At 38.6% G+C, this 288,358-nt stretch overlaps 2 protein-coding genes across 4 annotated transcripts; one reads left to right on the top strand and one right to left on the bottom strand.

Moving 5' to 3' along the window:
• Positions 1-403: 403 nt before the first annotated feature.
• LOC121397661 (pro-resilin-like) lies at positions 404-6,857 on the top strand. Of its 2 annotated transcripts, XM_041574737.1 has the most exons (3): positions 1,355-1,479; positions 5,104-5,725; positions 6,496-6,857. In XM_041574737.1, the coding sequence occupies exons 1-2, from the start codon at positions 1,440-1,442 to the stop codon at positions 5,694-5,696; spliced, it is 633 nt and encodes a 210-aa protein (XP_041430671.1). In that variant the 5' UTR covers positions 1,355-1,439; the 3' UTR covers positions 5,697-5,725; positions 6,496-6,857. The 2 variants fall into 2 exon arrangements, with proteins under 2 accessions (XP_041430670.1, XP_041430671.1); XM_041574736.1 differs by lacking the exon at positions 6,496-6,857 and having other exon boundaries at positions 404-1,479; positions 5,104-6,085.
• An 85,145-nt stretch (positions 6,858-92,002) lies between these two features.
• On the bottom strand, positions 92,003-217,053 carry LOC108700113 (protocadherin-19). Of its 2 annotated transcripts, XM_018232995.2 has the most exons (6): positions 216,786-217,053; positions 213,844-216,416; positions 209,874-210,201; positions 147,163-147,221; positions 138,919-139,091; positions 92,003-95,000 (listed from the first exon to the last, which is right to left on the bottom strand). In XM_018232995.2, exons 2-6 carry the CDS (start codon positions 216,000-216,002, stop codon positions 94,432-94,434), a joined length of 3,288 nt encoding a protein of 1,095 aa, XP_018088484.1. In that variant the 5' UTR covers positions 216,003-216,416; positions 216,786-217,053; the 3' UTR covers positions 92,003-94,431. The 2 variants fall into 2 exon arrangements, with proteins under 2 accessions (XP_018088484.1, XP_018088485.1); XM_018232996.2 differs by having other exon boundaries at positions 138,919-139,088; positions 213,844-217,053.
• Positions 217,054-288,358: the final 71,305 nt, after the last annotated feature.

Genomic DNA, 288,358 nt, shown 5'->3' with positions numbered 1-288,358 from the left:
GGCTTTACGCTTTATCCCTGTCTGTACTATTGGTACCGCTGACGTGTTCAGGTTCCCTGACTGATTCTGCAGCAGAAAGTCCAGGGCCCCAAAAGGGTGTCAGTGAACACCAGTGTCATCAGGGGTGACCTTGCTCACCTAAAAGGTACTAACCAGCAGTCTCCTTTGGTTCCTTGTTGTTGGAATGTAAGTTCTTCCTGCATTCATCAAGTATCAGGAGTCAGCAGAGGAAAATTATACAAAAAAAAAACAGAAGAAAAGTATTTTTTTCACAGAAAGTGAAACCCCAGGACAGTGCATGCTGGCAAAGGGTGCATGACAGGGGCGGGACAGAGCTGCCTGGCAGGGGATTAGCAGGGGGATTAGTGACGTAGTTGGGGGGTGGAGTTGTAAGGGGATGTGTAGCACTAACTGCTAAGGAGGGCATCCATTTTGGAAGAAGAAAAGGAGTAGTAAGGTAGCAAGGCAGAGAGTGTAGGATTACCTGAGATGGCAGCACTAAAGGCGCTCCTGGCGAGGATCAGAGCTCAGGCAAGTGAGCAGGGGGATGATTGGGTCCGGCAGCAGCTTGCAGCGCAACCCGCGCCCACAGCCCGACAGGCAGCCAGCAGGAGGAGAACACGGCCCCCTGAAAGATTGAGCCCAGCAGTGAGCAGCAGGTCGAGTCAGAGAAGACGGATGAGGAGCCCCTCCCCCCCAGTCGCAGGTCCGGGAAGCAGTGTGGGAGCGTCGGCTGCTGACAGGAGAGGCACGGGTAAGAAGCAGCAAGGGGGGAGGATGCCGTGCAGAGGCCAGGGAGCAGGACGGAGGAGCAGAGCAGGGATGCGGCTGGGAGCAGGCAGTCAAGATGGCGCCGATCGCAGTCCGGTTGGAGGAGGCGGGGCCACAGCAGGGAGCAGTCCGGGTCGCAGCAGGAGGGAGTCGGCAGCCAGGAGGGGAAGCAGCAGCTCGAGAGGGGAGACCACACAGGCAGGGCAGAGGCAGACGGACCGCAGAAGCACTGACAGGGAGAGTGAGAGGAGACAGAGGGAGCCTGCAGCACAGCGTGGAGGACATGGGGGAAGGGCAGCCACTTCAGGAACGGACCTTGCTGGGGAGCCAGGAGGGAGTTCGCGCGTGAGTATGGCAGCACCCCCGGCTGGGGGCGACAGGGATGGGGGGGGTTTTTCACGTTGTTTGTCTCCACAGGGTGCGGCGCAACGGAGCGGTGGACCCCAGCAGGGACGCGAGGGATCTACTTCCAGGCACAGAGAAGAGGATAGAGGCGCGGCCAGCTCGGCAACGGGCTGTGCTGGGGGGAGAGGGGGGCCCCCACCAGCGAATATGGGGGCGCCCTCTGTTGGGGGTTGCTGGGCCGGGGGGGTTTCCTCTCAGGAGGAGCGCCAGGCACATCAGACGGGTCATCAGGACACAGAGCAACAGCCACCACGGACAGCATCATGGAAGCACTCAGAACAGCACCGGCCTCCGGGCCCAGTGGTGAGAATGACTTTGCTGGGTTTATGAAGGGAATGCAGGAGCTATGGGCAAAATGGGGGGGAGGGAACACACCAAACACCCCCCCCTCAGCACCGGCAGTGCAGGTCCCGACAGGGGCAAGGCCCATAGGGGAACTACCCACAGTTGCATCAGGGGGAATGCCCCTGACGGCAGGGGGGAGCACCGGGGTGGTAGAGTCAGGTACACCGCCAGCCACGGGGGGGTCGGAGCGTAAAGAGGGAGAGGCCCCCAAAAAGGACGAGGCGGCTAAGCCACTACCGATATCAGACGCGGCAAAGGGCAACACATATGTGTGCTTTGAAGGCCCCCTGGGAGCTCACCTAAAACCTGAGACGAGGGAAAAAATTTGGAAGAAGGAATACATTGACATCTTCACATTACTTCCCCTTGAAAGATTTAACATAGAAAAATGGGAAAAAGGGAAAGAACACCGTAAGGAGGAGGATGAGGATAGGAGGAGATACAGGCTGATCCCCAGAACATTTGGGAATTGGCTGCAGGCATTTGCTATTCTGGGTAGCGTTATAGGGGAAAAGTCACCTGAGAGTTGTTCGGGTCTGTTTTGTTACCTGGACACGATTTGGGAAGCGCATAGGGTCTACGGGGGAACCGCATGGCTTAAATATGACGAGCAGTTTCGTCAGCGCATGTCGGTGTGGCAGTCCTTAAAGTGGGACCACAGGGACATAGCCCTGTGGCTGAGGCTGATGACGGCTCAGAAAGCCCAGCATACTCCAGCTTTTTCTAGTCTAGGTCAGAATCCCTTTCCAGCAGGCGCCGGCGGGCCCACCAGTGCGGGATCGCCGGCTACCCCAAAAAAGGGAGTGTGCTGGCAATATAATGAAAGTCAGTGCAAATGGGGGGGGAATTGCAAGTTCAAGCATGAATGCTCCGGTTGTGGGGGGGCCAATCACCCTGTCACTAGATGTTATAAAAGACAAAGGCCAGGAGGCGCAAAGCCAGGAGAGGGTTTTGGAAAAAGGGAGGAGTCCAGTCAGGGTAAATGAGATGTCACCCTGGCTGGCAATATACCCTGATAGAAAGAAGGCCGAGTTAATCAGGGAGGGGTTTTTGGTTGGGTTTTGTATTCCATTTCAGAGTGGGGCGGGGGGGCAAGATTGCAGGAATTTGAGATCAGCTTCGGAGCAGCCGGAGGTAATTAGGAAAAAATTGGCTACAGAGGTAGAATTGGGCAGAATGGCCGGACCATTTATGGTTCCACCCGTGCCAAACCTGCGCCTGTCACCGCTAGGCGTGGTGCCCAAAAAGGAGGCAGGCAAATTTCGCCTGATACATCATCTGTCTCATCCACATGGCTCCTCAGTCAACGATGGGATAGATGAGGAGACGGCTCATGTAACATACACCTCCTTTGATGTGGCAGTGCGCCTGGTGAGGACCTGCGGCCGGGGTGCCCTTATGGCGAAGGTCGACATCGAGTCGGCCTTTCGTCTCTTGCCAGTACACCCAGATTGCCAGCATTTGCTAGGGTGTAAATTTGAGGGCAAGATTTATATGGATAGATGTTTACCAATGGGCTGCTCTATTTCGTGTGCCCATTTCGAAGCTTTCAGCTCCTTTTTGGAGTGGGTGGTGAGGTTAGAAACTGGATCCAGGGCAGTCATTCACTACCTGGACGATTTTCTATGTGTTGGCAAGCCGGGGACGGAGGAGTGTAGGATTATACTTCAGGTCCTACTATCAGTGTTTCGCAGGTTTGGAGTTCCCGTGGCTATGGAAAAAACAGAAGGCCCCTCACGCATCCTCAAATTCCTGGGGATTGAGATTGATTCAGACAAAATGCAGTGCAGACTACCCCAAGAAAAGATTGTAGATTTAAAGCTAGTGCTAAATTTCGCATTACAGCAAAAGAAGGTGACACTTAGGCAACTGCAATCACTCCTGGGGAAATTAAATTTCGCTTGTCGCATAATGCCCATGGGGAGGGTTTTTTGCCGGAGGCTAGCCCAAGATACAGCAGGGGTGGAGAAGCCGCACCACTTTGTGCGGCTGAATAAACAACACAAGGCAGACCTGGTAGTGTGGCAGAGGTTTCTGGATAGGTACAATGGATGTTCATTTTGGCTAGGGGACAGTCAGGACAACGGGGAGTTGGAATTGTTTACAGACGCAGCCGGTGCGTTCGGTTTTGGTGCCTTCTTTCAAGGACAATGGTGCATGGGGGAGTGGCCACGGGAGTGGCAGGAAGGGCAGCTTATAAAGAACTTAGCGTGCCTGGAGCTATTCCCAATCGTGTTGGCAGTAGTGGTGTGGGGGAAGGAGCTGGCTAATAAAGCGGTCAATTTCCACTCGGACAACATGTCAGTGGTTTCGGCTATTAACAATTTATCTGCCTCCTCCCCACCAGTGGTCAACCTGTTACGGGTGTTGGTACTCAAATGTCTAGATCAGAATATTTGGTTCAGGGCCACACATGTGCCAGGAGTTACGAATGATATAGCCGATGCCATCTCTCGTTTTCAGCTGGAACGGTTCAGGCAGTTGGCTCCGAGGGCAGCCGAGGCCCCCACCCCTTTCCCAGACTTCCTATGGAGGATCCCGTTCGATACCTGGCAGGTTGTGTAAAAAATTCTTTGGCGCCATCTACCTGGGTAGCTTATAGTAGTGTGTGGCAGCAGTGGGCAGAGCTCGAAAGGTATGTGCAGGGCCCCCTGGGTGCGGTGGAAAGGGAGGACTTAACATTGTGGTTCTTATATTTGCACGGTACAGAGCACCGTTCGAGAACAGGCATTGGCAGAGTGTTGGCAGCCCTGTCTTTTATGTTTAAGATGCAAGGTTGCGGGGACGTTACTAAGAGCTTTGTGGTTCGGCAGGTTGCGAAGGGTTTGAGGAGGGGCCAGCAAAGGAAAGACACGCGCAGGCCAATCACACTTAGCATCTTGGAAGGACTCTTTGGGCAGCTAGACGAGGTTTGCGCTTCATACTACGAGGTGGCACTTTTTCAGTTTGCTTTCTCCTTGGCATTTTTTGGGGCATTTCGCATAGGAGAGCTGGTTAGCACAAAGAAAAGTGAAGAGGGGGGCGTGCAATATAGGCATGTGGAGCTGTGTGGGGGGGAACTTCAGGTCAGGATATTCGAATCGAAAACTGATAAGGGGGGCAAGGGTTTGTTGGCGCGGCTGCATAGTGTGGCAGGTTGTAGGTTGTGTCCAGTGCGGTGTTTCGCCAATTATCTAGGGGTTCGGAAGTCCTCAAGAACATCATTATTGGTACATGCAGACGAGTCAGTCATGTCGCGGTTCCAGTTCATAGCGGTGTTGCGGAAGTGCCTCACGGGTCTGGGGCTGGTGGACAAGGAATACAGCTCACACTCATTTCGGATTGGGGCGGCAACGGAGGCGGCCAGGTGTGGGTTGGATGACGCTACAATTCGCAGGTTAGGGAGGTGGGAATCTAGCCGATTTCAATTGTACGTTAGACCCCACTTGGTTTAGGGGGTCGCAGGGGGCGACAGGGACAATAAACATTTGCAACAATTTACGTGTTTACAGCCCACTGGGACCAGTGGGATGTTGTAAGGTTGGGTAGCTGGTAGGTGTTTATTCATTGTGTTTCTTTTCCTGTTATTGTTTTTCCTTACAGGTTCAAGGCGATGTATGGTGTGGTTAATGGGACATTCCTACATTTTTTGGGCGGAACAACGTGCAGGGTTACGTGAAAAGGGTAGGCGGTTCTGGCTCCCAGCGGATGCAGTGGAAGTGCAATGGCATGGGAAAAGAGGTTTGTCATGGTTGCAGATCAGGGCCTGGATAGAGGACAAGTTCCGTCAAGAGGGCCCCCCAGATGTTTTAGTGTTACACGCAGGGGGCAACGATGTGGGCAAGATCCCAATGAGGGACCTCATTGGGAGGATGAAACAGGATTTGGTAAGAATCCGGGCTATGGCCCCTAGACTAATGGTAATATGGTCCCAGATAGTCCCCAGGTTGGTGTGGAGGGGGGCTAGAGACCTAAAGGCGGTGCAGAGGACAAGGGCAAAAATTAATGCAGCTATGACGAAGTTTGTGCATAAGGCAGGAGGAATAGTAGTTAGGCATGTAATGTTGGAAAGAGACCCCAAGTATTACAGACCTGACGGGGTACACTTGAACGGCCTGGGCCTCGAGGTTTTTAACTATGGCCTTAGAGAAGGGGTGGAGGTGGCCATTCAGGTGTGGAGGGGTATGAGGGATTGAAGGTGTGCAAGTCCCTCATACTGTGGCGGGTCCCTTGCAATTGGGAGAGTTAAGTAAGTGGAGTTTTACCAAGTTGGTTAATAGAACTTGGTTGGTGGTGTTCCTCTCTAAGAGCGGTGGTCTCTGGGAGGGTATGTTGTGTTGGGGGTAGCATGCAGTCCTGCGTACCCATCATGCTAGAAGGCACAAGCGGCTGGTGGCTTAACGATTGCATGTACCTAATTGGGTCCATTGCCAGGGGCCTTGCAGAGGATAAAATGTTAATGGTATTTCACTGTCATATTTGTATGTTTATAATGTTGTTAATATAACAGTTATTGATATATGTGTTATCTATTGTTAAATGATCTGTTGTGCAATAAAGCTGTGGACATAAAGACTCCAACAAATAAAATGTATGGTGAGCGAGTTGGTTATTCCTAGGCCAGTTTGGGTGGAAAAGGCAGGTATTTGTCCCTGCCCATGTCAAGTGAAACCCCAGGACAGTGCATGCTGGCAAAGGGTGCATGACAGGGGCGGGACAGAGCTGCCTGGCAGGGGATTAGCAGGGGGATTAGTGACGTAGTTGGGGGGTGGAGTTGTAAGGGGATGTGTAGCACTAACTGCTAAGGAGGGCATCCATTTTGGAAGAAGAAAAGGAGTCCCACCCTCCCTCCCTAGTATTTCCCTTTGTGCTAGTTGTCACAATTGTGGCCTGGGTAGTGGGGCACAGGATAAGTTGATGTGGAATGGTGAGTATTGAGCTGACTAACCAGGAGGTTATGAGAGAGAATAGCCCGTTGTCACAGCCGGGCGGCGGGTCCCTGGCAATGGGGAGAGTTAAGTAAGTGGAGTTTTACCAAGTTGGTTAATAGAACTTGGTTGGTGGTGTTCCTCTCTAAGAGCGGTGGTCTCTGGGAGGGTATGTTGTGTTGGGGGTAGCATGCAGTCCTGCGTACCCATCATGCTAGAAGGCACAAGCGGCTGGTGGCTTAACGATTGCATGTACCTAATTGGGTCCATTGCCAGGGGCCTTGCAGAGGATAAAATGTTAATGGTATTTCACTGTCATATTTGTATGTTTATAATGTTGTTAATATAACAGTTATTGATATATGTGTTATCTATTGTTAAATGATCTGTTGTGCAATAAAGCTGTGGACATAAAGACTCCAACAAATAAAATGTATGGTGAGCGAGTTGGTTATTCCTAGGCCAGTTTGGGTGGAAAAGGCAGGTATTTGTCCCTGCCCATGTCAAGCACTGTGATAACTCCATATAACAAAAATAAACAGGGTACTTTGCAACTACCCCTTTCCAGGCAGCTACCCTCTGCACTCAGACTGCTTGCTCTGAGATCAGGAGTTCTACTAAACAGCATTTTGTATGTTCTTTAAGTAGATAAGTCTGCCTTTCCCAGCAGCCCATGCTCTTAAAGACACATTCAGCTACAACAAAGTTGAAATTATTAACAAAATAATACCTTCATATACATTTTGCTTCCTATCTCCCCATAATAGGAGCTTACAATCTTATTATTCACAAAACAAACACAGGCAAACCCCCATTATCAGCATATAAGAAAAACACATTTTGCTTACATGTGACCTGCTGCAGCTTTTACCAATTGGTAATTAAGCTCAGTGCTTGCATCCTGCAAACACCCAGTGCTTAGGTTTTGCTCCCATTATACCAAATGGGAACAGACACACTTGGTAAGTAATATTTTTAATTCTTGTAATGCTGGGTAAAATGTGGAGAGCATAGTTTATTACTTTGTCTGCATAGCAAGAAAAATGGGAAGAAAAAGAGATTTGCTGGCCAGCAATAGAGAGAGAGGAAAAGCATTTATATCACACATACAGGCAGACAAAATAAACCACTGTGCATATCCTAACATACCCTCCAGCTTAAGTGGAAGCTTGTTCTTCCACAAACTCTTCCTGGACTTCAGTACCAAACCTAGATAGGTGATCAGCATTTTTATGCTGACTCCCTGGTTTGTAATTTACTGTAAACTTGTAAGGTTGTAACGCCAGGTACCATCTTGCTAAACGAGCATTGTTATTTCTCATTTGGTTCAACCAATATAATGGATGATGATCGGAAACTAAAACAAATTCCTTTCCGGTCAGATAATAACGTAAACTCTCTATGGCCCACTTAATGGCCAAACATTCCTTTTCTATAGTGGAATATTTCTGTTCTCTTGGAAACAACTTTCTGCTAATGAATAAAATTGGGTGTTCTTTCTCATCTTGAATTTGGCACAAAACAGCTCCTATACCTCTCTCTGACGCATCAACCTGCACTTGAAATGGTAGTGAGAAGTTTGGATTAGTCAAGACTGGAGCTGTGCAAAGTTTTCTTTTAGAATTGTAAATGCTTTGTCACAATCTGGTGTCCACTCAACAACATTCCTTCGGGTCTTTTTTGTAAGATCACTAAGACAAGCTGTTAAGTCAGAGAAATTTGAGATAAAACGGCGGTAATAACCTGCTAGACCTAAAAAAGACCTAACTTCTTTTTTCGTCTTAGGAACAGGGGCTTCTTTTACTGCCTTTACCTTCGAAGTTTCTGGTTTAACTTTGCCATTACCTATCACATATCCTAGATAAGAGGTTTCTTTTTGTGCTATAGAGCATTTGGTTGGATTTATTGTAAGTCCAGCATTCGAAATGGCACAAATAACTTTCTCTAAATGGACAAGATGAGACTTCCAATCTGAGCTAAATATAATGACATCGTCAAGATAAGCAGCACAGTATGAACTGTGTGGCTTTGTCACTATATCCATTAGACGCTGAAATGTGGCTGGGGCCCCGTGTAACCCAAATGGCATACGTGTAAACTGAAATAACCCTTGGGGTGTAGCAAATGCAGTTTTCTCACGGGATTCTTTATCCAATAAAATCTGCCAGTAACCTTTTGTTAGATCAAATGTAGAGATATATTGGGCTTCACCCAGCTGGCTAATCATATTGTCAATGAGGGGCATTGGATAAGAGTCAAATTTTGAAACTTGATTAATTTGTCTGAAGTCTATGCAAAATCGCTTTTCCCCATTTTTCTTGGGTACAATGACAATCGGAGAACACCATGGGCTAGTAGATGGTTCAATGACACCTAGCTCTAACATATTTTCCAATTCTGCCTCTATTATTGGTTTAAGTTTCTCTGGTACCCTGTAGGGTTTTTGATGTATTGGTTTTGCATCCCCAGTGTCAATAATGTGTTTAACTACATTAGTATGACCGGGTTTAGATACAAATGTTGCCTTGTGTTTCTTAAACAACAGATCTAAGTCTGTGTTCTGCTTAGATGTCAGTTCTGTACCCCTTTTTAGGTCTGATAATTCAGAACAATTATGGGACAAACTAGAATAAGCTTGCTCAATGACATTTGGGCAACATTCTGAGAGAATAGTGCACACACTAGAAGACCTGTCAACCCACTTTTTTAATAAATTGGCATGAAAAATTTTCTTTTGCTGTGTTCTACCAGGCATAAAAATTTCATAGTCTACTGGACCAGTCTGACGTATTATTTTAAATGGTCCTTGCCATTTAGCTAGCAACTTATTCTCAGAAGATGGTAATAAAAGTAGAACTTTGTCACCTGGTGAAAAATTTTTCTCTTTGGCATTTTTGTCATACCATTGCTTCATGTGTGACTGTGATTCAGTGAGGTTAGCTTTGGCAAATTCAGTCATTTGATTTAACCTGTCTCTCATAGAAATCACATAATCCACCAAATTCTTTTGTTGACACTTAGGTTTCTCCCAGTTTTCCTTAATAACATCTAGTGGTCCTCTTGGCCGCCTGCCATAAAGCAGCTCAAATGGAGAGAAGCCACTGGATGCTTGAGGAACCTCCCTATATGCAAATAATAGATATGGGAGTAATTGATCCCAATGTTTTGGATCTTGACTTACAAACTTCCTGAGCATTTTTTTTAGCGTTTGATTAAAACGCTCAACCAGACCATCAGTTTGTGGATGGTATGGAGAGGTTCTTACCGCTTGTATACCCAGAAGCTGGTTTATCTGTCTCATTAGACTGGACTGGAAATTTGAACCTTGGTCTGTAAGTATAGTTTGAGGAATACCCATGTGGCTAAACAGTTTAATCAGTTCTTCTGCAATTTTCCTGGTAGTGATACTTCTCAAAGGAATAGCCTCTGGATAGCGAGTCATATAATCACTCACAACTAATATATATTGGTTTCCTTTACTGCTTTTTTGCAAAGGACCAACGATATCCATGGCTACTCTTTCAAATGGAGTATCAACCAAAGGAACTGGAACCAGTTTAGATTTTTTTCCACCTGGAGAAGAATATTGAAATTCGGCACAGGATTCACAGAAAGTAGCCACATCTGAATGTATATTTGGCCAAAAAAAACGATTTAATATTCTGGCCACCATTTTCTTTCTACCCAAATGGCCTGCTAATGGTATAGAATGAGCTATTTCCATAATTGGCTCTCTGTACTCTGAAGGTACCACTAATTGCCATACTTGTTCTTTAGTTTGGGGGTGTTCACACACACGATATAATGTACCATTTTTTAATTGGAAACAAGGAAAATGTTCAAGTTTGTTTCTCCCTTCATTTGCCTCAGTGAAAAGTGGGCAAAGGGTGATATCTTGCAATTGCTTAGCAGAAATATCCACCTCCCACTTCAGAGATTTAAATGGTTCCCCTTGTAGAACAGAATTTGAATTTTGAGACCTCCAATTTTCACAGGCAAGCCTCTTTTCCCTTCTAGAAAGGTGACCTTTACCTGTACCCTGAAACACATCTTTTTCAAAAGGAAATATTTCACCCAAGTTTTCAGCTGTAGTCTGGCTTTTAACTTGAGACCTTGTTGACACAGCAGACACCTTACTGTCCCTGTTCAATATATCACTGAAACCAGGTGTATCTTGCCCCAAAATAACAGGGTAAGTTAAGTTAGGTACTATGCCCATCTCCAACGACACCCGTGTATTGGCTATTTCCACAGGTAGTACTGTCTTAGGGTATATTTTTGTGTCCCCGTGAACATACTTCAAAGGTAACTGACCAGTGACATTTGGGGAAGCTAGCAAATTGGACCGAATTAAAGATTGTTGGCTCCCTGTATCAACTAAAGCTTTTACAGTTTGGGAGTTGATTTTGACAGGTTGTAAATAATCATTCACCACACCAACACAATTTGTAACAGTCTCCTTGCCAGACTTTACCCTCTTACTTAAACAGTCTTTGGCTAAATGTCCCACTTTATGACACAAGAAACAGATAACATCTTTAGTGTGACCTTTGTTTTTTAAAGTGTCTTGTCTGGGTTTATCACCACTGCCAACAACTGGAGCAGCTCTTACCATATGCATCTTACGTGATAGTCCTTTTCTTGCGAGTAAATAATTCTCTGCCAATATCACAGCCTGGTCACCGCTCTCTGGCTGATGCTCCTTTAGCCAAACTCTCAACGGTTCAGGAAGGATTTCTAGAAACTGTTCAAGAATAATGGTTTGCAAGACTTGTTGGACAGTCTTATTTTCTGGAACAATCCACTTTTGGCACAATTCAGTCAGACGCGTATAGGTCTCTCTGGGTCCCTCCTTTTCAATGTCGGAAGGTCTCCGTGTGAATATTATACCGCCTCAAAATGGAACTTTTGACTTTTTGATAGTCCCCAGCATCCTCAATCCTCATTTGGCTATATGCTTGCTGAGCCTTGCTGGTGAGGAAGGGTACAAGATGAATGACCCATTGATTTTCTGGCCATTGACTTGCTTGAGCAACTCTCTCAAATACTGTCAAATATGCTTCTATGTCATCAGTCTCTGACAGTTTAGTGAGTTTTAAACTTGGCACAGGAGGCATATTATGCTGCATTGCTTGCAGTAACTTGAGAAACTGGTCATCTCTCTTTGCTCTCTCAGCTTCCTGATGCCTCAACTCATCCTTACGTTGCTGTTCCTCTTTTTCCATACGATACCTTTCTTGCTCACGATAAAATCTCTCCTCCTCCAGTCTGCGCTGGTCACCTATTTCTTGGCGCTTTACCAACCAGACTAAAAGTTCTTCCACATTTTTAGGAGTGGTCCCAGTCTCAGTTGAAATTTTAGCACCATCATCAGATATAGCGCCCTCCTCCGGAGGTTCCTCTGGGATCAAAGGTTCACGCTGCTTTGGCCTGGCTCCTGCCATCTTGGCTATTTGATGTGATCTCTCCGTCACTTTAAGACTTTTGCCAGACTGTTTCAGGAGCTCAGCTTCCTTTGCGCGTCTCCTTATGAATTCCCTTCCACGTGCTTTTACTCCTGCCATGCAGTGCTTAGTTCAACACCAAATGCAATCTCACCGCAGCCACCATATGTTGGAATGTAAGTTCTTCCTGCATTCATCAAGTATCAGGAGTCAGCAGTTGTTGGAAAGTTCTTTTATTTCCAGAGGAAAATTATACAAAAAAAACCAGAAGAAAAGTATTTTTTTCACACATACAGGCAGACAAAATAAACCACTGTGCATATCCTAACACTTGTCTACCGACGTTACACCACCTCAGACCAGGCAAAGTGCTATAGAGCAGCTAGATCTTCCTCAATCTCCTGTCACTTACATCATATCCTGTGAACTGAAAATGCATCAAAGTTCAAAAAACACTGGCGTCTTTTCATTTTTTTTTTGTGTGATTGCTTGCAAAGTCATAACAAACTTTTTTTGGGGAACCATTTTTTTCCAGACATTTCCTAATATGTGGAGCACTTATTTTACAGTGGAACCATGTGTAGGGCATTATAATAACTCTATTGTCTTTATTAAGGTTCCCTGGACATGTGTTTTAAAAGGTGGAATTTGTAAGTATTTGCACCAACATTTAACATAAAGGCGTCCATAGGACATTGCCAATTTACTAACAGGCATAGAAGACAATTCACTAGTGAAAGAGACCATCACTTGCGCAGTTTTCGCTCAGGCGAACAATCATTACTGCGCAAATTCACTTAAGTGCGAATTTTACAGAATGTTACCTCTTTCACCAGAGTTTCCACCTTAGACCTGGCAAACTGATATGATGAAGCTACATCCTCCTCAATCTTATGTCAGTGACATCATATCCTGTATGCCGAAAAGTCATAAATGTTCTAAAAAACGCTGTTAAAGCGGCATCACCTTCAAAAATTCTAACTATTATAGATTTTTGTGTTAACATCTTTTTCCAACCATTTGAGGGGCATGCCACATTTGCCACATCTATACGACCAATATGTATCTGCCCTATTCAAATTGACCTAAGCTTAAGAATACTAACAAAGTTTTGCAAGGCAGAAAATGAACGCTAGCGAAAGCTCGCAATGATATGTTTGTGCTGACTAATTAACGCTACCAAAACTTCTCCAGCGTTCAGCTGCAGAAACGCAACTTTACATTTTAGTGAATTAGCGTAGTGGTAGAGAATTTACACCTGGTGAAGATGTATCAAGTGTGGCGGAGCCTTCTCTGGCGAATATTCGCTCTTTAGTGAATTTGCACCAATGTTTTCATCCTCAAACTTCTGATATCAGATATATGTGATCTGATCTGTGACTGGCAGTATAATAAACAGGGATGAATCCCAGTGCTAGAACTATTACAGGAGCCCTGAAAAGTTTCTTCCCCTTTTAATGGTATGTTTAGTAACAAAATGTTGTAGCCATGGATCAAAACAAGAAATAAAGAGTAGGTGAATCCTTTTTATTTAGTAGATTAAAAACCACAAGCTTTTGGGACTACTTAGGTCATTTCTTCAGGCAATGCTCACATTTTAGAATATTCTAAATTAGGCAATAAAAGGTACATTTCTGGAATGTTGATTGTTATTGGTTATCCATATGGTTCCCGTTTTCCAAAACTTAAATGAATGTGATGTGTTTTCTTGTCATAGATAAGATATACAGTATGTAATATAGAATAGGGCATGCGAGTTAGCCAGGAGTGAACTGAGTGGACTGTTGTCCGTATACTTAAATGCCATCAAACACATTGGCTATTAGGAAGACTTGTCAACTGTTTGTTTTTCAATTGTCCCTTATCTAGACACAGAAATTAAATGGCAAAACATTTTATCTTTATGAAGGCTGTGGCTGCCTTCCTCTGACCCTGCTCGTTATTCCCTAGACACTTTCTTTAACAGCATGGCAATTCTTTACGATGACCCGGATCGTGCATCTTCTGCCGATACCGCGTTTTGTAAGTTGCGCCAAGGGAAAAGGGATGCGGAGGTGTACTGCACCGAATTCCGCAGGTGGGCAGTGGAGACTGGGTGGAATGATTTGGCTCTACGGAGTCAATTCCGTTTGGGGTTATCTGATTCAGTAAAAAATAGTCTGGTTAACTACCCCTTACCTTCTAACCTGGATGATCTCATGTCCCTCACCATCCAGGTAGATAGAAGGCAAAGGGAGAGAAGGGGTGAGAGGAGTACAGACTTCTCTGGGGTTACTAATATAAGGTCTAATGTGGTAACCAATGTAAAATCTTCTAACCCCTCTGTGCCTCTACCTCAGGAGGAGCCTATGCAATTAGGCGTATCCGACCTGACTACTGAGGAAAAGGCACGCAGGCGTTCCCTGGGTCTTTGCATATACTGTGGTGAAAAGGGACATTTTCTGAACCAATGTTCTAAGAGGCCGGGAAACTCCGAAGCCTAAATGGAGAAGGGGAGCTCCATTTGGGTTTCCTCTCCCCAATCTGCCTCCAAGGTTTTGATTCCGGTTAAACTAACCTGGCCTACGGGCTCTGTCAAGGTGTCCGCATTTGTGGATTCTGGGGCGGAGGGAAACTTTCTGGATGCTGCTTTTGCAACCAAATACAAAATTCCCTTGGTTTCTCTAACTACCCCCATGAGGATATGGGCAGTGGATAAAAGACCTTTAGGGTCAGGTTTCAAAACAAACTGTTGTTCTTTCTATGTGTACTGACAATCTGCACTGTGAGGAGATAGCTTTATACTTCATTGAGAGTGCTTCCTCTCCCCTAATTTTAGGATTACCATGGCTCCAGAGGCATAACCCTCTGATTGACTGGGTCTCAAAGGGGGATGTTCAATGGGGTCCCAAGTGTGGTGGGGTTTGCTTTCCTTCAGTGGTGGCAACTGCTTCTCTTGAAGGGTTACCTGCCGCATACGCAGAGTATGCTGATGTATTTTCAAAAAAAGCTGCTGAAACTCTACCTCCACACCAGCAGTATGACTGCCCAATTGACCTTATTCCTGGTTCCACTCCTCCTCGTGGTAGAACCTACCCTCTTTCTTTGCCCGAAGCCCAGGCAATGAAGGAGTATATAAGGGAAAACCTAGAAAGGGGTTTCATCAGACCTTCTAGTTCCCCTGCGGGGGCGGGCTTCTTTTTCGTTGGAAAAAAAGATGGTGGTCTTCGCCCCTGTATTGATTATAGGGGGCTCAATAAGATTACCATAAAAAATCGCTATCCTCTCCCTCTAATTTCTGAACTTTTCGATCAAGTTAAAAATGCAAAAGTCTTTACCAAGCTTGATCTTAGGGGGGCTTATAACTTGATTCGAATCAGAGAGGGTGATCAGTGGAAGACTGCATTTAACACCAGGGATGGCCACTACGAGTATCTTGTTATGCCTTTTGGTCTCTGTAACGCCCCCGCAGTGTTCCAGGAGTTTGTCAAACACATCTTCCAGGACCTGCTGGGGATCTTCGTAGTGGTCTACCTAGACGATATTCTTATTTTTTCCTCCAACATGAAGGAACATCAAAATCACGTTTGTGAAGTCTTACAAAGGCTAAGGGGGAATAATCTTTATGCGAAACTAGAGAAATGTACTTTTGGGGTTTCTTCTGTTCAGTTTTTGGGGTTTAACATTTCCAGCAAGGGTCTAGAAATGGATCCAGGCAAGGCTACCCATTCCTCCTCAGGGGAGTCCCCTTTTTTTGTGGTTAATGGGTTGCACCCCAGGGCATTTTCATTTTCTGGGTCTGGTTCCCCTGTTCCCTCTGCTAATTCTTGTATTGACCGTTTTTCTAGGGTTTGGTCGCAGGTTCACGACTCTCTGTCAGCAGCTTCCTCAGCTCAGAAAAAAGCTGCTGACAGAACCCGTAGAGAAGCACCCCAATATAAAGTGGGAGACTCAGTATGGCTCTCTAGGAATATTAAACTGAAGGTTCCCTCTCTCAAATTGGGGCCTAGATTCATTGGTCCATACCCCATTTCTGAAATTATCAACCCTTCTTGTGTTCGTCTTAAGTTACCTGCTAATTTTAAGATTTCAGACTCTTTTTTAATGTTTCCTTGTTAAAACCTGCTAACCATGTTCGTTTTGTTTCTGTTCCTCCTCCTGTGCTAGTTGAAGGTCAGCCTGAATTTGAGATCCAGGAGTTCCTTGATTCCCGCCTTGTGCGTGGTAAAGTACAATATCTTACCAGATGGAAGGGCTTTGGCCCTGAAGAGAACTCCTGGGTCTCAGTTGATGACATCAGAGCTGACCATCTTAGGAAGCAATTTCACCAAAAATCTCCTGGGAAGCCTGGGGGTCCAGTGGCCCCCCCTGGAGAGGGGGGTAATGTAAGAAACTTACCTATGCAGCGGGGATGCCGGCCGCATGGTTCTCGAGCCGGCGCTGGCGCCATCTTGGAATCTAGGGCGCGCTTAAAGGCGCAGGCACACTGGCGCATTTGCACCAGCACGTTTTTGACGCCCGTTTGGCGCGAAATTTGTACCTATTTAAGGCCCATTCTGTTTCCCAGCCGGAAACTTTGTTTCTAAGTGGTTTCTGAGCCTAGTGCATTTGTTCCTGTTATTCTGTATCCTGTTTATCCGTGTTTGACCCTGCCTGTATCCTGACTATTCTGAACTCTGTATCCTGACCTTTGCCTGCCTACGACAACTCTTCCTGCTTAAACCCCTTGATTGACAACCCGGTTTGACCCTTGCCTGCCTGACGATTCTGATATCTGCCTGCCTCGACTCTGCCTGTCTGACGATTCTCTTGCCTGCTCCATTTGTACCGTGACCTTCGGCCCAAAAGACTCTGCTAACAGCCGTGCCCATTTGCCAGCCAGAACACCTCGCCTTGCACCCCTCGTTAAGTCCAGGTGGCACCCAAGTAAGCTGAGGGCTCCTCCCTAAGCCCAAAGGTGGTCAGACTACTGGTGAAGCCAAGCCGAGACCAGGGTGCTTGGCATTTGTTCTGGTATCGGGTGTTGGTCGTGACACACTGGTATCATTTCTTTTATAATAATTGATTCTGCATTGTCTTTAAGACACTTAGGGGGTTATTTATCAAAGTCCGAATTTATCTCGATATTTTCTGCTAAAAACTCCGATCAAATCTGCTCTGGTTTTTTATGCTTATGTAGGGGACAGGAAGAATCCTTCCCCTGTTTGTCTTCCAGTGACATCATCCAGCCCAGTTGCATGCTGGATAGTGACCCGATTGGCTAGTGAACCCCAGTGCATCCTGGGGAGAAAGGGTGTGCCTGACTTTGGAGCCAAAAGCACAGGGTCTCCCAGGGAGAGAGCTGAGAGAACCAGCGTGAGTAGCTGTAAGACTGTGAGGTGCAGAGAAGAAGCTGCTGAATCTGGGGAGATTGAGCCCAGCCTGTCCCCTGCCAAGTTGCTGCAAACTCAGAAGGAGAAAGGTGCCACTAGTGAGACTGATTCTGCTGCAGAGCTGTGTGTGATCTCCAGTGTGAATTCCTCTGAGAGCACCCCGGTGAGTGAGCCACCCAAGGGAGGATACTGGCACGGATACAAGCGTGGGGCCCCATACTGAAGACAGCTTTTAACCCTTTACCTGCTACGAGAGAGCTGCTGCCAACATTCAAAAGGGAGAGGTACTTTTGGGGAATAAGGTAGCGCTACCTGGGGAGTAAGAGCTCTGGGGAAGGGACAATCATTTGAACTGTGTGATTATTAACCCCTTCAGGAGGATTGGGACTGTGATATCTACCAAGGACTGTGTGAAGCAACTGTTAAGCACCTAATAGTGGTTTAGGGAGTGTCCCATGTGTCCCCAGTGTAGGAGTGCAGAGTGTATTAGTTGCCCAAGTGTTTACTTTTGTTTATATAAAGTTTATATTGGTTCAAATTGCAAACTGTGTGTTTTATTATTCCTAGTGTAACCCCCTGAGTTGTCTTCCTCAGTGTTCACTAGGTGGAGGCACTGCGCTATAATTCCCAGTTCCCAGTACTTTTCATATGCAAAAGGGACTCAGGGCCCCTGGATTGCCAAGGGTAAGTGGTGATTTAAAGAGACAGTAACCAAATTAGTGTTACATTTTGTAGGCACTGCTGAGATGTCGACTGGGAAGCTGGATATGTTTGATGAAAATATGTCTTCATTTGAAACTCCACAAACTGTTCACCAGTGGTGTACTGCATTGGGACTTAACCCTCGAAAGGTTGCCGCTGTAGGGCCTATGGTGCCCAGAGTGAAAGAAGAATTTATTTACCAAATTCTCGATGGGGAACAGACTTTTTACCGCCCAAGAGTGGCTGCGTCACGGAGAGATTCTGCTGGGGTCCTACTAAATGTTCTTATAGAAAGCCCTAAAGAGATAGATCGTGACCGGTTTCCCCCTGGTATTGATGCTGAAAGTGAAGGGCCCTGGAAGATTGTTCTGCCTGATATGTCTGATGATGCAGATGAGTTAACTTCCCAGGGTGATGCCCTTACTACTTAGTATGCTGTGAAGGCACAGGAAAGTGTGCTGCGGGACAAGACATTGTTTGATTCACCAGCTGGGATGAGTCAAGTAAAGAGATGTCCATCCTGTGAGAGCGTGGTCTTCAAGGGGAGTCGGCATAGCTCTGGTGGCCGGCTGGATACCCCAGAGATTGTGAGCGCGCTGGGACAACTGACTGACCAACTAACACAGCTGGCCTGGAATGGTAATTTTAAGAGACTTAAAGTGTTTTCCGGCACAGATCCTGTACCTACTGGTGAAGAGTCCTTTGAGAGCTGGAGAGACTCCACTGTTGTGTCCGTGAGAGATTGGACTGGCCCCGAGACGACTATGAGAAGGAAGATCCTTGAGAGTCTCCACAGTCCTGCCGTGGATGTTGTTAAATCCTATATGGTTGGCCACCCTGATGCTACTTCAGGTGATCTGATTGAAGTCCTGGAGGTGACGTTTGGCCCTGTAGAGAGTGCTACAGAGATGCTTCATCGCTTCCACTCTACCTTTCAAAAAGAGAAGGAAGATTTGTCTGTTTATCTTGTGCGGCTAGAACAAGGCCTGAGACTGCTAGTGAGCCGTGGTGCAATTACAGACGGTGAAATGGATCCTCTGAGAATTCGCCAATTGAAGAGAGGGACCCTGAATAGTGACCCTTTTGCCATGACAATTAGAGCACACTACCAGGATAAGTTACCCCCTGGGTACATTGCTCTGATGGAGAGAGTGCGGCGAGAGGAGGCGGATGCCTATGTGAGGGTCAGACGAAGTCCCACTTCAGGGCATACAGAGAAATCCCCTGCTGATGCTAAACTGTTGGGGGAAAACAAGAAGCTTCGCAAAGAGTTGGAGGAGTTAAAAGCTCAACTGTCAGAGAGAGCCAGACCACCCCCAGCTGAGGCTAAGAAAATTCCCAAGTGTTACCGGTGTGGCAAGCTTGGCCACATCCAGCCAAACTGTCCAGTTCCTGATGAAGGTGAAACCCAATCTGCACTGTGTAAAGTATGCCGCAGGCGTAGAAGTTTCTATGGAAGATGTTACAAGTGCCAAGTGATGGGTGATCAGGCCCGGAATTGTAAGACTTACAAAAATGTTACAGTACAGAAGTCTTATTATGAACCTTCCATCTGTGAGAGTGACTCCCCTGAAGAGGATAAGGTGTTGAGTTGAGAGAAGACTACTGTGGAGAACCCTATTGGCATGAAGGTGGTCCCTGAAACCTCTGATACCCCCGATAGATCTAAAGGACTGGGTCTGGGTTAGCGCAGGTCTTCATGTAGGGCAAATGTTAGGGTCTCAGGTAACAGTAGTGATACCAACATTATTGACTGTTTTACTGTTCAGGCATGCCAGGGCGTACGGCAAGCGAGGTCGTTGCCGGTTTGTCCAAGGGTAGAATGTAGGGGACAGGAAGAATCCTTCCCCTGTTTGTCTTCCAGTGACATCATCCAGCCCAGTTGCATGCTGGATAGTGACCCGATTGGCTGGCAACCCCAGTGCATCCTGGGGAGAAAGGGTGTGCCTGACTTTGGAGCCAAAAGCACAGGGTCTCCCAGGGAGAGAGCTGAGAGAACCAGCGTGAGTAGCTGTAAGACTGTGAGGTGCAGAGAAGAAGCTGCTGAATCTGGGGAGATTGAGCCCAGCCTGTCCCCTGCCAAGTTGCTGCAAACTCAGAAGGAGAAAGGTGCCACTAGTGAGACTGATTCTGCTGCAGAGCTGTGTGTGATCTCCAGTGTGAATTCCTCTGAGAGCACCCGGTGAGTGAGCCACCCAAGGGAGGATACTGGCACGGATACAAGCGTGGGGCCCCATACTGAAGACAGCTTTTAACCCTTTACCTGCTACGAGAGAGCTGCTGCCAACATTCAAAAGGGAGAGGTACTTTTGGGGAATAAGGTAGCGCTACCTGGGGAGTAAGAGCTCTGGGGAAGGGACAATCATTTGAACTGTGTGATTATTAACCCCTTCAGGAGGATTGGGACTGTGATATCTACCAAGGACTGTGTGAAGCAACAGTTAAGCACCTAATAGTGGTTTAGGGAGTGTCCCACGTGTCCCCAGTGTAGGAGTGCAGAGTGTATTAGTTGACCAAGTGTTTACTTTTGTTTATATAAATTTTTTATTGGTTCAAATTGCAAACTGTGTGTTTTATTATTCCTAGTGTAACCCCCTGAGGTGTCTTCCTCAGTGTTCACTAGGTGGAGGCACTGCGCTATAATTCCCAGTTCCCAGTACTTTTCATATGCAAAAGAGCCTCAGGGCCCCTGGATTGCCAAGGGTAAGTGGTGATTTAAAGAGACAGTAACCAAATTAGTGTTACACTTATTTATTATTACATTTTCCCTCAGATTTCTTATGCTTTTTGCCTGAAAACTTTGTGGTATTGCACGAAACCCAGCGCACATCAAAAAATCATTGGGAATTCTCCCATTGACTTATCCTCGACAAGTCTGAGATGCCAAATTTTCAGATTCAGACTTTTCCATCCTCGGGGTTTAATAAATTACAAAAAAATTGTGATTTTTGCATTCGGAGTTTAGTAAATAACCCCCTAAAAGACCAATGTCTACAATTTTGAGATCAATTAAGGGGCACATTTACTAATGGTCGAATTTTGAGGGTTGATTAACCGTCGATATTCGACCTTCTAAGTAAAATCCTTCGACTTCGAATATCGAAGTCGAAGGATTTACCACTATTCGTTCGTTCGAACGATCGTAGGAAAAACGTTTGATCGAACAATTAAATCCTTCGAATCAACGATTAAATGCTTCGAATCGAACGATTCGAAGGATTTTAATCCATCGGTCGAACGATTTTCCTTCGATCAGAAATTTGTTAGAAGCCTATGGGGACCTTCCCCATAGGCTAACATTGATGCTCGGTAGGTTTTAGATGGCGAAGTAGTTGGTCGAAGTTTTTTTTAAAGAGACAGTACTTCGACTATCGAATGGTCGAATAGTCAAACTATTTTTAGTTCGAATCGTTGGATTCGAAGTCGAAGGTCGAAGTAGCCAATTCAATGGTCGAAGTAGTATTTTTTATTCTATTCCTTCACTTGAGCTAAGTAAATGTGCCCCTTAATGTAAAAACTATGAAAAACTGTAATACAAAACTGGGACAAGTAGAAGCTATCAAGGTTCCATAGAAATCATTAAGAGCTGCACTGATCCCAATTTTAGTCAATTTTGATTTTTGAGGTTTTGGGATTTTTGTACGCTAGTAATTATTCAAATTTTCATATATTTTAGTGCATTGTTCAGCATATTTTTCCATTCATAGTTTTTTTATTTCTTTTAATAACTTTCATGACAATCATAGTTTTAGAAGAAAATAATTTAATCAAAGTTTCAAAAACCTCTAAAACCACTAAAATCAGACCTTATAAATAGGCCTCCAACCAATATATCTATCTACTTATCTAATTGATCTCTGTTAAACAAAAAGATGACTAGTGTTTGCATGTGTTCCTCCATGCAAGCATAAAAAGTAAAAGTGAACATTTTTCAAATAAAGTAATAACATTTATTGCTAAAACACTATTTATTATTTTGGCAAATTAAATAGAATACTCAAGGAATACTGCTGTCAGCATGAAACCTAGGGGAAATTATATTTCCTAAACCATTGCTGCGGATTTTTCCCCTACATTTATAAAAAAAAAAACATCCAACTTTTAGGGGCCTATTTCTTAAATCTCAACTTTTAAAGGGGAAGAATATGAATATTTACAGGAAAAAAAACTCAATTTGTTTAGATTTTTTATGCTCCAAAACTGCTAATTATCAGTCTGAAAATACTACAGCTTAAGCCTGTCTAAGTCATGTAAAAGTCAATAGCAGATGGTCTCTTTAACAATTGGAACATATTTTTTGCTTTCATGATTGTCAAAAAATTCAGGCTGTTGGACTTTGGTTTTCATTCAATGATCTAAATTCCAGTTTTTCGTTTGTTAATCTGAATAATTGAAGCTTTTCTCTGCGACAATTCAAAATTTTTAGTTTTGTCAAGACTGACAGACAATGATTGATCCAAATTGTTAGTAAATTATGCCAGATCGTGGATGGGAGTTTGGTAGAATTTTTATTATTAAAACAATGGGAACAATTGAGTTTTAATAAATAGCCCCCTATATTTCCCCCCTAAAAACCATTTGTTTTGGTTACAGGTAAAATATGAATTTGTTCTCGGTGTTGTACAGTTAAGCAATGCAAAGTAATTTAATCATCTGTAGATCATCTATTATAATCAGTAAGTGTGCGCTTAGGTTTTCATTAGTTGTTCAGAGTTTACCATACAGTTTATGAAATAATTATCTTTAATTTACAGTCTCAATAAAAATGATTTAAAAACTCTTAATGACCGTACTACATATCTCATTTCTTACAAAGGTTGAGTTGAATCAAACTTTACTAGCTTCCATCTAGGTGCGTAATGAATCCAAGAAGAGAATTACATGGGCTAATGTACAGTATATTACACTGGGTAAATGATATAATTGTCATTAAAATGCTGTTTCGCTGTAGTGTCTTAGACTGAAAAATCAATAAAGGAAGCCAAAGCTATTTTTGCACAGCTCTGTCCTATAATTTTTCACGACATGGGGTCATCTTACACGAACATTTAAAAGCATGATGAAAAGACGTCAATCTATTTAAAAAAAAAAGGGGGGGATTTTATCACATTTATGAAGAAATAATTAACTGCAAATGAGTAAACAAGAACTGTTAGAACTAATACAATCTAATAGGTATAGGCAATACTTATTCATGTCTGGTGAAGGGAAAATGTGTTCTCCTGACGGCGACATACATGTACCACAAGATACATTCATAACAATATGTACCACTATTATTAGTATGTCTTTACATAAAATATTTTAGATAGTATTATGGGATACATTACTCTAACCCCAAGCATTTTACATTTAGCTATAAAATGTAATGACTACAACTTGGCCAATATGTTTTCATCCTTTTTGGCATTTTATTTTAATTCAAAGATCCAACTTGATATTCCATCTGGAGTTTCTTTTTATTATAGAGTTGATACAGTTACCCACAATCCCATTTATAATCTGCCATTATACCATTGTATGTGTAGTAAAATATATAGACATTTGGGGGCAGATGTATCAAGGGTCGAATTTCAAGGGGTTGAATCCCTCAAAATTCGACTGCGAAATAGAATCGAATAGGGAATTCTGGCGAATTTACGTGCACACGAATATTCGATCAAAGTATTTTCATTCGATCGAATGATCGATCGAATGCCTTTTTATTCAATTAAAAACTTAGAAAAAAATCCTATGGTACTTTCCCATAGGCTTTTAAAGCAATTCGTTAGATTTAATCTGGAGAAGTAGGCAGTCAAATGATTTTTAAAAGAGACAGTACTTTGAATGGGCAAATAGTCACAGCGTTTTTTCGCTCGATCTATTTGAATCATTCTACTCAGGCGAATTTACGCCAATTCGATAGTCGAGGAGTAGTGATGGGCGAATTTATTCGCCAGGCGCGAATTCGCGGCGAATTTGCGCGATTCGCCGCCAGCGAATAAATTCGCGAAACGCCCGTGAAAATTCGCGGAAAAAATTCGCCGGCGTAAAAAAAAAAATTTCGAAAAAAACGGGCGCCGGCGTCAAAAACGGGTGCCGGCGTCGAAAACGGGCGCCGGCGTCGAAAAAACGGGCGCCGGCGTTAAAAACAAGACGCCGGCAAAGTTTCGCAAATTTCTCGCCGTTTCGCGAAATTCGCGCGAAATTCGCAAATTTTTCGGCGAAACGGCGCAAATTCGCCCATCACTATCGAGGAGCATTCACCCGAGCTTAGTGAATGTGCCCCTAGGCCAATCTGTTTTAGATTTGCCTAGGGGCTATCTGGTGGGTTATTTACTAAAATCTGGAAATGTCTCATTATTTTAGTAAAAATACTTTGACCAAATTCCCATCCACATTTTTACCATATTTATCAATAAAGTAAATCTGGTGCGGGAAAAGACTCAGTAAAATTGTGAAAAAATCCTTATCAAAATTTTTTCAGATTATCTCCTGAAAACTACAATTTGGATTCTCACACGAAACTCAGCGCGGAACATGATATCTTCCAATTATAAAAGGGATGTCTGCCATTGGCTTCTAAATGACCTTGGCAGGTTTGAGATGGAGCACTTTTTTATTTGGACTTTTTAATAAATCACAGAAAAAAAGATTTTTTTCTATGAAAAATTTAGTTTTACCCTTTAAAACTCTGACCAGAAAAAAATTGGACTTTAGTAAATAACCCCCTCCCTAAAGTTTTTCTCTATTAACTTATTCCAAATGAGGACAAATGTAAGACTAAGGGGGTTATTCATCAAAGTCAGAATTTATCTCAATATTTTCTGAAAAAAACTCCGACCAAATCCGCACAAGTTTATTGGGCTTATTTATTAATGCACTTTCCCGACAATTTTCTTTGCAGGAAAAAATCCCAAAAAATCGTGAAAAATGTTCACAATTTTTTTTCAGATTTTTCATCCGATATTCATGATTTCTTTTGTGTTTTTTCACCTAATAACTCTGAATTTTGCCTGAAAACTCAGAAAACATTGGGGTATTGCCAAAAACCCAGCGCACTTCAAAAAATCATTGGGACTTCTCCCATTGACTTATATGCAACCTTGACAGGTCTGAGATGCTGGATTTTCAGATTCAGACTTTTCCCATCCTCTGGGTTTATTAAATTCCGGAAAATTTGTGATTTTTTTTAAAGTCAGATTTTATTAAAAAATTCAGAGTTTAGTAAATAACCCCCTAAGAGTGTAAGCTCCAGTGGTATAACAAGAATTCTCCAACCCTCCCAGCAAAAAAATCTGTGGAGGGTCCTATGCGAATATCATTCCCCTCCGAACCTCCCTCCACCTGCCCGAATGGTCGCTTCCCCGCACCAGTCCGCTCGCCTCCCAGGGAAAGTAAGAGAGAACTGGGGAGCAGGGTTTCTAAATTATAGTGGAATCAGACTGGTCCCCCATCCCATCTTTGGGCCTCCGGCAGCCACAGGGTCTGCTTTAGCTATGCCACTGGTGTGCTCTCTTTTAAGGAGAACTAAAGCTTAACTAAAGAAGTAAGCTAGAAATGCTGCACATTATGGGGCATATTTATCAAGGTTCGAATTGAAAAAACTTCGAATTCAAAAAGACCAACCGAAATTAAGTCAAAGTTTTTTTGGGTCGAATAGGTCAGTTTTAGGCTGAATTAGAATCATTCAAATCGAATTAATAGCGCAATCAATCAAATTCAATTCGAAGTTTTCAAAAAAAACTTTGATTTTTCAAAGTCCACCAATTGACTCCAAATAGGTTCTAGGAGGTCCCCCAGGTCGGCAGGTTTTAGATGGCAAACAGTTGAAGTAGAATTTTTAAAGCGACAGTACATGATACATTTAGAATTTTTTAATTTTTTTCAAATTTGAATCGAATTTGGACTATTCCCTAGTCGAAGTACACAAAAAATAACTCAAAATTTGATTTTTTTTCATTCGAAAATTCACCTTGACCTTTGAAAAATCTGCCCCAATGTTTTGGGCTTTTGTTCCAGTCCAAGGTAACCACAGGAATAATCTGTGCCTCCAAAGATATCTCAATAGCTCCCCATCTTCTTTTCTGTTGATTCACTGCACATGCTCTGTGCTGCTGTCACTTACTGAGCTTAGGGTATGACTCAGTACACATAGAATATAAAAGTCACAATATAAGGCTGATTAGTAAACACATACAGATAATTACAAGATGGCAGCCTGGAAACCAGTGCAACTAGCATCAGAATTTAATTATCAGCTTTAGAGCTACAGCCTACAGTATATTACAGGCCAACCTAATTTTCTGCTTGATAATTTGCAATTACCCCTAAGCTTAGTTTCTCAACAGCTGCTCAGGAGACATGTATACGAGGCTCCTAAGCAGTATGTGAGTGTTGCAGACACTTTCAAAGATGGTGACCCCCCCCCCCCCCACCGTGACAAGTTTGAAGTCCTGGATTATTGCTGCTATTGAGAATCTGAAACTTTAGAATGGTACAAGACATTCAGTATGTAAAATATGGCATTTTTAACCATATAAAATGTTAGGGTTTAGTTCTCCTTTAAGTAAGCTTTATTCACTAATTCACTTAAAATACCATTTGCTACCAACATTTTATTAATTTAAAACTAATAAACATTTTCATATCAAGGTGGTGATTTATGGACACTCATTTTTCTGTGATTTAAAAATCATTATTGTGAATAATGGTTTAAAAACGTGAATTTTCAATATTTATTAAGCAGGAAAAAAAACAAAACAAAACTCAAATGTAAAACTTTGGCATCTAAAAGCTTGCAAGGTCTTGTAGAAGTTAATGGGAGCTGTCCTAGTCAAAATTCAAGATATTTTTTCAGTTCAAGTTTTTTTCTGTTTGAGCTGCATACTCACTGCATTAGCTATAGAAAAATACAATCTTGGAACAAATTTATTTTTGTATGTTTTTAAAACTTAAAGATTGTTATAGTCTCAATATGACAGTTTTCCATACTGGTACAAATTCTAATATATATATATATAATATATATATATATATATTATATATATATATATATATATATATATATATATATATATATATATATATATATATATATATATATATATATATATATATATATACAACTACAAGAGTCCTCAGCACTCAACCCATTATCAATATATTTAAGACAACGACATTTTGTGCATTCTGCTACTGAAAAATGCCTTACCCTTTAAACAAAACAGGGATTGTTTGTCCATATATTGCAATATATTTAAGCTGGCCAACTACGTCAAAGTCATCCCATATCTGGCCAGTCCTATGCTCAATTTTCATCTGATTCATAAAGAATTCTATAGTTTCATTATACATTTTATAAGGCACAAAATGTCTCTGTCTTAAATATATTGATAATGGGTTGAGTGCTGAGGACTCTTGTAATTGTCTATGTGTATTTTGTGGTCACAGCCTCGCTGCACCCCCGCCTAATGGTTTTAGAAACTAGTGGTGAGCACAACTTTCCCTTGTTTGTTATAGTTCTACAGGAGCAGTGACCAGCTCCATGTTGTAGCTCCCACCCTCTCCAACTATAGTCAGGTGATCCCACTGGTGTCTAATAAAAGGGCAGCCAAGTTTGGGAGTTTTACTTTGAAAGCAGCTAGTAAGTTGCAGATAAAACGTATTCGTCCCTTTTATAAAATGTATAATTAAACCATAGAATTCTTAATGAATCAGATGAAAATTGAGCATAGGACTGGCCAGATATGGGATGACTTTGACGTAGTTGGCCAGCTTAAATATATTGCAATATATGGACAAACAATCCCTGTTTTGTTTAAAGGGTAAGGCATTTTTCAGTAGCAGTATGCACAAAATGTCTCTGTCTTAAATATATTGATAATGGGTTGAGTGCTGAGGACTCTTGTAATTGTCTATATGTATTTTGTGGTCTCAGCCTCGCTGCACCCCCGCCTAATGGTTTTAAAAACTAGTGGTGAGCACAACTTTCCGTTGTTTGTATGTATGTATGTATGTGTGTGTATATATATATATACAGGTGTATTTATAGATTTTTTCATTCATGTAAAGCATAAACCTGGGACAATGCTAAAATGTTTGAAACATGGTGTAAACATTTTTGAGCTGAAAGTCCATGCCAACAGCATGCCAACCTTTTTATACATAATAAGCAAAAAGATCAGTTAATTCATTAGGTAATTCTTGCAAACAACATTTTCTGATCAAATAGAATTAAACAGCTTATATAACATTAGGAAAGATATTATAGGCTTTAGTGGGGTAAACTGACTTTTTTTTCCCTTTTTTGCTTTTTCCAGTATTTGTTCCACTGGAACAAAGCTGCTCTCAGAGATTCGCTATGGTAACCTTTTGATTAAAACCTGTATTTCAGTCACATGCCTGTTCCTGTTATATCAGCCATCACATCCCTTTTAAATGAGAGTGCAATTTTTAAGTCATTCCCACAGCAGCAGATTGCCGGCATTTCCTTGGAAAGAAATCTTGACTTGAAACAGAATCCTTCAGCAGGCAACTGCAGATCCAAATAACTGACAGATTAGAAAAAGGAAAAGTAAAATTGGTATCTGCAGTTGAAATGATACCTTTAATGGTTGGTTATAAACAACTGAGAGCCTGAAACTCTGCAAACTCTGTGCTTTGTTTTGTAATGAGCAAGTCAACAAGGTTCTACTTCTTTTTCAGGTTGGCCTTTGGCCCCTAGCAACCAAATACAATTATAACTGTCAGTTGGGCTCAAAATTTAGCATTCACTGTCCTACACTTTCAGCCCCTTTTTATATAATTGTTGAATAAAACATCATACAGATGCAAGATATTTGCTTCTAGCCAATCATTGCATTAATAAAGTAAGTAAGGTGTCTTCGAACAGAAACTTGTTATTTAACCTAAACAATATTATGTTTGTTATTATGTTATTAATATTAATTATAATATTTAACTGGGCTGTTGCTTAAACAGGGGGAGTTCCCTTTATTTGTTTCTGGCATTGTGTTGTTTGCTGTATGCCCCTGAATAATTATAATTCACAATCAAACAAATTACTACACTTTCCTTTGCCAGGCAAATTACCGCACTTTTACATCTGCACATTTTTTCTAGAATCTGTGGCAAAAGCTTGCTGTGGAAAAAAAAGTCGCCATAATAAAAACACCCATTAGGGCAAATTCACTAAAGGGCGAATTTTCACCTGCAAAGGCTTTGGCACACTTCGCCAGGCGCAAATTTGCTACCACTAAGCTAATTCACTAAAATCCAAAGTTGCTTCTCTGAAGCCGAATGCTGGCAAAGTTTTGCTAGCGTTAATTCGCCAGCGTGAGCATTTCATAGCGAACTTTCGCCAACTTTTTATTAAAAATGTCCAAGAAAGCAAAATAAAGACAAAACAGATCCTGTAATGCCCTAGACATGAGCCCACCCTAAAACAAATCTGGCATGCCCCTGAAATGATAAAAAAAAAGTTAAACAAAACTTTTTAATAGTTACAACTTATGAAGACAATTTTTTTTTATCATTAATATGACTTTTCGGCAAACAGGATATGATGTCGCTGACATAAAAATGAGGAGGATGTAGCTTCAGCTTTTCAGTTCGCCAGGTCTAAGCTGGTGAAGGTACTTTCTGTAAAATTTATATAGACAAATACAAGAGTCCTCTGCACTCAACCCATTATCAATATATTTAAGACATTGAGACATTTTGTGCATACAGTTACTAAAAACTGTCTTACCCTTTAAACAAAACAGGGATTGTTTGTCCATATATTGCAATATATTTAAGATGGCCAACAACGTCAAAGTCATCCCATATTTGGCCAGTCCTACTCTCAATTTTCATCTGATTCATTAAGAATTTTGTTGCTTCATTATACATTTACACAGGGACTAAGTTTTACCTGCAACTTAGTCGCTGCTATCAAAGTAAAACTCCCAAACTTGGCTGCCCTTTTATTAGACACCAGTGGGATCACCTGACTATAGCTGGGAATGGTGGGAGCTACAACATGGAGCTGGTCACTGCTCTTGTATAACTATAACAAACAAGGGAAAGTTGTGCTCACCGCTAATTTTTAAAACCATTAGGCGGGGGTGCAATGAGGCTGTGACCACAAAATACATATAGACAAATACAAGAGGTCCTCTGCACTCAAGCAGTGGCCAGCTCCATAATGTAGCCCCCACCCTTCCCCGATCCCCATGCACAACTTTAAATTCCTAAATTGTGTAGTCTGGGCAGCTGTTGAGATGCTTGGTTTAGGTGAAACTCGCTGTTAGGGATGGGCGAATTTGCGCCGAAAAATTTGCGAAACGGCGCCGGCAAATTTTTGCCGTGAATTTTCGCGGGCGTTTCGCGAATTTATTCGGTGGCGGCGAATCGCACAAATTCGCCGCAAATTCGCGCCTGGCGAATAAATTCGCCCATCACTATCCATTGTACCATCCTCATACTAACTCTCAGTCTACCTATCCGTCTATATTTCTATCTGCCTTTCTCATCTATAAAATTGCACTTATGAAAATCACAGACAAGTTGCCTGGTTACAGACTCATTAGCTGCATATACTGCAAATATGGAATATGATGTAAATTTGTAATACAAAAAATTGATATTTCTCTCTTGCTCCATCTCTAATGCTCTCTTTTTCCAAATAGGGTAACTCAGATACAGACATGGAATCTGTTATCCAGAAACCCGTCATCCAGAAAGCTCAGAATTACAGAAAAGCCTGTTCCAATAGACTCCATTTTATACAAATAATCCAAATTTTTTAAATTATTTTCCTTTTCTTTTTATAATAAAACAGTTCCTTGTACTAAGATATAATTAATCCTTATCGGAAGAAAAAACAGCCTATTGGGTTTATTTAATGTTTACATGAAGATATGGAAGGTATGAAGACCCAAATTATGGAAAGATTCATTATCCGGAAAGCCCCAGGTATTCTGCATAACAGGTCCCATAACCTGTATTGTAATCTACGATTTTGAGCACTACGGTGCAATTTTCCCTTTGTTTTAAGGATCAAACTCTTATTCATCACTACAGAGGTAGCCTGAATTATTCCAAGTCTATATATACAGTAAGTAACATTATGGTTTTACTGGATTCTGATTGTATCTGGATTTTAGATTAAAATTGTCAAAATCCCATTAACCAGAATTTTATTTTTTAATATATTGCTGAAAACATGACTCAGTGGGATACAGTATTTTGATAACACTGGATTTTTCATCATCCATCACAACCAATCTTAACAGAGCTGATTATATCAGACATTTGGAGCCTCTATGGCCAAATAACCTGGCATTAGCAAATGTAACATTGTAGCATATCCTTCATTTTGTCAGTTATTTTCTTTCTTTCAATATGCTTGACATTTTCAGAGCAAAGTAGACAAACAAAAAATGTTTCATTTTGCACTATAAAAATGACTATCCACGATAGCTTTTTTTTTTAGTGATTTGCTCTTTTGGAGTACAATGAATTTACTTGTGTATCAGGCACATTGACCCCATGCAGGTCCCACAATCACAGTGTAGGTATATTTTCATTAAATATATGTCTACTAAGAATTAGGCACTGCAAGTGCTTCAAAACACCCAGTGTCCTGAGTGCAGTCTGATGAAAATGCAGCCTAATTTCTAGTCCTGCTGGGAATGCCATGGAATCTCAAAGAGCTCCACAAATTTGATACAGTTAGCAGTCTGATCTACAATAATGGGACAAACTCCTAACTGTACATTCATTAGACTATTAAATGAATTTAAGAAATAACAATAAATACTATATATATATATATATATATATATATATATATATATATATATATATATATATATATATATATATATATATATATATATATATATATATATATACAACACAAAAGAATGAAGGCATAGAATAAATAAATGGATGAATCATTGCATATTAAAAATGCATTAACACAGTTATCTTGAGATAAATAGATGTAATTAATCCACAAATTGAATTGATGCAAATGAAATAAATGACTTGATAAAATATGATCAAATAACATAAGTGAACTGATAAAATAATGGGTACAAATGCAATAAAAGTAATGTCATTTTTTGACAGAAATGATTGCACCAAAAATTGTGACCCAGATAAGAGTTACTGGTTAACTAAACAAAAGCAATCATTATTTCTACATCTAGCTCCATCTTTAACCCACACAGGCCCTTGGTATAAAGTTTGTGTTTCCAGTAGCTTTTTTCTTCTGGTGTAACTCCAAACTCCACAGCTCCACCGATGTTCATCCTTAAATGTTTCCATCATAAAAACTGGAACCCTGTAGAGTCACTATTCTATTCCATTAAATAAAAATCTACCACAAATCACTCAGACCTTTCTACATTGGATAGGGTAGTGGCATGGGTATATTAATGCATAGTCCATATATGGTTTTGAAAAAGAAAAAGAACCTTTTGATAATGGTATACCCTGATGCAATAAAATGTATGTTTTATAAATCACATGGGCGAATTTATTCGCCAGGCGTGAATTTCCGCGTTTCGCTGCCAGCGAATAAATCTGCGAATTTGCTGCGAGAATTTTCGCCGGTGTCAACAGCAAAAATTTAGATGCTGGTGACAAATTTCCGCGTTTCACTGCCGGCGAATAAATCTGCGAATTTGCTGCGAGAATTTTCGCTGGCGTCAACAGCAAAAATGTAGATGCTGGCGACGATTAACCAATGCCCATTGACTTTAATGGGCACTGACATCAATGTTGACGCCAGCGCCCATATTGTCGACGCATCAAAATCGTTGGTTCGGGAAATTCATGGCGAAGCGAAACAGGACAATTTCGCCCATCACTAATGCTGAATCATTTGCTCACTCATTATGCACATGGGGCAAACCTTTAGAGGATATGTTGTTAGAATATGTTGTTCAATTATGCCTAACGCAACTTCATTAGAGGTCTTCGCTCAGGCTAATTTGCATACAGCGGGAAATTGTAAAGTTGAATGGACGTATATGTTGCAGCAAATACATTACATTACACAAGTCCTGGAAACCTTAATAAAAAATATAGAGTTGTTATAATGCCCTACAAATGAGCCCACTGTGTAGTTTATGTTCCATATGTTAGGAATTGTATGGGGGAACGCGATTACCCAAAAAAAAACTTAAGGACTTTTGCAGGCTATCACTCTGAAAAAAGGAAGACACAAGCGTTTTTTGGGACTTCCACTAAAAATTGAAGAAGATCTATACACTCCAATGCACTTTGCCTGGTCTGAGCTGGCAAGTCTGGCGAAAGAGGTACCGTTCAGTAAAATCAGTATCTTAGTGGATTTGCGGAGTAACGTCCATTTGCCTGCTGATAGAGTGTCTCTTTCGCTAGCGAAGTTACGACTGCGCCCATTAGTAAATTGGTGAAGTGCCTAAAAACAGTAATTTAATTTTTGTTTTTACTGGTTCTTTCAGTAACAGCCTAACCTCCCCCTTGTTTAATTCAAAGTTAAGAAATAGATTTGCACACTTTAGTGTCCTTTTTATATCAATTTTAGTCTGTCGTCATGCTATAAAAATCTATTATGGACCCAGTGTAGATGTAGATTTGGGATCCACCAAGCAGAAGAAATTAAAGAGCACATTCTTTAGCAGTTGAAATCCTGACTGATCACTAAAGGGCATCACTGAGATTCTGATGGATTCCCAGTAGTTTAAATTGTATCACAGTTATCTTATTAACTCTTTTCTGACTGTCAGGAAACATTATCAAACATTCAGAAAAGTATTTAAAATCTGTTACTTTTAACAGTGAAATGTATTGCTTTTCTATAAGCTGTTAACCATAGCACTGAACTTTAACACATTGCATTTATTTTAACACAATGCAAGTCTATGGGGTACATATCCTTTTCCATACACATCGGTAGCAATGCAAGAAATGATTTACAACAAAAAAACTGACCAGTTCTTTTTTACAAGCAATTAACACTCAAAAATAAATCTACCCCTAAGATTATAAGAAAGTGGCATTTATAACTATTTAAAACTGTGCTCCAATTAACTTTTTTTTTATACTCTAATACAGTCTGGTTATGGGCTATTTGTATATACTGGATCATTTCCAGTATAATATTCATCAAATAGATTTATTGCAAACAATACTTCAAACTGTTCCACAATTATAATATGTTAATCCCGCCTCATCAAAACCTTTAATTCATTTAATCCTTTCCATAAGGACAGATTGTTATAGTATACTCTTTTAACATCCTTTCATCTTCTACAATCATGCAACAATAATATGAACCATCTTGTAGGAGCAAAGTACTACATCTTGTAACAGAAAATCATTTTCATTAAATTTTATAAATCGGTGACTTCCATCAGTCAGTCGTGCTGAAGCTCTTGCAGATTTTTCCCCTTGCTGCTTGTGAGCATGAAAGGGAAATCTGAAAAGTGCCAAAGCAACCCTGCAGTTTTTCTCTACATTTATGTACATTTCTAATTTAAGGAAGATAAAATTGTCTGCTTTACGTTTGTTCGTTCAGTAAATGGGCTGGACAGAGATAATATAGGCATTTTATTTTTTATTTTTAAATAAAAAAATATAATCTATGAATATCTTGAATATTCACATTTTACAAACAGAGCACAAGCTATAGAGTGCTATTACAGGAGCTACACTACACACTGACTTCACCTCGTTCACAGGGTCCCTGTACCCCAACTTCACTAAAGGCATTGTCCCTTTCGGGCGAAACACTTCTGGGGCCTTGTTGACTCCAGGCTCAATGGACACCTCCACCCAGATCAGCTGCTGTAGACCAAAGAGGAAGGACCTCTCCCTGCCAAGCACTTTGTTACAGTGATGCAGCAAATGGTCATCAACCTAGGGCCGATGAAATGTGAATGCAAAATAATGTATAACATGTTACATGAGTTTTAAACCAGCAACAGGGAAAGGAGGCACTGTTAGGGAATGAAGCCATAAGGGTCATTATACTTATGGGTCCCTACATAATCCTGTTTATTTTTAGTGAAAATTTGGAAAATTGCCAAAATATGCAACTTTACAGTTAACAATGGTCTGGGTAAAAACAATGTAGAAGGATTTCTGTTGAAATGGGAAAAAAATCTTGTTAACCCTTATTTCCAATGCTGTGTTGCTACAGAATGATTCATTAAAAATGTTCTGCTGTAGAGACCTAAAATGTGTCGCTTGCTCTTGGACCCTCTGGGAATCAATTATGAGGCTTTTCTTGCAGCAAATTGTACATACTTTTTTGTTGTGCCCTGTTTACGTGGCTCAGAAACCCAGATAAATAGGTGAATAAACTAGGTTTTCTGATACATACAACTAGTGAACAAATACTGGCATTTTTCATTTTCCTATAAATAAACCAATTATTGTGTTTGTACTTTTTCAGATTACAAAAAAAAAAAGCGTAACATTTTTCATTCTTTTACAGCTCAGTTTAAAATTAGAAAGTAGTAAGTTAACATTTTGGAAAGTTGATATTTATTGCCCCTGGAGATTAAAAATCAGTGTCCAGTTTTATTCAAAATACTGTAATTATTGCAGAATTGCTTGAATGCATCTTAACTAACTGGAGGCTCAGATTTTGCCACCTACCTTGGCTAGCTTCTGCTGCATACTGTAATATATATTGTTTTCTTATGAATACCCTGTTCTATTTCAAAAGTAAAAAAAAAGTCTTTACAAAAATAGATCCTGAAGTTTCCAGCTATTTTTAAATTGCTATTACACATAAACCTGTCAGGTCAGCTAAGCAATATTTGTAAATAATGGAAATAATACAGCAATTAATATATAACAATTGAGTATTTATCTTGACAATGGACAGAAGTCTACCATGGCTGTGATTCCACCTACACAAAAGTGCCCTTTGTTTAGCTGTTACATTGTAGTACCCCCCATAGATATACACTATAATTGTAGTTATGGATTCAATGAAAAAACTCCTGTTTATTACCTCCTGAGATCCCCTAGATTTTTCGCCAGAGTGTGCAAAGTGATGCAGTATAATAGGGTTAGGAAAGAACAGTGTTGGACCAACTTTGGGTGGCCAGCAAGTACACAGCAAGTGAGGCTGGAAGTTGGGTGGCTGCCATGACAGGAACAGTAGTCCACAAATTTACCTTATTTAGTTTTATGCATTTGAATGTTAAATCATCTTGAAATGTATTTATTTATTGTTGTTAAAACCATGGTTTTCAATCCTAAAAATCTGATTTCCACTCAGGGTAACAGTGTTATAAATGGAAATCTCTATGATGGTGGGTAGTAAGGTAAACGGCAGGAATATTACTGTTCAAGGGTATAGAACTGCCTCTTGATCCTACCCAAATCAAAAGAAAATATCACAAATCTCTTATAGACACCTCACTGTCACGATAATGTAATCTTTTTAAACATATTGGTTGTCACATACATCTCAATGTGGAATCTAGGGGAGCATATTTTTCCAGTTTATAGTTTCCAGTTTTATAGTTTAAAACTATGTCATGAAGGACAATAAATTTTAGCAATTGTTTTATTCCTACATAATTTCACTTCTGATTCACCAATTAATAAAATTAATTAATTTCTCTGCCTTCTGAAGGGTAAATCAAGGACACCCACTCATACTGTAAATATGAAGACTAAGTGGGTCCCTGGGATGATGGGGTATTATAATTGTATCTGCTTTCCTCTAGTTCATAGATATCTTTCCTATGGGCTTATTTGTAATGCTGGGGCAATGTGCAAATTGTACAAAACATGCATGCCTACCTTTTGTGTCATTTTCAAAGGTCTTGTTTGAGCTGTCATATGTGCCTTAATCTGTTTTTTTTTTTAAATTGAACATGGCACATAATTGACGCCACATCTTTATTACAAGCATAATTTCTCTCTGTGTATTCAGTGCAATTTTGTGCACTTGAAGCTGTACCAATGGTAAATGAGCTCTATACTGTATGTATTTGGTAAAACGAGACTGCAACCTATGCAGTAACCGTAGCAACTAATGTGATATTGCTTTTAACAGGCTATATGTTACCTTGGCTATATCTTTTCTATCTTTTTCATGGGAGCCCTGTACATTAAACCCACTGATGTGCCCATTTTCACAGGTACGTGTTTCTATTTACAGAATATAGATGCAAAATTTGCCTTTGAGATAAGCTAGTAGAAATTGAAGAACTTTGCAAGTTTTGTGCACTTTATTCAATTTTGTATATGAGCCCTCTTGTTTTTTATGTTATTATTGTAATATACATTATCAGTGTATTACAATGAATCCTGCATCTAGTAAGGTTTTGCTTGGACTTAGAAACTGAGTTTTTTTTACTTTAAAATTAATTGATGAAATTGATGAAAAACTAAGAAATGTGGAACACAGTCATAAAAAACATCATTATAGGTATTCACAAACCATTGAATAGTACATGTGACAATATTTGCAAGGCAAGATTATTTTTCAAAATTATATTGTGAAAGCTTTACCCAAACCAATGCAATACAGCAAATGTGACTTGACCTTTATAGGGGAATATTATAACACCCCAAGAGCAGACACTCCTTGTAAATTTGACTTCATCCTTGCAGTTGTCATCTATAGTTTTACAAACATATAGAATATTTTCAAAAATGTTTACCAACTTTGGCTAAGTCAGGTTCTGCCAGCTACATTACATTCGTGTTTATTGAACACAAGCCACATACATTTGAAAATGGATAATACAATGTGATCTTTTTATACATGTCATTATTAAGAATTGTACAAGGGACACTGTGTGTACCCACAATGACTACTGACTTTTATATGCAAATAATGTGTATTTGACTTTATCCAATAAAAAATTCAAGTTACAAAAAAAAAAAAATTTAGAACAAGAAAATAGTTAGAACATTAGGTCATTTTGTAACTTGCATCATCTCTTTTGCACACTTTGGCAATTAATATATTCATTTTTAAAGCACAGTATGTGTTGTTGTTAAAACCACCCTTCAGTTTAAATCCATGTATATACACATTAGCATATTATGTTCATCGTTGGTCCTATACATAAATAGTTTATATTACTATTTAAAAATAGTTTTAAAAAGGATGTCTAGCCCAGAAATGAATGTCATTTAGAAGTAGTGTCTTTATTCCACATATTTCTTTCAAGCTCTAAGGTTCAGAATGATAGATCAGTTATCAGAGCCTTCTCTGTAATTACCTGCAAAAGGCTTCATGGAGATATTTGTTATTCAAGGTAATTATCATTAAAAGACACAGGAGAACCTCCACTCCAAATGCATTGCTTAACAATGCATTGAATTGGAATTAAAGAAAATAGTAGGCCAATGTAGTCATTTGAAAAGCTGCCAAGTGTGCATTTATTAGACAATAATGCAACCAAGCAATGATGAAGCTGGAGATTTGTGAACAGGGCAGACAGTCCACAGTCCCTCACATTATAGGGCTTAGTCTTCTGTATTAAGGTTAGCTTAAGACAGAAAGAGCAATACTATAGTTGCAGCTGCAATCTTTCAGCCATATTTTTATGAATGTGATAGAATAAAAATAAAATTCAAGTGGGTTGCCTTCCTGACTACCTAAATATGTTACAGAGTACTGTATATTAAAAGAACCATATGCTCATGTTTTTAAATCATTTAACGTTGGTTAAATAGTTCTGAAAGTCACAATTTCTGTATTTTTTAATGTATTATTTACCTTTTTCATGAATCAGCGGAGGGGGCAGACAGATGTTTCTTTTTTTTTTTATAAATCTGTTTTTATTGATTTTTCAAAAGAGGGAAAAAGAAAATAAAAAGAAAAAACAGGTATACAACAGCACATTCGATACAGAGATAGAGCACCAAGAACAATACAGAAAATAGCAACTGTCAGATAGCCATGCACAAACGCAGAATGACTCTACATCAACAATCTCAGGAAACCAGACCGTAATGAGCAGCATGTCGAGTCTCGCTCGCCTCATGTACATGGTTACGCATGGTGATGGCCACAGAAGCATAAATAAAGGCATTGTAAATAACTCAAGAGTCGATGGTGCTGTTCAATCTTCGCACTATCATGGTTACGCAAAGTAACATATAGCTTGGGGTGCCAGAAGTTTGACCATAGAGTGCCGATGTACCTGGTTTTAGATTCAGTAAGCAGAGGGTACAGCGAGAAAGAGGGGAGAAAAGAGGGAGGGAGGGGGGTCCGGGTAGAGGGAGGTGAAGGGAAGGTAAGGGGGGGAAGGTGGGGGAAAAGAGAGAAGTAGATAACAGAAATGGCATACCGGCCTGGGGATATTCAAAGTCGTAAATGACGTGGTTGAGCTCAAGTCCACTTATCACTAATTGGAACCTGCTAGGGGTGGAAAAAGATCCGATATAGGCATTATAACGATGCGACTAGTCTGGATGAGTCACACGGGTAGGTACCGCTGGAACCCATCGCCTCCCCAGGGAACTCAAGAAAGAGAAAATGGAGGGTTATAGATAAAATATCAGGTCGAATCTCACACGGAGCACAATTGGACATAAGAATCGGAATTGGTAAATGCAATCCAGTGATACCATTTAGCCATGAAATTCTGGAAATCACTAGCAGTTTCAGTCTTCAGCTCCTCGAATTTATGTATCTCTTTGATCTTAAGTAACCAATCTTTCACGGACGGACTGTCTGTCTGTCTCCATTTAAGGGGAATTAATGCTTTGGCGGAGTCTAGCATTATGGGAGCAAGAGATTTCTTGTATGTCTTTAGTGGCAACGAGGTGTCATGTAAGAGTATGGCCAAAGGGTTATCAAGGATTTCTATATCTGTAACAGTTTTGATAGTGTTGTGTGTGAGTGAGGGTAGGTCTGTCTGCATGGGGTGGAAATGTTGCCTGTAGAAAGTGCCTGATTTGCCGATACTTAAATCTATCTAGGTCGGTCGGCGTGATATTAGGCAATAGTTCGTCCAGGTTTTTCAATTTGCCTCGATGGTAAAAGGAATCAGCTCCTGCGTGTAAGAGAATGTCCCATCCCCTGTAGTTATCTAAGTTCAGGCCTGGTGTGAAAGTAGGATTGCCAAGTACCGGAGATAAAGGGGAGGGGGAGTTGATCCATTTGCGTGATTTAGCTAGGTTGTCCCAGGTGTCTAATGTGTACTTAAGTTTAGCATCTGTTCTATCTCTATATATTCTGTTAGCCGGAGATAACCAGAAGGCTGCCCACAAAGGGGTTACTAGGGATTCCTGCTCTATCTGTATCCACAATTTGGTCTTCCCGTAAAAGGCCCAGTCTAGGCATCTGTTTATAATTGTGGCTTGATGGTATAGCTGCCAATCTGGAAGACTTAAACCACCTTGTGTTTTAGATGCTATTAGTGTTGATCTCGCCAATCTCGGGTTTTTATCCGCCCAAATGAATTGTTTCGTGAGAGTATGCAGTGTTTGTAAGGTCCCCTTGGGAGGGGGGTATGGGATGGCCTGTGAAACGTATAGGAAGCGGGGGAGAATGTTCATTTTAAGGGAATTAACGCGGCCAAACCACGATAACGTTTTAGTTGTCCAATCCCTTAAGTCCGTCTTGATGGAATTTAAGAGATCACTATAATTTCTAATGACAATTTGTTTCACATCCGGAAATATTTTTATGCCAAGGTAGGTGAAGCATGTAGTGGATGTCCTGATCGAAAAAGAAGTAGTAGCAGCTGAAAACTCTTCCCGGGGAATAGAGACATTTTGGGCGGCAGATTTAGTCAGGTTTATTTTAAAATTACTAACCAAATTAAATTTATTCAATTCTGCTATTAAGTTTGGAAGCGAGATCCTGGGGTTCCGCAAAAAGAAAAGCAGATCGTCTGCGTATGCAGCGATCTTGTGTTCTTTAGAACCGATCGTGACGCCATTAATGTTTGGGTCCTTCCTAACCCTGTTGAGAAAGCTCTCGAGCGAGAGGATGAAAATTAGCGGGGAAAGTGGGCAGCCTTGACGAGTCCCGTTATGTATTCTAAATGATTGCGAGTATTCTCCATTAACCCTGAGTTTAGCAGATGGATTGGTATATAAGGTAGTTATCCACGATAGCATTCTAGGTCCTAAGTTTACGTGTTGTAGGGTGGCTCGTAAAAATGTCCAGTCTACCCTGTCGAAAGCCTTCTCGGCGTCAGTGGATAAGAGCATAACAGGGATGGAGTGGCTTTTACAGTAATGGATGATACTAAAGAGTCTGTTCGTGTTGTCCCTGGCCTCTCTATGTGGGACGAAGCCTACCTGTTCCGGTGATATCAGGGAGGTTAGGACTTGATTTAACCTGGTGGCTAGTACCTTCGCATATAACTTGGTATCGACATTTAGTAGGGAAATGGGACGGAAACTGCCAGGATCTGTGGGGTCTTTACCTTTTTTATGAATTAAGGTTATATGTGCCGCTAGGGCTTCTGAGGGGATCGTATTAGTGGCTGTGATGGAGTTAGTAGCGGCGACCAAGTACGGTAGGAGGCAGTGATTCAGTTCCTTATAGTATGATATTGAAAAGCCATCGGGCCCTGGGGCCTTACCGGCTTTGGTAGTCTTAATGGCTGCAGTAAACTCGTCTATAGTCAAAGGGGAGTCTAGGGTCTTTCGAATATCGTCAGATAATCTCGGGAGATCGGAGTCCACAATATAGTCGGCGCATTTGGTCAAAGTGTCAAAAGTTTTGTTTCGTATAGTGGTTGGAGGATGGAGCTGATAAAGTTTAGTGTAATATTGACAAAAAACTTCTATATTTAGGAATATAGTTTCGTAACTGTTTTTTCTTTAATGCAGCAGCTAAAAGACGGCCACATTTGTTGCCGTGTTCGAAATAGAGTTTTTTATGAATTTCAACGGCTCTAGTCATATACGCCGAATATGTATCCCTGAGATCTTTCCTTGATTGTGTCAGTTCGGCAAGTATGTGTGTGAATTTGGAGTATTTATGTTGCGCCTCGAGAGATCGGATTCTAGTTATCATCTGTTGTATTTTAGCGTTGCGTTCTCTCTTTTTGCGCGCTCCCAATTGTATCAGTTCCCCTCTAATAACACATTTGTGTGCCAACATAAAGTCCATGGGTCAGTCTGTTCTAGGTTATTTTCTTGAAAATAATTCTGAAGCTTTTGGGTAAGGTCCCTCTTCGTAGTTTCCTCACGGAGAAGGGAATCGTTTAATCTCCAGGAGAAGACTCTACGAGTGGGGACCCGACGCAAAAGAGTGCACGTAATGGGGGCGTGGTCCGACCAAGTTATAGTGTCTATTGTAGCGTCTTTGAGAAGATTAATATCTGCATGGCGTATGAAAATGTAATCCAGTCTACTATAGGTATCATGCGGATGTGAGTAGAAAGTATAGTCACGTACAGAGGGTTGCGTGAGGCGCCAAGTATCCACTAAAGTGAGGGATCTAAGCTGTTGTTTAAAAACTTAAATTTTCCTGTGTGGTATGCTAGATCGTGCGGTAGAGGAATCCAGTAATGGTTCAAGCGTCATGTTTAAATCACCACCCATAATGAGCATACCTTCCTCAGAATCTGTCATAGCATGAAGTGTTTGCGTTAGGGCTGGTAGTTGCTCACTGGGAGGGAGATAGACTGAGGCCAGAGTGTACATGCAGTCATTAATATTCCCCTTGACTAAAAGGTAAGTACCCGCCTTATCTGATTTGGTTGCTATGGAAGTGAAGCCCAAAGAATCTGCTACCATAATCATGACCCCCCTTGTTTTGGTGGTTAAAGGAGTGCTATGAAAGATGGTCGAGAAACCTTTAAATCTGAGGAGCGGAGTTTGTTGCTTTTTAAAATGGGTTTCCTGGATGAAAACTATATCTAGTTTGAGTCGTTTGATGTCCCGTGCGAGATTGTACCTTTTGATGGGAGCATTCAGCCCCTTCACGTTTAATGATCCAACTCGGATGTCAGTCATCATTCACCGTGGATACTGAGGGGGTCCAGCAGTAGTGCCCAGTGGCAGGAGAAGCTCGTATGCAGTAAGGGTGCAGGGATGACAGAAACCCAGGCCGGATGCCAAGAAAGAAAAGTAAAGAGAGAAAGTTGAAGTACATAAAAGATAAACATAATCAAAACAAGCAAGATAATAACAAAATGTAGCTGGGGTGGGATTGACCGAACAGCGAGTGGGGGAAATCCCCTTCCCACACTCGAGGTTAACCCAAAGGTCTGAGGTTGGGCGTACGTGAGAGTGGCGCGCAAAAGGAGCCTCAGCCAACCTCCCGTACCCGAACTGCCACGTAGACGTGGTGAAAGAGTCTCTATAAGCAAAGTTATAAACAACAACACAATAAAAATATCAACAGTATGACCTCCACTGGCGGGAATACCACAAGGGGATCGGGGGGCCATAATTAAGTGAAATCATTCAAAAATATGCAAATATTATCCTTTGATACACAATAGAAAGATTGCAAACATAGGACAATAAGAGAAGAGAAGTGCAAATTGCATGACACGTAAGTCCGGGATCTCCTCTTAGCAAAAGATAGCTAGGAAGGCCAATAATCCGGAGAAAGAATGAGTCCCAGTACCAGAACAGAAACCGCTCAAAAAGTTACTCAGTCAAGGGTTGTAACAATATCCGAAGCGGCTCAGCCGTCGATAATGCTGTAAAGTCTGGAAATTTCTAGAGTTCTGGCATCAGTCTTCCGTAGTGAGAATCCAATGTCCCCACATGAGCAGAAATCAAATCGATCCAAAGGGTCAAACAGTAGTAGGAGAAAAGTCAGTAAGGCAATAAACCAGCATGGGTAGGTATAGGCTTGGTGGGCGAAGGTTTTATTAACATTATATATTCTTTTCTTTTTTTTTTCTTTTTTCTCCCTTTCCTTTTTTTTCCCCCTTTTCTTTTCCTTTTTTTCCTTCCCCTTCCCTTCCTCCTTTCCTTTTTTTTGTTTTTTATTTTCCTTTTTTTCTTTTTTCCCCTACTCCCCCCCAAACATCCTTCGTCTCTCCTTTTATCCTCTCCCATCACCTCTCCGAGTCCTTGCCAGGACGTGTCCCACAAAAAAAACAGAGGTGCGTAGGTGCGACAAAATGGTGTCCGAAGGCCAGCATCGTGTTGTGTGAGCAAAGGCCTCAGAATCACTCCATGCGCCTAGGGGTGGAAGGGCTAGAGGGTTTACTCATTCTGCTCCTGCAATGCCACTGTTCCGTTTCTAGAGTGTCCAGAATGTCTCCATTGTAAGCCAGTTCCCTCCATTCTTTAAGGTCAATAGAAGGCAATCCTAAAGCTCTCACAAAGTCCTCCAGTCCGTCTGGTTCCTTCAGACTGTATTGCCTGCCCTCCTTCACAACAGTGAGGGCAAACGGGAAGCTCCACCGATAGGCAATATTTTGGGCTCGTAGGACCATGGTAAGTGGCCTAAGGGCTCTGCGTTGCTGGATTGTGAGCCACGCCAGGTCCTGGAAGATGGAGACTTCATAATCCTGGTACTTAAAAAGCTCCACATTCCGCAATGCGCGGGTAATGTCCTCTTTAATAGTGAATTTGTGGACACAGCAAACTACGTCCCGGGGTCGTTCTGATCTAAACCTCGGGGTACCCAGAGCACGATGGACTCTGTCCAATTCAAGAGGGCTGGAGGGTTCTCTGCCCAATATAGAATTAAAGATGGCTCTTACCGTGTCGCCAAGATCGGCTGTGGTAACGGAGTCCGGAATACCCCTAATCCTGAGGTTATTGCGGCGGCCTCTATTGTCCAGATCCTCCATATGTTTCCGGAGTAGGTAGATGAACCTATGATGGTCATTAGATCTGTGAACTAGATGATTATGGGCCTGCTCCGCCTTGCCGAGCCTGTCGTCCATCTTACTGTAGGCCTCGCCTATACTGCGCAGCTCCGCTTTGATTTCGCAAGGTCTGCTTTCTGCGACTCTCGTAGCGTTTTCGCCATCGCCCTTAAATCATCCTTGGTCGTTAAGGCAGACAACAAGGAGCGGATGTCCGTGTGCGTTGAGGCAGTGCTATAACCGGAGGCCGTCGACCGGGCTTGGACTGCGCGCAGCCGACTCTGCCATCTTGGATGTGCGTCCGTCCGAGCGGTGAGAGGATTTCTTGCCAAGAAATGGTGACATCGTGCTTTGAGCGGACTGTGAGGCACTTTGTGGTGTCTGCTCTGCTTTCTTGCTGTGTTTCCCCATAGTAGTACGGGTCAGGTACTGCGTAGAGAAATGCTTCTGGCAGTTCGGGACAGGAGAGTGTATCAGGTGCGACCTCTCAGCACGCCATCTTGCCACGCCCCAGATGTTTCTTTTTTATCTTTCTGAAAGAGAAAATGTAGGACAATGGGATACATTGGATCTAAGTGGAGCAAATCGCCCTGATTATTTGAGCAAGGTTGCGTCATTGACTAATATAGCCAAACCTCAGTGGATACTAATTAATAAACTATTTTTTGATTTCTTCATATAAAAACACCTGCATACACATGCCCGCCTGCCCATGCAGAGAAGCTCCTAGAGTTGCCTTTACCAAACCACTCATTCTTATGGTTCTTGTCCAGGAAGAAACTTGCATTGGAAGACTTTTCCACCTACCAGATTTAATAACTGATACTAATGGAATATATCATTGTGGAACACAAAATAAAACCAGCACAGCAATGCAAGCAAAGTGGGGGAAAGCCCTGTGCAATTATTAATTCACACAGCTTGAGACACTATTCTACTATCTTGGCCCAGGGTCAGACTAGGACGGAGGAACACCAGAGAAAAAACGTGGTGGGCCCTGCGCCTTGTGGGGCCCCACTCACCTAGACCAGCTCCCCACAGATGACTGAAACTGTGCACTCCCTTACCCTTCCTCCAGCCCCAATCGAGAATAGAAAAGAAGGTAAGTGCTGATGGAGGGGAAGGGGGGTGGAGGGGGTTGCAGCTGGGGAGGGGGTCATGGGGGTGGCCAGGAGCCTGGGGTATGTTTTTGCCTCTGATGCTGTTGCCCTGGTGGCCCTGGACCCCCAGTCCAACACTGTCTTGGCATGTATGAGCATTGGGCATAGTTTAGCTGGCTAACTCAGATTCAGTTATATTTGTATTCAAGCAATTTATTGCATGGTTCCCATCTTCAGGCTACAAACCACACTATGCTATCTGACTGAGTTGATGTTCAGATAACTCAAAAAGAGTAGCGTCTTTCGTGCCCTGTTCCATAGGTTACTATTTAATATACTGCAACCTTCTCTCGTGTTTAATCACCAACAGAACTTTGCACAAATCGATAGTATAGCAAATAGTATAGCAAAAACAAATTATATATCAGGTCAGGAATATAAAACACAATGACTTAGTTAATTTGAATTAATTCAAGCTATGCAACTGGTTAAACTGTATGAACTCTCCATGAACCTCCACTCTAACAGCTCCCTGGATCCCTTGCTGCATGAAGCACAGTTATATACCATTATTCAGTGGTAAGCAAACAAAGCAACTTTATTCATAGAACTATTAAAAATGTATTAAAATAGAACACTTTATGGACTGAAAATATATTCTTTTGAAATCTATCTTTTTATAACAGACCACAGTTCATTCAAAGCTGGTCAAATCTATGGATACAGAAAGCAAACAATATTGGTTGTATGTATCACAGTAACAGGACATACAGTACTTCTTTCTGCACGGACTTCACTCACTAAATGTAGAAACACAAATACTTTTCAGAGTATTTTCCAGAAACAAACCTGCATAGAAATCAACATAGATCTGTATATAGAACATAGTCAACAGTTGCTTGGAGATGGGAAGATCTGACTTGGTTAAAACATTCCCAACTTATTCCATAGCCAGAATAGATGTTGGAAGTGAGTAGAGGAAGAGGAAAAGTTTACATGAAACACCATAAACTGCAAACTTACACAACTTATCCTAAACATATTAAAGGGGATATGTACCTGCCATGAAATGGACTGTTTTGCCCACCCACGCTCTCCGTAACAGGTAACCCATTCTTAGTTACAGAGGTAATAGAATTCACCAATGAGAGTCATCTGTATCACCACTAGTTAGTAACCTCCTTGGTTACGTCCTTGTTGTTTAACATTGTAGGGCTGTCAGGTCATTTTTGTTTGCTAGTACTGAATTACCCTTTAATCAAACAGATATAAGGCTGTTCAGTTGTTCAGAGCTAGAAATGATTGTTTCAGCAATGAATGATGAAACCACGAAATTAAGTATGAACTCTCAGGATTCTCATTGGATGATACTCTTGCATCAATTGGGTGACTGAGAACACAGGGGAAACCCTTTTATTATGTAGTGTTGCTTTAAAAATCAGTCATTATTAGTTCTGGACTTCAACTCCCTTTCATATTTTAACCCTTAGTAATATGCTGGAGAATTCTAAACGTCGTAGTTAACACTTAGATAGATATAAACCACTAAGACAGGTGAATGTCTTATTTCGGTAAACTTATTCTCACAAGCAAATCTTTAAACTACTGTACCAAAACTACTGTACCTACCATCTTGGTGTCATTTCCTGGACTGAAAGGATGATATTGTTTCTTTAGAGGAATGTTAATATTTTTTTCTATTAATCTTGTTTTAAAATGTAGGTAACATTTACTATTTTGATGCATCATTATTTATTTTCCTGTGATTTTATATAGAAATATGAATCTTTATAATACATTTCACTGCTTGTTCTCCTCTCTACTTATGCAGTGTTCAAGCTAACACAAGTTAATCACAAGCCCAGCTACACCTCGGGTTGGCATGTGAACCAGGGAAGGGTGTCATCAGTTTGGGTAGCTGCCATTCTGATCAAAAAGGGGGGAGTGGTGGCAGCAGGGTGTGTGCCAGCACTACTTGGCCCAGCTCTGATTCATAGCACCATGTATCTGTTTTAACCTGTGGTATACTGATTTCTGTGCAGAGCTGGACTGAATTTGAAGTCCGTAAATTAGTGGTAGCCCATAATAGCTCTGAAACACAGACAGATCATGTGCTCCTGAGCACTCATCTACAGGCCGAGCACAACCAAAAGTATTAATACAACACACATCTTTTTCTTGCAATATTAATGGGTTAATTCATCCCACCTGATCATTAGCAGAAGGCCCTCCTAAAGGCCCTCCCAAAATGCCTTACCCTTTAAACAAAACAGGGATTGTTTGTCCATATATTGCAATATATTTAAGCTGGCCAACTACGTCAAAGTCATCCCATATCTGGCCAGTCCTACGCTTAATTTTCAATCCCTGTTTTGTTTAAAGGGTAAGGCATTTTTCAGTAGCAGTATGCACAAAATGTCTCTGTCTTAAATATATTGATAATGGGTTGAGTGCAGAGGAATCTTGTATTTTTCCATATGTATTTTGTGGTCACACCCTCATTGCCCCCCCGCCTAATGTTTTTAAAAATTAGTGGTGAGCACAGCTTTCCCTTGTTTGTTATAGTTATACAGGAGCAGTGACCAGCTCCATGTTGTAGCTCCCACCCTTCCCTGCTATAGGTGATCCCACTGGTGTCTAATAAAAGGGCAGCCAAGTTTGGGAGTTTTACTTTTAAAGCAGCTAGTAAGTTGCAGGTAAAACTTAGTCCCTTTGTAAAATGTATAATGAAGCAATAGAATTCTTAATGAATCAGATGAAAATTAAGCGTAGTACTGGCCAGATATGGGATGACTTTGACGTAGTTGGCCAGCTTAAATATATTGCAATATATGGACAAACAATCCCTGTTTTGTTTAAAGGGTAAGGCATTTTTCAGTAGCAGTATGCACAAAATGTCTCTGTCTTATATATATTGATAATGGGTTGAGTGCAGAGGACTCTTGTATTTTTCCATAGGCAGTTTAAGTGTTTCCACAGTGCGTTGCTTGAACAGATGCAACAGACTTGTGTAAACCAGTGCTCTGGAAGTGAAGCAACTAGGGATGGGCGAATTTGACCCGTTTAGTTTTGACAAAAATTCCGGCGAAATGTCGCGGACACCCATTAAAGTCTACGGGCGTCAAAAAAAATGTTGCCCATGAAAATTTTTTTGATGCGCGTCTTTTTTTTTATTTTTACGCACAACGCCATACAAGTCTATGGGTGTAATTTTTGCGGCGAAACAAGGCAAAAAAAATTCGCCCATCCCTGGAAGCAACCCCTAACCTAAGACAATGCTAGACATGAACTAATTTTTGTCAATTCACATTGGGCTGAATGTCTGCTGGAGTTATGGGAAAACCCTGGCAATTTGCATCTGAAACTACATTTGCACTTACATTGATAAAGTAGCTGTTTGGTTATTTAGGGTATCAAAACTTAAACCCTAAATTCCTTTGTTTTTAAAATCTTCAATAAAAATATACCAAAGTAAAAATGTGCACATGAGATTCATGTTATGCTTCCATTTATTGCTCCTTGAATTTTACATCAGCACACAGTCACTTTACCTTAGTACTAAATTAAGTTTAGTTGCTTTTATGCTGCACTTCTTTTTCCATTCTCAATTATTTTGCTATAGGGACACAATAATCAAAATGAACATGTCGCATTTGAAAACCTTATATAATATGGTATAAAATAATTGTAGTAGGGCTATAAAAAAAGTGAGTCATTACTTTTTATTTTTCTTCATAATCACTTTTTGTGCTTACATTGAGAATTTTATTTCATTGTGATTTCAGTTTATCTACTTTACTCCTATCGAAAATAGCTGCTCTGTCATATTTTATGACATAGTGCGCCCGCATGTTTTCTAACAGGGGTCTCTAGGGGCAGTGATGGATAAGGGCGCTAAGGATATACACAAACTGCCAGTTTTTCCTCTTACTGCATATTGAGAGGGAGCCCAAGCTGAATGCAAAAAAATATTGAACTATGATTACATTCTATTATTATTTCTTAGCAGAGAGACTACTCTCAGGCCTCTCTCTGTGGTGTACAGCCTCAACCCTTTCAGTGCTAAGCTACAGGGGAAATTTTATCTTATGTTACCATGCAACACCATGCAACAACATAAGATTTTGTTGGATCCTAAAAAATGTGAATCCCATAGATTTAATGTTAAGTTGGATCAGATGAAATCGGATGGTGTGTTTCGTTCATGCATCCACATATGAAATTCAATGTATTTCAAGGAGAAAAAAAAGCAGAATTAAGTACAGGTATGGAACCTGTTATCCAGAATGCTTGGGACCTGGGGCTTTCCAGATAACGGATCTTTCCGTAATTTGGATTTCCATATCTTAAGTCTACTAGAAAATCATGTAAATGTAAAATAAACTCAATAGGCTGGTTTTGCCTCCAACATGGATTAATTATATCTTAGTTAGGATCATGTATAAGCTACTGTTTTATTATTATTGAGAAAAAGGAAAAAAAAAATTTAAATTTGGATTATTTGGATAAAATTGAGTCTATGGGAAATGGCCTTTCCGTAATTCTGAGCTTTCTGGATAATGGATTTCTGGATAACGAATCCTATACCTGTACTATAAAATGTAACTTTTAATGGTCTGCAATAAAAGCAGCTATTCAGACCAATAGACCAAACAGAAATTCCATAAATTAAAAACCCTGCTCCAAGACAACAATCATGTGCAGACCTATTGTCAGAAAATTACTAATTTAATTATCTGGCACTAGTGTTAAACTGCTAATCAATGTATATGTCTGTGGTGCAGTCAAACATTGTCAAAATTTGTGTTGCAAGGCCGACCATTCATATCTCTGTCACAATGAACAGCACTCACTTTGGCATTCTCAACTTGTGCCTCTTCACCAACATGCAAATTGGGAGACACTATGGCTTCTCCAGCATGGTCCCCCATCTGGCTTGCACTACTCAGAATCTTTGACAACATAGAACTATTTATGGTCATAACAGGGATCTGCTGCAGTTCCACTAGTGGTTTATTACCACTTTTTGGTACTCATCACAACCAGGAATGACCTCAGTTGCTGGCCTTGTCTCTGCCTACTTTTGGAGCTGTTGCAGAAACTTTGCATTGAACTTTTGTTCAATTCCTGCAGTGCCTTTTCTATGTAATGCTTATTTCTCTTTCTCTTGAACATTCCACTCTCCCCTGGTGAATCTTGTTCTGTCCTCTCTACGTATTACTCTGGGGCAGTGTGTAGTTCGACATGCAGCTAAACCTCCCCACAATCCAATAAAGAGACTAAGCTTGGATTCTGTAGGTTTTACTGCATAGGCAAGTGAAAAAGATAAAGAGCTGAGTGGAGAGGTGAAACTGTAATACAAACAAAATAATATTGAATAAGTATGTTTTGCAATTGACTATATAAAACATGTAAAAATGAACATATAACTGCAGCATCAAAGCACTATCTGGCATGAAATGTCTCTGCAGCAATGTCTCTGAGGGTGCTGGCAGCTGTGGAGGTGATTTGGTGCAACTATTTGCTTACCAAAGATGCTACTGTGAGGAGGAGATGAAACGGTGTGCTTCTTCCACAGCATGGACTGTAAATGGAGTCCTAGTTCCCACAAGGCACTGTTTTAGGTCACATGTTGGGAGTATGGTAGTCTGATCTGCAGTTCTGCCATAAGCCATGTGGAGGTGCAGAACAAATGCAGGAAGTGGCCTTGCGCAATTTCAGCAAGTGTCCAGTGGAGGAAGTTAGTCAAAGGAGCAATGAAATACAAAAGCATGGTGACAGCTTATGCTGGAGACATGACAAGTCTATTGGACAGTGGTTTACCTCATCACCCTCTGAAGACTTTCAAAGACTGGCTGACAGACTCTCAACTACTGCTCTACACATTACTCTCCATTTAGGCCCCTTCATGGAGTACAGCCTCAACAAGGGACGGGGCAAATTCACTAAGCAGCGAAAATGCACTAGACACCTTCACCGCACTTTGCCAGGCAAAATTTCGCTAATTCACTAAAATCCAAAGTTGCGCTCAGGGAGGCGAACAGTAGTGAATATGCGCTAGCGTTAATTCGTCAATCAAAGCGAAGTTACCCTAGCGATGCCTAATTTGCACACGGTGCCAAGTTAAAGTACAAAGGACGTATATGTAGCAGCAAATACATTACACTACACAAGGCTTGGAAAGCTTCATTAAATAAAATAGAGTTGATATTTTGCCCTATATATGTGCCCACTGTATAATTTAGGTGCCATATGTTACAAAATGTAGGGGGGAAGGTGGGTGCCCCCAAAAAAATTTACGATCTTTTTCAGCCTATCACCCTTAAAAAAGGAAGAGATGCCAGTGTTTTTTGGGACTTAGAAGCACTTTTTGAAGCAATCCCTATCTACTCTATTGCACTTCGCCTGGTCTGAGGTTGCAAAGTCAAGTCTGGCGCAAGAGGTAACGTTCAGTAAAATGCACAAGGTACTGAATTAGTGCAGTTACATCGTCCCTTCGCCATAGCGCAACTTCGTCTGGCTTAAGGGTGCGAAGTAGCACTAGAGTAGGTCCACTTCGCTAGTGAATTTACGCCAGCGTCCGTTAGTAAATCAGCGAAGTAACTAAATTACGTCATGCTGGTGAATTTGCGCTAGTGTTCGGCTCTTCGCGCTTTAGCGAATTTGCTCCTACGTAGATTCTATTCAGCTGAAGCCTAATTATCAGACTCAAAACCAAAGACCACCCTTTCATAAGTTTACTATTTAAAGGAGAATATAACTAAAAAAGTGGAGCATAAATGTTGTACATTATGTTTTGTGTTTCTATACCAGTCTACGATAATGTTAATAGTGCAATTTTAAGATGGATAAAACAGCCTGTGGTGCAACAGGAATTAACAGCATAAATTCCTTTCTGGAATAGGAATGGTTAATAAAAGCAGTGATCAGTACTGGTCTGAAATTAAATGTGCTAGCCCCCAAAGGTTTAAATGAAGCTTGTAGTGTGAAGTGTTTTTTTATAATCATTTATAACCTTTATTAATATATACAATTTTCCTCCCTTCAGACTCCTTTGATTTGACTCCCTTTACTAAAAAGTACTGATCTAATGTTTGGGTACGGTAAGACATTTGTATACTGACCCTAATATACTTGCCTTAATCATTTGATATTGTTAAGCAAAAAAATATTGTCAATATTAAAAAGTGAATGTAAATGTTCCTGTAAGCTACGCAGTTTTGGATTGAATGATAGGTAAACTCCAGAGAGAGTAGTACCTACGTTTTCAAGTAGTTATTAAGCTATTTTGCTACAGTTTTTAAATTTTGCAACATTTGTTACAATCAGATTATGTATGCATATACTTAATTGTTGCAATATTTTTAATGTTACAGTGTTTAATGTTGGGGATATCACATCTTTACTAAGAAGATATAACACTTGAAAGACTTCACTAATATTTCGGGACCAATTGAAGTGTCTGTGATGTCACTAAAGGAGGAGCTTTTTTGGGTGTGCTCTGTGTTAAAAAGGTTGCTGTGGTTATTTGTATTTTACACTTGAAAAAGGATCCATGTAGGTCCGAAACATGTCATGTTAATAAATATTTTGCAGTAAAATCTGCTGAATTGCATGCTCCATCCGATCCCTCTTTTTACATACTTGGTTTCCACTGATTGGTTACCAGGCAGTAACCAATCAGTGATTTGTGGGGGGCCACATTTGCTTTTGAACCTGACCTGCATGCTAAGGATAATTTGCAAACTCACTGAATAATTATGTCCCATGTGGCCCCCTTTAAAGTCGCTGCCTAACTCAGAGTTAGAGAGCTGAAAATCAAGAAGTAGAGTTCTAGCTATTATATTAGACATCTGCTCACTCCAGCCTTTATGGATTACACTTTTGGCTAACTAACTATATTAGAAACATTTTTTTATTTTGCACAGCCTATCTATTCACCCAGTTTCTGAGGCTGATATCACTCCAACTTGCAGTTCAGCAGTAAAGAGTGATTGAAGTTTATTAGAGCCCCATGTCAGATTTCAAAATTGAATATAAAAAAACTGTTTGCCCTTTTGAGAATTGGATTTCAGTGCAGAATTCTGCTGGAGCAGCACTATTAACTGATTCATTTTGGAAAAAAAAATTTTCCCCATGACAGTATCCCTTTAAACGAAGCACAACAGGAAATCTGGCAATTCCAGTAATGTCTTAAAATAGGTCACCTATAACATAAAAAAAGGTATTTAAGAGTATAGTCCCCCTTTCATGTTTCATCTTTCTTCACTTCATTATATTGATAAAAACAACAAATAATAACAAAATATCACTAAAGTTATATTGTCAGCTGAGACCTGGTAAAAGCCAATTATTTCCTATGAAAGGAGAAAGAAGTTCTGTTTGGTAAAAAAAAAGTCAAAAAAGTGTTACTTCCTGTAAGTAATCTGTTCGGTCATTAAATTCTATAAGTAATGGGATTTCAATGCCATTTTACTGCTTTAATGAGGTTTTCATTATTATTTCAACATAACTCCAACTTCACTAGAAACTTTATGATGCGCTCTGGATAGGTACTTTCAGCATTGATGAAAACATGCAAAGTTTTGCCTATATATATATTTTGTACCACATTGCCGTTTTTTATGCAGAATTGTCTTGGTCCATGCACACACCAAATGATGCATCACAGTATTTGGAATTTCTCACTGCACACTGCATACGTTTAGATAAGAATTAACTGTGCGTTTTGTGCTGACCACAGTTTGTGTGCTGGTGTCCTAGCTGATGAACAGTCAAATGAGCAAATGAGCAAATACCTTACAGTGAAAACTGAGCTTGTCTCATATTATTGTAAGTCCTACTGTCTCTATAGCTTGTATTCTTCATTTGAGTTTCATGATGAAAAATACATTTAATCAGGTCAGTACAATTCATTTTAACTTTGCTGCCATTAAAGGTGTTTTTGATGTGTGACTAAATGCTTAAAAGGTGTCAGGGATAGATAGGTAGGGGGCACTGAGGAGTCAGAGGTGGGAAGGCGAGTCTTTCAGGCAGGAGCTGATTCTGCACACTAAACAAGGAGAAAAAAGGATTGGGTGATGAGGGGGAAGAGTAAGAGTCAGGAACACAACTGGAGTCAACATATACAACTTAATGGAGTGAAGCAGATAAAAGACTGGAGTGGGATGGTGCAGACAAAGTGGTAGAAACAAGAACAGGACAGGAATGTATGGAGAACAATGGCAGAACAGCAAGGGACAGGCAGATGAAGAATCAGATAAGGACTTGGCAGAGCAGGACAGGATGGTATGGGCTTAGAAGCAGGACAGACTGGAGCAGGACTGGAACAGACAGGGCTGAAGCAAGAGATGGAAAATTATAGAAACCAGATGAGGCAAGTTAAGACAAGGCAACCCCAACCCAGTAATTAGCCTGCTGCTGGGAACAAGCTTAAAAGGAAACAAAGTCTGAAGGCCGGTGTAGCAGGGAGATCCCCTGCACATTTATTAGTCACTTGATTCCCCTTCGTCTGCCTCCAACCAACACTAGGCATTCGATTTCTGGAGAGGCTGGGGGGAAAAGGAAGACTGACTGCTAGCTGCTCACATGGCCCTATGGTTAAATTGTAGAGTCAGAAACCAAATGGTACCTCACTTGAATCCCAGCAGAGCTTTACAAAAGGAAGATGACCACCCTGTCCAACAAATGAGACTGGGTTTTAAACATATCAAGAACTATATCATATCTCTGGATTCTCACTATGCAAAGGATAACAATAATAATAATGTAAAGTGTTAATTTGCCTGCATTTTGGCAAAACAACATATACTGCCATTGATTATTTGCCAAACGAATTATCATATATATATTATATATAAGTATATAAGTCCACCTTTCGTCTGTTCATTTTAATGTGTAGCCGCATGCTGCATGTGGATCTTATAATCAGTATACAATTAATCTATGACATTTTATTTTCTTTTATGTTCACAACCAAGAGCTTCATTGAAAAATATGGCCTGTTTTTAAACAAAAGGCAAATCTTATTTGCATCGGCACAGTGGAGAAAACTAGAAAGACATTAAAACAAGTAAAAGCTTTGATGTTTCTTGTGAAAGGTGACCTTTTTTAAAGACAGCCTTTCTGCAGTTGGTAGGTTTCGTTTCTGCTCCCTCGAGGGCTTCTGCAAACACTACTGAGATGACTAGATTACTATGTTATGAAGTTAATATTGCAGAGCCAACAGCTCTGCAAAAACAACACAAGTCAACAGCATCTATAGTCATCAACAATTAACTTGGATCATTGATTGTAGAACACAAGTAAAACAGTGACTTCACCTGCAGCAGTCATGAAAGGGTTGTAAGGAGGGTAAACCAGCTCAGAATAAGGAGTTTTCTATTTTTTATTTGACCAGTTTTTTTAACTGCTGGATGAGGCTTACAATTTATCAGATTTGTCGGAGGACTGCTGTGCCAGAGGTCCATGGGATACTTTAATATGCAGTAGAATGTTCAGTGAGATTCTGCTCTGCCAATTGCTCCCTCAATTCTTGGTGATTACACAGGAAGGAGATGCTTATCTTTAGCCCGTCCTGCATGGAACCAAAGTACCGGTATTGGGTTCATGTCAGATTACTGATAAGACTTAATTTTCACTGCTACCTTATACTGAAATCCACCATTTGTGCCTGCACCCGGACTGATGCAAAAGATCTGGGTACATGCATGGAAAGAAGCTGCTTTAAACTGAATGCATATAGATATGTTATGCAGACATTCTACTGGCTACATCCTGCAAATGTTATCTTTTATTTACATAATGACACATTTACATAGTGTTTTATTTAACTGACTTCCCCAGCTGAGCTTACGATCTAAGATCCCTAGCATTTTCACTTGGAGGAGGCAGTTAGAAAATGAAAATCTAATATAACACCTTATTAAGCAGATTCAAGATCCAAAAATGTTCTGTTCAATATCTAGTTTTACATAGTTATTATGATGAAGAAGCTTATTATTCTGTGTGCTGTGGATCTTTGACCTTCCCTGGTTTGTTCTGTGCAATTCAAACTATTTGTTTATATACAGCTTAGGGAACTGTTTATAAAGGGATGTAAAATGACTTTTGTTCTGTGCCATAAGAGATGTTCACATGAAAGTGAACCCGTCGGGTACCTTGAAAAATTTTTACCTCATCAGATTTACAGTAAGAAGGAAACAGATCAGTTGGAACATTCTGTAACTGGATAGTGAATGGATGAGGCATTGTTTGCAATATCACAAGCCTCATCTTCATCACCTATCACATGCTGCTCCACAAAAGATAGCTGTATGGAATTGAATTGGAGCATATGGACAAATGATAATACATCTTTCCAAAGGAAACCAATGCTATTTAGAGCATGCTGTATCATTAATGTTAGCTCTGTTTAACATTAAATTGTTTGTTCCTTCACAATTTTCTCATGCTTGACAAAGGGGTTCATCCCCGAAACATTGCACCTTTCTGCTGATGAAATGCAAGGGTATATCCCTGCTTGAACCAGCCTTCGAGTGCCGGTGAAATCCTTTCTTCTACGTAATATTGGGAGGGTGCAGATTCCTCCTTAACCGTGCACAAGGCGTCTAAGTTTGAAGGCCAGGATGTGCGAGGCGGTGCCTCCTTCCCTTTGACTATCTATTAAATAAAATAGACATACATTGCCAGGGTCAAGTTTATTTCATAATGCAAATAGTATATGTATTATGACAGTAGAAAGTATAAAGTATAAGTATAAAGTTAGGCTCAGAGATGCACACATCTCCAGTTTATGGTCACACATATTTAATGATCAGTGACATGGGACATATCCTCTTTTTACTAAAACATGTAACACATTGGCATTTTTTAATTACACATACTATACATTTCTAACATGGACTTTATATTCCATGGGGCAGATTCATTGACATTTGAATTTTTGCTTCGGAAAGCTTTGCCATACATTGCCCAGCTACATCAGACATTATTTAGTGACTACTACTTGTATTCAATAAAATATGTAACGTTGTCTCATCAAAAGAATGATGGCCTACTTTCATCAGCGAAGATTCGTTAGCGCGAAGATTTCTTAATGAATTTTCTCTAGAGCTTCCTAATGAAAACTTTGTTAACTTATGCATACGTCAATTGAAATTCAAGTGGGTATTTAAAGGTCATATGTAATATTTATTAGTTATGTTGGTGGCCACTTTTTATTAAAAATATTCAAGGAAGCAAAATCAAGAGCATAGAGAAAAAGGCCATAAGTCCACCTTGATACAAATGTGGCAAATGTTAAAAAAGTGTAAATAACATATTTTAAACATATACAACTTGTAAAATTAATCACACTTTGTTAATATGAAAAAAGTACAGCCTTTTTTAAAAACATTTTTTGGAATACTGGATATGATGTCACTGGCATATTAATGTTGAAGATGAAGCTTCAGTTTATTAATTTGTCAGTCACAATCTGGTGAATCAGACTTTGGCCAAAAGGGTAACGAAGAGAAACTTTACATTTCGATAAATTAACAACCATTCACGTAAGCAAAAATGTTATGGTGATATGGCATGGAAGTTCTCTAATGCTGAGGTTTTCCACTAGTGAAGTGTATTACTCACTTTTTTGTAAATTGTCGACTTTGCTGAGAATTGTCATTTGGGCAAATTTTCCCCAAAAAACCCCAAAATTTGCCCTTTATTAAATGTGCAAGTCTCAAACTTTGATATAAATAAGATGTATTCTACGGTCTAGCACATTTTTTCCACCTTTTGTGCTTTGCTAATTTGCTGTTTTCCATACATTTCCATGCATACAAGGTATGCCACACCTTTGCAACCTTAACAGCTGCTAATATGATCTTCTATCAGTACCTGAATAACATACAGTATACATGTAAATCTATATTCTAACACTTTACTCTCACACACTAATGTTACTGCAGGACACTTTAATAGTATATCTATGGCAATTGTTTTACAATTTTTAAGTAGGTAATCCTGTATCAAAAAGTCACACTTTTCATTATTTTGAATGCATGCAAATAGAAGGGTTTAAAGGAATTGTTCAATATAAAAATAAAAACTGGGTAAATAGATGTGTTAAAAAAATGTTTCTAATATAGTTATTTATTCAAAAATGTAATGTATAAAGACTGGAGTGACTGGATGTCTAACATAACAGAACAGAACACTACTTCCTGCTTTTCAGCTCTCTTGGTTTAAACTGACTGGTTACCTTGGTTACCAAGCAGTAACCAATCAGTGATTTGAGGGAGGGGGGCACATGGGCCATATCTGTTGCTTTTGAATCTGAGCTGAATGCTGAGGATCAATTGCAAACTCACTGGACAGTTATGTCCCATGTAGCCACCCCCTCAAGTCGCTGACTAACTAAGGGTTAGAGAGCTGAAAAGCAGGAAGTAGTGTTCTGGCTATTATGTTACACATCCAGTCACTCCAGATTAATAGATTACATTTTTGGCTAACTAACTATACTAGAAACATTTACCACATTTCTATTTTTATTCTGAACTGTTCCTTTAAAAAATATAAAATAAATAGCAACATGCATTCATTCCATCAAATCAACACATGTCCATCAGGCTGGGGGAGATTTCTTTGTTTTTCTACACTGATTCCTTCATGCTATCCCTAGTTCCAATTTCTACTTTAAAAGGCTATTGTTGGGTATTTTTAATAATAAAAAGAAAACCTTGACAGACTCCAGACAAGAGTTTTTAACTTCACAAATATCACATGCAAAGTAGCAGTGTACATTATGATTTACTGCATCTAATGTGTTGTTGGAATCAGCAATAGGCTCATATAGAACCAACTATGCTTTTTATAACTCGTTATTTCTTCGTATTCCCTAATATACTATTGATTTTATACTATTGTTTCTGACATGCTTATTTTTGAGTTATATTTCTCTGGACTGTTTCTCTACAAGTAAAGAAGGAACTTTCATACACCGAAGGAATACAAATTCAGGCTTGCTTCTGATGTTTATGATGGTGAGATACAGTTTACAAGCCAATTAGAATAATTTGTATTCCTTCACTTATTTTAACTAAAATGTGATCTGATTTTCCCTAAGTGCTAACAACAGCTAAATAAACTGTATTTTATAAATACATGGATTCAGTATACTCTTCACTGAAATACATATGTGAAATAGTCTCTACTAAGAGGTTGAGGTTGATTGACTGGGAAAGAAATTCCTCAATCAATCCAGAAATGTTTTTTATGTATCAATATTTTTATTATTTATGAACAATAGCAGTGCACAATGAAAAATTACAGAGTAATCTGTTACATTTTTAGTTTCTGGTAGTACAATGTAGTATCCATTTTAATACAATTTTACCACAGTTATTACGGCTTTCAACATTAAACCATAAGCAAGCAATCTTCATCTGGTTACAAATCGTTCATAAATGGTTTACTGTAATATTTCTAACCAAACTGACTAAATCTGACAGAACCTAATGCCTTATATTGTGTTTGCTTCTTATAACATGGTGGGGTATTTATAAACGAAATTGTCACGGCCGGTACCCAATACCAGAACTAGAGCCAAGCACCGTGGTCAGAGCTCTCTTCACCAGTATGTGTGACCACTTTTGGGCTTCGGGAAGGCCCTCCGCCTACTGGGGTGCCACCTGGACTTATGAGTGGGCAAGGCTAGAGTTCTGGCAGGCAATGGGGCACGGCAGGTATCTAGAGTCTTTTGGGCCGAGGATCACGGTTACAGGCAAGGATGAGGCAGAGAGGATCGTCAGACAGGCTGGGTCGAGGCAGGCAGATAGCAAGGATCGTCAGGCAGGCAAGGGTCAAAACCGGGTATCAAGCAGAAGGGGTACAGGCAATAGAGTAGTCGGGTAACAGGCTCAGGTCAGGATTCAGATGGGAGCGTCGTCAGGAAACAGGCTGGGGTCAAAATTGGATAACAAGCAGAATAGACACGAACAAACAGCACCAGGCAAAAACCACAGGATAAATCCTATCACGGGCAACCAGCAGTACAAATGAATGGACTTAAATACATTTGAAATTCGCGCCATTGCGCGCTGACGTCATTACGCCAGCGCGCCTGCGCCTTTAAATAATGCGCATGCACGCCGCGCGCGCACTAGGACCCAGAAGCCGACCCGGAAGCCGACGGAGAAGGAGCGCGGCGGCGTGGCGGCCGTCCACGCCGCCGCGACCCAGGTATTTTTCTTACAGAAATGCTTGAAAGAGCTGTTGGACTTTCTGTACCAAACCTATATTTTAACCAGGGGGTCCACACCCGTAGGTATTTTTGATGGGAGTCTAGTAGGATACTGGTCGGGCCGGGCAAAGGGGTAGGCAGGGTAGGCAGCCGCCTAGGGCGCAATCACTTGGGGGGCGCACTATTCAGGGGAAAAAAACATTTTTACAATTCAGTTCACTTGTCCTTTATAGGCACAGTCTAATTTAAAAAAAATGGCGCTGAAGAGACCTGTTTGTCCTGACTCCTGCTGGCTGGGGACCTGGGTGCATTGGGCAGCTGCCAAGTTTACTACTTTCCATCCTAATCCTCTTTTGCATTGAAGTTTGATGTTTGCTGTTGCTGGCACACAGGTACAATCTAGATCAAGGGGGCTTGGGTTGGGCACACAGGTACAGATGGGGGGGCTTCTTGGGGCCTGCTGCAGTACAGTGGTAATAGTAATGTGGGAAATGCCTAGGGTGCCAAACTACCTTGGCCCGGACTACCTTGGCCTTATACTGGACATCTTCTTTTGGACAATAATCCAACCTATTTTACCTTTGGTAGTGTCTAAAGAGATCTGTTTTGTTTTCCATGCTCTTGCGATGGTTTATTTTGCTGCTGTCATTATTGAAAGGAATAACTTGGATTGATTTAAAATCAAGCTTCTGTTTTTTTACATAAGAGGGCTTTGTTTGGATGCATTGGGATTGAAATATTAAAAATTCAAAAGATCATGTTATAGATTCTGATTCAGTATCTTTGGGCTGTTAGACACTGCCCCCATACGTGGTACATGGTCCCTTTATGTCCCCAGCCCCTAAAACACCTACATAGGTATGAAGGCAAGGACCAGGTACCACCTAAGTAAGACCTTATAATTAGTTTCTATTAGTGAGAAGTTCCTAGAAGATCTCCTTACATTAGACCATACTGATTCCCAATCTTCAAAACTCATTTGATAGCCCATCTCGCTCTGCCACATCTGGGCATATGATATTTGTTGGCTATCCGTTATATTATAAAAAATATTGTAGAGAATAGCTATCACCCTCTGGGCTTTGGGAGTCTTGCAACACTAATGTTCTAGGTCTGGGAGCTATTTGTCTTACCGGAAGAGTCCCTTAGACATGGGCATAATGTAACACTTGGTACATTCTAAAACATTCTTTCTGAGTGGCATTGTATTTTTCAATGAATACCTGAGATGTATAGAGACCTGATAGAGAGAATAATTGCCCTCTAGTCAAGATTAGGGATGTAGCGAACTGTTCGCGCGAACTTCGACCGTTCGCGTCCGCCGAATGTTCGCGAACGTCGCGCGACGTTCGCATTTTGAGTTCGCGTTCGATTCGAATACAAATCGTTCGACCATTCGACCATTCGAATTCCTTCGACCGCTAAAAAGCGAACGATTTCCATTCGTTCGAACGATTGTAAGCATTCGATCGAATGAAAAGCATTCGATCGAATGCTTCGATCGTTCGATTCGAATGAAAATCGTTCGATCGAACGATTAAAATCCTTCGATCGTTCGAATCGAACGATTTTAGCGGGTGTTCGAAGTTCGCAAACTGTTCGCGAACGTTCGCATTTTTTGCCGGTGTTCGCGAACGGCGTTCGCGAACATCAAATCGGCAGTTCGCTACATCCCTAGTCAAGATGTTCTGCTCTAGCCACATATGACTGAGGCCCAGTGGAAACAAAGGGTTGCCCAATAGTGGGGCAGATGGTGTTGATGTTTTTAGGTTAAATCAGTCAGTTAAAGGAACAGTAACATCAACATTTTTTTACAGAAAAGGCTTATATATGTGGCTGGTAGCATCTAGTATTTCTAAGTAGGAGGGTGCATAAATATGCTGGGCCCAGATGATGGTGAGGAAGAACCCTTTGAGCAAGAACATGCGCTGCTTTTCCACCCCTGCATGTCTATAAATCTAATAATCTCATCATGGTTGTTATGACTATACTCTACAAACATTTAGGGAGGGTAGCATTGAAGTTTGAGCAGTATTTATCGAATATATTTAGAAATATTTGACTGGCTGAACCCAATCTAGTGTGTAATTTCACTTAGAGGGTCCATCAAAAGAATGATACTGAAGTTGACAGTTGTAGTTGGACTAACATGAAAACAGTGGGATCATTTTGTTGCTCTGGGTGTTCTGCAGGGAGATTATTTAGATTGCTAGCTGTGTAGGGTAGTGGGTTGATTTTTCAGTAGGGGAACAGAAATTCCTGGGCTCATTAGTGTGGTTTAATTCAGCAATTGAGCAACTATGTTCATTTTCATTCATCATACTGAATGAGAAGCATGAGGAGGGAGTTGTATATATGTGTTTCATAGAGTTTGATGTGATAAGAACCAATGAGCCTGGTACAGTAGTTTATCTACAGAGAGCTGATAAAGACTCACTACATATTCAATGGGTTTAGCTGAGAAAGGTACATGTCTAGGGGTTACTGCACAAAATCGAATCTTGCAGAACAATTACACATTGGTGCATGCAGTGCAGTAACAGATTAGAGACCTGTATGAAAGAGCAGAACTGTCTGTACAAGTAAAGGTGGCAATAAATGCATAGGTTTGATTGGGTAGATGGGCCAATTTTAACCCCACATGTCAGGTCATCTGTGCATGTATATTTATAGATCCACCATGATATGTTCATCTGACACCATCACACTATTCATTTAAGTGGGGGAATAGATTATAGGATGTACTAGATGCACAATGTACGGTGGCTTTATCAGGATTGACACCATTGGTTTTCAAAGACCATTCTGCAATCTAATTAAAATACAGTCATTTTATATAAACAAAGCTTTTTCTCTGCTGAAGCCTCTCCTTAGAACATGGATGGACAGTGCATAATAGGCTGCTTTAATGGGACTGTATATTTATCTGTTTAAAATACAACAGCATGACTGAATTATGAATATGTAAATAAAATCAGTTCTTAGTCTGCTCTATGAAATAATTTGCCTTTTTTGTACCTTACTCTAACATGTAAAAGGCTTTCACTACCATTAATAACATTATTAGCAACACAGATAATGCTGCTTTGAATTTCCCAGGTATAAAACTTTCTTTGGAAAGATATTATACTATATCTCAGGTAGAAAACAGATTTTCAGCAACATTTATTGGTTTCATTAATGTTAAAGTTTCACAGTTTCATTTTCATCTTCTCTTCACTGAGCAATTGGAATATGTGGCTCAGTTTACACCATTACAGATTAAGTGGTTTGTAGCTTCTAGGTTTGTTAAAGCATATTGTCAGTTTAACTGCAAATAATATTTTTTCTCAGTCTTGGAATTATTGGAAGAGCCAATGCAAATTTCACGCTGCAGTGAGAGAAAATATATATAGAGCAAATAAAAATTAGTTATTCTATGCAAGTGCATCATAAAATATAGAGCATTGTCATGTATTAGAAAAAAAACACCCTAGCTAAAAATGCACCACGTAAAGTAATATAAATATCCATCAAATGTGCTAAAAATTTCTATAAGATATAAAATTTCACTAAATTCTATCATTAGTACTCCCTAGTTCTGCAAATTAAGTATCCCAAACTTACATACAGATGAAAGAGAATTATCCAGTATCATCCATGCTTGTTCCATAGTAATCTCACTTTCTAACACACTGAGGTTACCATAAAATGTTTGTACCAACATCAGCAGGGTAGGGAACATGGAGATTGGAGTACAAAGGATAGGCAGAATAAGATTCTATTGACCACTGTTCCTTCTACATAATGTTCATGCCCCTTTTATTTTTATATTACATTTTGCAATTACTAATCCTACTCAGGGAAAAATATGCAAGGGAAAATGGAAAGCAAATCTTTCTTCACTTTGAATTGGGCCACGGTGGATTGAAAGCTATAGGGTATCACTTAACCACTTATAGTAATTATGAAGAAATGGTAAAGGATTTTATTTTGGAGGCACTGAGATACTGAGTTAACACAATTTTTTTAAGTTTGCAAACCAATTATGCCAACCTTTTCATGTGGCAGTGGGAAGAAACCCACATGTTTGGTGGTGATGTGTAGTGATGAGCGAATTTCTCCCGCTTCGCTTCAATGAAAAATTAGCGAATTTCCAGCAAAATCTGAGAAATTCGCGAAACGGCAAAAAAGTTAGCGGAAAAATTGTGAAATTGGAAAGTTCACGAAAAAATCGTGAAATTCGATCGGTTTCACGAAAAAAATCGTGAAATTCAAGTTTTCACAAAAAAAAAAATAGTGAAATTCAAACATTTTCACAAAACAAAACACGGCGAAACATGGAAATTCGTAACGAATTCATGTCAGGCGAATTTATTCGCCCATCACTAGTGATGTGAAAGGCTTAAACAATATTAGCTTTTACAAAAGATATGTGGGTGATTTACTATTAGTTTGGGATGGCACTGAGTAGCATTACAATTATTTTATATGTAATTTGAATCACAATGATTGGCAATTCGGCACTCACCAGCAATTTTAATAAATTTTGTATAAATTTCTTAGACTTACATTTGTCAGATTTAGGAAATTAAGTGGTGAATAAAGAGTTCCGAAAAAGTATCGGCAGGTAATACTCTTTTAAGAGCTGACTCCCACTACATGTCTTTTGGGCAATACCAAATGGACAGTTTCGGCAATTGTCTTTGTATTGTAGCACTGATGAAGAATACATTGTTAAGGCTATTGGTCTCAGAGATCACTTTGTGTCTAGAGGTTATTTGTTTGATCTTTTCAGGCGAGCATTTTTGAAAGCATAGAATTTGAACAGGTTGGTCTTATTGGAAGACAAAATTAATAATCATAACAAAGAGAAGGAAAGGAGGATTGTTAGTCCCATGTTTATTAAATCATAGAGCAGACATTATTAACAAGTGAAAAGGATCATTAGCAAGTATCTTCCTGCTTTATATGGGGATGATTGTTTGCAGGAAGTATTGCGGCATGGTTGTAAATTTTTCACACGCTGTGCAAACACTTTGAGCAACATCATGGCAGCAAGTGTAGTTCAGATAGCATGCAGGAATAGATCCTGGCTGGATGGTAATGAGATGTATAAATGTGGGGCTAGCAGATGCGTAACTTGTGAAAGGATGACCGTGTCCACCAAAAAACCTTTTTGACTTTTTGAATCAAAAGTTCTGAAAAGGAAAAATAAATTGAAACATCTTAAACTGGGTTACAATGTTTAATATAATTAAATATAATAGACACAATAGATTATGGATTGAGTTAATAAAATTGTTACATATAAGTTGATGACAGGAGCTTTATTCATGCAAGGAAATCGGTATCTGGAGATTATATATGTCTATGCACGTCAACTTAAATTTACTTTATTTTCAGCAGTTTGAAAAATACGCATGCTGTTTTTACTTTAAAGTAAATTTATAGGTTAAATAATTGAATTGATATTTGAAACATTATGCCTATGACTACGTATCTAGTATACAAAATACATCAGTATTTTTGATGCTTTTAAATGCGTAAAAATGCGGTAGTCAGTAGAGTCGGGGGGATGGGCAGAGGTGGGATGTGGGTGGAGCAGATGTGCGATGGGAAGTGGGTTGGAGGTTGGGGATTGGCGTATGCCAGGCCCATATGCAGATTTTTTTTGCAGAGGGGCCCAGGCGCACTCTAGTTACACCACTGAATTGAAGCTGTTCACAGTGGTAGGGATATTGGGCTATAAGTCCTTAAATAAATAAATATATAGATAGCAGCAGACTGCACACTGCATAATACCAGAAGCACACCTTTATTCTGATGATAATCACATTATGTGATACATACGTGCCATTATTACTAGAGCTATGGTGTGCTGCAGAAATTGTGCCAGATTTAATTTAATGAGAACATTTATTTCAGTTACAGATTCCCTCCTTGAGTTTACATTGAATTTTTATGACATAATCCATGAGATAAGTTTTTCTCCTGGAACTGAATATGGCTCATTAAGTCGATTGAGACTATTGTTCTTTATATATTTGTCAAAGGATTAAATGCACACGGATACAGAAGCATAGGGGAAAGAAGCTTTGTGCAGACCATTACTTGAATGCGTATTTTACTATCCTATAAGGGCTTCTACAGCAGCAAATACTTTCTGTATTAATTCTCCAAGATATAGTTTTAAAGAAGCTGAAGGAAAGTTCCTGTGGAGATATTAAGGTACGGAATCCCAGAGGTTAGAAGCGGCAAGAGAGAACTGGCTGGGGATGAGAGTAGTGTGTAAAGGTACTATCTTTATGGTGAACAGAAACCTTACAATAATATGGCCTTAAGAACACAAGAATTGATCACACAAGCACAGGAAAAGTTTTATTGTTACCTTATGCTTTAAAATTGCTACTGTTGTCAGAGCTTGCAGATTTCCATGTTTCTGAAAGTTTGCATTGCCGGAAGCCGAGCACTTCCCCAGTGACAGTGACGCACAGCAGGCTGCATATCAGTCCTTAATAAAATGCAGCACTTAAATGGCCCTAAGTGCCATTGTACTCAATGTTTTTGACAGCCATGTTGAATCTGATAATAGTTTTTCTCTAAGTTGCTGAACTACAGTATGATAAGCAAAAAAATTACTTTTTTATGCCTTTTCTTCTCCCCTGGATTTTTGCTGGTAAACACTATTACAGATTTTCGCCCCTCTGCAGAGAATGCTAGAAATTGTAGTTGAGTAACAGCTGGAGAGCCACAGGCTAAAGATTTCTTTTGAAGAGGAAAGCTCTCGGTGACCTCTGCAATGAATAGAAGAATGCTTTTATTTTATTTGACAGGCCCCCAGCACTATAACAGAACAGTGCATTTTTTAAATTAGAAGTTTGGTTTTAGAGGCGTATTGTCTTTGTATTTGTTTTGTACATAATAATATTGTTACAATCACCTCTCTTAGGAAAAATATTATTATAGCAATGATATAAAGGAAATCCCTGGTTATTATAAGAAATTAATTCCCCACAATGAATTTCAGATGCCAGCCAGTAGCTGAACTACAAATCTATTTATGAACACTGGGCAAATTAATAATTTATTTGATGTTACTTTTCCTATAAGTACAGGGCTCCCATTGTGCTTTGTGCCCTTAGGTGACTTGAAACTATGGAAAGGTGTGCTAGTGAGGGTAAGTCGATTCCCACAACCCTCTTTCAAGGGAAAACCAACTTGTGGCGTCTATGTGGGATACACCAGATGCAAATATGGATCAATTAACAGTCAATGAGTAGCAAGCATCAGGCAACCTGTAGTTCTTCAGCGGTTCTGAAATACATCTCCCATTATCCTCAGCAACCAACTTGGTGGTGGTGAATATTTTAATTCACCTGCAGCTTGAAAACTATCTTTTTGATACTTTGCTGAGTCCCTTGGCACTGTGCCTCCAAGAAATGCCATGGCATTAATTATATTATATGGTGCAGTATGGGGAAAGGAGTAAGGAGGAAAATGTACATTAATCCCCTTAAATAAACTTTTTTCTTTGAAGTAACTCTAGCTATAGCATTTGCATATTTTTCACCTCTTAAGAATATCACAACATCTATATACATTCATCAGCACATCCTCTATTTATATATCATGCACCATAATCTGCAATTTTAGGGCTATATTGCAACCAGAACTGTAACAGTAGAGACTACAGACTGGTTCCTTTAGAGAGCATGAATACAGAGGGTCAGTGGGTGTTTTGACTGAGGAAACTTTGAGAACACCACCAGGTGCTTCATACTGACTGAAATAGGAAGCACTTTGAGAGCTTTGAAGCCTGTGATTTTTTCCTTAAAATATAGGTATGGGATCTGTTACTCAAATTGCTTGCCATACTGTATATAGGGGTTTCTGTAATTTAGAACACCATGTCTTAAAGGGGTTGTTCACCTTTGGGTTACCTTTTAGTATGATGTAGAGAGTGATATTCTGAGACTATTTGCAACTGGTGTTCATTTTTTATTATTTGTGGTTTTGAAGTTATTTAGCTTTTCATTCAGCAGCTCTCCAGTTTGCGAATTCAGCAATCTGGTTGCTAGGGTCCAAATTACCCTAGCAACCATGCAATGATTTGAATAAGAGACTGGAATATGAATATGAGAGGGTCTGAATTAAAACATGTGTAATAAAAAGTAGCAAAAAAATACATTTGTAGCTTTACAGAGCAATTGTTTTTAGATGGGGCCAGTGACCCCCATTTGACAGCTGGAAAGAGTCAGAAAAAAAAGGCAAATAATTTAAAAACTGTAAAAAATAAGTAATGAAGACCAAGTGAAACATTGCTTAGAATTAGCCATTTTATAACATATTGAAAGTTATCTGAAAGGTGAACCACCCCTTTAAAGCTAATAAAAACATTTATACACTAAAATAACTGAGGATTGTTTGGCCATCAATATAGATTTCTGCAAGTTTAAGCTACTGTCTAATTATTACATAGATGCAAGTAAAGCCATTAACAATAAGAGTAGCTTGTTTCCATAGAATTCTGTAGGGATTGGCAATGCTATATTTTGGAGTTTTCTGGATAACAGGTTTCCAGTAAAATCTTACTAAGCTGCATGTTTTTAGCAATAAATACAGGGTGCAGGATAAATGCGGTGCAGAGTATACAAATGACCTACAATGATTTTCGAGGATTTGCTCAGGCTGTTATAAATCTAAAGGCTCTGCTAAAAAGGTAGGCAATGTTTAGGCAATGTTTTAATATTGTAGGCAGGCTTAGAGAGTGTTGTGTTCACACCTTAAACATTTAAATATTCAAAATAAGGCACAACAAGGAATGCCAAATAATATATGTAAGCAGATGTCTCTATGCCCTTGAATGTGATGCACACTTGTGGGTGCTGCCTGTCTTTCTGTGTTTGAAAATAAACAAATTCAAACAGAAGCTTCAGTCCCTGACGTCAGTGCCTCTCTTCTCTCCTGTTGATAGTTGATTGGTTGGTTTTAAAAACAAACACATCTGTATTAGCAGGGTCCATGCATAGCTAAACCTTCATCTTCATTAAAGGATTACAAAATTGGGTCTGACCAGAAGGTCCAACAGTGACTGACCTCAGAGGAGCACAATAGGAGCCTAGGAGTCACCTGTCAGTTCTGCTTGCTGTTAATTATACAAGGACAAAACAGTATTCCAGCAGAGCAGGCATCACAGCTTTGGTGGCAGCTCCAGCCAGATGGCTGAAAGGAGAGCTTGAATGGACAGTGTATGGATCTCCCTTTTGTTAGCAGTCCCAAAGGAGGGGTGAGGGCTGTTTAAGCTGCTTTTCATGCTGTAAGACCTTTCTTTTTCAAGAAGTAGAAAAGTCCAAGTATAAGGTAATTATGTTGGCTGATTAATAAGAGTATTGTAGCATGCCCATTTATATTGTAAAAAAAACCCATAAAAATGTAAACAAGGTATTTGCACATATTCAGTTTGATGAAGGGACGCTCTAAACGTTAGGATCAATGGATAACAACTGTTATATATGAAACCAGGGATACTGTTATATTCTCTTTGCATTGTGCAGCATCTGCATACAATGTCTCAGCTCCTCTTAAACCTTTCTAATATGTGTTTGTGTGTGTTTAGATATTTGCTTTTGCAGCCAACATCCAATCTAGTTCATGTTTTGAGACAGAGGAAAGTTTTGATTACATAATTGAGAAATGAAGGAGAGTATTGCTGCTAAGGTAACTACATGTTACACCTGCCTGGGCTTAGTAATCAATCATGATTCCCCAGATCATGACTATTCAGCATTCTTTTACCACTGACATCCAATCAGAAAGCAAAGCTATGTTCAAATGAGCCAATCCTCGTTCACTTTTCCTACTCCAAATGATGCTACTAATCGGCATCAGCTGTGCAAAGCTAGCTTTCACTACAAAAGGCATGCCAGATGGTTTTCTGGTGTTATCACTCAGAACCAGTCATGAAAGCCACGGATTTCTCCTTTTGTTGCTTAGTGACTTTATTCTGTATCCCCTTCATTCCTCATCACTAATGATGCTGTGCTTCAAGTTGGGGCATTAGCACAAAGGGGAAACATGTTAGGTCACATAACTTCAGGCATGGTTCAAGTGTTTTATGCAAACCTTCCACATCAGATAAGTGACACTATACTGTAATTTTCCCCTTTGGTATTTTCATTGTGTGGCTATTTTTTTTTTTCATTGTGTAAATCCAATATAATATTTGCCTTATGAAACACAGCTTACATAGTATATGCCTATGGCATGCTAACATACATTTTTACTGTAATGTATACAGTATGCACATCTATTATTTCTTTATTTATTCTTATTTATTTAGAAATAGGACCATTACTTCTGGATCTGCACTTTCCTTTGATACACCTTCAAATGGACATAATCCGAGAAGCATGATGACCTAGAAGGTCATGTAGAAGTCAATGGCAGATGTCCCAATTACAAATGGATGCTACCTAGCTGGATTTCTTAAATAATCCACAATTTGGGGTTTTCAATATTCAAATCCAAAGAAATCGCACAATTTTATTGAGTCTTTTTGCCAGGGTTGAATCCCTGAGTATAGGACTTAGTAAACTCCTGGGTGCAGTGTACATTATGTTTCCTGACTGTTTCTGACCAGCTTGTTTTGCCACCTGCACAGATCTGTGCATGTAATACATTTTGAGACTGTTTAACCCTTCTGTTACTGCATTTCTTGCCTGTTCTTCTGCCAGTACTCAAGCTTCCTCCACTGTCCCGACTTAAAATCCTTCTAGGATAAAGAGCACCGAACTATATTACACAATTATAAAATAGAAAAGTGGACACTGGGAGGAAAAAATTATAATATATAAATATATATATAATATTTTATTGATATAATTATTAATGAATAAATAAATGCAGAAGAATAAATATACAGACATTGTTTTCCTTGTAGTAAGCTACACAGTAGGAAGAAAGTCCCTGGCCAATAGAGCTTAAAGTAGATAAGAAGGAGATTTTATTCTGCTTAAGACTGAACAAAAGAGTACCACTGTCCAGGAGTTCTCTTTGAAGAATCGACAGCCAAACCACACTCCAATGAGCTTCCTTTTAAAAAGAATAAATATGCACATTTATACATAAACAGTCATTTAACAAATGCAAGGGTGCCTAAATTCAGATAGATGCAAGATTATACAGATATAGACTCTATTTATTAAAGATACATGCATCCAAACATGATCCTTAAACTTCCACATTGTGTGCAACTGCAGGCCTGCAGATTCTGAGGGTATGGTTGCTACCTGTCCGGATTTCACCCGGACAGCCCGGTTTTTGCCCAGGTGAAAGGTGCCTGTCCCCACTTCATCAGCCCGCCTCTGACATCATCCACCCTGCCCCCAACATCACTGGCCCGTCCTCTGACATCACTGGCCAGCCCCCTGCTTGTTTTTTCCCCAATTGAAAAGGTGGTCACCCTATCTGAGGGGTTGCGGTAAAATGCCATAAACAGTCACTATTTGGGCCGTTTGGGCCTCTTTGTACTAGACATGCCAGGGTTTATTTTGAATCTTAGTCCGGACCTGTGGCAGGAGTTACAGTCACCCTGAACATGGTGGTTATTATAGGGTTCCCCCAGTAGGATGTATTAAGGGCTCTTACAGACAAGCTTTTATTGCCCTAATAGGTGCAACAGACTTGTGGCTAAAAATGTACATGCTACAGTAAATTATTCTTATAATTTACATTGAAATGATTAAATAATGCTATCTTTTTTTTAAAGAAATTCTTCATTTACAGGGGCAAATCAGTGTCCATCCAATGTTTTATGCTTGACTTATGCATGACCCAGCTCCTGTTCTCTTTCTCCTACTAAAAAAACAAAAAGAATGTGAGACACTACTGGAATAATACAACTTTATTAAATATATTTATTACCTTGATGTGGAGGCAGGCTTTATAATACTTTTGCCAAAAGTGTTTTTACTGTTTTAGCGCTTGTGTCTGTGTGGCCTTTTTACTGTGGGGTAGAAGGGGTCTGGTGTAGAGCCTAGGGCTGTCCTGGGGTGAGTGGAGCCCAGGTGGCCTAGAAAATGTTGTTTTACGGGGCCCCAAGATTTCTGATGGAGGCCCTGTTTCTTCGTAAATTAACAGAGTGTATGCATATGTTGATTATGGAGCTTAATTATGAGAATAATGTCACTAATGCCACACTCGACATGTTTGTCTGCTAGGCTTTGAAAGCATGTTCTGTAATTAAAGGGATTCTGTAATGATTTTTATGGTGTAGTTTTTATTTTGGAATTACCCGTTAACACTGCAAATAGTTCACTCTACCATGTAAAATGTCATTCCTAACCCAACAAGTGTATTTTTTAGTTGTAATATTGATGTGTAGGCAGCCATTTTTAGCACTTTAGGATGGAACTGCTTTCAGGCAGGCTATTGTTTCTCCTACTCAATGTAACTGAAGGTGTCTTAGTGGGACATGGATTTTTTCTATTGTGTACTGTTGTTATAGCTACCAGAGAGCTGTCACCTGGTTACATTCCCATTGTTTTGCTGATGGGCTGCTGAGTCAGTGATATCACTTCAACTATTGTGTAGCAATAACAATTGACTGAAGTTTATCAGAGCACAATTCACATAACTGGGGACACCTGGGAAACTGGCAATATATCTAGCCCCATGTCAGATTTCAAAATGAAATATAAAAAAAATCTTTCTCTTTTGAAAAACAGATTTCAGTGCAGAATTCTGCTGGAGCAGCACAATTAACTGATGCATTTTGAAAAAAAACTTTTCCCATAACAGTAACCCTTTAAAGTCAATCTGTGGGACACTTACAGAAGTGCTGCACGTAACACCTAGTTACTACCCCTTGCACTCCCTCTTTGAGTTTTTATGATTGGCCTGCAGTCCAGATGTTCATATAATCTGAAGTCTTTGAGGTTTCAGTGGCAGAAACGTATTTAGCATTCCCAAAACAACCACGGAAATCTGGGTAAAGTACATGGTTAACAGTTGTCAGTTAATATGGTGAGATATCTTACCCATTTTCTCAGCTCAGTAAGTGCCATATAAACAAATTGCTACTCATAATTTCAGATTACATTCAATAAATGAATATAAAAAGGAGCTAATTTTCCATATTTCTTTTTTTTCAGGGCATGCCACCTCATCATAATGTGTTCATGTTTACTGCACAGTATATTAACTCCATGCAGCAGTCGGCCATCCAGACTGAACTAGTTCTCCACATCTTCAACTTTTAGTCTCTGGCATATGAGTATTTCTGTTTGGCAAAGCAGCGTTGATTAAAGTAACTCAGTGGTGCTTCTGTGGGATAATCAGCAAACATACTAAATCTAAACAATCAGTGTAGAATTGACTTGATTAGTTAGAATGAAGTTGCCTTGTCTCTATTAATTTTTAATGGAAACAACATAGTTACTGTTAGTAACGCTGACCCTTCATTTTCCTTATCCTTTAACTGTTGGTTGGAGCAATTAAAAAAATATAATTTTTTCATTACACCATCATTATAATAATAGAAACCAGCCTCACCACAAAGTAGTATATGACTAAAGCCAAAATTGTCGTAGTATGTTGGTGTGACCTTAGTCAATGATAAACTGCCTTTCTCACCTTTCCAGATATATTCATCTTTGTGATACGATGTCAAAGCCTTCAATTTCCCAAATGTATTCACATGTCATTTGTTATACGTTCTTGCATTGCACTTGACTTTCATTTAGTAAAATCCAATACTTTAATTTCTGCTGTTAACCACGGTGGACAGACTATGAATAATTAAATTGGCGTTAAAACACAAGTTGATGGGCATGTGAAACCAATCTTACCTACAGTAAATATATAATGACAGAGCTGAAGATGCACAGAAGCTTATCTTTTTTCCAGAAACCTTACATTTGTAAATAAACAATTCTTTTGGTACCGCTTTCCGTCTGCCTAAGCAATGGAAAACTAATTTTTCAGCCACAGCAAGATGTGTAGACAACAAAAAAAGAAAATTTGTGACCTCCTAGGAAGCAGAAACACCAGTGCCATAGATATTAGGTTTTGTCTAGACAGACTGGATTACTTCTGGAAGCAGGACCACCAGCTCTGCATCTGAATGTGTGCCGACCTTTGATCCACCATTAATTGAAGATGATGCCGCAGCAGACACCTATTTAAAGCTTTCTCCCTTAGATACTACTTTTTTGAGACAGAGAATAGAATGAAATTATATGCAACTACAGACTGGCCAAAAGAGCACCACAGCCTAGAAGTGACAGACTTAAAAGAAGCACCAGACACATACCAATGAGTTCCTAAAGGCAACAACAGGAAACCTGCAGGACCTTTAACCACAGCTTCTAATAGGGACACCAACAGCTTCCTGTCAATTAGAAGCCCCCCAGATGGAACACTTTATTATACAGCAAAGAAAATGCAAATTATTTGCGCTCCAAAAGATCATTATTTTTACAGGATTTGCCATTTCTTTCCTCATTTAGCACTCTTCATTATGAATTGCGTATCAATTTAAATAAATCAAACATGTGAAAGCATTTATTGAACTTTATATTGCTTCCAGTAATTGAAGAATTCAAGAAGGATTTCTATAAATGCACAACAATGTGCAAGGATAAATAAGCACCTCTATTTTTGCCTTAATCTTTATTACAGACAGTAGTTATTACTTTCTGCACTATGCATCTTGCAAAATTATCATATACATATTGCCATGAAAGTTAATGACATAGCTGCTTAAATAAATCTGAGCTTGATTAATTAAGATTGTGCATTGTGGAAAAATTACATGTCTCTGTTCATCTCTTTAGCACTTTTATTCCTTCATAATACTGCTCTTTGATGTCATTTTCTGATGAGAAGAATGCATATGGGGAACAAAACATTGCAGCTTGTCCTCACTGTAACTTGGAATATGAAATGGTAAACACAGGAACTATTTACTTTAATGCTACCTTAATTGTAATCTCATCAGACATAATAAGACACAGATGTAACTTTCATTTCATATTCTTAACCCATCATATTCCACTCAGGGGAACAACAGTTGCTCAGGGCTGTTTTAGAGAGTAAACAACATGTCTCAGACATTTTCAAGGGAAATTCTCTGTACATGATTGAAGAAAAGACCAGAGAGGGCACCAGACCACTTAACCTTTTTTTGTGCCTTTCAACCCCCCCCAGCCACGACCATTATATATGAATAAAACAGACCACACCAAAGTATTGGCATATCATAAATACTACATGCTTTACAAACTGTATGTTACTCATATTAACCCTAACCATTTGTAAACCTAGCCTAATGCCACTGGGCAAGTGGTTTTGGGATTACAATCCTGCTCACTGGGCCTTTCTTCAGTATCCCAAGTCTTAAATTACCTGGCCTGCTCAGTCATGCCTCCCTTCTGCCCAGGTAGATTCCAGTATTACTGAATCACTGAACAGTCCCCTTCACAGGCCAATGTGGCATGAAAGTAGAATAGTAAACCATGGCTACTGTAATATAATTCCTGAGGGAAAATATTAGATATTAGCTTAGGAAAGTGGTGAGTAGTGTAGGAAAGTGGCAGTTGGGCCCAATAGCAAGAGCAAGGGGTAGGCATCCTGCTTAGTCTATAATTCAGGAGGAGAGTTGAAAAAGGCAGGACTCTGCTGTGATTGGCTGGATCTAAATAGGCAATAGGGTTGTTCGTTAGAGATAATAATGTTTCAGATTTTTGTCACGTGATGATTATCATGGCGCAACATTTTAGCACCTATTAACAGTTTTCTTGCATACACATATAGACAAATACAGGGGAACAGCTTCAAAAACAAGCTGGCAAAATACAATAGCTCATTGCCTAAAAGCAACACCACTTTTACCCCTTCCTATTTTACTTCTGTATAAGCAGCATTGTTGTTTGGCGTTTTTCAGAAATGATTAAGACAGATGTTACTTGAGACAATAAAATAAAGTTTTAAAATAATAATTTCCTGAATTGTTGTAAAACTTATACTCTGGATTCTGACACTTGGGGCAGATTTATCAAGGGTCGCATTGAAAATTAAAAATTTTAAATTCAAATTTTGATTTTATTTTATTGTAATTCAGCTAGGGAATAGAACAAATTTGATTTGAATTTAAAAAAAAATGTAATTATGAAATTTATCATGCACTGTCCCTTTAAATGTTCACCATCTAAAACCTGCTGAATAGGTGTTTTAGGCTATGGGGGACCTCCTACAATAAGTTTGGAGTTGTTTGGTAGATTTTTTAAAAAAACATTTTTTTTTGGTGAAAAAACTTGAATCAAATTCAATTTAAATTTGATTAGAGTTTGCAGGTCGATCCTATTGACTCAAATTTAAAACATTCAAAATTTTTAATACATTTTGATTGCTCATTTATTTTTCAAATTTATGGGAGTCTATGGGAATTTTTAGAAGCTCCCATAAACCCGAAGTGTATTTCATAAATCTGCCACTTGGTGAAAAAAATAAGAAATATTATTTTCTCTCTATGCGGTTTCTTTTGATATTAAATGTTTTGTATAGAGATTAAATTTATTATTAATGAGCGTTCCTTCTTGCAGAAAAACTGCCACAAATGTATAATCATTCAAAAACTGTATAGAAAATTACTGCTCCCTTAGATATTATAAATATGATGCAGGACATATCTAGAGATTTGTTCAGGATTAAACAGTAAAGAACAAAATGTGTTTCCACTGGTTTTTGTATGATTTAATATACGATTTTTCAGATTTTTTTCCCAAATTGTTTTTTTCTGGATTTTTCCTGTAAAGCCCGAATTTTTCAGATTTTTGGCGAAAAGTCCAAAATAGTTGGATTTCCAGGTTAATTCCAGTGCAGACCACAGAAACTTCCAAATATGATAGGGACTTATATACAACCTTGGCAGGTCTGCGATGCTGGATTTTTGAATTCAGACTTTTTCTATCCTTGGGGTACAATAAATCTGAGTTTTTGGCAGAATTTAATAAATAACCCCTAACATTTAGCTTTCGGGCATTAACCCAACAGTCTCCAAAGAATTTGCAAATGGAAAATACATATCTCCAAGATTATGGAAATTAGATTGGGCATTAAAATGTAAATTAAGGGCTACTCACATCCATCTTTGTCATGCTTTTTCCATTTGGATTGGAGACTTTTTAATCATTTTAAGATTTTTATTTTGGTCTTATCCATCTTGAAGGCAGAAATGGAATATTCGGGGGCACAATTACCTGTATATCTTTTAGAAACACTATATCCCAACCCACATAACATTTGTGGGTGATTTGATAATGATTTTCTTGGGGTTGCAACTGCACTTGAAAACTCCAAAGCCTGTTCACCCCCATCTCCTCCGCTGTGTGGGGTTGAGTAGCTACAGGTGAAAGACCTATAGGCAAAAACCATGGTCATGCATCTTGCAAACATAATGAAGAATGTTAAGACGCATATAACTGGCTATGTAAATATACCTATACCTAATTATAAGAACCCTTTACTAAAACTAATGCTGCTTTGTATGCAAATCAAAAAGTGCATTGACATTCCATAAATATTCCCAGCACCACATTTTGGTGGTGATATAAATGGCATGTTGTGGTACAGGTATGAGATCTTTAAGATCTTAAAAAGCTCTGAAATAGGTATACATGTTAAAACAAGCTTCTTATTTTTTGAGTGATTTACGTTTTATATTAATATTGCAATACCTTAAAAGTTTTAGTAGCCTTAGGGGTGATAGCAGATGGGTAAATGTTGGATGCCTCCAATGTTTTTATCCCCTTTGCCTACTATGTCAATTGCCTGAAAATGCTAGGGCAAGAGCTTGTAAGGTAATTGTTTTAGGACCTATCAACATGTCAGTCTGCAATTCAGTCTAATTCTAATCCCCTGAATGCTTTTGCAGGAGCCATGTTGGGAAATTTCCACTTGGGAGAAGATTTTGGAGGAATCGTTTCCACCTCCATAGCTGCTAAAAATATGATTGCCCCATGTTTGCTCTAAATTACAGGAACATCCCTTTCCGAAAACCCAAGGGTCCAAGTATTCCAGATAATAGACCCCTATTTATTTTGTTACAGGTATGGATCTATTATCCGGAACCCATTATCCATGCCCATTCTCATAATAGACTCCATTTTAATCAAATTATTAAAATTTTTAAAAATTATTTTGTAATAATAAAACAGGACCTTGTACTTGATCCAATCTAAGATATAATTAATCCTTACTGGAGGCAAAACAAGATTTTTTTAGGCATAACTTATGGAGATTCAAATTGCTGAAAGATCTATTATCTGTAAAAAGGTCCCAAGATAACAGGTTTCATACCTGTGTCTATTATTTCATGATAGCATAAAAGCAGGTACATTTGATATGCAATTTTGTTCTTTGCATGGGGAATGGTAAACTCAAGAAGGAGCTTGTGCTTTGTAAGTCACTGTGTCCTACACTACTTCCTCTAATAGTCCAACTTCATTTTAAAATGGAATATAAAACTCCAATGGTTTCCCCTGAAGCAAAACACTCAAAATGGATGTACCTGTTCACCATCAGGGTCATGAACATTCTATATGTCCTTAAGGCAGTCAAGGTCTTGTTTTACTTGTAGTTATATGATGAGCAATGTTTTGACATTGCAGTTGATTGTCGTAAAAATACACATTACAAACCTGCAACGCTTTTAGTGTTTATAAATGGGTAGAGTCATTTCTGAGTAATATTAGATAGGAAGAGATAAATACCCCAAAAAATAGATGTTTGCTGAGCCATGATTATGTGTGTTTGTCCATAATAAAAACTTTTATTGATTCTTATTGAAGGAAATGTAAACCTCAAAATACATTTGTGCCTAAAAAAAGAAAATGAAACCATAACTTTGCAATAAGCATTAATTGAAAATGTCCAATTCTTGTGAAGTTATTCTTAAATAATTGCAGCTAAAAGCAGGATACTTGATGAGCCCAAATGTTTACAGTAATGTATGCAAGATACCAGAAAGATGACAACATTCTCTTTGGTGAATTCCCATACATCGTTGGTCAACTTCCTTAGACAAGTAGGGAGTGCAGTGATCTCTTTTAAATACAGTTTTTCCAGCACAGAACAATTAAACAGCAATATGGTGTCTCTTGTGTTTAATTATAGGGTAATATCGGAAATTCAATACTTTCACAGTTATCTCTGTGTTAGATAATAGAAAGATGACTGATGTAGCACTGGTAAGATGGATTCCAACTGGAGAATATTTTTGATTCATTAATGAAATTTGGACCACTCAATTTAGAATGCTAGAGGGAACACTTAAACAGTTTCACTAATGGTTTAACTTCCCCTTTGAAGTTATATGTAGGTACTTAAACTTAAACCTCATGAATCGTACAATGAATTTTGTTGGTTTAATATTATTACTGGACAATTGGCACTGTGGACTTTTTCTACATTGCAGAGCACATATAAAAATATTGGAGTTGACAGCCTTTTCCTTTAAATCACTCACCCTTATTAGACCTCCACTCACTTCCAGGGATTTCTAATGACTGAAAGAGGGAAGGAAAAAATATGAAGAGCAGCCAATTAATCTTATATTTAGTTTGTTCTACAGTAATTATATGTATCCCATTTAAATAATTGAATCCTATAGAATGTTCATTTTATCTATTGCACAATTTGGATCATTCACGTCACCTCAATAAGGTTGCATGAAAGAGATTATCATCAGGCTCCAAAGCAGTCTATCTTCACATTCATTAATTCCTCCAATGACACACAAATGTGTTTCTACCTGTAATTTCCTTTTTTTCCTTCCAAAAGTAATTCCAACATATTAATCAGAAACAATTCTCTTTACAATAGCGTTTCTACCTTATTTGAAAGCCATTCTCTTTCAAACAATACATGATCTATAGACCACCTCTAACCTTATTCAGTGACTGGTATAATGGCCTCAGTTTCAAATTGAGTTGTGGACAATGTACCAGACAGTTCATTTCTTAAGTTGAAGTGGACTGACCTTCTATTCACTTCCATTTTGTCTCCAAGTCCTTGTAAAGAAAAATGTAGAGAATGCACTATTTGTAGTGGTGCCATTGAAGTGCCATTAGAAAGCAAATGAATAGTTCAGGAAAATGGTACTTGAAATAATCAGACTTAAGAGGGCCAGTGTATGTGTTAGACAAAGTACAAATAATAGTTCTGAAGTTTATCTTGGTCAAATATGCAACTAATATGCTACTAACGTCCACTATACATATATGTATGTTGTATGTAAACATATATATATGTTAAATCAGTGGAGTAATGAAGTTTTTTGTGATAGGGTCAGAAAAGTTGTGTCATTGTTATTAACGATTTTGAAACGTATTAAGGTGTCAAAGTGTATTGTTTCAGAGAGAAATTGAAATACTACATTATGTTTAGGCAATCATATGTAAGCGCAAGTTATCTTGTGCTTCCTTCAGATTTCTTTCATTGCCTTAAATATACAGTATACTTAGATATATTGGATCTAACTGTCAATGAAAATCTCACACCCACCTGCTGCAAGAAGAAAGAATGAAGAGAAACAGATACTGAGAGAGGGATAATGAAGATAAACGTGATTATTTCAGAAACAATGCAGAATATGTCATTTATTGTCTTTAGAATGTTTCCTATTTCAGTATGACAAAGCTTATATTAAATTTTCATTTTCATGATAGTTCCTCTTTTATAAAACTATTATTATTCAACATTATTGTACTGCATTCTACAAATAATTCACCTTAGTCCATGCCATAGAAGATGATGACCACATTGTGATATTGAATTTAATGCACTTGTGCCTTTTTTTTTTTATTAGATTTTGCTAATAACCCCACTCATAAAACATGGCAGGGCTGTTGGCAGTATGGGAGTAACTGGATCTACAGTATATGGCTATATGGATAAGACATTCTGTATACCTATGTATGAAAGCAGAAAATGTTTCCAATAACAAGATTATTTAACAAATTACCTATTATCTATCACTTTCCTCAAGATGGAGAGTTGATGATAATGCAGCCTCTTCTATCTCCCATCTCTCTTATCAGCCTCTCCTTCAGGATACACAATCACCAAGAGAAGCAACAGGACTGTAACAAGTGAAAGAGTGGCAGGACAGCATAGAATTAGGAGGCACCTATTTATGCACATAGCAGGTTTGAGTTGCGACAGTTACTACCAGTGCACCTGAATGTATGTACCCTCTAGTAGTACAACCTAGAGGGTAACTGACAGTGGGGCTCATTTATTAAAGCAGCGCAGCGCATAAGTGGACGCAAAAGATTGTCTGCACCATCACGAGCGTGATCGCTAATATATTTGCGTGATATTGCGCATAACACAGAGCTTTTGCGATGGTTTTGTTTATGCGCATTGCGCAAAAGATTGGGCATTTATGTCGCAAACGATGCCGTGGTTGTTAGGGGCGTGGCTGTGGGCGTGGCTACAATGCGCTTGCACTGCGCCCGGGTGCAGATTTGCATCTGTATATGTGCAAAACTGCACCCGGGCAACAGCACCACAATTTTTACGACTGCCTCTTCGTGGCGTAATAGTAACGCTCTTCAAAATGCGCATTCCTGCCCAGCTGCGCTAGTATATTCACATTTTTGCGTTTCATGTTGCTTAAAAGAGAATTTTATATATGTGTGCAGAGCCACACTGCTAAACTGTGTTCTGGCAAATACAATGGTGCTGCTGTTGGTGGGGATGTTTGTTAACTCAAAGTTTACTCAAAGATGAACAACCCCTGTAAAGTGCATATTAACCACGCCTTCCACCCAACATGTTTATATTGACCAAGGTTCCTTTAAGGGTATCAGGTAGGCTAAACACCTTTGCAACCAAACAAATATTAGCACAGAAACAAATGCAGATGCGTCTAAGTGAACGCAATATGCGCAATATGTGACGCAACTAATTAAAGCAGCGCATTCATACATGAGCACAACTAATCCTTACCTTTGCGGTATCTTCCTGTGCGCACAATTTATTATAAGCACTGCGACAGCTGATACGCAGTTTCACACGTCGCACCTGTCTGTGTCTACATTAGCGCACAAATCGCACTGTTAAGGTATCGTGCGCTACATTATTAAATACTCGCATGCGCTGGGCAAATGTCAGGCCACTGCGCTCTTTTTAGCGCTGCGCTGCGTTAATAAATGAGCCCCATTGTCTTTCTACCGATATTTACGCATTATAAACCCTTATACCTTACTTCTATAAAAAAAAAACACATGGGGCTTACTTATCAACACTGGGCTAAAATACACAATGGCAGCCAATCACAATTTTGCTTTTATTGTTCATTCTGCAGCTGGCAGAAAAAAAGAAGCTAATTACTAATTTTTTTTTGCCCAACTTTGATAAATGATCCCAACATTATTTTGCCCACGCTTGAATGCCGTGCTTAATGTTGTTTCCATTTGGCGTTAATGATAGTTCCTTTCAACATTGCCTAACTGGTTGAAGCTGAAATTTTTTTGTTTGGTGAAACACGAGGTTGAACACAATCATTGACACATATTCCTCACTTTGATAACTAGTCCCATTAGGCTGATGGCTCTGGTAACATTTTATAAACTGGCACCTTGCAGTCAGCGGAAAAGCACACAAAATAGGCTCCTGAGTCTCCCATCAATTTGTATTGAAAACTAGTGCTTTTTCATCCCAAAAATGCTCAATAATGCACCAGTAGAGGTGCTTTAGAATCATAGGACCAATTTCAGGGGTTTCACGTTCAAGTCAATGGAAGCACAAGAAATGCTTTCATGAGCTTTCCAGCCGGCTGCAAACACAACACCCATGCCATGAGAATTAAAATAACTGTATTAAAAACACAATGAATGCTGGAAAAAACTTTTTAAATTCACACAATTCGAAAACATGTTATTCCCATTATTGTTCTCCTTATTTTCCTTTAGTAAAAATATTTACTATTTCAATATCACCATAATTATCAATAAATCCTTTTGAAATCAGATTCATTGAAATAATCGTGTGTGTGTGACTGTTTACTTTAGGCTTGTGTATTATAAATAACACAAGTATTTAGAGCACAGCAGTAATGAAGGCTTGGGGCCTTTTACCTCCATAACCATAGAACTCCTCCTTTATTTGTAATATCCTTATTTCACTCAGTAGGGAATATTTTATCCTTTTTGCGGCACACTGTAATATTCTCAGCCTGTTTATTATTATCACCCTTTTGTCTCTCAATAAATCTCTATAACCGCTTATATTAAAGTAAATCTATCATTAAAATACAAGTTGCTTCTTTATGGTAAATTGTGCTGTATTATTCACAAAGGAAATTATAAAGTTCAGCACAGCTTGAGAGAATTTAAGATAACTGAAACAGCTTGATGACGTTGTCAGCGACATTTTTTTTAATCACCTCAAATAGTAAAAAGTGCTCTCAATATAAGGATTACAGAACAAATGTTTTGAGTTCTATTAAGGACAAATTCATATATTTATGAATATATAGGAGAGAAAAAGAAGCTGTTGATACAGTCAGAAATAACTGAGATGCATATTAACTGTTACCGATATAATGGTTCCTAAACTTTAAATGAGATCTACTGTGAAGTACATTTACACTGGATACAGCATCACTGTATTGAAATGTAGACTACAGAGCTATGATGCACTGAGACATAATTGCAGAAATTTAGCTATTATTGCCATATAACTATGTATTATAGACTAACCACTGTTAAATAGATTGCTACTGAGAAAGGATTACTATTATTTGTGCATATCCCAGGCAATGCCATCACAATTATTTTATATATAATGAAATAATTTAAAAAACAAAGGAATGGTTTTATTTTATAAATATTAGATTATTTCTGATCACACCCACAACGTATGTGGTTCAAAATGAACACAATGGAGTGAACATATTCACCCAATATATTGAGGTACCTGCATCCAAACATGCTCCTGGACCATGGTGCCTCTTGTCCAGGCCCAGATCTCTTATTGGGCCACCCCTAGGCTAGTGGGTCCTTGTGCCCCCCTCCTGCAAACACCCTCCCCTCTAGACCACCTTCCCTCCTGAGTGAGCGGATGCTGCTGTTCGTGATGGAGCACTTACATATATAGGAGAGTTCAAGAGCTGAGCGTCCTCAGTGCTTCTGAAAAACTTCGAAAATCTTGCTGCCCTAAGCCCAGGCCTTTGTGACCTTGCCACAAATCCAGGCCTGCTCTTCTCATAAACAGTGTGAGACTGTGCTTATTGTTGCTGGGGAACGCTGGAGCTACTTCTACCCTGGACTTGGTGATAGCTACAGGGTTCCCAACATGGGTTGCGTCTTTGCAATCGTGCAAATTCAACTTTTGTCCACATTCAAAATTGCACATTGAAAAGACCCAAATAAAGCAATTCCTTGCCCTCTAGAACTATTAGATACTGAATTTATATTGGTCTTACATGTTTTCCAATCTGGGAATTCAACTTGCCCTATAATATCTAGCAATTTATAACTTACGGCCCTGTGATATACACACATACAGTTCAGAATAATAACAGTGTGTTTAAAAAAATACTGTAAATAAAGTTCAAACTCCTTATTATAACTTGTATTTCCATACACTCAAAAGCATTGGGAACACTTTCTATTCCAAATCAAAACAAGAAAAGCAATTTATCTTGTGTAATTTTGTGTTATTCCTTTACAGAAAGTGTCTGCATTCTTCATTACAAATTCAAAAATTACATGTACAAAATGAAAAATGTTTCAAGATTTTGCTTTCCTTTGAATCACTGAACTAATATTTAGTTGTATAAGCACTGTTTCTGACCATTCCATATTGTCAATCTTGCTGATCAGGAAACAAGATGTTGCTCATTTACTGGTGTGTTTGGGGTCATTGTCTTGTTGAAACACTCATTTCATGGGCATTTCCTATTCAGCATAAGGCAACATGACCTCTTCCTCTTTTGATGTATTGAAAGTGATACATGTGCTCTGGTATGCGATAAATTGTCCCAACCATAGTATGAGAAACTTTCTCATATGATTATGCTTGCGCCACCATGCTTCACTGTCTTCACAGTGTACTGTGGCTTGAATTCAGTGTTTGGGGGTTGTCTGACAAACTGTCTGCGACCCCTAGACCCAAAAAGAACAATCTCTCTAGCAGGCCTGAATTTGTGGAAAAGCCACCAAGGCCCAGGCCTAGGGGGGCAGGATTTTAAGGGGCTGCATACTGCCCAACCACACCCACATTGGTTCAGAAATACTGGGGATGGGCAGGAGATACAATATTTTTAAACCTCCCTTGCGCCAATCCCCATTGCTCCAAAAATTTGCATTAATAAAGGGGAGGGGACGGGGTGACGAATGACAGCAAGCCTAGGGGCGCCCACTATGTAAATCCGGCCCTGCTCTCTATGCCAGTCTATGTGTTCTTTGGCAAATTGTAACCTCTTCAGCACACATCTTTTTTTCAACATTGGGATTTTGCGTGGGCTTCTTGCCAATAGCTTGGCAAGAAGCTAATTGTAACAGTACTCACAGGTAACTTTAGACCTTCTTTGATCTTCCTGGAGCTGATCATTGGCTGAGACTTTGCCATTTTGGTTATTCACCTATCCATTTGAATGGTAGTTTTTAATTTTTTTTTTTCATGTCTTTCAGGTTTGGATTGCCATTTAAAAGCATTTGAGATGATTTTTGCTGAGCATTTTCTGCACTTTTTTATATGTTTTTCCCTCTCCAATCATCATTTTAATCAAAGTGCACTGTTCTTCTGAACATACTAAAAGAATGGTAACAAGAAAAATATAGTTTTAGAATCTTGCTAATACTGGCAGCCAAAGAGGCTAATTACACAAACTAGAAAGACCAATGGCCAAAAGGACACAAATGTCTATGTAATGCTTAGTTAAATTAAGAGTGAATTTGCATTTAAAAGGGCTGCATGCGAAGGGACTGTTCTCATTGGAGAATTTGAAATGGCTGTTTTGGATAGATAGGGGGCACCAAAGTGTCAGCTTTTATGGAAAGTTAGCTAATACACTGCATGGGATGTTGGAATGTCTACCAAGACATTTTAAAATGGCACACTTTAGGATGCCTTGTACTGATAAGTAATTGTAATACCCAGCAATCAATTGTCATTACCTATATATATATATTCCAGTGCAGATGCACACTGCATAACGTGGCAAAGTGTTTCAAGGCATAGCAGTCAATCAGCTGTTTGCTTTCATAACCTAAACCTAATTGCTGATGGCTTACAACAATGGGGAAACTTTGACCCTGTAACTATTTTGCCTAACATTACTTTAACACTTGATAACTACAGCAGAGGGCAATAAAATAGTGTATCTTTTTAGACATTTAGACATACCTCCCAACATTTTGGAAATAAAAAGAGGGACAAAAAGGTTGAAAAGTGAAAATTTTTCAACCATGCCCATTTTGACCACACCCCCTAATTACAATGTTCATTTTACAAAATTTGTCAGGTTATAAAAGTTTAAACTTATTTCTGTGTTTTTTTTTCAGTTATTACAGTTTTGCTAATGAAGGTGAATTGCCCTTTAAGATGTGAGTCTAACTTTTCCCAAGGGACCTGTTATCTTATATTGTAACAATTTCTTATTTGCTTATCTCAATACATTTGAATTGTTACAAATGTATCTTATCTTCGGCTGTTCTGGGCTCTCTGCCAAAAGCCAATAAAGTTAGAAACTTTGTTTCTTTTTCTGGCTGTTCAGTGCAGAGAAAAATGGGACTTTCTAGGACAAACGAGGGACTGCAAGTTGAGCTGTCAAAAGCGGGACTGTCCCTCTTAACGGGACAGTTGCGAGGTATGATTTAGGCATCATCAGGCACAAAATTTCCTTCCTGTAAATTGCCTTTGTGTGCTTAGAAAACACTTCTATTTGCAGAGTGGTCTGAAGATGGGCAGCACATGAGGATCCCCTGAAACAGCCCTTACAGTAGAAGCTGTGAATGTCTGCATCTAGCAGGGCTCCCACGCTCTATCTAGTATGCACCCCTGAGCACTCCAGTAGTCTCACCTACAGCACTGGAAAATAAGTTCTTATTTGTATCATAGCTGATTTATCTTATTGCCCATATTGATCTTTTTTCTATATATTAGTATCACCATTTTATCAAGAAAATGTTTCAGTCCCTTTTATGATTTAATAAACTGCGAAAACTTTCAACAATGTCTGACATTTCTATAAGAACCGAACCAGTTGTTTATATTTGGAAAGTCACCTGCGCAAAATCCAGCATCTCTTTGCTTGCAGCTGTTTGTCTATAATTTCAATAAAGAAAATGACAGTTGAAACAGAGTGAGATATAACAAAGTGATATCTTCCTCCCTAGATGACGTAGCTCTGGAAAAGTCAAACTCACAGAGGTGCTGGCAGATCTTCAAATTAAATTGGATATAGTGTGTACCTCTAGAGAGTGCAGCAGGAAAGGTTGTCTCACACTGGTTAGGTAATTTGATTTAATCCAAACAATCAGATTTGTTTGCCATAAATCCATATTTATTTTTGCTGGGCCAGTAAACAAGTGCATACTGCAGTTGAAGTAATTTACTTGCTTATTCAGTTTCTCCCTTGTGCCTCTTGGAACTGACTAAATTATCTCTTGTAGCAACACAGAGAGAAAAATACCTTAATGTTTCTTGTTAAGGGAAATAAAGCAAATGTCTTCATGCGCAAGAAAGGTTAAAAATAATAACATTTATTCTCATATGAAAAGATGTTTTGGGTAAAAAAAAATAAGTAAATGACAGGGCATCGATAACATTTGCATTTTGTTGTTATTCTCCACTGCCAATTTAGGGAAGCCATTGAGATCTACTTGGCATATAACAGATGCTGTTTAACACTCAAGTATGATCAAAAGAACACTCAAGTATGTCTGAGGACAAATATAATTAATCTAATTATGCCTCCAATGTTAATTTTGCCATATGAATAAACTGGACCATTGGGGAAATTCGTGAAAGTCATAAAAGAAGTGCAAGGGTGAACAATCATTTTACTGTTTCCAGATATGATGGGCAAGTAGCAGAAGACAATCTACCATAAGAATTGATGTGGCATTTAGGGGGTTACTCCAAAATCTTAGGCTCTACAAACCAGGTAAGTCACGTGAAGTTGGATGCAAAATAAATAAAATTTCTTCAAAGGGAATATCTGTGTAGTTGGTGGCCATGGATTGATGAAGAACATCTTATTTATTGCTTTAAAGAGGATGTTCACTTTTCAATTAAACTTTAATATGATGTAGTGAGTGATATTTGCAATTGGTTTTCATTTTTTTTATTTGTGTTTTTTTTTGTTGCTTAGCTTTTTATTTAGCAGTTCTCCAGGTTGCAGTTTCATCAGTTTTGTTGCTATAACCCCAATTACCCTAGCAACAATGCATTGATTTGAATAGGAGACTGGTAAGAAGTAATTAAAACATTTTAAAAAAAGTTGCTTAGATTTTGCCATTCTATAACATTCTATAACTAAAAGTTAACTTAAAGCTTAACCACCCCTTTTATTAGGTCTAAATAGGCTTAAAGGCTGTGGCTGGAGTAGATCCTGAGCTGTGCAACCATTACTGTGTTTTTTGTAGGAATTATGTGTCATTATCACAACTTACTCCATAGTAATTTATTCATTTCTGCTTTCCTGCTTTTGTAAGTATTTGTCATTTGAAGTTCCTAAACCTGACTGTTTGCCAACCTGACTGCCCAACTTAACCTGTAAGTTAGAGTTTCTAATGCTAACGGACTCCTGCTGCACAAATATGGCAGCCCCCTCATAGAGGAACAGGGTAGTAAGAAAAAAAGCATCAGGCAAATACTTTTATGGCAAAATTATAAATAGCATTCAAAGACAATGTTCTGATAATAAATAAAGGCTATTTTCTGATGTCAGTATATCTTTAAGTCTACCAATAAACCCTTTAAACATTTGATGAACCCAAAAGTCTGGTTTTGCTTCCAATAAGGATTAATTATATTTTAGTTTGGATCAAGTACAAAGTACTGTTTGATGATAAAAAAAGGAAGAGAAAAAAGGAAATAGTTTTCAAAAACTGGATAAAATGGGGTCTACAGAAGATGGCCTTTCCATAATTCGGAGCTTTCTGGATTATGGGTTTTTGGATAACAGATCCAATACCTGTATCTACGTTTTGTATTATTTGAAATCACAGCTTAGTTATATACAGAACTTGTTGGTGCTACATAGATAAGATACATAAATGATGCTATATTATATTATTTATTTCATATTTATTATATTATTTTTGTCCTAGCATGAATAGGAGTTCCCTTCACTCTTGCCACACTCTTTGGGATTGAAAACCTGTGAATATGAACAGCCTACAATATATTCAAAATAAGAGAATCTGCATTGGGATATGCATTCTCAGCACTGAGCTTCATGTAAGGAATTGCAGAAATACAGTACTCAAGAGGAAAATAAATGTATACATTTAAAAATAATGAGTGTCTATGTCATGCAGAAAACCACACAGCATCATGGAAAGTATCTCCAACACATCTCCATAGTTTTCTGCATGCCATGGTGCTCTTGTTTTTTGCCCCAAGCATACTGTATGTGTTAAAGGGGTAGTTCATCTTCAACTTTTAGTATATCACTGAATGGTCAATTATTATAAAATTTTCAGTTGGTCTTTCTTTTCTATTTCTTGTAGTTTTTGTATGATTTGTCTTCTTTTTTCTGTCTCTTTCCTGCTGTGAAATGGGGGTCACTGACCCCAGCAGCCCATAAACAATTGTTATCTTTTATTACTTATCTTTCTGTTCAGGCTCTCTCCTATTCATGCAGCCTCGAATTCAAAGTACTTACCTGGGTAATTTATACCCTAGCAACCAGATAGCTGCTAAAATTCACTGGAGAGCTGCTCAACAAAAATCTAAACAACTGATAAACTGCAAATAGTAAAAAAAAGTCCAACATATCACTCTCTTGATCATACTAAAAGGTGAACAACCCCTTTTAAGTGTTTCAGTGTGCCAAGGTAGTTTTTAATATTTGTATCAGCCCTTCTTAGCTGTAGCTGGTCTACTGCAGCTGTCAAAGTGCAAATTAAATATGGCAAAGAAATGTATAAAAATACCATGTGCCAGTTCACTCTTTGCCCTTTGCCAGCATGTATGTGAATCTACAAATACAGTAAGAGAATGAAAGAGTATATTGTGCCGTAAGACCTGGGATGGCAAAACTGCTATCTCTCTAATTCATTCTTTAGTTTAGTACATCCTACACATTTACTTATGTACTGACTGTTCCAACAAAAATGTGACTATGCATACTGTACCTATGGCTTGCCATGCAGTAAAGGAAGGCTATATTGGTTATAGATATCATTTATTCAAAGTTTTGCTATTCATTATTCACTGAGAATCACTAGTTGTATGGATTAGGATGTGGCAGCTGTTGAGATAGAAGTGAGGTGATGGAGTGATATATTGCTAATGGAAGGACTTTCTTTAACTGCACACTGAACTCAGAACCCAGTAGATGGAAGATTGATGTCATCACATTCAGTTACCTTAATGGCACAGACACATAGAATGGACACAGATGTGTGTGTGAATGCCAAAGAAGTACCATTTACTTGATAGAAATTGCGAGGGCAGCATAAGTCACTGCTTGCACCTGTTTCCAAGCTACTGTCTACTCAGACAAAATTTGATTCTGATTTGATTCTGAAACATAGCCCTGCAATTCTGGCTTTTTTAAAAAAAATAAAATAAAACAGAATATTGAAAATAAGCTCCAAACTGTGGCTTTTTTTAAAAGGACAAGTGATACCATACAGTAAAAATACTCTTTATTACATGTAAAGTTTGAATCTCTAATCCATTTGGGAGTCATTCCAAGTGAGCTGCCCTATTGTTGTCTGTGTCATTAGTTCAGTGTCCATCAGGTCCATTTGCTGCATGCAGCAGAGAAACAAAGAGCTGCTAAATGGTGATTTCTGATAGCATTGCACTGTATTTATTTTACCATTTGACAATACAGGTCATATAAAAACATTGTAATTGTTTTAGTCTCATATTTGTCCCTGTGAGATTTCTGTCGCATTAACCAATATTATAATCAGGGCTGTATTAGAGAAAAAAATTGGCCTCAAATTGAGAAATGTTCTACCTGCAGCCCTCCAGATACTACTGAACTACATCTACTAGAATCCACCTATGTTCGGAATTGTCCTTGAACAACAGCTGACATAAATAAAAAAAATACCCAAGAATGATAAAAAATAGTGTATAATGTAAAAACAGGTGCAAAGTTAAATACAGTTGCCCATTGCAACCAATTAGCAGGTAGCATTTACTTGTGAGCTGATTGATCTGGAAAAATTGTGGATTATTATTACCAAGTACATTTTCTGTCTAAGATCTTTTTTTATTTCATAGTACAGTCAGTGTCAGACTGGGATTCCAGGGCCCCACCAGAAAACGTACTATATTCTTCCATTGTTATGCATTTTTTCCCATAAAGAAATAGGGAATGACCATGAAATAGGCTAAATGGTATGGGCCCACCAGGAGTTTTCCTGGTGTCCCGATGGGCCAGTCTGACACTGAGCACAGTACATGGTGTATATATACAACACATATAATTGAGTGGTAATCCATCATCTAGTCCAGATGCCATTAATGAGTCATGAAGATACTTTTCTCTTGAACTGGCCATATGTGCCCAGGTTTAGTTGAGCAGTTTGGTCAATTTTGTGTATAGTACCTATCAGTAAAGTTAGAGGGGGTTTCAACAGACCATCTTGCAATACTGTCAGATCACAGATAAGCCACTCTGTAAACTGTACCTGCTGATGCTCCATATTGATGGATACACAGTGCATCTGCAGAACAGAAAGTGAAGTTTTGATCCTTCTGGCTATGGAGCTGATCATAATCGTAATCAAGGGCACCCCTACATGTGTATCATCACCATCATATAGTATCTGACTGTTTGGCCTCCTGATTGGTTGGGTGTTGTGGAGAAATGACTATTGTAATGCCACCTTTTCTAATGGTCAAACTGGAGATAGCTTTAGACTTCTGTCTGATGTATCTGTCAATTCAAACTTAACTAGAAATAAACTAAATAAAGGGTTAAACTTGATGGTGTTGTCTTCTTTTAACTTTCTTAATAGGAAGGGATCCAGCAAAAATGCCTTCTCTCTTCTGCCTCAAAGCCAACCTTGTTGTTATCTTTAAAGCCTATTTTAGGATTGCAATATTATATTTATTTAATTTATAGTTGTCAAAAAAGCAGGAGCTTTTATTTGATCATTTTTCAAATAACTTCATTCTGTCAGTATCCTGACAATAATCCGGATAATAAAAAGGTACTGTGTACGAATATAAATGTAAACTTCATGACATTTCCACTGGGAGGAGAAACACAAAAAACCCCCATAAAGTTGAGATTGATTGAGACAATGAATACGTGAAAATAGAAGAAGGGGGGAAATCTCTTACATCGGTGTCAGGACCTTGAGTCGATTATTTATAAGAACAATGGCTTGGGAAGAAAGCATTGCCTTTGCTGAGACAGAGAATGGGCTTAAGAATTGTTCACAAAACCTTGCATTAAAGACTAGTTAAATAACAGTTCATTGACAAAGGGGATATCATCTTCGTACACTGTTAAAAAAATAGTGGAATAAACTACACTGTACAAATTCATACCAAGCTAAAAATGCAGAGGAAAAATTAGGCATCGTTTTAAAAATATTCAAGAAAGATTACAATTTTTTTATTGAATTTTTACTTGAATGCCTTTTGCCATTACTGAACAAAATTTTAAATATCAAATACAGTAATAGAACAGATAGCAAGATGTAACAGCAAAAGGACTTTGGATGCAGGGGTGTCCATAGCAAAAGCAGCAACCTAGAATGAAGGAAATTATTAGGATTAGCATTTCCCTGTCTATAGCTCACCTCATCAAAATTAGAATGTCACACAAGAAATGGTTCTCAACTATGCTACAAAACCAGTAGCCAAGAAATTTGAATGTAGTTGTTTTTTTTTTCTTTTGAGTTCTGTACAAATAATGCTAATTTATATTATAATTTTGATATATATGTTTATAAAAATATATAAATTGAAAATACTTAATACATACATAATACTTTGTACATTGATGGTAATAACAGTTTTTTATGTTCAGCGCAAGAAAAGATGAGGAATGGTGTGGAGTCAGCTGCTTGCTCAGATTGAACACCCCTGCCGAAAAAGTTTGGGATTGTCACATAACAATAGCTTGATTTATAAACAATACATTTAGGGAAAAGCTTTAAATACAGCAACCTGTGAACCATTGGTAATCAGTTAAAAACAAATGGTAATTTTGGAAAGTCCTTCTTCCTCAATGCACTCTGCTTGATGCTTAGAGGACAATGTCTTTAAGTCTCTTAACTCCCAGAGAGTCTTTTTCTCGACATTCTTGCAGTAAAGGGTTGATTTCATGCATTATGTTTTCAATGTACACCCCTCTAGGCTCTGCCTCTGTAGGCCGAGAAGGACCATTGTTTACAAACTGCTCCACATCCTGGTTGCCAGGGCAGTGCATTATGTTGTACGGTGCTGCAGATTTTAAATGCAAGGGAGAAGTGATTGGGCTGACAGCTTCACAGCCATTCCCTGCTTCACGGACAATACCATTCACTTTAGGGCTGCTGACTGGCAGATCAACTGTCCTTTTCCCCTTTAAAGTAGCCCTATCATCAGTAGTATTCTCACTGCCATCTTTGCCAAAAGTTGCAAAAGTTCTTTTGGTTTTACACTCTTCAAAAGGCTCTGTGTCCACAGTAGATGCTTCTATTGACAATGCAATGACATTTCTTCCATGCTCCGGAGACTTGGCGCGACTTGGGATGGGGACCCTCGGCATCCAACATCTATCGGAGTGTCCAAGAATCCGGCATTCTTCTCTGCAATGGAAGCCTTCATTCTGATCTAAAAAAAATATATGTTTATAAGTATTTGATTTGTCACATTCAATTCCAAGCTTAAAAGACACTATCATAAAAATAAAGACACTTTATTTTGCCCTTGGGCTACCATAAGTAAATGCTGACATATTAGTAGAAAATGAGCACTCAAGGGTCTTAATGAAAAAGCAAAAATACTAATTTATTAGATCAATTCGTTGACCTACTAAATGAGAGACATTCTTGAGAAAGGTCCCAGGGAAGTGTGAAAAATTGACCTAATAAAATTGTATATTTGCTTTTTCGTTAAGACCCTTGAGTGCTTCTCACTCATATGACTAGTTATAGGTGGTTTATAACAGACTGGGAAATGTTTGATTTGGTCATGATTTAAATTCACCTTCTTTCACCAAGGATTCAGGGATTCGGGGCAAATCCCAAATAGTGGATTCGGTGCATCCCTAAAATTCACACGTACTTTCAAGTTTCATTCTCATTGTGGTTAACAATAATTAATGTTAATGAGATTGTATTGTATTTAGGAAAGTACACAAACTAGGTGTAAACATAGAATAAAGCTTTGAGACAAGCAACTCCTTCATAGCTGAACAGACATGGACATCTGTCATTACATACTGTTTATAAAGATGTTCATAACGTTTGAAGATGTTTGTAACAGTAAGTTTATTCTTATCATAAATATGGGCTGTTGCCTAAAAAGTTGTGGAAACAAGTTTTTCTGAACTCAAGTCAGTGTTTTGGAAAAGTTTAAAGAACATTACATATAAAAGATTATTAAACAAAAGGAAGCTGTATTATAGTTTATAAATAATGGATTGGCTGATGATGCATTTCATGCTTTTAAGTGTATTTAAAGGATCTGAGGCATTCAAGCATGAACTCATATGGGAACAAAATGTTCAATGTATACTTTTTCTTTTATTCTCTTTTACACAAGTTATATGTATAATTTGGAACAACAGAGTCCACATATAGTCTCTTAACTACATAGAGGATAGAATGCTTGAGTTAAAGCAGGCCCACCATTGCTTAACAGTAAAAACCTAATCATAATCTCCACTAATGAATACAGTTAACCGAGCCCCACGAACACATAAGCCCTAGGGACAAGTACAGACCAGAATGGCCAGCTCCCAAAATTAAAGATAAACAGTAATAATATTTATAGATACAATTATCAGAGGTACACTGTATAAATTGGCAGTTTGTTTTGGATAGATTTAGTGTTCATCTTTTTCCCTGAAAGTACATAATGAAGTATTACAGCCCTAAAAGTCTATGTTTTTCTCAGTGGCTGGCAAACGTCATGCTTTAGCTTTTGTATGTGTGTGTGTGGATATGTGACTGGGAAATTATGAAATACAATTAAAATGGGTGGCTGCATTGTGTTTTTCTGTAAAGGTTATGACACTTTTAAGGAAATGTGAATAAGAGCTTTTTCATGGTTGAAGAAATAATGGTGTACAGAGCCTCTGAACCGTCACAAGCCTCACCCTTTAAACGGCAGGGCTTTTTAAGGAGTGCCATACTGCTATAAAAGCTTTTTACGGTCATTTTTCACCTGTAAAATGCCTCTTTTTATGCTATTTCACTAAGAGGGCATATTTAACAAACATTTAAGTGCATGAGCTTACAGTATTTAAAACGGCTGTGTAGAGGCAACTACACTTACAGCTATAAAGAACAAATAGTGAGGGAACAAACAGTAATACAATTTAGTGTAAATGGTAAACAAGTGGACAGCTACTTTATTATAATAGTTTTCTGATCTATAACATGGACATATTTTTTCCGAGCAGGAGTGTTCATACACTGAATAGAAGTCACTAGGGAAAGCATGGTGAGTGGTGGAATCATTGGAATGAGCAGATGTCATCTGCAGATTAAGACCTCATCGAACCATAATTAGCTACTAACGTATGGTCCTCTGACACTATACAGCTGTTTACCATGCTTCAATAGACTAGGAGAGGTGTTTCATTCTGTACTAAGAAGTAACAGTTAGGGGTAGTTGTGCCTTATAATGGTACAGCATGCTCCTGAGATTAAGACAAAATATGTATGCCATACACGGTGCAGAGAGGTTAAATCATATTATAGTTGACAACTCATAAAAATGTGATCCAACTATAGATCCCATTGCTATGGGATATTTAAAGTCGTATTTATCAAAGGGTGAAAGTAAAAGTTCATTCCAGGTATTGGCAACACGACATGTTTTGGGTCAGAACCCTTTATTTGTGATCGGCGAATTTATTTGGCAGGCGCAAATTCGCTGTGAATTTGTGCGTTTCGCCGACACCGGCTAAATTTGCCAATTTGCTAAAAAAAATATTTTCACCGCCGCAGATGGTTCCGCCGCTGGCGCCAATTATGATGCCAGCGACGATTAACAGATGCCCATTGACTTTAATTGGCACCAGCGTCAACTTTAACTCCAGCTCCCATTTTGACGCCGAATTGTCGCCGGGGTCAAAATCAACTTTTTGCAAATTTTTCGTCAGTTTTGCAAATTTCTCATAAAATTTGCGAAATTCGTGGTGAAGCGACACGGGACAAATTCGCCAATCACTACCCTTTATTGATAAAGGGTTCTGAGCTGAAACATGTTGTGTTGCCACTACCTGGAAAAATGTTTTGCAGTTTTGCTAGAATTCCTTTTCCTTTCAATTTCTGATGTTTTGTTTGATTAATTCAGCTGTTGCACAGAGCAACTAGAAGAAATTGGACGTACCACTTTCATTGTTTTGTACTGACCACCAACCCCATTTTTTTTGTTTTGGACTGTGAATGAAGACTTTTAGTGGCCCTCAAGTGACCCGCTGGGATTGCATGGCATCTGCAAGGGTTTGTGTGAACAACTCCAGACTGATGCCATTACTTAAATCAGAACTGATGTTAGATCTAAACCCCCATCCACACATTTATGTGCATACTGACCAATATGAATCAGGATGTGACAATCCTTTGGTGCCTCACAGGTCAGTCAATCAGATCAGTGCAATTTGATAATTCCAATAGAGAGGACACTTATTAAAATATCCAGTTGACTGGAACAAGCGGCTGATCAATCAAAATAGGCAGCCTTTTTGTGGTCACCCTAATGTCAAATCCCAGATCTAGTACAAACGCAACAAGCTATGCAAAGGCAGCAAACTGTCACATTAAAGTGCATGTTTAAGTTATGTACTATGAGTGGTGTTAACACAGCACCATCCTAGGAGAATAATAAACATTTATTTTCTTCTAACCACTTTTGCACAAAAGCAGTCTATACAATACTATACATAAAGCACTCTGTGTATTGATTGGCGAGAGCCTGTTAATAAACACTACATTTCCTAGAATATTGGCATTATTTGTGCTTAAGGTACAGAAATACCGTGAGGGGGGCTAAAGCGGATTTACTTTTGTCCACAATGTCTCAAAAGGGATTAAACTAATCCTCCATCCTCCCATCTCCCCTCCCTAAAGCATTCACAGGTACCACCACTTTCTAATATCAAAACAGGGGGGTTGTGGGAGCACTCTAAAGGCTTTAAAGTATATATATAAGTATAATAAATGCTATTGCATATGTACCCAAAACAGGGGTTATTTTGTTACAAAGTTATGATCATAAACCACCACTTTCTAGCCACCTAAACCATACACATGGCAGCTAGTGCCTTACTATTAAGAAAAATAAACAAGCACACATAATAGTAATAATACAATATAATTATCAGAGCATGTCAAAATCAACTAACAAGCTACATTTATATGTGTTTCATTTTATGCTTAATATCCTCAGTAGAAATAGTTGCATAAAATAAAGACTCAAGTAGCTTTAGAATGATTTTTTTTTTTTTTTTTTTATAAATCAGCTTTTGTGCTTAGAACTAAAAGTGGGATTATATTATGTACAGACAGAAATAATTAGCAGGACCAGACGAATACCAAAGTGCATTCTCAAGCAATAGTCTTCAAATGGAAAGCAGCGCTGCTTGTTTCATTGGCATAAGCCTTGCTTACATCCACAGATAAAAAAATAAACCTTTCAAAAAGAATCCTTTTATTCCAGCACAGCTCGATATCTTTTCTTAATACAAGGTTTAATAATACAGTTCAGTATGATGGGACTCTATACGGCTATATACATTCATCCTGAAAATCAAGTGTGTGTGTGTGGGGGGGAATATCAGCGTGTATATATTTTCATTAATCTGAATTTGACAGAAGAAGCTTGGGAGCAAATCTATTCAATATAAAATGTGTTCCGCGTTTACATTTATTTTTGCAATAAAGCTATCTCTAGGCACTTTAGATTTCATTGGAGAGTGCAAAGCTTTTTTTCACATTGCCTTCAATCTTATAAAGCTCTTTTACAGCCATTGTGAGCTATATATTGGCGTGTTAAACCTGTGCCTGCTAAATCCATTCATTTTTCTACCACACATGATGCAGGCTAATAATTATTCACATCACACAATACACTGCACCAAAATATGAACGGCTTATGCTTGCAGAGAATTGGTGATGTAAAGGAAAAAAGTACTTTGGACTGAGAGCTTGAATACTCATTGGCTTAAAATGTACAGTACATTGTCCTTTTTAGAGCAAAACAAGTTTTTGTTTTTTTTTTTTTAAAAATGGGGATCCTCAGTGCAAGAGAAAGGGTCCCTGTCCATTTAATATTTTTCTTAAGAATTACAAAATATTACAATATATTTTAAGCTCAGTTCTCAGTATGTATATTGTCTTTGACCTAGAGCTTTTCAGCACCTTTAAGTCAGACATTTAGGATTTAAAACTCTGGGATCTGACAGCCCTGTCAAAGAGAGAATAGATGGTGCTTGTGTGTTTGCCTGTATGTATGTTTGTATTTGTAAAGGTCCCCTTTCCACTAGCCGGCTGTAAATTTTCTGATAGAGAAAAATAGGCTGCTTTATCCACCATGTTGCACACAATGGTAAATGCATCAATAATGTCTATTTTTAATAGCATCATATAGCCTGGTTAGTAACAGAGATCACAGAACATATTTGACAGCATGGATCATATTGGAGTTTTTATATTATTTACATAGGAGAGCCAGCAGAGTTTGCCTACTGGATGTAACTGTACTTGTTTAAACTTTGCAGACCATGTGGGCTTTGGACATTTCTTTATATCATTTGTAGACTGTGTGCTCAGAATGGCAGAAAGGTCAGCACACAAACAATGGTCAGTGGTTCAGACACTGGGATTCTTTTACCAACCATATTGTTTGAATTCTTGCACAGTCATGTATAAAATCTTCTATCTTGTGGTCCTGAAATCACAGACTTTTCTCTTGTGTCTAGTGTTGAATATCTCAGCCAAGATAATATGGCAGCCCCCATATTTATAAATGAAAGGCTATTTAGGTGTTAAGAAATGATGGCGATTCTGCTACTGGTTTAAAGAATGCCAATGGTAAACCACCTTTATATCTAAAAATAAAACATCCCCATCCATTGAACATTATGGTGGCACTCTTTATATAGAGAGCTACACAACAATGTTTAGCTGGTGAAGCATGCAGGGAGATGAAGTCCCCAAAAGTGTGCAAGCAGTTAATGTTACTACAAGCATAATGTTTATAACTCTCAGTTTAATGCAGAAAAGATTGAGCTCAACATTGGGATCACTACAATATGTGGATATTGGGATTAACCTAATGGTAATTGCATATTTATATGTTATAGACACAAGCGGAAAAGAGTCTTCAGAATATCACTGTTGATTTCAGATGTATCACAGTCCTCAACCAACTAATATTCCATTGCAATGATTTGTCTGAAATTAGTTTAATCTCTTAGCGAAAACATTATGTATCCCAGCAATTTTAGCTATATCCATTATACTACATCATGCTTGTCCCAGAAGTGGAGGGCTAAATTTACTAAAATGATAGTCTGCTAGTGTTTTGCTTGTGTAGTATTTTCTCATCTCGCCGTACACATGGCATTAGAATTCCTCCCACATGTAACTACAGTGGATAGGTTATTACTCCCATAATTGAGGTTAGGTTAGAAAACACTGAATTCCACAGTACTGAATCAGGAATACCAGCAAACTAAATTTCCCATTAGCATAAGCGGCGAAACAAGGGCATCATTCCTCTGAATAGGTTGTAATGGCTGCTGTAGAAACACTTGGTTCACAAGGACAAACACAGTTTAGGTCAAATGTAGATCAATATTGCTGTTCTCTTTTAGCGGGTGGAGAATATTTCTGTCCCATGAAACCTGATGCTGCCATTCCACATCAAGGAGAAGACTCTTCATTAATATATCACCCAGTCTTTGAAAAACAGTGATCATGGCTTCCTTCATCATGGGCAATGGAATATCCAGGACAAAATAGCCATTAACTTAGTGGCTATATAATATCAAAATAAATTTCAGTTGGTTTCTATTGATCCCTTGCCTCTGAAATGGAAAACAATCCTATTCCTGATTTATAATCTTAGAAAATTTAGACATTAGAACAGTTCACCTTAAAAGCTCTGCATTTTGTCTTCATTCTATAGTCATTTAAACAAGATAATGATCCCTATTCATGGGAAGATATTGCTTGCTGCTTTGGCCTTTCCTTATCAGACTAGCAGCCCATCTATAGGACTTAAAGAGGTGCCTTTCCTGGCACCTTTATTTGAAATTATGTGACTCATTGAATGGACTTGGGCTGAAACTCAGCAGTCCAAGTCAAATTAAATCACTGATCACAGTGATTGAAAATAATATGCAAACTGTTAAACTATTGTACTCAAATACAGAGGAAATGTTCTTTGAACCCCCTCCCTAAAGTAAAACATGGCTGGTGTCATATAATGGACTAATAGCAGTAAATGAGCCCCCATATTTTGTGATATGATCATTGCAGAAGTCACAAGATGGAAACTGGGCTAATATTTGTCATAGTTAATCTAAAACACCCGAATACTAAAATACTTTTTATAATAATAAAAACTCTACAAAGTTACTGTAGCTACATTCAGCAACATGTCAAAACCTCCTATCCCCAAATGGGACAACTCACCAAATAAAGCTGCTTTATATTTCTGTCAGGCTTGTTGCTTAAAAGAGGTTTATAGAATCAGGGATGACAGAGGGGAAGACATGTGACATTTTCTGACCAACGGCAGAAAGAGGTGTTTTTTTTAGAAGTAGAAGAAAAACAATGATGAAGGGAAATTCTGAATATTTTACAAAGGATGGGAGGAAGTGGCACTGGCACGGCAACTTGTTTTTCTGTAATATATATTTATTATGGAATGCCCATTTCTTCCATGACATTGTTACTTTATTTGAGCAATCGGGTTTTTCACTTGACTGGGCAATCTAAGTCTTAAGCTACAGGCATATAAATCTACCAGCTCATTTTATTGGCACATGAGATAACAACCCAGTTTTGTTTTTTCTAAAATCTGATTTGTAAACATAGTGTCAACACCTCAATTTGCGGTGTATTGTATATTTAGTCAAGCACACATATTCTTAAAAGTAAAAAAAAAAAGCTAAACACCAAGGAATCAGAAGACCAAAAATGAAGCAGGCCAATAGTCTCATCCATGCATTCCCTCATATATTATTCATTTATCCAAAATATGTCATCTTCTTTCAAGAACAGTCCTCCAATCTGATTAATGTAAATGTAAACAAGTGTATTCATAGGCAGGGTTTGTAATAACTTAAAGCAACACTAAAAGCTAAATGTATGTTCCATTGCAATTACATTGGCAGCACATAGTTTAATGAAAGTTCTCTGCACTCAGAGTCTCTTTCAAGTGCTGCCAGTGTCATTAGATCATCAGATCATGCCCCGACTGTTATGCTATGCCCTCAAGCCTTTCTACTCTGCTAGAATTTCCACATATTTCTTAGAATAAGGAAAGATGTTTAATGGAACAAGATGTGGCTGGATGAAGGCAAGGCAGATGCTTCAAGCTGAGTCAGTAGAAGTTAGGATTGCCTTGTGATGCAAATAAAATTATGCAGCCTTCATATTCCCATTAGACAAGGATAGGAAACTAAGGAAGTTCATACTTTCTATACTAGAAAACAAGAATTAAACCTACTCCTTGTTATGCACATATAAGGTAATTACATATTGTTATAATGTGTGTTTAGTAACAATCATTATTATTATCATAATATTTATATTATATACTATCATAACCCGGCACTTTTCTCTACCTTTAACACTCTTCTTTTTCCTTTTCCATCCCCTCCATGCATATCTGTCTCTGCTCAAGATATTGCCAAGCACTTCAAAAACAAACACGATCAGAAGTGACATTACACTACTCAACCCCCGTAGACTTCCACCACCCTCCCTCCACACTCCCCAGTCTCTCCTGTGCTCCTTCACCCCTGTCACTGATGAGGAAGTCTCAAAACTGTTGGTCTCTTCTCACCTTAACACCTGCCCGCTTGATCCTATTCCTTCAAAACTTCTCCACAATGCCAATCCCTGTCTGTTCAAAGCCTAAGGGCTAGTCCACACGGGGAGATAGCCCTGCGTTTGCGGTCGCGGCGACAAAGCGCCGCGCCAGTCGCCGCGACCGGCGCAGGCGACAGTTTTGTATGGGCGCCTATGTAAAAACGCCTGTGCTAACCACACGAGGCGATGCGCTTTTCAACAGTCGCCTGAAAAAGCCTGGCGAGGCATTTTCAGGCGACTGTTGAAAAGCGCATCGCCTCGTGTGGTTAGCACAGGCGTTTTTACATAGGCGCCCATACAAAACTGTCGCCTGCGCCGGTCGCGGCGACTGGCGCGGCGCTTTGTCGCCGCGACCGCAAACGCAAGGCTATCTCCCCGTGTGGAATAGCCCTTAACTCTTCTATTTAATCTCTCGCTCTCAATTGGAATCTTTCCTTCTCACCTAAAACATGCTTGTCACTCTCATTCTGAAAAAAAACCCTCTTTGATCCCTCCAATCTTGATAACCTCCGGTCTATCTCTCTGCTACCTTTCATCTTTAAACTACTTGAGCGCCTAGTCTACAACCGACTAACCTCATTCCTCTCAATAACCTGCTGGACCCCCTACAACAACACTCCACTGAAACTGCCCTAACCCAACTAACTAATGACCTTTTAACAGCTAAAGCCAATAATCACTTCAGTTATGTCCGACAAAGCTGGTGACTCCCACTGGAGATCTGCACTAGATGCAGAGAAATTATCGGCAGCCGACAGAAATGTTTTAACCTGGCCGATCGACCAAACGATCGAAAGATGTTGAGACTCTCTACACATGGTCTGAAAATCTTTACGAATCGAGGATTCTATGGCCAGCTTAACACTATCATTATTTATTATTTACACAACCCAGTGAGGTGCAGGGAGCTGGGTGCGAAATGGCAGAGATTGTAATTTTCTACTCCACCGGACACAGAATAAATCCCTCCATTTTCTAAGAGTGAAAATAAAACCCTTTCAAGCACCCTGCAGAGTGAAGTGGAAATTAGAAGCCTTTTATGTCTGCATTACATGGGGGAATGCTCCAACTTTGAATCATATGCAGAATAAACAATAACCAACATCTTGTAATTCTTGGCTGATTCTTGGTTTGTAACTGTCCAAGTGTTCATAAAAGTCTTTTTTTTATTCTGCTCTTTTGATTGATTTTCTTTGTTTACTGTTCTTATCTATTTGACTCTTCACTAAATTGTTCAACTAAATGTGTAGCTCCAATGCAAACAATTGAAAGCCTGTGTCTTCCTGACAGATTCCATTAAACCAAGTTCCTTTTATGGGGAACAAATATGATAAGACCGCTGTATTTAATCAGTTCGGTTATGATACATCCCACAGGTAGTTAGTTCTTCCACAAGCTAAAGCAGAACTTGTTAAGAGGAAATAATGCACTAGTCAAGTGGGTAGCTCATTGAAATAAAAAAGAAACCCTCATGCAAAACAATAAAATATTATTTATTTCTATTATACATATGCAGATAGCACTATTGAAAATTGGGTCAAATGCAACGTCCAACTTCAACCTCAACAACACCGGAATTCCTGGGAAAAACACTGCAGTATGGAAATAACATGGCAACTGCACTTTTCGCACTGCACTTACTGATGTAAATAAGCCCTATAGTTTTAAGTTTTAATAAAAAAATGTAATTTTGGGGGACGGTGATGCTTTTTGCACAAGTTGATGCTGAAATAGGAATGTGTTTTCTGTACAGAAAAAAAACTAGAGAAAAAAAGTATTTTGTTTTTTTGCTTAAACCAAAATGGTAACAAAGAAGAAAAGCCTTTCCTGTCTCCATATTGTCCATATTTCACTTTCATGTTAATGACTGATGGAGTTATGTGTTTCAATTATTTTCTAGAAATTAAGAAAGCGACAGCCATTCTCCTCCTAGGAGCAGCAAATGGCACCAAGGGATGAAAAAATCATCACGGCAAATCGTAAATGTTACTGAGCTTTTATATCTTTTTCATTACGACACAGGAAAGCTTCATTTCAGACAAATTAAAAGTAAATTGATTGCCCTGGAGGAATTTATTCAAATATCTTTGTTCTGTGTTTCAAATCTTTCCCAAAACATTAAGACGGGAAAGAGAATGGACGAATGGGTGATACATTAAATCATGCCATTGTGAAGGAGGTTTAAATAGTGCACCTAAAAATAAAATGCAAATGAGTCACCAGGGTAAAGGCCTAACATTTGTACAGGAATTTATGAATAATAAACAGCTTACTACAGGGATCAAACATTTACTTTGCATGTTTAATTTTAGTAGTTCAGGACAAGACATGGCTGTGTTGTTCTCCCCTCTGACATCTCCTTTGCTGCATGTAAATGTTCCTAGTGTGCACCTGTGGGCACTTTGCTCAGGCTCAATCAAATCAGCAATTGTAAGAGTGGGGGATTTGCCTCTGTTGTTATGCACTTTAGTGGCCTCCATTGTCATTTCACACTGACTATGCACTGTGTGCAATCCCTACAGAGCAAATAAAAGGATTTTTAACGCAAAGTCACACAAGACCTTTATTTCCACATGAATGCTACTGCCAATAAATCAGTCCTGGCATTGTGCATTGTACGAGAGCAGAGAGGTGAATTAGGTTGCTTTGTAGGTTAACCAATCTAAGGGTGTAGCCATAGAGTGGAGAACATAGCATATTACATTATGTTGGGTACACAGGGATCAAAGTTAATAACTACAGTAGCAACAAAAAGGAACAAGTGCCATTTACATGAAAGAGCATACTGACAGTTATAAATGTAACCACAAGGTGTTTTCCATTTTTAGTACAGCAGTCTTTACTTTCCTGCTTAGCTTCATTTGTAAAATAATGTTTCATATGTGCTTCAACGCTGACTAAACCATTGAGCTTCCTTGCCTGAGAAATGTCCAATTCAAAGGTCATTGCTCAGCAATATCAAGCAAGAGCTCTACCATTTGTAGAAGAGTTGAAAAATCATATTTACTCATCAGAGCACATGGTATACATGTATGCATGATTTTGGAGGTCTGTTGTGAATGCAAACACATATCTTATCAGAGGTGGTTGCATATGTAATTTGCATTTGTACTTAGTGCCATTCTTTTTATTTATTTTGTAGATAGGTAATTACAACTACAACATCAATTTATTACAACAACAAAAAATGCAAGCAATTCAATCCATGCAAAAAAGAATAAGGTAAACAATACATGCCTTTAAATAAAATATACATTTTAAATCCAAATATATTATGCTTCTAGAATAAAAGACAATACTAAGGAAAAATTCGATATTGTACACGGGAGGCACATTTATCAAGGGTTGCATTTCAAATTCATGTGAGTTTTTTTAAACTCCCAGAAATTTAAAATTCGACTAGTCGAAATGTATTAATAAAATCAAATTTGTTAAACTCAAACAAATTTAAAAGACCTGAAAACTCGATTCAAATTATAAAAACTCGATTTTAATTTAAAAAAACTTGATTCGAATTTAAAAAGCTTGATTCAAGGTTTTTTTCTCCAAAAAAAACTTGAATGTCAGCAAGGCTCTAAACATCAGATAATCAAATTCTAATTAAAACTCAAATCGAATTTGAGAGTTTTGACCCTTAATAAATCTGCCCTTAGTGCCTGTTTAAACAGAAGACCTGGAAAAGAATAAGCTCCCTAAGTCGGTTAGCTATGGTTTCCTGAATTGCTTAGTCCTAACATTCAAAAAAAAGTTAATGCATACATTTTAACCAAAAAAAAGGCAATAACAATTTTTTTTGTATGCTTGTGTTCAACATTAACTATGGACAGGGGCACAAGTGCTGGATCACTTAGGGGCACAAAGTTGCATATCTTATAGCCCATACACTTTTGCCCCTGCTGGCAGGGGCTGTTGAACTATCAAAATAATTTTGACGTGCATCAATTTTTTGACGTCGTTGACAATTTTTATACATGCAACTATTTGGTGCAAATGCATTAAAGTCAATGTGCGTCCGAATAATTTTGACACGTGTCAATTTTTTTTGGGACGCAGATTTTTTATGGATGAATTGTCTCTGCAGTTGCGCAAATTCATTTGAAATGTGGAAATTCGCCACACATTTGTGTCTGGCGAATTTATTCACCCATCACTATTCAGCAGCTGTCCAGTTTCCAATTTCGGCAATTTGGTTGCTTGAGTCCATTTTACCCTAGTAGCCATGCCCTGATTTGAATAAGAGAATGGAATAATGAATAGGAAAGGGGTTGAAAAGAAAGACGAGTAATAAAAATTAGCAATAACAATACATTTGTAGCCTTACAGTTTATTTGTTTTTAGAGAGGGTTAGTGGCCCCCATTTTAAAGCTGAAAAGCGTAGGAAGATGAAGGAAAATATTTCAAAAACTATCAAAAATAAATAATCAAGACAGATTGAAAAGTTTATTCGAATTGGCCATTCTATAACTTACTAAAAGTTAACTTAAAGGTGAACCGCCCCTTTAATGGGTGTAATGTCAAACTAACAGCTCTGTAAAAGGCAGTTGCTACTTTACATTTGTATGGTTATAGGAAGAGAGATGACATACCTATAATAGTGGGTGAATATATTTATGTGTTTTCCCTATCGATAGTGAGCTATGACTTTTGATGAGCTATTTTATGTCCTTATTCATAATGCCATCTGTTTCTTGCAATATGACATTTACTGTATATCCTGCATCAGCATTTTAAAACAAGGTAGACTCTTTCGGCACCTCATTAGTAAATACATTATTTTTGCCATGGAGCATGTCCAACAATCTTTCTAACGATATGTTTCTATGTTAATTGATATCACAGCTAATGATAATTTGAAGTTGCATCCAAAAATAGAAGGAAATAAAACAAACAAAAAGACAACCAAAAAATAGTTGGAGCACTGACAATACATTGCAACACAATCAGCTCCATAATGCTGTCTTTATCTGCAGCCTCAATGGATCTGTTTTTGGCATAACTAGATCTATATATTTGGGGGTGGCAAACAGTGTACAGATAAACGTAAGGACAATGGCTACACGTCTCCATGAATTTTAAGTGTAAATCCATTAGAAACAGAACTTTAGATGAACACAAACATTTTACTGGAGAACATCTGTGTTAATAATTGTATTATTGCATTGTAGCAGCACTGAAACCATAAGAACAGCTTGCAGCATTAGTGATAGCACATTTAAAAAAAAGGCAGCTTCAGTAAAAAGCAAACAGTAGTGCATCCTAGCTGAGTGTTATGCATCATTATTTGCTCTCACATTAGTCAGTGCACTCCCATATCTGCCCTTGCCCTTGCAGGATGTCACAATGCTGACATACATATGCATTATACGACTGACCTTGCAACTTCTCAAACAATCCAGCCCCAATCAAAAATGTAATAATACTCCTCTCCATGTCTAATTTCCATGGTGCATTAATATATTACAGCACTGATTAATGTTTCATTTGGAAAATATCAGACTGACATTTGCATTTTTTTCTTGAATAATGTAGAGCTACTGTAAGCCCGAGTGAATTTCTTAAAATTCCCAGCATCAGCAACAATTTTGGCAACCATTATTACAGTCATCCATTATAGACAATAATGGTAACATCAAACTGGGCAAGTAATTCAGCTATAGAGGCAAGGGGCCTCATACAGAACATCCAGAAAATTTCTATTATCAGCATCATCTTATCAGTATATAGAGAAGAGTTAACTATGCTCTGTATGTGCAGATATTGCTAAACTGTAAACATTGTAATTTTCAGCCAGACTGCGCCCATCTATCTACTGCTGGGATTTTTAGTACAGCAACAGCATTTCTTTCAATCCTCCTAGCTAAACAGGTCACTTGTTATTTAGCATGCAGAATCAATTTATAAATCATTATTACATATAATCATTGTAAAAAATTCCCCCCAAATTACATAATTAAATTACTAAAAGTCTTAAATGTATTTTGTGATTATTACTACTGTTCATTCTGTTTTTGGGGTCAATGAAGTCCATATATCCTCCTACAACCCCGTAATGCTGCCATAATCCTCAGTTTTTCTTTTAGACCAACCTCTTCTTACATCTTTCTAAAGTGATAAAGGGTTCCTTGAAGAAGTCTCTGCAACTGTGCCAAAACATGGCTTCATTCTAGGTACTAATACAATATAATATTTCTATATATTCACATAAGTCCTGCTAAATGCCACTTTTTTGTACTATTTATACTTGGTTATCTTGAGCACTATGGATAAATTTACTTCTTGAGCTTGAGTTTGCTGTCCGAGTTAAAGTAATTGGAAGTCATTAGTGGTCATTAGTGGTCTTTAAATTGGGTTTACCATTCACTTATTTGGCTCACCTATATATATATATATATATATATATATATATAGTCAACTAACATATAACATTATATATATATATATATATATATATATATATATCTATAATATGTTACAGTACAATAATAGTTAAAATTGACATTTTTTTGTAGCATCTAATAAAAGGATAGGATATGAACATTAATTCAGACAGGTTTTGTTTAGTACAAGAATCAGACTTCGTGAACCATCATCTCTTATGTGATTCAACGTGTGCTCTGAGCCAATTTGCACTTTGTGCAAATCAATTTAAAGGGTCAGTGACATGCTACTTTAAATCTAACAAGCTCCTAAAAGACAGAGCTTCACTTCTCATTTTGTCCATTAAATTAGGAAAGGATGATTTAATAGCACTGGCATTTATAATACCGTGTAAATGGTTTGCTCCTTGTTCTCCAAAGCCCACAATCAAATACTTCAAGTTTTTTGAACTTGCAAGCCAGTGGTGAACTGCAATGTTCATGACAGTCATCATCTTGACACAAATTGCTTTGCCCCTCTTTAATTTTAATTACAGTCATGCTTTAACTGAAATGTTGTCTCTGCAGGAGACATGGCAATGACAACCCCATTTCATCTCAAGATTTAACTAGTCAACACATTTGTGCCCTAGTTTCCAAAAACACCAACAGTAAGGTCCTAATTGCAACATATTTCAACTTTAACATAAAAAAACTGTATAGTATGCTAGTGTTCCAATTAGGGTTGCCACAAAAAAATACTGGCCTTCCTATATATTTATCCTTTTTCCTTATTAATAACATTGGGATCAACCATCATTTTTACCGACCATGCCGTTAAAATACCAGCCAGTTGGCAACTCTAGTTCCAATTCCAACAGTCCCAGTTCTGAATGTATAGAAAGCAGACACAGCTAGGAGTTTCAAGCCGATAGGAAAGTGTGGCTTTAAATACTGTGTAGTTAAATGTTGATATGTTGTTTGGGATGCTATCATGATTATTTAAACACCTTTGTCCTTATACTGTTTATGGAGAGTCAACAAAAGTACGACAGTCAGCACAATTACCATCAGCTTTCATATATAAACTATTATACCGTTCTATAACTGTTCTACCTATTTATTTTTAAGCTTGCTCGTCTTCCCTTTGCAGATAATGAATTTATTGATAACGTACGGGGTTTTATTCATATGAATTCTCTTTATATTTACCATAGCAGTCCTAAGGTTTCCAAGATCGTGCTACCAAGGGATATGTCGAAAATATGTTTTGGTTTAAAACAATAACCAAATAAAAATGACTGTAAAAAAGAAAGAAAGAATCTCACATAATTATTTTCTGCATAATAATCCCTAGGCATACTATACGTTTTTTTTAGAAGAAATGATCAGTCATTTAGATCTTTTATTGTGACTGACTTACCAATGTCTGAAAGGGCAGTCATTGGTTGACCTCATAGCATGGTGCCACCCTATGCCACTTTTCAGCATGCCAAATGAACAGTTTTATGCAGGGCATCTGAATTGTACTGGTAACTATGCTGTGTATATCATTTTATTCATTGCTAGTTTGTTTATTTTATCATGTTTGCACTCACTTTCTTCTACTTTTAAAACATGCCGCAATTAATTATAGATTTGACAATTTTAGAAAACGCTGTTTAAAATAATATCGTAGGATGTTCTGGTAGCTCAACATCATATTTATTGTTCTGGAAGATCCTCAACCTCCTACTGTTTTCTCTGTTTGGACAGAGGCCAAAGAGCAAGAAAGGGCATGATGTCCTGGTGGGCAAGATTCTCCTGTGTCTTTTATGGGTTGTTTAACTAATGAGTACTGTTGTAGCCAAAGTCTACATGCACTCTTGGAACAGTTTACAACATTTGTTCTCAGTTTTATGGAAAAGATTTATTATTACTTATTTGAAAAAAAATCGACATCACCTCTAAGATAAATATATCACATTTATCTAGTTTTCAAAATGGAAAATGATTAGGCAAAGCATTTTTGTTAATGAAGATTGTTATCATATATTATAAGCAGAGTGTGCATATTAGAATAAATAATGTATGGGCTCAATATGCACAGTACACTGATGCATTAATGTTGCATATTTTGCACTGTCATAATTAATTTCTATTTTGTTTCCATGCTGTAACATAAAAATCATCATTCAGAACATATTTTGCAGCGGTCATAAAATTACTTTCAATAACATGTTCAAGTCATGAAAATCACTTTCAATAACATGTTCAAGTCATGAAAATCAATTCACTTAAGCTGCATCTCCATTCTGTTAGATTCCCAAATTTCAAGAAATTTAACAGGAAAAGAATAAATTGTTGCCACAATGAAAACTAAGCATCATGTCTATCGTAATGCATGACAACAAGTATGCTTGTATAAAGGGAACTTGCTCAAGGGAATAAAGCATAATTTGGACATATTAAAGTTCCCTGTTTAGACCTCCACTTACAAATTAATTAGCAATGATCATCCCATACAAAATAATCCTCTGCATGAGTAATAAAATATTAATAGAAAATGGAAATGTAATACCTTATGGTTTACACAAACAATATCCAATGGGGACCACATCTGATCCTGGATCTACTTCCAGGATCTTGTGTTCAAGATAGCATGCTTTAAATACAAGAAGTTAAGAGGGAAAGAATGAGATAATGGGGCCGCGTGGGACACTTTACTGGGCTTACAATGATGAATGCTTGTAGTTTGGGAAGAGGCAAAAGTGTAAACACTGCTGATTAAAACTAAAGGAAGCAAAAAAAAAAACTTCTTATTCATGAAGTTTAGCATTGGGAGACATCCAAATCAGTAATGATGGACAACATACAGTGATCAATTGGAGCACTTTGTAGAAATTTTACATTGTTTCCACAGACCAGTAATAGAAATAATAGTTATAGAAATAAGTACTTTTCAAATGGTCCGTAGTGTGTCCACCAGGCTTCTAGTTCTATGTCCCTCCTATTTTAATATTAAAATGTAAAATATTATTAATGTTTTTTTGTAACAGGTCGAGGTTCATTAATGTAGCAACCAGTCATTTGTTTAATTGCTGTAATGGCACCAGAACAGTAAAAGATAATTGTTGTTGCCTGTTACTGGAGCCAAAGTATGTTAAGAAAGATAGATAATATAATTTAATACCAGAATTCTTTTACATCAGAGACCTTGCTAGACACTGTAGAATACCTAAGAAAATATTTTTCATCTTTTTTTAACCATCTGCAAATATAATACAGCACAGCATTTACACTTAACAAATCCACTCTCTTGCAAGGTTTGAGAAGCAGAAAAAGTCATTACAATTTAGTGATGTGATTTGAAAGCTTTGTAATGTTCACGAAATGAGGAGCCTTTAACTAGATATGGGTCAAGTTAAAGGTTACCAAGCCTCCATACCTACTTTACTGATATTTCATAGAAATTAGATATAATGTAAATGCTCCTTGGTAGGGATAGAGAAAGTGGATTCTCTTTTCCAAGGTGGGTGGAGGTTTAAGTGAGAATAAAATATTTAGATTCGATTATTAGCATTGCCCACATATAAAATGGTTATAATGAATGTCAGAACACGTGAAAAGTGATGTTAAGTGCAATTTGAAAATCAAATGCAGAGATACAAGGCCCTATATTGTCAGCCTAAATATTTATAAAAATAGAAGAACTTGGGCAAAAAAAAATATATTTTTCTAATGAAATGAATAAGTTATGACCATGTGTAGAATATAATGGCGTTACTTGTACTGCTTTTCTAACCTGCAATATCTATGAATATCTTTTAATTTTTATAATGCATAAAAATATTACAATTATAGATTTATTTTGTTACACAATTATCCACCTTGTTTGTGTCTATATAAACAAGCCTAGGGCCAGTTATGCAGGATTTCATATATTTACTGTAACAAACAACATTAAATGCTACTGGGTATTCTGACTAACTCTCACAAATACGTGTGTGCACTGTGCATGTGGGCTGTGATCACCTATTGAATAAGTGTGCTAAGATTTAACTATGACCCATATTATTTAAGATTCCTCATATAAGAAGCAAAACATTTTCTACCATACTTGAATCAGGCGCCCTTTTTAATATTGTTATTTTTTTTTTATTTCTCTGTGTATAGACAAAACATTGCCACCCATATACACTGATATTCTGGAAAATAAAAACTGTGATAATGGCGGATAGCTTTGTTGTGTGTTTTGAAAAGAAAGTTTCTGGGAGAAAGGGTTAAAGGATTAAATCAATTCTGAAGATTAAATATGAGTCAGAAAATTCTTTAAAACGGAGAGATTGTATTAAACAATGCAAGGCTTAAAACCTCAATCAATGTGGAACTACAGTGCTTTCTCTGGGAAATCAACAGCTTTTTAATCCGCCAAATTTAAAACATTTGCAGAAATCCCATGTTTTAGTATATGTAATTATTAGAAACACGATTTTCTAAATTCAGATAGGTAACTGCTTTCAGTGCAGGTGTTTTCCCGAAAGTAATGCACTTGACTGATAGAATGATCTGTGTATTGTTAAACCCACTGTTCAGAAAAAAATACTGTCTGGACATGAAATCAATGTAATATATTTGATCTTGTCTTTGTTTTAAAAGCATAGGGATTTCCCTTCACCACGACCAACCACCACAACCAAAGAAAAAATTTAAAATTGTATGAAAAATACTTTTTAAAGAGTCAACATTTTGTGACAACATATTTTATTATTAAGCCTTAATTGGGTTTTTTTAAAAATCATTCATCCACTGATAATTTTTCACAATGATCAACATGCCCTACAATACATTCAGAATAATTAAGTCCCCTATAAACATGTAGAACCCAATTTAAGAGTATAAACAGATGGCCAGAAAAATGACCTGCTTATAATGCATGTTTAATGTGTAAAATATGCCTCAGCATCTATTATTTTGACATATACCCCCAAGTCACATGTAATAGACCTGGATTAAAGGATATCCTTGCTTAAACACAGTTGAGGTAGTCAATACAAATAAGTGGCTAACATATAATTAGTTTATACAAGAATGTAATTAAATTTTGACCCATTTACATCATTATTTATTGAATAGGCAAAGGTCACTGTTCCAGAGCTTATATATATATATATATATATATATATATATATATATATATATATATATATATATATATATAATATCAAAACAGGGGGGTTGTGGGAGCACTCTAAAGGCTTTAAAGTATATATATATAAGTATAATAAATGCTATTGCATATGTACCCAAATAGGGGTTATTTTGTTACAAAGTTATGATCATAAAATTGATAAGCCACCATACCACGTCAAGGTAAACCCCGAATGGCGGTCCCTAACTTATTTTATTTTATATGTGCATTCTAGCATTACCTGTAATATATATATATATATACACACATACACATGTATATCAATCTTTACTATCTGTGGTATTGAACAAGAGTGATAAAAATTAATTCTGAGTAAATGCAGGTCTGTACTTATATCTGTGGATATGGATATCAAAATGACTGGTTATCTACATTGTAATTCTTGTACTTTAAATCCCGCTATTTGTTTTAGCCAACATTACTAATAGGCATATCTAACATTACCCAAACAAGTCCATATTGACAATAGTTTGAAATCAATTCAAACAATACTTGCAAGGCCCCTATAAACAAAAGCCCTCAAACCTTAAAGGTTCCTAGCATTATTTAAACTGGCATGTGCAAAGGGACTAATATAAATACAAAACAAATAGATATATATAAATATTCCCTTTCCCAGGCCCATTCCCGCAGGATTTGAGATGTCATTTCATATAGATTCACCACCATATTCAATGAAGATTCAGCAGAATATGTCAGTACTGGATACATCGGTATTCTTATTTATGTTTTATCTACACAAAATGAAATGATAACAATATCTACTTACTGCATATGAATATATATATATATATATATATATATATATATATATATATATATATATATATATATATATATATATATAGATTAAATAATAGTCAGAGTTGAAAAACAAGTGCTGGAAATATCTTTAGGCAAATGAGCCTACAAATATTGATGGAAGTAATAGAGACAGGCCGAAGCTTCAAGGAAAGATAGAATAAAGATGATCTGGGGATTGTGGTGCAAATTAGCCATTTTGCTGAGCAAAATTGCAACTGACACAGGTTGCTCAGAGGACACATTCACATTCCACTCAACATATGGGAATGTGAAAACTAAATTGCATGCAGTGCCGCTCTATACATACATAGGCATTCATTCCTTAACAACATAGCCCTATCTGGCAATACAGTATGTTCTCTAGGCTATTTAGATACTTAAGCAATTTACTGAGCTCTTGTCTCAGAAGCCTTCTTTGTTGTTACCTCCATTCCATCTTTCATCCTGAGGGTAAATTAATCTTCCACTTTCTCTAACATTTGCAGCACTTAGAGGCAGCTGGCCCTCAAATTAATAAAAAGTTAAATCAAATTACTTTATTACACACTTGTATCCTTTTCTTTTGTTCATATGAAGGTTTTCTTTAAGCTTTTACTTGAATAACTTTACACAAAATAAGTCATGCAGCCAATTTTTGGGTATCCGTTATGTGTTTTTACCTGTAAAAATATTATGTCTATATCAGACATTTTACAATCACTTCTATCCATATGCACTAGATAAAAGATAAAAGGTGCAGGGGGGCGGCTGGTAACTTCAGGATTTGAATTTCAGATTTTTAAATCAGAGAGAGAGAGTAACAGTAGCATGCCAAGCATTGTGGGTAATAAGGTACATGTAGTCAGGAAAGCAGCACTTGAATTGAATGCAGCACTTTATATCTGTGCATTATCTATACCTACACAAATTGCATTCACCCTTTAAGAGGCATTACATTTACCAAGAAAAATTGTTGATGGCGTTCTTATTTAGAGGGAAGCTATTTCAAAATACTATTTACCCATAAACACTGGATTATAGCTTTGGGAACAGTTTTATAGGACACTCTTCCAATGTCACAAGTTAAACATAGTTTTCCTGTGTAATATATGTATGAATGTCTGTATACACAAGCATACATAAAAAATACAAGCAATAAGGCATCATGACCTACTGGGGCTTCTTTACAGATTGGCAAAAGATGATCCTTCATGACAGATGTTATTGCAGTTTTCAGTGACAAGTATTCATATTAAAATATATGATTTAATAAAGCAATAATGGCTAGATATATCAGTTCCAACCCATTTTTTAAGAGATTTTGCAAAGAATATATGCACGGATATAAAAAAAATGCTTATTGAAAAACAAAAGGTAGATTATATAATAGAAAATGTAACCAAACCCTTGCTTCCCAGTTGTGCATAACCTTCAGGTAATGCATCACAGGTAGAATAGAGAATAGTTTTATCCAGAGGGTCATTAATATTTTGAAGAACCACAAAATTAACATTCAAAAGGTTGCCATTTAAAATATTATGAATAACAGCTGCCACCACGGATGAGGGAGCCCATCAGTGTGCAAGGGAATTTGACCTTTCCAGTATCAGATGCACTGATAATACTATTATCAATAAAGCCTTTAAAAGACAAATTAAGTGCAATAGATCACAATAACAGTCTTAAAGGTACCTGACTAACAAATCAGTAGCTAGGGTTTGACTGCCTTTTATATTAACCTACGTGTTATAAATTGCCAGAATCCACAACAAAACACAGCAGTCACTGCAATCATGATACAAATTGTCATAGTTAACTGAACAGAGTATAAAGCTGCCTGGTTTGAATTTTCAGCTATATGGCTTCCCTCTGGTAACTTGTTTCCTCTAACCTTTGAATTAATGATGGTAATAATGAGACATTTTGCTATTTTATGACAGCTGTCAGTTGTAACAAGAATAGCCTCTTGCAAGACTGAGCAGAAGTATTAAAGTGCTGTAGAACATTATTAAACCTAAAAGAATACTCATTGAAGTAGTAAAATATGAAGGTATCTCATCCAACTAATGTTTTAGTTTTATAACATATTTACATATAGAATTAAAAAAGATTGTATTAATTGGTTAAAAAATAAGGGTTTATATAGTGAATGTTTATATTCTTGTAAAATATAAGGATATTATAAATTATCGAGGAGTTTCATGACCATATTAAAACACTAGGTTGAAGGCCGAGTGTTTTTATACAGGTCATGGAACTCCGAGGTAACTTCTAATATCCTCATATTTTACAACTGGGGGTACTTTATTTATTATAATACACAAGTTTCAGTGAGTCATGTGACAGAAATGGCATCAGAACTCACCGTTTATAACTGATGACATCAGAACTCACCATTATAAGCATATAATTTACAAGATATTCATAGCTTTTATGTATTATAAGGGGCTATAAATCATATTAAAAAATTCTGTTTTCTGTATTGCCTGCAGAATCATATGGTGCACTTTATGTATAAATCCAGTGCACATAATGGACAGTGTCGCCATGCTGGCTAGATGCTCTAATTAAAGCTGGTCAGTAAACTGACCCCACTATTTCTCCACCCACAAAATGGACATTCCTGGCTTCACATAGAATATAGCTTTTCCCATCCACAACATGGCAGCCTATGCTAAGTGCATTTACCCTTATTGTTCAATCATATACTGGAATCCTGCCTGTGATATTTCAGGACTGTTGTGTTATAGATCAGTGGTATTTGATGAATATGCTTCTGTACTACTGAAAAATAAACAGAACCCAGTCTGTCTTCTCGCTTGAAGGAAGAAATCATCCAAATGCACCACAGTGTAATTAATAACAATGCTAAAGTTAGGCTGTCTGCCAATTAGAGGTAAAACAAACAAATTAGGAACTTGATAGGGAAACATGCGCCAATACCAAATGACTAATGTAAGTAATATATAAACAGCTGGATTATTCTCGACAATGTGGCCATTTTTTTATACTGGAAATATTACCATGGAGCCATAGTTGGATTTTAAGTAGTGATGGGCGAATTTATTCGCCAGGCGAAAATTCGCGGTGAATTTGCGCGATTCGCCGCCAGCGAATAAATTCGCGAAATGCCCGTGAAAATTCGCGAATTTATGGGAAACACGTGGTTACCTTAGCCTGTAATACCATACAAAAAATAACTAGCCTTTCTATAAATGCCAGCAAAAAATATATTTACAACTAATAATAAAATAATTAATACCAATGTGAGGTTATATACATGCCCTGCACTATAATAATTCTGTTTGTTGCACAGCAATTGCAAGTAAACAGCTAGTACCTAGAAAGTACTGGTCATAATCTCTGCAAAAAACAGATATGACAATACTGATACAGCACTGTACAGACCAAGCAAAAGGAATCATACCTTGGGGATGTATGTTATAAAAGAACATTAATCAGCTGTGCCCTCAATAGCTGAGCCTAACAGGCTTTCTATTAGGCACACAGAAGTCTTAAGAAAGTCTAAAATTGATTGATGCCAATTACTGATATGAAGTTGTAATTGAACAAAAGAAATCAAGAGGTCAGGGACAAAAGAAAGGGGATGTGGTGTGAACATGAGCGATTCAGACAGATCTGTTTTAAAATAACAATGTCTAGACATAGAAAAGTATTCGGGTCGCTAGAAATTGGAATTAAACAACTTAAATAGGTGGAACCTGAGAAGAAGGGAAAAAATGTCTATAGAGAACAGAGAGCAAACGATAATCTAAAATGTTTTTTTTGTAGGAAGTTAGAATCCATTCTTTTCTGGATATTCTTGTTAAAGATCCATAAGAAAAAGTTTCCAGGTCAATCAAATATATCATAATTCAATTTATAGAACTCGTGAACAGAAATGGTTCCATAGTTCATTTGAGAGAAATAAGATATCATGCCATTTGCGATTTTTAATTTTGTTCTCATATCTAATAATTATAAAAATAAGTATTAAGTGTAGCAAATCAAACTAATGTAATGACCTAGGAATAGCTGATTCCATAAGGCGAAATTGAGACTAAAGTATTCTCACCATATAATTATCTCTTCTAAATGCACAAGTAGAATCGATAGTAGTGGAGAAGCTACACTAGTTCAACTCCTGATCCCAAAAGACAGGAACGTGGGATTATCCCCCATCATTTAACTTGGCCGTCATGAAGACCATGAGAAGATGTAGCAAACTGTTCTATGTTGTTCATGTGACATTGAGATTAGAGACACACACAATTATTTTGTTTATTTTTTTAATTATTTAATTTATGTATTACTGAAATAGAAGGATCTCTCAAGATATAGTCTTACCCTAAAACCTTTTGCAGAACTGTACACAAGAGCATAAGAGCGGATGACCTGACAAAGGACAATTTTGTCCATGCTGCATTAAAAACAATGCCTGATACTCTTAATACTTTTTAAATACCAGTGTCATAGTCAGGGCCGGAACTAGTGGTAGGCAGAGTAAGCACGTGCCTAGGGAGAAAAGCTGGGGTTGCGCCAGGCTCTAATTCATATCAGTGCATGGTTGCTATGGTAATTTTTCCTTAGCAACCAGATTGCTGGCACTGGAGAGCTGCTGAATAAAAAAAAACAAAAAACAAAAAACTTAAAAACCACAAATAATAAAAAATGAAAACCAATTGAAAATTGTCTCAGAATATCACTCTACATCATACTGAAAGTTACAGCAAAGGTGAACAACCCCTAATAGTTGCAATTATGTTGCAGTCCATGAATTATGCACATTAAGTGAAGTGAATTTGAAGTGAAACTAGCAAAAATAATCCCCTGCTTTACTATACTTAGTAGGAATTACTGACCATATATGATCACAGTAATAGAGAATAACCCTTAGATATCAAGGAAGCACTCAAAGTAATTCCAAAAAGTGAGGATTTTTCTTGCTTTCCATGAGATTGGGGAAAGCAAGAGAGAACTTGAAATCATATGAAGTTCAAGGAAGAAGCAATGCTGTATGGAAATACGTAATTGTTGCACAAACTAAATATCTTTACTACTGTAATATCTTTACTGGAAATGCTTTATCAATTAAAATTAGTAGTGTTGAAGCACAGTTCATTAATCTGCTGCTTTTATACCGACGTTCCCTTTTTTGGAGACAGGTTTATTAATATTTGAAGTGAAACGTTATTGAATAGTTATGTAAGGACCGCCACTTATATCATATTTATAAATAGGGCAGGAATTTAAGCAACAAACTCAATGCATTGTAAATATTTTGCCACTTTTCTTAATCTGTTAATTCCATCACTGGCTTTAGCTAAAAATAGGAAAAAAATGAGTAGAGAATTGGATACACATTTGCTTATCAGGATACGCACAGTATAAAACCCACACAATGTTGATGTTTTGCTAAAAATGCTTGGCTATTGCTTTTGCAAAAAAAAGACTTTACACAAGCTTATTCTTATTCCTCATCTTATTCACAGCAAGAAATTATTTTGATAGAATGAGAATAAACTGCTGGAGTAGAGGCAAAAGACTATGATCTACACAAGGACTATCTGCAACTGACAGTTTACAGATGTTGGACTACAGCTGCAGTTCTCTGTTTCATGAGGGTGATTGGAAGTTGGACGTCACAAGTTTTCTGGAGCAATGTGAAGAGCTAGCACTGCTGACTAATAGTATGTTCTGGACAGAGCTGAGTTGCATGAAGTTTTAGAGGTCATAGCAGAGCACACAAATTATTTCTGATTTGAATGAAGCACCCAGTAATGTAACTGGAGGGGGCGGGCCCTGGTGCAGGACATGAAGCCGGGCCCCCCTCTGTATAAGATTATCTGGCCGGAAATCGGCCGCTGCAGGCGGAAATTGCCAGTGCATGAGCTGCCGGGGGCCCTGGTCCAATCGCACCCTCCCTCTCCCCCGGTAGTTCCACCACTGGAAGCACCTATATGTGGGAATATGAGCTGGGTGGTTGGAAAGGTATTGGGAAGGCTTAAGTAACAGATCTCTGTAACCTTAGAGAAAAGATAATTTCTAGGATCTGTCTCATTGCCAGTTGTCTTTGTAATTATGCCCCCACTCCAACTGATATCCCTAACTTAAATGGATTGATTAGTAGCATATCATCTTCCTTCTGTCAAATTACAGATGGAAACAATTAATGTGTGGGTGGAATATGGAGTTTTGTCTTAGAAAGCAGGAATATCTTATGCAATACAAAGGAATATATTAATACCATCCAGTGGTTCAGTGGGATAGAAGATGCTCACAAGACTATATATATATATATACATACTAAACAAGGTAGCCCTGGCACTCTCAACATATAACCCCCTAAAAAAGTATTCTTGCACAGCTGAACTGTAACTTTCTTTAATAAAGACACTTTTAGTTACAAAGTTTGTACAAAGTATGCATAAGCTGACGCGCCCTGTCAAAGCAGTGTCCATGCGTCAGTCCTATCCTAAGTGAAAAAAATAAAGTGTTACCTTTGGGGGGAGACAGACCATACCTGCTTTTCTCTTTATTTAGCATGATCTCTTCCACAGACACCATTAGGTGGGGGTTGGGAGAGCGAGCATTTTAGGAGAGAGCCACCTCCCCAAAAAATATAGTTTTTTAAAACGAAACAAGCTTAAACGCCACTCCCCAAGGCCACGTGCACCCAATAAGAAAGGTGAGGAGCGGCATTTTAGCTTGTTTCGTTTTAAAAAACTATATATATATATATATATATCTATACAAGGGAAAGTTGTGCTCACCACTAATTTTTAAAACCATTAGGCGGGGGTGCACTGAGGCTGTGACCACAAAATACATATAGACTGAGTCCTCTGCACTCAACCCATTATCAATATATTTAAGACAGAGACATTTTGTGCATACTGCTACTGAAAAATGCCTTACCCTTTAAACAACACAGGGATTGTTTGTCCATATATTGCAATATATTTAAGCTGGTCAACTACGTCAAAGTCATCCCATATCTGGCCAGTCCTACGCTCAATTTTAATCTGATTCATTAAGAATTCTATTGCTTCATTAAACATTTTACAAAGGGACTAAGTTTTACCTGCAATTTATTAGCTGCTTTCAAAGTAAAACTCCCATACTTGGCTGCAATTTAATTAAACACCAGTGAGATCACCTGCCTATAGCTGGGAAGGGTGGGAGCTACAACATGGAGCTGGTCACTGCTCCTGTATAACTATACAAACAAGGGAACTTGCACTGAGGCTCAAGCTAAGCGACGTTTCGAGCCCTTCCAGCCCTTTATCAAGCTTACAAAAACGTTTTTGTAAGCTTGATAAAGGGCTGGAAGGGCTCGAAACGTCGCTTAGCTTGAGGCACGAATAAAGTTCCAATTTTTTCACCATAATCGGAGTGCTGCTGAAGTATTTTCTTGTACGTGAACCAGACCTGGGCAGACAGGGTCACAGACGGCACCCGACGCTGCAAAGAGCGGTGAGAGAGTGTGTGTGTAGCACTACTTTGTGTTTTTTGCACTGAGGCTGTGACCGCAAAATACATATATATATATATATATATATATATATATATATATATATATATATATATATATATATATATATATATATATATATATATAAAATGATATTTTAAAAAGGACATTGTCTTTATCATATAATTGTATATAATAAAATAATATATAATAATGAGCTTGTTCAATTACATGATATATAAATTAAATGCAATGATACACACTGTAAACAAAGCATTCATGTATAATAACTATAACACTACAGATGTCTTCTTAGTAAATGTAAATTACGTTATGCATTTTTCTACTGTGCATTTTTACTACTGTGTATGTGAATTTGAGGGCCACTGCACCTAAGTTGCTCTGTCAGGACAAAATTGAGCCCAAGGGATATGCTTAATATCTTTCATGAATTTGGGCCCTCTAGCAATGTATGTCAGTAAAATGCACAGAACTTTTAAAAGTATCGTTAGTACAAAAGTGTAAATGCTATTGAAGTACAACTCGTTCTCTGTAAAATGCAGCAATTCAAGTCTATATAGTATGAAATGTCACCATTTATGGAACTGGATACAGACCAATGGTTTAACTGCTGCAGACCTATCCTTCATTTTAACAATCATACAGAAGTTTATGGCAGATAAGAAACACTTGGCCAGCTCAGAACTCTGATTTCTACCTACTGTAAAATATCATGAGCCACTAGATTTTTGACTTTTATTGGGCAAAGCATTTAATTTTCCTTTTGCTATAATGATGATAAAAGGAAAATCAAAATCCACCCTATTTGTATTTTTATATGTAAGTGATTTTTTTAATACAGTAGATACACCAGAAAAGGTACTACTATAAATGTTTCTTTACAGGAAAGCTTATATATATATATATATATATATATATATATATATATATATATATATATATAGATATAGATATAGATATAGATATAGATATAGATATATAGATATAGATATAGATATATAGATATACATATATATATATATATATATATATATATATATATATATATCTCTGCATACTGCTATTTATTCTTATGAGTGGAAACAGCAACGCTTGTTTAGATAAAGAAATATTGTGCAAAGGCTCTAATTAGACATTAATTGATCTGATGATCAATCTGGTAATAACTCAAATGATTTAATGGTTTTGAATGAAGCATCTCTTGTCCATGATATTTCCTTAAAAAGCCAAATAAAACACAAACCCCTATATGTTATAAAAGGCACTAAGTTTGACCAAGGGCAGTAACCCATAGCAACCAATAAGAAACATCTGACCAGTAAATTCTACCTGCTGATTGGTTGCCATGGGTTACTGCTCCTGGGTAAACTAAGTGCCTTTTATTACATAACCCCCATAGAGAAGATAAATATAACCCCACTTTTTGCTTTCTGCCCTTGAGATTTTATGAATTACAAGACCTAGTTCAGAAGAAGCATACCTTAGTGTAATTTGGCCTTTGGATTCCATTAACCTTAATCACTGTATAGCATATTATAAAGTAAAGTTTAAACAATGCAGAAACCTTCACAGTAACAATTATATGCTCTTTTAGAACACAAGGCAAATGGTTATACAGAAACTCTTGCTGCTGTACACATAAGAATGAAGTACCGCTCTCAAGAGGCTTTCAACCACTACAAATTCATCTGCTTCAGGCATAACTCTGCCCTTTCTGGTATTGAAGAAACTCACTCATTGTCATTTTTCTCCATTCTGCCTTTTAACATTAGCAACTGATCGCTGCTTACAAATCTCTTCTCTGCCCAACACCCCAACAACCCATAGTCTTTCGAGCACATGACTTTGGCACCTAGTCCAAGGAAAAAGATATGACTAATTAAAATAAATTTTCATCCTAAGCCCCTCAGGCATGTGTGTGCCCTTTTGCACTCACCAATCTATCCTTGGTTCATCTTTAGCTGTGACAGCGGTGGGAATATCTGCATCTGTAAAAATACTTTATAGTCCATCACTGTTGCCATGTCCCCTAACATTGTTTATCCGAGGTCAGCTTGCATATTTACATAGGATTTTGTCATGTCTTTGCCCAAGTAATCATTCAGCTGACACTTGAAAAAGTAACTTTCCTTATACCTTCTCTCTCTTTAAGAGCTTTGTCTATATTTTCTCATTCTTTTTTCTGATTTCCTTCTCTCTGTTCATTACCTATAATCCATGATTCTTTCACATTACTCCACCATGGTCTAATTACAAGAAAAGCTATTAATTTAATCAAAGAAAAATTTAAGGGTTTTCCAATGCATGTGACACTTCATGGTTTTGTTGTTTCCATTCATAAGAATAAATAGTATTATGCAGATATTTTATACTGTAAATTCAACACCAAACTTATGTTAATGCTCCCAAAGTTGATTTATTCCAAACTCAAATGCTATATTTAATGTGATGCTCTTCATTCACAGTTCCAAAATTAGGATGGAAAAACTAAACATAAAAAAAAAACATATATGGTATAAGTTTAATGGTGCAAAGTCCATTGTTTTAGGCACAAGTTCAGAGTTCTTAAGCAGTGAATGGAAAGTCAGCCTGAACAACAGACAGGAATGTACAATTGTTGTGCCCTGTAATCTTATGCTGGAAACTAAAACACATACATACAGTTTATATTTATACTCAGGTAACACTAGTTTATTAGGTGATGAACACCCAAAAGGGCTAAATTCCTTACTAAATAAACCAAAATACAATTCAAGGTCTGTTTTCATTTTGTATGACTTTTCCTGTAAACCTTATAATGCCTGATAGAGAATAGAGGCATGATACACATATAAGGTGTGATACTGTAGAACAGATGAGCAACAGTATTTCAACCTGCGCAAGGTTCAGTCTGTGCCTACCTGGGAAAGCTGATAATGTGAATTAGAGAAAGGTCCGTGCTAAGAAGCCTCTGCCACATGGGTAATTAAACAATGTGTTTGCTTTTTCCCATCCATATTTTCCCCTCTATAATGCAGTGAGTTAATTTTTGTCTTTATCAGCAATTTCTCAGGTATCTGAGACATCTGCTGTGAGTGATACATCATAACGGATCAAACAATTTCATATCACTTTAAAATAAATAAATGAGCCTCAACAGCAATTTGGCTTGTTATAAAGGATTGACAGGTGGGTAAACATTTCTTCATAGGCAGTATTCTCATGTCTGAAGGCATAAAATACAGTCCTTGGAAATATGCTGAGCTATTCAATTAAATGTGTAGCTTGTGGTTAAAGGCACACTATGACTATACAGTATATATTTATATATATATATATATATATATATATATATATATATATATATATATATATATATATATATACACACACACTTTTTGTTCCTGCAGCAATGATTTGCTTTGTGTCTACAAGGCAATTCTGCCCAGCCAAAAGCTTTTTTTTTTTCATAATAAAATAAGATTTACTCCCAAGTAACTTTTGCCATATACATTTCAATGATGTTAAAGCTATTTGTAAATGGCATGAAAGTTGTGTTTGTTTTTCCCTTTCTGTTATCTACACTTATAAATTGACAGTGTCAAACTGGAGTGCTCAGGATCCCCTGCTGCAGCTACAAAGCCCCATCCGGCTCCCTGGCCAGAGCCACAACCACCCTTTGCCCCCCCCCCCCACAAGTAACTTTTTTTTGCGGCAATTGCGGGGGCCAGGTAGGGAGGTCATAAGCAGTGGCAGAGTCTAGGTACAGGGAGAGGATTTGGGCTGGAGGGTCCCATGAGGGCCTGGGCCCACAGACCCAGTCCAACCTTGTAAATCAGACTCTGAATAGAATACAGTAGAAGTCAGCTCTCAACTAGGTTGGTTAGCCAGCTGGTTTCTGCTGCACTGAATCAGGGGTCAGAAACAGCTGTGCAGAGAATTTAAACAGCTTTAGCATTTACCAATATCTTTAAAGCCAATGAAATGTATATGGGAAAGCTGCTTCGAATTACATTTCCTTTTATTATAAAAAAAACAGCATTTAGCTGGACATTCCCTTTAATTTATCCCTAATCAAATATTTTTATTCTAAGTTAGAGAATTTCTGATGTTTTGGCTTCAAGTCTACAGAGAAAACAAACTTTGTTGATGTGTCTTAACCCTTTGCATGTTGACAAACATAGAAATGCTACCATTAAATTGTGCTGATTCTGTCAATTCCATCATTTGGAGGCACATTTATCAAGGGTCAAATTTTGAGTTCATGTAAGTTTTTTTAAACACCCCTAAACTCCCATAAATTCAAAATTTAACTAGTCGAAATGTATTAATAACGTAAATTTTTTTAAACTCAAACAAATGTAAACGACCAGAAAACTAGAATTGAATTTGATTTGAATTATAAAAACTTGATTCCAATTTTTCTCTAAAAGAAAATTAAATGTCAAGTAGGCTACAAACATCACTAAATTGATCCCTGGACCTCACCCATTGACTGATAGAGAAATTTGGCAGGTTTTAGGTGGCGAATAGTCGAATTTGAGTTCTTAAAGGGCCAGAGTATGATAAATCTCAAAATTCAAATCAAAACTCGAATCGAGTTTGGAAAATCCAAAATTTGAATTTGAGAGTTTTGACCAAATTAAAAAATTTCTAATTTGAATTCTCACTTTGACCCTTAATCTGCCCCTTGATCTATACCATGCCATGGGTTTACTGGGAGTACAGAGCATAGATAGCTCAAAAGGCACAGGCACTAAAAGAGTAAAAGAAAAAATGTCCCATACTCAGTTTGCCCAGGTATAGTAACCAAATGTTTATATTTAAGCAGCTGACCAGTAACTGCAGCAAGTTGATTTGTTGCTTTGGGTTGCTAGACCTATAGCAAATGTTGTGCTTTTTCTTACATTACAGTAATGTAGTCCAAATCCTATTGCAGTGGAGACAGCAACATTTCTCAATGGTGTGAAGCTAAGGCCTTATTAACGTTAAGAAGAAGAAGAAATGAGTCAGTTTTAGTTATATCTGTAGTTGGTAAGTCAACCATAGATGCAAATGGGACACAAGGGTAAATGCAAGTATGTAAAATAACATAAAATGCTGTATAAAAGAAGTTATTTTCTATGACGCTTTGTTCAAGCTAACACTTTTTTATGCCAAAATGTTATATTCACTCAAACACTTTGATTTCACACAGCATACCATTGCATTTTGGTGTTGATGATGTAAACTGGATTTAACCCACCCCCCTTTTTTTAACAAACTTTTATATATATAAGAATTTAATAATAATATTTGACAATAAAAATGAGACTTAAAAACGCAGGTACTCTCTTACTCTCTTAGCCGAGTACAGGGCTAAACCCACCAGTGAATGTACTTGACTTAAGATACCTAGCTATGAGATACAATATATCAGATTCATTTTATAGCAGTTTCTGTTTTATTGGTTAAAGCATTTTACACTCAACAATAAATCCCTGAGCGCTGTCTATACAGTATATTATTTCCATGGCAACTAGAGCTGTCACTGACATTTAAAAGGAACCAAATATATAATTTCAATTATTCTCCAAAGGCTTCATGCACCACTCTAGCTCTTGTGGACTTTTCAGTGACTCCTTTAAATTCTACTAAAAGTCGAATAAGCCATGCGTTAACATGGGAATATCAATCCATTGATATCTGCTTACTTTTACATTTACTTATACATTTTCATACATTTGATTTCACAATCCCTTAAGTTTGGGAACATCTTTATTTTGTATATTTTTTAGCACCTACAAAGAACTTAGGATGCTGGACAGTACTTCCCTTACATGTATATTTCAGACAGTATAGTAATGTTGGTGACCAGTTCTTGACATTTAGATGATGGAGTGTAGCTACTTTGTTACCAAACGTGCTCTATGTGACACCACATAGAAGGATATTGGGTCACTTGAATTGTCACTTTCCTTTCACTTTAACTGGATATTGTCCCTTAAAAGGAAATCTAAACTTCACATTATTCATTCAAAGACTATAGGTTTGCAAAGGGAAGGTATTATACTATAAAATATAATATGTCAATCTTCTAATTATCATTAGACATTCCATGTAATATTTCACAAAAAGGCACCATGCCAAGACTGTCTTTGCTGGATGGTGACGTTAATGAGATGAAAGGAGTAAATCAGATGTTTACATTCAAACAAGAAACCAGTAAATGTAACTTGTTGATTGGCTGCTACAAGTTACTATAACTGATGCAAAGTGTTAACCTTTAATTACAGTACCCCTAACATACCAAATATCTGTTAAGCAAGCACTCAAAAAGATAATCTTCCAACAGGCGAATGAAAGCAACTGAATACTTTATTTATGTCATGAATAAGTTGCCTAGACATAAGGTCTTCACTTTTGTTTGCCTGGTGGAAGATTGCCATTTTTGAGTGCCTGCTCAAGAGATATTCGCTTGGATCAACTCCCCTTGCTGAAGACTCAGGGCGGTGCACCTGGGCCTCTTCACTTATGTGGTGAGTTGTCTTGCTTCTTTAGATCCTCCATCCTGTCTTAATACACCTAACATAACACGATATTAAAATGAAACAGGAAAATAATACTTTATGTGTAGATAAAAAAGAAAAATCTTTACTAAGAACAATTATCATCTTGAACTGTCGGTAGAAGAAAATAATTTACAAGATCCTATAAGAAGCATTTCTTGCTTTAGGTGGGGCAGTATGACAACATGATAACACAATGAGAAATCAAAAACAAACATGGATGAGCTCTAAGCTCTTCCACTGAAGACAAGAAAGAGTTAAATTCCAAAAATATGTGTAGGTTACTGTTCTGCACATAAAGATCTGTAGCATAAACAAAATAAGAAGCAAAGGGATTTTGCTTCAATCACATGATTCATTGGCACAAACACATTTCATTTTGTTGTCCATTGTGCCCTTTGTAAATAATGCATGGGCTTGAAGTTGCAAAGTGCTAGCCCTTAGGGAAAGTGCATGGATTAGCAAGTAAAAAGGTCAGTCAAAGGTGACAATAGCAGCAGCACGAACATCATGCATTCAGGGGGTAGTACTCTTCTCCTAATAATGTCCTAAAGATGGCTAGGAGACAGATGCTTTCATGCCTTGGGTTATTTATTTATAACTTATTACAGGCAGGAAGGAAGACTGTCTTCTTGGGGCTATGGAGAGATAATTCCATGTTTTAAGGTGGCCATAGACTTTAAGACTTTTCTCTCTCCCTAACGATCAATTTTAATGCGATCCAACAAATCCGTCAAATTATCGTGAGGTCAGTGGGCACCAAACAATCCTGCATCTAATGAATTGTCGCCCAATATCGGTCAGAAAATAATTTGGTCAGATTAGAAGATTTTCATCATTCACAGTGTAATCTACCCATTGTCCAATTGTTTGTAGGGCCAAGCACAATTTCCTAGCTTCCTTATGTTGATGGACAAATTGCATATTTATACAATCTTTCAAGCTAAGCTTGGTCCAAGAAATCGTAAATATATTTTGAAAAATCTTAATGTCCTTAATGACCGCCCTTAGTATCATTAAGTTTAAAAATGTGGATCTTAAGATGGGGATGTATGGGGAGAAGGTTCTACTTGCACCTTGTGCAACATGGAGCCAGGGATGGTAGCTCAGTAGCGAAGTGTGTAAGTGACAATGTCCATTGTTAACCATTCAAGAGATGAGCAATATATTTTAGAATCATAGTGAGTGCTATGACAAAGCAGTCATCTAAATTACAGCCTCATGGATGGGTGTCATCTGAGACATATAATCAAAAACAAGGCATTGCGTATTTCCCAAACAACAGACTTATATTGCCAGGGAACAGATGATCTACCAGTCTGCATAACTGACCGTGGCCAACACTGCAGTTTTGCCAGACAATACATAGACTCTCTGTGCCAGCTCATTACTGCCAAGATGTTGAAAACCAGAGCAAACTACTCAACATGTGCAAGTTACTTATCTGAAGTCATACTTGAGGCCAATATGCCAAGCAAAATTGCCTGACCTTGTTATATTAAATGAGGCTACTGAAGAATTAAATTGATTGGGTCTTATTGGATCATGTCTACCGATGCTGACATCAGAGGACACAAGCAGAAATAAAAGGGACAGATGCCACCTCTCTTTCGCAATTCCAACAGGATCTGATTTTTCACATCACAGGCCTGAATCAGTGCAATCTGCCGGTTCCCTTGAATAACTAAATCCTTTAGGATCTGATTGCTCAGGAAATCAAGCAGGTGATTACATTTTGTGCATGGCCAGATTTGCCAACTCAAGTGCCTTGGCCTTTGGGTATTTTTTAAAAAAAACTATTTAAAGAATGAACCAGCAAAGGACTTGTAAGTAAAAGGTGCACTTAATAAACCATTGTATCACAGTATATAATCATTGATGGACCTTGCCTGCTCATTAACTTGATTAGCTATTAACAATCAATATTATGTGTATCTTATATACTCCAGTCAATTATATATGTGCAACTCCCAATAATAATCTTTCATTAAATAACTATTACTGGACCTTTATAGTCTACTAGTAAGTGATGTAAATTTCAACACAAACAAATCCATAGTGTTTAGATGGATGTCGGAGAATCTTGATGATACAGTTCTTTTAAAGTCAACACCGCCATTCTTATGGCAATAACAAAACAATAATTATAAGGAGACTCTTTTTTGTTTGTCTCTTATTGATTACTGAGACTTCAAAGCAGCCTGCTGAGTGAGAAAGAAGACCGAGCCAGCAAAAAAACAGCACCACTGGCATATCAGCTTCATCAAATACAGCAAGCATCTCTGCTCACATACCCAGGTCTTGCACTCCGCAGCAAATAGGCTTATTCCTAATATTTCCTCAGGTTTCTGCAGGAGCGATAACAGATACCATGGTAAATAAAATGTAGTAAAGAATGATTTTCAGTGTTTGTAATCTTTAAGGTTATACTGCCACTCAGCTGGCAGAAGTCTTAAAGCACTCCCCAAGCATACAGATGAAGAGTGCTGCACCATTATTTCCAGCTATAGGGAAATTATACCTTTTTTGGCTTCCTAAAATACATAAAGACATCACAAATGAAAGGAGACATAAACCCAACTAAATTCCTAATTACTTCTTTCTATATGCTTACAGTACAGAATTTAGAGTTGTTGTACAAATCCACATGTACAGCAGCCTGGAAGCGTTCCAGTCCCATTGCACATTCCCCAGTGTTGTAACACTACTTTGCTAATAGTGTGCGCAAAAGTCAAGGTCCTTCACATACATAAGCACCATTAAGTGTGGTATTACATGGGCTGAGAGGGAATTGCAGCACCGTTTTTAATACAGCCATAGGGGAGAAATAATTCAGTGGTTTATATGACCTTTAAAGGGCTAGTAAGGCTAAAACCGCTTTGCTTTAAGCTTTTGCTAAATGTATTTATTTTTTTGTATTGAAAGTTGTGAATTATGGAATTATGGAGACATTCAGTAAACAAAATATAAAAAAAAAGAAATATATACACATTAGGAAGAATTTTTTCAGCCAAATACTCATAGGCAGTCCACCTGGAAGCTGGGGGTGGACCACAGCCTGTGTCATTTATTGAATGTATTAAGAGAGAATTATACACTTTTGTATAGGGCAAACAAAAAAAATATTTTTTATCTCTCCAGTGGCAAAATTTTTCCAGCCAAAGACCATATACTATATGCATTATGGCCTGTCACACATGGCGTTACTTCACTGGCAGAAATGTCAACACATAGGGATGAGATTGACAGATACTGTCTCAGTGTACTTTCTCAGGTACTTGTTTTACAGAATGTAGAACCGCTATTGTTTCCATTTTTCCAGGTATCCTTTGCACCACACTAGACTGGGCACATACAAAGAATACTGTTTCTTGGCAGCTTACTGTACTGAATGTGCCCCTGACAGAACTAATTTCCAAACGTAGGAAAAAATGAAAACAATGGCTGACGATCTTTAGCTAAAGTACCCAACACAGGTTTGTTTTTTTTAATAAGACAGGTGCCAATCAGGGTTTAAAGTTTAACTTGCAGCACTTTTAGTGGAATGCTATAGACCTGACCTCAGCTGCTGCCCTCATGCTTTCTCTAGGATACTATGGCCTCAGAGTTTATGACCAACAAATTCAAAGTTGTACACAGGGACACTGGCTAACTAATATCAAAGATTACAGCCTTTTACACTACTACATTACAAATGCCTACACAAAAATCTCCTCCTGCCCATGTGCTATAAAGAAAAACTGTCTCTATTCTATACATTTGTGGCAACTAAATCTACAAACTGGTGCTCTTTCTGTGATTTTAATTTCAGATATTTATGTTTCAAAACAAATCAGTTTACATGAAGACTGGAGCACAAATAAGGCCATGCATGAAAGAAAAACCTAGGGAGAAATAGTTTGATGAATTACAAAGTAGTATATCTGACCTCAAAGATGCAAATTCAGGCACTGAGGGATTTAATCAACCTTCTTTGTTGAAGTAGAGATGAAACTTTTTGACAGCAAATACTGTTCTGATAAAATTGAACTTTCGATTACTTTGTGAGCATCTGGTAGATACAGCTATTTGCACAATGTAAATAAACTGCTTATTTTATAACATCACATGGTAACAGTTGGGTCTTTAAAAATGTTTGCTCCCATTCACTCATCAAGGTGTTTAACATATGTGCTATGAACTAAAATAAGATGACTGTTGCATATCAACTTATTAGGTATTCCAAATAAAATTATTGCTGAAGTACTAAGATATTCACTATATTCATTAATTACACTATAATATTTGCTGTAAACTGATATAGAATCTCTGAAGCCTAACCTTGGCCACTCAAGTAACATCTACAATATATGGGGTCAGAAGTTAAGGGAGTGCACACTGCTCAGCCTTTGTGATAACATTGTTTGATTTCCCATTTTCTGAATATTAACAGCAGGAATAATAGAGCACTCGCTATACATTAAGTATGCAGTGTGCACATGATATAATAAAAAGTAGCTGGTAAAAACCTTTTTTTCCATTTGATTCATTTATGAAATCAAAACAAAAGGCTTTAATAAAGTTTACCGTGAATCACATTAAACAGTTGAAGACCCGTACACATAGTCACAGAATTTTGTTTTTACATCTTTAAGTCTTCTAGCAGCGAAGCTTCCAGCTGAGCATTAGCTTCAGCTTATCTCAAGACATATCCAAGCACCCTGAAGCTTCAATGAGCCTGAACACCAAGCTGAATTCATGCCAAACTGAATTCATGCTTCTTAATTGAAAAAGACAAGATGTTTGCATAGTATGTTTGTATCAGAAAGAAACAACATTTGTGCCCAACCTCAAATAAAAGCTTGTGGACACCAATGTACTTCTAAAGCTTCTATCATGTTGGATTGGAAGCATTCTTACATTTCTTGGATGAACTGTAATAAATTGTAAAAAACATGGCTTTTATCATCTGAGTTTGGAATTTTACATTACCAATGAGAATGTGGGCCTGTGCTGCATCTACAACTGCTTCAAATATATGTCTTTATTTTAAAGGCAAACAAATATCTTCTTGTATCCTTTATACAGTGTGTGTTCAGCAAATTTCTTAGAACTGTTTTGGGTTTACATTCTCTATTCCTGCTTTTAATTTTTTATTTCCTCTTGCCTTTCTTCATAATGTCCTTAGCAGAAGTTTACTACAGCTCATATAATCAAGGGCTTATTGGACTAGGAGCAGTTCAAGGGATTCTGTCATGGGAAAACATTTTTTTTTTTCAAAACATCAGTTAATAGTGCTTCTCTGGCAGAATTCTGCACTGAAATCCATTTTTCAGAAGAGCAAACAGTTTTTTTTTATATTTATTTTTTTAATCTGACATGGGGCTAGACATATTGCCAGTTTCCCTGGTGTCAATAAACATGTGACTTGTGCTCTAATAAACTTCAGTCATTCTTTACTGCTGCACTGCAAGTTGGAATGATTTCAACCCCCCGCCCCAGCAGCCTAACAATAGATCAATAGGAAGGTAACCACATAATAGCTCCCTGGTAGATATAAAAACAGAACTCATTAGTAAAAATCCAAGTCCCACTGTGGCACCTCCACTTACATTGATTTGGAGAAACAATAGACTGCCTGAAAGCAGTTCCATCATGAAGTGCTGACTCTTTCTAAAAGCACAGGATAAGGCAAAATGAACTGAGATGGCTGCCTGCACAGCAATGTTACAAGTAAAAAAAATGTACCGTACTTCTTGGTTCAGGAATAAAATTGGTAGAATGTTAACAGTGTAAACAATGTAAGTTAGAAATAAAAACTACACATAAAAATCATGACAGTACCCCTTTAAGGCAGTAGTCATTGTGATACGATACACAAATAAGTGTTGGCTGTGTCGCCCTGAACATAGCTGGTTGAATCTTTTATTTCTCTACTCCCCATTATACAGTTCTTAAACAGAGCTTCACAAACTATCAATATATCCTAAAAGCATATCTATTGGCCCATCCCCCAAACAAATAATCCCAAAGGTTTTGACTTGCTACCTTACTTTGCCTTGCCTGAACAGTATATTATTAACAGAAATTATGATTTAACACTGTCTACCTAACCCATCATCAGTAAAAATAAACATCTGCCAGATACATGAGTACATTATTAGAAACGTTAACATCTACAACCCTGGGATCTGGCCTCTTGCCCATTTTACAGATCCAAAACTGCTAACTTTTGCTTCTCACTGAAAAAAAAAATGCATGTTGGGAATTCCCTAGTGTGGCATTACCCTAAACAACATGAGAGAGATTTCATAATGTCGTGGTGTATAACTATAGAGTTGTTGTTATGGGTTAAGCATGGAGGTTGGACAGAGAGCAGTGTAATTTTCTTAAATGGCTTTCCAAGAAAGCAAGGTATATACAGTATATAAATATTATGCAACCCAATATTTAACAAAGAAAATTTCATTAATGGCTCAAAGGGCCTTTTTCTAAATATTTGTTTGTTTATTTATATGTTCTATTTGAGTTGCTTGTTGTCAATTTTATGTCTTTCAGCATGTCTGGAAAGAGCCAAGAAATGAAGCCAAGAAGAAACTTCTCATGCAGTTGAATACCCAGATGGAATAACACTGTTATGAGGTTATTTCCAGAAAGGGGAAAACAAAAGGAGACACAAAGGTATTTGTATTTCATGAGTGACAAATGCTAAAATGGATCTAGTTTCTAGTCATTTCATTTAAATAAGGGGACATTTGCAGAGATAAGTCCCAACATGTCCAAATGTTGACACAATTTAAAGCAAGGGTCCTCATCTTTTTTTACATATGATTCATGAGTTGGGGAGCAACGCAAGCATGAAAACAGTTCATGTGGTGGACTGGTAGCCTACAGGAAGCTCTATTTGTACACTTGGTTTTTATGCAACCAAAATGTTCTTCCAATTCAGGAATTCAAAATGAGCACCTGCTTTAAGGCCAATGGGAGCAACAGCCAAGGGTTTGCTCATGAGCCACTTGTTGGGTAACACTGATTTAAAGTATAGAATGTTATACTTCACATCAGTAGTCATGCCATATAACTCTTTAAACTTCTAAAACAGTTATTTGCTTACAAATAGTGATGGAAGGCACCAACGTATTAAGTACCCTCACATCTTGATGACATCAATGAAGTCCAACTAACTTTCTCTTGATCCCCAAGACATGATTAGCTCTCATTTCACTTTCTACATGAAGCTTTCATTTATGAGAAACTGCTGACTTCTACTTCTTGCTAGTTGACGGGAGGTGTATAAGAAAGACTGACTATCACAAAACTTTCAATGTAACTATGTAACTATATAATTATATAGGAGAGCAGATTGATTTAGTCCCAAACAGATGTCTGAGGTAATCAGAAACAAGGAAGTTGCACTGAATGTGATCATTAGTCTATTTATAACAGCGTTGTCAGACCTTTCAAGCAAAGCCAAAGAGAGAACATCTTCCTACAGATGCCTCTACACTGTGCAGAAGACTTGTCAACATCTTTCATGGTGGATTTTTATCTTTATATGAAATTTAATACTTCTGGGAACTGAACAGCAGATTGAGGGCCTTCTGGAAAATTTTCATTCAGGGTGGATGCTGATAGGATTTCTGCTGATCAATTGGTAGGCAAATCAATTCCTACCACAATATTTAGTTACCAGTCAGTGTCCATCTGGCCCACTTAGTTTGTGTATAATGAAGTAGTACCTTATCCTACAGATTGCACAGCCCTAAATATGTTGTTTAAGATAATGAGCTTAGAGAGATAATACTAGTATCATTTCCTTAAACTTTTTTTTTTTAGGGTTGTATTACACTGTGCAGCATTATCAAATATTGTATGATACTGTAAAACAAGTAATTTAGATTCATTGCATGTTTCTCCTGTACACAGCCATTCTCCAGGCACATCTTTACCAATCCAATAAGGAGACTGCTTATGCAGCTGAAATGTCAACAATAAATTCTAATCATTTAACCAGGAACACCAAAGTAATGGGGTATATATGTTAATATATATATATATATATATATATATATATATATATATATATATATATATATATATATATATATATATATATATATATATATATATATATATATATATACACACATACACATGTATATCAATCTTTACTATCTGTGGTATTGAACAAGAGTGATAAAAATAAATTCTGAGTAAATGCAGGTCTGTACTTATATCTGTGGATATGGATATCAAAATGACTGGTTATCTACATTGTAATTCTTGTACTTTAAATCCCGCTATTTGTTTTAGCCAACATTACTAATAGGCATATCTAACATTACCCAAACAAGTCCATATTGACAATAGTTTGAAATCAATTCAAACAATACTTGCAAGGTCCCTATAAACAAAAGCCCTCAAACCTTAAAGGTTCCTAGCATTATTTAAACTGGCATGTGCAAAGGGACTAATATAAATACAAAACAAATATATATATATATATATATATATATATATATATATATATATATATATATATAGATTCATCTATAGATCCTAACATTTTTTTTAAAACAGCAGAAGAAAACCTGTCTCCATCATTATTTTACAGCACCCAGAAAAACAGGAAAAGATAAAGATTAGATGTTTTGCTTCTGGTATGTATTAAGACAAAATAAAACTGGTAGCAATTTAATGCCCTATTGTTATACTGCCAATGTAGTGTCTCTTCTAGAAACATATACAGAGCTGTTTTTAAAGGGAGTAAAAATTCTGTGTATGGCAGGGTTGTCCTTTCAGGTAGAAGAAGAGTGTGGGACAAGATGGCAAGAGTTGCTCATTATTTAAGTGTTGTCCTGGTTTTGGCATTCAGTTGTTTGAGTACAAGCTTCTAGGCACTCTAAACACCCACAGCTATTGCTTGGAATTTGTTTTTGCTGTAGGTACCTAGGGAGCTTTTTGCATATTCTGATTCTGCATCACTGTAATATGGCCAACCTGGAGTCCAGCAAATATTTTACTAATTAAATTTTCATTACAAATACTGCAGTTTTCCAAGTAATGGAGAATTACAGAATTAGGCTACCAGTTTATTGGTAGAAATAAAACATTAACAGACAATGCCATTTTTTTTACAGTACCTTGCTCTGGCAGCTGATTCCCCATTGAATTGGCACTGGTATTCAGCACATCATTGACAGCCGTGTCACAGTACAAGCCCCGTTGGACATCATGTTCGCTGTCAGTCTGGTCACTTTCTTCATGCCCGCTGTCCTTGAGACTATTCCCCTCCAAGTCCTTGAAGGTTGAACTGCTAGGTTGAGAAATACCAATAATTTAGTTTCATGTCAACTTCTATAACATACAATTTGGGATGGCAGCAAATAATCCCCAAAGCAGAAATATACACAGTAGTAGGATTGTCATAAAACATTTTTGTTAGAATGTATCAAGATGAAACACAAATGAATTATTTTAAAGTGTATTTAAAGCAATCTTCCCCAGGGGTTAAGTACTGTTGAGCTTTAAACAAAATAGGGAAAAAATCTTCTGATATGCGCTTAATGAAATCTGTGTGTGGGGATGTGCTGTACTCATGCTAAACCTGACACTGAGAGGCACCTTATCTGGATTACTAAGTGAATTATCCAGCATTCTGCAATCTTATTATTGTGCTGTATTGATGTACTGTAAGTGTTGAAGGCTAATATCAAGACTTGACATTAATATTGATAATAAACCAGCATGTCAAATGATAACAAGTGATATTGGTGTAGAATGAAATCAGCCTACAGTGTATTAATAGACTGCCTGAGTCATCACAAACCTCATCAACTGCCTAGCCCACCAGTCTATTTTCAACAACAGGACTAGCTCATAGCATGTACTTATGCAGTGATAAAGAGAACAAAAATGATGTGTGTAATCTCAGTTTATATCAGCTAATTTTATATACTCTACATGTTTATAATTAGAAACTGACTTGACAAGAGGTAATGTTTGTAGGGTGCCATTTCTTGACTAATAGAGCACAGGCTGGGTGCCATCATTCTTGTCCTTTAGGGTTACTCTGCTTGTGATTTCAAGACTGCATATAATGCTCTGGCTTGGTTTTTGTCATGGAATAAAAGTTATTAGATCCAATATTTTTTAAGATTGGGCTGGAAAAGCCAACATGATCCAAAAATGCTGCCACAATAAATTTCTCTATAAGCAATACTGGACAATGACAAATCTATGACTTATCAGTCACAATAACTACAGTATATAATGATAATTATAATGTCAATTCACTGGCGACCTTGTGTTGTTAACAGGTTTAAATTAGATTCTTCTTAACCCACTCTTTTCAGGTTATTGGCTTTTCCACTGTTATAATTCTCCTGAAATAATACTTCACAAGACAATAAAAAAATGTTCGAGCTAAATGTATATTTTGTTTTATACAAATTACACTGAAACACCATCTCATTATAACTTAGAACTTGGACCCTGTACTTAGGAAAATTAGTTATAGGTCATTTGTAAATGACCAGATCATGAGCCAGAAATTTTATTTTTTTCTCTTTTTAAAAAGGCACATTATTTATAGTGACACTATAGAGGCCTGGATCTTCTGGTACATATAGACTAAGCAGCACAACAGAGTTGCCTAATTGGAAGGTTACAGTACTGGCCTGATAATAATAATATGTTTCACAAACCTTACAAAAGCATTGTGACAACTAGTTTTATTATTGTCCCATAGACTAGAAAAGAATGATTCTATAACTCACACTGCACTTAAATGGAACTTTGGGCAGCACAACTCAAAGTAGTAGGGATTGTATTTAAAACATTGTCTGTCTAGCCAAATTTAAATATGTATCAATAAAATGATGGCACACAGGATATTCAAAATCAACCAATCAGATATTTGCCTTGTTTTTCTAACATATAGCTCAGACCTACCTAATTGCTGATTTCCTCTTCAAGGTTCATTATACAGAATGCTATGTCCCTTTTTACACTAGATCTAAATGTGCTTGCATTGTTAATGAAACTGTAAAAAAAACAAAACTTTTTAGATGAAAAATAAAATGTCTCTTATGTTGCACTAATGTGATGATGTTGCCTTGTGAAACATCAAGGAGAGAGAGACAAAGGCTCCTATACCACAGAATACATACACCCTTACACATTTACAGTGTCAAAAAATAATATATATAATTTTCCTATATTTTCCTATCTTTTGTGTGATCAAAGTATTTTCTTTTAGCAGAAATGTTCAGCTCAGGAGTAAAGAAGGCTGCAGACAGTGAAAATAACAACAATAATACTAATATTAAAAAGAAGAATTGCAATTTATGGACATTGAAAAAGCACTTAGGTTTTGATCTAATGTTTTGTAATGCTGACAAGCACATTTCATTATGTCCTTATAATAAACTGATGAATAGGCCTTACTGGTATTAGAAATGACATTTCTGACATCCCAGAAACCATTTTTAACAGTTGATTTTCAGTTTCATATTTTAAACCCTGCAGAACAACAAAATAATTGGAAATAAGTGCTTTATTTTTCTTCCTATGTGGTAATTCCTAATGACCTGTCATGTATTTTACTATTTACGGATGTTCTTGTTTGGTATTTTGAATGTATTTTAACCATTATAACTACTGTATATGCTGATTTTCTATATGAATATTATAAATATATATATATATATATATATATATATATATATATATATATATATATATATATATATATATATATATATAGGTACGGGTTCTGTTATTCAGAATGCTCGGGACCTGTTGTTTTCCAGATAAAACATCTCAGGCTTGGATTTGTGGCTGGGCCTAGGGCGGCGAAATTTTAGGGGAGGCATGCCGCTAAGCCGCATGCTAATGTGCATTGGGAATGCACAGTTCCCCAGCACTATGTCTCTTGCGTGCATAGGGGTGGTGTGCGCAGAGGGGCGGGTGCTAGGACCATGGGGCCTCGGGTCACCGCTGAGGGAAATCCGGCCCTGAGGGATCTTTCCGTAATTTGGATCACTATACCTTAAGTCTAAAAAGTATTTAAACATTAAATTAACCCCATAGCATCGTTTGTCCTCCAATAAGGATTACTTATATCTTAGTTAAGATCAAGTACGAGGTATTGACACAGAAAAAAGTAAATTGTTTTTAAACACTTGAATTATTTCATTACAATAGAGTCAGTAAATGCTACTGGATTTCTGGTTGCCATAGGTGACTAGACCCTGAAGCCTCCCCAGATTCCCAGTTATTAATCAGCAATATGCAAGTACACATTTTTGAGTGGTACTAACCTGTGTAGAGCCTATGTGGGTCTGGAATACTTTAATGGGTGATAAATATACCATATGCCATGCTATGGGGCCAGTATGCCTGAAAAACCTATGAAAAGGTGAAATTGTCTGAAGAATGAAAGTATGAAGATAAGATATTTTAGATTGTTATATGCTATTCTGTATCCCTTGTATATTAGACTTCTTTTTCTAAGTTAGCCAACAGCAAACTAGTTAACTAATGAATAGAATGTGTTAAATATGTAAATTAGCAGATGTTTTCAATACTTGAAAACTAGCAGCAGTTAATTTAACCACCAGTCTTATGAAATGCTCTCATTCTTCTCTATATTTTCCTGACTCACTACTGTTGTTGTCTATAGTCTGATTCTTCTCATCTAAATTCTCCAGCCAGCTTTCCTCCTTATCTCTGCCCCACAGCCTGATCCATGTTTGCTGTATTCCCTCACAGTCCTATAGCAGCCTTGCTGTGCCCCAAGTCAAGTCTGCCATGTTTGTTTCTGTGTTTGTGTTCCAGCAACATGTCCTTTGTTATCTCTCTCCATAATATTTGTTACCATTTCAGACACTGGACAAGTTGTTTAGTTTCCCCATGCAATTTATAGCAAAATTTGGTTTTAGGCTCTATGAGGCAGTTAACTTACAATTTAAAAAGGTGAAAATACATAAGGAATGGGTGAATGTTACGCAAGAAGAAGATTGCTGCTAATATATTTAAAGAAATAATATACAGTATATATATATGTATATATATATATAGAGAGCAGTCCATGAAAGCACTCACAGCGATCACCATCCAGTGTGTATCAAAAAGTTATTTATTGGTGCATGGTGTATCAACGCGTTTCGGCTCACCTGGAGCCGTCGTCAGGTGAGCCGAAACGCGTTGATACACCATGCACCAATAAATAACTTTTTGATACACACTGGATGGTGATCGCTGTGAGTGCTTTCATGGACTGCTCTGAATATTTTTGGATAGCACCCAGCAAGTGACTATATGAGTGGTGAGTGCCGATAATCCCCACATATATATATGTATATATATATCTTGCTACTATAAGGGGCCTGTTTATTAAATCTCAATTTATCTGGCCTTCTTCTGGCTGGGTTTTAAAGGGAAAAAACACAAATTTTTCGAGATTTATTATGCTTTGAAGCAAAATCCGAATCCGAACATACTCCAGCTAAAACCTGTCGAAATTATGTAGAAGTAAATGACAGATGGTCCCTTTAACAATAAAAACATGGTTTTTACCTTTGGGATTCTCAATAGTTTTGGGCTGTTTGCTCTGGTTTTCAGTCACTAATCCGATAAATTCGTACTTTCAGGGTGACAGTTCGATAAAGTTGAGTTTTCTGATCGACAATTTGAAAAAGTTGGACGATTCGAATTAACGTTTGATTTTGTTGTGTCTTTTTCGATAAATTTGATTGGTAATTTAAGAGGATTCGGGTTTGGGGGTGTTCAAATGTTTTTAACAAAGTGAGAAAAAGTCAAGTTTTTGTAAGTAACCCCCTAAATATGTAATATCCTTATAAATCATAATGACCTGTAATTGCTTTAGATCACAGGCAAAGTGCTTTTATTCAGGTCATAGAGCTCTAAGGTTACACATGCAGTCTAATCTGAAATGAAAGGGCTGGAATTGGATTGGAATTGGATGCTGCATATACTGTATTTGCTTGTAAGTGCAACATTTTACATATCTCATTAAACCAAAGTAAATTAATTAGGCCACAAATCTATATTTATTTGTTTGACCACAGGATCACATAATTGGGTCCATGGGTGATGTGCTAGTGCAGCAAACAGTAAATTAATTGACATTATTTGCTCTGTTGTCACCATGTAACAAGATTTTTGTGATTAAAATAGATTTTTTTTGCCTGTTTCTGAGCATGTAAATGATTAAACGGTTATAAAAGAAAGATGACTGAAAACATAAAAACATGTGATACAAGAAAAGAAAAGAGCAGGTTCATTTACAGACTATGAGTATTTGTTGGATTTACCATATGGAAAGCTTCAGGTGGGCCAAAATATACAAAACTATTAAATGTTAATAGAGGGAAAAAAGCCAGAGCAAAGGGCATTAAAATAAGTACATATTCTCATATGCGATTTGTAGGTCTGCAAAGCTACTTTCTGGCAGGGGGCTTATTTACTTATCAATAAATAAATATGTTTTACTTCACCTGCTGAGAGCCATATGCTGCACCAAGTACCTGGAGGAGAATGCACTTCTGCTTTGGAAGTGATCATATTGACTAGAAAACAGCTATACATCCGTGGAAAGTAAAACCAAATATTACTCAACTAGTGCAGAAATCTAGAGATCAGGAAAGGGGAAGTGCAGGTCTCATTCATAATTTGGCAAACCACTTTAAATGGTGGAGAATAAAATAAACCAGTAATAAGGCATTAAAAAGATCAGACTATACTCCCCTTACATTTAAAAAGATATTGATGAATGGCCCTACTACTCACTACTGGCAAGAAGAGGACAGGTCTTTGCGTCATAGGAATGCCCTGAGATCCAGCCATACCGGCAGGAGATAAGGAAAATATTAAATACTGCTATACCACATAATTATGGTAAGGTATTGGACATGTAATCCAGAATGCTGGGGACCAGGAAATTTGGATTTAGAAGTTTACTAAAAAATAATTTAAATATTAAATAATCGCAAAAGGGTTGTTTTTTCACCAATATGGATTTATACAGCTTAGTTACCATAAAGTACAATATACTGCTTTATTATTACAGAGAAGAAAAATTCAATTAAAAAATTATGGCCTTCCCATAATTGGAGCTTTCTAGTTAATGGGTTTCTAAATAACAGATCTCATACCTATACTATAGCAAATTTACTTGCTCTAGGAATGAGTCTAGACCTTGTAAATATTTCCAATTTGCATCCCAAGTCCTCAATATCTCCTCCGCTCCCATATGTGTGTTTTGCTTGTCATTAAAGGGGTTGTTCACCTTTGAGTTAACTTTTAATATGATGTAGATATTGATATTCTGAGATACTTTGTTTTCAATTTCTATTATTTATGTTTTTTGAGTTATTTAGCTTTGTATTCAGCAGCTCTCCAGTTTGCAATTTCAGCAATCTGGTTGCTAGGGTCCAAATTACCCTAGCAACAATGCAATAAGTAGAATAAGAGTCTGAATTATGAATAGCAGAGGGACTGAATAAAAAGATATGTAATAAAAAGTAGCAATAACAACAAATGCATTTGTATAACACTGCATTTGTTATTAGATTAGGTCAGTGAGCCCCATTTGAAAGCTGGAGAGTGTCAGAAGAAGAAGACAAACAAATAATGATGATCGATTGAAGAGTATCATATATTTACTGACCCTTTTTTATTGCAAGCGACCGTAAAATATGATGTTTAGCAATAACTTATTTTGATCAACATATATATTTTTCAACTGCTAACGCTAAGTGATGCACATATTCATTTAGGAAGGTGATAGAACTCTGCTTCCGAAAATCAACACAAGCTTATCTGATGTACACAACACAGCTCAGCATGGCGCTGCTTACTTTTCACTTTTCACAAGTCCTGCTCTTTGTAGGACAGAAAAGCTGAAAATGTTTTCTGCTTAGTGCATTTTTTTTCTGTATCTATGGAAACCAGTTGGACCACCTACCATTTATGGCTTAACAGAACTGTGAGGGACTGAAGCTGTGAAAACACATTTATATCCATTGCTTTACATGTTTCTCAAAAAGATGTTCTTGTAAAAAGACTATAACAATCATAAATGAATAAATGGTTGTTTTCCAAGAGGAAGCATAGATCTTGATGGTTTCAAAACCAAAGTTTCAATTCGACCCTTGATAAATCTGCCCATAGAGTTAGCCCATCCATTTTTTACTTTCACACCCTCAAGTTTGAGACATTTTTATGAGTAAAAAATGTGATTTCTGGCTAGATAAAGCTACAAAATCAAAAAGGAATTATTTATGACTTCAATACTCATAATTCCAAACAGCAGGGCTACTATGGGAAAAAAGGACATAAGATGAGGCTGAGTGATACACCTGCTTGGATTACAATATGTGGGTGTCAGTCCATTACTTCAGTTTTCTTTGATCCGAGGAGCAAGTGCTTACATATATATTTATATTATAAAAGAATGAAAGTGCAGAGATTTAATTGGATATCTAATGGATATTTTGGGAAAAAAACCTACAGAGAAAGCCTACAATGAACTAATAGCAGTTCGGAGACAGGATGTGTGTTGAAAACCATAAAAACATCAGTAAAAATGTTCTTATCCTAGGAATTAATGCCATGGGAAGAACCTCTTTGAAGCTCATGTAGGTTTGGCTTTGAAGCCAGATACTTTATTGGAAAAGCAAACCCGCATGACATTGTAATGTATCCTGTGGTAAAGCTATACAACATCCTGCAAACAATAAGGGATGTTTACTTTTGCATTCCTTCTTCTTCTGCACAGGGGCTGGATGATGCAGTAAGAGCTAACACATCTGAGGGAGGGAAGCCATTAAGCTGTACCAATATGAGTTATGGTACAGTAGGTTTTTCTTGATGGAGCCCTGAGGAAGAAGAATGAGGCAGATAGACGTGTCTCCCTATGTAGCAGGTGTGTTTGCCTTTACACATGCATCCCATAAATAAATACACCCACTCCATTCCTTATTTTTGACCACTAAACCATGTCCATTCACTTTGGAATCAAAAGTGGAATAATTCAATTAAAATGTAATGATTTTTTTTCTAATGTTTACAAATCTGTCATCTCTCGTATCTGCTCGTCTCACAACACCCTTCAATCTGTTCTAGAACTGTGTGATAGTGTATTTTTCTAGCCTTCAGTAGAACAAATATTGTATTTAGTGTTGTCAAGGAGATAGTGCCAACTTATGCTTTAGTTAAAAAAAGAATACCTGCGAGAATCCAATATCCAATATACCGGTCACAAGAAAATAACTTTGCAATTTCTCCCCCCCCCACGCGCCCCCCCCAGTAACATCTTATAACAGAAGTGATTTTCTGCAGAAGCAAATTGGAGACTGTACCTTTTAATCAGATGTGCTCTGCTGTTCACATAGTTTGTATCGAATGTGTAGTTTTCGGTCTGAAGAAAAAGAAGAAGAGAGAGAGAGAGAGAGCGGTTAGAGGCCCACATAGCAATTTATAGCTGGGTTGAAGAATTACTAAAAGCGGGCAGAGGAGAGTGATGTCACCTCCGAGTGTTCAGGTCATGAATCTGAAATAAAATGAAAATGTGATAAAATAAGTGTTGCAGGACTAGAGATAACATGATAAGGAAAAACTGACAGCATTTATAGTGCCACGCGGCTCTCTTTTATTTATGACCTTGCCGGGTGAAACAAATTTTGCAGTCGTGATTACATTTATTTAATGCTATTTTCCTCTTCCATGCCTAAGAATTGTAGTAATTTCATTTATTGAAATAGAGAGACATATATGTGTGTAAATGTGTTATGTTCTGTAAGAGTGTGCATGGTAGAACATATTCCTTTATTCAGCAATTAAAAAGAATTACTAATTAGAACATTGTCCCATTTAACTATGCCCCTATTAATATAACAGTCTAATTACTTTAACTTGCTTTCTTCACTTAATTTATTATATATGCCCTTTCCTCCTCCCTCAGGTGCAGTTATCAATCACTTCAAAGCCCCTTGTTCTTAATTCGCTATATCCTAAGCAAGACAATAATCATGAATTAATATCCCATTATAAAACCAGAGAATTCAGCTTAAGAAGGGGCGTATGACACAGCTAAAACATGATCCTGACTGGATCTAAGAAGCTGCTACTAATGCCACACATACACTAGGCACGAGGATGTTCCTCTTAATTATGCCTCCTTTTACCCATTTGAATAGGCCCTGTGCTCTTTTCTATGCTTCCTGGTATGGGTGCAATACATTTGTGCAAGTGCAAAAATTCTGAACAGAGCAAAGAAAAATACAGTTTTTGAGGGTTTTTTCCATTTCCATAGCAGTAAAGTACAGTATTCTGCAATATCAGGCCTCTGGGTGAAGACACATTCAGAGTTTTGAAGGCAATTTGACTGATTTAGAATGAAACTGAAGCTAGCATGGTATGAATTGAATAAACTGAATATTAGCAGGTCAGTGTATGGTAATCATTCTGCCAGTGTTATGCCTATCAACAGAGCATGACTTGTCTGTCTGTCAGCTGTAAATATCAGAAATATCTTATTTTCAAGTTGCACTTATGCTGGTTAAAGTAGATCTCTAGTTAGAAGGAGTGAAATATTTCTACACTGATACTTGGTGATTGGAGCCCACATGAGATCCTGCCATGATACTTGATGATTATTCCCTATAAACTCGAACAGACACACACACACTGGGCTCTTTATAGACAAACAGATTCAGCTAATCCAAAACAGTTGTTCGCATTTTTATTTTCTACTCCCAAGGTGGGTATTGTTCTTCATATTCATAATATTGGTTTTTAAATCAAACATAATATCGGGCAATATTTCTACATTTATTTTATTTGTTGACGCCAGGGAAAAATTGATTATTACAGTACAGCAACTTGCTAGGGGTGAACTCTAAGGACTGCAAAAGAAGGGACAGGTGTGTGCCCTCCACCCTCCGCCTTGGGCAGCCATTAGGCTCAGCTTTCTTTAATCTTTGGCAAATCAATATGTGGTACTTAATATGCTTTAAACCCGATAATTTCTGATAATATCTGTTTCCTGAAGCATCCAGGGATAATGTCATGTGGCGGTTACACACCATGATAATGACTTTGATAATGATAATGTTTGCCCAACCTATCTGTATGACAGCAACAAGGGCAACTGTCACCTTATGCACTCACCCAAAAATACATATAGCCTGGCAACACATAAATGACACTAGGGACACTTTGAACTGTCAGTCCTCCGTTGATGTGATAAACTGGGACTAAGATGGGCAAGTCAAAGGGTTAGACTGAACAACACCAGATCAGGTCAACCCTATTGCATCTTTCTAGAGTAACCAAAATGTGAACTGGAACATAACCTGCTGATTTATTCTAGCCTGTTAGTTGCTACACACATGACAATTGTCACATCTATTACTGGAGCTAGGAGATGGCTTGGCTGAGGCTTATGGCAGTGGTATTTTGTTAGTTTTCCTAATATAAGTTCAAGGAGTTCCTCCCAGCAAAATGTATCCACTATCTCCTTTAATAATTATTGGAGTCTCCTGCTTTATTTACCTGTTAACTACAGAACATGCAAGGCATTACAGAGATTATACATTATTTACATATTCAGTCCCTGCCCCCGTGGAGGTTACAGTTTAAGGCCCCTATAACATTCACATACAACAGAGCATTAATGCGCTTGTTCTTCAACAAAACATACTGGGAGAAGCTTCTTGGGATACAGGAGAAAGTCTGTCATTACAGCTGAATATTTCAGGCTTTGGTGGTCTTTACACAACTGGAAGCAGATAAAATGGCAACTGGATCACTAGAGACCACATATGATAGCTAATGTGACCACAATCTGTTTGGGAATTACTTCAGATTCCCAAACAGAGATTATTCTGCATGTATCATGATAACAGCAAGTTCAATGGTATTTCTGATTTCAATGCAATTAACATATTAATGACTGCAGTTCTTTTGCATGACTATAAAAAGGATAAAAACCGAAATGCATTAAAGTCCCTGTCCAAATTTTAAAGGTATGAAATCCAGAAAGACCTTGATAGATGTAGAATCCAGCAAATCATTGACTGCTGGTCCCCAACATCACTCCCTAAACATCATCATTCCACCCCTATCATTTCTCTACTCCCATCTGGACCTCAGCAGGAGTGAAGGTGGCAACCCTTGTCCCATCTAAGGGGAGGACTTAATATAAAGGATAGAAGTCCTACTGGTGTCCCTCCAGGACTGTGGCTGGACTTCCTCAAATGCATAGCTAACAATGTCATTTAAAATATTAACCCATTCTGCTATGCTGGCTGCAAATGGTATTATGAAAATATAAATCTACTATAAGTGCTTCCTAAGCACATTTCCTTTTATCTGAGCGAGAGCGGAAAAAAAATAAGAACATTTCCAAATACGTGCAACATGCCAGGCAGAGGGATGATGCAGCTTCCAATTCAAAGATATTTGTCATTGAAACAGCTCTCGCTCTCTGTTAATCATGGAAACATATAATGCATTTATCAAATGAATATTTTATTCAAACTATATAAATAAAAGCTCTAAAAATGCGCTTGTGCAGCTGGTACCGCTCCGGGGAAAAAAATGATCATCTATAGCTGGGTAATAAATAGCAAGTGAAGACTAATGCATCAACAAGTCTAACGCTTTTGTAATCAGACACGGTGGGGTGGAAGGAGAGGGAGAAGTCAGAGCAGCACATAAGGGTGATTAATCTAAAATCAAAGTGTAAGCCATTTCTAGGGAGGACAGACTGTTGTACCAAGATAATAAAGCAGAAGAAATGCTGGTAAAGACTGACCTTTTCTGAAATACAATATCTAATTTAGCAAACAGCAGCCTCCCAGTGAGAAACATGTTATCCTGTTAAAGCTAAGGGAGTTGGTATAATGCTCACCACAGCTCCGTTATTGCTTTCCCCTAGTAATTACTGCTGCAGATTTGTGCAAGAGTTTTACTGCAGAAAACAGCCATCAGCTAAAGGTCTACTTCCCTAAAAATAATAATAATAAAAAAAGGCATGGAAAAGATTTTTTTCACTGACACTACTGGGTGGTTAAAGAAGAACCATTTGCATTCAAAGTGAAATCCTTCCATTATCATAGGATCTCCACTAGTTTAAAGAATCATATGTACTTTCAAGGGGAGCAGATTTGTGTGCCGAAGCTTTTTTTTTCTGGTAAATGAGAGAACGTCTGTCTGTGCTCCCTTCCTACTCATGTCTTATGATAAAGTTTATACAGAGAGATCAAGGCAGAGCAAGAGAACAATCACATCTAAAAAAAGGCAGAGCAAACAAGCCCACTGTACATGAAGACATAACTAGCAGAAATATAAAGCAAAACATGAAGGATCATTTTTAAAACGTACTTTAATTAAGAATACATTTTGTTAAATCTATTTTGTCTTCAATAGAATGTACATTATGAGCACAGCATCCCTAGTGGGCATAGATAGATATTACTCCCATTCATATGTATGTGTATATATCTATTTACATTAAAAGGAGAGTCATGTGATTATTATAGGTGGCTTGGTTATGGTGGCCCACTTTATTCATAGTACTTTGGCACTGTTTCTTCTATGATAGAGGTGCCTACTTTTAAAGTCTTGCAGGAGGTTTTGGCAGTAGCTATAGAATGTAAAGGGAGGATAACACCAGGGACTGACTGGACCAGCAGGCCCCGGCTCTCGTTGGTCCCTCAAGCCCAGAACCACTCCCTGCCCAAACCTGTCACTGCTGTTCCTGGCTTCTCTCTCCTACCCCAGTCGCCAGTCACTGAATTGAAAAAAGTGTGCATGCGCAAGGGAGGGCTGGGCTTGTGGCAGAGATGGGGGGCTCAGAGGGGGCTTTGCTGAAGGGGGAGGAGCCCTTGAAACAGCAGTTCCGGTGGGCCACAGGCCCCCCAGTCTGACCCTGGATAACACTCCAGTGCCCTGCTGGTTTTTTTCCTGGTACAGGTATCCATAACCCCATAATCCAGAAAGCTCAGAATTAGGGGAAGGCCATCTCCCATAGACTTTGTTTTAATCAAATAAATATGATTTTTTTAAATGTCTTTTCTTTTTCTCTGTAATAATAAAACAGTACCTTGTACTTGATCTAAGATATAATTAAAGGAAAACATTACCCCCAAAATTAATATTTAAGCAACAGTTTATATCAAATTAAGTGGAATATTAAAGAATCTTATCAAACTGGTATATTTATTTAAGTAAATATTGCCCTTTTACATCTCTTGCCTTGAACCACCATTTTGTGATGGTCTTTATACTGCCTCAGACATCACCTGACCAGAAATACTACAACTCTAACTCTAACAGGAAGAAGTGTTGAAGCAAAAGACAGAACTCTGTAATTTTAAGAAGACTAAGGGGGTTATTTATCAAAATCCGAATTTTTCAGACTTTTTAAACAAAAAAGTCCAACCAAACTAGAATCCACGATTTATCCTTTTATATCAATTAAATTGTGAAATCAGTGGAAAAGCCTGAAATGTTCGGATTATCTTATGAAACCCAGCACAGACAATATCTTCAAAATGCAAACAGAACCTCTGTCATCGACTTCTACAGGATTTCTACATGTTGAAGATGGAGTATTTTCGGAATCTGACTTTTTCCAGTCTCGGGTTATAATCAATCTCAAAAATTCAAGTTTTTTTTTTCCACTAAAAATTTGGATTTCCTAGTAATTAAACCAGAATTTTTCGATTTTTTAGCATACAGACTTTAATATATAACCCCCTTAATGTATGAAGAACCAAATTACAGAAATATCCCTAAATCCTAGATCCCAAGCAGTGTGCTAATAAAAGCTACTGTATCAGCACAACACCTCCTCCAGTCACTAAGCTCATTTATGAACAGAAGTGCCAAGTGCTAATTGGATGCAAGATAGAGTACAACTATCCAGAAAGGTAGTAGCATCCCTGCATGTTCCTTGTCAGGGCCAGTTAGCCTGTTCTATTGAAACATGGTATTTCAAGGTACACTTAGCGGGGTGTCCCAAGTTGGCTGAAGTGATGCCATTCAAACACAGATCCAAGGGGGAAAAAAGAGGGCTGCTAAAGTGTGCCGGATTGTGTATTATGTATGCAAGCTGTGGAGGATGTAACTAAGTGTGTGTGCTGGAATTCTGGGGGAAATGTTGCATTGTGGGCAGAAATTTGCTTCTGAATTTCGTACTTTTTTTCTCACATTCACATTAATATTCAGACACCTTGAATGATGGCAACAGGCACTGGCCCTCCATGAGAAACAGGCACAAAAACATCCAAACGATACGCTAAGCTTTCAGGCAACATACATAATTAAAAACAGGAATAAGACACTGACTTAATTGACAGATTTTGAGGTCAAAAAGGCCTGATAAAAAGGTTATTTATTTTCAACATTCCCTACTACAAATGACTTAAAGTTAACAGCAGGAAAATACTCCTGTGCCACAGCTGTCTGGTCTAACCTAAGCTATGATAGGAGCATCAGCTAAACTAGCAAACATCTCTCTCTTTTGTTATTGTTAAATGAACCATTCAGCACCAGGGCATTTAAACAAGTCCTACACCCTCTAATATATACAGTAGAATCTAGTCTGAGAGCACAGTGTAAGCTTTCAGGCTAAAGATTCATATATTTTCTATTCAGTTCCGAAAAAGTTGACCTCACATACCTATATATAATAGAAGTAAAATACTGGTATAGATATATAACATATATTTATAATGCAAGGATTTTATGTAGAAAAAGTCTAAAGGGGGAATGTAATAAAAGTCTGTAATGAAAAAAAGATTTGCAATGGGAAAAATTCTCTGCGAATAAATTTGCCTTTGTGCGAATTTAATATAGCTTTTGTGAACCCGGAAACTGTTTAGCGACCACTTCCGACTGTGGAAGAAGGTTTGCGAATTTTATAGTTAGTGCCAGTGCGCAGTGAATGGAATAAAAGTTCTTAATGAAAAAGTTGTTATGTTTGTTCCAAAAGATTACGACACCTACAAGCTCTTCTTAAAAGTGGGCAATGCGCAATTAAAATTTGCAATGCGCAATTAAATTCGCAATCTAATAACAGTTTAAGGAAGAGTATTACATTGCAAAATTAGACTTTTTATTCTTATTTGTGCTGATTGTTTTGTTCTTTGCGACTTTTATTACATTCCCCCATAAGTAACTAAGAGCTAATGGACCTAGGCAAGCTTCCACGGGCTAACTCTATATTGTACACTGGATTTTGTTTACTCATGTGGGTCTACATGGGCCACACAAGAGGAGAGAATCCAGGGCACTAAAGATTTTGACCAATGCAGACAGCACTTTGTTCAAAATCTTATGATTAATTACATTTTTGCTGAACTGCTTGGGTTTACCACATGGTACAACAATGGAGATCTTTGGCAGGGGGAGCAGAATTCTACCCACTAAAGAATCAAGCAGAGAAGGTCTCCCAAATGTATCCATATGTCCAGTTATTACATTTTCATTTTGCTACTAAAAGTAACCACAGGGTAAGAGCTCAATTAAGTGAACAAATGAATAGTGGACTGAATGACAAAAAGGTGATATGCCAAGTTTAAATAATTTCATAGAAACGATTTAAAGTAAATATTTTTGGGACTTGTTAAATGTTTGGGACCTGGGGTTTTCTTTATAAGTTTTCTTTTGATAACTTGAACCCCCATACCTCAAGTCTTCTTAAAATTAGTATAAACATTAAATAAATCTAATAATATTGTTTTGGCTCCAATAAGGATTAAATAATTCTATCTTAGTTGGGCTCAAGTACAAAAAAAGAGAAAAAGGAAATCGTTTTATAAAAGTGAATGATTTCGTTAAAATGCAGTCTATAGGAGATGGCCTTTCCATAAATCAAAGCTTTCTGGATATTGGGTTTCCAGATAATGGATCCCATAACTGTACATACTGTACATTTTTTTTTTTTAAAAGGTAAGTTTTATTTCCTTTTGAACACAAACAATCATACATACATTACAAACAGTTGAGCAGACTGACACAAGTAAGGTACACAATATAGGTATAAAACAGAAGTTGACTCTGTGCATACTAGGGTAAGCATTGCTACTAGAAAGAGATGGAGAATTGTTATATCACAATGGCTAAGGTAGTTATCAGGCAGGTCAGGGCTAGTGAAACCTCCAGCGCTACTGCCAAGAAGGGTTGTCCAGACACAACTCCATCAGGGGGATTCGGATCAATGTCAGCCCACGGGCCCCATATGTTGTCAAATTTCGTCAGGGCGCCCCTGGACTCGTAGGTAAGTTTATAAAGAGGTACTACACTGTTAACCAGGTGCACCCAAGCTCTAAGAGAGGGTGAGAGGTTGCCCATCCAGTGCATTGCTATAGTTTTCTTTGCATAAAAGAGGAGGATGCGGTAGGCAATTCTGGGATATTTGGCTGGGACCAGTTCCTCTAAGACCCCCAGCAGACAAACAGTTGGAGAGATGACCCTTGGGAAATCTAAGTTGTCCGCTAAGTAGTTTACCACTCTCGTCCAGAAGTCTAAAATATGTTGGCACTCCCATATTAGATGGAAGAAGTCCGCACCCGGTTGCTGACACCTAGGACAGTTGTCGAGAGGGACTCGGCCCATTTGTTTAAGGCGTATAGGGGTTATATATACATGGTGTATAATTTTATACTGAATCAGCTTATCTTTTAGAGAAATGAGACCAGTGTACACATTGTCTATCGCCTCCTCCCAGTCATCCTATAATTTTAGTAGTCCACCAGTCCTGGGTAGTCAGGAAGGGTTTAGGACCAGATAGGAGAAGCCGGTGGTATAATCGGGACACCAATTTGGAGGGGCTAGGGTCACGGAGTATTTCTTCTATGACCAGGGAGGACTGTTGAGGGGTAAGGGAATGAAATTGGGAGTGAAAGGCATGTCGTAGCTGAAGGTATTGGAATAGTAAAATTTGCGTAGGGTGGGTCTTGCGTTGGAGAGCATGGTATGTGGGGAACGTCTGTGGATCAAGGAGGTCTTTCAGGCATTTAATGCCTTGGGTTGGCCAGAAGACGAACTCTGGTAGGGTTCTGAAGTGAGGTAGGTAGGAGTTTCCCCACAAAGGCAAGTGAGGGGACATTAGTGGAGGTTCACAACCCAAGACCTTGAGGGCTACCATCCAGGATTTGTGAGGGGTGGTTAACGTAGTTGGTAGAGAGCTGTAGTCCTTAAGGGATCGGTATGGGAAATTACGAAGACCCTCCCACGAGGCTACGAGGAGGGCCTGTAACTGCGAGTTGGGGTTATACGGGTCTGGGTTACATACTGTACATTTTTATTGTATAGTAAACTATTCTCATGTTCCTACCAATACCTGTGCACTTCTTTGCCTAGGCTGAGATGATTAATGGTTCAACATTTTGTAGCCAAAGGACTGTTATTTGAATTGTAAAGCTAATAGAAAATATGGTCAATCATGTTTTTAGGGTATGAAAATAACACACGCTGTCATGAAAATCCCCCAGTGTTATTGCACGTGCCCATTAATCTTACCTCCTTATATATTGTAAGCTCTAATGAGCAGGGGCCTATTTACCTCCTGTATCAATCAGTATTGATTTTTTATTTGTATGTTTGATGTAGATATCCTTCTACTGCACAGTCCTGAGGAATACGTCATAATTATAATAACATTCACATAACAATGATTCTTTAGTAGCATAAGGTGAAATGATTTAAAAAAAATGGATATACTTGGAAAATGCTGAATGTTTTGTTAATTTGAGGGAAAAATCCCACAAACCATTTGCATCACACTGTATTGTATGTAGCAACATATTTATTCACTGTAGCAATGTCTCTCTACGCAGTTCCAGAAACAAAAATGATAGCAGTGTGTGAGATTTATGGTGTGAAGCAGGTCAGTGTGAAATTAGTTGGTGGTCTCGGTCCACTTGCCAGCAAAGAGATGCACATGTTTAAAAAAGAGATGCACACGTTTAGAAATAGCCACGCACAGTCGCTTCTTCAGCATATAGATTGAATAGTCTCTTGTACAAAGGAATAATTACTCCTTGGCACACAGAGTGGCACATTAAGCAGGGCTAGAGCAGCTTGATTCATAGTTTAGCTTAGAGGGAATTAAAGAAATTCAGACAGTTGTATATAAAATTATGCTCATCTTAAATCTTTTGTGTCATGAAAGAATCCTGAGCATAGAAACATGAATATTTACCATTTGTGTGAGTTTCATTAAGCTATACAATAATTATATTTTCAGTTTTGCTATTCATACGTCAAATGCTGTTTTTACCCACAAATCATCTGGCCTTGGTAACAGCAACAACAACAACAAGTGTGATGTTCTGGATTAAATGCAGCAGTGTCTATTGTTACATAGTCCCTAACAAAATTCACTTACAGAAGTCTAAGTGGGGCCTCATTTGTGATGAAAGCGGATTATGACTAAAATCAGTTGAATTGGCAACTAAAGACCCAGGAAAAGTTATTGTCCTGCCTCATTCTATAGACAAAAGCCTTTCTCTGTTTAGTTAAATGGAAATTGTTCTCCTTCACTTACTTGTCAGTCCCCCCCCCCGGAGCTGCTTGCCTATTTCATATTATCTGGAACCTTTTACATTTTATCCAGGGCAGATGACTTGCTTATTTCACTTCAGCACACATTTGTAAGAGGAACTCCAAGCATGCCCATTTTATAAAACCAGGAGGGGATCAGTCATCCCAAGTCCTCTCAATAACATGGAAGTACAAAAGAATTGTAAAGGCAGCCATACATGGGTCAATCCTGTATAGTATCCAACCTATGTGCCCATGGATCAAACAGAAAGATACTATAAAAGGGGTCATACACAGCCAGAATACACCATGCACTAGCCTTCATCGTATGTACATTGGCAGATTCGTTTCCAAACCTGCCAAGTCAACAAACCAACCAATAACCAATAAACATCACTGAGAGAAAAACATCAAGCAGTTAAATTGTACAAAACTTTGGTTCTCACTTTTTTATTTCATATCTGCCCAGCTTAACCAATGATATATAGGGCTAATGTAGATGAAAGCATTGTTCAAACAATGATAAAGCAGGGGACAGTAGTTTTGTTGCTTCTAGTTAACCTTTATTGAACCGTCATCCAAATATGTTATATTATACCTCCCTAAATCTCAAATGAACACAATCATCTATCAAATATATCAAACATGTTTGGAGACATCCTACTGATATCTGTATCTGAGCTGAGCCACGCAAATATGGCACACCTTTGGAGAGATGAATGTCAGGCTCAGTTCCTTGCTGCTCGACCCCTGTTTTATCCTGAGTGTGATTAAGCAGGAGCTGTATAGACAGCCTTAGATGCCTTTCAACATACTGTACCTTAAAGGGCCACAATTAATCTTTTATAAGCATGCCTTTGTATTTGGGTAATAAAAAATATTAAGAAGTGACTGTATAGATGTTTTCTTTAGTTTCTTTATGATAGGGATATGTAAACAATTTTCTTATGGCATTTACATTTACTAGACAAAAATGCTTTGAGCCTTAATGCATGAATCTGCAGGGTGCCACTTTGAAGGTTATTTAGTTTGAGATATGCAGTCAAAACCTATTTCCTGCTCTGAATAATCCCATAAATATAGAATTACAATACGTTTTAACACATAAGGTTGACCAGAGCCAGGCGTAGTATTGGCACTTTGCTGCAACCACCCTTCCTGTTCTGCCCCAACCTACTTCCCTGAACCCCACAGACTGTGGAGACTAAACGAATCAATGCTTGCTATTCCTAATGTCGTTACTGAACTGGAAGAGGAATTGTCTAATTATTTTGTAACTAACATGACTGAAGGTGTCAAAATGTCGGTGATATGGGAAGCACATAAAGCATATATAAGAGGCATATTTCTGAAGTTAGGAAGCTCACGGAAAAAACAAAGAAACAAATTGGTAGACGATCTCACTAACGAATTACGCTCACTAGAGCAATCCCAGTTACTGTCTCCCTCCACCATTACGGCACTCAAAATTAAGACAAAACGGACGGAATTGAATATGTGTCTAACGAACGATGCAGAAAAACATTTAAGGTGGACCAAACAGAAATTTTATCAGAAAGGTAATAAAGCCGACACTCTTCTGGCCAATAAATTGAAAGGCAAAACTGGCTTCACACCTACTGTATACAAAAACTTGTTATTTTACAGGGAAACCCCACTGCCCATCCACAGCATATAGTAATGAGATTTCAGGCATTCTATCAAAAATTATATAAACAAGTACAAACTATATCTCCTATTAAATGTAAGGCCTACCTACAAGACTTGTCCCTGCCTACCCTAACTAATGTCCAGCAGGAATTTTTGGCACAACCCATATCAATTGCTGAAATCACTTCAGCTATTAAGAGCTTTAAAAATTCTAAAGCACCAGGCCCTGATGGCCTGAGTGCGCAATATTATAAGACCTTTGCAAAAATCTTAGCCCCTCATTTATGCCGTTTATATGCAGATATAGGCACTCTTGACCATTTTTGCCCGGAGACGTTAAGTGCATATATTTCCGCCATACCCAAGCCATCTAAAGATCCCACGAAAGCTGAAAATTACAGGCCAATATATAAATAAATAAAATTTACACCTCCCGATTGAATACCTTCATCGCTGACATTATCCACAAAGACCAAGTAGGCTTCATGTGAAATCGGCAAGCTAGTGATAAAGTAAGAAGGGTGGTGAATCTGTTACATGGGGCCAAGGAGGGGGGCACTCAGATGGTGCTCCTCTCCTTGGACCTTGAAAAAGCATTTGATTCTATATCTTGGGTGTATTTACGTGAAACACTGATTCATTACAATTTTCCTGTGAGCTTCCTAAATCATATTTTTGCAATGTATCAGAATCCAACTGCTAAGGTTAAGTATATGAATTTCACATCTGACCCGATTTTCATCCAAAGTGGTACGAGGCAGGGCTGCCCCCTCTCCCCTATTCTGTTTGCCCTATGCATGGAGCCCCTCAGTCAAGCGATTAGGCAATGCCCTGATGTATTTGGTTTAACACTTGCAAAGGAGGAATATAAATGCTGTCAATATGCCGACGATATCCTACTCACTATTGCTAAGCCGATGACATCCTTGCCCAACTTGTACCGCATCTTGAACCTCTTTAGTTGCATCTCTGGCCTTACTATCAACCCCACCAAAACGATAGCAATGGGACTTAACTTACCACGTCCACTTCAAAAACTGTTACAATTAAATTTTGACTTCACTTGGAAAGCAAGCTGTATGGACTACCTGGGAGTCAAAATTACATCGGAGTATTCCGCGTTGGCTCAATCTAACTATCCGCAGCTCATTAAATCTCTCCTCAAAGACCTTGAAAATAATATCTCATGGCTCGGTAGGGTATCAGCACTCAAAATGTCAATTTTGCCACGCATTCTGTATCTATTCCAAGTTATACCAGCTCCCCCACCCATGGGGCTGATCACCCAGTTACAACGAGCCAGCCAGAAGTTCCTATGGGGGAGCAGTAAACCACGGATTGCAAAAACTATAGTGTTTCGCCACCGGACCCAAGGAGGCATGGGTGTCCCAAAATATTTAAACTACTTCCACGCGGCTGTACTGGCACAACTTATTAAATGGCATGTAACCACCAACCCTCCAGCCTGGGTGGATATTGAAAGGTCACATTGCCCGTCTTTGGACTTACAACATCTACTATGGATAGAAAAATGCTCTCGACCCCCTCTTTCTAATCCGGTGATACAATTTGCACTGCTGACTTGGGACAAAATTAGGCGACAACACTCCATCATCTCTTCCCGTAACCCTGCCTCACCAATCTTCAATAATCCTGACTTCCCATCAGGATTACACTCTTTACCATTCCAGTGGTGGATTGACAAAGGCATTACCAAACTATTTCATTTACCCCAAGATGTTGTCAAGGATTGGCCATCGTTCCGAGACAAGTATCAAGCTCCTGATTCCGAAATCTTTCGCTTTTACCAAATTCAGCACTACTCAAAGTCCATTTGTGCTAAATACCCTCAGCAATCTTTCACCATATACGAAACTTACTGTTTAAAATACCCTACATCGCAAAGGCTCATAGTTCCATTGTATAATTATTTGACTAACACTGCCCCACTAATGGGACTTAAATACATTCTGGATTGGACCCAAGAACTGCAACTTGACTTGGAGGAAGCGGATTGGATACAGGCAATAGAACGGTCCAACCACTGTTCCATTAACATATCTGCTAAGGAAACCTCGTACAAAGTACTGAGCAGATGGTACATGGTACCTGCCCGCAAAGCAAAATGGGACCCCACTGCTAACCCTTGCTGCTTAAGGGGTTGCCAAGACCAGGGCACAATGACTCACATCTGGTGGTCCTGCCCGCAAGTACAGAGATTTTTGCGTAGATTATACCAGTTAATCTACTCAGTTTTAGATATCAATCTACCCAAACACCCAGCACAAGCAATACTCAATTGCACCATAAAGGATATACCAGCACCTGCACATACGTTGATAACGCATATATTTACAGCAGCAAAACAGATTATAGCAAAGTCCTGGCTATCTACCTCCTTACAATTTGGGGAACTGAAGGCTAGAATTAACGCTACCTTTATAATGGAAAAACTAACTAGTATACTACACAATAAACAAAAGCGATTTCATGTGGTGTGGGACCCTTGGGTTAGATATAACTTTCCTCATGGCTTTAACCATACTACTTTGTCATTGTAACGCCGCTTGCTCTCCTCCAACATGCATAGGACAAACAGAAAACAGAAAACAGACACCAGTAAATTACTCTCGGACAACTGCATACTAACATCCGAGCACTAGGGTGCTAAGTTCCCAATTTCCATATTATACCTACTCAATTTTCACGGACGATCTATTTGTTCGCGTACAGGAAGTTACTTCTTTTTACTTCTATACTGTTATGGTTTGACTCAGTTCACTAATCTATCATCACTGTTTAGCTCTTCTGGCACATATTGTATAGCCACCTTACCATATGTCTGTTATAATTTTGTGGATCACTTGACTGTATTCATTTTGTACATTGTAATACTGCAAACTTTACTACTGTAATTGCTATCTCCCTACTGCATCTGCATGATATACATGTGATGAAAATCTAATAAAAAAACCTATGTTATAAAAAAAAAAAAAGTATCTCACTTCTACTAAAATAGCAAGGTAATTGTCTTGTTATTAAGATGTAATGCAGTAGAAAAGGAAGCAATGTTACCTATAAGTACAGCAGACGTGTTTTCTATGTGTGAATGTACAAATAAAAGCTAGAAAGAAACAAACATTACATTAAGGAATAAATGTACTCTGAACTTAAAAACATTTGATCCGAGATTTTAACAAAGCATCAGGTATCTAGCGAGCATAATAAGTCTGATTTTCAGGTGTTAAATTTTCAGTTTGCAGCTTGGATTTTAATGCTAATTAACAGTGTACCTGATAGAACACAGTGATAAAAATGTAAAAACGATGAAATGTGTGGATAAGACTGGATCAGAATGGTGAGATAACACAGATATTAATCAGTAATTATTCCATCTACCACCAGCCAGTGGCCAGATTTAGACCAGATGGGGCCTTAGGCAGGGTAACGCTTTTGGGGCCCCACTTTTACAAGTGCTGCACAGCATAGGGGAAAGCAATCACCTCCTGTTTCTGTCAGATTAAGGCTCACAGATTTTTAGAGTGAAAGCTGGGGCTTGGAGCAAAAGGCAGTGTGCTGTTGCAATTTTATTAACCACGCCCACTTTTGGAGATATAGCTCGATTAACTACTCCCCACTGAATATATAGATAGCTAAGCATCTGTTTCAAATCCCACATCAAATAATTTTCAGGAATACCCATAAAACACTTAGTAGAATGAATGCAGTGGCAATTCCATGTATAATACCCTCAGAACTCATAGCAGGATAGCACAGAGACTATTTCATGTATAAATACCCCAGAACTCATAGCAGGATGGCACAGAGACTATTTCATGTATAATAACTACCAGAACTCATAGCAGGATGTCACAGGGATTATTTAATGTATAATAACCACCAGAACTCAGAGCAGGATGGCAAAGATCTTATTTCATATATAAATACCCCATAACTCATAACAGAATGGCAAAGAGATTATTTAATGTATAATAACCACCAGAACTAATCGCAGGATGGCACAGAGACTATTTCATGTATAAATACCCCAGAACTCATAGCAGGATGGCACAGAGACTATTTCATGTATAATAACTACCAGAACTCATAGCAGGATGTCACAGGGATTATTTAATGTATAATAACCACCATAACTCAGAGCAGGATGGCAAAGATCTTATTTCATATATAAATACCCCATAACTCATAGCAGAATGGCAAAGAGATTATTTAATGTATAATAACCACCAGAACTAATCGCAGGATGGCACAGAGATCATTTTATACATAAATACCCCAAAACTCATAGCAGGATGGCACAGAGATAGACCAGAACTCATAGCAGGATGTTTTTGCCATATTGTGACCACATTTTTTTCTGATTAAGACAATTAAGCATTTCACTTTTTGTCTCCATCTTTCCTTTTTATCATGTGACCACCTTTCTTTTTACTTGTATTAATGTTACATTCTCCACACAGACCTACACATAGGCTTTTAGTTTTTTTGCATTTTCTCTCTTCTGCTGCCCTTCTCTTCCCAAACTTGTCTTGCCTCGATCTGTTTTAAGAGGGGGCCCTGTGACAATGCGATGAGAGCTGGTGCATTTCTCTCTCCCTGCTTCTGAGCTATTGGTAAAGTTTCACGTGACCCAACATCATATACGTGGTCAGAGGCCAGGAGTGTGCACAGTGAGGCAGTTATTCTAGGAACTAAGGAACTAGGAGGCTGATGTGTTTAGGAACAGAGCGATGCAGCTGTATAGGCTACAAAGAAAAAGTTGCCTAATGCATCAACTCCTCTCCGGGTTTTGCAAGGTAAGGGATTGCCGGTGCCATCCACTGGACCGGGCCCCTAAAACCATGTGGGCCCTAGGCAGTAGGCAGGTGCCTGTTGCACCTTGTGGGTAATTCGGCCATGGCCGGTGGTCTGCACATCCCTAAGAAATTATGAACATAGCAGAAGCCATGTTCTTTTGTCCTCCTGCCACACAATCACTCTGTATGCTATTACATTTGTAGAACCTGATGAATAAAAGGATTTTCTTTCTTTGCTCTGTTTCTGCAAAACCCAAGAAAAAACGTATTTTTCTCTGATTACTATAGAAGAACTGTGGCTTTAGATGTAGTATAGTATACTTCTCAACACGACCCTGCTATCACTAAAAAGCACAGGTCTTGGTGTACTTTCCAGATATATGTATAATCATACCTTAGAAAATGGAGTGTTGGTTTTTTTCTATTGAAGTCGGGTGACTAATGAAACGTCTTCAAGAGAAAAATAAATATATCAAGTCCAGTTGATTTGATATATTACTATAAATATAATACTCGGTTGCCCTAAAATGCAACAGGTCAGGGTCTCCATTACTTATAGACAGTATATGCATATATATATATATCCCTGTTTTGTAGGGTAAGGCATTTTTCAGTAGCAGTATGCACAAAATGTCTCTGTCTTAAATATATTGATAATGGGTTGAGTGCAGAGGAACCTTGTATTTGTCTATATGTATTTTGTGGTCACACCCTCATTGCACCCCCGCCTAATGATTTTAAAAACTAGTGGTGAGCACAACTTTCCCTTGTTTGTTATAGTTCTACAGGAGCAGTGACCAGCTCCATGTTGTAGCTCCCACCCTCTCCAACTATAGTCAGGTGATCCCACTGGTGTCTAATAAAAGGGCAGCCAAGTTTGGGAGTTTTACTTTGAAAGCAGCTAGTAAGTTGCAGGTAAAACATATTCGTCCCTTTTATAAAATGTATAATGAAACCATAGAATTCTTAATGAATCAAATGAAAATTGAGCATAGGACTGGCCAGATATGGGATGACTTTGACGTAGTTGGCCAGCTTAAATATATTGCAATATATGGACAAACAATCCCTGTTTTGTTTAAAGGGTAAGGCATTTTTCAGTAGCAGTATGCACAAAATGTCTCTGTCTTAAATATATTGATAATGGGTTGAGTGCAGAGGAACCTTGTATTTGTCTATATATATATATATATATATATATATATATATATATATATATATATATATATATATATATATATATATATATATATATATATATATATATATATATATATATATATATATATATAATGCTGACGGCAAAAAGAAAAAAAAGGGAATTTTTTGCCAAGTGATTACAGAGTTAATTTAGTACAAAATAGTTAAAAGAGAAACATATCTTCAAGGGATTAGCAGGGCTGTTTTGTCTAAACCACATTATTTTGCAATTCTTTTATCTTCCCTTGCATAGAGGCTGTCTTTGTTTCCCCTAGCTCAAAATTATATCCTACAAATCGAAACTAAAGTCACTTGTCAAAATGGGAGAAATATCACTTAGTATTCTTATTTGAAATCTCACTCCCAGAGATTTCAAAGATGTAACATAGGAAAGATATGGTTCCAAGTAAAATATTAAACTTCAGGCAAATTCTTTGCCTAGGTCATCGAGGGAGCCATTATTTTCATCTTTTGAATGGTTTTGGCTTAGAAAGAACATATTTTTTGTACAAAAAAAAAAAAAAGTGCTTTCAATTAGTTCAGTGGCATAGAGCATGGATTCTCCAAAACCAATTTTCAACATTATCAGTAGATTGAGTAAGTTAGGTACTCCCTTAATGTAACATGCCAGCAAGAACAGGTACAATCGCCTCAAACAGGGATGGATGCAATTCATCTTTGGCTTTGTTCTGACAAAAATTGTTAGAGGTCTGAGCTGTCAAACAGTGAATCTAATTTATTGTACCACGTACAGTAACACCAGAAGAACAACAGAAGAAAGAAAAAAAAAGATGACTGTCATTGTGTCAGAGAATATGCACATTGGCAATGATTCCACGTTATAAAAATAAATCTGTTATGGGGCATGTAAAGTTTTAAGGAACCTAATATGCATTGGCTGTTAGCAATTAATTCTATTATTAGAGAAGCCAAGGAAACTTTTGCACCTTGGGAATGCATGTGTCGAAGAATATATTTTTTAAGCATATTATTATTTAAGTCTAAGTAATAAATTCCTCATTGGTGTGCTATATGATTTACATTTATCTGCACAGGATTTTTGACGGCTGTGTTGTTGTGTTATTGCTGTGGTTTGTCGTCTTTGGGAGATGTGCATTTGCAAAATACATAAAGAGGTGTGGCAGAAAATGCTAAAAAAAAACAAAAAACAATCTGTCTCGAAATTTAAAACTGTGTACTATAAAGATGATTTTATATGTAACAGATAATAATATAATTATTATGCTTTACTGTGCCTTCTCAACTTTCTATGCTTCTTGATGTGAACAGTTGAAGTTGATGCCTAGTAGGATGACCTACAGAGCAGAGATTTTACTCTATAGGCGGGGACACAATGCTGTTTACAGCAGATTTCCACGATCTCCCTTAATACAGAGAAATGCCACCATCAATGGATAAAAGCAGGGGCAGACTGGTCTTGCTGCATAGTAGCCTCTGGCCCAGCCACAACCCTTTCCAGCTACAACCCACCTCCCCCCGACATACCTTTTTGTTGACGCAACCTGGGCAGGAAAGGGAGGTTGGGGCATTGACAATAAATTGGGGCAGGGAATGGGTTTGGGCCAGCAGGGACCATGAGAGCCGGGGCCCAGTAAGACCCTGGATAATAGTCATCTAACGCAATTGCAAACCACAACTTTCTAACCCAAAACAACAAAGTTATATACATCCATTCCATATTGAACAGCACTCTCAGGAGTGCTGGTTTGGAAACTATTGGTGTATACACGATTTACCGTGCACCCTCCTTCTATTAAGATTGACTTTGGAGTGCGGATACTCAAATGGAAGTTATATATAAATAGCCACCATTTCTACTACCTAAATAGCTATGCTGCATCAGATAGCACTACTGATGTATGCTTTTTTTTATTCAGCTATTCCTGAGGAGAGGTGCCTCTCTAAAATACGTAAGGGCTGACTTACTGTTAGGTTTCAGCAGAGGTTTTCAGATGTATTTCTGAATACTTGTCTATTGACAGTCATGCATGCCTGGTTCTATTTTATATCCCTATTGTGATTGGGCCATGGAAAGATTATCTTCGGCACCTCCCTTGAAGGCATGAGCTCACAGAAGAAATAACAGAAGTGTTCAAGCAGCAGAATGCACACTGACAGCCGCAACTACCCATTCCATAGGATGAATTGTTATGCATCTTCTGGCAGCTAGGAAACAAAGGCACTTTCTAGCATTCCTTAGTAATGCTAGGAAATTCTTCTTACTAGAATTATTTTTCTGGCTGTTTGATTTTAAACTTTATTAACCTCTGAGATGTCAATGAGCTTTCCCATTTATTTGATTCATCTCAAACACAATGGGTTGAGAACACCTCCAGTGCACAAAGTATATAGAATTCTCGTCTTAAAAAACTAACAATGATACAAGGAATGTATTATTTTGAAAACTAAGGGTCTCCAAAGCTCTTGAGAATTCTACTGAATGGAGCCAAGGGAACAATTGATATTGGGCCAGGTTGTCACAGCCGTAACCTACTCAAGCTCAGTCCTTTGTGCCCAGTTATTATGTCATCTTATTTTTTTTAAGTATCCTTCCTGAAGTTCCACCACCTGAAAAGTGTGCATGTTGTACTCACAAAGGAGTGCTAAACAGTCCCCTGTTGCTACAAATTAATCTGTGGAATTTAAACTTGACAGCAATATGTCCTGGGGTCCTACTCAAGTGCTACATTTTGCAAAACATCTCACTTCTGACCACCCAACATGGACTGTAGCATTGTTTATTATTTTATAAAGGGTGGGGTAGGCCAGTGCGCATATGGTTTTATATTTTACCATAACAAATATAAAAGGAAACCTGATGTCAAATAAATAACAGTGTGAAATGTGACAGAAAAATATTCTTACACCCCGTCCTAACATTTCCTAATCCACAGGATCAATGCTGAGGTGCATCTGTGGGGTATAATGCAGTAGGTTGTGCAACCCTTCTCTCTGAACCTACCACTGCTCGCATAATTCCCTTTTACATCTGTCCTGCCTGTGAACTTTGGGTGGACCCCTCCGTCACTAATATGGATGCTTTTATTCAGACCTAAATACTGAAAAGGCAAAGTTGTTATATGAAAACAAAGTCTACAGAATGTTTTATATAACACACAAATTACAGAGTGCCAGCTCAGTAGATTCTACATTTCCAAGTCAGCCAGCACAAAGGTTTAAGTATTCTGTCTCTGCCTTCTGTCTTTAATTGTACATGTGGACAATCTGCAGGAAGAGTCGGATCACAATTTAAGAAGAAATATAAAAACTTTCAGGAGCTGCAGTTCAGCAACAACTGGTGCTAAAACCACAGGTTGGATATCCCTGATGTGTATATAGATAACATCTCAAAATAACCAAGAATAGTGTAACAAAACTTTTCAAAATTGTCGGACTAATAGACCATTATATCCAATTGACAGGTAACATTTGCTGGACATCTATTGGTTGTTCTATTATTTTTAACAAGCAGAAAAATCTAAACACCTCGAGAGGGTTAAATGTGTATTGATGAGATATCTATTCAAATTGACAGTCCAATATTAACATGCTCTAAAATACTTGCTTGTATTGCTATACAAATAGAGAGAATAGAAAGCAATTTGTTTTCAGCAACTTGCTCCCCACAAATGATAAACTGGAAGGGCCAGTGGAACATCAATTGAAAGAGGTGTGCTATTACAGGTGCTCTTTAATTTTTCTCTCTGATTAGGATGTGAAGGATCTGGGACGGCCAATAAATGGCTGATGCTTGGTGCAAGGCAACATATCCCCTTCATTGTTTCCAGTATGCTGCAACCTAGCATCTGAGAAACACCATCAATCATTATGTTTGTATATCAACCCCAGAGCACAAAGATTGTTTTGTGATACAGATGGAAAGGGCACAGACTCCTTGCCCTGTCACACATACAAATCGCTGGCTTCATGGGCGTGTTCAAGAACCATAATGGACCGGCATCACATGAAAAAGCCTAGCACCTGGCCCCAGCTATTGAGTTAGGAGCATTGGTCATTGCGCACAAGAATTAATAGCCTGTTCCACGCTTGTTTACTGCAAAGTACAAATGCTAATGAAGCTCACGCCCCGTACTGAAAGTTCCACTTTGTCTAGCAGAGCTGAAAATTTTCCCTATGTGTCCCCGGAACCAATTTTATGCCCTAAAGTTAATGTTTACAGCTGGGCAGCAGCTGGTTGGCTTCACTGTCAGCATGTCCAATACGAGACCTGTATGGGAAACCCAAATTTACAAGCAAATCAAGCAAAGCTCCCTTGTTCAGAACTAAACTAGACTAAATTAGAAATAAAGGATCTGGGCCCATTGCATATGTTGCATTAATAGTAATTCCACCTCTTGGAAATGCCAGGTAAAAAGTCACTGCAGAATGATAGGGATGACTTACAATAACCACTCTCCATATCTGTAATATCAGCAGCCCCATTGAGTTATGGAGAAACAAAAAAAAATCTCTTACTCTAAATATAAAACTGCACAAAATTCACAAAAGATATTATTCAGCACCTGTACCTTTCTCAGCAGTTTCTATCCAACCCTAACATCTTTGGAATTTGCAAGAACTTTTGTTGACTAGGTGAATTTGATGGCTTGAAACATAACTGTGCACAAACCTTCAGGCTTCCTATAAGCTAGGATAAATTGTTTTTAAGGTAATTTTGCAGAAGGACAGAGCATCCTACTTGTAATATGATAGACAGAGACATAGCACATGCATTTGTAATTCTTAAACTCTTCATATACTCACAGTGCCTCTCTTTATTTCTGCCAATCTACCAATCAATAATTATCACAGTAGACGAAAGCACTCACAGCAGACGCCATCCAGCGTGTATCAAAAGGTTATTTATTGGTGCATGGTGTATCAACGCGTTTCGGCTCACCTGGAGCCTGACAAACCATACATTTTAGGTCACATGAGCCAATTAACAGACAGAGTTCTGTCTTTTGCTTCCACACTTCTTCCTGTTACAGTTAGAGCTGCAGTATTTCTGGTCAGGTGATAGCTGAGGCAGCACACAGACCATCATGAAATGGTGGAACAAGTCAAGAGATGTAAAAGGGCAATATTTACTTAAATATACATACCAGTTTGGTAAGATTCTTTAATATGCCACTTAATATGATGTAAACTATCTGTTGCTTAAGTATTAATTTTGGGGGTATAATTTTCCTTTAAGGAGGGTTAGGGTATTAAGGACTAAACAGGTTAAAGCTGCAATTAAATCTAATATATATCTGCCTTTGAGCCTTAAGCTGGAAAAAGTTTCTCCAAGAATGCTTGCATTGCTCTTAAAATATTCCACTGAGACAAATAATCAAATCATTGCTCAGCAAATCTAAACAATGGGTTTGTGTGACTGCTTCTAAAAACTGATATAGTTATACTGCAGCATTTGACGAGACCTGCAGGCGTTTTTCATTTTTGATAAAGAAACAGGAAATTTGAATAAAAAGTTGGCTCTACCCCTATAGCATGCAGGTGCATCCAGTTGTCACATATATGTCCTTGCCTGAAAAATAGTCAACTGTTCCCAGAAATTAATTGAAAAACACAGAAACATTTAATGCATCTAAAGTACTGTAATCTCTAAAACAGAGATGGTTAAAAAAAAAAAAAAGGCATGGTTGCCCCTTCTGGCACTGAATGGCTTTCGCTGGATGTGCAGAGTGGCAGGAAATGGGGCAAGCAATTCTTTTGTATCTGGACTGATTTAATCTGCCATTCACATTGCAGAAAGTTCAAATCAGGACAGAGCATGAATCAGTTGTATTTAACCTCTGCCATTCAGAAGAATTGACCCTGTCAGTATAAGAAAGCAACGTGCAAGGGTTCTAACATTCAATTATCCCTTTTGTTAGGCACAATATAGAAAAATGTCACTTGAGAGTTAGTTGTGAATCATGTGTGTGATGTTCTGGTGAGAAATGTGTAACTATCTGGAGTCTTGCCCTGATAAGCTAATTTACTGCAGGCAAAGATGGAGCAAACTGACATGCACTGCTCACATGCAGCACCCCAACACCGCACAATATGTCACAGCAATTAATTTCAATGTAAATTTGTGTGAGAATGATTTGTTTAGATAAAGTGACACAGGATAACATGGTAAACCATAGAGGCAAATTTCAACATAAAGGCTGCTCAGTCTGTACCCTTGCATAAAGAACTCTAGGCTGGTGGTAACCGAAGGCAACGAGGACAACTGCACTAGATAATTTCAATATATATACATAAGGGTTGTCAATCACAAGGCCCTTTGGCTGTTTCTGAAATGCATTATGATCATTGACTGATGCTCAAGCCAGGCCGGATTTGTGGGCAGGACACAGTGTTTTGGACCCGACGAGATAGGACTTGCACATGCGGGTGCATGAGTGAACAGGAAGGGGACTGCAAAGGAGGTGTGACAAGTGGTGCAGGCCTAGGGGTGCCTGCTTTGTAAATCCGGCCTGGCTCAAGCTGGCTTGTCCAATCAAATCAACCAATGACTACGTTCATTTTTGGCCTACACACAATGCAGGGTCTGGCCAAGCTGACACACTGGCCAGCCAAGTGGACATTAGTGTGTCAAGCCTAACCTCCTACATTTTACTAAAAACTTCCAGGGAAATCCTGTGAATGTTAATTCTTCTTAGTAACTGTGCACATGTTTCAGTTAGATATTCTCAACTTAAGACACTTGGATGAAAACATAAGCACCATATTCTAAATTATCCATATCAGAGTGTGTTTATTGCTGAATTTGATGTAGGTCAGCCAACCCAGCATATGTTGTTAAGATTAAGTAAACTTCATTGCGGCCCCAAGTGGATTCCTAATGCCATTTGTACACAGTAGCTGTATGTACAGATCTAAAAGGGTTTTAGACGGTTGCTCAATACATACAAAGGCATGTTGAGTGTTCCAATGCTCCATCCAAATCATAGGTGCTGAATGCTCAGAAAGATGCTTGTTAACTGGGTCAGATATAACAGAGAATTCTTTTAGGGATGTATATCATATGGAAAAAGGGTCAGACATTTCCTGAAACAGACTGTTTGAAATAGCAATATTATTTGGATGTTGCTGCCATTTTATAATTAGATTTAATAAAACATAGAAGTTTTCCATTTTTGATCAGATGGAAGTCTTCCTCCCCCTTTTTTTTATTTCCCAAGGCTTGTTTAACAAAGCCACGTTATTGTGAAGCAAAATGAAAGAGCCACTGTAAAGGGGAAAAAGAGACGCATGCACACAGCTCTCTAAGCTTTACTGTCTGAGAAAAACAAACAGAATATTTATTCCTGACCTTTCTCAAGTACTAATTTCAAATTTAATGAGGCACAGTCAACATTTCTCAAAAGCCGACGTGACGACTGCTTAACAAAACCCTTCCTGTAATTATTATACAAAAAGAGAAGAAAAAAAAGAAAATATGCAAGTGTCGAGATGGGATGAGCTGGAAATATGCAACAGCATGCCTGAATCTCAAGCCATTTTCTAATGGAGGTGAAAAATAAAAAGGTTTACAGTAAAGCGCAGGGCTTGCAAACCTGTGCGCTATAATGATCACAAGCATAGACAAGATTAAAAGTCGGACTAATCTCCTTTCAAATGTAACTCTCCTTGAAATTAATAAATTTCCTCATTTCAAATATGAAAAATAAATGCAAAAAGAAAAAAAAATAATAAAACTCCTCTTGTGTACTCCTATATATCAACACGGATTAGATTAAAAGGCATAAAAGAAATGAGAAAATACTAGGCTACAGCCTGATCCGGCAGTTTCCCTGTACAAATTTGATTAACCCTGGCAGAGGCCTGCAACAAATATTTATGGATGCTAAGTGCAAGCACTAGGGACCGAAAATTCATTTGCCTCTATGTGAAGGAAATGCTGAACTGCTGGATTTTTTTCCACTTTTGGGAACATTTATTGGAGGCCAGGTAAAATATTGGCATTTCACTGTTAAAGGCCATATTGTCCTGTTCACACTGCTCAGTTTCACCTTTGTTTTTCTACATGATACACTTGATATTGCCAGGACCAAGTGGATAAGATTGCAATGATTCATACGCGAATGTATATTTTATATTTAGCATGCGGGAATTGTCATAATAACAGACATTTAAACCTCAGAAAAAAGAACATGTCAGTAGTTCTAAGGAGACATACATTTTAACGTCTCCGTCAGGGAACATCTAGAAGTATCTGAGATATCATTATGGGAGGCAGTCATTGAAGGAAACAGTTGAAATGAAGAAGAAGCTGAAACTGTCTTTTAATGGGATGCAGTTGGCTGGAAGGAACAGATGTATCTAAGTATTTTATATGCTGGAAGGACTTAGTAGGCCCATGGGGAGTGGTCAGTAGTATTTTCACTCCATTTCTGACAGATTATGTTAGATTGTTGCACCTTCAACTTTTCCTTGGCAGCTAATTCAACACAAAAATTGGCCCCACATGAGCTATATAATCCCATAGGGGTCAGACGCATGTCCTCTAAAACTAACACACTGAATTTCCTAGCAACAAGAACCAATAGCAGGGAATTTACAGATATGACATTCTGCCATATGGGCCATGGGCCAAGAAGATATGTCTCACAGACAAGTGACAGGGTGACAACAAATTCACAGAAACCAATTACTGCTTGCAGAGACAGCCAAAGTGCTCACCTCCCAGCAGATTGTCAGCTTGCAGAGAGTTTGGCAGGTTTGAACTTCATGGCCTTCAGATTGGATGTAAAAAGAGCAGGACTGTGATATCAAAACATTAGTCAATAACATTAGGGTTCAATACACTCACAATTTGTTGAAAATGGCTTGAGACATTCCTTGTCGTTGCTATCCTCTTATAATCAAGTGACTCGTCGTATAAGTTGGAGAAGAAAGAAGATGCATTCTGCACACTGTTTTTATATTTGTGCTGAAACATTTCAGGGGCCTCACGCCACTTCAGTCAGTGTACGAAGGTGGCGTGAAGCCCCTGAAACGTTTGATTTTTTTGTACTCTGCACAAATAAATGATTGGAGGAACTTTGGGTACATCCTATTGAATCATCTGACTGCATCTTCTTTCTTATAAAAACAGTAGGCAATGTATTTAAATAGAAGTTAAAAGAATATGTATATCATATGTGGTGTAGGTCTAAAGGGACACTTCATTTTCCACTGGATTTGTTTAATAGTTATATTCAAGGTGAGATGTACCATATATTTATTTACACTTTGTTTTTTTTCTCATATTCTATGAAGATTGTATGCTGGTGTCCCTTGCACATTGTTATTGAAAGGTTAGCCTTGCTTGAGGCAACCATTGGCTGTCAGCCCTCAAGCCTATCACTTCTCAACAGATTAGGAGCACTAAACAATCACAAAAACATTTTTTAAATAATTAGAAAGTAGGCACAATCTAATATACACAAAGGCTATGGCTTCTTTTAAGTGATAAAGGACATGAAATTCTTCACCTGAAATCCTTCAGCTGTTGTTGGATTATAACTCCCAGCATCCGCTGATAACCTTTGGCTGCATGTTAAACATCCCTGTTGTATATAGTGAAAATATGAATACGACATAATACTTTTATTTATGTCCCTCTCCAAGTGATTGCTGGAAACATGGGTTGAGATGCCCTTTCTGCCATACATAAGGCAACCTTGGACATATATACTTTAAAAACAGTGAAGAAATGTTTTTCTATAATATGTGACTGACCTTTGATCTATGGAATATGATGAAAGTGACATCTGACAATGACCTTATAGCTATCATCTTGCACAAAATGAAAACAATGAAAATGTCAGCATTTAGGCCAAGGCCAGATGAGTGGCAAACAAGTGACCTGCTGACTTCTATCTTCACATTAACTAAGGAAGTCTGTATGGAGCACAGCCCTGACATATACAAGTCCTCTACAAGTTATATTTCTCTGGGAAACTGTCATACATGCACTCATGGCTCCTTGATGGGTATTTCACTGTGGTGCATGCAAGGTGTTTTAACCTACTGCAATACCAGCATTGCTTTCCCTTCTGATTTGGCAATAAAAGCTTACTGGTGCAGCAATATATACGTTTAAATTCTGTACTTCTATTGAAACCAATCTGCTGTTGTAATGAAAAATACAGTCATGCTTTTGAAATATGAGACTGCCAATGACTTATCACAGCTCGAAAATCAATATTGGCAAAGGTGACATATATTACGCACTCCTTACAAAAGGAGATTAGCAAAAGCAAGAAAAACAAAAGTGGAATTCAAAAGATTGTTGACTTCTTGTAAGAGAAGCCATAATAACGGGCAGGAAAAATGAGCCCTCTGTGAATTTCACTCATTAATAGCAGCTTCATGGGGAGTTTTCCTTAATATGTTTTTCAAGAGAAACTAGGTTGTTAAAACAGCAGTGGTGTATAATGAAATTAAAGGACCAGTAATACTAAAATTAGACTTTGTATAGATTCAATTTATTATTAGACACCTCTTGTAAAAAGAGTGTATTGGCTTCAGAAGGTCTAATATCATTAAAGGGTGATGTTTTCTGCTATATACCCCCCCCCCCCCCATCACCAATTTATTTAACTGCTTGGATAAAATAGCCCTTATAGAGCGGTGCAAAAGTGAATGCTACCATGTAGAGTGTATAGCTAACTTTATACAGCAGATAAAATATAAGCTATGAAAAATGCAATGACCATCGAATTGGCTACTTCGACCTTCGACTACGATTTCGAATCGAACGATTCAAACTAAAAAACGCTTGACTATTCGACCATTCGATAGTCTAAGTACTGTCTCTTCAAAAAAAAACTTCGACCACCTACTTCGCCACCTAAAACCTGCCGAGCACCAATGTTAGCCTATGGGGAAGGTCCCTATAGGCTTTCCTAGCAATTTGTGATCGAAGGAAAATCGTTCGATTGATGGAAAAATCCTTAGAATCGTTTGATTCGAAGGATTTAATCGTTTAAACGATTTTTCATTTGATCGTTCGATCAAACGAATTGCGGTAAATATTCAATTTAATATTCGATATTCAAAGTCGAAGGATTTAACTTCGATGGTCGAATATCAAGGGTTAATTAACCCTCGATATTCAACCCATAGTAAATGTGCCCCTAAGACATTTCTCTATACTCATGCTATTTATATATTGTATTTATTATGACATTAAAAAACATCAATAAACCCACATGGAGCCCAACGCATTTCATGCTTACTCAATTAATCATAGGCAATCCCTACATTAATAACAGAACTTTTCTTCTACAAAACTGGTATTAGCTAAGAAATAATCTATTTTCAGTTGCTTATTTGTACATATAAATATATATATATATATATATATATATATATATATATATATATATAAATATATATATATATATAATAGTCCAAGTGGAACGCACACCGTAAGTAAGATCCAAGTCTGGGTGCCAGTCCGAAGTTAATACAATGTATAGATCCGATGGTGACAGCACTCCGAGTCAAGCAATCATATCAAAAACAACAAAGAGTAAACTATAACAGGTTTATTATATCCAACGTTTTTTTTTTAATAATAAACCTGTTATAGTTTACTCTTTGTTGTTTTTGGTATGATTGCTTGACTCGGAGTGCTGTCACCATCGGATCTATATATATATATATATATATATATATATATATATATATATATATATATATATTATATATATATATATATATATATAGTGAATAAAGTACCCCCTTTTGTAAAATATAAGGATATTATAAGTTACCGAGGAGTTTCATGACCGTATATATAGGTCATGAAACTCTGAGGTTACTTCTAATATCCTCATATTTTGCAACAGGGGGTACTTTATTTATTATAATACACAAGTCTCAGTGAGTCATGTGACAGAAATGACATCAGAACTCACCGTTTATAACTGATGACATCAGAACTCACCGTTTATAAGGATATAATTTACAGGATATTCATGGCTTTTGTGTATTATATATATATAATATGCTATTACTTTTCATTGTTCATTTACATTCATCAAAACAAGAGGCAGTGGCTGGTGGCTTTGCAGTTCATTTAGTATATTATAATAGTGCATGCATTTGTTTGTGTTGTTTCATAACTGTGACAGATTGCACAGAATTCTATTACTTCTAATGGAGTTTTGAGTGATTTACTTTTTCGTTATCTTTATATATTCTAATCTGATAAAGTACTAAGTCCTGTCTTGTTAATGTAAGTGGCAGGATGTACAGATGCTCAGACACTGATCAAAGTACCTGCTGGTTAAATTCTGTCCTAGAACATGGAGTGGCAGCTAAAACCATGTAATGTATAAAACAACACCCTGCTATGCATCACGATCAACATCTCCATTGTAAGTGAGCCATTCATGTCTGATAGTGGGCTAAACAATCAGCATGTTGCATTCGTGAAATGTGCAGACTGTTGTAATAAACCTTCAGGTTAAGTCAACTGTAAAGTTTGTTCCATTATTCTACTTCTTTACATCTATGGCCCTACTACCTAAGCAGACCATTTTCTAAAGTAATCAACAGAATCCCCAGTAGCAGCTTACAAACCTGCAATGACATCTCTAATTGTGGTCTTGGTTGCAAAATATGCTTTTACTCCATTAATAGCACATTAATAGCACATAGGCAAGTGGGCAACATTGCCTTTGTGGTTATATGAAGGTTACTGTATGAATAGGTATCAGATTGATCATTCCTTTGAAACATGTCTGCGAGGCAGATGCTGAGATACCTTGCCAGCATTTGTAGAATAGATTGCCACACTAGAAAATTTACACTTGGAACTAATTTTCCCAATGACAAGTCACACTTGGTAAGATACCAATTTGCCTACAGACTACCTACTCCACATCTCTACACTAATCTCAATAAATTACCCTCACTAGCTATTAATCAGATATCTCTTTGCTAAAATGCGTAAACTCTCCAACTCAAAAAATAGCATTGGATTGGGAGAAAAGCTTTCTCTTATCCTGCGCTTTCTTGGCTTAATGGCTATTCTTTGCAGACAAAGGGGATTTTTGTTCCTCGAAACGTTGCATTTGCAATCCGTAAATAAAGAATTTTTGGAAGAATTCCTGTAGACCTGTGTGCCTTTGGATGTCGCTGATTTGTATCCTGCCGTGAGGTTGCCGAGCCTCTACCATCGTGCACCAGGCGTCTCTTAATTTCCTATAGGGTGTGCGGGGTCCTACACTGCTGTTTATTCTTTGCAGAATTCATGGCAATTCCTAACTATACTATACTGCTTTCTCTCAAACTCCCCCGAGAAAAGTGTTTGTGTGTGCGTTAATTACTGCCTGAAGTTCTGTTTAAAAAAATGTGAGTTTCAGGAGAGAATGAAGTCCGGGACTATCTTTAGTACATAGTATCAGGTAGTCATGTAAGGCTGCTGCTTTCTAGGATAAAAAGGATTTGGCATATAAAGAAGTAATTCATTTAAGAAACCTTTTCCCAGTTCCTAGCATTAGTTTCACGGTGCTCTGCTGTTCTGCACACAATAAGATTCTGAAGCATCCACAGATGACTTGCTCCCAGAGGACTTTCCAGTCAGGCAGTGTGGAAGAATGTCACAGGTGTGTCTGCTGCTTGCAAGAACTAAAAAACGAATTACAGAACACAGGCCATACACAATACAAAAACATTACAGTAACCAAGCTTTTTCTGCACACCCAGTCAACCTATTTGGTGATAAAAAACCAAATGCTCCATGACTGAGCATTAAAAAGTATATAACCATTTGCTTTCATTAATATAAGACAAAAATCTGGCTCATGACTCCATAGAGAAGGTAAAAATGCAGAGTGCATTTACTGTATGCTCCCCCCAATGCCAAGCAATGCTGGCTCGGCGCCCAGCCCCCTTTGTACCGCCGTGCACAAACAAGGATGCGCTGTGTGCACAAAGTAGCACAGACCCACTTAAAATGCTTCAATTGCGGACTAGGGGTAGGCTGCTTATGGGGTATGTACGTGCCTCTTCTGCCTACCCCTAGTTCAGGCCCTGGCTCCCCCACACATACACACACCATTTAATTCCACAACAGCAGAGTCATTACTACCGAAGTTCTCAGGGATATTTAGTCCTGCTTCTCAGTCAATGTACCGTAGCAGACGATGAATTGCTTGTTACAAGGAACTAAAAATAAAAAATGTTTCAGAGCCTGTAATTGCCTTGTCTTTTTGGACCTTGTAAGAAGCACCAGTTGCAAGCTATTAGCCCTAAAAGCAGCATGAAATAATACTTCATTATAACAGTTTTCTGGTGCTGAAATTATTCTGCCATCTTAAACTTTATTGTAACTACTTATATACTTAATGGTTATACAAGAGTTTATGAACCCTCTGTCCTATACATCACACTTTCCAGTGTTCTTTAGTGATGGGCGAATTTATTCGCCAGGCGCGAATTCGCGGTGAATTTGCGCGTTTCGCCGCCAGCGAATAAATTGGCGAATCGCCCGCGAAAATTCGCGTCAAAAAATTCACCGGCGTCAAAATTTTTTTCCGAAAAACGGACGCCGGCGCCAAAAACGGGCGCCGGCGTCGGAAAAACGGGCGCCGGCGTCAAAAACGGGTGCCGGCGTCAAAAACGAGACGCCGGCGCCGTTTCGCGAATTTTTCGCCGTTTCGCGAAATTCGCGCGAAATTCGCGAATTTTTCGGCGAAGCGAAACGGCGCAAATTCGCCCATCACTAGTGTTCTTCAATTTTTTTTGTAGTCTAGCACAAACAGATTCTCTGATGCTTTCGGTCTCTACAACCAGCTCTATGACCTTCCAGACATCTGGCAGCCTTTCCTTATATATCATCCCTCAACACGTATTAAGTGTACATTTCATTACCATCGGAGAGGTCCATCTACCCACACTTTAGTCACCAAATAATATGATCTCTTATCTTTTCCATTTCAAAGATATATTCACTCAGAACCTTAGTCTTAAGATGCCTGTAGACTGGTTGACATAACCTACTCAACAATTTTGCAGCTTGTAGGCCTTTGAATAGTGATGGGAGAATTTGTCCCATTTCACTTCGCCAATAAATTAGCAAATTTCCAGAGAAACAGTGAAAAATGTGCGAAACTCGAACTTTGATGCCCGTGTCAATTTTGATGCCCGCATCAATTTTGACACAGCATTAAAGTCAATGGGGGTCCGAATAATGTTGACACACAACGGTTTTGATGCGAGCGACTTTTCTGGCACACGTCCAAAATGTTCACGCCAGTTTCGCATGTTTATTCACCGGCAGAAAAACTCGGAAATTTGCTACGAATTCTCGCCTGTCGAATATATTCACCTATCATTACCTGTGAATTGATCGAAAATTATTGTTTCACTGACAAATAAATTATCAAGGTTTGTTGGCAATAATAATGATCACATATACTTGGTACTGTATACATTTCTGATTTCCTTAATATAAGCCATATCTGATATCTCATGCTCAGTTGTATAAAAACAAAAATGAAGACGATGTTGTTCTAATAAGTGCCTACATTTGACTGTAATAAAATACTGTCAATATTTGCATCCAAAATCCCATATGGTTATGTCATGATGTCATTGATCTCTTTTAAATGTTGACCCATTTTAATACCCTGTTGTGATCCAAAAAATTGTCTTTCTAAAATTATCATAAGCTGAACTACAAAATGGTAATTTTTCTCTCAGTGATTAGAAACAGAACCCCCACAGTGCTAGCAGCAGTAACTGACTGATGGAAAGGCAAAATAAGGAAAACGTGGATATTATGATCTTGGGTTAGCATTTTAAGATGTTAACATGTGTAAACAGTGAAGTAATGGTAGAGCAAGGGTATCTTTGTACAAACAACATGTTAATTTAAAAATCAAGTGAGATCAGAGACTTTTGAATTTGAAGTTTTTCAGTTTGGAAATCTTCATGGTTATGTCTTATTGACATTAACTGCTCCGTTCCTGATCTGACTGCACTGCAGTAGTATTGCTATTTAAACAAAACAAAACTGCCATTTAAACAAATAGTAGGGATTTAAATTGCTTGCATCTCGGTCTATAAATCATTTTGTAATCAAAGCAACCCAATACAATGTTATCCCACACTCACCGATAGAAATACCTTACTAATATTTGTTCACTCTCTTTGCACAAATTCCCTCCAAGTATGAAGGCATGCATGCACTAAATTTCTATTAACTGTATATAATAATTTGCATTTGACAATTTGGGTGGCAGGTTACCTTCAGCTATCTAGACTTTTTCTGTTGCTCTCGAAATTTACTCGCAGGAAACTCATAAATGATTTAAATCAGTCTTTACTCCCATCCATCTGACAATATATATATATATATATATATATATATATATATATTTTTTTTTTTTTTTTTTTTTTTTTTTTTTTTTCTTACCTAAGCCAGGAGTACGGAAAATTATTTTTAAATAATAATTTAACAGCTAAAGCAGTTGTTAGAATGCATTCTAAAATAGATATATGTTTGGGTAGATGGTTAATGATATCACTTGTTCCAGTGGGATGTTTTTAGCACATTAGGAACTCTAAATAATTGGACACAAAAGCAGGGATTAAATCAGTGTGGGTGCTACATGCAGAACCTCAAGTAGATTTTAGCAAGTGATTGTCACCCAATAACACACTGCAGTTTTCCCCAGCATCGTAACTTTATGCTTTTGAGAAGCATAGCACATAATGGTGATGGGCGAACATTTTTGTTTAGGGTCCAGCATTTTTTTTTTTACTAAAGCAAGGCTGTGCAGCCTATGGCACTGAAACTATTGTTGAGCTAAAATACCTGACCTCCCCCAACAATTCTGACTGTCACAGATGCTGGACTTTGTAGGTCAGTAAAAGCTGTGAGCTGTGAATTAACAGCTGCACAATCTTGAGGTATATTTTGGGTGCTTGACTGAACATGGCCACACTTTTCCTTCCTCCAACTGCTGCCTTTGGGGCCTGAGACTATTGTTCTTCTTTGCCGCTGACTTCCCCATTGACATTCCCAAGTTTTCTCCTTGTCATCAAGAAAAAAAACCTATTGTGCAAACAAATGTTCTCTTGAAAACTGCAGCCTTAATGTAGCAGGTGAACTCATCAGAAGAAATGTGCATGTCATTAACTGTCATATATGCTGTAAATCATTTGAGGATAGGCACAGTGCACTATTAAAGAAGGTAATTTTATAATTACATTAGCAAAATTGCTGGATTCACTGGGTGGATAAATTATGTGCCGGTATAAAACTTGGCAGGAACAATTGTGTCCCTGCCATAGTATTCTTGCAGTGATTGTTTTCTTGAAGCACGGCCCAAACATGCCTAAGCAGGACCATTTGACAAAAAGTAGCAAAAAAAAAACAATTGCTAATTTCCTCAAACAGCTCAATTCATAAGGCAACTTTGCTTGGCTGTCATTGAAACTCTTCTGAATAACCTGCCAGCAGCGGATTGTCTATCCAGAGGCAAACAAATGCTTGGCAATTACCATCTTGTTATATGTGAAAAACAAACAATTTAAACAAGTTGCTTATAATTACTGACAATTACCAACAAACAGAGTGATGGACGTGGAATAAAACAAGTGTGCTGGTATTCAGTTAAACTCACCTCTGTGTTCATAAGGCAATCAAGGTTCTTCTCAGTGCAGCTCTATACTTACAATGGGCAAACTGGTGCAGTAACCCATGGTAACCAATTAATATTTTTGTTTCCTTAGTTCATCCAAGTTTACTGGGTTACATATCTAATCACTGATAGGCTGCTATGAGTAGCTGCCCAGGTACTGTATAAATTTGCCCAATGAACTGCACTGTTTGATTATATTATTAAGCCTTTTAGTGCTCATATATATTAAATAAAATGAATGAACTATGTATATATATATATATATATATATATATATATATATATATATATATATATATATATATATATTATATATACATAGTATATATATACATAGTATATATATATATATATATATATATATATATATATATATATATATATATATATATATATATATATATATAAAGATCAACAAAACAGGTGCACACCAGGATTTTCAAAAAAGTAGATTAAAATTCTATTTTTATTGGTTTACATTAAAAAAACAGCCAACGTTTCGGTCTAATTCTAAGACCGTTCTCAAAATCATGTTCACTGTAAACATCATAAAGTCACTCCATATTCTAAATATTTATACCACTGCAATGTCTGAGAGTGTTCTGTAATAAAGTCTGAACACTGCAAGTACTGAAAACAGAATATTTAATGTTTCTACAATATTTACATAATATGTGCATGTTTGCAGTCTTTCTACACACAAATACAATTAACCTTTCCCCTTAGCTTTTTATTACATGTGCAACTAATATATATATATATATATATATATATATATATATATATATATATATATATATATATATATATATATATATATATATAGGTATGGGACCTGTTATCCAGAAAGCTCATGACCTGGGGCTTTCTGGAGAACAGATCTGTCCGTAATTTGGATTTTCATACCTTATAAAATGAAATAAAAACAATAGGTTGTTTTTGCTTCCATTGAGGATTCAATATATCTTAGTTTGGATTAAGTACAAGGTACTGTTTTATTCTTACAGAAAAAAGGAAATCCTTTTTAAAAATTTGCATTATTTGGATGAAATGGAGTTTATCAGAGACAACCTTTCCATAATTCGGAAGTTTCTGGATATCAGGTTTCCGTATAACGGATCCCATACCTATGTATATTTATTTCTATATACAGTATACACAGTATATGAATAGTCTTCACACAAATGAAATGATATCAATTATATAAATTAAATAATTTACCACCATTAGGTAAACTATAGTAACCCAAGAGGCCTTTCTTTTGTTCAATCTAATTGCACTGTACCAGAAAACTATAACTGCCTATTGGTTGCTATGGGTTGCTACGCAGCCTCCAATGTTAAATCCTCTTCTCACTGGTGGCAGGTGTTAAGGCAGGTGTGTAAATAGCCAACAACACAATGAATGCTAGTGTAATAACATTTCCATTAGTTCAAGCAGCAAATGAGAAGTACTTCATCTAGAATAGCTTAATAGTTAAATGTTTACATTTGTTCTTATTATGCGCACTCATATGGACATTAGCCTAACATTTTTGAAATATAGAATGCCATAAGCAGTATGGAAAAAGGGCAACAAAGGAGAAAACAGGAGTGAACAGGATTTATTAAAATTATCCTAATTAACCCAACTTTGTGGTGCTGTCATGACTAACGTGCAATGAAATTCCTTTAACTCTCCATCTAAATAAATCCCCAGTTACGGCATTCCTGACTTCTGCACTGATAATTAGTGGTCCTGTTCAGGTCACACTAAACAGTTTATGAATGATGCTTTTTTCCATAGCCTTCATTGTGGTGATTAAAGAGAAAAAAAAATGAACAAGGGGAGATTTTATATCTGATAGCGAAGGACGCGATCTAAGATTTGTGTAGACTTTTTTGTCATCCTTGTGTCTTAAATGAGCGCCAGAGAAAAAAAAATCATTCCCATGAAATTAGTTTCTCAATGGTCCAATTAATATCAGGGAGTGTGACAAGTGTTCAGAAATTTTCAAAGAGCCATATTTAGGAGAGGGGGAGGAGGAAAATGAGCCTAAGAAGAGGCATTGTCAAGTATTTATGAAATGGCTCAAACAAAATGACAAAAAAAGAAAGTTCCAAACTTCAATCAATAGCTTCTCAGAGTAAAGGGGAAAAATCCACCAGGAGAGCTCTAAATATATTTTCATGCAAGCAAATTGGTTTTGCCGTGTTAAATAAGGATGTAGACAGAACTGAATGAAGAATGCAGTTTATTGGTCAATATCCGTTAGCATCCCGTGCGTTTTCCATTTTAGCCTATAGAGCTACATTTAGAAGAGGCACATTTATCAAAGGTTGAATTTTGAAGGAAGGCAAATAACAAGTCCAAATTGGTCCCTGGAACTCTCCCATTGACTTATACATGAACTTGGCAGGTTTTAAGTGGCATATAAAGGGCCAGAGAAAGATAAATCTCTAAATTCGAATTAAAACTCGAATCAAGTTTGGATAATTCACAATTCGAATTTGAGAGTTTTGACCATAAAAAATCTGAAAATTCGAATTTGAATTTTCAGTTCGACCCTTAATAAATCTGCCCCTTAGAGTGTATTTACACCACTATTAAACGCCATAAATGCTGCTTTTGCCCTTGCCCTGCATGTGCCCTTGCCCTAAGTGCCACCATGCCGTCATGCTACAGAACTGCGAAATATGCTGGCGCTATATAAATAAATGTTAGTAATAATAATAATGCTGCACATAATATGGTATGGGAAGGGACAGGTATTCCTTGTGCAGCCTTGGCAGTTTCAAATGAGCCATAATAATAGGAATGGGGCTGGCCTTGTATGTTCTGCCGCTTCTCATTACACACCTGTTTATATATCACAATAATGCAACAGAAATGAAATCAAGAAAGAGGGCCATTTACCACAAAGCTAACGTTAAAGTAAATTTAACCTCACGGAACAAATGTAACCAGTAACACAATCCACCAAGATGTGCTCCTATGTCTATTGCGCATTCCCTTGTAAAAGGAAATTTGATAAGGCCTAAGTATTGAAAAAAGAAAGTATAACAGCCTGCAGCTTGTCTTACCATTCTGCACTGGAGACAAGGAAATTCCGTGATGGGAGGGAAATTAATTTTGCACTGAATAGACTGCAGCCTAATGGCTTTTCATCTGACAGGTAACAATATATTATGATTGGCTGAAAAGGGGAGTATTAAATAGCTACATTTCAAGAGATCTCAAATTACTTTTGCCTGCTTTTGTTCAGCTCTGAATCCGTATTAATTGCCTTGTGATGCAGTTGGAGGCCATTTGGGGACTTAAGGGGTTAATGGGAATGTAATAACTGGATTTAGGCTGTGCAAGAACACAGAGTATTGCAATTTACAGTACAGTATGACTTCAAAGGATTTACGTATCTGTAAAATATTTGATTGGCAAATGCTAAATCTAATTGCCACGGCAATGCATAAAAATGGCAGTCTTTACATTGAATGGCAGTGCACAGTTATATAGTTAATAAGGTTAGAAGAGAGACAGGAAACTGACATTTTAGCTTCTAAGTTATCACCCGACTGTTAGAGTCAAAACGGCAACTAGCGCTATTTAAGAATAAATCACTTATGAACACTTAGATGTGATATTTGTTTAGGGATAGGAAAGATCCTTTGCTATTTGCAGCTAGATCAATTCTTGAAAAGATACTGCAACTATTAAAATAACATAATGCACACTTACAGCAGTCATTGGGATGCTTGCATTGAAAAAGCAGCAAATTCTCCCTGCTGATTGGTTGCTATAAATCACTAAACTTGGAGTATACTGTGTACTTTTATTATTTTAATGTTTATTCTTATTATCATGAACAGGAGCTTAGGAAACAGTGCCCCCAGTGGCCAAATTGTCATTAATATTATTGCATGCTTGCAGGTTTTCCCAAGTACCCATCAAGTCATATTTGTATATTAAGGATAATAAAATACAGGTATAGGATCTGCTATCCGTAAACCTGTTATCCAGAAAGCTCTGAATTACTGAAAGTCTGTCTCCCATAGACGCCATTGTATCCAAATTTTAAAAAAGTATTTCCTTTTTCTCTGTAGTTATAATACCTTGCATATGATCCAAACTAAGATATAATTAATCCTTATTAGAAGCAAAACCAGTCTATTGGGTTTATTTAATGCTTATATGATTTTGTAGCAAATTACGGAAAGATCCGTTATCTGGAAAACCCAAGTTCCTGAGTAGTGATGGGCGAATTTATTCGCCAGGCGCGAATTCGCAGCGAATTTGCAGCGAATTTGCGTGATTCGCCAGCAGCGAATAAGTTTGCGAAACGCCTGAGTAGTGATGGGCGAATTTATTCGCCAGGCGCGAATTCGCAGCGAATTCGCAGCGAATTTGCGTGATTCGCCGGCAGCGAATAAGTTTGCGAAACGCCCGCGAAAATTCGCGTCAAAAATTCGCCGGCGTCAAAAAAGAGAATTTTTCGGCGAAGCGAAACGGCGCAAATTCGCCCATCACTAGTCCTGAGCATTCTGAATAACAGGTCCCAGACCTGCAATTATAAAATGATAAATGAATACGTTATGCACAGATTTTTACATTGGGAGTTTAACTAATTAGTAAAGAGCTCGCTGGAAAGCACTTTCCTTTGAGGACAAATGGCTCTGCTGGTCAGGTGATGTATAAACCAGGAATGCACTAATTAGAAAGGAAAGCAGGATAAGACATGAATGTGTTACTGAAAGAATCAACATGCTGATCAAATCTAATAGGCTAAACTGTTAAATAACGATTTCAGTTCAGGCCGACATTCTGCCACATCAGAGCAGATTATTTAATAGCTCTAAATTCATCTTTCACATTTAGGGTGGTGGCAGACGGGGAGATTAGTCGGCCAGCGACAAATTTTCTCTACTGTGGGCAACAAATTCCCTGAAATACCTTCCCGCTGGCAAGAATGCGCACTGCCGGTGGGATGGCAGAAGAGAGTGGAGAAGATTTGTTGCTGGGCCATTAATCTCCCCATCTGCCACCACCCTAAGTATAAAAAGTTTTTTTCAGCAGCATAATTAGTGGAGTTGTTGCTCCATCCTGCATTTGTGCACCTACTTTTAACCAAGGACACCCTCCCACCTGCCTTTATTTTTGTATTTTGTGTAAGTTTAAGCGTGTACAGGAGAATTCATGAAAAGTTGTTAGAGTAATAAAAGTATTCAAGTTGTACATAGACTAGATATTTGTAAAAAAAAGGGATTTGTGTCTACTTGCTTTATAAATGTCAACCATCTCAGATATGGATAACTTTGGCCATACCCTTTCATGCATTGATCACACCCAGTTAACACTCAGACCATTGCTATGGGTTCGAAAATACAGAGTATAACTTTGCCTCTTTGTGTATATGATTCCTATAGACTTGTACTGAAGTCTTACAGGGTAATCCCCTGTGTCATTGGGCAAGGGCCACTCACATACTCCTACCTGGCGGTGTAGTCGTCAGTAAATATTTTACAGGTTCTCAAAAGTTAAATTTCACATTGGGCATATGGATGTCGTTTAATGATTCTTATTAGAGTAGTTGAAGACATTTGCTATAGCTATTCAGGTTTAAGGAACTTATCTACTGGATGGATAAGATTTCTGGATGCTGTTGAACTACAACTCTGTGTAGTGAAACAACCCCTGCAGGACAGCCCATCATAAGTCTAATGCAAAGATAAATTGAATATATTGGCTTACAATAAGCAGACCATGAAATGAAATCACATATCATGATCAGGACCAGTAAATCGGATGTGGTTACATGCCACAGACCGGCTCTGTATCATGCAGTATTATCCATCTCATAATATTAATTATTCAGAGCCCCATGAGAAACACCCCCGATGCAATTCTCACAGCGAACACCACTTCATCACACACTTCTATTCACCGAAGAGATGCGGGTCAATTTTCATGGGATATCTGAGCACTTGTGTTCTGCCTCTTTTTGTAGATTAAATGTTCTTTAATTTCAAAATCAAAAGACAATTATAATGCATCGTCCTCATTTGATGATGGAAGATGAGCCTGTCCTTTTATGTGGCTGAGTAAGTTCTCTAAAGATAAAGGCAAAGCTTCTAATGTGGTCAGCGCTACACAGAGGATTCCAGTTCTATAGGGTTATGTAATAAATAGAGCAAAGTTGGCACCAACTCTTGTAATCCATAGCAGACAATCAGATGTGTGTTTTCAAATGAATGACCGGCGAATGCTGCCTGATGATTGGTTGCTATTGGTTTATTGCTGTTCTAGCTTTACTTCTACTTTACATCACTTTACTGGCTTTTTGTGGTGCGATGGGATGATTGCTAAAGTTGTACAAGGACACATATAATCACTGTCCTTGTACACATTCCTTAATATCTATTAAGGAAAAAAATATTTATTTATATAACCAACACTTACAGTATAACACAGCATTGCTTTTAGCCAACATCTCCACCCACTTTCAAGTCCATGAATGTGGACAATGCTGTCTAAATAGGGACAAAGTTTAAGGTAACAGACTATCAACAAGTATTGTGATGCTAAATCAGTGCCTGCCCCATGGGAAATTTCAGTCAGATTGTTATAGCAGGGTCCGTGCTCAATTGAGTTGTAAATTAAAGCAAACTGATTTTGGGAAGTACATGCACAGAGTCCCATATAAAATCCAGCTCCCTCAGATTTAAGGCAGTAATGCTAAGCTACCATGTGTACAAACTGGCATTCTCTGTGAATAAGTCTGTTTATATTTATACCATGACACTATAATTGATTTAGTTACTGTAAATATAACCAACATTAGCCCCCTGTTTACTACTCTGGTGCAGAACACCCTATATCAATACATTGTTTTGATAGGCTGCTCCTCTGTGGGTCTTTACAAACCTCTACTATCTTCTGAAACAAAATAGTTGCCCGCAAAAGTAAGATAATCATCTGAATTTATAACCAATTACTGTTGATTATAATGATAAAACAAAAGTCTTAAAAAATGTCCCAGAATAACTGTTTCCTGACTGGTTTTCATCTATAAAACAAAGCAGCTCAAAATAACAAGACACTCAAATCCATCATTCTACCCTGAACTTTGCTTATTTTAATCAGTCTCTTATAAATCAGTTTAATCTGCAAAGCCATTTCAGAAAATGCCCACTATATTATATTATAAGTCGAAATCAAGCAAAAGGATTTTTTTTCTTATTTTTTTAGTATTATCAAAACCTTTATCCTGCTTATAGATAGGAATGTCACTGTATCAGCATAGACTGCAGATATCTAACTACACTGGGAAAATGCCAGAGGGTTTTATCTTAATAGTATTGTATATACCTGACTTAGGGCTAGGTTAATGCAATCCTCTAACATGAGGATTTCTAAAGCTGCCCTGTGGCATACACCTGTCACTACAAAGGATGGTATAATCTGACAGGCTTGACATTAAGCATTTCTTTTAGGGCTCCTTACAAAAACTGCTAAATCCTCTATAAAGCAAAAAGAAACAGGTTCATTGGCTCATTCCATAGACAGAAAAATGTCTTGTTTTATTTTATTTGTTTCAATTAAACAAGGCACCAACTAGTGCTAGTGAGTAACATGGTTCTACAGATTAAAGTGATTAGTCAAGTATATTTGTTGAATATTCCTTACATTGTGTATAAGATACAGTGTACACTACGGTTGTTTAGCAAATATCTCATTTGCATATATATAACTACACAGAAAGTATCGCTGTCTATGGCACAAAACCACACTGATTAGATACAAGCTATTACCGGTAGTTACATGTGCAGTATGGTAAAAGCATCCCTGGTTGCAGAATAACGAAGCATATGAATGACTATTCCGTGTTTGTTTGTATTATAAGGGACAGCAAGCAATACTTCCTTATCTTTTGATATCACATGAGCTATTGTTTGATGCACACCTGCTACCAGCAAAATCTCCACTTTCCAGTTTTGTTTTTTCCCATTTGTGTTTGCATAATATTTGAGTGCAGTGCCAACTATGAACTGCATGTTTGGTTATATTAAAATATTGCTGTAATATAAGGTGAACAATAAAATTAGCATTACATTACAAAAGTGAAATAGGTTTTGAGTTAGATTATTGGAAACTTATCCTTAAACTTCTAAAATAATGTCACAGTCTTCTCTTAAAGATACCCCTGGGTCATGTTTGCCTTGTCAAAGAATGTTAGTTTAGTTCACTACAGACCAATGTGTTTTCCTTGTTGTTTTATGTGAATATACATGAATTGTCTCATTTGGCTTCTCTTTATAATAAATTAAATTATTATTTTTTTTTTGTTTAATCTGCTTTTCAGCAAGCCATAAAAGACCAGCTAATTCCCTGGTTATCATAGCCCATGAAAGGGACATACATTGTAGAGAGCACAGAGACACACTCCAAACAAATCATTTTAAAATGCAACTAGAAACTTGAAAACAAACAGCTGCTCCATAGCTTGACTCTTAAGCTCGCCATAGACGCAAAGATCCGATCATACGAATCAAGGATTCGTACGATTTTCGGACCCTGTGTGGAGAGTCCCGACATTTTTCGTTCGGCGGAGATCGGTCATTTGGTCGATCAAACAGGTTAAAAAATTTCTGTCGGCTGTCGATAATTTCTCTACGTGTATTGCCGATCGTACGATTTTCAGTGGGAGACTGTCACCAGCTTTGTCAGACATAACTATCGTGCTGTCAGGGGCAGAACATCGGCTGATCTGTTCTTTAACTACTTTATTTGATCTGAATGGTAAGACTTGGATCAGAATGGTTAGTGGCAGGTCGGGAGATGGAAAAGTCCGATCGTATGTTGATTCGTACGATAGGATCTTTGCGTCTGTGGCCAGCTTTAGTCATAGGTATGCTGTTCAAGGTTAATGATACAGCAGCCCTTGGAAAGAGATTGCTTATAAGTTATTGCACATGCTACCAAGATTTTGGAATGCTGTGGACATGTTCCAGACCCCTTGTATTTACAGGTTCAAGCATGCAAAAAACTGGTATAAAGAAGGGATGAGCAAACTACAAGGGAAAGACTACTAGAATTTGAGGTAGTGGATGTTCTTATGCAATCCTGAAAAAGAAAAAGCCTCGGAGAGGCCGAAACGTTAGTCTTTTTTTAAAATAAACCATTTTTGATTTTTAAGACCTGAGAGTGCGGACCTTCTCTGTTGAATTGTAATTCTAAATATTTGGACACTGCACCCAGGCACGTTTATACCATGTTACGTGAGTGCTGACTTCCCCATGGATCGATATATATATATATATATATATATATATATATATATATTCATCATCAGAATTGATTAATAATTATGCCAATAGCATCAGATTTTTTTTTTTCAGGACATGCATCATTATTAGTGAACTGCCAAACCTCTCGGCTGATACAGTTCAATATATATAATATAGAATTTCTATCATTAATATTTTTTAGACTTCAGTTCTCCTATATATAAGGTTGAGATAAATACAACAATCTGTACAGATCTAAAACTCTTGGGAATTTCTTGTTCATCCTTTAAAAACTGATCTGTCACCTGGGGGGGGTTCTTTTCACAATATTTCTTTAATACAATCATTCTTTTGCTTTTATATTTGGTTTTATTTGTTCAGATGTTAAAATAAATCGAATCCTTTAAACTTGCCTTGTGTCAGCACGTTTCCCAGATCTCCATACACTATTCTCTATAGGGGGTACTGGTATCTTTCTCTCCCACTTTAATTTAGAAAAACACAGCAAAATATGATTATCACACATATATCAAAACTGAATTGGTCCTTAAGGGGATATTTGTTTTCCTTTGAACTTTTGTTTGCTCTTGTTTTATTGCTATATAACCTTTACATTTTATATGATTAGACCTTAATCTGGAGACTGTGGGGCTGCAGTGGACCATTTATGTTGAGATGTGGTCTCTTGAGTAGACATCCTAGTGGCTTGGTTTTTAAAGAAATAAACACAGACAATGCATTGGGGTTTGGACCTGTGATCAACCTAAGTAGCATTTGTTTTATATGCTTTGCATGCAATAGAATTTTGATGACTAGTTTCGTTGTGATGCTTTACTTATATTGCAATGCCAGTGACAAGTATTGTACTAGCCCAACTAGTAACATAGATAGATTATGGCAGGGCTACAGCTATTGCTTAACTACATCTTATGCCTCTTCTTAATGAACTAGAATGAGATAAATAAATATATATAAATATATATATGCAACTTTAAATACAGACCTTCTAGCAATCATGCCAAAAAGTTTATAATTACAATACATTGACCTTCAAATAGAATAAAGAGCTCCTAATTTTCATAATGTTGGCTTTAGAAATAACAAAAGGTCAGCTGCTGAATGCTGATGTGGTAAGATAATTCAAGAATGTCTTCAATAAGGAATACGTCTTTGACTGCTATTTTAATAGACGCTGATAATACCCACGATCAGACTGCCCAGCTGGAAGGATAATCAATTTATAATAATGTATTTTCTTTTCTGAAAAATAAACTAGTAGCTTCTGTGTATAGCGCTCGCAAATCCCAAACAGCATGAGAACGAATCATTTAAATGAATCATTAATTTGTTCTGTACTGTTAAGGGGAGAGAAAAAAAATCCTTGCAATCACATCAGAATTCAAAAGGTAAAATTAAGATACCGAACACTGATTAGTTTCTGTTATGTTGATGGTTACTCTATGTTCTGGAAAAAAACGCATATCTAATCAACCAGGGTGTTTTATAGACTCAAATACCACACTTAGGGCTCACCGTTTAATATATTCTGATTGTAGCCTACAGCAAAGTAAGTTTGACTTTTTTTCCTGCACTTTGTTAGATATGCCTTATTACATTCATTGCCTATTATGTGCTGAAGTCTTTAGGTACACATTTAAAGTGCCAACCAATGACACGTTGGGGGTGGGGAGTGGTTGTTCCTTTGCATAGAGAAACCAAATAAAAAAAATTGGAGCACAAATCATGTTGCCATTATCTAGAGCCGCTTGCTTATCATTATGTTACAAGGACAACACTGTTTGACATGGAATTTTTGCAAGACACCTGTCATTCAGCAAGGATTGAAGTATTATTTTGGAGGTCCAGAGCACATAATAACAAAACAGAAACTGCCCCCCAACTAAAAATACTGTATAAACGAATTGTGGGAGTTTAAAACTTTAGCTGCAGCATCTCTACATCAACTAGGACATTTTAGCAATGTTTACACAATGATGGTGCAACAGTGCAGAATAAAGCTTTCTTTCAACATCTTATTCTGTTTGTTTACACAGATAAAACAGAATTTCCACCAGATCAGAGGCAAAAATAATGCCTGTTCCCTGGATTTTTTTGTACTCATTTGCAGTACACCTTACCTGATTATAACCTATAGCCTAGAATTACCCAGAACATACCAAAAACCTGTTTGCTGGCTACCAACATTTCCTATACTTTAGGCATGATTGGAAGCAAGGCTGTGTTTAAAACACCACTTAAAAGAAAAGAATAATTAAGGAGGAGTAATCAAATGTGACATTGAGTAGCTGTGCATTTTTACAACTATGGTATTTATAAGCCAATTTGCACAAACCATTTTTACAAAATATAATTAGAAGTTTTTAGTACTGCAAGCTGTCATGTATAGTGCATTCTATTAACAAGTGTTGTTTATTTTTATAGGGTCCTATTCTTTTTACTCAAAAGGACATAAATACAGGCTAATGCATACTCTCACAAAAAGAAACAAGGCTCAGACACATCAGATATTTAGCACCAATAAAATAACAGATTCAGTACTATTGTGCTAATCTTTGAACAGCAAACATGAGGACAACAGGACCTCCTGTTTATTAAAGTGACCCTATAAAGTGTATGGGATTTTAAAGTTAAATATTTGTGAATCTTGTGCAGGATGTTACTCTTCCCAGAATCTCACACAAAGGGCTTTGTTTTAGTGCACAAAGGCTTTAAGTTTACAAGGCATAGGTGGTATGCATTTCTGGAAACCCTGAATGCAAAACAACACCATTCTGATTTATATGCTAATACTTCCTAACACTGCCCTTTTCAAAAGTTGGATTGGTTATTTACTCAGCTGACCCACTGAGCTGAAATAGCCATTATTTTCATGGCCTTTTGATAAGCAGGTGGCAAAGTTAGTAGAGGACAATAAAGAAAAGAAAAAATCCTTAAAATGTAGTAGTAGTGTATTCATTCTTCAAACTCCCAAATAAAAAAAACCTGTGTTATCCCATACACGTTTAATTCTTCACTATGTCCTAAATATATTTTACACCATGCTACAGCATTCCTAAAATAAATCAGTTTAATGCAGAGATGATTAAACTGACCTGCACAAATCAAAGAGCCTACCTATTGTCAGCCAATTGGAACCCGCTCGGAACCCACTCGGAACCCGCTCAGAAGGAATTATGGAGACAGAGCTGATATGAATTAAGATGATCTGTGCAATTCTGCGTGCGTGGAATGCTTGAAATCCATGAACATAAGAACCTTCTCACTTCCTTGCCAATGCCCTCTAAAATGTGTTTCCCAGAAGAGGATCAAAATTCAGATTTTTTTCAAATCAAATCAAATCAAATCAAATCAAATGAGCTTTATTGGCAGGACCAAATACATTTAGCATTGCCGAAGCAGGTAGAGGGGTGAAATGGGTGGGGTTAGGGGGGCAGTTTATGGGAATAGGGGAAAGTCCAGTCTCTCTCTCAGTCTATGACAGTCTCTTACATATTGCGCAGCTATTGTAACTGTCAGTGTCTTTTCTCCCAGCAGGAAGTGGAGTTTCCTCTCTTCTTTTATGGATGAGAAGTCTGGGATGTGACGGGAGAATCTATGGAAGTGGGTGTCCCTCATTGCTGAGTATTTGGGGCACTGTAGCAAGAAGTGGGTCTCATCCTCCATGGCCTCTTGGTTACATCACTGGCACAGTCTGTTCTCTCTGGGTCTGTCTGTGCCGTCTCAGTTCTATCTCTAACATGTAATAGGGAAGATTTGTAAGGGTTGGAGTGGTCAGGAACTTGATTTGATTAAAACAGAGCATAGAAATTAGTTCTTGTCTATGCAAAGAAGTCTTTCCACATGCAAAACTCTGTGATAACACCTCCATGTCATAAATAACCTGCATCCCAACAATGAGTAGAAAACAGCTTGTGCAGATTCTTGCAAATAGGATAGCTTGTTCTATCCATCCTCAGCCCTGCAACATAGGACCTAGGCTAAATGACAGAGGATATTGGGAGTTCCTGTTCAACAGAAGCTAAAAGACTGGTCTAACCTTCCCACCTTTGCAGTTGAATCTGCATATTTGGACAGTTTATGGCTACACAGGGACATTTGTAGTGAACCCTTTGAATAAAAGAAAGCCATCCTTCAGTATTAAAGTGGTAATGTGATGAGCTTCTGGGTGGACAAGTAAAATATGTGCATTGTTCATCAATAGAGATTCACTAGAGCATCCAGCAAAGGTCAGATATGTCTGTTAATTAAAACACCATAAAGCATGTAAGAAACTCGTTTTAGTGATTAGCAATAAACAGAGCTTGATTGCCTCCTTGTGATACAAGTTATTTAGTTAATGGTTACTATTTATACCTCTGGTGAAAAGGTTTGCCATTTCAAGACAGTTTCACATGATATAATTAAACTGATTTATGTACAGGCTAAATTAAAAACTGGGATTGTAACAAAAGTACTGTACCACATCACCGCCTCTTTAATTCTCTTAAGGCTTTACGTACTTTGATGGTAAATAAGCAATTAATAACCATTTATACATCTTCCTAATTGTGGCCTGTTCTGGGACTGCCTAAAAATTCAGACTTCTGGGGTCACGTCAGATAACAATTTGCAGATTTTACCTGTGCTCCCCTTGTCAGTCTTCAAGGTATTACTGATCATTTAAGATACAGTAGCATGATTATTCCAAGTTATACGTCCAACCATTTTATCATACCAAAAGTTCACGCACTGTCCAGCAAGCAAATGAAATATTTGGCCAGAAGTTGCTCCAAGAAATTTGGGCATATGCTTACTCTGTTCTGCTTTCTAAAGACCTATCCACAGCTCATACCTTTCTGTCTGTACTGTTCTTCTTGTACTTTCACTAAGTTGTGTTGTATTGTTATGTCAGCTCGCATAACCTACAAGGAGAATTGCTGCAAGTAAAACATGCAAAGGGCATATACGGCCACTCAACGCCCCTAGCTAGGCACAGTGATTTCCAACAAGTTAATTGGCATCAACCCACTACAATTTTGCCCTTAGCTATTCTTAAAAAAACTGTATGAAGACAGTCACAATGATTATGATAAAATGATATGGTCCAAATCAATTTCAAAACTACTTTATGATCCTCTCATGCATATGGCTCAACATATTTGGAACATGTACAATATTGATCCCTGAACTTACTCTACTACAGTCTGAAATGAAAAAATCCTTTTTATTTATCACTTCTTATTTGTCTCTATTATCTAAAGTGTGCTGCTTGCTGGCTCAGAAGAACAGGCACAAAGAAGCCTTAATGTAGTAACACGGGACAAGTTGGTACTCCAACCCACAGCAATCCAATTAAATGTGTCCTTTAATTATTCAACTTATGGAGTAGCTTGAAGTTACTGGACATGGGCTTGTTAAGTTAACTTAACTAAGTGGGGTCTTTGTATGACTATAAGGCACAACTGTGGATTTTCAATGTATATTGTGAGAGAGATGTCGACACATGAAACCGACTGGGTCAACTTCAATTTAAATAAACCTCCATTCAAGTAAAGGAGATGTTTTATGCAAGAAGTGAAGGCATTGCACCTTATAGTCCTGACAAAAGTCCTGTCTGTATAGCGATTCATCACCCTGTTTCGCATTAGGCATCCCGCTACATCTTCTAGTATGTTACCTTCCAGTTCAGAGAACATTTAAATCAACATAAACACCAAAAGCTTTAAAATGTGGTATTTATCTTCATGAAATGAGAATATGTTAGCGTTGCTCAGCAACGTCCTCATAAAATGGCTGTCTCTTGTTTCAGTATGAAGACTTCACATAGTCAGTGAAAATACTTTGTGCATGTCAAAAAAATCTTTAAAGGTTTCTCAGTGGCTTTTGTTTTGCTTAGATCGTTCCTCAATCTAAGAAGGCGGTAAATAGGATAAGCAGCTAGATGCCGAAAGAAGATAAATAAACACTGAAAAATAGGATGTATCCAAATTCTGACTTTCTCTGTAGTATTATGTAGTTTAAGTAAATCACACATCCCCTGAAGACAAAATCAATTTCAAGCAATAAGGTTTCTGTAGAAGATGCAGAGCCTTGTGATGTGAACGACTGGCTTTCCTTGGAAGATCCATGCCTCTTCATATTCCGAGCACGTGCATCATACAAGGGATTAGAGACAGGGAGGCTAGAGCCATCTTTTTTCCAGATGTAAATAGAAATAAAACAGGAAGCATAAGCACACACACTCCTCAATAAATGGATCCCTGAGGACATGGACCATTAGATATAATTCCCTGAATAAAAATATAGATTTGTGTGGGGATCATTGTAGGGATTTTGAAAATTCACATAAGGCTCCTGTATTTTCAAAGCACTACACAAATAAATACAGCTTTTTTATTCAAAGTAATGCTTGCATCAAATAATGTTGGAACGCTAATCTTTTAGTCTTGTGTCTATTTCCCTCTGCTGTCTTTGCCCTTCTCTCTCTTCTTCCATGACCCATCTCCAACCTGCACTCACCCATCCATTTTATCGTATGCTTTCTATTCACAAATTCCACAGCCATAAAATGTAAGACAGCATTAATTAAACAACCCTGTGGCAGAACACAGAACAAAGAGCATAGAAGCAAACAGATAACAATTGACGGCAACACAATTCATACAGGGGAGAATATTGTAGCATAGTAGCAATAATATACTATTCTGTTATCTAAGAAACTGTTTTTCACTATGTTATTCTAATTCAATAGTGGCTTTTGTAACAAAACACTGACCGGAGCAGGGCCGGAACTAGGGGTAGGCAGAAGAGGCTCATGCCTAGGGTGCAAAGATAGAGGGGCAACAGGCACATACCTCTTCTGCTATCTTTCCCTAGTTCAGACCCTTATGTCTCCCACCTGCAGCACATCTTCTCAGCATGCACACGCATGAGGGGGCGACATAGCTGGCCGGGTTACCTAGGGCGCCCAGCCCGGCACTGGACCGGAGAACAATCTTTTCCAAGATCTAAGCTGAGATGTTACTAAAGATGGCCTTATTTATAAAGGCCAGAAGGATGTTATGCCATTTGTTGCAAAGTTGGGGCCTCTGGTGATTGTACAGGTATTGGATCGGTTCTCTGGAAACCCATTATCCAGAAAGCTTCGAATTAAGGAAATGCTGTCTCCCATAAACTCCATTATAATCCAATAATCCAATTTTTTTTTAATTATTTCCTTTTTCTCTGTAATAATAAAACAGTATGTTGTACTTGATCCCAACTAAGATATATTCCTTATTGGAAGCAGAATCAGCCTATTGGTTTTATTTAGTGTTTACAGGATTTTCTGGTAGACTTATGGTATGAAGATCCAAACTACGGAAAGATCCCTTATCCTGAAAATCCCAGGTCCAAAGCATTCTGTATAATAGTTCCCATAGTATTTAAAAAATAAATTGCAGAGAGGAGGAATAGTAAGAACAAAAACTAGTCTAAAATAAAGCTATAAGGAGGAAGATATAGTTCAACTGTAGAGTACTGTATATTGTGGTACCTAAATTGAAGGATGCCTAGAATACACCAACCGCTATTTCAAAATAAAATAAATCAGGGCCTTTAGTTGAAGTAATTTATATGGACATTGTAGCTGTTGCACTCCATCAGACTTTATGGGGTAGATTTATCAAAGAGTGAAGTTAGAGATCTCCACAGTCCGCCGAGTGAAATACCGTCTCTCTCCATTCATTTCTATGAGATTTTTCAAATGGTGAACTTTCACTATAACCCTTTGATAAATACACATTTAAAGGAGAAGGAAAGGCTAAAATTAAGTAAGCTTTATCAGAAAGGTCTATATAAATACACCAGTAAACCCTCAAAGTAATGCTGCTCTGAGTCTTCTGTCAAAAGAAACACAGCATTTCTTTCCTTTTATTGTGTACACATGGGCTTCTGTATCAGACTTCCTGTTTTCAGCATAAACCTCCAGGGTAGGGCTTGAGCATGCTCAGTTTTTTCCTCTCCCCCTCCCTCCTCCCATTCCTGCTGTAATCTGAGCTCAGAGCTGTAAGTGAGCAGGGAGAGACTCAGGCAGGAAGTAATGTCACACCAAGCTTATATGGCAGCTTCTATCCTAAACAAACAGAGACAGTGTCTAGAGCTGTTTACTCAGGTATGGTAAAGCATTCTGCAGATTAAATATAGCGTTCTAGCTTGCACTATTGTGGCTAATCTGTTGACAATAAACTGTTTTGGAGCTTTCCTTCTCCTTTAAAAATCCCATAGAAATTAATGGAGAGAGGCGGTATTTCACTCTGCGGACTGTGGATATCTCTGACTTCACTCTTTGATAAATCTACCCCATGTCTATTCAACAATATGCAACAGAGAGAGGAAGAGTGGTCCATCTACAGAATACCGAAAGATTCCTTACCAGGGGTAAACAAGTATTTGATTGATTCATCATTTAACTAAAGCTAAATCAATAGCTTTAATTAATATTGAAAATCAACTTCTAGTAGTGTAAATGGTACTTGAATTCACTGAAAGAGCATTGCATAGCCCTTGCAGGAGGCATCTTGCAGCCTCAAAACTGCTGAAAGTGGCAAGTCATGATGTTTACAATTGAATTTCCACTGGACTGTACACAATAATTACTATGGTTTCTAGGAAACTAGGTAGCTGGTTAGGTACTTGCCTATAATAAATACAGATCACTAGCCCTTCTTGGATTCTGGACAGTATTTATTACCTATCGGTTTTCAGTGTTGCAATAATGTAAATGGAGACTTATTCACTAGCTTAACCTATTAGCTTTAATTTATTAACAGCGGTGTAACTTTGCATTCATGCTCTAACCATTATCTAAAGTCTTTACATTTACAACAATAAAGCACCATGTATTAAAACTATTAAAACATTTAAAAATCAAAGACATTGGATTATCTTGCCACCGATAAGTATTTATACCATATTACTATTGAAAAAGAAAATTTGCCAAACATGAATTATTTTTTGCTTAGATAGGACCCAATAGAAAATGGCACTGCCATCTTTTAGATAATGGGTTTCCATCTGGATCCCAAACCTATATATATTTTGTATGTTTTAAAAGGGTTATGTTGAACACGAGTAAAGGTAAATGATATCATAGGCTGTAATGAAAATAATCAAACAAATTAAAGCAACAAAAACTCAAGGCATTCGAGATATTTCCTGTTTCATCCATATTTTATTGTGTGCATACACTTGGCTCTTGTATTCTGAGTTGTAATCTGTAGTGCGGTGGGCTGGAAAAATGTAGTCAGTTACTATGGTGCATGTAGAATCATTTCGACATCCACCCAGTGTGAGCCCTGTTGTAATTCATCCTAAGGGCTGTGCCAGGTGATGCTGTTCCATTTATGTCATTGAAAAGCTATTTGATATTTTAAAGCACAGTAAGATCAAAATGCCTCATCTGACAAGTCACCCAATCAGATATTTGCATAGTTTAACATATCCTGCACGTATCAAAGCTAATTGCTGTTTGGTTGCTACAGGTGAGTGTCCTTGCCCAGCTTTGGACCTATATTAGATAAAAACCATCTTTACTATAGGTGCCCACAGTGACAGCATAATATGATAGATGCAATTTCCTACTCTATTTAGTGTTTGCACTAAAGATAAATATTTTTTAGGGATCAGTAATCCCTACTTGCTAACCCATTAAATGTTGTTTAATGCAAAGCTCAATGCAACATATATAGTAGATGCTAAGGCACTAGTCACCTACACCATCCAATAATACAGTAGCTCATTTAAGCATCGCAAAATGGTTATGCCTCCCATGGCCTGCAGTGTTAGCAAGTGGAACAATCATATCACAGAGCGGGAAAAGCTATGTGACATGTTTTTCTGCCCCACTCTAAAATATATCTAAATGAAAATAGTCTAGGGGACTTTTTGGCTTTGTCAAAAGCAAAGCAGTAATATATATATAAATTCAGTCAGCAGCATCCCTAAGAGTTTAACAATATGAGCAAAGACAGTGAATGACACCTAGAGATAATGCATTTCAGTGCTGCCATTTGCAATTAGGCGACATGACATATTCTGCAGTTTAATGCAGCTTTTTTCCTTCCCACTATTATACAGATGAACATTATAAAAATACTGCCCTACAACTGAAATATGCAGTCAATTATTCAGTTGCCTCAATGCCCATTTCCTAAAATCAATTAAGCAGAGCCTACAAATAAAGCCTCTTTCTCCAACCAGAAGCATCTTTTGCAAATAAAACAGCATAAGAAGGAAAGGAAAAAAAAGCACTGCATTCCCAAAGAACATCTCTTCAGACGAACAACTTCTCCCCGGGGAGCACCATTTCAAGATTCACAACTGTTAAACTAAAAGCTTCTCTCATTAAAGACCAGCTACATTTCAAAACAAGCCTCGTGTTCCCTGATAGACAGGTGGTCATTTTAGAGAGGTTCCCTTTCGGTATTTTTTCTAGAAATCAGACTCAGCACACGCCAACGATAAGCATATGCGATTACATTATTTGTAGCCTGCTCTGCTTTCTGCCGTGACTAAAATTAACAAGACAAATAAAGCAGGACAGGAAAAAAAAACCCTATAGCGTGTGCTGATATCGGATGCTAGCTGGGATGGGTGATTTTGCATTTCATTTACAATTGTGTTTAGCAGTGCCTGGTTTACACACTGATTGATTACGCTTAAAGCAGCAGTTTTTCGCCTGGTTGCTAAAATGCAAAGAAAAGCAGCTAAGCTGTAACCAATTTTTTGTATGGATCAATAAGGCATTTCCATTCGGAATGCTCAATAAACTTAAATTAGTTTGAAAAAAGAAAGGAAGTAATACAGAGCCTGGTATCTTACAGCCCATGTACTTGGTGTTACTGTGCCAAGCAAAGCAAAGTTGCACTAGCGTTGCCTAATTTGCATACGGCGGGAAGTTAAAGTTCAATAGACATATATGTTGCAGCAAATACATTACACTAACCTTAATAAAATAAAACAAAGTTGTTATAATGCCCAAAACATGAGCCTAGTGTATAGTTTATGTGCCATATGTTAGGAAATGTAGAGGGAAGCCGGTTACTCCAAAAAAAATGTACGTCCTTTTGCAGCCTATCAACCCGGAAAAAGGAAAAGACTCTAGCGTTTTCAACAATTTTTTGAGAAAGTCCTATCTACTCTATTGCACTTTGCCTGGTCTGAGGTGGCGAAGGCAAGTCTGGCGCAAGAGGTGACGTTCAGTAAAATCTGCATCTTAGTGAATTTGCATAGTTACGTCCATTCATTAGAGCGCAAATTTGCCAGGCGTTAGGGAGCGAAGTACCACTAGAGTCTATCTCCTTCGCTATCAAATTTACGCTGCAGCCATTAGTAAATTAGCGAAGTTCCGAAATGATGTCACGCTGGTGGATTTTTGCCAGTGTTAGTCACTTCGCCCTTTAGTAAATTTGCCCCAATGTCTGTATGGGCCATTTTCATTTGGGGCTCCATTCTACTGTTTGTCAGAACCCACTAACCAGATGGCCCAGGTGACTGGTGAAGAGGGCAATGCTAACTTATCAATAAGGGGCCCCATAACTGTTGACAGCATTCCCTGTTCACCTATCTGGATTTGACCTGGACAGCCCAGTTTTCAGAAGGGCTGCCCGGGTCAAGGCAATCTGCCCGGTTTTCCAAATAAGGAAAACCTGTCAGGATCTCCTTTGATTGACATGGAGATCAGCCAATCGCCCCTGTGACAGCTCCAGCTCTGCCCCCTGCCCAGATCATGGGCCACAGAAAGGTTGCAACCCTATGTTCACTACATACCCCAAACTCAGTTCTCATTAAAGTTAGAAAGAACTTGCTTTTATAATACTAAGTTGTTTGTCTGTTTTATGTCTGTCATCAGGTCTGGACTGGCAGTCAAAATAGGCCCTGGCATTTCAAGTACAGAGTGGCCCAATCAGCTCCTCACCAGCCCAATAAATAATGCCTTTCTATGGCATTTTATGGCAGCCCCTTTGGCATATGCCAGAACCCACAGATTGCCAGTCTGGGGATGTCAAAGTTATTTGCACATGTATATATATATGCACAGAAGCTGCTTCTGTCTGCACCTTGCTACTAAACACACTGCTGGCTCAGAGTATTGGATCAGTACAGCAGAAGCCAGTCAATTAACAGACTGTGGAAAAAACAAGTAAAGCTGGCCACACACTATAAGATCCGCTCGTTTGGCAACATCAGCAAACGAGCGGATCTTTACCCGATCTGCCCACCAAACGTTCGGCCCTAGGGCAGAACGAGTGAATTACAGCGAGGAGCAATGGGCTCCGACAGGTCGATCGCCTGAAAAATTAAACCTTCTCGATCACAATATTTAAGACACATAGTAACATAGTAAGTCAGGTTTTTTTTTTATTAACTACCTATCTGCCAGTTGATCCAGAGGAAGGCAAAAACCCATCTGAAGCCTCTCCAATTTGCCTAAGAGGGGGAAAAATTCCTTCCTGACTCCAAAATGGCAATCGGACTAGTCCCTGGATCAACTTGGACAAGATACGTCGGAAAACCCCATACACGGGCAGATAAACTGCCGAATTAGTCTAATGGATCGATATCGGCAGCTTTAATCTGCCTTTGTATGGCCACCATAAGGCATGGCTGGTCATAGCTGGCTTCTGCTACATTGTTTCAAGGGTCAGAAACAGAGAACAGAAAGAAATAAGCAAAGGCTGCTTTCAATAGCAATTACATGTAAAAATAATGTTAAAACTATTAAAGTTAAGTTATATTGAAAAGTAGGTGAAATTATATTTTTGGGTTTATGTCTCCTTTAAAAAATTTAATCTGATTAGTGTATATGTATTTCACTCGCCTCGACTACACACATACATTTTATTTAGAACACCAAGCAAGCTTTTTTTTGCTTTTATTACTTGCCTGTCAGGTTAAAATCCCACTTACAACTACAGTTTATTCCTCTGATCATTGCTGCAGATTATTTTAACAAGCTAATAATGAGAACTAAATGCCAGAATTAGTCCCAATGTGCTTAATTTGGGAAGAAAAACCTCAATCTATGAAACATGGTATTCCTTGAAGATATTAAAAAGATATACTATCTAACATAAGTAGCAGTGGAAACAATGGTGAAATAAAATCCATTACTTATAAGTAGCATGTCTTAACTCTCTTCCCATATTAGTTTGCATCCCTAGAGTTTATCTAATACTAAGTTATATAGTGTACATTTCTGGAATTCATACTTTTATCTAAATCCTGCTGCAGCTAGTAGATGATGCTGGGAGTTTGCTGGGCACCTTTTTTCCAACATGATTAAATGAAGCATTCCATTAAAGGAGATCTTACCCAAAAACCCAGAGTGATTCCCCCAATCACTTTTGCAATTAAAATTAATTTTCTGTTAATGGTTTTTAAGAAATTAGCAGCTTTAGACAGTTTATATTTTTAGCTCAACTGCTCTCTTTTAAGGTTATAGTGTCAGCAAACTTATCTATGCACTTCTTAATAACCTAAGGGTTGCTGAATCTCTGACAATCAGAGAGCTGTCGAGCTGAAAGCCTGGCATTAGAAGTCTACAACTGCTAAACGAATATATTAGCAGTCTAAAACAGATGTATTTTACTACCAAAAAAAATTGCAAAACTGCTCAGGGAAGCACTCTGACATCAATTCATTTAAGTTTAGTTTCCATTTCTAAAAAGTGTTTGACATCACTAATGTTTAAACTGAAAACATTTGTTGAACAATGTATTTTGCCCTTTATACTCAAAGGGGTCCATCTGATTCTGGACCCTGGAGGAAACAAAAACGTACAGTCCTACCCTAACAATGGTCCAGGGTTTACTCTTTGACTGTGTTAATGTAATCACTGAGAATTTTACTTTAAACTTTTCTTAAAATAATTTGGTTGAAATGAATTAATACCTTACACATGAGTTTGCTTTCCATTTTTTTTAAGTACAGAACTGTCGGAGGGGGGGAACACTTAGTTTTATGCATTTGTTTTGTCAGACCTAGTGCTCACTGTCCATTGTTGCCTATGAATGTGCATCAGCTGCTATTAAGAATTAATTTGCCACACTGTTATGTGTAAGCAGAGAAATGGCTGGGAAATGCTGTTAATAAGCACCAAGCATTGATTATTCGAGAAAAACCTTATGTTTTATGTCTGCTATTCTTGCATTAGCCTTTTTAGTGGCTTCCCCTCTGCCCTGAGTTGTGTCACCTATCTGTTAAATGTGAGATTGGCTTCACCGCCTACGTGATGCGTTCAGTTTCAGAGTCTTGGAATTAGCTTCAGATATGAGTTTTCTCCTAGGAATCTAGCACTGGCTTATTCAGCACAATATCTTTAATATTGTAAAATAACCCTAGATGAGAGTATCTCAGTGACACAGGGTAAGAAAAATGGCCTAGTAATACTTCATTTATATCTTTTGCATGCACCATCAAACATTTTTCCAGTGTAGCCCTATCAAAGTATTGACAATTTTTGATTTATATACTGTAAAGTATAATTAGCAGCTGGATTTTAATTAGGCTATCTGCGTGCTTAATTGTGTGATGTTTATTTACAAAATTGCATATGCTGCCAAAATACCCTTCAATGAATTTGTTTCACTATGTCATTTTTGAGCAAGATTCAAACAGAGGATGTCAGTGCATAAAGCTACAGAGGGCTGGATGTTCATATGCACACAAGAAACATTGCCCTTTGTGAGCATAGCAAGAAATACACAGCTGGAAAAAAAAGTGTGGAGGTTGGGGTAACCTGAAAGAAGAAAAAGATAACGAGTGACCTACCAGATTTGACTGAAATTTTGGGGAGTCCCCCTATTTTTCCCACACCCCACCTGGATGCCTAATGCAACAGCCTCATCTACCACTTCCCGTTTATCGTGAATGTTAAACCCCACCATTAACAAAATACTGAAATAGCCCATGCCAAAGTCATGCAAAGAGCTTGTGTAGGGGTGGCAGAAAGTCCACTGGTTGTACGTCCCTGATATGAAAACTTCAAATATTTTACAATAGTTACCCAATGTGATAATTTCAACTTTTGCCAATATTCTATTCTGGAACAGGACACATATCTGGCCACTTTTACTTTAGATGTGAGAACGGGATTCAGAAATGGCAATCACCTAAAACTCCATACATAACAGATGTGTACCCATCCAACACACAACTTCTGAAACTGTTTCTTTTTCTGGACAGCAACTAAAAACAACCACGGAAATCAGTCAGTTTTAGTCTATTGGACCAAAGACACATGATGTAAATGATTTAAGCTATTCATGGAAATATGTATGAGAGGAAGCCATTTAAAGCATAGTGTATTGTTATTGCAAATGTCTGTTCAACAGCAGCCTGTCCTCGCTTGTATTCCCAAGCCGTGCTCATCTATTATCTTGCTTAATACTCTGCACTGTGGTGGCTCAGTGAGAACGCTCTAAATCCCATTCTCATAGGCACGCTGCAGGGGCATTATAATGATGGTATAACAGAAACATACAAGTATGTGCAGGTCACTTTCTTACATTCAAGCATTTGCTGCAATCATTCTTTAGTGAATACACAAAGGCAGCAGCAGGAAGGAGAAATAAGCAGAAACTGATACAATCCAGTACAGGCAGGATGAGGGTCTCCCACCTGTGTGGGCTACTGTTAAACTGGATGCCTGTGATACAGCATTTTCCAAAAAAACACTAAGTGTGTGAGAGTTGTGTAAATAGAAAAAGACAAGAGGTCCTCTGCATTCAATTCATTACCAATCAGTGAGACACTTTATGTAATTTAAAAAATGCCCTCCCCCATACCTCCCAACATTTTGGAAGTAAAAAGAGGGACAAAAAAAATGTTTCCGCATATAGTGCAGCAATTTTTTGACCACACCCCTTTCTGTGGCCACACCCCCTAATTACCATGTTTGTTTTACAAAATTTGGCAGGTTATGAAACTTCGAAAATATTTCTCCATATCTAAACTGTGTTTTTGTGTCTCAAAATTGTTACAAAGTATCTTATTTGCACCTGTTAGGTGTTCTGGGCTCTCTGCTAAAAGCCAATTGAGTGAGAAACTTTGTTTCTTTTTCTGGCTGTTCAGTGCAGAGAAAAGAGGGACTTTCCAGTACAAATGAGGGACTGCGGGTTGAGCTGTCAAAAGAGGGACTGTCCCTTCGAAAAAGGGACAGTTGGGAGGTATGCTCCCCTTTTTTAGTAGCTTAATGCAAAAAATGTATCAATGTTCTTAATACATTTGTAATGGGTGGAGCGCAGAGGGCCGCTTGTGTTTTTCTGTATGAATTTTGTTGAACCCCCGCTTAATTGTTTAAAAACTAGTGCATAACTTTCCCTTTTTTGCTAATATGAAGCATAACAGTCACCATCTTGTCCTGCTACTTTCATTTTGCCCAGCTGCTTTCATTTTGTCCTGCTGCACATACTATCCAACAATCTTCCTACCAACCCACTGTCTATGGGTCCCTGGACAGCCACCTATTAATCAGATGTCCAGCTATTGATTAATGCAACAGCTACAATCAGATAGATTGCAAAATGCAAGCAGTGGGTAGTGTGAATTGTAGTTTACCAACATCTAAAGGGTTTAAGTTGCCAATGTATTTGAATAAACACAAATCAAGTTAACAAAATGCTAACTTTTCTTCTTATTCTTATGTTTATGACCTAACCTTAATAAACACGCTCCACTTTAATTATAAACTGCCCTAAATATAACCCTACCTTGTGTCACACCTAGTACATTAAAGGCATCTCATAAATAGCAAAATAATACTTAATTCACATCTGTGAAACGATAACTGATAATTTAGCTGCATAAATGTCCAACCAACATACACCACACTTAGATGTGGGCTCTTAAGACTTTCCTATACCTGGCATTTAGTACACAAGTCCCAAGTTTAAGGAGAACCGGCTTTTCCAGACTGGGCAGAAAGCAATAAAAGAGCTCATTTTGCAATACTAAGGGCACCTCTCTGTACAACATCTCAGCAAAATGCCTTCCACAGTTTAAATCTATCAACGTGCAGAGTAATATTTTTCATTCCCCATGGCACTCCAAAAGGTTAAGAGAAACAGCAGCCGCCTTGCATCTTAAAGATTTCAAATGCCATTTGTTATGCACTCATCAAGTGCAGCAAGATCAGGGTCAGACCAAATGTCCATTACATTATGCAGCATTAAAGGACTCAGGAGCAGTACCTCCAACCTGTTGCTCAGCAGCGGCTGCTGAGCTACAAACCCTAACATCTTCTGCAACTGTAAAGAAAGCTTGAGGGTGACAAACAACAAAAGAAGTAGGAAAAGAGTAGTCAGCACATCCAAAGTTTTCTTTGGAGATGGTGCCTGTTCTACAATGGACACTTCCCATTGGCAAACTGTGTAGTAGAAGATTGAACAGCACCACCAACTCTTCAAACGGTTAAAAAGTCTTTATTTATGCTTTTGTGGGCATTACCGCAACTTTCAGGCTATGCAGCCTTTTATCAAGCTTGATAAAAGGCCGCATGACCTGAAACTTTGCGGTGATGCCCACAAAAGCATAAATAAAGGCTTTTTAACCATTTGAAGAGTTACTAGAACAACAAAAGAAGGAAAACTGCAGGTTCCCAATCAGGTTGCAGTTGACACTGTATAACCATGGATATCATTTTATACAGTTCAGGACAATAATATGATATTTTGAGCTTGATCTTCTATTTAAGGAAGAATGGTCTAGCCTAAAGAAGCATGGACCTCTTTTGTAGGATGATATGAATATGTAAGCATCAGCTTAGCACACTGAACAACTCCAAGTGATACCTGATCACCTGCTGTCTTCCTAAATATCTGTCGGCAGAGCAAGGCCTGAAGTGGGGAGGAGGGTGAGTGGGGTGATTACTACTTGTACTCACCTCAGGAAGGGGCATTCCATTGATGATGAGGTCAGGCTGTGGAGGGCTCTGGTTCGTGAAGGTGTGGTGGTAAACGTGGTTGGACCCTGCATTCCTTGTGTTTTGATTTTCCACATTAAGAAAGGTGCTGTCTGAACGCCTACACCCAAGCGGGAGGGTCTGCTGGTGGTAGTCAAAGTAGTTTAGGGATGAAGTAAGGGAGGAACAGCTCACCACGTTCATTTTATCTGTTTCTTCTACATCTCGGGGCACCAGGCGGATGTCATTCTTGCTGATTTTTTTCTTTTTGTTGGACTTCTTTTGGTGGCCGTATGAATATTCTGCTATTCTGCAAAACAACATTAATAGAATACAAGAGCATGCAGATTTTATCATGCATTTAAAGTGACACAGTTCATTAAAAAATCCAGATATCCCACCATGATTACCTGCCACAGAAAGCCTTATATGCATGGCATTATAATCAAGCAATAATATCAATATAAACAGTCCCTATTGTCCTATACCGATGTGAGTTGGTTTGTACTAGATTTTTCATGGTGTTTCAGCAAACCTTACAGTGGTCTCCCAATTCCACATATGGGCACTGAAAGACCTTAGTAAGGGTGTGGTGAGACGCACAATGGAGTGTTTTGGAGGAACTTAACTTTTAACCGGCAGAATTCAGAATATATCCAAAAACAGCTATAATTACATTCATTATAGAATCAAATACCAACCAGCAGGTTGATTTGTGGAGACTAGAGACTTTCTCCTAAAGACTGCTGTGACTATAACCGAGCGCCAATCTGTCTGACTACATTAAAAGAACATTCCAGCATAATATTGAATTTCCATTCATTTTATGAGCATTCTAATCATGTTACAGCTTAATTGAATGTAATAAAGGGAAAAAGGATACATATACAATTAACCAAGCTAGTCAGATAGACCTCTCTAATTCTCTCAAGTGCTCTAATGGAATCTTTATATTTTACTAGCCTCAGAACAAGCTTTTTTCCTGTTGCATATAAATATATACAGTATTAGCGTATGTATGTGTTAATAATGTCAATCAGCTGAAAAGAAAAAATGTTGGAGGAAATAAGGAAGTGCCTTTTCCTCCAAGACAAAAAAACAGACATTTAAAAAACAGACCATGGACCTATGAAGCCATTTGAGAGAAGACCTAATGAGAGGGCAACACCTTTACATACCCTCATTCTCCTGATGCAGCACTACACAAACACAAGCAGGGTGACTCTGTGAAATCTTAAAACTTGAGCCTGTGTCTTTGGTTCCTTTTAAACAATGTACTGCATCTTGTATTCATATCAGCCTTGGGGAATGACATTCCTTTTCTCCCTAAACTTCTAGCTTTTCATAGGGTCATATACCAAGACTCTTAAAAAGGAAAATTAAACTCATAAATATAAATACTGATTTTTTTTTTCTCCAGATTCAGATTTGCTAGATTTGCTTTTAATTAAACATTGCATGACCAGGGGCTTTTCCACTGACAAGGGGGCCTTTCTAGTGGTGGAATAGTACAGCAACATATTACTGACGTGAAAGGGCAAAAGTAGCAGTGTACTTTTGCTGGAATGGTCTCTATCTTATGGGGTTAATGCTGGCATGACTTTCCGATGACAATCTGCCTGCAGTGCTGCTGACCCACAGTGATCCGAATAAATGAGGACCGTGATCTGCAATTGCAAGTGTCAAATGAAACTTAAATAAAAAAATAATGATATTTTCACCATGACAGGAATAAAATCACAGAATTAAATAGCAGGTTTTGGTACAGGAGACATAAAAAAAGACACTAAGCTCCCAGGTAATGAATATATATATATATATATATATATATATATATATATATATATATATATATATATATATATATATATATATATATATATATATATATATATATATACTGGAGGATGAAAATGAATTGCAATGGCAATCAATCACATGCTATATTTTTTTTATTTATTTTTTTTCGAAAAATCTCGCCCAATAGTACACTTTTCACAGAAAAGGTTGTGATGTTATTTCAGAGAGTGAACTCCGTGCATGATTTGCCTGAGATTCTTGTCTAAGCAGTAAATGCAGAGAATACATACAACCCCCCCATCCCACACTTCTATATCAGAAAAAAAATTGCAATTTTCTGCTTTCTGCATACTGAATATCTGTGATGGTGACAGAATGTGCTTCTGCTACAGTGACATCATTTCAGCTCTGCGGTGAGCCGAGTGTATTTGGACAGAGGCAGATGTGTGCACGGCTGGTTGAAAAACAGTTCATTCTTTGACTTATTGCATCTGCAGGTTGAATGAATATCTTATTTCAACCCCCATGAGCATGAGATTGCCTCTCACTTAATGGTTAATCACTGGGCCTGTTAATTTACTGGGAAATCTGGATATGGCAAATTACCACTTCCCTATACACTTCCTACAAGGATGTCAGTTTTATCAGGATAGATAGTTCGATAGATGATAGATAGACAGACCACAGATAGAGAGAGAGAGAGAGAGAGAGAGAGAGAGAGAGAGAGAGAGAGAGAGAGAGAGAGAGAGAGAGAGAGAGAGAGAGAGAGATTGATAGATAGATAGATAGATAGATAGATAGATAGATAGATAGATAGATAGATAGATAGATAGATAGAATTAAATATTAGAAAATAGCTATTACATTTAAAGCTGAAATGACAAAATAGCCTTCCCCATTCCAGTAGGACTTGCTTTTTTGTGATGTAAATTCAGTACTCAGCAAGTGAACCCAAAGGGAGGCATTTCAATTCCTCCAAGACCTACATTTTTATATTTTCGATTACCTTAAATAAAATCACTGTCTATCTAAATCTCAGCAAAATCTTATGTTTTATTCCCCCCCCCCTTCCTCCTGTGGTATGAATGAAAGATGAAAATGAGAGAGGGCATGGTTTCCCTAACCAGTAACAGGATTAATCCATTTATGAGGCACTGCAGCTGCCCCTGTAGGGGATCTGATTGATATTCATGTGCAGTTAGCATTGGTCGACTAAACTTTTTTGTTGGTGCTGATAATATCGAGGAGGAAACAGCACTTGTATCCCTGTTTCCTATGCACAACATTGCCTGCTTGCCTGAGCAATTAGCAGCTACACGGCACAGCCTGGTGACAGATACACTTTCATTCCTTAAACTGCTGCACTTGCAGCTTGCCAGTGATATAAATAAGTACTTGAAAATCTCCCATAAAATCATTTTAAAAAAGTGATTCAATAAATGGCTGCATTTCTTTCAACTGTGGCTATGCCTCCTACTATTTAGTCAAAGGATTGGGGGAAAGCTTTTTTTTATTTTGTAAGGCTAATGGTTTTAATTGAAATATATATATATTCCACAGATTCAAATACATGTATGGAAATACAGAAATCATGATGTTTTCATTTAATTCTGTGTTCTTTTAAAATCCACCTCTGATTCAAGAATAAGTTCATTCTGAAATGAACATTACTAGTGTGTGCAGTGACACCAGCTGGTTAATTTTGGGATTGCGCCACATTACTCGTTCTTTTCACAGCTCTACTTCATTGACTATCTGCTCACTGACATGAAATGGTCTTTTTGCACTGAGGACACCTGCAGGATTCTGTCCCCTTCCCCTGACAGGGCCCCTGCATGTAATTTGTTAGTATGTGAAAGAACACAAAGACCTATTTTTAACAGCAATGGAGTAGCACACTCTAAAGAGAAATACACTTGTTATCAACACTTTATGGGAGTTTTGGCATCTATGATTAACACCATCAATGCCAAACTGATTTCTGTATACACAATCTCACTGGAACTTAGCACGTTGCATACTATTTTAATAATATACTTATTGCTGTATCCAGAATGCCATTCTTCTATCGTTAGGAACACTACAACATAGGGGTATTTAAGGGGGGCATCAAATACAAGTCTACAATAACACCATAAAAGAAAGTATTTACCTGCAATTGTATGTCCTTATTTCCTTGTTGTCTCTCTTGCATTTCACTGCCACAAAAATCATGGTGACAAAAAGAATTGCAGCAATGGATCCCAAGGCAATAATAAAAATCAAAGATAAATTAACAGATCCTGTGGACTCCTGGGCATCCAAGGCTGGGGACAGATAGATAAGAATCAAGGCAGATGCTGAAAGGGATGGTTTTCCATGATCGTGCGCCACCACAATCAATTCATAAGTTGTCTTGGAATTTTCCCCAAAAGTTCTGGTGGTCCTAATCTCCCCATTGACCTGATCAATCTCAAAAAAGCCTCTGTCCCCTTCGGAAATCTCATAGGAAAGCCTTCCATTCTCTCCTTCATCATAATCATCGGCTTTTACCATAGTCACAAAGTTACCCACACCTGCATTCCTGGGAATATACACCTCAGAGGTCCCATTGACAAGAGGTGGAGCAGTGATCACTGGAGTGTTATCATTTACATCCACCACTATGACCCTGACAGTCACGTTGCTCTGGAGTGATGGATTACCTCCATCCTTTGCTAGAATTTTAAATTCAAAGGCTTTTGTTTGCTCATGATTGAAAGATCTCAGGGCATAAATGTCTCCCGAGGTTGGGTTGATGGACACATAGGTAAACACTGGCATATCTCTCACTTGGGATGGAACAAGTTGGTAGGACACACTGCCATTTAAGCCCAGGTCAGGGTCTCTGGCTGAAACAGACAACAGGTAAGCCCCAGGGGTGTTGTTTTCAGAGACAATCACCTGATAGAATGTTTTAGAGAAGTGAGGGTGGTTGTCATTCTCATCTGTAATTCTCACCGTGAATGACTTTGTAGACTGCAAGGATGGGTTGCCACTGTCTTTGGCCTGGATGGTTAGATTGTACTGATCCCTCTGTTCTCTGTCTAGCCTGCCATCTACTAATATGGTAGAAAAGCTCTCATATTCCTGCAACCGGAAAGGCACACTGCCCAGCAGCTTACACAGAACCCTTCCATTTATCCCAGAATCCTTGTCTGAGACCCTAACCAGAGCTATAACATACCCAGGGGGGGCATTCTCACTCACTTCTACTATCTCACTGTTGACTGAAAGCAAATTAATGACTGGTACATTGTCATTCACGTCCAGGACATTCACAGTTACTTTACAGTGGGCAGGGATGGAATTGGGTCCCAGATCCTTGGCTTGGACATCGATTTCATACACATGGCCTTCCTCATAATCTATAGCTCCACTGACAGTTATCACACCAGTCTTGGGGTCTATTTTGAAAAGCTCCCTGGTTTTGTCTGACACATAGCTATTAAAAGAGTAGACTATCTCCCCATTGGTGCCTTCATCGGGGTCTGTGGCATTGAGATCAATAACCACGGTGTTAAGAGCAGAGTTTTCAGGAACATTTACTGTGTAAGCAGCCTCCTCGAACAACGGGTTGTTGTCATTAGAATCTATCACTTTGATATTTAGTTCCACAGTTCCAAAATTGGAGGGATCCCCTCCATCCAGGGCTGTGATAATGTAGTTGTAGTGAGACTGGGTCTCCCTGTCCAAGGCTTTCTCTACTACCAGTTCAGCAAATCTTGACCCATCACCCCTTGTCTTTATCTCTAAGACAAATAAATCATTGGGGGTAATCTCATAGGTCTGCACCCCATAATTACCAGAATCAGGATCATAGGCACTCTCTAGAGGAATTCTGGTCCCAGGACTTGCTGTTTCCGAGATCTCCAAGTCAATCTGGTCAGTAGGAAAACTAGGGGCGTTGTCATTGAGATCCTTGATCTCAACTTTAATAACACAAATCTCCATGGAGTTGGACATGACCTCCAGTCCGATGACACACTTGGGGCTCTGCCTGCATAGCATGTCCCTGTCTATCTTCTGCTTGGTCACTAGCAAACCTGCTGCATTGATGTCCACCAAATGGGGAGCTGAGTTAGAGACCACTCTGAAGGCAGGCTGCCTGGGGTCCAGCACAAAGCCAGCATCTTTAGCATCCTTAGCTACATTGGCAATTACAGTGCCTGCTCTCTGCTCCTCTTCCACAGTGTATTTCAAGTTGATCAGAGCTCGAGATCGAGTCCAGGACACTACCAATAAAAGCAGAATGTGCAACAAATCCATCTCCCTGTTCAGCCACAACCACATAGTAGAAGGGACAAGGGGTCGCTTGCAGGACTACAGACGGAGGCAAACAGTACAAATAAGAATCCACAGTCATACAAACTCTCACTTTGTCAGCTGAAATGGATGGGGATTGGGGAAACATGCAGAGTTGAAGTTGACCAGTCCATGCACAGGGATGCTATTGAAGCTCTACCTTGGGTGAAAAGCAATGGGATGCCACAGTCAGTACCCAGGGCAGATACCTGCTCTGCAGGCGCAACGTCTCAGCGAGCAGCAGCAACTGCAGCGATCAGCACGCACCGGTTGAGCACTTTAAACGTGTCCTCATGGCGTGTAGTCATTCCCTTCTTCTACTTATACCTGGGCTGCCCGGAATCATGTCACACAGTCTGTATGGAGGAAATTAGCCCTTTCATGGGTGGATCCATTGAAATCCTGGCAAAATATAAAATAAAGGTGTCCTTTAAAATGATGAATGTAGTCAGGGATTAGTGTGAGCAGCATTCATTCATGTGTGCAATGCACAGTGCCCACCACCGGCTGCTTTCATCTGCAATTGTGCATCTGCCAGGAAAATGCCATGGTCCACCTTGCTGGGTACTGAGGGGCAGAGCAGGCGGGATGCTGTGGGGCTTCTGTGGCTTCTGAAGCTGCTGATAGATCCTTTAGCGATGCAATGGCACAAGTCATATATGTATAGAGAGAGAGTCAGTAGCTCCAAATCATGCCCAACAAGAAAAAGTGCTCCCTCCCAGGCACCCCCTGATTTCAGTAGCAAGAGACAAGAAAAAAGAAAATAATCACCTTCCCAGGTCCAGTGTACAACAAGACATGTTTCAAAGGAAATATCAATGAAGTAGTTTAGAATCCACTGCGAAAAGGGAAATAATCGGATGGCGGATAGGCGCAGGTTCAGTGTAGCCTGCAAGTATTCCTCTCCCTCGCTGGATGATGTGCCTTTCCTTGCTGGTATTAGCGCTGCTGCTGAGTCCCACGACTGCTGCCTATCGCTTGGTTGCTGCAAACTACTGGCTGTGCACTGAGTGAATCCAGCGAGAGGGAGAGACACGGGAGGGGGGGGGGAGTGCTAAATTGGAAGCTACTCCAGGCTCTAACCAATCACAGCGCGCCAGGGGGAGGGGGTGACTCTGATTGGGGATGGGGAGCTTCAAATTTCCAACAAGGGTTGAGAAAGTTCCCCAGTCAGCAGCCATGGAGCTGCAGAGAGGAGGTGTCCGTGGTGCTGCTACTGCTGCTTCTACACGGGATTATTCTCTGCATTGCGCCCGATCGGCCTCTTCAGCTCATTGCACCCTGCCAGAGTAGCCCCCTGAGCTTCCCTCATCCACCTGTGCGGCTGTAGCCTTGGGCAATCGGACTTAGGGCGCTACAGCAGGAGGAGAACAGCGCCGGCTGGTTATCCCTATTTTCTTATAGGACTCCCTTTATTACACTAAGCGCCGCGCTGAGAGTTGAATGGAGATTTAATGGCAAAAGCTGCCTTTGTCCCCATGCCCTTGAAGAGAAAGGGAGAGCCGGGCAGCGGTAGGTTGGAGGTAGGTGGCTGCCGCCGCTGTGTCGTTGTCGCAGGTCGGTGCCCCTGAATCGAGCGACCGAATTGAGCCAGATCATCAGCTCGATGTAAACGGCTGGGATAGGAGCTCTTAGCCAGTGGCTGATGCGCTGACAGCAGTGTTGTCCCTGTTAATGCAGGTCACCACCAAGTGCTAAAACTCTTTATTTATAGAGCGCGCAGCCATCCATCATGGGAAAGCGCAATCAGCCCGACCCGCAGCCCGGCGCACTGACTCTACCTGCGGCTCCTGCTACAATAGGGTTAGGTTACACTAGTATATCTCCCATTACTCCCCGTTCCTGGGAACCATGCACCTAATCTGCTGGTTAACCCTACCGGGCAAAGTTACTGCCAATCAAAATCACTAAAAACAACAAGTAAAGCTGCTTGTAGTTCCCCAATATCCAAAAGAACCCTATTACCTCTTACTACGGTGCACAATCATATACACACGTAAGAACAGATGCTATAAAATATTGTACATTTATCTATAGATATAATAATTCATCAACTGGGTATCGTTCTACTTTTCCTATACAATCATATTCCAACTTGCAGCCAATTTGCGGCGCCCAGTGTATATATATGTGTATAAAAAACTATACATACATCAGTCCAACTTATTTAACCCAGAACACTGTTTCCAATGATGATGTGGCACCGGTCAGAAGCTTTCCTCACCCATGTGCCCCCTGGGCTCACCCACATATTAGCCACGACAGAGACAGATCCATATGTAGTGCTAGTGATTAGAGAAGATGTCTGTATTGTATATGCGATCCCGTTGCGGCTGCAGGTTTATTAAAGTGCAGAGATGAAAGGACAACGTGTCCCATTATTTAAAAGCAAAGCCCCTTTTATAGGAAATCAATGGTAATGGGTTAACGTTAAGATGCGCCGCGAGTAATGTTCCACAGAAAGATGTGCTAGTGACAGGGGAGACAGGGAAGGGCAGTGGAACAGCGCTGATGGTGCCGTTGAATAGAGAGGGGGATGGGAGGGGGCTGGTACCTAGATCAGCTTTCTCCGCTTCTACACACACAACCCCGACTGGAGGTTCATGAACTTGCTAATGTTCTGGATAACGGGATCAAATGAATGAGCGGATCCACCGAAAGGAAGCAGCACCGCGGGTGGGAGTGAGGTCACAATGGAAATTAGACAGGAATTACTGAGCCCTGCACCTCTGGGCCCTGACAGTGGGAGACAAGGATGCGGTTTTAATATTACCCTCTCGCTAAACCAGCAGGGACGTCCATTAAATGAGAGAGAGAGAGAGAGAGAGAGAGAGAGAGAGAGATTAGATGATAGATAGATTAGATGATAGATAGATTAGATGATAGATGATAGATAGATAGATAGATAGATAGATAGATAGATAGATAGATAGATAGACAGACAGATAGACAGACAGACAGACAGATAGATAATAGATAGATTGATAGATAGATAGATAGATAGATAGATAGATAGATAGATAGATAGATAGATAGATAGATAGATAGATTATAGATAGAGAGATAGAGAGAGAGAGAGAGAGAGAGAGAGACAGATAGATAGATAGATAGATAGATAGATAGATAGATAGATAGATTGATTGATAGATAGCTAGATAGATAGATTATAGATAGATAGATAGATAGATAGATAGATAGATAGATAGATAGATAGATAGATAGATGATAGATCGATAGATAATAGATGGATAGATAGAGAGAGAGAGAGAGAGAGACAGATAGATAGATAGATAGATAGATAGATAGATAGATAGATAGATAGACAGACAGACAGACAGATAGATAATAGATAGATTGATAGATAGATAGATAGATAGATAGATAGATAGATAGATAGATAGATAGATTATAGATAGAGAGATAGAGAGAGAGAGAGAGAGAGAGAGAGAGAGAGAGAGAGAGAGACAGATAGATAGATAGATAGATAGATAGATAGATAGATAGATTGATTGATTGATTGATTGATAGATAGCTAGATAGATAGATTATAGATAGATAGATAGATAGATAGATAGATAGATAGATAGATGATAGATCGATAGATAATAGATGGATAGATAGATAGATAGATAAATAGATTATAGATAGACAGATAGATAGATAGATAGATAGATAGATAGATAGATGATAGATATAGACAGATGATAGATAAATAGATAGATAGATAGATAGATAATAGATAGATAGAGATAGATATATAATAGATAGAGAGAGAGAGAGATGATCTATCTATCATCTACTCTATCTATCTATCATCTATCTATCTATCTATCTATCTATCTATCTATCTATCTATCTATCTATCTATCTATCTATCTATCTATCATCTATCATCATCTATGTATCTTTTTTGTTTTTTAATGCCATCCTGTTCCATTCCCAACTAAATTGCTGCAGTCAGTGTAAATCACCAGATAATATAGACAGACGTTTAACAAGAAGGGGGCAGTTAGTTGCTTGACCTGAGCTCCTCTGTCTGATGAAGAAGAAGAAGATGAAGGTGAAAGTGCAGAACAGAGACACAGATATGTTATTAGTCAGGAGGGCACAGGAATGTGATAGTCCCATGCAGTGACAATCTTTCAGTGAAGACACAATAGCACTACATTAGAGCGGACACAGCCCGTTCCCACTTCCCTCTTCTGCCTTCACTTGAATTGCCTGGGAGCAGTGTCCATGCAGGCTGAGGCTATAGACAGGGCAGGGACCCGCTGCTTGGGGAGATGGAAGGTGTACAATGTGCAGCCACACTCAGCAGCACACAGAGCTTTTAGCTAGGGCTGGGCTCTCCATACACTGAAGCCAAGGATGCTGCTTCCTTGTGGCAAAGGCTGTCACGAACCCACTGATCAATACAAGTGAACTGGCGCCTCCAAGATTTGATTGAGCTGGTGGAGAGAGTCTGAATGGGATGTTCTGCCATTAACAATCCCCCAGGTATATACAAATGGAAGAATTACTCAGGTACAATTATGAACTTTGCAGTAGCATAAAGAGAGAGGAGCTACACACACACACACACAACAAGATCCAATAAGCAAGGCTGTGCCTCCTTGGGGAGCTGTAATAGAGAGTCAATCTGCAGCTGTCTTTTAAAGGGAAACACGTCAGGGGAGGAATTCATGCAGGATGGCAATACCTCTTACAATCATAATCACACCTTAACAAGGACCTTATCTGTTTAGGAACCAAGGAAAAGCCAACTAGGAATAGCTGCATCAGTCTCCCCCCCCCTTTAACCCTTTCTTGTGCTGCAGGCTGCTTGGCTATGTGCAATATTTCTCATGCAGCAGTTGCCAATCACATGGAAACAACCTTTATCAGATGTAACCTGTAACAGATACATAATGGCTACAATCTTAGATACAAATGTGACCTAACACAAAGGGTATTTTATAACGTTACTTTACAGCAAATCGTTGCCCTCTCAGTCACATCTGATAACAGCTACAGGGACCTTATACTGTAGTTGGGAATACTAGGGTCTTGTGGGGCCATGATTAAAGTGCAGTATCACTACAGTATTTGCAAATTTTTGTATTTGATTTAGCAACTAGCATGACAATGGGCCCTTAATGACAAGTTCTCTAATGGGCCACTGATAGACCCTTACTAAAAACTATAGCACACAGTGAATGTTTTTGTGCAGTCCTCTGCTCGTAGAGAACATCACAGTGGGAAGCACTGCAAGCTGCAGGCTGTGCAGACACACAGCCGCAGATTTCCCGCTAATATTTGTAAAATCGTAAGTTTACAGTGGGTTGGTGACATTTTTATTGCCACTACAAATAGCAATGATCCAAATGCCCCTTATGCTAAGGACCAGAATGGCTGCTTTTAGTTTCCTAGTTATCTCACATGTTTATTTCTTCTCAGCAGCACCACAACATCCATTGGTTAATGTTACCAGATGTTCTTCCTTACAAAGCCTTGTTTCTCAACATTGAGGGCCATGGATGTTGTTGCACTACAACTCTCACCATGATTATATGTGGAATGCAGGCATTTGAAGTGCAGCCGTATATTGGAACCATAGGTGAAGTGGCAAGTATTGAAAAGAATATACATTTTAGGGCAACACCTATGGATCAGTGGCTCCCACTCTATGTAGCAGCAATCACATGTCTTAGGAAGTATGTACAAGTAATTCCCAAGTGTAGAAAAGGTAATTCTTTAATTCTCTCCACCCTTGGCATCTGCTATAGAACCAGGACAATTATAGCCATTTTTGTGTAAGGAGTGGTCTCCTGTTGCAGTGTTGTTAAACTAATTACATGTAATTTGCTGATTATTGTTCATGGCATCTCTTTTCATTGGCCCATATTAAATTAAAATGATGAGTCCTTGGAAAAGGGGGGGGGCAAGAAAAAAATACTGGCAGATAGGACCTGTGTGGACATCAAGTTCTGTCCTAATGTCACAATCAGTATACTGAATATATACAGTATTCACATCAACCCAGCACAGCTTACAGTTGAAATACAAGAGCACCCATATCAGCTGGCTAAGAAGTTCATCACTGCTTTGTAATGTCGCATTGTGCAAACAGACTCAACCTGCTGCTGCTCATCGTGTATTTAAAGAAGTGTCCATGACTAATAGCCAACTGCTTTGCAAATCACAAGGTTGTTATTATTCCAGGCAAGAAATCAGAAGAGATGCACGTGTTCATTAAATATTGTATTGAGTCTTATAGCAAGCACAACTTTATTTTTTTCTCTTTCCATTTGACAAATAACACCCCGAATTAATTAATGACGGCTGCAGGGCCGGATTTACATAGTGGGCACCCCTAGGCCCACTGCAGTTTGTTGCCCCTGTCCCCTCCCCTTTATTCGTGCAAATTTTCATAATCAATGGGTATTGGCGCATAGTAGATTTAAAAAATGATCGTATCTTCAGCACATTCCCAGTGTTTTTGAACCAATGTGGGTGTGGTTAGGCAGCTTGCTGCCCCCCTAAAATCCTGCCGCCATAGGCTCAGGTCTAGATGGCCTTTCCACAAATCCGGGCCTGGCCGGCTGTGAGCAAACGAGGGCGCGCGGTCGTGCACTAATGGGTGCAAAAGAGGGCCCAAGCCTCTTGCATTGGATAGTAGGGCAGTGTCCCAGCGTTAACGCAGACTGTGTCAGTGTCGGACTGGGACACCAGGGGCCCACCAAAAACCCTTAGACCAGGGGCCCACCCAAAAACCTTTAGACCAGGGGCCCACTTAAAGTATGATTTTCTTCCTTTACTCACTCAACCTCTATTCTCCTATTCTCTTTTCTTTACATAGTATAACCTATTATTCCATTTATTTAGCCTTTTTATTCTCATAGAAATAGGGAATGGCCATGAAATAAGCCAAATATTTAGAAGCAGGAGGGCCCACTGACACCTTGGCCCACCGGGAGTTTTCCTAGTATCCCGGTAGGCCAGTCCGTCACTGGACTGCGTTATTTCCCTTTATAACACATTGATGAGTGAAAGGTGCCACTGACAGAATGCAGGATCTCCATTGTCTCCTTCCATCTATTCGCTATTGGTTAAGTCACACAGCTTGTGTAAGGCGCAAGACAGACATCTAGTGGCCATGTGGTGTACTTTACAAATGAGATCTCTGCTCGCAGTACTCAGCAGATGCTGCAGCAGTACAACTCCCAGTACCTCTCTCCCAGCTCATGAAGGGGTGATGGTGTTGTAGATTGTGGTGCAGCAGGTGGTGGTGAAGTTCAGCAGATTATGTTTCCATGTTTCGAATTCAAATCAATGTTTGGTTGCTAGGGTAATTAGGAGCATAGCAACCAGAATGCTGACATTTCTACACTGCTGGTTTTCTCTCTTGAAACAATGTAGCAATGTAGCAAGTCAGCCCTGCATACATCTTCACAGGTCTGTTAATCCGCTGGCTTCTGCCACATTATCTCAGGAAAGGACCACTAGGATACAAAATAGAAAGGGACAGAATAACTTAAAGCCATTTGCCAATAATCATAGGCAGATGGTGATTCTTTGTTTTGTATGCAATGCCTTAAGAACACATTAGTAGAACGCCAGCATCAGTGCTATGTATAGAAACCCCAGAACACACATTAGGATAAGTGCAGTTTCAGCTTCGTGCATAATACCTTCATATTGTGCGTTGTAGTAAAATGTATTAATGTAGGTTTGGAGAGGCTTAAGCTGGCCATACATCTAAAGATCCACTCATTTGGGGACCTCTTTCCCTAACTTTGAGTTGGGCAATATTGGGCAAATCCCGATATTATTTGTCCCACGGATCACATGATGGTAAATGAAGGCCACCAGGGAGGGCTGCAGCAGCATGCCAGTGTGGTGCTTGTTCTGATTGGATTCTTAAACCTGATTGACAAAGAAAACATTTTTTGCCAGGTTGGGCAGGCCACATACAGGCAAATAATCAGCTTTTATCAGCTGTGACAGGCTCAAAACAATCTCTACCAGCTCCCTCCCTGCAGTGGCAGATTAATGTGATGTGAGGCCCCTGGGCTAGACATTCTAAATGCCCCCCTTCTAGGGTACTCCCACTCCTAAAAGTTTGGGAATTTTATCCAGAGCCTCTCCACACAGCCAGCAGTTGGCTGCATGAAGAAATGACACACAGCTACACACTGCTGGGAGGGGGACCTATGGGAGGGGGCCCTTATGTGGTAGCCCCAGTGGATCCAGACCCCCCCCAGTCCTATGCTGAATTAATCAGGGTCACAGGTGAACATGGAGACACAAGGAACCCACAATCTAGCTCTTTTCCCAATTATTATTTGTATTTTCTTTTATATTCATTTTTATCTGTGATGCAGGGCCTGGCTCCGGTTGGGATGGCTTCACAGTTAGCACCTGCAGGTACCGTGCACCCATTCCAACAGGACCCAGGCCCAGCAGTGCAGATAATAATAAATTTTTTAGACAAAAATGTAAAACTAATAATGGAAAAGGTTAGATTGTCCCCTAATGGTCCCTTGGCTATAGTCTGGGGTGGCCTATTCATTAATCTGCCTCTGCCTGCTTGCCCATATTCCTCCCCCGCCCTCCCCAATCGGCTCACTGTCTCACCTGCAAGCTTCCTCCCCGGAATCCACGCTCACAGATAGGAGAGCAGTTGTGGAGGGAGGAAGTTCTTAGAACTATAGAGGAAGAGGAAGTGGGCCCCAAGCTGTAGGCCCTGTGTCCTCCAAGTCCCCCAGTGACCACAGGGTCTGCTTCCTCTATAGTGACACCACTGGCTCTGTCCCACCTCATGGCTGAAAATATAGCTATCTTTATAGGGGTTGATCAGAGCATCTATCTGAAATACAATAATGTTGCTGTAGGACTCTAAGGCCTATGGTACATACGGCATTCATTTTTTGTTGCCTCAGTAAACAGCGGAGAATAAAACTCCTATCTGTGAATAACACATAAAGTGCTGACAGCCTGACCTTGGCACTAATCAATCATGTAAAGGTAAGTCATACCTGTACTACAGAGACTCTACCTTCCGTTGTATGGTTCTGCTAACTGTGCAAAGAAACAGAACCTTTGGCACACCCTATAATAGCAACAATAGAAAGTGAAGCCAGATTCCCAGGTTGGTTCATATTTATATTATCCAGCAACACCAATGAATTATGAGGCAGAAGCCGCAGCACAATATTTTTCCTGAGAACTTATGCATAGGGCATAACAAATAGCATAAGGCAAAATCCTACTGTTTAAATTTGTCATATATATATATATATATATATATATATATATATATATATATATATATATATATACACACACACAATTATATAAAGTTGTGGAAAGTGTCAGGGCAGCCCTGTGCCACTAGAGCACTTATAAGTTTGGTTACCATTTAAAACAAGCTCTAGTTCCAGCATTCCCTTCAGCTTTGGAAGCTAGCCACATTTTGGCATAATTGCTCATGAGTATTTCGGGCCAAAACCTCTGCCAAGTATGTTGCAACAAAGTCACAGGTAGTGCCTTTGCTTTGTGTGAATTATAGAGCTGATGAGAAGAGGCTTATATGTGTCATTCTGTATTATGAGACACTCAACACAAGTCACTGTCGTGCACCTGATATATCAACATTGATGTCTTGTTGTTTGCATCCCTGCCCAGCTGCATGTCTAAATGAGAATTGAAGTGCAAATGTCACTGTACCTTATTTTTACTCTTAGGAGGGCATACCTACAATTTGGGAACCATTAGACTTTATTATCTGCAATTTAACTACTTGCTGACCTATAGGAAAGAGACACAAATACCAAAAGTGGACAACATTTTGGTGTAGGGTGACTTTTTTTTCATTGAGGAGGCTAAGGAGTTACTGCTGCAGTGAAAATACCAATATGGTACAACATCAGTAGATATTAATATATTCACTCTAAACACCCATCTATTGTACAGAGCCGATAAATATGTTGGCTCTTTATTAACAGAGTACCTGATAATAATACTAGTAATATCAGGGAGCACCATGTGTTATATCTAACAAACTTTAACACTGAAATGAGCTATACATATATAAATATATGTTTCTTCTCTAAGATGCAAAGTCCCACCTTTAACCCATAGCTCTAACACCTTTCACTCTTGTGGAATACCTAAATGTATATTTGACAAAACAAATAGAAAAGGAACCCGAATACAAAATGGATCTGCTCCTTCTGAGAAGCCCTGCTTGCTGGAGCTGCCACAGTACTAGGATGCTGCCACTTTGCAGAGTGATCTGCCTAAACTGGAAAACTGGGCAGCAAACTGTAAAATGAGGTTCAATGTTTATAAATGCAAGGTTCTGCACTTTGGCAAAAATAATATAAATACAAGTTATACACTAAATGGCAGTGTGTTGGGAGTTTCCTTAAAATGGACCTGTCATAAGCTGTATAATAAAAGTCCTTTTCAAATAAACATGAAATCAAATTCTATTTTTATTAAAGCATTCATAAATACATTTAAAAATCTCAACTGTCAATCAAATATTACCTGCCCTCCTGTATGCCTTAGTAATAAAGGCAAGGCAGGCAGTTACTATCACTTTCAGCACTTCCTAGATATAACTGCTCTCCCCACATTCCCCCCAATCTCTAAACCATTTAATTGTGTAGCCAGTGCATGGGGATGGACATCAGGTCCCCCGTTCTGGTGCATAAACAAGATACTGAGATGATACAAGGCTTGTCTTAATAACAGTGTCCACAAAATGGCTCCTGCCTGCTTGCTATAATTAGGACATACCAGACTGAAGGAAACAAAATTCAAATAATTTATACAGTGTAATTAAAGTTAATTTTGTTTGAGTAATGTGATAGAATAGGATTTGGAATATTTTTTTTGGGTGACGAGTCCCCTTTAACTGAGAAATATCTAGTGGCTTTTGTAGATAACAAGTTGTCTAATTCTGGGCAGTGTCATTCTGTGGCCACTAAAGCAAATAAAGTATTGTCTCCTATAGAAAATGTCATTAACTCAAGGGATGAAAATATAATTTTGCCTCTTTATAGGTCCCTAGCAAGGCCTCACTTTGAGTATACAGTGCAATTTTGGGCTTCAGTCCTTAAGGGGGATATAAATGAGCTGGAGAAAGTGCAGAAACGTGTAACTGAACTGGTTAGAGGAATGGAAGATTTAAATTATGAGGGTAAATTGTCAAGGTTGGGGTTGTTTTCTCTAGTGAAAAAATGCTTGTGAGGGGACATGATTTCTCTTTATAAGTACATTAGAGGGCATTATAGCTAGTGAAAGATCAAAGGGCCAGAGGCCACCCCTTTAGAACAGAGGAAAAAAACTTTCATTTGAAAAAAACACAGGTGGTTCTTCACAGTAAGGGCAGTGAGGTTGTGAAATGCACTGCCGGATGATGATGTTGTGATGGCCAATTCTGTTAACGCATTTAAGGTGGGCTTGGATGATTTCTTGGTCAGACATACTATCCAAGGCATTAGTAACACTAAAATCAATCAATTACAATTGATATAGATATTGGTATAATGTGAGCCAAGTTTCATTTGAAGGGGTTGAACTTGATGGACTTTGGTCTTTTTTCAACCCAAGTTAACTATGTAACTATGCTTTTTGCACATGAACACAATGCCCTGTATTTTTCACCATGGGTGCAGGTCCTTACACTCCAGAATGGTAGCGTAGAGTTCATGCGGGGCAGGGCTGGGGTGGCACAAACACATCCCTTATTCTGCCTTCCCACCTCCCAAGTTGTGAACCATCATCGAGTTAGGGATTTTGCACCCATTACTGCTCTAGCACTTTTGTTTGGGGATTTCCTAAATGAGCCCTTAAGATGTGACACAGATATGTGGTTCAGGTGCTCAATGCGATTACAGAATAAACCAAATAGACATCTGATATTAATTTTAGTGTTACATGCTTACTTGAAGGTAGCAAATATTTTGGAGATAAATTGCTCTACAACTAAGAAACATAAAAAAGGGGCGAAAAAGCCATTAAGGGGCAATTCTAGCTCTAATGCTGCTCCCTTGTCCCCTGCACTTACCTTTATATCATCACAGGGTGTCCAGGGTGGGCTCTTAAATTTACTAGAAGTTTCTATTTGCTGCCCCTGGTAACCTGTGGGGCCATTGGTTAGTGTCTGCCCTCCCTAGGGCTGTGATATGACATCTTGGGGCACCATACACATAAATGACAATAGCTCTATGTGGTCATTAAAGCAAGACAGACACCACTGGGGCCAACATATTTCTTTCAGTGGCATAACTACACTAAGTGTTACTGGGCCCCATATATATATATATATATATATATATATATATATATATATATATATATATATATATATATATATATATATATATATATATATATATATATATATATATATATATATAACAAAAGTCCAATTAGTTCAGCACTCCAAAAAATAGTACAATGTCCTGGTGCTATCCAAAGCAGCAATGTATAGAAAATCCAAAAATAAGGATGCACACAGGTATTCCATCAAAAAGTTAAAAAACTTACATTTTATTTAGTACATTTAAAAAAGCTTTTTTTTAAATGTACTAAATAAAATGTAAGTTTTTTAACTTTTTGATGAAATACCTGTGTGCATCCTTATTTTTGGATTTTATATATATATATATATATATATATATATATATATATATATATATATATATATATATATATATATATATATATATATATATATTGAAATTGCTCACTAATTAGGGCCTCATGGGGCACACTATACCTCCTGGGCACCCCTGCAGGAGGGCTTCTTCGTCTGTAGTTATGCCCCTAACTGTCTGGCACTGGAATGGCATACAGCTGTATAAAAAAAGAAAGGGAGCCCCCCCCTGCCTTAACATTGCTGGGGCCCCTATAGTAGTCCCAGCTGCCCCACAATAGTGGTGATCACTCATTTTCACCTGCTCCAGATCTGCTTCACTCAAAACTGCACAGAAAAACAAAAGCATAGCAGTAGTGCCCTCCAATTGCAGGTGAATCTGGAATTATATTTTATTTTACATTTATGATACGTGTGTTTTCCAAAAGACTTCTAGTAAATATGTTAAAGGATAGGGGGGGGGTTCCCTATTCACACATTCCTACTAAGCTACTAAAGCTGCTCATAGCCCATTATAGCACTTCAGTTCACCTTTAAAGGATTCCCTTCCCAGTGCACACAGCCGACTAAACAAGGAACTCAGATCCAAATTTAGCATTACAAGCGCCTTTGTTCACACTCCTGTCCTAGCCTAAAAAAAATAAACAAAAAACGCAGTGTAAGGATTTTATGCACAGGTTTTAGAATTCATCTTTCTGTAACAATTCCACGAAAGAATGTTCTAGAAAACTGGTTTTAAAACAGGGCAGGAGCAGGCAAGACAGCCGCTGGGCTTTGTGTGTGCTATTAAAACTGATGAAACAAAATTGAGGTGAATAAAAATGTAACTTTTCCTTCCGCTGAGTCAGTGTATCAGACTCTCTGCTCTAGCTGTTCCCCTGCCTTTTCAGCTTGATTCCAGGGGACTGAACTCAACACTACAATATTAAGTTGAATCCACGTCTGCTTCTCTAAACTTCAGCACAACATTTCTTGTCTTTAGGAATTGACATCTGATGAGTTTTATATACAGCAATGTTTACATTTTATTTTGCATTGAAGCAGCATTTTCATTTATATAATCCAGTACTCCGATAAACATTTGTGTCTAGAATTTTTCCCCTAGGTCTAAAACACCTGTGTTTTGGGTTAGTCCAGTAGTAACGTCTGCTATTAAAATGTATGTAAAACAGAAAGATATGACCCTGCTAGAGAAGCTCCTGAGAAATCTGTGGAATGAACAGATGTTAGACACAATAAATTATCTTTGTCTGTTTATTTTCACAGGCACTTTAAAGCCTAATTTATGAGTAGTGATGAGTGAATCCGTCCCATTTTGATTCGCTGAAAAATTCATGAAACTGCTAAAAAATTTTGTGAAAAATAAGCGAAACACACTAAAATGAAAAGGCGACAACTTTTTTTAACACACAACAATTTTTTATACACGCAACTTTTTTTTCTCGCTCTAAATGTATTAAATTAAGTGGCTGTTTTTTTCTTGTGGCAACTTTTTTGCGGCAACTTTATTGTCTAAATGCATTAAAGTCAATGGACTTTTTTTCTTGATGATATTTTTGTCTTGGGAACTTTTTTGATGCGCCGATGCCTGGTAAAATCTTTTTTTTTTTAATTAATTTGATAAATAAATTCCCCTTTCAGTTACTCAAGTTCCAGAAAAGCATGGTATTTACAGATAAAGGTGGCACTACTGTAACATATACCACTTGTGGCCATACCCCTTTTTCCTTTGAAATTTATTAAACATATAGGAGCACAATGCAAAAAAAAGGCAGAATTCATCATGGTTTTTACACTTTTGCATACCTCTTTAAGCATTCTTGTCACGGGGGGCGTGGCTGGCCAGCAAGCAGCGTGGACGCGTCTCTTAAGCGCTCCCAGGGTCCCTGCTCAATTCAGCCGTTATCCCCTGTATTAGGCAGCAGTCCCCCAAGATACAAGCTGCCTGGTGATCCGCAGAGTCGGCCGCTTCCGTCTGGGCGTGCATCCACCGCCCCAGCTGCCTCTACGCTGCAGATTGGCGTGCGGCCTAGTCCCGCGCCTAAAGCCGCGGTCTCCAGTACTGCTCTGCCCGGAGGCGCATCCGGATCGGCTATTCCATTCCGCCAACTGAGGCGGCGGCCCAAACGCTGCAGGGCACTCGCGGTGGAGTGTTAAGGGGGTGAGTGCCACGCTGACCCTGGGGGCGCCCCATCTCACTGTCCATAAGGCAACCAATTGCCCTTTCCACTTCGGGCTTCCAGGGCCTGAGACTGTGGGGCTTCCTGCCACTCCCTACATTGCAGTGATACTGATCTTGCCTGAGGCCCAACGGAGTATAAAAGCCTGTAGCTATAGTGTGAAGGCAGCCCTGCGCCCTGTACTGGAGCACCCACTGGGCATATGCAGTTCCTTCCCTGGCCGGCTCTACTACAAGGCCCTAACACACTCATGCCCTCATACTGCCTTATGGACTGTTCACAACTGGGCACTGATCTAATGTAGTGCACCCGCACGTGAGCTCCGTGTACCGTACTTAGCCATTATTTTGGAGACCCTACTCTAGCAACAAGCACAGCTACTGATACAGCGGCACTTCTCTTTCCATGATGGGAGGCAGCAAAACTCAAAAACCCAAGTCTGATGCGGCATCTAAACTTGAGCAATTTGCCAGGCAACCCTCTCAAACTGGCTCTCAGCCGAAAGAGCCTCCTCCGGAGGCTGCGAGCTCCTCAGCTTCGCAACCTGAGGCTGCGACACAACTGCTGCTGGACGCAATTACAGACTGCAGGACCTCGCTGTCCTCTAAGTTGGAGGAGGTCAAAGTTGATCTTTCCCTACTGCGAGCTGACCTGCAGAATATGCGGGAGAGAGTGTGTGAAACAGAACACCGAATCTCGGCCCTAGAGGACACCTGTGCTCCACTCCCTGCTGCAATAACCCGCATGGAAACTCAACTTAAAGCCTGTACAGACAAGCTGGACGACTATGAAAATAGACAGCGACGAAATAATGTACGTATTTTGGGACTCCCAGAACGAGCAGAGGGGAATGACCCAGTGGCCTTTGCAGAGAAATGGCTGAGAGACTGTCTCCCCGCAGCTGCCTTCTCACCCTTCTATGCGGTCGAGAGAGCCCATCGGGTGCGAGGTAGGACTCTCCCGCCAGGAGCGCCTCCCAGGCCCTTTTTGGTTCGGCTTCTGAACTTCAGGGATCGGGACGCCATACTTCAGGCAGCCAGACAAAGCCCAGATATCTCGGTGGAAGGCAAAAAGGTATCCATATACCCAGATTATTCTGCAGAGCTTCAGAGGCAGAGAAGCACCTTTGTGGCAGTCAAGCGTCGCCTGCGGGAGGCCAATTTGAAATATGGCATGCTCTACCCAGCTAAATTGAGGGTTCAAGCCGGAGACAGGGCCAATTTCTTTACCTCAGCTCAAGTTGCAAGTGACTGGCTGGATGCGAGGGGTGCTCCGCCCCCTAGAGCCAGCCCTCGCCGGCCCGACTAGACTGTTGCTGGAAGAAGATGCTGCAGCAGGTGAGATCATTCTTGTTTGTACCTTTCTGACTGATGTAGCCTTGAATTATCGCTTGAGCCGTATGTGGCAGACTCCATTTACGGATGATAGGATGAAGGCGTTGCTCCACATGTACCCACACTGCTCAATGTTATATGGATATACCCTTCCCATCTTGCAGTGGCACATGGCTGGAACTTTGAGCCATGATTGCGGACTGGTTACTACAGACTATTCATGCATATACTTTTGAACTTTCGGAGCCACCCTTCACACCCTCTCTGTGGAATACTCAAGATAGGGGCCTGCACTCTCCTTCAGGGTTATCTGTTGATACTACGCTAGAGCGTGTCTTATCCTGTCCACTGCACTATTGCCCCATGATATGGCCGGTCTACGGCAAGGGGACAGCTATACCCTGAGATTTACACTGTCTGTGTATGCCTGTGGGCTTATTGCCCATACTGCACTAGTACGTGATTTGCTTGGCTACCTCAGTTGGATCCTGCTGCAGTGATGGAACTTAGGTTCTCCCCGACATACATTCGATATATTAGGTACCACGGAGACTCGGACTCTACCTCTGTGCCATCGTATATTTTTGTTTGTGAGTTATTGCCAAGAGCTAGCCACTCCCCTGTTGGGATTGTTCAAATTAAGGGAAAATGTATCTCCAGGTTGGGAGGAGGATACCGGGTGGGGGGTATAATGTTAAAGGGTATACTTTTTGTCTGTCTTTCTTCTCTTTTCCCTTTTCCTTTGCTTTACTTGCCTCTGTGAGGGGAGGTTTAAGATCTTACAAATATTGCTGGTGGTGCGTGACATTGCTGCTGTCTGCTATCGATATCCCACGACACTTGAAATGTATTCTACTATCACCTACAAACGTCACTTTCCGGTTGGGTGGTCACGGTCCCCTGGGATCACCCAGGCCTCGGTGGCCCATAGTCTACCCTAATAATAAATATGACTCTGCATGGTTTTAATCTTCTATCCTGGAATGTGCGTGGGATAAATGATAAAGTCAAAAGGGCACTGGTTTTAGATACGGCCAGAAAATCTGGGGCGGATATTATTCTATTGCAGGAGACACATCTAATAGGCCAGAGAGTCCGTGCTCTGAAACGGAACTGGGTTTCGGTGGCATACCATGCGGACTTCTCAACCTACTCCAGGGGAGTTGCTATCCTGATTAGAAAGTCATTACATTATCGTTTTCACGCATTGACCACGGATAGAGGTGGCCGATATTTAATTTTGAAAGCCCAAATTGCTGGTACCATTTATATCATTGTCAATGTCTACCTACCACCTCCCGCAGATATTCAAATACTAAATGAAATTCTACTAAAAGTATCGGCAATGGGCGACCACCGTATGATATGGGCAGGCGACTTTAACTTGGTCCCTGATCCGGCTCTGGATAGACTTCACCCCTCCGCCCATGACACTAAAACTTTTGCCCGGTGGGTGGAAGCTACGGGCCTGATAGATGTCTGGAGATGGAGGCATCCTCAGCTTAAACAATATTCGTGCTACTCAGTGGCCTCAGCGGCAATGTCTCGCATTGATATATGTCTAGGGACAACTGAAATATTGCCATTTGTTGATTCTGTAGCATACTTGACAAGGATGTGTTCTGATCATGCCCCCCTGTTATTGTGTCTGGGTAGCACCAATCAGGTTGGGAGAGATAAATGGAGATTACCCCCCAAATGGATAGCTAACCCGAAGGTTCACGAACGTCTCCTCCCTCAGCTGCACCAATATTGGGAACTAAACCAAGGCACGGCAGCTGACCATATAGTGTGGGACGCCGGTAAGGCTTTTATTAGAGGTGCATATATCTCCCTTATTAAATTAGCACGTAGTGAGGGTGACCAGGCTCTCTCTCTGGCACAAGACAATCTAGCTAAAGCAGAATCAGAACTTACGCATAACGAATCCGATGTGACTAAACAGGCTATGCAATCAGCTCAGAGAGATCTGGACTTACTACTGGTTGACAAATCCTCGCAACGAGAGCTGTATAGAGCAGCTGCCTGGTATGACAAGGGCAACAAAAATGGGAAGCTGCTGGCGCTACTGGCCAGAGGAGATGTGCCTAAGACCTTGATACCGGCAATTACGGATGGCAATGCTCTATATACAGACCCGACCCTAATGACGCAACGATTTGAGAAGTATTTTCAATCCACTTACCAATCACCTCCCAACACCTCTCCTGACAGATTTAAGGAGTTTTTAGATAGGATTGACTTCCCAGAACTTTCTCCAGATATAGCCACGCAATTAGACCAAGATATTACCTTAGATGAAATTAAAGAGGCCATTAATGGGTTTCCTGTGGGGAAAACACCTGGTCCGGATGGGATTCCGATAGAATGGTATAAGAAGTATGTTGATTTTTTGGCCCCCAAACTTCTTGCTCTCTTTAATGGCACCATTAGGACTGGGGTACTGCCGGACTCCTGCTATGATGCCTTTATTACCCTAATACATAAGGAAGGCAAACCCCCTGATAGATGTGATTCCTACAGGCCTATCTCCCTCCTTTACTGTGACATTAAGATCTTTGCCAAACTCCTTGCCAACAGACTTAAATTGATAGCACCTGATCTGGTACATCCGGACCAGACAGGCTTCATGCCCTCTAAGGCCACGGATATCAATGTGAGACGTCTCTTTACTAACCTAGCGATTCAGCATGACAATATGGGAAATAGAATTGTAGTGTCCCTCGATACAGCGAAGGCCTTTGACACGGTCCAGTGGCAATACTTATGGGAGGTACTGGCTCGGTACAAGCTAGGTCCTAAACTTCTGAAGTGGATTCAGCTTCTGTATGCGCACCCGAGGGCCAAGATATTGGTTAATGGACAAATATCCAATAGCGTTTATCTAGGAAGGGGCACCCGCCAGGGGTGTCCTCTTTCGCCTTTGTTATTTGCCCTGGCTATAGAACCCCTGGCCATTAGAATACGGGCGAATGAGGATATACAGGGCCTTTGTGTAGGTAACTTGATTGAAAAAATCTCCCTATACGCTGACGATATGCTTGTCTATCTGGCCAACTCGGGTGCGGCCCTTGCGAATCTCTTGGCGACTATTACTGAATTTGGACATTACTCTGGGTTGAAAATAAATCGTACTAAGTCGGTGGTGTTCCCCATAGATCCCCTTCCTCCGGATTCGCCGGACACCTTCCTACAACTCAAGGTTGTGAACTCCTTTAGATACCTGGGTATAGTGATCCATAACGATCTTGATAAGTATGTACAACTTAATTTAGATCCGGTAGTGCAGTCCCTGACCAACAAAGTTGCTGTTTGGCAAGACCTACCTCTTTCTTTACCAGGGAAAATTAATATGTTTAAAATGATCTTTTTACCCAAATTTCTATATACTCTCCACAACTCTCCCATAACCCCGCAGGCCCATTGGTTCACCAGGCTAGACAAAATAATTAGGAATTTCTTGTGGGCAGGGGCACATCCCCGTTTAAACTTTAAGGTGTTACAGGCGCCGGCTTCTGGGGGAGGCCTTGCTTTACCTAACCTTAAACTATACTTCCTTGCGGCCCAGTTGGTCTATGCCCACTGGTGGATTGTCCCTGATAGAAGCAACTCAGCGGTGGTGTTAGAGGCAGCAATACTAGGCTCCTTTGAGGCCCTTGCCAAACTCCCTTACCGTGGTGTCTCCCCATATCACGTGACCACCACCCCTATGCAAACAGTGGTGAAAGCATTTCAGAAATCCGTAGAACTGGTCCGAGGATCCTCCACCACCTGGTCCCCCCATACCCCGCTATGGGGGAATATTCACCTCCCTCACTTATACTCACTCCCAGGTATCGCCCGGTGGGCACAACTTGGGATTAAAACTCTTGGTGATCTCGTCACGGAGGGGGACTGTAAGAGCTTTGACACACTCCAACAGGAATGTCACCCTCACCCAGATATGTTGTTTCGGTATCTCCAATTACGTCATGCTTTCAATGTGCAATTCCCAATAAAGCCTGTGGCCTTGAAGGTATCGTCCCTTGAAACCTACCTGTGCAGGTTGGACTTGCCAAAACCCCTATCCTGGTTGTATACGATACTATCTACCGCAGGTCCCTCTCCCCTTGAAAGAGTTAAGAGCAAATGGCAAGCAGACATTTCTGACCTGGATGATGAAAAGTGGAAGGACGCACTACAGCTTGTACCAGTACTTTCAATATCGATGAGAGACAGGCTTATACAAATTAAATTTTTAAATAGAGCTTACTTAACCCATACCGCCTGGCTAAGATATATGATACGGTATCGAACCTGGTACTATGTTTCATGTGTTTTGGTCCTGTCCATTAATTCAGAGGTTTTGGAGTGCAGTCCTTCAGTACTTGAATGAAAAGCTTGCACTCCCCAGCATACGTTCGCCAGAAACCTGTCTATTGGGGATAGTAGGGGACTTGCAGCTGCACCCGTATACTAGATTATGTTATTTACAGCTCCTGTATTATGCTAAGAAAGCTATATTAATGCACTGGAAATCGCTCAACCCTCCCACGGTACAATATTGGAGAACTCTGGTAAATGACTCTCTTTCGAGTCAAAAACTGACCTATCTCTCGAGAGGATGCCCCGCGAAATTTGAAGCAATGTGGGGTACTTGGTTGACTGTCCAAGATGATTGCATGCCTATACGCTAATTTACTGGATGTAACATTCTATACCTTACCCCCCTCCCCTCTCTCTTTCTCTTAACTTTCTCCCTGCTCTGTCTCTTTATTGTTCTTAACTCTGTTATGTTTAAAATTCTAAATAAAAAACTTTTAAAAAAAAAGCATTCTTGTCACAGAGACCTAGGATGTTTAAATTGATAAAGTGAGGTTTTCAGCGGCACTTTATTCATGAGGGGCAGACTGGAGGCATTTCTAATAAGATCCCCCCCTAGGGGCGGACCTAAAGTGCCCTAGATGAAATTAGCTTCTGCCCCCCATCAAAATCTACTAGTACTTTTTCCTTTATGTCTGCCAATTAATTTTTTTGTTTCTTTTGATCTTTTTTAAGGTGATCTGAGACCAAAAAGAAAGAAATGTGAAACTGAGCCTTTTTTTCCAAACTGTAAATGCTGCACCAATAAACAGCCCAAAAAGTCATTATCAATGTAAAACAAGTAAGATGATCCTTCAAGATCAATGTTTAACAAAACGGTTTTACCGCTGATAAATGTATTTATAGACAGATCGTGTTCCATATAAACCACAGAATATGACAGCAACCTCATTAGAAACACTTATATACTCACCTGATCTGAAATCAAAGCCACCATTTAGTTTGTGTTCTGTGATCTCATTACAAATGATGCTTAGCTCTTTCTTTCAGAACTTGGCTGCCATCTTTGGCTATTTGAGAAGTGGTGATTAGGAGCGGCAGTTACGGAAGTTAACCTCTTGTTTGCTTATGATAAGAACTTTTTAGAACTTGGCTGCCATCTTTGGTCATTTGAGAGGCGGTGCATAGAACAGCAGTTAGAGAAGTTAACCTCTTGGTTGCTTATGATAAGAAGGACATTTCAACTATGGAATTAGAATGCAATTCTTTAACTGAAAATTCTCATTAGCATGCTTTTTAAATAAATTGTGAGCCTTCCTATCCTTCCTCTTTCTCCCCAAAAGTAAGTAGTCCAAAACAATTTCCCCAATGAGAATCCCTTGAAGCAGTATTTCTTACAACTGCGTCTACCATAGGGAAATGATGGAGCTATTCTTAGCAACCCTCCAATATGCACCTCTCCTAGCACCAAACAACTGAACAGAAGTATGTCATTGGTCCCCATGTTTGATTACAGTATACTGCCAGTGAATCAGAACTTGCACTGCAACTTCCCCAGCTTGGGGAATCAGTAGCACAGTTCTGCATATATCCTGATATACTGGACTACAGCTCCTAGGATTCATCTGTGTCACTAATAATATTATGGAAGGTTTATGCACTCTATGAAATGGGCAGCTATAGGTGCTTTATTCAGAGACCAAAACCGACCGTAATGTAGGTGTGTCTGTGTGCAAGTAGGTTAAATGGAGCTAAAAAACACTGCCTGATCAGCCTTGACACATGCTCATATATTTCTATGATGGCTCTGTATTATTCCTCGCTTACTGACACATGTAATTCCAATTTAGCTACAACAAGCAAAGTAACAGGTATATTCCTTCTTTAATCCCAGCAGGAGAGCAAGTTGCCTGTGATCAGTGAGCCATGCTACTCCTCAGATGTCCTCCCTGCTTTGAGATCACACACATCCAAACTGCAGCCATAAGTCTGCTAAATAGGACGAAAGGTATTTAAATAAGAGAAAAATAAAGTGCTTTTATACAAAGGTTTACAGTAGCATCAGGGCTTTATTTAATCACAAAGTAGAAAGTGTCTACTAAATAGGGCTTTCACAGTCTACAAAGTAGACTGTGAAAAAGCTTGTGTTTTCACAAAATAATGTGCTTATAATAATATTGCTACTAAAGCACCTTTTGTGTTTCACCTTCTGTTTTTCTGTAGCGACCTCTCTATTTACTCCTTAAACTCCATCCATTCCTGGTAATTCATAATCAGAAAAAAAAAATTAACACCATATACTTTATAACAGAAAACAAAGGTTATGGAGTTATACCTATCCATATTGGAGTCCAATAAATGGTAAATCTCTTTGTTCTTACAAAGCTGAACATTGTGATTACAATTTCCTGCTTTAACATAACAATCGCCGGAGCCATATGGGGCCTGACTGTGGGAGTTGTGCTCAGGCTTGGAGCAGCGCTGCCACTAGACACCGGCTGTAAAGTTCATGCAGGTTTCTTCGGGATGCGCTCAGGAGCTGAGGGGTCAGATGATCCTACCGTTTTACCTGCAGCTGCTCATTGCTATTTCCGTGAATGGGTTTCTCTCCCCACTATCGTATAAGAGGAGGAAGGGAGCCGGGGCAGTCACTGCATCGCATCCATGAGGCATCGATACTAAGTATGCTCTATGTTTTTATTTCTCCTTATATAAACAGTACAATAAGGATTCAGATTCATGTGCAGATCATTTGATCTTTATACTGTATATTTGTGATTATACAAACAATTTTTGCTTTTTTTTAAGAACTATTATCAGAATTCAGATTTGTGCAATTTTGGATGTTTTTTCAACTTTGACTAAATTCACATGTTAAAAAAAGCATGAATGTCTCCTTATTATCAGAAAATCTGAATATAAAAAGCCAGAATGAATAAAAATGCAGGCCAAATAAAACAACGAAACCAACAAAATTCTCTTTTTTACAAGCAAAAAAAATTCCCAAAACCTTAATGTCATGTTACACATGCATCATTTGTTTTATGGTTTGCTTTTCCTTGTTTGGCCCATCTCCCCTCCTGTTGTCCCCTCTGATCTCTGTCTATTGGTTTACTCCACTTGTCCGGTAGTATATGCTAGGCTCCATTTTCAACTGCATGTATATTGCTAGAGAGGATCACATTATAATCTTTTGACATATCCGGATGTTCACTGTTATCAAGATCTTCACAGTTTTCAAATAAACTTCTCAACAATCTTCAAGGTGCCTTTCTGATTGAGTTCAACTGTCTGCTGAAATCCCTGAGGTTGTAAGTTATTGCTATCTCAAGACAACTTGATAAGTTAAAGAGATCACAGTTTAATGCTTAGGAAGGGAGGCAGAACACTTAATGACCTTGAAAACACAATTTTTCTGCAAAATAAACTACATTTTTTGAGATTTATTAAACCCCGTAGCTGCTAAAAGTCCAAATAAAAAGTACTCCATCTCAAACCTGCCAAAGTCATGTAGAAGTGAATGGCAGATGTCCCTTTTACAATTGGAAGATATCATGATCTGTGCTGGTTTCCAAATAATTTGGGGTTTTCGGACAATAATCCAAAAAAATCACATGTTTTTTTTTGTTTTTGTGCATCAAATCCAAAAAAACCCAATTAGATTTTTTTTTAGATTATTTTAGGCCAAATTTGGGGCCAGACATATGTGATACTTTGCTTCCCTGTATCTTCTCATTTATGGGGGTAATGTAAAGCTTTAGAATTACCTTGCATCACTCTATGTCTAGAAAAAGGAAGTTATAGATATTATCAGTAGCCTCCTCCCAATTCTTATCATCTACTGCATTTTTGAAAAAGGTGCTTTCTTTTTTTACTTGCCCTATCAAAGGATGTTATTTGCATTTGAATTAAGGGGTACCCCAATTGATTCCAGCTTTCCTGCCTTTCAGAGAACTAGCAGAGCAAGTAACAGCAAGAGAAACCCCACATCAATTCTAAATGGTCTCATTTTGTTAGGTTATATTAAATTTGCCATTTTAAAACTGTTCAGCATTACATACAAATATGTAGAAATGAAATAAAAATTTTTAGGGTGATTATAGTCTTTAATGAGAAGAGAAAATAAAAGAAAGATTAACCCTATCTTCCTTTAAAGTATATTTTCCTCCTTATATCCCAGCCTTTGGCCATCTTCAGCTCATTTCCCAGAACATTAGTATTCTTACAATACCTTCCCAAGAACTTTTAGTAACCGCAGAATTACCACTTAATTCTTCTGAGCGATAAGCACTTGGCTTGGAAGTAATCCAGCTGTATGGAAGTTCAAAATATGTTGGAACTTTTTCAAAAAACTGATGCATGCAAAATGTAATCACCTTCTCAAACTAAATTCTCATATTATTAAATACATTGTCAAGTGAAATCTTTTAGCCAAGCATTTTTTGGGAGGGTTTCTTTGGAGAGGTTGTTGAAAATACTTTTGTAACCCCTGCACTGCTGACCATGAGTCAATGGTACTATTCTGTCACCAACACGATTTATGCAGACCCTCGCTCGTTTGGACGGCGTAAATTTGCTGAGATATATTGATGGCAGAGAGTTTACTCGATAAAACACAGCTTGATAATCAGGTGGTTCTTTAATCCAGGGATATTGCACAATACAAAGATTTTGGAGTTCAGAAAGACCAAACGATCAACGGGTTCTATAGGTAAGAACTGGTAGTTTTGCAGCTCTATCCAACTGACTGAAAGCAACTGAAACTAAGGAACAGCAGGGGAGGGCCCCAGCTAGTGGGTTGAACTAACAAACATTAAAGAGCAGGGGAGGTGAGGAATATACCAAACACGTACGAATATAAAAACTGGCATTAGGGACAGCACACTCCCCGTCTGGTATCTGTAGATACCACTATATAATTATAATTGCATATTATGCGACAACAAAATAATGTCCATATTAAAGATGGCTTATCCTTGGGACCTGAAAGACAAAATGAGAAGAGACACAAAATAAACATTGAACTTAATCTTTTCAAAAGTCTTTCTAAGTGTCCATATCAGCTTGGTTTCTGTCATTGAAGTCATCGGAGATATTCTAGGGGCAGACGTAAGACAGTCTCTGTTATTGGCCTGAAGAAGGTCTTCATAACTCCATCTCTGGCAGTCTTTACTTCTACTTTTCGAACCTTTCCATCTTCGCTCGGAACAGCTTTGGTGATCACAGCCATAGGCCACCCAATACGGTTAGTCTGCTGATCTTTTAACAAGACTAGATCACCTTCTTGTAAATTGGGTTTCTGTTCCTGCCATTTGCGACGTCCTTGCAATAGGCATACATATTCTTTCCTCCACCTTTCCCAGAAACGATTTGCAAGAAGTTGTACACGTCGCCACTGGGATTTGTAAAGATCTCGATGATTAAAATCCTCTGGAGGAGTAGGAATCAGTCCAGTTTTCTGTGTAAGTAAGGTGGCTGGTGTGAGGATGACTGGAAAGTCTGGATCGGATGAAACAGGTACTAAAGGCCTAGAGTTAATGATGGAAGTCACTTCTGCAAGGAACGTAGTCAAGGTTTCATGGGTCAGTCGGCTGGAACCAAAGTCCAGTAGAATGGAATCCAGGATCCTCCTAGCCATGCCAATCATCCGTTCCCAAGCTCCACCCATGTGTGAAGAGTGAGGTGGGTTGAACCTCCATTCGCATTGACTGTTGACTGAGGGCTTTTCCACTTGATTCACTTCAATTTGTAGCTCTCTACAGGCTCCCACAAAGTTGGTGCCGCAGTCTGATCTGAGGAGTTTCACGGGACCTCTTATAGAAAGAAATCTTCTTAAGGCGTTAATGAAGCTTGATGTGTCCATAGATTCAACCACTTCAATGTGTACAGCACGTATACTTAGTGAAATACTTAGTGAATATGGCGGCCCACCGTTTATTGGATACAATCTTGTGCAGTCTTAAGTTAGCACTAGATAAAAGCTGCTGGGTTCTTTTCAACAAGTTGATAGCTTCCTTTGGTGTTGACAAGGACTTGAGGAAGTCATCGACGTAAAAGTCTCTCTCTATGAACTGTCGAACATCATGACCAAATTCTGTTTCACCCTCCTTGGCTGTCCTTCTCAAGCCATAGGTAGCCACTGCAGGAGATGGGCTGTTTCCGAAGACGTGAACTCTCATTCGATATTCGATCACATCCTCATCAAGATCATTGTTGCGATGCCAAAGAAACCGAAGGTAATTCCTGTGGTCTTCTCAGACGAGGAAGCAGTGGAACATCTGCTGAACATCAGCCATAAATGCAACAAGTTCCTTCCTGAACCGAACTAACACTCCTATGAGACTGCTAGTCAAATTTGGGCCTGTAAGCAGTACGTTGTTTAGAGAGACGCCTTTAAACTGTGCGCTTGAATCAAAGACGACTCTGATCTGACCCGGTTTGCGTGGGTGATAGACTCCAAAAGATGGGAGATACCAACACTCCTCTCCTGTCTTCAAAGGGGGGGCTGGTTCTGCATGGTTGTTGTCTAGGATCTTCTTCATGAATGCGACGAAGTGTTCTCTCATAATAGGTTTGTTACTTAATGTCCTTTTGAGTGAGTCAAACCTAAACTTGGCTTGAGCGCTATTGTTAGGAAGGACGACTCTTGGATTGCGGAAAGGCAGAGGGGAGCTCCAACTATTGGAATCACCCTTAACAAACTCCTTGTCCATAATTTTGATGAATTCTTTGTCTTCGATGGAAGGAGCTATTTGTCGTTGCAGGTGGTATGAAAGATTGCGCCACTGAAGTTAGGAGATAAGGACTTGTAACAAATGTCCTCTTCTGATCCACATATGATCTGTAGGTTCGTATTGGGTTTAGGTTTTATCTGATAATGACATGAGCATGATTTCCCAAAGAGCTCACCTCTGTTCTCCATCAGGTTTGTTTTGCAGGTATTCACTTTATAGGGTTTTCAAACCCTGTCTAAGCAAACTTCACCAATTAGAACCCAGCCCAACTCAAGCTTCTGGGCATAAGGGGCATCACTTGGTCCACTGGTTTGTTCTTGCACCTTGTGAACTCTTGGTATATCTCTTCCCAAAAGAATTAGAATTTCAGCACTCTCATCTAGGGCAGGTATCTTGTCCGCTATGCCCTTAAGATGCGGTTGATGATGTGCAGCATTTGGAGTGGGGATCTCTTCCCTGTTGTCTGGCAGTTGAGCACATTCAATAAGCATGGGGAGAGGTTTGTAGTCATCATTGTCAATAGGTGCTATCTGAAATCCACAAGCTGTTCTCCCTGATACACTAATTTGGCCAGCGCATGTGCGTAGGGTGTAGGGATGAGCTTCGCTTTGGATGTTGAAGCACTTGAAGAACTTGGGACTTGCTAGTGACCTGTTGCTCTGGTCATCTAAGATAGCGTACATTTTTACGGCCTTTTCTGGATGTCCAACGGGAGCGACCTTGACCACACATATCTTAGCACAAGATCTTCCGCACAATTCCTTGCCACAGACTTCAGTACACTTGGTGGCCACAGGATTAGTCTGTTCCTCAGCATTCTCCCCGCCGTAATTCCGTGAGGAGTTGTGGAAGTCACCATTGGAAGGAGCCTGCCTTTTGGGCCTTGAATGGTTGGCTGTCACGTGTTTGTCACTGTTACATTCAGAACACGTAATAGCGGCTTTACAGTCCTTGGCAAAATGCTCGCTGGACGCACAACACCTATAGCAAATGTTATGATCTTTCAAGAATGTCTTTCGCTCCTCAAAGGGCTTTTCTCTGAACAACCGACACTTTCTTAGTGGATGTGGTTTGTTGTGGATAGGGCAGGATAGATTAGGATCAAGATCAGTAGGTTTCCCCTTCCTTGGTTCTGGAGTGGCTATTGGCTTACTGGAGGAAAACCCCGTCTTCCCGACAGAGACGGTTTTCCTGAGATCCTTGCGCCATCTTGCTATATCCCACATAGCGGGTTCTGTAATAAATTGGGTTTGGTCTGGAGGTAGGCCATTTTCCTGATGAACCCACAGAAAAAGGAAAAGGGAGGAAAGAGAACCTGATGAAGTGACTTGTACTCTGCGCCTACCATATTCCATTTATCTTTAAGATAATGAGGCAGTTTTTCTGTGATTGGATACAATCCATAAGCAGTGTCCAGGCAGCAGAGCCCTGGAAGATGTGGGTCTGACTTTGCTGTTTCCAATTCAAGGAGAAAGTCACTTAGCTCTTGGAGTTTGCGGTTATCTTTGTTGGAAAAACTTGGAAAGTTGTAGAATCTATTGAGCAAAGTACGTTCAATGACTTCGGGACTGCCATAATCTCGCTCTAGTCTTTCCCACACCTGAATAAGTCCCCTGGCTGGTGCCTCAATGTTAACAGACTTAGCAACCGAGCTTGTTCTTTTGATTTAGGCCCAAGCCATTTGATTAACAAATCAAGTTCTCCCATAGGTTCGATGTCCAGGTTCTTTATTGCTGCTCTGAACGTGGCTCTTCAACTTCTATAGTGCTCTGGACGATCGTCAAATTCTGTGAGTCCAGTGATGAGGAGCTCACGTCGAATCATGTATTTGGCAAATTCAGACATATCAGTCCTTTCCGTTTTTATATGAGATCTTACTTCTGGTACTTCAACCTTAGGAGTTGTGGCAAGCACACACGGTTGGTATGGAGGGGGGAAAGGTGCTGCAGATGGGTTTCGTCCGGACAAAGATTTTGTGTTTGGAGAAGATGAAGGCTGCCTTGTATAGGATCCAGGGGTAGGTTTTGTTTCCCCTTCATCTCTAAGGGTGTGTCCTGTAGCATAAGCTGGTTCACTGGACCCTTTAGTTTGGTGGGTGTGCGAGTTGGCTAATTCAGTTGTTTGAGCTTCTCTGGAACAAAACACAACATCTTCGATTCGATGCCCTGGAGAAATGCAGGGTCTACGATTGTAGGAAAGGTCGTTCCTCTGACTTCTTGATCTAAGACAAACCGTAAAGTTCTCATGACTGGGTCTGCTGGGGTTGTCAGACAAGGACGATCCACTTCCAGCTCTTCCTCTTCAAAGGCTTGTTCTAGAACATTTAGTTTTGCGATGGCTGCTGCTGCCTCTCTTTCCTTCTGGAGGACTTCCAGCTGTGCTTCTGCTTCCGCCTGATTGCGAGCTGCTTCTACTTCAGTGTTTGCTATATGTGCCTTGAGCGCCGCTTCCCTTTTGATGCATTGAGCTTGGACCTTGGCTGCCTCCGCTTCTGCTCTGCAAGTCTCTTATAGTTAGAATAAGCAGTCTTTAGTCTTATTCGTGCATCAGTGAGTTGCAGTCTAGTATTGCCTGTCTCATCAGCGATGGTTATGCAGTGATCTGTTTTATTCCATAGGTCAGACAGACCATCATTAATTTCATCCTTTCGTGCCTCATACGTTTCTATGCGTTTAACAGATGGTTTGATTCTGCGTTTACCGGTCAGTTCCGATTCTAGTATGTCAGCTGCTTCAGCAGTAACGGGTATAGATTCCTCTGTTTCTGGTGAGGGATCCATTTCTGACAAATCACTCAGTGAATTAGCAAGATACTATTCAGCAGTCCAATGCAGGCTATAGAGCTGGTAGCTGAACAGTTAAGCTGATTGCAGAGTTAGATATTGGGAAACACACTCTACGCAGGAGAGATCTCTGAGACTAGTCCAGACATGCCTCAGATGTGTGATGCTGGATCTTAGACAGCTCTTAGTGCTGCTCTTAATGTCGGTACAGTTCAACACACACTTGTAAAATCCCGGGATACACCAGGTAGCAGACAGTACTGATCTTCACCATGCACCCAGATATCACAGAAATACAAATTGCTAGCAGATCGGCTAATTGCCCGCAATGCATAGACACAAGGCTGCTGGGATAATAAACTTGATAGCAGATTCACGCTGCACAATCCTGAAAATGCTGATTCTTCACTACACGATACAGTTCTCTGGAAGGTTCTGCTGTACTTACAGTTTGTAGTGTAGCAGGCACGTGGCTTGAGGGCTGTTTGAGTTACCTCAGAGTAGATTGTGGATGGGCTCACAAGTTTCTCCAGAGATTATAATCCGACTGCAGAGATTGGATTATGGATCTTGCTGGATGATACACAGTTCTTACTATTCTGTCACCAACACGATTTATGCAGAAGATACCCTTCCTGAGACCCTCGCTCATTTGGACGGCGTAAATTTGCTGAGATATATTGATGGCAGAGAGTTTACTCGATAAAACACAGTTTGATAATCAGGTGGTTCTTTAATCCAGGGATATTGCACAATACAAAGATTCTGGAGTTCAGAAAGACCAAACGATCAACGGGTTCTATAGGTAAGAACTTTGCAGCTCTATCCAACTGACTGAAAGCAACTGAAACTTAGGAACAGCAGGGGAGGGCCCCAGCTAGTGGGTTGAACTAACAAACATTAAACAGCAGGGGAGGTGAGGAATATACCAAACACGTACGAATATAATAACTGGCATTAGGGACAGCACAGGTACATACCCATTTGTTTCATATTTGCAATCTCTGCAACCCCCACTATTTTGTTCTTGTAAAGATGCACTCACTTTGCTCCTGTGATGCTCACACCTAGAGCACAACATGATACACAACTATGGCTACTGCCAGAATGGCATACTAAAGATGAGTAATATTCTTGTAGACAATTTGAATTCATAGCTCTGCTCCGGTTGATGGACAAAAGCTCTCAGCATACACTAAAGGTGGCCATAGACGCAAAGATCCGCTCGTTTGGCGATGTTGTTCCCAATATGCCATTAACAAGCATGGCTATATCGGGGGTAATCGGATTGTGCGGCCGTATTGCCGAACGATCCGATTACGATGTGCCATGGGCTCCAGCGGGATCGGTCGGGTTAAAATCAAACCTGACCGATCAACCAAATGACCGATCTCCGCCAGAAGAAAGATGTCGGCACACACCACACACAATCCGAAAATCGTACGAATCCTCGATTTGTACAATAGAATCTGTGTGTCTATGGCCAGCTTAAGAGCCAAAGGCTAGCTAGCAGTGCTGGAAATGGTAGATCATGTTGGGGCTGCCCTGTTTTCCCACATTGGCGAGTGAGCTCCCTTTCTTTTATCCCTCAGAAATATTTCATAATAACTGCTGTCTTTATTTAATTCACAGGTAGTCCCAGCAATTTTTTAGGAATGGGTTGCCTTGAGACCCCTGCTGTGAAACTGGCATGGCTATGCTTAAAGCACCTATTATTATCTGTGACTGCCTATATAGTATAGATAATGCTACTATGTACCATAATCCAGTATATATAAGCCACAATAAAGTTGCCTGTCATTGTAAAACCAGTGGTTGTCAATCAGTTAAATTCATGTCCATGTCAGACAACAAACATTGTCAGCCTGGTGATTGCTATAAAATACAGTCAAGTTATGGAGGGAGCAATCATTCTGAAGCATTTATAGATCATATCTGTCTCGGTGAGCTCTACACAGAAGGATTTCTGTAACATGGCATTTGGTTAAATACTAATTAATGATTAAAAATCGCTAGTGAGAAAAAACACAAAACAGTATATGTATTATTATTATACTGAGTAATAATATTCTTAGTTTTATTCTGACATCGCTAGTTGAATTTGATGCAGTCCTGAAATCTTGCAAGTTAAATTATGTAGATCATGATCTGCTCCCTCAGTTGCTAGACGTAAGACATATGTGGGGATAAACTTAGATCAGAATATGCATTTCTGAAACCAGCAGAGGGTGAAATCTAGGTGAGCAGATGCCAGATAGAAAACACTGGCTGGCAGATTATTTCTTACTATATGTGAACTAACATATTAAGTGAATTGGCTCCTGATGAGATAACATCTCATGTGTATATGCATTTGTATAGAAAAAAGAAAAATAAACATCAGTTAGCTATGACTGGAACATGGGTATGTAAGGTATTGAGTAAAATATAGTCCATGAAATATTCCTAAAAATCTGGTTTCACGATCAATGTGGTTGCTGGGGTCATGGACTTGATTTCACATCCCATGATGGTGAGGTCCAGAACAGAATGGTAAAGATTTCCCAAGCACAAACATTTTGTCTAAAGGACTCCTTTTAAGTTTACTTCTATACATATTTTAGATTCTCTTTTAAATACCCACAGGGACTGTACTTAACATTAGTGACATATGTTGTAAAGAGTGCTAGACAGGGGATTATTACAAATGAAATAAAGTTGTGTGTGATGGCTTAGCTATGTCTAATGTAGGACTAGGGCTCAAAGGACAAGGAAAGTCTAAAATAGAATAAGGCTAGAAATGCTGTATTTTGTATACTAAACATAAGCATAAACTTACTGCACCACAAGCCTAATCAAACAAATGATTTATGCTTTCCAAGTTGGCCACAGGGGGGCTGTCATCTAGTAACTTTGTTAAACATCTTTGCAAGACCAAGACTGTGCACCTGCTCAGTGTGGTCTGGGCTGCTTAGGGATCGTCATAAACAAAGCTGCTTGAATTCTGCATGGCTGGTAAGTAAGGCGGGGGCTCCCCCTGCTGTTCATAAGTATGATTGTTTCCCTGCTCAGCAGTTAGGGGCCATCTGACAATTCCTATCCACAGCAGTAAATGAAGGGAGAATTTCACGGGATACAGTCAGGTTTCTTATAAAAACGGTACACATTTATTAATTAAAGTATATTGGAGATAGGTTTCTTTTTCAGTAAAGAAAGTAAAAATGGGATTTAATTTTTTTGCCTTTCCTTGTCCTTTAATACACTTAGGTCAATTTGAATTGGGTGGGTACATATAGGTCTTAAATATGACTTTATTAGAGATGTTTTGCAAATACTTGATTAAAAATGTTCAAAGAAGCAAAAGACAAAAGAGATCCTCTAATGCCCTAGACATGAGCCCATCCTAAAACAAATATGGCATGCCCCTCAAATGGTACAAAAAATAATAAATAATAGTTATGTAGGGACCCGAAGGGTTAATTTCCCCTTCGGTCGGGGCCTCATGGCTGAGAGTGGGGTTTCCTAGAGCTTCAAAGGGCAGAGCTCTTGGATTGGTGCAGCATTGCTGATCCCAAAGGAAGCCACAAGGTGTCGCTGTGCACCAATATAAAAGGAGATTGCCATGGGCTCACACATCCATTTTGATTTGGATCTTGATTTGGATGCAGGATGGAGTGATCAACGGCTGGGGTGCTGCAGTGGCAGACCTCAGGCTATGGAGACACACCATATGGCTGCCATGTCCTGTGTGGGCTCAGGGATAACTAGACCCTGATATTCCGGAAGATTGATGCCAGACACTGGACTTTAACCCTTTAAGTGCCAGCAGAATTTCACATTTTGGTTACGCGAAATGCCAGCCGTTTTTTAAACATTTTGTGCTCTCTCACTTTAGGGGCATTTTCTGAGGGGAAACCTATAGTTTACCTAGGAAAACTATACATTGTTTTTTTCGGTAGAAACTGAGCTTTCTAAATCTGCCTGAGTTTTCATGTATTTCCACCTGTGCAAAAAAATTTATAGTGCTAAATACCAAAAAAAAATGAGAAATTACCATTTTTCATCGTATATCAATTTATACCAGAAAAATATTTCATTTTAGGGATGAAAATCCAACTGATTTGGAAAGCCTTATGTCTCTCGAACGTGCCAATACCAGATATGTATAGTTTTAGGGAGATTTAGGATTTCTGTACAGCAAAAACTCCCGGCAGTATATTACCGAATTTTGAAAGCACTAAGGCAGAAAACAGCATGCTTTAGATTCCAAGGCAAAAAATCCTGAAACCGTAGGTTTACCCCAGAAAACCATACATTTTTGAAAAGTACACATTCTGCCGATTACAAAATGGGTAACTATGTCTCTCTACTCCCAACTACCAAACATAAAAGCTTGTCTGAAAATAGCGGTTTTTCAAAAAAAAATTCAAAATTCTGAAAAATCATTTCAAAGGTTTTATTTTGCTGCTCCGCATATCCCAAACTATATTAGGTACCAAGAAAAAGCACCTGAAATATGATTGCCAGGGGTCCACTGAACAGTTTGATACCCATTATGCATAGGTTTACCAAAGTATCTGGCATTTAGAGACACCAATATGAAGTTAGCACATCCAAATTGATCAGGACTTTACTTCAGCTACTGAGAAATCAACACATTGACTGCATTTTTTGTGGGGTAAAAACACAGAAATATATGTTTACCCCCCAAACCCATATATTTTTGGAAAGTACACATTCTACTGAATCTAAAATGGGTACCCATGCCTTTCTGCTCCAAACTACTGAGTCGCAAGGCTTTCCCAAAATTGTCGGTTTTGGTGAAATATCTGAAAATTGCCTCAAACCTTCAACTTCCCAGCACCATATCGCCCATGTATCATTACGTACTAAGAAAAAGCACCCTAAATATGATTGCCAGGGTTCCTCTGAACATTTTGGTGGTCATTGTTCATAAGTTTACCAAAGTATCTGGCATTTAGAGGCCCCAAAATGAAGTTAGCGCATACAAACAGTCCCGTGGGTAACTTCAGCTAATGAAAGATCAACACATTGACTGCATTTTTGTGGGGTAAAAACACAGAAATATATGTTTACCCCCCAAAACCCATATATTTTTGGAAAGTACACATTCTACCGAATCTAAAATGGGTACCCATGCCTTTCTGCTCCAAACTACTGAGTCGCAAGGCTTTCCCAAAATTGTCGGTTTTGGTGAAATATCTGAAAATTGCCTCAAAGCTTCAACTTCCCAGCACCATATCACCCATGTATCGTTACGCACCAAAAAAAAGCACCCTAAATATGATTGCCAGGGTTCCTCCAAACAATTTGGTGGCCATTGTTCATAGGTTTACCAAAGTATCTGGCATTTAGAGGCCTCAAAATGAAGTTAGCGCATACAAATAGTCCTGTGGGTAACTTCATCTAATGAAAAATCAACACATTGACTGCATTTTTGTGGGGTAAAAACACAGAAATATATGTTTACCCCCCAAACCCATATATTTTTGGAAAGTACACATTCTACCGAATCTAAAATGGGTACCCATGCCTTTCTGCTCCAAACTACTGAGTCGCAAGGCTTTGCCACAATTGTCGGTTTTGGTGAAATATCTGAAAATTGCCTCAAAGCTTCAACTTCTCAGCACCATATCACCCATGTATCGTTATGCACCAAGAAAAAGCACCCTAAATATGATTGCCAGGGTTCCTCCGAACAGTTTGGTGGCCATTGTTCATAGGTTTACCAAAGTATCTGGCATTTAGAGGCCCCAAAATGAAGTTAGTGCATACAAATAGTCCTGTGGGTAACTTCAGCTAATGAAAGATCAACACATTGACTGCATTTTTGTGGGGTAAAAACACAGAAATATATGTTTACCCCCCAAACCCATACATTTTTGGAAAGTACACATTCTACAGAATATAAAATGGGTACCCATGCCTTATTGCTCCAAACTACTGAGTCGCCAGGCTTTCCCAAAGTTGTCGGTTTTGGTGAAATATCTGAAAATTGCCTCAAAGCTTCAACTTCCCAGTACCATATCACCCATATGTCATTACGTACTAAGAAAAAGCACCCTAAATATGATTGCCAGGGTTCCTCTGAACATTTTGGTGGCCATTGTTCATAAGTTTACCAAAGTATCTGGCATTTAGAGGCCCCAAAATGAAGTTAGCGCATACAAACAGTCCCGTGGGTAACTTCAGCTAATGAAAAATCAACACATTGACTGCATTTTTGTGGGGTAAAAACACAGAAATATATGTTTACCCCCCAAAACCCATATATTTTTGGAAAGTACACATTCTACAGAATCTAAAATGGGTACCCATGCCTTTCTGCTCCAAACTACTGAGTCGCAAGGCTTTCCCACAATTGTCGGTTTTGGTGAAATATCTGAAAATTGCCTCAAAGCTTCAACTTCTCAGCACCATATCACCCATGTATCGTTATGCACCAAGAAAAAGCACCCTAAATATGATTGCCAGGGTTCCTCCGAACAGTTTGGTGGCCATTGTTCATAGGTTTACCAAAGTATCTGGCATTTAGAGGCCCCAAAATGAAGTTAGCGCATACAAATAGTCCTGTGGGTAACTTCAGCTAATGAAAGATCAACACATTGACTGCATTTTTGTGGGGTAAAAACACAGAAATATATGTTTACCCCCCAAACCCATACATTTTTGGAAAGTACACATTCTACAGAATCTAAAATGGGTACCCATGCCTTATTGCTCCAAACTACCGAGTCGCAAGGCTTTCCCAAAGTTGCCGGTTTTGGTGAAATATCTGAAAATTGCCTCAAAGCTTCAACTTCCCAGCACCATATCACCCATGTGTCATTACGTACTAAGAAAAAGCACCCTAAATATGATTGCCAGGGTTCCTCTGAACATTTTGGTGGCCATTGTTCATAAGTTTACCAAAGTATCTGGCATTTAGAGGCCCCAAAATGAAGTTAGCGCATACAAACAGTCCCGTGGGTAACTTCAGCTAATGAAAAATCAACACATTGACTGCATTTTTGCGGGGTAAAAACACAGAAATATATGTTTACCCCCCAAACCCATATATTTTTGGAAAGTACACATTCTACGGAATCTAAAATGGGTACCCATGCCTTTCTGCTCCAAACTACTGAGTCGCAAGGCTTTGCCAAATTTGGCGGTTTTGGTGAAATATCTGGAAATTGCCTCAAAGCTTCAACTTTCCAGCATCGTATTGTCCATGTATCATTACCAGCATAAAGCATCCTAAATATAAACATAGGGGTCTACTAAACAGTTTGATGCCCAATATGCATAGATATACCAAACTATGTGGCGCACAGAGACCCCCAAATGACAATATGTATAGACATTTTCACGGCTGACGCGCTGGCTGCTGCAATATAACCACTCGGTGTGTGTATTATGCGACATTAGACCACCTAACAGTACAGAGACCCCAGAAAACCATATATTTTCAGAAAGTACACATTCTGACGAATCCAATATGGGTAAATAAGTGTTTCTACTGCAAACTGCCAAACTGCAAAGCAATGCTGAACATAACGGTTTTTATCAAATTTCTGAAAATTGTCACAAAGCTTGAATTTTACCCCATTATATGCCCCACATTTCGTAACTTATCAGCATAAAACATCCTAAATATGAACGCCAGGGGTCTACTAAACACTTTGATGCCCAATATGCATAGATAAACCAAACTATGTGGCGCACAGAGACCCCCAAATGACAATAGTGTATATACATTTTCACGGCTGACGCGCGCTGGCTGCTGCAATATGAGCACCTGGTGTGTGTAATATGCGACATTAGACCCCCTAACAGTACAGAGACCCCAGAAAACCATATATTTTCAGAAAGTACACATTCTGACGAATCCAATATGGGTAAATATGTGTTCCTACTGCAAACTGCCAAACTGCAAAGCAATGCTGAACGTAACGGTTTTTATCAAATTTCTGAAAATCGTCACAAAGCTTGAATTTTACCCCATTATATGCCCCACATTTCGTAACTTATCAGCATAAAACATCCTAAATATGAACGCCAGGGGTCTACTAAACACTTTGATGCCCAATATGCATAGATATACCAAACTATGTGGCGCACAGAGACCCCCAAATGACAATAGTGTATATACATTTTCACGGCTGACGCGCGCTGGCTGCTGCAATATGAGCACCTGGTGTGTGTAATATGCTACATTAGACCCCCCTAACAGTACAGAGACCCCAGAAAACCATATATTTTCAGAAAGTACACATTCTGACGAATCCAATATGGGTAAATATGTGTTCCTACTGCAAACTGCCAAACTGCAAAGCAATGCTGAACGTAACGGTTTTTATCAAATTTCTGAAAATCGTCACAAAGCTTGAATTTTACCCCATTATATGCCCCACATTTCGTAACTTATCAGCATAAAACATCCTAAATATGAATGCCAGGGGTCTACTGAACACTTTGATGCCCAGTATGCATAGATATACCAAACTATGTGGCGCACAGAGACCCCCAAATGACAATAGTGTATATACATTTTCACGGCTGACGCACTGGCAGCTGCAATATAAGCACCTGGTGTGTGTATTATGCAACATTAGACCCCCCTAACAGTACAGAGACCCCAGAAAACCATATATTTTCAGAAAGTACACATTCTGACGAATCCAATATGGGTAAATAAGTGTTTCTACTGCAAACTGCCAAACTGCAAAGCAATGCTGAACATAACGGTTTTTATCAAATTTCTGAAAATTGTCAGAAAGCTTGAATTTTACTCCATTATATGCCACACATTTCGTAATGTATCAGCATAAAACATCCTAAATATGAACGCCAGGGGTCTACTGAACACTTTGATGCCCAATATGCATAGATATACTAAACTATGTGGCGCACAGAGACCCCCAAATGACAATAGTGTATATACATTTTCACGGCTGACGCGCTGGCTGCTGCAATATAAGCACCTGGTGTGTGTATTATGCGACATTAGACCCCCCTAAAAGTACAGAGACCCCAGAAAACCATATATTTTCAGAAAGTACACATTCTGTCGAATCCAATATGGTTAAATAAGTGTTTCTACTGCAAACTGCCAGACTGCAAATCAATGCTGAACGTAACCGTTTTTATCAAATTTCTGAAAATCGTCACAAAGCTTGAATTTTACCCCATTATATGCCCCACATTTCGTAACTTATCAGCATAAAACATCCTAAATATGAACGCCAGGGGTCTACTGAACACTTTGATGCCCAATATGCATAGATATACCAAACTATGTGGCGCACAGAGACCCCCAAATGACAATAGTGTATATACATTTTCACGGCTGACGCGCTGGCTGCTGCAATATAAGCACCTGGTGTGTGTATTATGCGACATTAGACCCCCCTAACAGTACAGAGACCCCAGAAAACCATATATTTTCAGAAAGTACACATTCTGACGAATCCAATATGGGTAAATGTGTGTTTCTACTGCAAACTGCCAAACTGCAAAGCAATGCTGAACATAACGGTTTTTATCAAATTTTTGAAAATCGTCAGAAAGATTGAATTTTACCCCATTATATGCCCCACATTTCGTAACCTTTCAGCATAAAACATCCTAAATATGAACGCCAGAGGTCTACTGAACACTTTGATGCCCAATATGCATAGATATACCAAACTATGTGGCGCACAGAGACCCCCAAATGACAATAGTGTATATACATTTTCACAGCTGACGTGCTGGCTGCTGCAATATAAGCACCTGGTGTGTGTATTATGCGACATTAGACCCCCCTAACAGTACAGAGACCCCAGAAAACCATATATTTTCAGAAAGTACACATTCTGACGAATCCAATATGGGTAAATAAGTGTTTCTACTGCAAACTGCCAAACTGCAAAGCAATGCTGAACATAACGGTTTTTATCAAATTTCTGAAAATTGTCAGAAAGCTTGAATTTTACCCCATTATATGCCCCACATTTCGTAACGTATCAGCATAAAACATCCTAAATATGAACGCCAGAGGTCTACTGAACACTTTGATGCCCAATATGCATAGATATACCAAACTATGTGGCGCACAGAGACCCCCAAATGGATATATAGTAGATAAAATTTACAAGGCAAAACAAAATAAGGCAGTAAAGGGTGAAATGCAAAAAAATCCAATAAAACCACAAAAATCAATGTTTTTTTTCCAGACTAGTGTTATCGGCCGTCAGAATCACAGTTTGAATATTTTAGATGGGCCAAACAGGTTCTACGGCTAGAAACAAGTGAACACAACATATGCAGAGCTGAAAATGCAATAAAATGGCTAAAAATTCAATAAAATGGCTAAAAATGCACCAAAATACCCAAAATTGCAATATAATCACCGAAATAACATACAAAAGGTATTGCACAGTACGGTTAGCGAATACGCTATGCGTAATGGCAATAAAACATTTTTTTCAGCCAAAAAAAGAAACGATGCGATAAGAAAAAAAAAAAAAAAGCCACAATGCCATGTATGTGCGTGTGCGTGTGTACAAATGGTAAATTACATGTTATGTGCGCGTGTGTGCGTGTGCACATGTGTGTAAGTGCAGTGAGTGTAAGTGACCCCCCCAATCCCCAAAAATGTATGTGTAAGTGTGTGTAAGTGTGAATCTAAGTGTGTATTACTGTAATAAGTGTGTGTTGGTGTGTTTGTGTGTGTAATTGTTGCACTAACCTGAAAAAGTCGCTGGAGACTGTTGCAGGCGATCAGGAAGAGCCTCTGGAAGACATCTGCCTCGTGGTTCCTGTCTGTGTGCTGTGGGGGCGGAGATCGTTGATCCGGTGCAGGCTGCAGCAGCAGGACACGTAAGTAACACGTGCCTGCTGCTGTTTTTGGGCCCCTGGGCGATCGCGCCCCAGGGGCCACTCGATCCCCTGCTCTGCTCGTTGCCTAGGGGCAGGGGATCGAGCAGGAACGGAGCGAACGGCTCTAACAGCCGCTCCTCCGCTCCTGAACCAGGAAATGCTGCAGAACGTAGAATCTACGTTCTGTGGCATTTCAAGTACCTTTGCCACAGAACGTAGATTCTACGATCTGTGGCATTTAAAAGGTTAAAGGCTTGTGCTATATACAGTATTGGGAGCTACAGTTCAGCAAATGGATCAAGCAAGTTATGTGCTCGACTGGGAGAGTCTGGAGCCTATAAAGAATCTTCATCGCTGTGGATGCCTGTCAGCTCTGTGTGAGACTACCTGTCTGTGTGACTCCTTTGGGGTGAGTGTTATCTGAGGGAAGGGGTAGGAAGGGATGAGGATTCAGCGATCTCCTGTTTGGAGAAACAGGCTGTTTGTGTGCCTGTCAGGTGGGAGCAAATACTTTCCAGCGCGAAAGTATGTGGGCAGGTATCGCTATCTAGGACTGATACTCTTTTGGGGACAAGGGATTGAGACTCTTGGGCTGTCAAAATGGAGTAGTGCGGGACTTTTCCTGGCAGGGAATTACAAGGACTGGACTGCTACAGGTTCCTAGGGTAGTGGACATTTTAATAATGAAAATGTAAAGTATAACTTCCCCTTTAAATTTGCATAAAAGTTATATAATAAAGTGTGTGATTGATTTGTTGTCCTAATGGGGCCACCACAGGTGTATTCCCAGATCCCATTAGGTGGAGGCACTGCCAGAGAAGCATTACCAGTACTCTTTCACCTTGCAAAGGGGACTCAGGACTCAAGTTGGTAAGCAGGTACGACCTTGGCACCAGGGGGGTTGGCCATATGGGCGTTACAGTTACAAATATTTGTATGACTTTTTGGCATACAGGATATGATGTCACTGACATAAGATTGAAGATGCTGTAGCTTCATCTGATCAGTTCACCAGGTCTGGCGAAGGAAACTCTGGCAAAGAAGTAACTTCCTGTAAAATTCTCACATTAGTGAATTTGCAGAGTAACAATTGCTTGACTAAGCAAAAATGTGCATGATGAAAGGGCGCGAAACTACACTAGTGACAGTCTCTTTCTCCAAATAATTGTCCTCAATGTCTGTTAGTAAATTGTCCCTGCGGATGGGATTTCTGGCAAATTATCGCTAGAAATGGCCATTTAGCCCATTAGTAAATCTGCCCCAATGAATTTTCCAAAGAAGAATATTTTTCCAGTTTTTCACCAGTTTAATGGTAGGACAAAAAGGGTATTTACCCTGGTATATCCAGAATGGGGGACATAAATACTCCATCAGGTAAAATGTTTATATGTTTAAGTACTGAATGACAAACATTGTAGCATATAAATTAGAGGTACCCATATAAATTAGAGGTATTCTTGGAATACAGGTTGGACATCCCTATTATTTTTTTTGTTGGAGGGGGGTGCATTATCCTGCAGTGACTGAGGGCCCCTCTTAAATGAAACTGCAATTATTCCTATTAAGTTTTTGAGCTACACCACAGCACCATCCTGAAAAAAAGCGGAACCTGCCATTCATTTGAAGCTTTTGTCTAATTATTTAAGTACACAATAGGTTTACCAAGTTTTCTAAAATCATGTTTTACCCAAACACTTCAAGAAATATGAAATGCAAAGTATGGCAGCTCTCCAACCCTATCTCAAGATGCAGCTATATTTTCTTTAATGTAAATTTTGCCTTCAAAATATGTAAAAAAATCCTATCATCTGGGAGGTTGTGCAACGTGTTGCAAAATCATCGGTTTAGGGGAAGAGCACAGGTTCCAAGTGAAACATATTTTCTTTGTCCATTAAAACAGTAAATGCTTGTAGTAAGCAAACAATGGGATGATAGATTGCAGAGTGCCCATCTGTACATTATATTTTGGGTAAGTCACAGAGCACAGATGCCAAACTGTAGGAAATATTTTTCCATCTGTAACATCTGGCTCTCTTGCAGCATCCTCAGGCTGTGGGGCTGGCATCTGCAGAGGGGCCTCAGGGCTTGTCATGCCGTTACCTTGCTAAGTGCTCGCTCGCCTGCCTCTTCTCCCCACATGTCATTTGTACTGCTCACCTATAGCTTTGTATAACCATTGCAGAACATGAATATACCAATGCCTTATCTCTTGCAGCATGAAAAATAACCAGTACAATACTGTTAACAACCTAAGAGAAAAAATGGATGTGAGATGTCAAATATCCCCCTACACACAATGTCCAGGGTGAAATATGTATTTGGAAGAAGAAGATATCCAGATGTTAAAGGAAAACAGACTAACATCTTCAGTATACCATGCTTCTTTCAACATACAGCTGTTAAATTCCCTCGATAGTGTACTCAAAGCAACAGGGAGCTCACACAGCAGTCCCACCTTAAAATTCTCCAGAAAAGATAAATGTGGAATGTTAACCTTGTTTAACAGACTATTAACAACAAAACTACACAAAATGTATCTAATAAATGGCAATCTGTTCTTTCAGTTTATAGTACCAGACACAGTGGACGGAGGATTTGGAACTGTTCTCCATTTATACATACATACACATGAGTTAATGGTTAAGCATATCCTGTGGTCTAAAAACGCCCACCAACCCTCTGTCAGATTTGCAATTAGGCCTGGTGTTGCTCTCTTTCCCTGAGACTTGAACACACTCTGGTCAACTGGCATATAGTGGTTTCCAAAATGTGGACTGGCCCCTGTGGAGACTTGAAACAGTGACAGGGGTGAGTCTGAAGACCATTTAGGCTGAAATTTGGGGAATTTGTCTATTCCTCACTACACTGAAAACCCAATCTGAAAGTCAGTTTAGGTGAAAATCCACAGTATGTGATGTCCTAAATAGTCTTGGAACTAAATGACCAGTATATCAATGTTTTCCTGTATATGTTTGTTAACTGCTAAGGAGGGCCCTGCCCATAACCAAAAATTCAAGTTTGATGCTTGCTATGGGTAGGGTAGTGCTACAATTTCCATTTAAATGCAGACCAAGAAACTGGTGACTGCCTCTCATCTTGCTGTTGTGCTTCTCTCTGAATTCCAGGCACTGTATTGGCCTGGGTGCATACACCTGGAGGGTGCATATCAGGTGTTACTGCTCCAAAATCTGCTACATGTCTCTGTACCTCTTAGAGGCCCATTTATAATGCTGTGCAAAAATGCCACACATTACAGGCATTGCCGCAAACAAATCTGGTGTTACTGTAAGCAGCTGCTTTAAAATGCTCTGGGAAAAGACAGCGATCATCCACCCATTTTTCCACAGGAACTAACTTGCCACTTGCATTTTTTTCATTGATTACGCAAGGTCTAAAGGGGGCGAACAACAATGGCGTCAAATGCACTGTAGGAATTGCATACAAACCTTGATATATTTGCTATTTATTTATAAAGCTTTTTTCTTCGTCGCAATTCCATTTGTGCAGCAAAATAAATAGGTCCCTTAGAGTGATCCCTCTGAAGATGAAGTGAAAATTGAAAGACAAACAGCGCAGAAGGCGTTTGTTGTTTTTGCTGTGAGTTTAAAGATGAATAAGATTTATAGTTGTTTTGTTATAGTTTTTTTTTTGTATGTAATTTACTGTAATCTGATTTTGAACAACACACTGATTCCTTCCTCTCCTGCTGGGAAATTCCAAACCTACTCAAAATATTTCTGCCATGTTTAAGTTTCTGGTAAACAGGAGATGTAGTGTAGCATTAAAACTCCAATCACCTGCTAACATACGATGAATGGTTTAAAGGAGAACTGAAGCTTAAAGTAGGCTTGAATTGCAGAACATTGGGGCATATTTATGAAAGAGTGAAGTTAGGGATTGCCACAGTCAGTCAGCACTCTCCATTCATTTATATGGGATTTTTAAAAGAGTATTTACCAGTGGGTGAAAGTTTACCCTATGATAAATATGCCTTTCAAAATCCCATAAATTAATGGAGAGTGGCGGAATTTCACTCTAGCGGACCTCACAATTCCCAGCACACATGATTTCAATAAGGAATGGAACATCACAGCGCAATGCATTGTGGGTTATGTAGTTCTTGCATGCTGTCTGTAAGCTGTGGAGAAGTTACAATTTGTAACAGCAGTGATTAGTCCCTCCTTCCCTGCCAGGATTTCAAATGATGCAGAAAGAGAAGAACTGTTAAACAGCTGAATTTCAGCATAGAAATGGCATTTATGCATACTTTTTGAAGACCATTTTTGTTTTGTTTTTTTATATTTTTTGGTTTTTTTGACACCTTTCATTGTTGTATATAGCTAACATTATATACACCTTACACCATCACTTTAAGAGGTGAATGGGGTTGGTTCTTTGTTCTGAAGGAAAGTGTTTAGTCTCAAAATGACTTGCACTCTGTACACTTGGCTTGGCTCAAAACATGTAGTGTACTCCCAATGCTAATACTGCCTTGGACTGCCTTGGAGCTGTCTGATTTAAATTGATCATTTACTTTGTGGTGGTGCACAGACAGACACCTGGAATCTACAGACATTTTATCCTGACTGACCACAATTGAACCATAACCATTTTGTTTTTCTAAAAGTTAAATCAAAGGTGAACAACTCCCTTAAATTGTAGTACCTCATTTTTGGCAGACTGTCATTCTGCCTTGTTGTAACACCTTTTGCAGAATTTTTGGACCAACTCATCAGCTTGGTTTCTATACAATGCTTCAGATGAAGTGATCTTCCTTGGCCTAATGAACTGACTTTTAGGAAGCCCTCTAGCAACCCTGTAGGTTTTTTGTACAAATTTCTTATGAAGCTGCCTTCAGCAAAAGTTACCTGTACATCCAAGTAATTCACAGTTTGTGGACCAAAACCTATTGTAAATTGTATAGTATCATGAATGCTATTATGATACTCATGAAATTCAGACAACAACTCAGGAGAGTCAGTCCATACCATAAACATATCATGCATATAGCGGCACCACATCACAATGTACTGTTTATATTTTCGATGATCCAAGATATGTTTATGTTGAAATTGGTGCATAAAAATATTTACATATGCAGCTGACATATTTGCCCATATGTTTGTGGTCTATGCCTGTAAATAAAAGTCAGAACCAAAACAAAAATAGTTCCTCTTTAAAATAAAATCCAGACAATCACATAAGAAAGTAATCTCTTGGGTTAGGTATTGCTTACAGAACTCATTACCTTCATCATGTCTTATGGAGATATACAAGTCTTTGACATCAATAGTTGATGGAGATATGTGACTACATAATCTGCTAATGGTTGTAACCAAGAGTCTATCCCCAGCACAATAGGTCTTCCGGGAGGAATTTATTAGTGTTTTATGAATTTTTGGTAATAAATAAAAAACAGAGAACCTTGGGGTTTCTTTTAACAGAAGACCCTCAGTTTTAGGTTTAATAATGCCAGATAGGCATGCTTCACTCAGCTCATGTTTCTATACCAGCTCAAGGCAACCACAACCCTTTAGTGTAATATACTGTGTATATAGAATATAAATAGTTCATCAAGAATCTGGATGCACACTGGGATTTTTTGGATAAATAAAAACGTCACCTTTATTTAGTTCATTGTTAAAAGAAAACAGGCCAACATTTCGGTCCCCCAAGATGGAGACTGAAACTCTGGCCTTTTTTACTTATCCAAAAAATCCCGGTGTGCATCCAGATTCTTGATGAACTTTGAATAATTGGCAAAGGATAGCACCTGGGTTGGTAACTAATTCTCAGCATGGGAGTGCTTGAGCCAATGCAACTGGTATAGAATATAGAGTAAATGTCACAGTGCCAGGCTGATGAATACCATGTACTCTAGGCTTTCTTAAAAAACAATGAAGGTGGAGTTGACTGTTTAGGTACTTTTGAAATCCATACTATTAAAAATATCTGTTACAATTCCAAATCTGCACTGCTTGGTCTATATTTATGTAAATGCCAAGATTCTTGTCTGATTTTAAAGAGGCTGCAAATTTATTATTTTAGCTGTTTATAGAGATGGCATGGAATTGTGATTATCTTTTATCATCCTCATAATGTAATAATGTATATGTACTGTACATATATTAAACCCTTAAATCGCTCTTATAATGCTTTTTTCTACCATGGTACACATGGAGTCCAGTTAATCCAAGCTGAGCATATACAGGTTTCCTGTGACTCACAGACTCGTACTGTAAAGTTTTATTAGGTATCTTAATCCTGGAGAAAACGAGATTCTCCACAGGCTACTTTCTCTTTTTAGTGGACTTGCATTAGAAATATTTATTGGTTTTGTTCTAAATGAGTTTTCAGGGCCACATGCACAAACAACAGCTGTGAACAATTTTTATGTCAGTCATAAAAAGTAGCACATCAGGCAAAGAACAGAATAAGGTCATACTTAAGTCTTTTATTTTTATATGTATCAAGTTAATGACCAAGCTGAATTGTTGAATAAGCCTGAAATAGAACAAGGTGATAAAAAGCAAACTTCCTTTAGAAAAAAAAACTGAAGAAAAACGAGGGTTCATTTGCAAACCTAATCGCAGCGTGCAAAGTGCAACATACAGTACAATTATTTATCAACCAAATGGGAAAATGTTATAAATGGAAATCCATAAATAAAAATGTGCATTTCTTAATGTGATGTTTTTCATTAGAAAGTTATTACATTGCAAATGTTCATTGTGCATAGAGCATGAAAATGACCTGCTTGGATATGGTGTTTTTTGGCACAGTTTTCAGTAAGTAGGGGCAAAGTATAGATGGATCCCTAAAATCCTTTTTAGTACCGGAATGACCTGTTATTGAGAATGCTTGGGACCTGGGGCTTTCTAGATAAGGGATCTTTCTGTAATTTGGGTCTCCAGAAGTCTTCTAAAAATCATTTAACATTAATTAAACCCAATAGGATAAAATGTGCAATATTAGATTAAACTTTAGTCTATGGGAGAAGGTAATTTTTTGGATAAGGGGTTTCTTGATAATGGATCCTATACCTGTATCACAAAGCCTATTTTAATTAGGCACAAATGAAAAATTATTGGAACCAATGAAAATGAAATCATTGGTAAGTGTAAGAGAGTGCCCTCTGCAACTTCTGGTAACATATGACCTCTCATATACATTATGCTAAAATAAGAGCAAAGCTACTTACTGTAACTGGTTGACTATCTTGAGCTGTATATGGCTTGCAGTAATCTCCTATCGATGGGAAGGATAGTGATAATATTAATGATAGGCTTATTTCACTGATGTGTTGGTGCCTTTTACACTGAGAAGTTTATCTTCCTGTGTAAGGGGACCTCCGAAGGACCTTCCCAACCATTGACCAGGCAAGATTGACCACACAAGCTGATCATTTTTGGATATTCCAATGGTCCATATTTTGGGTCAATATATTGCAGGAATTTATAGGAAAATGAATTAATTTAGAATGTGTTTATATTCAAACAGTGTACATGCACCAATGTCAACTTTGCCTGATGCTTGCCTGTTTCTGTTTATATCAGCACAAAATGGAGTCTCTACTCTCACCAAAAAGTATCAGGATAAAACATGAATGGCTGCCAAGTAAGGAACACCAAACCTGATAGCAGGCTCTGGCCAGCAGAAATAAAATAAGCATCTACAAAGGACCGAAATTAGGGAGTAAGAACTGCCAAAATGTGGTTAATAATGAATATAACAACTGAACAAAACACATCATGGCAGCTGCTGATCAAAAGTCTAGGTGAATAGAAACAGTCTAATGACATTAGCCATAAGCTACAATCTTGGCTTTCTCATGCAATACTATAGGATAGGATGGAGCTGACAATCCGCAGGCTTTGCTGCTAAAAATCCTTTAATAACACAACATGTTTCGGATCATCATGGATCCTTTTTCAAGTGCTTTCTCAGCATAAATTTACATTGCAGTGATGGACAAACCTGTCCCATTTTGACAAAAAATTTAGCAAACACTTTGAAGTCAATGGGCATTTTTTTGTGGTGATCCAAGTCTTGCACATTTTGTTTACAATATATTGTGCATTTTTCTGTGGCAAAACGCCCATCTGGCAGTACAGAGATCTTCTTCAGACTTGTGACAGACAAACCAAGAAATATTTACACATAGAAGACAGCAAAGTGGCAATTGATAGTGATAACAATCGATTTTTTTTATTATGCAGTCCCTTTTTGTTCACCTTTCATATACATAGATACATTACTTTATATTTAATGGTTAGATACACTTTTGTATTTGAAAACTTCTTAACCTAGTTCATGAATGTATAATATCTTAATGTATAAACAAAGCTCTTTGTGCCTTAATTCAACATTGATGATGTTTACTCCCCCCCAGCCTCAAGACCAGAACCTATATGCACAACTATGGGATCCCTTATCCAGAAACCCGTTATGCAGAAAGCTCCAAATTACAGGAAGGCTATCATCTTTAGAGTCCATTTTACAGAAATAATTTTATTTATAAATAATACCCTTATTCTCTGGAATAATACAACCGTACTTTATCCCAACTATAGATATTATTAATCCTTATCTGAAGCGAAACGATCCTATTGGGTTTATTTAATATGTAAATGATTTTTAGCAGACTCCATCCAAATTATGGAAAGATCCCTTATCTGGAAAACCCCAGGTCCTGAGCATTCTGGATAACAGGTCCTATACCTGTATATGAAATGAAGCTTACAGTGCCAGCTCCTTACTTAGGGTGGGTCTTGCTTAAGGATGTGGCTTGTCATCGCACAATAGTTATAGCATATTTGTACCTTCCACTCACCAGAAAGCTAAAACAGACACAATACAATATTTCACTGAATTAAAAGGAAAAATTATATAAACAAGATACATTCAAAAAAAGTATTTTACGCAACATGAAAGCAAGTTATACATCAGCAATCGTGACTGTTGATTTGATCTCAATCTTTTATTCCGTCAACTATCTGTTATTTCAAGTGACTCAAGCTGGTAGGATTTATTAAGGTTAGATTAATACATCACTAGAAAACCCGTGGGTACTTACTGTTCACATTGTCCTTTGTCCTTCTCAGTACCAGCCTATTTTATGCTAAGACAATAGAAATCTCTCATTTCTATAGATGCATTGGAAATTGTATTTGCACAATGCTATAGCAAGTGTCAGTCATTTGTATAAGTATCTTGCTGCAGAGTATATATGTCACCTTCCTATGACCCCGGAGAAGTCATACGTGGCTGTGCCGCAGGCATGCTTTTTATAACATCTTTTTTCCCCTATAATATATACTATTAGTAACCTATGCCTGAATGTAAAGCATGGTGTGTATTGCCATAGGAAAATGGTATGCTTAGGTATTACTATCTCCATTAACAAATTACATTTGCAGAGTGAGAAAGCTTTTTATTATTCGCACACCTACTGATTGGTTTCTTTCTAAGGCAGAAGACATAGTCTCCATAGGGAGATACATGAGGTGATTTGTAAGGCATATCTAATTTTTGTTCAAGCATTAAGAAGCCTTTGTATGGAATCTGAACTCTAAATTGACGTGGAATATTAATTTCATTGGATAATTATATCTACATTATGGGCAAATTTGTCCTGTTTCGCTTTGCTGGGAAATTTGTGAATTTACAGCGAAATTCGCAAAACGGTGAAAAATCTGCGAAACGCATTGAAGTCAATGAGCGTCAAAATAATTTAGACACCTGCGTCAATTTTTATACATACGGCTATTTTGTCAAAATGCATTAAAGTCAATGGACATCTTTGATGCGCGGCTATTCTGATGCACGCCAAAAATTTGCGCCTGCCTAATCTATTCGCCCATCAATAGATTAAATGCAGAAAGTCAAGAGTATTAGGAACTCTTTAATCATTATTTTCCTTTCCCTAAAATACAACACAGTCTGTTAAGAAAAGGCAATCTTAAAGGTACAGGAAATGAAGAGCAGTTCCTCATATGTACTGCTCTGCCAATGTGACCTCCAGTGGTTGATGTGAAGTATCAGCAGGTATTCTGTACTGACAGACAGTCTGTTAAATGATGGGATCTCTGCATGATCTGTAGAAATGTATTTTCCATTTGGACATTATTGATGAGATTGGCCGAACTTCCAGCCATATTGTGCTATGTTTGATCACATTTAGACAGACACTAACAACAAAGCTTGACAAAAATCAGCCCACAAGCTACTGTAAGAAACACAGTTAAAACTTGGCAGGTAGCACAAGCTGTATTCTGTTTTGTTTGGATTTTGTCTCATGGATATTCTTAGAGAAGTGGAAAACTTCCAATTTTCAAAGGAAAATATCTAATAAATCAATAACATAAAAAAAACATTACTGTTACTGTAAAAAAATGTTTTCATATTTCAAAATGGCAATATCTTAAAGCCCACATTACCGCAGCCTAAAAAGAAAAAAATAAGGGTTTAAATCTATTGCATTGTTCAGACAATTAGGGTTTTTTATGGCTCTGTGTAAAATGATTTACATGTGATTTTATGTTGTGCATCATAAACCAAGAAACCATGCATTATGTTTAAAGGTGTGTATTTTATTTTACAGCACCTACATTTATGCCATTATTTTACACCACCTCAGACCTGGCATAAGCCTTTGAAATCAATGTTAAAAATTCAGGTCACAAATAAAAAATTCCAAGCTTTCCAATTAAGGGAAACAAAATCAGTGATGGAGATTTTTTTTTTACTAAGGTTAGAACTATGGGTAAGCACTTGGCACGTACTTTTTCTGTCTCCTACCCATGGCTCATGTCCCCTCATTGGGTCAGTGCGAAAAGTTATGCTTCTGTGCGAACAAATTTTCCTTAGCCCAAATTTAATATAGCTTTTGCAAACCAGGAAACTGTTTAGCTACCAAATCCAACAGTGGAAGTAAATTTGCGCCATCCAAAAGATAACAACACCTTCAAGCACTTCTTAACAGTGGGCAATGTGCAATGAAAATTCACAATGCAATAACAGTTTAAGGAAGAATATTACATTGAGAAATTAAAAATTGTATTCTGCAAATTGTTTTGCTCTATGCGACTTTTGTTACATCCCCCCATTAAAATAAAAACACTACTTCCCACTGAGATGAAAGACTGGCCATACATGATAAAATGGATTTTAACCCGATATGCCCACCAAAGACAGGGCGATAATGGGTTAATCCGATCATTTGGCCCTAGTAAATGGGTGCATACAGGTTTTTAGTTGCCTCCAAAAACACTTGGTGAGATACATTGCAATTCCCTTCCAGTCATTAATACAGAAAGGGTAGCAATGGCCCTTACTATCCAAACTAGCTTTTCAGGTATACCAGGTTTTGTTCAGGTTTCACTGCTTCTATAAATACACCATTTTATATTCATTATTTTTAGTAAAACGCAATTGCATTTGATAGCTGGGAGAAGAGCTCACTGTGGAATATATTTGAATGTTCCCATCATCTAACAGCTTGCTAAGAGATAGTTACAAATATTCCTTGTGTTCGTTTGCATGTGATGGGCTAGAATTATTCTTCCCCAGCAGGAAATGCGGCTTTCAAGTGAATTACAAGTTAAGTTTCATAAATATCTCTATCTTCTCTGCAGGAAAACACACTAAAAGATCTTAAAACGAGAGTGCCACTGGATTTGTTTCCCATATTGTTTTTCTCTATCCGCTGCAGAGATTTGAATAAATCATTGTTTAATGTTTCCTTCTGGAGTGATGCTTTGGAAGGCACATGAACCTGGAGGTGTGATCACAGATTACATGTCTACCATTGCATAATGTAAATTAAGCTATTTGAAATTACTCAGGCCACACAGAATTTAAATTCTGCTGTTATCCTTTAGCCTTTCCAGATCTGAATGTGGTGAAAAAATAATGTTATTGTTATTCTTTTGGTTGATATCATTTTATTGTGCATTTTCTGCATACAATTCATTAGCTAAAATGCTGATTTGCAGGATAGTAATGCACTTTTCATCCTTATAGTTATTGCTCTATGATTTTTCTAACTAATAAGATTCGAAGTCAAAATGTAAGGTTGACCACATACAAAGATAGTGACCACATACAAGGATGTGTCAGTATAAAAAAATCCCAGACTAGATTTGAATACTGACAATGTCTTCCTGTTGATCAGGTATTGACAATAAAGGCGGCTGTACACTATCATAGAGCAGTTTTGCTGATATGAACCTTGATGCCCCACCATTGGTGCATCCTTATACACCCCAGGGACCAATTTACCAAGACCACCCTGTGATCCCATCCAGTAACAATTAGGGAAAAACTAATTTTCCAGTGCCTCTTTTTTAAGAAGGTATTTTTAGATAAGAACAAGGAGGCAGTGTTATTTAAAGGAGAAGGAAAGGTTAAAACTAAATAAGCCTTATCAGAAAGGTCCATCTAAATATACCAGTAAACCCCCAAAGTAATGTTGCTCTGAGTCCCCTGTCAAAAGAAACACAGCATTTCTTTCCTTCTATTGTGTACACATGGGCTTCTGTATCAGACTTCCTGCCTTCAGCTTAAACCTCATTGCCCTGGGCGTGAGCATGCTCAGTTTTCTCCTCTCCCCCCACCCCTCCCTTCTCTACTGTAATCTGAGCCCAGAGCAGGGAGAGACTCAGGCAGGAAGTGATGTCACACCATATTAATACTGCAGCTCCTATACTAAACAAACAGAGAGTTTCTAGAGCTGTTTACTCAGGTATGGTAAAATATTCTACAGAATAAATAAAGCATTCTAGCTTGCACTATTGCAGCTAATCTATTGGCAATAAAATGCCTCCGTGGCTTTCCTTCTCCTTTAATGACAAATGGCAACCTGTGAAATATGACTTGTCAGTCAAGACCTAAAAGTTATTTTTGTTTCATTGGGAAACTGGACATCTCTTTCATGTCATCCTCCTTGTGGTCTACATTTATGTGTACTTCCCTCCAGTCAATGTCACTATCTGATGCCTCACTGCTCTTCCCCTCTCTTGCTTCTCCCTTGGAGGATTTGCCACTTCCAGATTTGGTTGGGGGTACTGTTAAGGATATGGAGGACCACATGTCATATGTTCAATATGGTACCAAATGCAAGGGGTCTGACTAGTAAAATGGGAAAGCTGGATGTGCTGGTGCTGGAGGGAAAATATGATGAGACTGGTGTGGCCGAAACATGGCTGAATGAGTCACATGACTGGGCAGTTAATATCAGAGGCTATAGTTTGTTTCAGAGGGACAGAGGCAATAGAAAAGGAGGAGGGGTATGTCTGTTTGTTAGGCAGGATTTAAAAGCTTAAATAAAGAGAGGTTATGTTAGAAAATGAGGGGGCAGAAGACTTATAGGTGGAATTCTTTACCAATTTTAAAGAGTCCAGCAAATTAATTGTAGGAGAATGCTATAGACCCACTAATGTAAGTGAAGAGGAGGAGGCTAAGCTTTTGACGCAAATAGAAAAGGCTGCTAGTTTGGGTAAAAGTAATGATAATGGGGAATTTTAATTGCCCAGATATTGACTGGAGCAACAGTACTGCCAGATCAGTTCATGGGAACAAGTTTATAAACTTGCTGCATGACAATTTTATGGCACAGGTTGTTGAGGAGACACCCAGAAAAAAATGCTATTCTGGATTTAGTGATGTCAAATGACCCAGAACTTATAGCAAATGTGCAAGACATTGAACCCCTTGGTAATAGTGACCATAATGTAATATCATTTATTGTCTGGTTAAAAAAACAAATATACACTGGGGCAACAAAAACCATGATTTTCAGAAAAGCTAATTTTAGTGCCTTGTGGGTTGCCCTTCAGAGCATTGATTGAGGAATTATGTTTTCAGCTAAAAACACAGAACAGAAATGATTGTTATTTAAAATGATATTAAATCGTTACTGTTCTCAATTTATTCCTTTAAGGAGTAAATGTTTTTTAAGTATATTAATAGTAAAAAGATGCAGGTTGAGAGTGTTGCTTCTTTAAATATTGGTACCAGTATGGCTGTAACAGATACAGAAAAGGCAAATGTGCTAAATCAGTTCTTTTCTTCAGTGTATACAATAGAGGAGTTTGAGTTCCCAGACTCACTTCATAACTGCACTGATGGCTCAGTTAAATCTAGTCAGTGGCTGAGTAAGGATATGATTCATAAAGCATAAAGCTAAATTAATGTAAACAAGGCACCAGGGTCTGATGGTATACATCCCCGGGTTTTAAGAGAGCTTAGTTCAGTTTTAGACCAACCCCTATTTCTGATTTTCTCAGATTCGTTTTCATCTGGTATGGCACCTATGGATTGGAGAAAAACTGATGTTATTACAACATTTAAAAAGGGATAATGAGCTCAGCCTGGCAATTATAGGCCAGTAAGTTTGACATCTGTGGTGGGCAAATTGTTTGAAGGCTTGTTAAGGGATCACATTCAAATTTTTGTCTTAGTGAATGGCATTATGAGCAGCAATCAGCATGGCATTATGAAGGATAGATCATGTCAGACAAATTTGATTGCTTTTTATGATGCGGTAAGTAAGATGCTGGACAGTGGGGGGGGGGAGTCAGTAGATGTGATCTATCTGTATTTTGCCAAAGTGTTTGATATTGTGCCCCACAAAGGTCTGCTTTCTAAACTAAGGTCTGTTGGGCTTAATGAAGTCGTTTGCACATAGATAGGAAAATGGCTACAGGATCGGGTACAGAGGGTGGTTGTCGAGGGTATATTCTTTGTTTGGAGTAAGGTTCTTAGTGGGGGCCTCAGGACTCGGTATTGGGTCCACTTTTATTTAACTTGTTCATTAATGACTAAGGGGAGGGTATTAAAAATAATGTATCAGTGTTTGCAGATGACAAAACTATTAAAACTAACAATTAATTACATCCGGATGTGGCATCCTTGCAAAAGTATCCTGACAAACTAGCAATCTGCACAGCTAAGTGGCTAATGAGATTCAATGTTGATAATTGTAAAGTAATGCACTTGGGATGTAATGGGACTGCACTAGGCAAATCCATTATGGAAAAGGAGCTTGGAGTCCTTGTAGATGATAAACTTGGCTGTAGCAAGCAATGCCAGTCAGCAGTATCAAGGGTAAACAAGGTCTTGAGCTGGATTTAAAGGGGCATTGATTCTTCCACTTTATAGAGCACTAGTAAGGCCCCATCTAGAATATGCCATACAGTTTTGGTCTCCAGTGCTCAAACAGGACATTATTAAATTAGAGAGAGTCCAGAGAAGGGCAACTAAGCTGGGAAAAGGTATGGGAATTCTTAGCTATGAGGAAAGACTGGCCAAATTGCGGATTTTCACACTGGAGAAGAGGCACTTAAAGGAATAGTTCAGTGTGAAAATAAAAACTGTGTAAATAGATAGGCTATGCAAAATAAAAAATGTTTCTAATATAGTTAGTTAGGCAAAAATGTAATGTATAAAGGCTGGAGTGAACAGATGACTAATAAAACAGCCAGAATCCAACTTCCTGCTTTTCAGCTGAATAACTCTGAGTTAGTCAGCGACTTGAAGGGGGGCCACATGGTACATTTCTGTTCAGTGAGTTTGTAATTGATCCTCAGCATTCAGCTCAGATTCAAAAGCAACAGATATGACCCATGTGCCCCCCCCTCTAGTCTCTGATTGGTTACTGCCTGGTAACCAGGGTAACCAGTCAGTGTAAACCAAGAGAGCTGAAAAGCAGGTGTCCTGACTGACTTGTTATACATCAAATCACTCCAGCCTTTATACATTACATTTTTGGATAACTAACTATATTAGAAACATTTTTTTTTTTGCACAGTCTATCTATTTACCCAGTTTTTATTTTTACACTGAACAATTCCTTTAAGGGGTGATATGATAACTATGTATAAATATATAAGGGGATCACATAATAATCTCTCTAATGCTTTATTTACAAGTAGGTCTTTCCAGCTGACACAAAGTCACCAATTCCGAATAGAAGAAATGAGGTTCTGCCTAAATATTCGGAAGGGGTTTTTTACAGTGAGAGCTGTGAAGATGTGGAATTCTCTCCCTGAATCAGTTGTACAGGCTGATACATTAGATAGCTTTAAAAAAGGTTGGATGGCTTTTTAGCAAGTGAGGGAATACAGGGTTATGGAAGATAGCTCATAGTACAAGTTGATGCAAGAACTAGACTGATTGCCATTTTGGAGTCAGGAAAGAATTTTCCCCCCTCTGAGGCAAATCGGAGAGGCTTCTGATGGGGTTTTTTTGCCTTCCTCTGGATCAACTAGCAATTAGGCAGGTTAAAATAGAGTTCAGAGGTTGAACTTGATGGATGTGTGTCTTTTTTCAACCTAACATACTATGTATACCAGCCCAAGGCAACCACAACCCTTAAGCAGGGAAGATCTGTGCCTCCAAAGATGCCCCAGTAGCCCCTATCTGTTTTTTCTCCTGATTCACTGCACATGCTCTGTGCTGCTCTTACTAAGCTCAGAGACCAACCAACAAGATACTGAATATTTATAATATAAGTATCACAATATAAGGCTGATGCTGATATTTTTTGGTGTATGGCTGCTCAGAAACCAGCAATAAGCATCAGAATTAATAATAAGCCCTGTAGCATCTGCTTATGTGACAGGCAAACTTCATTTCCTGCTAGATGATTTGCAATGACCCATAAGCTTCTCAACTGCTGCTCAAAGCCCACTGAGCATGTGCGCGTCGCAGACACCATGGGAGGATGGATACTCCTGTGACAACTTTAAATGCCTGGATCATTACTACTATAGAGATGCGGAAACTTAAGGCAGGTTCAGTAAGTTCAGTATTTAAAATATTGCATTTCAAGCCATAGTGGTGTTATGGTTTAGTTCTCCTTTAATGAATTCTCTTATACTTAAGTTAGTAGTAAGGCATTCTCCTTAACTCAGGGCTCTTCTCTTTTTATTACCACTGCGCAACCATTCTCCTCCAGAATTTGGAATACAAAGAGCTATAACACAGTCATCAATTTTCATACTAGGTGAAACCACCAAGGACAGTTGGGCCAACATATAATTTCCACTTCTCTCAGGGCATTACTAACTTGTCTTGAGAACATCACCACCTCCTTTGCTTCATAGACCCAGTCCAAAGGTTAGGACTTCACCTAAATATGGATTTTCCATACTAAGGGATGAAAAACCCCCTGTTCCTCCAGTATGCAGCATACAGTATCTGTAAAAGCTTGACACACACACATAAGGCTTTGGTTGTAGCATTTATTCAACAGGATTTAAAACTGTCAACTTGCCTTCACATGGCTGTGTCAAAACCATAGTGCATAGGATAGTCTAGGATACTCTCTGGTCTGCTAAAATACTACATCCTTCCCTTATTTTAGATTACACACACTATAAAATATAGTAGCCAAACAGATGATAGCAGTGACTTTCAAATTGTAATCTAACATATATTAGGTCTCAAATTCTTTAAAGGAACAATATCACAAAAAATTTAATTGTTTTCAAGGAATGGCAGTGTAATTTACTGTTGCCCTCCACTGGTAAAACTGGTGTGTTTGCTATAGGAACACAACTATAGTTTATGTAAACAAGCACAGGGTGCACAGTAGATAACAGATTCTGAAGAATCCCATAGTATACCACAGAGCTTATCTGTTATCTGCTGTGTGTCCTGTGCCTTTTCTCCTTTTTCAACTTTGAATGGCTGCCCCCATGGCTACACAGCAGCTTGTTTATATAAACTATAGTAGTCTTTATGAAGCAAACACACCAGTGCAGAGCAACAATTCATTATATTTTCATTGCCTTAAAACACTTAGTTGCAAATCCAATTCATGGCTTATATTTTTTCAAACCAGGAACATGTTTTTTACCATGAGTGTCGATTTCAAAAATGCTTGCATCACATGTGGAATCTGTTGATACATGTTACTGTTTGAATCAATGCCAATTTTGCGTTATTGAATTACTACGGAATGGTGACAATATGCATAATAGATTAACTACTGAAAATTGTGTGTGGCAGGGAGTGTATATCTACAATCTACTAATTAGTGCATAGACTTTTCTCTTTATTTTTTCTTCTATCATGCAAAGACTTCCCAGTACATAGAACAAAAAAAATTCGTAGTGGAGCTTATTATGCTTGCCCTGGATTCAGTGTTTTATTGCAAGTGATGAATACAAGGTGGACTTTTTTTCCTAAGGAAAGCTATCCATTACAGGATGAGGGCAAACTCTAAAGGGTATCTGATGTTGAATTATAGTGTTTATATAGAATAAAGGTTGACATTCCTCGGCTAAGTGTACTATACATTAAACTGAAAATATGTCCTACTTAAATTGAAAATAAATGCACATTATTTTTCAATAAATGTTCACCAAAACATATCGGCCTCATTTATTTTATACAGAAAGCCATATTTATACATATATTTGTATTCCTTAATGTCTACAGGAACTGCTCTACTGCTATACTGGGGTGAAAATACATTTCATTCATTAATAAGACAGGCCAATGACTGGATTATCATAAATGCTTGATTGAGTTTGCCAAGCAATAAATTCTGAAGGAGGGAGAATATCCCAGATATGGGAATGCCCCTGATTTATTTTGTGAAAAAGGCCACGCTGAATGTGCATTAGTCAGAAATAACTGCATAGAATATCTCATACATCGTTAAATATAATATCATTAGATTAATATTTGCTTTGGATTCCTGCCATCATAATACCCCTTGGTATTGCAGTTAGTTTGATCTTGCAAAGCCTCACAGCTTCCAGAGCAGATCTGTGCCCACAGTACTGTTACTAATCAGAATCTTCAAAGCATACTAACATATCTTTAAAGGGCTGCAATGACCAGAGCCAGAAATTATGGGGGTATCAGTAAGTATATAATTCTACTATGTGTCAAATGGGTGTGGTCCATTCTCTATGAGAAGCAAGGAAGGTGTTTGCAATACCAAAAAGATTATATGAAATTTTATTGTAAAATCCTCATATCTAGGTAGAAATACATTAAAGGAAGGGATAAATGTTCTGTGCACAAAGTTAGCTATAATCCTATTTAATTGTCAAAGTAGGGTAATTAAAAACAATACACAAGTATCTAGTGAATTTTATCCTTATAATCGGTGCTTAGTGATGTCGTTGGTTATAATCAATGCTTAGTGATGGCATATCTGTCATGGACCTTCTCTTAAAATATCCATATATTTTTAGAGATGCACCAAATCCAGGATTCGTATCATCTGTCACACAAACAAGGAAGTAAAAAAGATTTTGCACGTGCGGTTCTCTTTCCCTTTTTAGGGTTCAGATTTGGTTCGGTATTTGCCAGAATCTTTCACAATAGATTTGTGATTCAGCGAATCCTAAAATAGTGGATTCAGTGCATCCCTATATATTTTACAATAGAGGATGCATTATTCACTATATAATACACAATAGCCATAAATATCCCCTGAACATATTCTTAGCTTGCTTATTATCATTTATAACTGTCATGTCACTTGTGTCCCATGACTTAGTCATTTGCAAAGACCCCGGATGCAAATGCTAGGCATTAAGGGGTTGTCCCGGGCTGGCAGCATTTTAGGTTAAAGGGTTGGCCTGGCTGTGCTGCACTTTCGGATTAGCTGGTCCCCCTTAAGATCATGCAAGTTGAAGTCACTTAAAGCTGATCTGCCGAAGTCCCTTAGAGTCGAACTGCTGAAGTCCGGAAAGCCGAACTGTTGAAGACCTGAAGAGCTGAACTGCCGAAGACCCAAAGTGCTGAAGTCCCGAAGAGCTGAACTTCCGAAGACTTAAAGTGCTGAAGAGCTGGACTGCCGAAGACCCAAAGTGCCGAAGTCCCGAAGAGCTGAACTTCCGAAGACCTAAAGTGCCGAAGAGCTGAACTGCTGAAGACCCAAAGTCGCAAATGGAGCTAAAGCTGTGAAAAGACCCGAAGCCAGGAAAGGAGCCGAAAGTCTTTGAAGAAAAAGCTGCCATTGCCAAGGATAAGCAAGAAGAACCTGAGGTAAGTTCCACTGAACACCAATGTTTTTTTCTTTTTTAATTAAACCCCTGGCCACCAATGCTGTATTTTAATCATTTATGGGCCCCTGGCCACCAATTTTTTTTAAAAAAATTTATGGGGCCCCTGACCATCATTTTTTTACCTTGTATGGGGGGGCACCATTGTACATTTTTTAAAAATAATTTTTTTAAAAAGAAATTCTATGGGCTTTTTTAACTTTTATGGGGGGGGGCAGAACATTTTGTCATACAGGGCCCCATGAATTCTGATTTCTTCCTGTGCTCCCCTGTGTTTAAATGTGTTCAACTGCAGCCCAGGGAACAAAGGTCCAGACGTAGCTGATTCTTCCTTCATGAGCTGTCCATGATACATGTATGTGCCCAATGCAGGTGGAACGCAACATGCTGCATTCCACCTGTGTTCGGAGCTTACATGCTCCACTGCAGTTAAACACATTTAACTGGAACACAGGGGAGCAGAAATGTCTGTGAGGAAGAGCCCTTAAACCCCGGGCACAAATGCTCCTTGAGTTTTAGGCTTAGTGCTAGTCACTAAAGGGTGCCTTCTGCACTTCACACCAGTTTAAAAAGTGTAGCAACAGGGGCCGAAGTACAGGGCTTCTTTGAACACCAGTGATCCCTAGCCAGCACACAAGTTAGGGGACAAGTATGGGGACTGGAAAGTGAATGCCTATGTACCTAACTGTGTCTGCCCCTGAGAGCTGTGTTCATAGGGGAAGTGCTAGTCCTTCTGCTCTGCATCTACAGCAACTGTGAAAACATGGAAACTTGCACCTGTTGTTTGCACCCTGCCTGTCAGTAAAGAAGCCCTTTATTATATTCTCTCTAAAAACAATATAATGGATTCAAGACATGCAAGGCATCTCCGTGGGATGAGATTGTGACAGTGCAAGAAGAAGCAGACTTTGGACTGTTATAACCCATCATATTGTGCCTTAGAGCTTGGACTACAATTAAGAAGAGAGAGTCTCAATGGGTTGCATTTTAGACTGAATTTTAACACATTTTATAACAATTGGCATCAGTGTACGTTCATTTTCAGGGTGTGAGATGAGCAATCAATAAAATCCAGCCTGAAAGAGCAACATAACACCTCTCCAATATTCATTTACACCACTGCATTCACATATTAATGTGTGGAATACTTGTTATCCCAGTGTTGCAAATCAGAATTCATATCTACTCTTCATTCATAACATGCTGTTAGAATCAATCGTATATATATTTTGCACACCTCTTGATGAAAGGTTCTACCTGTAAGATACAGACAGAAGATTTTGCAGTTAAATAAGGCAAATGACACCAAGCACTTAATTCCATAGAACACACACACATCCGAGCACAGCCGAGAAATACGTGTTTTAGCAGATGTCACTGGGGATGAATTTTTCTCATTATTTATGACATTTATGAAAAACAGCTTCTATTTTGTCTTCCTTCTAATTAAGACAGCTAAGGAATTGACGCTTTGCTCTGTTCAAAACTATTGATTAAATACCTTCTATCTGCACTATTCCATTGAGTGTGTGATAAATGAGTTGGTTTACAATTATTAACCCTTTGCTGCAACCCAGAGCTCACTGAAGGTCTGAAGCTCTTAGTAATATTGACAGTCGGTTATGACCCATGTAAGCATTCTGGTTCTGAGCCTATGAACAATCCTTACTGATGTCTACTGTACACTAGCTGAGAAACGCATGAGTGGATTTGACAGGTTTATTCTATTACTTTGGGTGAAATGTTTATGCGTCAGACTGGATATTAAAGAAGGTAACCAGCAAATAACTTCACAAAAATATGTGTTTTGTTTCATGTTATCTGCATGCCCTGCAGGGAACAACCTGAAGTATACAGACACCAGTATGTAGTTACAACATGAAGTATGGCTCACAGAGAGCCTGACAATTATCTGTTCCTGCAAAATCACAGCTACAGATATGTTGGGCTTCTTACCAAGCTGTAAAATAAATATCTTGCTGGTTCTTTGAGAGTATTTTCCAATGGATTAGTACAAGATACATCCATTGGTTTTGCAGTAGTGGTAAAAGTCGTGGAAAATAGAGTTTCTTTGAGTCTATTATATATATATATAAAGCAGTACTGTCTGACCTAGAATTTATTATCTGCTGTTAAACTACAACTTCCAGCACCTGGAAGTTGAAAGTTGTAATGGTAGAGTGGGGGAAGGCTAATGATTTCTCTTCTGCTGTCCAGAAGAACACTGGTTCCCTCTCAGCTGCACCCTTATAGGGTACTAGAGGGAAACTGAACATTCAACATACAAGTACTTTGAGATATGTTTAGGTGTCAGTGCTTCTTTACCAAAGGTACTTCCTGAGTACAACAAATATAAAATTAGTGGTTTAGTAAGTAGACATCATGGATGATTTTACCCGTAGACTAGAGAAATTGTGAGTAGTGACTAGGAGTACTACCTCTACACTACTTTTCCTCAGTGGAGCAAATTCTGCTCTTGCTAAGACCATAAGCCCCAGCGTCAGACTGGTGGGTCTGGGGCCCACTGGGGCTGCTGCCTCTACGCTGAACCCCCACCTCAGCGGCAACTCCCCTCCACCTCCCCAGGCCCCCCCCCATTCCAGCTGTAACTTACCCTCTCCATGTACCTTTTTGCAGCCAGGGAGAGGATCTGGGTCAGCAGGGCTCAACAGACATTTTCCCAGTGTCTGCCGGCCCAGTCCAATTCTGATAAGCCCATAACTTTCCATGATTGTGGAAAGACAGAAATTGGTATACATGGCGGGGGGGGGGGGGGTACCTGTTCTCCGATTTCTCTAGGGTTGCATGTCTCTTTAGGAGCCAGTCTTAATACTGGGCCTAGTGCCTTATGCTCTAGGCTCCCAGCCCATTCACCCTTGTAGTAGGTGGAGACCACAGAGGTATAGCCAAGTGCTCCCTCCCATTAAAGGGGTTGTTCACCTTCCAAACACTTTTTTTCAGTTCAGTTGTTTTCAGATTCCTTGCCATAAACAAATATTTTTTTAATTCGCTTTCCATCTATTATTTTTTACTGTTTTCCCAAAATTTAAGTGTAAAGTCTCTTTCTCTAGTGTCTCTGTCTAGCAGATCAGTGACCCAGGAACATTCTGAACTGTTACAATTTGCTACATTTAGCTGATACATTTCTCTGCAACACCTGTGCAATATTAGCAATATCTGAAACCAACTAAACTGAAAAAAGTGTTTGAAGGTGAGCAACCCCTTTAAATAAACTAACGATAGGGAATAGTTGCTAGATGCCTGGCCCAATTGGGGAAACCCCTCTCCCACAGAGCATAGGTGATAGAACTGGAACTTTCTGATCAGTGGAAGAATGAACCCTTTGGGTTCCCTACAAAAGCAACAACTGAAGGTTTGCAAGACACCACTAATATAACTTGTTACCATCTCCATCTTGATCTGCTATGGCAGCATTTCTTAGTATCTGCTATCCCCTATCCACTCTTCCTCCCTCAAATTGCTGCCCTGCTGGGTCCAAATATGTGAAGGGCATGCAATACCAGTGTGTATCTGTTTATTTGTACTCTGTTAGATGTTATATGTGCACTGTACCAAATGATAAACATGAAATATGATTTAAACACACACTGAATTCTTTCCAGATCCACAGTGCATAAAATATAGTTGTACCATGCAATATTAAGGCACTGTTTGTGTGTGTGATGAATTCAGGACCAATTCCATCCTGTCTCCAGTTACATTTTCCCCATATCTGGCCTTTATCCTAATTTCCTTTATTGTTGAAGTTCATCTTTAAAAATCCTCCCTAAAATCTGGCATTCCACAAATGTTCTTCATGTAACTGCCACCTAATTAGTCATGTTGGGATCACACTTTATTATTGCACAACCCAGTGAATCCCACTCTTTCTCTAGCATCAGTTAAAGTATTATGGACTGTGCTCTACAGATATAATCCTGCAAAAGGGAAAGTACCCATGTAATAACATTTCAATTCACTTTTTACAAAAGATGAATGTGAGCTTCTTGTGAGTTAAAAAGATATCCATGTGACAATACAGGATGCATTAACTTACCTTGACACAATGTGCAAAGTGCAGTTTAGAGCACAATTGCTATGGTTTCCCCCCCCCCATGATGCAGCCTACTGCCACTATTGTGTGCACAATGGAATGACTTGTTTGGCACAAAAAGACAGGTACCGGCACTCACTGCGATTTCAAGCAGGGGACAAGCCCCTTACGTGTTTATTTGTCATCTCAATGTTTCGGGGCATTCCCCCTTCATCAGGTGATGAAGGGGGAACGCCCCCCAAACGTTGTGACAACAAATAAACACATAAGGGGCTTGTCCCCTGCTTAAAATTGCTGATACCTGTCTTTTTGTTCTAGTGTGTATTGGGGAAGTACCAACTTCCTATGGTCCGTGCACCGGGTGTTAAGCTTAGAGAAGGGCCTGGGTGTGCACGTGATTCTTCATGTACTTGACTTGCTTGGCGCAACTGTGGTACATCTACCACAATTAATTACGAAGTCTGCCTAGTATAATTTCAAGTGTTCAGTGTGCAAGTGTCATCTGAGCCTGATTCTTTAGGCGCTACTTTACTGAAGCTATTGATGCAGGGTGCTAGGAGAACCCTAGAGTTACCATCACCTCCTGACCACGCGGTAGCTCCGAGGTTCCCTGAGCACCCTGCGTCAATAGGTGTAGCAGTGGCTAATTTAGAATGTAAGGCAGGAACAACTGAGTGGCGCTAAGTGCAACTAAGTGCAAGGAGCACATTTGGATGAAAGTGATTTTAGGTGCAACTCACTGTGGGGCAAAGGCAAACCTAAAGTGGGAGCCTCAAGCTACCTCCATATAGCTCCACTCTTCCACTGCAGCCATTGGTACACTTCAGAACAATTTCACTGAACAGACGTTAGGGGACCAATGATGCTTAGGGAAAAATGTGCAAGTACAAGGAATATGTTTGACCACTGTTGATGCACTGTATAATTCAACCTATTATTTTACTGTAGCTGAAGTCATAAATGAGCCATTACAATTCTCACCAATGCAAGATTCATATAACTAAAGAGGTAGCAGTGAAGACTGGGACCAGCTAAAAGTCATTTGTGTTGCATTTATCTCCATAAAAAGTCTTCTATAAATGTTCTGCAGTGTTCCCTATAGCAACATATAGGCTACTAAGGGCTAAACTCCACAAACTATTTTGATGGATGGTGTTGGATCAACAAAGCACATCATACAAGTTGGATGTAGTCAAAATACAATGACACTGAAACAAAATCTAAACTACATGGAAAATGTTCCTTCTGACACAATACGACTGTCCGATGCAAACGCAGCATGCTATGTCTTCATCCAGTGAGATAAAATCTTCCATTGAAATATACTGACAGATGCAGATGCCTGAACAAATGACATCATCTGACTTTCTGATGTAACTTTACATTCTAGCTATAGGGGGATCAAATTTAATAGCATCCTATAAATTTGGCGCTGTTGCGTGGTGTTTGATTGCATCACCATATAAAAATCTGACACACAAAATCTGCTTAAAATCTTCCATGTAGTTTTACCGTAAGGGTACTTTTTTTTTAAAATAAAGCTTAGTCACTTGCAGATTTCTCTTCGCTGAAAACTCACAAAACAGGGACATTTATTTTACTATATATTAAAGTCTGTTGGTGTTTTTTCACACAGAAACCTGGCTTCAAATTATGCTCATCACTATGACAGCATTAATTAGATTACATGATTAAATGTTATTTACCTCTTTACATGGTTTCTGATGTGCAGTGTACCTTTATATTGGGCACATGGTTTCCATGAAGGCAGATACTGGCTTACTTGACTAATATATACCTACTGTATATTATGCAATACATTTCAATAAATGGCTCTGTGACATTTTTATTCCTCTCCAACAGCGGTACCGTGTTCTTCTTGTTATGACAGAGCAGAGCCAAACACATATATATTCTTGCAATTTCTCACAAATCACAGTTTCATTTGTTTAGATCTAATCTAAACATTTTCTTGGAATCAGCTCAGATATATCAGGGGTGAAGAGTGGGTCACTCAGAAAACTTTGCAGGCAATCAGCCCTGTATTAGACAAAATAAAAAATGATGTTCAGAGCTTTCTTTTCATATCAGTCTAGTGCCCAAAACATAACTTTCTTTTATTGGATTTCAAGGCATTTTTGGAAATGACTGTTACCGGAGACAGATACAATACAGACTAATAAAAGGGACATGTTTAAAATTCTAACCATGATAATAATCAAGCATTCTATTTCCTATATCATATTACCTATTGAAAAACAGCAAGTTTTAATTAACAGAACAAGAAGAACAAGGTATATGACACAACTATAGGTACTTCATTATAATTAAAGGGAACATACAGTAAATCATGCAAAGCTTGGTCTCCGCGGACAGCAACTTCCACCCAATTTATCAACATGAATGCAAAATTGCATCCGTTTTGAAAATTTGGAAACAAGCGGGAGAGTCCAAAACATAGTGGGCACTCACCATGGAGCTGGAATTCTGGGGGATGCTAGAAATAATCTATTGTGGGTAAAATAAACCATGGTAATTTGTGTACATGTGCACTGAGCTTTCACTTCCTTTATGAGCCCTAGTAAATTTGCAGTAGGTCTGGTAACCTGTCTAGTAACAGGTGACCAATAAATGCCACTTGCTTATTGGTTGCTATCGGTTCCTAGACCTGGTGTAAGGTTTGAGACTTTTATTGCCTTACCCTAGGGATTATGAAGTACTTCCTAGATTTTTATATATGTGCTTGTAATGGGTAGGTGTATTTAGCTAATGTTAATTACCTGTTTATTTCGAGGATCATTGAAACCCAGGCTACAATCTATTCGTATTATTTGTGGGTGGCTTGAATAAAGTGATGTCATTAAAACTGTCTTCCCTTTGTCCAGAGGTCAGAGATACAAGCTGCTGGAAAAGGAAAGCTTATGCAGTAAGGAAGCAGCAAGGTGTAATGGGTAGCTTGCTAATTTGTATTAGTTTTAGTTCTCAAAAAAAGCATCATTGATTATTTAACATTCTTGCAAGCACTGGGCTCTAGTATCCTAGCCTAAAAGTCAGGAGTTTCTCCCATTTAGTTTGCAATTCTCTTTGTGTTGGCTGATTTTTTTTCCCTTTGCGTTTATACTGTAATCTTTAGTCCGGAAGCCAAAGTTGACTCTATGTCACAGGCACAAATGATATTAGTCATAGCTTTAGTGAACCCCTTCGTCTTTCTTCTGATAACAGGTGTCCAACCAAAGTAACCCTTTATTCAGCATAATTAGATGTTGTGCTAATTCACACACAATTGCAGTTTCTGCTATTTTTAGCAAACACCCCCCTTCCTTCTATCACGTCCAGGCTTTCTGTAAAGACTATCGTTTGAAGATGCAAGGACATCAGTACGCCTTCTTTCCTGTTATCGGTGATTGTTATTTACTGAGATGAATCAAAAGTTGGTTGGATACCTTGATTGGTTTTCATAGCTGCTCAGAAAACAATTAGCTTCTCTTGTGAGTGGTTCTATAGTCATTACTTAGGGTTATAAATGAAGAATGGAGAGATAGTGTGATTACATTGTCACTGTTTGTTCTGCTAATTACTGATTGATACGGTCTGACTCCTCCTCTTCACATGCATGATGTATATGTATCCTCTATGGAAGGGATATGCTCTCAGAGCTAGTACAGTAAATGATGCCTCTGCTGTTACATGCTGGCTCAAGGCTAAAACCTCATAAAAAGTTCATTCTCTCTTCACCAACTGCAACTTCACTCTTTACACTGAAGATTTTTTGGCTGCTGGCAGGGTTATATATTTGAATATGTTTATACTCCCACTGAGCATAAACTTACCCTGTGATTGGAAGGCAGGAAGAGGTTAGGTTATTGGGCAAGCAAGCTATAGTAACCCTTGCAGGTAGGTTATAAAGGAAAGATTTCTTTCCAGCCACAACCATTAGCAGCTGTTAGGTGAACTCTATACTTTACCCTCAGTTCATAGCAAGTGAAAAGTATAGGGTCCCATCAGCCATGTGGCACAATACCTTGAGTACAACAAGTGTTGGTCTAGGTGCTACATGCACACATGGCTTCAGCATTTTCAGTATGGCCCAACAATCTCAAAAATTGTTAGTGTTTGAGACACTTGAATACTGAATCGCAGTAACTAATGTGTACGTTTTCTTAGCAGTGGAACACAGTGGTGCCAAGGAACAATGTGGAGAGAGAATTCTGTGCTGTGGAGGAAAATCTGTTGTGTGTAGAGCTTTTGCTGGATGTAGAAATATAACTCAAAACAGTGCTAGAGAGGCAGGGAAAGAGCAACATCCCTGAGATCACTTGGACAGGAGTAATTGTCAGACAAGCTGGATCATACACAAGGGGCAGGTATGGTAATAATAGGTGAGTGACAGGAGCGCAGTCAGGAGGTGAACTGGATCATACACAAGGGGGAACCCATAGCAGAGTACCTGTGATTAAATAGATACAGAGACACATTGAACACATTGAAACGAATAAGCTATACAACATGGCACCCAACAATCAATACAAATCAAATTTGTGCAGGCCAAGGTCAAAACTAACTGGTAGCTGGAACTTACTGACTAACTGAAATAAGCTTTTCACAACACCCTCTACAACAGCCCCCAGCTGTTGATTGGTGGAATACTTCAGGTAGGTTTATCTATTCTCCTTGCAAGGGGGCCCCGAAAAATATGCTTCTCCAAAAACAGTAAATGAGGTCCACAGGGCTTCTTGACAGTAAATAGCAATTTGTTCCGGGATAGACACCATAACATTATAATAGCTTTTGTTTGTTTCCAACAAAATGGAAATTTTCAAAGACATGAATCTGCTGTTTAACCTTCAAATCTCGTTCATGTTTCTCTCTTTGCCAGTGGTTGTTGTTTCTCTCTCTGTCTGTGTTTTTTCCCCTCAATTGGTTATTATATTCGTCACCTTGGCCTCTGCTATTAGACAGAACACTATCTAAATTCCAGTTAACCATTTAGGTGTCTGCAAACATGTTATATTTATTTCCATTCTAAACCAAAGCGCTCTGTAGAAGCTGAAACAACTACAGACATATAGGGGGAAAAGGAAGCAGAGAAGGCTGTAGAGAATTCTGGTCCATCAGGCTATGCCAAACATATTCAAATGCTGGGAAAAGAAGGAAAATTTGGCAAATAGGAGATTTTCATGGAATCTGCTTCATACCTTTTTATACGTTTTGCTTATTCTACAATTTTAGCCAATTGGCAACTTCAGCGCAGTTGTTTTATTCCAGTAATACTTTATCAGCTTCTGTTTTAAATATTATGGTTATTGTCCACTAATTGAGCTTGTATGCATGCATTTTAAGCAACTGATTAGGATGCTAGTAGAAAGGCCATGTATTAGAAAAAAACCGCTAGAAATCAGTCTATCCCCCTGTAACAAGCCATTTGGAATCCGTAGCAAATATAACATCTGATGGAATGTATGTTCCTTTTAAAACTTTACATAATTCCATCATGCATATTGATGATCCTTACTGCTATGGATCTGAAAGGCTGTGCAGGATCCATCTGCCAGTATCTTGCAGAACAAAATACCAGGAACAGGGAGGCTGACAGTTATGGGAAGAATCATTCTCACCGTGGCCAAAATTCAGCTATAAAGTGGAGTTTTAGGTTAGAGAGAAATTTTGCTTGTTTTCAAGGGACACATGCGTGACATTATAAAAGCTTTAAAAATATATTTATTTAAAATACAATATTTGCAAATTCTGATACTGTTCACCCAAAGAGCCCATGGTACTGTATTAACAGGACCATTTTTTTGCAACCTATTCATTACCACTTTAACTACTGGATAAGTGTAGCAAATCTCATTTTCCATTTGAAAAGAAACAAGGCAACACTTTGGGGGTTTCATATTTCGCAGCCAATGATAATAACAGATGAAAGGCAATGTTATTGTATTATTGTGTATGGAATTCTAATGCATAATATATCAGATGCACTAAATTGGTAAGAATTATTGAATAAAACACAAAATCTTTAAAAATATATTCTTATAATCAGTTGTTTGCAGTGTCATTTGTGTCACATGACTTATTGAAACTTGTATATGCAGAGAAGTGATTTACTCTGTGCAGACCTGGTTTCTTTATAAGGTCTGGCATCTCCCTTGTGGCTTCTAATATCCTTTCATTTTGAATTAGGATATCATTTTCCCCATAATAAATATATAGTAGTCTGTCAAACTGTATTAAATGTACTCAATTCAACCTTCAATCAGCTTTTGGTCTCACAGTTTCTAAGATAACATATTTCTGTAATTAGATTAGATAGAATTTTGTGATGCATAACTGCATTTATACATGCCATAGTATATTTTGTGCACACCCATGTATAATATGCACTTAACACCAAATGGAAGACAAAGAAAGGGCAACAATATAAATTATATGAAATCAAAAAATGCATTTTATGCACTGACACCATTTTCATGTGATCTGTTTGTGCGGATCCCTCTGCTACAGAAGCATCACCAGCCCAGATGTATAGCTGCTCACCTCCTGTATATATACACTTATTTACAGTCTGTTCCCATTTGAGTTTTATTTTCAAGTTTTATGATTGATATCTTCTAGTTTCATTGTACATTTGGATTTTGATGTATTATGTCCATTTTATTTATATATACATATATATTTCAGTTTTTATTTTCATTTGGTTAGTACTCTTTTTATTGTATGGGAACATTTGCTGTTTCAGATTTCCTTTATCAGCACTCTTTGGGGCAAATTTACTAAAGGGGGCGAATTACTAACGGGTGCTGGCGTAAATTCGCTAGTGAAGTGGACCTTCTCTAGCGCTACTTCGAACCCTTATGCCAGGCAAAGTTGCGCTCTGGCAAAGGGACGAAAGGATTTTCGTGAACGTTACCTCTTGCGCCAGACTTTACTTTGCCACCTCAGAAGATATATATATATATATATATATATATATATATATATATATATATATATATATATATATATATATATATATATATATATATATATATATATATACATCTTGTGTATCCAATCTGAGTTTTTTTGCAGTTTTTCACATATTTCTCATTTCTTCACTTTAAATGATTTTATAGGTTAATTAATTGGTCTTGTTTGTAACAAAGCCAGCACTATGCTCATGAGAAGAGATCAATAGACCATGTTAATGATAATTGGCTAAGCAGTTTGGTAAGGTAGGTACTAATAGTTTCCATTCCCCACATGGTCACAATTCAGTTACATTAAATACTCATTACTGCTGGCACTTTTGGATTTAGAGCTCTTACTCAAGGGCATTTTTGCACTGCATTCAGTTTTAATGTGTTCAGCTGCAGGGAAATGCAGGGCTAAACGCTGCTGACTCTTCCTTATATGCACATAATCATGATGATGCATTTAAGTGCCGAATGCAGG

Source organism: Xenopus laevis, chromosome 8S, assembly GCF_017654675.1.
Source record: "Xenopus laevis strain J_2021 chromosome 8S, Xenopus_laevis_v10.1, whole genome shotgun sequence".
Taxonomy (NCBI): domain Eukaryota; kingdom Metazoa; phylum Chordata; class Amphibia; order Anura; family Pipidae; genus Xenopus; species Xenopus laevis.
This window is presented reverse-complemented; position numbering and strand designations above follow the sequence as displayed.

Coding starts and splice junctions, on each gene's coding strand:
- LOC121397661 (XM_041574736.1), top strand. CDS start 490: ATGGCAGCACTAAAGGCGCTCCTGGCGAGGATCAGAGCTCAGGCAAGT. Junction 1,480..5,103: donor ACCGGCCTCCGGGCCCAGTG/GTGAGAATGACT, acceptor TTTTCCTTACAG/GTTCAAGGCGATGTATGGTG.
- LOC108700113 (XM_018232995.2), bottom strand. CDS start 216,002: ATGTGGTTGTGGCTGAACAGGGAGATGGATTTGTTGCACATTCTGCTT. Junction 210,202..213,843: donor ATAAGGACATACAATTGCAG/GTAAATACTTTC, acceptor GTTGTTTTGCAG/AATAGCAGAATATTCATACG. Junction 147,222..209,873: donor ATGGAATGCCCCTTCCTGAG/GTGAGTACAAGT, acceptor CTTTTTCTTCAG/ACCGAAAACTACACATTCGA.